The sequence below is a fragment of the Delphinapterus leucas genome, chromosome 9 (assembly GCF_059928025.1).
Source record: "Delphinapterus leucas isolate spDelLeu-1000000601 "Yukka" chromosome 9, BTC_Dleu_Yukka2, whole genome shotgun sequence".
NCBI lineage: Eukaryota > Metazoa > Chordata > Mammalia > Artiodactyla > Monodontidae > Delphinapterus > Delphinapterus leucas.
In genome coordinates, this window is record NC_143137.1 from 25,103,198 (window position 1) to 25,391,555 (window position 288,358).

The following is a 288,358-nucleotide window of genomic DNA, read 5'->3' on the forward strand; positions in this document are numbered from 1 at the left end:
AGAAAATTGTAAGACTACATTAGATCTTGCAGAAGAAGATCCAAACAACCAAGAGACAACTTATGCTCATGGATAGGAAGATATTATAAAGGTATCAAATCTTCCCCAATTGATTTATAGATATTATATATTTTTCCAATGATAATATAAATAGGATTGTTCAGGGAACTTAAAAAGATGGTTCTACATTGTATACAGAAGAGTCTAAAGCAAAGACAAGTCAGAATACTTCTGAGAAAGAAGAATAAGGAGTGGGGACTTGCCATACCATTATCAGTCTTATTATGGAACTTTAGTAATTTATACAGTATGATGTTGGGTCAAAGAGAGACAAATTAATTAATGGAATAGGAGGGAAAGGCCAGAAAAAGACACATTCTCTATGTAACAGGTATAAAAGAGAAGCATCTGTCTAGTCATTCAGAAAAGGGGGGTAGTGCTGATAAAATGATAATCAATATAGGAAAAAGGTGAAGTTGTATACCGACCTCACACCATAAGTCAACTGTGGGTAAATTAAAAATGTGAATGTTGAAAGCAAAATTTTAAACTTCTTAGTAAGCATTCATTATAAAAATTAATAAATTTGACAATTTTAAATCTAGATGGTAAAAGCATCTTTTTTTCTTTTCCAGCAACACATTGGACTAGATAGTCAGAGACCTCCTCCTGGTACACAGCAGATTTGAAAAAGCAAGAATATATGTACACACACACACACACACACACACTCACATACACAGACACTTTCATAAATGTACTCATAAACGTAGCACTATTAGAAATACAATGATTAAAACTTATAATGGAAGTCATATATACAAATAAACATCTATAAGGTATTAAGTACCCCCATGAAAGAAACAATAAAAGGCTTAACTTGCTCTAGATAAAGAGAGGTTTTCTGTCAGGAAATGAAAATATACTGAGATCCAAGGATTGCAACACATTTCGGTTTGTTCCCAAATTCCTCTTAAAATGTATTACTTAATATCGCCTAATTATTACATATTATTTTCATTTATTTCCTTTAAACAAACATTTGATATTTTTATCATCTCTTCAGTCACTTATAAGAGATTTTATTTAAACCTCTTAATTCATCTGCTTCCCTGAAATGTGTATCACTAAATAATGGATTTTTTCTTATTTTAAACATTCAATTAGCTTATTTGAGTACCATCAGTACAATTAAAGGTTGTATTTCTACTTCTCAAATTGTGCTATTCATTCCTGATAATGACACTTTTCATTCTTAAAACACCTTTAAGGCAAGATCATAAAGACATTTCCAGAAGAGAAAGTACAATTGTCAGTTCAGTTTCTTCTCAGCGTCCATGGCTCAAGGGCCTAGCCGCTCCGCGGCATGTGGGATCTTCCCGGACCGGGGCATGAACCCGTGTCCCCTGCATCGGCAGGCGGACTCTCAACCACTGCTCCACCAGGGAAGCCCGTCAGTTCAGTTTCTTGATGGAAAAATCAAGAAGGAGGGTTGGCTGAGAGAATTAGAAATGCCATTCAACTGCATTCCTTGTCCTATTTGTTTCACACACTAAAATAATCAGATAAAGAAAACCATTTCAGATTCTTTTCCCTTATAGGTTATTACAAAATATCGAGTATAGTTCCCTGTGCTATGCAGTAGGTCCTTTCTATTTCTATGCAGTAGGTTCGTTATCTATTTTATATTTAGTAGTGTGTGTGTGTTAAATGATGAGAAGGAGCCCGGCCATGCAAAGATCCAGGTGGGAAGAGCATTGGAGAAAGAGAGGAGGAGAGAGAGAACAAGAAACACCAAAGTACTGAAATAGAGCAAACGTCATGTGTTTGAGGAACGGAAGGATCCCAGGGTGGATGAAGTATAGAAACAAGTGACTGGAGAATTAACAAGGCCTTAAGGGCCATGATAAACACTTTATGTTTTATTTTAGTGAAATGGGAAGCCACTGCATGATTTTAGGGAGAGGAGCCATCTGACCTGATGTGTGTTTCACAGTATCACTCTGGCCGCAGGATGGAGAGTGGATTGTTGTTCACCACTGTGAACATAGATATGGGCTAGGAGTTCAGGGAGAGATCACAGTAGCTTGGACCAGTGCAGAGAAGAGGAAATGGAGAGAATGGGGAAATTCTGGATATGTTTTGGCGACAGGGCCTGTTAATGTCTTAGATGTGGGCTGTTTGTTTGTTTTTACCGCTGGGGCAATTTGAATTTTATTTTAGGATCTTATCTCCAGTTCTGGCCTCCACTGAGCCATGGGTCAGACTTGGATGAATCCACACCTTTTTAGGGGAGAAACTATTGAAGGCGGGGGTGGGGAGTCGGTCCAGTTGAAATTGAAGTGGAGGCCAGATCAGAAAGGCTCAGCCATGGACTTCTTCCCCAGTGACTGGAGGGTTAGAGCAATAACTGCTGAAATCATTATTCTTTTAGGCCTGCACTATTAAATAGGGATGTGACTATTGAGCTTTGAAATACAGCTAGTCCAAATAGCAATTATCTGTGAGTCTAAGGTATACACAGGAGTTTGAAGATGTGATATATAAAAAAGTATAAAGTATCCCATTAATGTTTGTATATTGGTTATATTTTGATGTCATAATGCTTTGCGTATATTGGGTTACACAAATGCTTTAATGAATAATTTTCTTATTTCTTTTACTTTTTAAACTTCTTTGAAGAACTTTATATTTACAGAAAAATTGAGCAGATAGTACAGAAGGTTCCCATATTCCACACTTCCACACACAGTTTCTCCAATTATTAATGTTTTGTATTAATGTAGTACACTCGTTACAATTAATAAACCAATATTGATATACATTGCTATTAGCTGAAGTCCATAGTTTATGTTCACTCTTTGTGTTTTACACTTATATGCGGGGTTTTAACTTAGGTTTTTGAATTGATTGAAGGGATAGACAGCCCTCAGCTCCTTACTAAGAGGAAAAAGACTGTGGGGAACGTGTTTTGAGTGAGGACTGTTGTGTCTGGATATGTAAAGTGTAAGATGGTTATCAAACAACCAAGTGGAGATACAGTTAATTGGTAAGTCTGCACTCAGGGCTAGGTGTATACATTTGAGACTCATCAGTGGAGGTATGCAGTTACATTTCGAATTAACATGGTCTGATGTGTTAATGGGAAATAAGAAAACAGACAGAGTGAGGACAGCTCACTCAAAAAGTTTTATTTTACTGCTAAGGAGAGTAGATAAATGAGGCAGTAAGGTTAGTAATGGGATTCGCTTGCTTGCTTTTTTTTTCTTTTTTTTTAAGATGAGAGCGATGAGAACTCAGTTGTAAACTTGAAGGGACCACTGCAGACAGTCTAAATCTGCTGATGTAAAAGGAAGGAGATAACTGTGAGACAAAGTGCACAAAGAGTGAGAGTGAAGGGGGGGTCCTAGCACTAGAGGAGGAATACGCCTTTGATTGGATGAGGGACGTGTGTTTCAGCAGGAGGGAAGCGATCATATGAGCATAGATGCAGGTAGGCTGTAGGTTTTGTTGGGGAGTGAGGAGGGGGTCTTTGTCCTATTGCTGCTTTTCCTCCGTGAGAAAGTCTGAGACAAGCTGAAGCGATGGGGAGGAAAATGTTGGATGTGTGCGACATGAAACAGTCATCCAGAAGTGGGGGAAGTGGATTCTGATGAAAGTTGCTATTTCCTATGGCATTTGGTCAATGACTTCAATCTCATATATTCATTCTTCTTTTAAGGGTGCTAAAAATGACTAAATTAACTGATTTTATTTTTACCTTTCTTATTTTTTCCTGCTTACCCAATAGCACAGGTGGTTATGAGAAGGAAAAGGGATAGTTTTGTAGCAAGAAAGAGAAATGAAAGTAATAAACATGACAATACACTGAGTGGCTTATACTTATAAATATATTTATATCTAATATTTGCACATAAAGGTGACTGAATTACTCTTGCATTGCCTTTTGCATTGTGGAAACAAGAAAATGTAGATCAAGGGAGCATAAGTGTAGGCAGAGAATGGATAATGATGACGGCAGTTTTCACATATTGCACACCTATTGTGTGCCAGTCACATACTAAGTGCTTCACATGCATCGTCTCATGCAGCCCTTGTAATAGCCCAGGGAGGTTGGGGTTATAATGTTCTCTTGACAGTTGACAAAACAGGTTTTTGGAGAGTAACTTGCCCAGATTACACAGGGAACTGGCAGAGCCAGAAAGCAAACGCCAGTCCCTGAATCCCAAGCTCATAATCTTCCCCAGAACAATATTCAACAGAGCCAATATTTTCAAATAAAATCTCCATTGAATAGGTCATTTTTACTACAAAAGCACGTTGGAGTGCTTGACATGCCTAGTAACGAAAATAGAGTTTTTTCCATGCATTTCATATTGAACAGAAAATATCCAAAGTGATATATGGACTCTGAGAGCAGTATCTGACTAGTAAAAGTTACCTCCACCTCCATGTTGTTTGTTTCCATTTCTCCACTAACCCACATTGATTAAAGAGTATGTAAAAAACTAGTGCACTTCAAAATTTCTGAAATAACTAAAGTCCAGGATGGAAAGAAACACAAGAAAACTTGCTGGAGCATAATTTACTATATATATATATATATATATATATATATATATATATATATATATATATATATGAATTTAGCCTAACAAAATATATTTATATTTCTTACTTGTGTTGTTAGTAAACCATAGTACATTGATGGATATATCGAGACGTTTGTCATTTCAATTTTTTTTCTGGACAAAATGCCACTTAATTCTGTTTCTCAGGGTGCCCAGTTTCAGTACAAAGGGTGATCATTCAAATTTCTACTTGTTGAAATTAATAAACGACATAGCCTCTCATGGTTACTCAAGGGTGTTCTTTGTTACATAGACCACAGTACCAGGGCAATTATTTGAGATAAGCCAATACGCAATTGAATCAGTTCTTTGTTGAAAGGGTTGAAGTAATTCAACTGCAAGCCTAGCCCAAGATCAGAAATCAGATTACTAAAACAAGTCGCAAGAGTGGTCTCTAACATCACACTGATAACAGTGTAAAAGGGACTGATTTGGTCCCTTCATTTGTGAACATAAAAGATGAGAGCTGATAGAAATGAAGTTCATAATGCTATGAAGAAGCTGAATGTGGATTTGCTTGGAATCGTTAGTGGGTGCCTCTTTCATGCTCTACTGTAATTTATTGATTGCACACTCAATATCAAGCAGTCTTTGGTGCCGTGCCCACAAAGATAAGAAATGCACTCTGCCTTTATTAAGGAGACCACGGTCTTGTGAGGAAGGCAGAGGGTCCAACCAGTATTGAGCACGTAATAGGCTCTCAATAAATATCTGTTGAATGAATGTTTTGATCAGGAATGGGGGTGGATAGTACAGGTGTACAGAGAGCAGTGAGTGCCATGATAGAGAAGGATAGGACACGAAGAGGCACTTGGGTCCCTGCTCCAGATTTAGAAGATAAGGATCCTTATAGGTGTGCCTTTAAGACACATCTTGAAGGAATTATATAGAGAAGAAAGGTTAGTATAAAGGAAGAAGTGAACTTATAGAAAATAACATGCGAAACAGGATCGTGAGAAAGTGCATGGTGAATTTAAAGAACTGGATTTTAGGTATATTTGGCTTTGTGTTAGTAGAGGAGAGCAAGGATTAGAAAGGGTGACTCCAGAAAAGCCAAACATGCTCACTGAGAGGTTGTTATGCTCTCATATAGACCCTGGATCTCAAACACAGCACTGCCGTAAAACAATAAAGGAAATAATAGTTAATATTTATATAATGCTTACTATTTACTGAATGCTTTCTGTATATTGATTCACTTAATCCTCATATCCCTCTGAGATGGGAATTACAATTAGCCCATTTTAAAAGTGAGCCAAGTGAGGGACAGACAGATCAAGTACCTCACCTGAGATCATCTATCTAATAAGTGTCAGAGCTGGGGTTTGAGTGTGATGATCTGGCCCCCAAACCCACATTTCTAGTGTATTATACTTTTATATAGTATGTATACTTTAGTATATTGCCTCTTGGTGCAATGCCAAATTTAGTGTAACTTGCTATTAATAATTATATTGAAGTATCCAAGTTGGACAATTATGTTTGTGGTAATACAGCTCTCATTAGCTTCCTTTCCAGTATACCTTCTTGAGTTGGAGGAAAGAGATATAGAAACAGCTAGCACACTAAGAATTATATATAACTCAGAGTACATTCATGAGAATGTGTTACACAAGTGACATTCTCCTAGCCTGGGTATCATTATGGTAAAAAAGATTGGGATGCTGTTGTAGGAGATATGGAGCCATTCAGTGAGGAGGATGACAACATTGGGGAATTCAGTTAGACAAAAGTAAATAATACTTTATTCATGGAGTATATGACATCAGAATTTTGAAATGGTATGTAAATGTCAGGACTTGTTGATGATGTTAATGTGAAATTCATAACTGATGTGTATTTTTCCATCCAGTAATCTCTTACCCATGGAATTTCCATAATCCTTTGTCTAGATATTCCTTAAAGAATGTCTAATATCCTGTCTATTACTCTACATTGGTATGTGCTGAGCATGCATACGGTGTGAATCATCATCATCGTAGCATTTAATTACCACCGGCATTGTTCTTTGCAACTGTTTGTTTAATTTTCATAGCAACTCTGTGAGTGTTATTATTACTCCCATTTTACAGATGAGGAATCTGAGGATTTAAAAGTTAACCTGCTCCCATTCACTTGGAGTTAGAAAAGGATTTGATCCGTTATAGCACGTGGGTTTCCACTTGAGTATCTGAGGAGTAGTTAAGATAGTGGTTGATTGGAGAGCTCCTATTTTTTCCTCTATTTCCCTATTTCTTTCTTGATTTATATATAAAGTCATTTCCCATGTGAACTAATAATAATAATTTAAATGCATATAGATCTTTTGAGACTTAAAAATATGTTCATCTTTATTTTGTAAGCCCCTATGTGACAAGTAAAGAGAGTCCATAAGTTGTGAAAATAAATGCAGAAGCAAAGTGAGCATGAATGTGCAGCTCTTGACTCTCAAAACAGTGCTCTTTTCTCCATGCTGTGCTGTCTCTTGTGTCCTTAGCAGTTGTTTGCAGATACCACGTATCTCATCAGAGACTTCACACTGCATTCAAATTTTAGGAAGATTCCAAAGAGGAATGTTTTAGACTTTTGTGATTATTGGTTTTAGTTTAAAACTCCGCAGGTAGAATAAGGAACTCATTATAAGATGGAAATATATAGAGTTGACATGTATAACTATTAGTAGTATATATTTTGGGGGAGTAAAATATAGAAAAGAGATAGCAAGAAGGGGACAGTTTCTAGTATAGTATAGAAATTAAATCCGGTATACGGTGAGAAGAAATTCAGGGAAGGGAACCTGCAGAGAGAAGATTGGCACAAAGAAAAGGGATTGATGTTAGGCGAATTTGTCAAGACAGTAAAGAGTAAGGCAAGAAGATGAAGGTGTGGGCTGTGGGCAGCCTCCAAAGGCTAGTAGAGAAAAGGAAATTCTATATAGAAAGTGAGGCTATAGATGGAACAAGAAAACATTGCGGGTAGTGATCCCTTTCTATTCTTAAAACCTGTGATTATGTAAAAGTTAATGAGAGAGAAAGTAAAAGTGAGCAGAAGCTGGTAAGAGAAAAAGATGAAAGCTTCCGGGAGAAATGGAAGGTTAGAAAAGATGACATTTCTTGCATCCTGCTGCCCCGCCAGTACTGTACTATCACAGTGAATTGAGGGAACTTTTATGATCTGAGCGGAGTTGGGACTTCCCAGCGACCACTGCCTCACCCACTGAGAGGATCCTAAACGTAGCCCACATGGATAGACTCTTGGGCAGAGGTAGCCAAAGCAGAGGCTTAGAAGAGACATTGAATACAGCAATTGCTTCAGAGTGGAGTTCAAGTCAGAATAAAGTCAAACTCTAGGGAATCTGGCTGCGACGTTCTCCTGCCACATGTTGAACTGCTGTTCATAGTTCATACTGTACAATAGCTGTTACGCTTCAAGGCGTTTACACTCTTCTCTATTAACTGCCATTCTCCGTAGCCACTATTGGCTGTCCAGCCTATCAACTTCTATTTATTTAACTGTTACGTTTGTCGCCTAACTTGGATGCTCATCGTTTACTTTCTAATGTGCGTAATGAAGCACGTCTTCTTCCTGCAAGTATGTCTGGGCTTCTTTTCATGTCAGAGATACTATGCTACCAAGAATGGCCTTGTATGGATTACTAGCTTCATATCTCTTACTGTGCACAATATTTTTTTATCTACCATTTTTTTCTTAGGGAGAAATAAGCCCAGTGGTCTATCTCACTGAAAAGTTAACATTGTTTCCTAAACATTTATAGGTAGTGCTGGGACACCGGTCACTTTTAATGAAAATGGAGACGCTCCTGGTCGTTATGATATCTTCCAGTATCAAATAACCAACAAAAGTACAGAATACAAAATCATTGGGCACTGGACCAATCAGCTTCATCTAAAAGCAAGTATCAGTATAAACTCATACTTTATGTATACTGTTCTCAAGGAGAGAGGCTTTACTTTTAAGTAACATAACATTTGTTAGAATTGATCTTCTTGTAAATAAGTTTTCAGAAAATGTATGATTTGATCCTTCTTCAACTTTAAAATGTTATGAGAAGTCTTAAACGTCTGTAGAGATATTGACTCTCTGCAGGGATTTAATGAAAGATCTCATTTTCTTTTAAGTGACTAAATATACATTTAGGGAAACTTTGTACTTTTCTGAAAGGCTCAGTTGTTCAAACCTTTGTACAGTGTGTGTGTATGTGTGTGTTTTGGGGGGAGGGGTGACAAACTGTGCCATGAATGACAAAGTCGGTGCTTAATAAGTGTGCTTCACCTTTGCCCCATCATAAGTTGAGATCTTGCAGCTACGTCTGCTGGATGGAAGTCAATCATGATCTGTACTTACATTACCTCTTTGAATCATAACATCAGAGAAAGTTAATGTACCCCAAAGAGATGTTCAGTTTTTTAACAGCCCTTAGGGCTGCCAGCTGTCCCTGTCCCCCTGGAGAGCCATGACGGCCCAAGGCCCACAGATTTTGCAGTTCCTACAAGTGGCCACGTGAGGAGAATATGGGAGAGCCCAACTGGAAGCGAGGTCGCAGGGCAGTGAGGTCGCAGGGCCTGGGGCTGGTGCCAAAGGCAGTTGGTCATCTGCATGCCCAGTGTCATGCTGTGTCCGCCACCCGGGGCTCTGTCTCCTCCTGCTGGGACCAGGTGGGGCTGGCACGTGGGATAACGGCAGGAGGAGAAGCTCTGTCAGATGAGTCTAGCTGGCAGGCAGCTCTCCAGAGGGGCTATCCGAGGGAAGGGGTCTTTGGGGACACTGGGGGGCGCTGTCTGTTACCAGCACCCACTAAGCATAAGGGGCTCCAGAGCAGGAAGCCCGTCCTGAACTTGACAGATAGGGAAGCCCGGGAAGTCACAGGGCATAGGGCAGGCAGTGGCTGTGTGAGGAGGGCACAGGAGTGGTTGGAGAAGCATCTGCTTACCACGGGGTAAGGAACCATTTCAAAATTTAACAGCCTGTGGTGCCATATCTATGCACGCCGGCTCCTTCTGGTCTAGACAAACAAGGAGTGTGCTCTGTGGTCGCAGCTAAGGATCAGAGTTCCTTCATACATGAACATTAATGTTCATAATACATTCTCTCATATATCTGTAACATTGGACTGTTTACAGGAACTGAGTGGCCGAGGAATCACTACAGCAGCAGTGTTTCCCCTGTAGGCAGTGAGGTGCTTTTAAAATGTGTCTAATAAACCAGAAACATACTCTTCTACGGTTATATTGTTCTAATGTGTATTTCACTCTTTCCTCTAGTAAAAGTACCTCCTCTTCTTGATTCTCAAAGCTACCATAACACTGTGAGGGCTGAGTTCATTTCTTAAATGAATAATTAATTTCATTTCCTAGCTACAGCTTATCCTAGCTGGAAGGTAAACTCTTATGACATACATGAGGGTGGGGAGAGAGATTATTCTTGTCTGTGTGTGTTTTACACATGTGTATGTGCTTTCTTGTGTTTGAACCCATTCGAAAGACATCAATTTGGAGTTTTTAATACATTTTTCATCTCTGTATGTCCAAATATAGCCCCTGAAGTGCTATGTTTATGCAGCACCAGTCACCATAGTTCTCAGAAAAGAAGCAGATAATGAGAAATAAGGAAACTAGGATATTTACGATGTATTGTCTCCGTAATGACTTCCTGATAATTGTCACAGTTCCGCTTTCAGTAATGCACAAAGACAGCTCATATTTGCAACTATGGTTGTACTTCGTAAGACCACGTATCTACACCTTACTACATGTAGCAGCCTGATGAAACCCTATCCCTTGTCCTGCAACCCAAACTTATGGAAACAAAGCTTTGATAACTCTGTGGGTTATTGATGCCAATCTGAAAATCAATTGCTTCTTGGCAAAAGCCCTTTTGACAGTGGACCTCTGTGAAATAAAATAATTAAACACAACAAAGAAAATTTGATATGGGTTAAAATAGGGAGGATACTTTTTATCTGACTTTTATGAATGCCAAACTGCTTACTATATTCTTATGATTAAGGATTTAAATAACAAAGTTCAATGGTTGAAAAATATGTGCATTAATATATAATATGAAGATACCTAAAATAATTATATACACAAGCACACGTACACACACGCACACACCTTTCTCTCTCTATATATAAAACTTTATGTTGAATCTCAAGCTCTTTTATGTACATTTACGGTGCATGAAAAGTTTTATGTTTATTATTGTGTTATTGCTCATAAAATATATCAAAATGATTTGTAAGAATTATTTCTTATGCATGTATGATCGTTTATAACTACATAGCCATGCTAGCTTTACTGAAACAGAGAATCAACTCTCAGAAAAGAGTGAATTAGTTTGTGAAGAGAGGTCATACGTCAAGGGTTGAATTCTGAATTTTATCAGGACAAACAAAATGTTTCTCCTTGGGAACAGGACTAGTCATCTGTTTGGAGGTGGAGTAGGGGTTCCTTGGAAAGTGACAGATTTACTGAAGTTCTCCTTAGATCTCAGGCAAGGCACCAAACAAATGCTTTGCCCCAGTTTTGTCGTCTATAAAGTAGAAACATTAATAGCACCTACCTTAGATGGTTGTAATAAGAATTAAATGAAATAATACGGTAAAGCCGTTAGTCCAGGGCCTGGCCCACATGACATGCATAAGCATTACCTATTATTAATCCAGCGTCTCATGATTCTGTGTGGTCAGTGGGAGATCTGAGAACGAGTGTGGTGAGTAGAGAAGTGAAGCTTCTGTCAGGAGAGGCACTTGAGTTTGCTTTAGCAAGATCAGAATACGTTCACTTAAAATGGGGACCATTTGTCCCTATAGCCCATTGCCTGCCTTTAATATTGGCCTTAATACTTCAGCAAATCTATCTGCACTTACAAAGTGAACTTTATTTAATGTAAGTATGTAGTTTCTTTTCCTGTGGTAGCCTGTGGCTAGATATTGTCAGCTAGGTAGTTATTTTTGAATGGATTGGACGCATTCATTCTGTGCACATACTGCATGCTAAGTGTTGGGATTAGAGTGAAAATGTGAACTCTGCTCTCAGGGCGCTCGCAGACTGGAAGGATAGATGGACACTCAAACCAGCAATTCTAGTGCAGTGGGGCAGGCCACAGATGAAGGTATGTCCGTGGTTTTGCACCTGCAGCCCAGAGACAGGCCCCGAATCTGGCCTGACTGCTGGCGGGAGTTGTGATGATGGCAGCGGAGGGCGCTCTTCCCCATGTACTCCATCCCTTCTTATTCTCTTAAACCAGATTTGCAATAGATTTCACACTCTCAATGGTAAGCATTTATCAGCCAGTTATTGGATTGAATTTGGCTTATTTTCAAAGAGCCAGTTTTTCTGACTGAATTCAACCATAGGATAAGTTTGTGCACAGAGGGTGCATGATTATGCATATATGAGTGCAATAAATTTGCCCTGAATATCTTAGTGGAGTGAAAGAAATTGTAAAAGTAGGTTATTCTTTTTTTTTTTTCCTGGAAAATCATGAGGTGTTTTATTTCCTCAAAAGTATTGTCTTCATTGTTCTAAATATTTTTTTTCTTTTTTATGGCACTAACATATGTTCTTAACTTAGCAATTACAATGAGTTAGTATAACTGTTTATTTTGATTTCGGTTTTTTTATTCAGTAATCTCAGTCCACGCATGAAGGGCATATTGTCTACCTGAGAGTGAATTTGAACAATTAGGCTTCTCCGTTTTGTGAGGCTTAATCTCTCAAGAGGCAGGTGGTCCTTATTAGTGATTACAAAACGTACTGTAACCTAGAGGTTCAGAGAAAACAGCAGAGCCTGAACTGCAAAAAGAACAGCCATATGCTACTTCGAGTCCGCAGGGAGAAGGTGTATGGAGGCTACCGGATGGGTCTAAAATAACTGAGGGCTCACTTTTCTGTACTTCCAACCAGAGCTACTCTTTCTAGATTACTGTAAGATGAGGCATAGTTTTTGCTTGCTTTGTTTTATTTTTTTATTCAAATAAGTAATTTGAAGATAAATAAAGATAGTAAAGGATAATGACTTCATACGAATGTTTCATTGTTAGCAGCATGGAGTCAATTGGAAAGGGTGATTTGAAGGAGAAGGGCTTCATTTAATTTTGTGTGGGGCCACTCCATAGATGAAAGTAACTCTTGACCAGGTACTGAATTCTGACCCTCAGTTTTCTCATCTGTTAAGTGGGATAATAAGTAGGCTTATTATGAAGATCAAATGCATTGGTATTCCAGTGCATAGTGGTCAGAAACAAGACCTCAAAGTCAGAAAGAAGATTTTTGTGTTCCAACCTTCCATTCCTGAGCCTTGGGCACGTTATTTTACCTCTTTTAGTCTCAGGTTCTTCATCTGCGTGAAACAATCATAACTACTTCATAGAGTTATTGAGATAATTAAAGGAAATTGCATATCAAAGATCCTAGAACACTGCCTGCTACATATTCAGTGTTAAACGAATATGGCAATAAAAATTTTGTTTTGTTTTGCCAGGAAAACCAGCCTATTGCAGAGGACCTATAATGGGTATTGCAATCTGAAATTGCACCTATGAAAAGTCTTTTCTGCCTCTATCTTGATGTTCTGAGTAGGGAGTAACTGTAAAAAGAGTTACACTATGATAACTCGTCTGTGCCTATATAATAAACCCCAAATGTTTATTTTGGTATGAAAAAAAAGTGGGCTTCATGAGTCAGTGCTTTGGGGACAACCAGAAACTCAAGCAAGCTTTCTGATTTAGTGCATTAAATCTGTCTTTTCTATGTACCTCTAGTGTAGTATTTATAACATGATATTTTAATTGAATATATGTCTTTGCCTGCCAATGGTCAGGCAAATACATGCTATACCAGGGGTTCCTCAACCTGCTTGAAATACAGAAAGAGAAAGTTTCTGAGTCCCCTCATTTTCCTCATGGTTATACTGCTTTGGATAAACATCAAAAGTCTTTAACCAAAACCACTAGATTCCCTAATGTCATACAGGAACAGCTTTTCTATGATGAAGGGTATTGAAATAGCCTTGAGGTAAAGGATGGAGTGGATGGAGTGGAAACAATGTTCGAGGGGACGCTTGAGCCTTTATTTGCCTTGACTCTTAGGAGCCATGCGTTTCCTCTTTGCCTGTTTCCCCATTGCAAAGTTGCCTGCATTTGCAAATGCTCTTTCATATGATAGTGCATATAAAAGATCATTCACCCTATGAGACAAGCAATATATAAAGCTTTTCCCATCCTACAAAGTATGAATGTGAAGTCAATTCTCCGAGACCCTTTACTACATTCCAATAGGACTTTAAATGCCACTCTATCTCCTGCCTTTATATTCTATTCAGACAAGGCCTTTTTGGGCTTCCTTTCCTTGTAACAAGATGATTAGTTGTCAAAACTATATTTTTGTTCACTAGATGCAAATTTATTCTTTTCAAAATAAGTCATTTTGGGGTCAGTAATTAATTTGTGTTTATGAGAAAATAAGCATTTGGTAAATTCATGTTTTTGACACATCAAGCAAAGCCAAGGTAATTAAAGTTTAACTACGTTCTTGCTAGTACAGAGTAGGGGCTCAGGGGCTCAGTAAGGACTTGTTGAATATGTCATGAACGATATGCCGATATTTTCTAAATACTGACTTCATATGGAGCACTGATCCAAGATTATTGATTAGGAAGTTGACTTGTGCACAGATTATTTATTCAGTGACTGCTCCCTGCTAGGCAGGAAGCTAAGCCATTGAGGAGTGCAAGGTTCAATAAAATAAACTCCCAGATAGCAAATGATTTACTCCATTAAAGGTAACAGTACACTTGAATAATTATAATAAAAGCATACTTAGAAGGTACAGATTAAAGAACAAACTATGAATTAAAATATGTAATGATTACCTCCAACTAGAGGGACTGGATAAAGTTTGTTGAACTCAAACTGGATCCTCAATTACTTTGGTGGCTAGAAATGGTTGGAAGAGTGTGTAGGCCATGGCAAAAGCATCCATCCATCCATACATCCTTCCATCCATTTATCTATCTATTCATTCCAGAATAAAGTGCCTCCAGTGTGCCATTGCTCTACACAGTGCCGGAGTGATTTAGAGGTGTTACAGATTCAATCCCCATCCCTGAGTTGGGAGTGCACCTCTATTGGATGTGCAGGCATATCCCGCCTACAGAGTGTAAGTTGTAAGGTCATTGATGGAGATGAGGAATGTTGACTAGGTTTTCATAGGGAGGTGGAAAGGGGCACAGTTTATTTAGGGAATTGAGTGTGATCCTGAGCTGCCAGTACAGAGGACTATCTGAGCAGAGCATATGCAGAATGAAGAAAGATGGCTTAAAGCTAAATTTTATAGGGTTTCAAAAACTATTAGAACACAAGTTGATATTCTTTAAGCTACAGTGAGCTTTTCGATAGAGACATTCTCAGCTTTACACTTCAGGGCAACACTTTGGGCAGTGTTTGGCTGGAGAAACACTTTGGCTGGAGAAGAGGTCGTTCCATTATTTAGCAGAAGCCATAATTAAGAATTAATTTCTTTCTTATTTTACCTAATTGTTTGGCAGGTTCTTTCCGCCCTATCTGTCCATCTACTTGGTTTGTGTTTTGTTCTACAAAATATTTAAAAGGACTTACTAAGATACACTTATCATAGTAGGAAAAACAAACAAACAGTAAATTAGGAAGAAAGGATCAAGGGAGTTGATAAATTTTAGTTAGTAGTCGAGTTTGATTTTCTTGACAATAATTATGGCCAGTAGAGTCAGAAATAATCATGCTGCTATTTTAAGAACATACAAAATTATGCCATATAAAATGATTTAATCTGATTAAGAATTCAGAAGCTGGATTCAATTATCTGGATCTAGTTGGAGTCAGATTCCTGGGGTAATCTAATAGTATCCAAGGAATCTAGTAGTTTATCAGGGAAAATACAAGTGGGGCACTAATAAAGCTATAATTATTCATGAAAAATCATAAATGCTTAGTTATTTTGGTAAATAATGAAAGTGACACAGACAGGGAAAAGAAAGCTAAAAAAATAATAGAGGTCAAATTGGAAAAAGCAAATCAAAAATACAATGCAACTAAAGAAGGACGTAACATAAAACAGAAAGTGCCTCTTTATACCAACACCAAAGAAGGGCAAAGGAAGATGGTGACTCTAGACGTTTATGGGGATAATAAAGTAATAAAAATGATAATAAATGGTATTTTAATCCTTACTTTAACCTTGGGAGGAGAAAAATAAGTGCAATTTTGACATGATGAGTAGAATCAGTAAGGTTACAAACATAAAGTGATAATGTAGAATAGAGGAATAACTGGTAAAAAGTCATTTTCTTATGGTAGATTTACTAAACTAAAATATATGTGAACCCTGTATCCTAGGGTACTTTTGAAAGGCTCAGTGGACACATCAGTGTTATGTAAAATCTACAACGTACAAGAGAATTACAGGAACTGAAAAGTATTATATATGAATCAAATATGTAGCTTCCAGCTGTAGATGGAGGTCAGTAGTTGATAAGAGCAGGAAACTAAAAAGAAAAAAGGTAATATGTCTGTTGACTGAATCAAAAGTTTAACAGACATCTTTCCTCAAAGCTTTCACTGTCTAAAGAAGGAAAATAGAGCCAGAAGCTGAAATCCTCCCAAGTCCCTATTCCATTTTGTTGAGGTCATGGATCCTTATCTCTAAGTGAAGTTGCAGAAATGTGCAATTGTGCATAAACTCAGGGGTAGAGATGTAAAATGGTGTTCTTTCTTAAATCCATAAATAAATGACAGAAGGATATAACAAGGACACAGAAAGGTACTAAATTTGACTAGTATTTGATTGCTTTTATCAGTTATAAAATCATTTGGAATAAAACATTATTTTGAGATAATTGCAGATTCACATGTAGTTGTAAGAAATGATAAAGATTCCATGTCTCCTTTACTCAGTTTTCCCCGCAATGATAACATCGTGAAAAACTATGGTGTAACAGCACAAGCAGGATCTTGATATTTATACAGTCCACCAATCTTTTTCATACCTCCTCTTTCACTTATACATGTGTATGTGTGTTTCTATGCATTTTTGACCTGTGCAGGCCCATGTATCTACCACTGTAGTCAAGATATAAGACATTGCCATCACCACAAGGATCCCAAATTGTCATTTAATAGCCACACCCACATCCTACCCATATGCCTCCATTCGGTGCCTGGCAATAACTAATATATCCTCTGTTTCTCTAAAATTGTCATTTCAAGAATGCTGTGTGGATGAAATCATATTGTACGTAACCTATTGGGCTTGGCTTTTTTCACTCAGCATGGTTCCCTCCAAATTTATCCATGTTGTTGTGTTCCTTTTAGTTGCTGAGTAGGTCCATGGTATGGATGTTACCAAACTATGTTTAGTTATTCACTCTTTGAAGGACTCCTGAAAAATAATTATGCATCAACCTGCTATGAGTATTTGTTGAATTGTATGTAGAGAGAAACAGCAGGGAAGAGTGATGTCTCGTCTCAGAACTGAACTAAATCATTTTTATAAGATAGTTTTAGAAGTTATATTTAACCCTTTAATATAGAATATTTTTAGAAAATAAGAAAAGGAAACTTTCTTGCTGCAACATACACCTCAGATCCTTCATAACTGGCATAGTGACACCTTGGCTGCAGTGTGCTTAATTACTATAATCGCAGCAAACATACCTAAGAGAAAAGTTCTCATTTAAAAGTAATACCACCTGGATCTATGTCCTCTTAACGTTATAGTCTGTGAAACCACACCTATGTTCCTTCTTATCGTGCTTCACTTTTCCATCCCTTCTGTCAATATTACACTAATGTTGCCGTCTATGACACTAAAACCCAACTCTCAATGAGTTTCCAAGACTTCCTCAAAGTCATCCCTGTCCTGTATTTCTTAAGTTGTTCTGACACTTTGCTAGGCTTTGCTGTATCTAGTTCTCATTTGACTGCTTTTGTAGCTGTCAGATCTGTTGGTACATGCATTTTTCTGCATTCAGGCCATGTTTTTAAGATTCCAAAATTCAGACATGATTTCTAGATTAAGCCACTATAAGATCTTTGAGACTGCTGATCTAAAATTTCTAAAAATTTTAAAGGGAACCGGCAGGGACACTGCAGTTGGCATATGCTCTATAAATCCCCTAGCAGGAACCCACTTTAAGCTTGGCAACTGTGAATTAAATCCCTTAATTATCCTATCCTTAAACTAGTTTATCAAGGAATCAGCCAATTTTTATAAATGGTCTCCATAAAATATTTGACAGGGGTGTGATTTCATGTTGTTCAGGGCACACACGGACTTGGAGGACAGACCCTAGGAGGTTCTGCATGGTGTGGAAAGTGTCACTGGAAACTAGGCAACTTGTTTTTACCCAGACCTCTCATTCATCCTGAGATAGGTTTGTGCTTTATTACTTAATATTTGGAGCCTCAAGTTCCATGTTTATAAAGTTAGGAATTTAATGTAGTTATTCACTAAAGTTGCTTCCAGATCTATTATTCTCAAATTGGATGAGAGTTATGTTGGATGTATTTTTCTGTTTTTGTTTACTTGTTTTTTAGATTTAAAAGTTTAAGGCCTCCATCATTCAACTATACAGAAGTGATCCTACGGTGTAAACCTCACTGAACAGACAGCTTCCTTATGTGATTTTTTTTTTTTTTCAATTTGGGATATCTATTTTAAAGAAGCATGGCTACTCATACCCTATGAAAACTAAAACCAAAATGGGAGAGGTTAATAAAGACAACTTAGGTATTTTGCTACCTTGGTTTTAATAGAAATGTAAAAATTGTTCAAAATAGATATGATATTAGTTTTCTTTTGCTCTCCCAGCTGCATGTTTTTATAATATACTTTGAAAAATAGGACTCTGCTATAGGGGAGCTAAGTTGATTCTGTTAGTTAGACTGAATCCAAACATGGCTAAGTAGAAATGACTAATGTGATTTGAGAAATGCTAGTTTATCTCTAAAAGGAGGGGGGATAAGTCCTGTGTTTGTGAAGAATTAGGGGATGTCATGGTAGAGAAGAAAAGGCCGCATGTGAGCAATAAATGTGAGCTCGGCTTATTTTTTCTCCTATAAAAAGAGAAAAATAAGATGCTTTCGGAACTCCTGCTGTGCCATCAAAAATTGGGTTGCATTCAGCCTGTGACATTGAGGCAATCAGGCTGCAGCATTTATTGCCCTCTTACCTCATGTACAAACAATAGTTTTATAGTCAGAGGTAGAGGTATTGGAACTCAGGCACCGTGATCTCATCTCAAGTCCGCCTTCATCACAGGCATGAGCTTATCCACTTCCTGAATCTCCCCAGAGTTCTTTCCACTCTTTATCGGATTTTTACATATTTGTATGTAAAACTTCTCTCCTGAGAGAAGAAGTTCATACCGTTCTACTACCCTTATGACACAGCTTCCCACAGGACAATTTGGTTCATTTTTCTGCGAGTTTATGATGACTCTGAACATTAGGAGATAGTAGTCTCTTTTACAAAAAAAAAAAAATAAAAATCAAAAACTGTTGGAAACCTGAGGCTGAAATAACTTCCAAAATGATAACTGTGGCTCTTGTCCAAGTCAGCATTTTTTCAAATGCCTTCCTCAGAACACTGGTTCTGCAGGATTTTAAATAGCGGCTACATGTGCACACAAAGGCCCTCTGGTTAAAAAAGCTTAGGGAATGTTAGGACAACTGTTTCTGTTTTGTTTTGTTTTCCTGCAAGAATTTGGAGACCCTTTAAGATACTAATGTACACCATGGCTGACTGAGACATGGGCATTGAATGTAATGTTTAATAAATTGATTTAACCATGAATCCTTTCTTATTTGAAGAACATTTTGCGGAACTAATATTCCTTGAAACTTACTGTGAAAAATGTTGGCTTAAGTTGACTCTCCCACCTCAGTTACATTTATTAACTCATTTAATCTTTGTCATATCCCTGTGAGTTAGATACTCTTAGAGTGGCCATTTTATAGAAGAGGAAACTAAGATTAACAATAAGTGACTTGTTTAAGTTCACTTGGCTCATGGAAACATAGATGAAATTCACAGGCATATATATCCTACTCCGGTGTGCCTGCTTTTAGGAATACTAAAGAAGTAGAATCAAGAAGAAGTTGGTGAATGGCTGGTTATGGGAACCAGGAAAGGTGGAGCTCATGATGACTCTTTGAATGATTTAGTGAACAAATTCAGAAGCTATCAGGGCTGAGCTTGTAGTTCAGCTGACAAGTTATAGACACTCTTGGTGTACCCCAGAAGACAGGCAAGAAAAATTTCCTTTCCTTGAATACCAACTACTTTGCCATTCCCATAAAAACTCTATAGAACTAGTTGGCCAGTGGTGACACTTTGTACCAGTATCTGAGCGAAGCCTTGTTATAATGTCCACTGCCTGCCATAAGCTTATTAAAGAGTCACCGCTCCAGAATAGAGGCTGACACCAGTCAGCACAGTTACAGGTCTGAAATGTTTTCTCAACTAGGAATTGAAGCTTCCTATTATATCCTGGCTCCTGTTTTACAGAATCTTCTTAAAGATCAAGAGTTTTGTATGTGAAAATACTTCGTAAGCTTCAAAATGCTATAGAATTGTTAGCTAGCTATTATTTGTGAGGGCCATAATCATTTTGTATAGAGAATAACAGCCACACAAAATCACATTTAAAAACAACACAAAACAAAATTTAAAAATCTCAACTTTGTCATTTTCCCATTTGGGAGAAGTTTTGACATATATTGAGGTAAGTAAAAAATTAGTCAGAATTGGATTTGCACACATTACTACAGAACTGAACTTCTAGTATTTAGTTTCCTCTGATGTTTGCATCTTTTTTTTTTTTTTTTTTTTTGGTGTGTGTGTGTGTGAAGTGAAATCTTTTACCTTCCCTTCAAAAAATAACTTTTCATACCCACCTCACATAAGAATGCCCATGGAAAATTCTGGTACTATAATTGGCACAAAGAGTAGGTTCTCAGTGAATGTGGGTTGAATCTGAAAAATCCTCTCCTAGAATTGTCACTTGACCATTCGTCTCCTGGGTAACTTGAGATGGGAAGAGATAATATGTATTTTTTCTTTAGGTTTAATAATTGTCCTACAGCTGATATATAAAATCAAATACTAGAAAAATTAGATAACTGAATTAAAGCTCCAAATTAAAAAATGGTAACTTTCCATGAATGTGTCTTTTTGCAGCCTTTTAGTAGGCTATATTTATTGGCATATAAAAGATAGCTGCTTTTGATAACTGGAGCCCTCACCATTCAAGAGTGCACCTCTAGAGCGTGGCAGTCATCTGCTACTGCCCCCTAGTGGCTGCCCCCAAACTGATCGGATTTCTCTAAATGTTGAAGAAGAGAAATGAGCAATGTTCTGGAGCTCTATGGCTTCCTCTGCCCTCCTCACCACCTGGCACATATACAGCTTCACCCATGGAGCAGCAGACACACTAAGCCAAGCTGTATTCCTCTCCACACCAGTTGCTCCTTCCCCATACTAACCACCCGTCTCTTCTCTGCCATCCCTTCTCCTTCTCCTTTCTCTTATTCCCATTCTTTCTACAGGATGCTAAGTGGTAGTGGGATTGAGAGGCTGTACCCAAAGGGATGCAGGATTCTGGCCGAACTGTGTCCTCCTTCCCATCTCACTACTTTTCTTTCCTTAACCAAAAAATTCTTCCTATGTCAGGAATATATGCAAATACATCATTTCTTTTAGCTTCAAAGCAACCCTTTATGATGATATTGCTGTTTATATGTAACAGAAACAGTATATCTAGTTTTCTCTTTAAGGAGAAACATCTTTGTTGTCCATAATCAGGTCTATGAATGAAGGGGGGCATCAGGAATCATTGAAATAAGCTTGACTGATTTACACTGAAAAGATGAGAGAAAGAAATGAATATATCTAGCAGGTCAGAATGAGCATAGAGAAAGGAGCATGGGCTGGTTTGGTGGGAGATTTTGAGAGGGAAGAAAGAAGAAAGAGTCTTTCAGGTAGCTGCAAGTTGCAAAATTTACGGAGAAAGAGAGAGAGAAATGAATGCTTGAGATCAAGAGACCATCCATGGAAGAAAAGCTTGCTCAGGAGGGATGCAAATGATTTTAAGAAATTGTGCTTGGTTAGATGAGTTACATAGAGATTCATCCTTTGGAATTACTGAGAAACTTCAATGAATATTTAAGTTGGTTCCAAATTATTATTTGGATATTTAGTCACTATGCTGTAGTGTCGTGAGGCAGTGAGTTTTCTGTGGTTATAGTATTTCAGTGTAAAGTGTCATACCTAGTGTTTTTTTGGAGTGCGTCATCACCTAGAATGTAGGTTAGAGTGAAAATTTCAGTGTTTTACAGTGTGAAAATTTTATAGAAATTTCTAGACGACTAGATGTTGTCTGTGGTTGTCCCTGGAATACTATACCAGATCTGGAAGGAAACTTTAGCTACTACTCTGAGACTAATATAATGGTTTGGGATGATAACCTACTATTTGGCTTCTATTACTTTTTAAAAAAAATTAGTATTGAGTGAATTCACTAAATTGAGACAGCGTAGGACATTCCTTTACATACTGCAGATTAGAAATTAGCTTTTTAACCTTACCTCCTAAGATAACAAATATCTTAAGAAATGAGGGACCATTCAGAATGGAGCCCTGGCGGTAAATGACAATTGAGTGGGATGGATGTCCCATCCATCAGTGATCCTGCATATCTACTCTTTCAAGACAATGTTTTCATATCATTTAAAGCTCATAAAATTCAAATTACTTGTTGTCTCTGGGTGTTATATCTCCATGGGGTTCGCTTTGGGCAAACTGGTCTCCTTTGAAGTCCCTAGCGATATATTTTAGGTTATGAATTTTCCATTTATTTTTATCTATCAACCTATGAGCCTCTGTTTTCTATTTTTCTGGCATTTATTAAAAATCTTGTCTTTTGGTTACAACTCCCTTTGCATTTTGTGTAATTACATAGTCTCTAATGACTTTATTCTTTCTTACACATCTAGACTTTTCCTACAGAGGGGTTCTGAAGGGATGGCCAGCAAATTCATGAGCCCACTTCCCAACCTAGATCAGCAGTGTCAATGGGGTTTTGAAAGTAACCTCATGAAATGTTATCTCACTTGTGAAGGGGGAAATTGCCTATTAACTGTGTAGATTATTAGATTTAGAAAAGAAGCGGCAGACAGAATCTGGCCATAACTTATGCTGCCAACATTCCAAATATATGTTCTTAAGGCAAGATTTTGTTGGGATATTTATGAATGAATATAGGAATTAACTGGACACTGACTTCCCAGGAAGAGTTCTGGATTGTGTTTTTGCTTTTTCACATCCTGGTAAAAAGGAAGTGTTGTCATGGTAACTCTTATGGGTGGGAGTTGTTGGGGAGAATGTCAGAGAAAGCTCCTTACGTTTTTTTTTTTTTAATTTTATTTATTTTTTTTATACAGCAGGTTCTTATCAGTTATCTATTTTATACATATTAGTGTATATATGTCAATCCCAATCTCCCAAGCTCCTTAAGTTTTTAATAGCTTTATAATTTAACATCAGTGCTAAAGAAAGGTATTTTTCACGAGCTGTTCAACCTTCCAATATATGGGTAATAGGAATAGCTCTACTAAATTAATGATTGTTACCACTTACAAAAACTTCTTCAGAGATTTCTAGTCCTTGTCAGTGGGCAGGTTGCTTCCTAGGAGTATAGGAGGTACTTTGAATTTCTAATTTCTAGTTTATTTTATATTCATACAATGAAGTTGGCTATTACAGCTGCAGTAGCTCAATGCTTTGAGCCCTGAAGTTATAATTCAAGAAATATCCTATCTGACAGATGTCTAGGACTCCATGCTTACTGATGCAAGGATTTTTTGTCCAACACTATTCTATACTGTGTCCCAGTGAGGGAGTGCAGGTGAACTGAAATCAAATACAAAATGACTGAAGGCCAGAAAATATGAATATATGATGTAAAAAAGTGACACGTAGCAAAGTACTAATTGAGAAGAAATGAGATGAGAAAGAAGCAGCTAGGGAGAAAAAGCCAATAGCAACCAAAAGTAATATCAAGTTACTTTAGGAACCAAGGAGATTGGGAAAATGTGATGCAGTCTAGAGCCAGGGAAGGGTTAAGAGGAAAATCGGAATGTTCTGCTCTTGAAATCCAAGTGAATACACAATACACTCACACTTCAGGTGACTGTAGAGAGAGAAAATTTTGTCCTATGGGGGTAGGTTGTTCTTGGAGCTCTGATTGAAAACTCTAAGTATATTTAAGGACTGGAATTTGAAAAGGATAACTTGTAAGATTGATATTGTCTAGATTGAAAACCTGGCAGACCTGAGATTGATTTGTGTGCCTGTAATTTGCCTTTCTGTATTCAGCTTAGAGTCCTAACACTTTGCAGCCAATAAGAGAGTAGATTTTCCTTTCTAAATGGAAGAGACTGCATTTTGGGATAACTTATGTTGTTGAGGGGTGTGGAAGACACACTTTATACACATTACCAGGAGAAACCACTTGGCCCCTTCCATCCTCATGGTCACAGCAGAGCTGACCGACACTAGCTAAGAAAATCTTCCTCCTTATGAGTTCTCTACCTGATTTCATTGAAATTTTGGTGACAAATGTTAATACTACCTGAGAAGTACTGGTCTGTCAGGATTTGATTGGCAGCTCTGATCTGAATACAAAGTGTCCCTTTCTTCTTGAAAGAAGAATAAAATTTAAAATAAAATTGTTTCAGCATTTTTGTTTCCTTTTGAGGAAGTTCAGTATATCTCGGAACAGAAATTCCTCTACTTGGAGCCTGTCATGGTTGTAAATATCCAAGTTGGAAAGTACCTCTCTGCAAACAATATCTACTTGGCACTTTTGCCAGGTTCATTGTAGGGAGCAAATCAGGGAAACATTTGCTTTTGACTATGTTATGTTAAGACACAAGGCAAAGCACTGAGCTGATCTCCCTGTGCTATGTGGCTGCTTCCCACTAGCTATCTATTTTCCATTTGGTAGTGTATACATGTCCGTGCCACTCTTTCACTTCGTCCCAGCTTACCCTTCCCCCTCCCCGTGTCCTCAAGTCCATTCTCTACGTCTGTGTCTTTATTTCTGTCCTACCTCTAGATCAGCTCAGTGCTCTGTGACCACCTAGAGGGGTGGGATAGGGAGGGTGGGAGGGAGACACAAGAGGGAGGAGATATGGGGATATATGTATATGTACAGCTGATTCACTTTGTTATAAAGCAGAAACTAACACACCATTGTAAAGCAATTATGCTCCAATAAAGATGTTAAAAAAAAAAGACACAAAACAAAACTAGATTAAGAAACTCCTCTTTGATGGCCCACTGTGTTGAGAGAAGAAATAACATTTCCCTTATTAGATACTTGTGACTCTTTCGTGTGTTCTTTTGCAGCAGCTAGACTTTGGGGAAATAAATTTTAAAAGAATGATTTTAAGAAGTATGATAGTGTGAAGTTTTGAAGAATCATGAGTATGGGGCTGGATCATTAATGTTTAGCAGTGAATTTGCAAAGACATTGTTCTCTGGTTTCTCTTCAGAGATTACAAGCCTTGATTTGCTCTTACTTCTTGATTTCCCTTTCAATACTATCAGCCTTGATAGTGATTTTACATTTACTTAGCCTGTTTCATTCTAGCCAGCCTGTTTCATACTAGTCATGACTTTTGTCATGATTTCCAACTGATTAAAGAGCTACAAACAGTTGTCCTGATATTGAAGCCACCAGAGACTCCAGTGTGACCCTTTTTAAAATTTAATTTTCATGTTATAAAAATCCTATGGAAGAATAGTTCCATGTATTTTTTTTAACCTGGTTGACATTTTTAACTTTAGGGTAGACATTATTAACTGAAATAACGGAAAGCATTGTACATTTTAATAATAATTTACAGCAGACAGCAAATTGATGATCTGCAAATAAATTTAGGAGACTAATAATTTACCCCAAGTTCTGCCGTTTTTAGAGTCTTCTAAAATTTGAAATTATGTGAAGTTAAAATAATAGTCTGCAGTGAGACAAGAGACAGAGAGGGAAGGCCATGCAGTTTTTGTGGAGGAGTGTAAACCAGAGAAACATATATTTTGTCAGCCAATCAGATAACCCTAAATTGTTTGTTTTTTAAGATTGACATCAGCTCTGAATCACCTATGTTAATAGAAAAGAATTTTAAAATTAAAAAAAATGAATCATCTAGAAATATTCTATTTTTTAATATACCTTTTTTCTTTACTATCAATGTAAATGTGAATGTATTTGATATCATGAAATTCACAAAACTTTAAACAGAGTAATAAATTCATGGAAAGATCTGAGTCAAGAGACGACACAAAGTTTTGAAGCTTCCCTCCTTTTTTGCCTTCTACTCGTATCTGATCTGTTCTTCGTTCCAATTTTGAGACCCTCAATCTCATCTAAAACAATAGCCAAATTTCTTCCTTTATTGCTATTATAACTGGGTTTATTAAATAAGTTTAATTTATAGGGGGAACAAATAAAACATTGCGAGCACGTCCAAAGGAGGGCCTTTGGAGTGTGGAGTTCTGGAGTTTGGAGGTAGGGCCCTGGGTGAGGGTGTGTGGGTGGGGTTTAGGCCCAGCGCAGTTGGAGGGGGTCTCCGAGGAGGTCTCTGAGTGTAGAGGTAGGGCCCAGGGTGGGGTATAGGGGCGGGGCTCGGGCCCTGGGCGGCAGCAGGGAGGCTCCGAGGGCAGAGAATTAGGCCTGGGAGCCCAACAGACTCCCTGGTGCCTAAGTGGACAGGGAAAGCGTTGGCCGCCGTTCACTTCCATTCCTCCGTGCCACCCCCCACGGGCTCCCCCAGGGTCTCCCCCATCCCTTTTGGACCCCTAAACGTGGGTGGGTCCCACTGGGTGTTGGAACACCTCCCCTCCCCCAGCCACCCCTCAGGGGTGCCGGTCCTGGAGGTCCGGCCTTTATTTTTGCTCCCCCTTCTCTCCCTCCCGCTCCCTCAGGACCCGCATGGCTGGAGGGGGCCTAGGTGGGCAGAGGATCAGGCCAGGGATCTCAGCAGGTTCCTGGGGGCCCAACTGGGCAGGGGAAACCTGGCCACGCTCCCTGTTGATCCTCTGCCCGCCCAGTGGTTCCCCAATTTCCCCCTTAGGGCGTGGGATCCCTTCCCCTCCCCCAGCCACCCCTAAGGGACGCCAGTCCCGTCCTGCCTCCACTTCTCCTCCGCCTTCACTCCCCCCACGCCCCACGTCCTACCCTGTCGCTGGGTGTTCCTCCCGTGTCCTTAGGTGTCCGTGGTCCCCCTCCGGTGCCTGGTAGGTGCCCTAGTTGTGCGGAGACACAAATTCCACGTCCTCCTAGTCCGCCATCTTGATTCTGCCCCTACATGTTAATTTTTAAGGGAGTAAATCCTAAAGGTTCTCATCACAGGAAAAAATATTTTTCTCTTTAATTTTGTATCTGTATGAGATGATAGACTTTCACTAAACTTACTGTGATAATCACTTCATGATGTATGTAAGTCAAATCATTATGCTGTACACCTTAAACTTTTTCAGTGCTGTATGTCAATGATATCTCAACAAAACTGGAAGAAAAATTCGTGAATAAATAAATAAGGGAATGGAGGCAGTCAGTCCAACTGATTGCAGTTTAGAAGTCCAGTATTTTATCTTCCAATCTACTCTTTGAAATGGATATTGGATAATATGTACGTCTTCACTGGGTTTATTTTTTTTTTTTGAGATGCATATTTTTCTCCTCTAACCTATAAATGTATTAAATACTACTCAAGGATTTTCTAACGTTAAACCTTTTGAAAAGTAGGAATAAACTCTCTTGGTCTGGAAAAGCAACTCTTTTTGCATTCTCTAGGAGCTGTTCCCCAGCTGAAAGGCAAAAAAGAGCTTCTCCCCACTGTGCATATGGTGACCTGCCATGCTAAAGGAAACTTTTTTTTAAAAAAGCTTTTTTAAACCGTTTTTTCCTTAATTTCTATTTTTTTTCTTGTTTTCTTTTAATTTGTATTAATTTATTTGTTTTTGTATTTTGGCCGTCCTGTGCGGCATGCAGGATGGTTCCCTGATCAGGGATCGAACCCGGGCCTCCACACGGAAAGCACCAAATCCCAACCACTAGGCTACCAGGGAACTCCCTAAAGAAAACATTTCTTACTCCAGCTCTCATCTTTTTCTAGTAAGAATCAGATGGGATAGTATCATTCTTTTTTCTTTTTTTGGCTGTGTTGGGTCTTCGTTGCTGCAGGTGGGCTTTCTGTAGTTGTGGCGAGCGGGGGCTACCCTTCCTTGTGGTGCGTGGGCTTCTCATTGCGGTGGCTTCTCTTGTTGCGGAGCATGGGCTCTAGGCTCACAGGCTCAGTAGTTGTGGCACATGGGCTTAGTTGCTTTGTGGGATGTGGGATCTTCCTGGACCAGGAATCGAACCTGTGTCCCATGCATCAGCAGGTGGATTCTAAACCACTGCACCACCAGGGAAGTCCCAACTACATTTTCTTTAATTTGCTTTTTTTTATATCAGAAAAAAAGAGAGAGAGAGAGAGAAAATTTCCAACTAAACTGGATATCAAGAGTTGTATGTTTTAGAACTTTAGGGTTCAATTTATCATGCTTTCAAAAGTTTGCACAAGGCATACAACAAAGGCCCTCTTTCTGAGTGGGCCTAGTAATTTACCCTAGGGGCAAAAAAAGAAAAAGAAAAACCCTCCATTATTGCTTTTATTAGCGCCTGGATATTAGCCCCCAGTTTTTATTTTATACTGTGTGGGCTCAGGTAACCCTATTGGTTTCCTTTAGTATGTTTAATTAATATTGCCTGAGCAGCAGATTTATGTGCCCTGTCTTATATTACCAGGCAGGGGAAGCATTCCCTAGTGAGACATAATGTCTTTCCTGATAGGGATAGAATAGGATAGTTATACAGGTAGTTGCAGAAGTCCCAATAGGGGACTATACATAGAGAGGGAAACCTAGGAAACTTTGGAAGACCACTGTAAGTTAATAATCACTCAAGAAAGCTATTGGAAAGTTGTGGAAGGAAGCAGCCTTGCTTAACTATAAAGCCATAAATAAAAGCACGAGATATGTCCAAGGCCATTAGGTGGAAGAAAAATGTCACCACCTTTCTCCTGATAATCCTAGTTTGACCTCATAGGGTCAGACACTCTCCCGACCTGATAGGAAGGAGGAACTAGTGATGTAAGCCTCATGTCTACTCGAGGAAGGCGATCTTTTCCCCTCCCCCTTTCCTTTGACTATAAAATTGTATAGTCAGAGCTCCCTCGCCTGCCTACGTGCATCTCTTACAAGTGTCCTATATTAATAAATCTACTTCTTGCCTAAAGTAAATAAATAGATAAATAAATAAAAAATAAAACCTTGCTTACTTCTTTTCCTGTTCTTTAGAAAAGTTGAGTGCAGATTCCATAGCTTTCTGATAATTTTTTGGCTATCAAAATGAATCCAGCATCATTTAGGGATGCAGTCTCACATATCCTATTCAAAGCTCTACCCCTTACATCCCCAGTGTAGACTAGAGCTGTTATTTCTGCCAGCTGAAGTGTGAGTGAGGGATTGTGGGCAGGGATGGGTGGGGGGAGGTATCCAAGGCTGGTGCTCTCTTTTTCAACATCTTATTTCCCTCTCTCTCCAGCTGGTGGGTGGCAGGGAGGAGCAATAGGTGAGACTAAGTTCATCTGGAGGCTTGTCAGTAGTGGGGAAATATCTTTGACCTCACTCTGGTTCAGTCTAGCTCCATCTGCTGGTGACCATGACTGACAGCTGGTTTCCAAATCAGTAGTTGGTTTGATCTCTTTGAGTTGAGTTCAGCTTCATCCTCACAATCTCCTTTGATGAGAAACCCTTCAGAAAACAGCAGCCATACTATCCCTTGGCCCTTTCTGTTGATCAAAATCTCCAATCAAAGCTCTTTGACTAGGAGAGATGTCTCATTGCTTGACTCAGAGGCTGCTAGAAAAGCCTACATACAGTACCTGCCTGTTACCTAACTTCTGTGTTTTTCACATAAAGGTGGAGCCATATGAACTACTACTAAATCCTCTTTCCCATCTCCAAAGTCCTGGAAGCCACCCACTATCCCTAAATATAACCATAATCATCACAGTTTTAACTTTGGACTGGATGAGGCACTTTACTGTTGTCATATTTTGTCCCATTGGTTCAGGCTCCTCTAGCAAGTCTCCAGGTTTGTGAACTCTCTAGCAATAAGCACTCTCTCTGTTGACATACAGCCTCATACATGTGAGGACATATATCACAAGATTCTTAACAACTATCTCACCATCCTTCTCTCTAACGGTAGCCCCAGCATCCACCCAGAACACCTTTTTGTGCAGATATCAGCGGTCTCTGCTAGTGGTTTGGTTGGAGAATCCTCATTCTGAGGAGGGAAGCCAGTAGCCTCTGCCATGAATATTGCCCTTTTAATAAGGCTGGTGAGCATCAGATGGATGCCTTTGGATGGATGCCCTCCCCATCAATTTTTTCCATATGTGGGTGAGAGGTGGGGGTTAGGGTGGGATGGGGGGATGCATCCTCGAAGTGGGGAGCTTCTAAAGCATCTTGTTTGGCCATCAGGATAGCTCACTGACTCCTTGCTAGAATGTAAATCCAAGCAGTTTGGGGGCAGCTCTTCTTAGACCTTTCAGCTTTGGGTTTCTACTTAGATTTCAGGGTCAAGGAAAAAGTCCCACTCAACATTCTGTTACGTTATGATTTCTTAGTATTTTCAGGGGCAGCATGAGAAGCAATGAGTGTTGCTGGCAAAATATGCTTGTCTTAACTTCATAGGGCAAGCAGCAGGTCTGATATTATAAACAGGGGACTTAAGAATGGTTCAAAATATCAAGAATTTTAAAATGCCGTTGATGTCATAATTAACTGAGGGTGGATTATAATGCCTGTGGTTCATCACATTCGAATGCCTGTGGATTCTTCAGGGTTGAATGCCCTGCAGTATAACAAGGGGAAGTACATACAAGTACCAACAGGGCTAAGTGATTGCCACATTCTTTATAATGGACTTCAAAGCTTAAAAACATCATATCCAGATACTGTACAATGGGAAGTACAGAGGTTTTTTTTTTACTTAAAAATTAATTAATTAATTAATTAATTTTACAGTACATCCTTGTTGGTTATCTATTTTACACAGTGGTGTGTACATTTCAATCCCAAACTCCCAGTCTATCCCTCCCCTCTTCCTTCCCCTCAGTAACCTTAAGTTCAGTCTCTAAGTCTGTGAGTCTGTTGTACTGACACATTTTGAGTAATATTTGTTAGCCATTTACTTAACCATACATTCCTTTATTAATTCTTTGTTTTAGCCATCTTTTTGACATTTAGATCTCACTTAGTTAAAGCTTTTGTTTATTTTTAAGGTAAGTTATACCTAAATTTCAACTGCTAATTTAGATTCTTAAATTATGTCCCACATTGAAACTGCTTATGTAGTTTACATTAACAGTATTTCTTCAACATTAAACACTTGGTATTAGATTTATTTGGATTTAACTCAATACAGTAAATATCCCTCATACCAGGACACCCTGGTCAATTAAGACTCAAAAAACAGATTAGAAGGCTAACCAGTCATTACTAGTCACTCATGGTAGGCAGTTCAAGAAGAATTGGAAGTGAGCACATTCCTTTTGCCTTAAGAAAATGAGTCTTGGTGATACCTTTGACATAAATGTAATCTTTTCCCATTTCTCTTTATCAAAAGTTTCATTCCCAAATACTCCTTTATAAAATGTCAGCCAGCAAAAGTTTTATATAAAGTTGATTTCTAGTATTGAAACTCCATTTTCTTACAACTCACATTAAGGAGAGGACTTGGAGAAGCTCACATAACTTCACAGACTACTACTGTAATTAAATTAAACACAAGATTGTCACTCATCAGTGTATTTTGTTATTGTTCCTACTTAGCCAGCTTAGTAAATGCACATTTTATTGATCTTCATTGAATAGCTGTACCTTCCTCATCCTATTCCTAAATGCCATCCGTCTCAGAATTGTTTAATCCTATCTCCAAAGCTGGAATGCTAATACTTCAAAATGGTACTTGCAGAATTATTGCTTCCTTAGAGTACTTTTGGTCTTCTTGGAGAAGCCTGTTATAGAAAGTAGTCTATTTACCATATCAGCTCTAACTACTCATCACACTGTGTGCTTATCCAAAAACGACGTATATTGACCGGTTAATTTCATCTGTGGTGTTTTTTGTTTTTGTTTTGTTTTGTTTTTACATTGTACTCTTTGGTATTTTGCTGGTTCATTTCATTTCTATGCAGAGATTTCTACTTATTTATTGACTAATTTATAAGTAACAGTGGAAGGCTGACTAAAAGTATTTCCTCCTGCTGTTCAAAATCTCAAGATGTAAACAAACATCTTTCTAAAATTTATGAACCAAGAATACAGTAGTTTTTACATAATTTTTCTCTATTCCTTGTTACCTTTCCATCAAATAGATCAATGTTATTTCTGGGTTGTTTAAACCAGATGGAATATTAGCAATTCATTAAATTAGAAGCCTTGCTAATAACTTGACTTTTAGTTAAAAATCAATGATTTAGGGACTTCCCTGGTGGTCCAGTGGTAAAGAATCTGCCTTACAATGCAGGGGACATGGGTTTGATCCCTGGTCAGGGAACTAAAATCCCACATGCTGCGGGGCCACATGCTGTTGTGTGCCACAACTACTGAGCTCGCGAGCCTCAACTAGAGCCCGTGTGCTGCAAACTACAGAGCCCATGTGCTCTGGAACCTGCGCACCACAACTACAGAGCCCATGCGCCCTGAAGCCCTTGCCCCACAACTAGAGAAGAGAAAACCCGCATGTCGCAACTAGAGAGAAGCCTGCACACTGCAACAAAAGATCGCACATGCCTCAACAAAGACCCTGCGTGCAGCAACTAAGACCCGATGCAGCCAAAAATAAATAAAATAAATAAATAAATCTTTTTAAAAAATCAATGGTTTACATAATCACTAATATAGACTAAAAATTATATGGGTTTGAAAATTCACTGTCCAACATTTTTATGTTCTTTCATCTGAAATAGAAGCTCAGGGGTGCCTTTAAATAAAATGAAGTAACGGCAACATAGGATACGTGTTGCTGCTGATACATAAGTAGAGATTAGCCTTCTCCTCTGACAGTGCAGCTTTCTATCTTTGGGTTAGATTTCAAGTGGCATTGCATTTGTTGCTCCAGCTTCCTCAGATCATAAAATGATCATGCCTGTTGACGCAATTACAGATGCTGCTATTCAAGATCGGAGAGTGACTGAAGAGACTTTCAAAGAGAAAATCTAATAGATCCAGTTGCAAATGGACACACATGTCACTTCCAGAGGCATTACACTCACTACTTGTACGCTGAGCCTACACAACAGGGAAAAATAAGATTGGCATTTTCAGTTCCAATTTAAAATAATGGTTTCCATTCATACCATGTGGGGCCCTGCAATTACCAATTTATCCTCAGATAATCCTGTACAGTAGGGAGAATTCACCAAATCAATTGAGCATTTTTTAGTTCTGATTCTAAACACACACCCCCACCCCGCCTTGTCTCATTATATGTTGTTAGGCCATGTAAATGGCATTTAAGAAGGAACTGAGTCACAAGACGACTTGATCCATTCAAGAATTATCCAGCATAACAGTAACTGAGATGGAGTTTGAATCTTGTTAAAGTTGAAATTCTTCAATTAGTGTTGGAATTACTTGTAACTGATACTTCCTTCAAGATCAGCACTGGACTTATTTTGCTCTTCCAGCTATCTGTGGCCCATTGCCTTGTGCGCAGTGCAAGTTACTCACAGCAAGTACACACCACGATTTGCTCTGGCAAAACACAAAGAAGGCTGCCTTGCATCAGGACTAGGCCCTCTTCACTAAGTGGCAATAGGGCATCTGAGCCTGGCTTTGTCACAAATGTTAGTTTTTCTACTTATTTCCTGTCCTTGTAGCACTGGATCCTGAATATTACCCAGTCTCACTCTAGTACAGCTGCCTTGGTCCTGTCTTAAGATTGCAGTTTTCTTCTTAAAAATATCCTACAGGGACTTCCCTGGTCGCGCAGTGGTTAAGAATCTGCCTGCCGATGCAGGGGACACGGGTTCAATCCCTGGTCCAGGAAGATCCCACATGCTGCAGAGCAATTAAGCCCATGCACCACAACTACTGAGCCTGCATTCTGGAGCCCGCGAGCCACAACTACTGAGCCCGCATGCCACAACTACTGAAGCCCGCACACCTAGAGCCTGTGCTCCACAGCAAGAGAAGCCACCACAGTAAGAAGCCTGCACACTGCAACGAAGAGTAGACCCCACTCGCTGCAACTAGAGAAAGCCCGTGGGCAGCAACGAAGATGCAATGCAGTCAAAAATAATAAATAAATAAAATAAATAAATTTATTTTTAAAAAATCCTACAGAGAAGGAAATCATCAGCAAGGCACTGGCGAGGTCTGCTGTGCCTGCCAGTTCATCCAGAGATAGTGGACCAGTGAATGTCACAGGAAAGGATACTTGATCCCTATTTTGGGGAGCAGCCTACCTGCAAGCAGCTCATTTTTCAGGGCAAGAGCAGAGCTCTATTTTGCCTTTTTCTTTGTGTTTCTAATTTATGCTGTCCTCTAACCCCTCTCTCCAAACCAATACTTATTATTATATCCATATTTTTTCATGTGTCTTTACGGCTTCTAGATAAAACTAAAGATACCAATGAAGGGGCTTCCCTGGTGATGCAGTGGTTAAGAATCTGCCTGCCAATGCAGGGGACATGGGTTTGAACCCTGGTCGGGGAGAATCCCAGATGCCGCGGAGCAACTAAGCCCGTGAGCCACAACTACTGAGCCCATGTGCCACAACTACTGAGCCTGCTCTCTAGAGCCTGTGCTCCGCAACAGGAGAAGCCACCACAGTGAGAAGCCCGCGCACCACAACAAAGAGTGGCCCCCGCTCTCCGCAACTAGAGAAAGCCCGCACACAACAACAAAGACCCAATGCAGCCAAAAATAAATAAATTTTTAAAAATAATAAATAAAGATACCAATGAAGAAGGCTTGGCATTTATGTGTGATTCGAGAAAGAAACTAAGGACAATGCAACAGAAATAACACTCTCTTTAGAGACAAAATATTTTTTTGGAACAAAAAACACATTTCATTTATAGTCTTTTTTTGTATCTTTTTTTTTAAATAGTCTCAAGCATGATTGATGCTTGCAAGGCTGGAGTTTCCCTCTGAAAATGAGGAAAGGCTTCTAACTAAAATTTGTAAAAGCATGTACCATTGTTTTTCAAGAGAACTGCTTCTCCATTATAACTTTAGCTTCATTGTCATCCCAGAGCCCTATTTTGAAGTTTTACAATATAGGTGCCAATCTGAAAACCACAAAACAATAACTTTATTTTTAACTGTTTGCCTGACTTTGAAAACTGAAATTATTGAAACATGTCTCTGCTTTCCTGAGTAATTTTATTTCATGGATACAAAGTGTTTTGTCTCTCACTCAAGTAACTTTAGACAAAGTGGGATATTTCTCCAACTGTATGTATCTAACCTCAAAATAATTTGTTATTTGGGGAAGTAAGGACAAGACAGCACAAGCTGGTTTTTTTCGGTATTTCAGAGATGAGAGTATGCTCACTTTTCAACCAGATGTGTTTGGTGTTTTGTAGACAGAGCCATTGTACTTTATTTTAGTATTCTGAGATAGACTTTTCCTCGGCATGTCCTTTTACAGCAAATAAAATTACTTTTCATGGGAATTACCAAATTTTAAGCAGAGAGGATTCAAACGTAGTGTTCAAAGTGGAATTCATTCTGAGACCATTTGTATTCTATCCTTATTTTACACTTGGAGGGAAAAAATATCCGGGCATTTACAGCCATACAAATAAACAAACATCAAACATAAAAACAAAACAAAGCTATAAAAGCCGAACAACAGTAACAAAATGCTAGTAGAGCCTTCATTTAATAATCTGAAGTATCACATATCAGAAACCCTCAGAATAATTTGCCTTGAAGTTAGTATAATAATCAGTTATAATACTTAGAAAAGCAATTGTACATATAAACAATCAATCATTTGAACAGCTGACAAGATTATGGAATAGAGCAAGTTTGTGCTAACTTATTTCCAATAATTAATGGATATAGTCCTACAGAGTAGTTTATGTGTGACAAGACAGGGATTCTGGTTCAGAGCTGTTTCCCTGCATTTTGTAAACTGGTAGTAGTAAAGTAAGGGAAATCTAGAGAGACCCTGCTGCATTCTGCCGAGCTCTTAATCCAGGCTATGAAGAGCATCTCATGCCTGAGCAATTCATCTGGAGCTCCTTTCGTCATTTGCCTACTTTGCTTCTTCACATCTAGTTGTGGATACCCTGTGTGCAACGTGGCAGGGTGTCATGGGATTAGGCTGTAAATTGTAGCTTAGTCTGCCCTATTCACATGGACCAGGTTAAGCTTCCCATGAATCTATCAAGAAGATAAATTGCATCTGTGTTGTTCTACTGGTGTTTCTGTTCTAAGTAATTTTGTTTATGTTTTGTTTTTAAGTGTTTCCTTGAGTTTGGAGATCATAATTTATTCTAACTGCTCTCACCCCTTCATTTTGAGTTGTAGGCAACACATTCTTCATTTTCATGATGCTCTTCTGAAAATAAGAGCAATCTATGTCCACAAATTGAAATCTCAAGTTTCAATTTATTCTTTTCTTCTTACATTTATTCTATTATTCTCCAAACAAGAAATAGAGAATTGTTTAAGAATGTCAAATATTAACTGGGTTGTTCTTAAACTATTATAAACAAAGTTACATAGTTTAGTGCCTTGGAAAATAACACATGGGACTATAAAGAGGAAGACTGAAAACATCAGAAAAGAAACACTCATAAAAAATTTTAATTAAATGTTCTGTTCTGATTTCCTTTTAAAAGGAGAAAACTATTTTTAGCTTATGTCATACCAATGTGCTTTGTCTTTTTCTCATTCTTTTCTCCCATGCCATTCTTTTGTTTGATTTATTCTTTAGTGGTCTCTCCAAAACTTAACTTTACATGTTTTGATTTTTGTCTTCAAAATTTTGGGGTATTCTTGAGTCTGAGTCCGGATTACTAGGTTGGAGTGGATGTATTAGAGAGTTCATGTCAGGCTTTGGGAGAAAGACACAGTCTATCTGTGGAAAGCAAAGTACTTCATTGAGATTCATTCATTCATTCATGTGATAAATTCACTATTTCAGAATTGGTTTTGGTCAAATGAAATATTGTTTCAGGGAGTACAAGGTAACATTTTAATATTCCACATCCATTTTTGACAAATGAAATGACAAAAAGGATATTTTTTAGAGCTACATCACCAGCTTAACAGGCATACAGAGATCTCTGAATAATAGAAGCCATTCAGCATTAAGTAAAAATATCATTGTGCTTATTTAATATCACCAAAAAGAAAAGAGCACATAGAATATGTCAATCACACAGTAATGAAACTACAGCAATGATATACCAGAGCTATACCTTTTCTGGAGAAAACTTTTATACAGAGAATAGAACATTTGGGTTTTTTCCCTAAATAATTTATATGTTGTTTCTTATAGTTATTTTAGAGTAGGAAATAGAAAATAGAGTATCTCATTCAAGCAGCAAGTAGGGGAGATGTCAGGTGTATTTTGGGAAGAGAAACAGCAGCAGTCACAATGACAGGTAGAGGAAGTAGATAAGTGAAGAGGAGGGGGTCGGTGGTGGTTGTTGAGTACGATGCTCACTGTGCTATCAGACTTACCCTGTTCTAGGACATTTGTATGGACTCATCCACTGAGTCCTCAAAAAATCATTTGAAGTAAGGTAGTACTGACCTATTTTCACAGATGGGAAAACTGAAACTCAGAGAACTACTTTTAGTAAGTTATAAAACAGAGTTTAAACTCTGATCTGATTCCAAAACCTAATGTTGAATCTGACAATTTCAAATTCCCTGTCACGGCTGGTTCTTATACTTGCTCTGTCTCTCCAAGTTGTGTTTTTTGCCTTTTGCTGTGTCTAGTGATTTTTTTCTTGGTAGTTGGATACATGTGTTGGGTAAAATAACTGCTCTACAAAGGCATTATTATTGTGGTGGTAAAGTGGGGAGAGGGGAGGTGTTGTATATGTAACTCCGTGATTCGATCTCGGTCTTTTAACGAGGCTATGCCTCTGAACTGTGAATTCATAAGTGTTTCTCTGATATTTATTGTGAGAACCTAGTCGAGCTCCTGGGAATAAATGTCACAAGTTGCGAGGCCCCCTGTAACTGGGTTCCACTGTAGTTCTAACTCTTAGAGTTGTCCACACTGAGCCTCCAACAACTACAGTTCAGGTTTTCCTACCCTACTACTGGCTTCTACAGTGGTTCCTGCTAGGGGATCTCCTCCTGCAAACTCTGACTCCCCCTGTTCGCTTTTTTGTCTCTCCGTTCTTGGGCAAAGCGATACTCTCTGTGTCCTCACGTCTTTTAGGGATCTTAGAACTGTTGTTGATCTCTCAATCTGTTCACCTCTTTACTTGTTAGGATGGAGTGGCAACTTCCAAGCTCCTTACATGCAAAGCTGAATAGTAGTATTTTAGTAGCCAAAAATGAAAACATGTTTTTCTAGGCAGAGACAAAACAGGAGTAAATAGAGAAAGGAAGCCAAAATACATATTTCAGAAAAATGAGTTCAAAAACTGAGCAAGGCATATAATTACTGAATGGGCATTTTATGTAACACTTGTAAGGCAGATTGGGGCAGAGGGTCTGAGGGCTTAAATTTGGTTACCAATTTTTATTGGCTTTTTTTTTTTTTTTTGCTTTGTATCATTGAGAAATAATTGTAATTTTCTATCAGGGAAGGGAACGAGTAAAAGAAGATGTTCAGAGTATTTTTATCCAGCCCTGATTTGTATGTGAAAGATGGATTAGAAGAGAAAGAACAGCCAGTTGCAAGCCCTTTATGGTGGTCAAGGAATGGCATTATGATAAATGACTGCAATAGATCTGGACAAAACATTGGATGGATGAAAGAAAAAGATGTATATAGTGGCTGATACTGGCTATGAAATTCGATTGAACAAAATTAGAGAAATCAAGAAGAAAACTCCTTAGGTCAGATGACAAATACGTTTTTAGACATGATGAGCTTTATTTCTCATACTTTGGTTCTGTCTCATGGTGCTTGGTCAGTAGGTCATTGGAAATGTTGTAATAGCAGGTGGCTAATAAGATCAGGATTGAAGTAGGGCAATGATGTTTGAAGCCAGGGAATCAGTTGGGATGTCTGATAGAGAAGAGAAGTCAGAAAACATTAAGGATAAAGAGTTAATCCCAGCAAAGAAGAGAGAATCAGCATTCGTGACAGTAGGAGAGAAAGAATAGTGATAGGGTTCGAGATGTCAAGAAAGGAGGGTTTTAAAAAAGAGATGGACTGAGGAGAGGTCATTGGATTTGAATGCAGATGCTTTTCTCACATAATATTTAAGTTGAGTACATTGCAAAAGCTAGTTTGCACAGGGATCGTGGTGCAGAGGGCATAAAACATTGTTTCTAAAGGATTGGTCAAGAGAGAAAGAAGAGGAAGAATACACCAGCTAAAGAATACAACTGTCACAGACTATTTTCAAGGTCTGGGAGTCAAGGTATATTTATAAAGCAATAGAGTACTATACTACATTATATTATATGCTATATTATTACATACTAAATAAGACTTTCTTATTTCTCTCCCCTTTTTTGGCATCTATAGTTATATCTATAATCTCAGAATTAAGGCTCTATATTTGAGTTTTACCCTTTTTTTCCAATTTAGACTTGCCAGCTATCTGTAAATTTTATTGGCTATTCCATAAAAACTGTTCTTTGATGCTATTTTAAACTAATTAACGATTATTCTGTCTCCTAAGTCATGAATGTGTGCTTTTATTATTATTAATTTCCCCTCTACTTTTCTTAGTTTTATGTTGTTATTTTTGCCTAGCTTCTAGAGTTGAATACTAACTTTGTTTATTTTTATTATTTCCTATTTTATAATAAAAGCATTGAAGAATACAAATTTTTGTTCTAAGTACAGAATGCTGTATGTAGCATTCTCATTATCTTTTATTTCTAAATGGCCCTAATTGTGGTTTTGACTCGACTTTTTGAAGAGAGTTATTGTTTAATTTCTAAGTGGTTGCATTTTTGTTTATGACTTTAACTTACTTCCAGTTTTACTAGAAACTGTCATCAGAAAATGTGGTCTAAACAAGGCTGGTTTATTTTACTTTAATCTGTTAAGAATTTCTTTATGACCCATTTTTAAATACATTTTCTCTGAGCTCTAGAACTTGCCAGTTTATCATATCTCTAACTTCTTTTTTTTCTTGTCATTGTTTGCTTTGTTGCCCATAAAAGCACATGCAAGTTATATTTTCATTGAAACCTAGGGGTTTTGGATCCAGATTATTGTGACTGTATTTTTTGGTTTACATTAAATATCATTTTAAACTATTTTTTAATTGTACCCAGCTTTAAAACTAGATTTACTCCCATTTTGGTAGATTTCGCACACATTTCAATGATCATGGTCACAACTTTTATATTATGATTCCATTTCTGGACTTCTCAAGTTGCTGTAATTTTCAGCTGACTGGATTACATACTCAAGCAAATTTTTTCTGATGAAGTCTTTTAAAAATATTCTTTTTGTTGCAATAGTAAACGGTAGTGTTTCCTTAATTCCTCTTTCAGATTTTTCATCATAGTGTATAGGAATGCAAGAGATTTCTGTGCATTAATTTTGTTTCCTGCTACTTTACCAAATTCATTGATTAGCTCTAGTAGTTTTCTGGTAGCATCTTTAGGATTCTCTGTATGTAGTATCATGTCATCTGCAGACAGTGACAGTTTTACTTCTTTTCCGATTTGGATTCCTTTTATTTCTTTTTCTTCTCTGATTGCTGGGGCTAAAACTTCCAAAACTATGTTGAATAAGAGTGGTGAGAGTGGACACCCTTGTCTTGTTCCTGATCTTAGTGGAAATGGTTTCAGTTTTTCACCACTGAGAACGATGTTGGCTGTGGGTTTGTCTTATATGGCCTTTATTATGTTGAGGTGGGTTCCCTCTATGCCTACTTTCTAGAGGGTTTTTATGATAAATGGGTATTGAATTTTTTTTTTTTAGAAGATTTTGGGGATAGGGGCTTATTAATTAATTTATTTATTTTTGCTGTGTTGGGTCTTCGTTTCTGTGCGAGGGCTTTCTCTAGTTGTGGCAAGCGGGGGCCACTCTTCATCGCGGTGCGCAGGCCTCTCACTATCGCGGCCTCTTGTTGTGGAGCACAGGCTCCATATGCACAGGCTCAGTAGTTGTGGCTCACGGGCCCAGTTGCTCCGCGGCATGTGGGATCCTCCCAGACCAGGGCTCGAACCCGTGTCCCCTGCATTAGCAGGCAGATTCTCAACCACTGTGCCACCAGGGAAGCCCAATGGGTATTGAATTTTGTCGAAAGCTTTTTCTGCGTCTATTCAGGTGATCATATGATTTTTATCCTTCAGTTTGTTAATATGGTGTATCACATTGATTGATTTGCATATATTGAAGAATCCTTGCATTCCTGGGATAAACCCCACTTGATCATGGTGTATGATCCTTTTAATGTGCTGTTGGATTCTGTTTACTGGCATTTTGTTGAGGAATTTTGCATCTATATTCATCAGTGATATTGGCCTGTAGTTTTCTTTTTTGCAACCTAAGTGTCCACTGACAGTTGAATGGATAAAGAAGATGTGGCACATATATACAATGGAATGTTACTCAGCCATAAAAAGAAATGAAATTGAGTTATTTGTAGTGAGGGGGTTGGACCTAGAGTCTGTCATACAGAGTGAAGTAAGTCAGAAAGAGAAAAACAAATACCATATGCTAACACATATATATGGAATCTAAAAAAAAAAAAAAGGTTTTGAAGAACCTAGGGGCAGGACAGGAATAAAGATGCAGACATAGAGAATGGACTTGAGGACACGGGGCGGGGGAAGGGTAAGCTAGGATGAAGTGAGAGAGTGACACTGACATATATACACTACCAAATGTAAAATAGGTAGCTAGTGGGAAGCAGCTGCATAGCACAGGGAGATCAGCTCCATGCTTTGTGACCACCTAGAGGGGTGGGATGGGGAGGGTGGGAGGGAGACGCAAGAGGAGGGGATATGGGGATATATGAATACTGAATACGTATAGCTGATTTACTTTGTTATACAGCAGAAACTAACACAACATTGTAAAGCAATTACTCTCCAATAAAGATGTTAAAAAAAATTATGTTTTCTCAGTGAAGGCATTCCAAAGTCTAGTCCTCAAATGTGAAAGAAAACTTGTCAGTTTATTAATTATGTGATCATGAGAGTTTCTCCTAAAAACGTTATACTTCTTTTTATTCTGCATTTGTGTTGTGGTGGAAATGTTTGAGACTATCCTTAGTTTTACTTCTTGTTACACAGATTTTTTTTATCTTGCTTGATTTGTTTTGAGCTTTTCTTTAATCGTATACCTCCCACCAAAAGTCTTATGTTTTATCAGTCCCTTTCACGAAGTTTGCCCTTCAGTCCATTTGCATAGATGTTTCTTCAGCAGAGAAATGTTTTCTTTCCATATATTTTTTATTATATTTTCCATAACAATTGTTTTGATTTCTCTAGAAATGTTAGTTGTCCATAATTATTCTCATAGTCTCCTTCTGTTTTCTTTCATTTTTTCTATTACTGTTTCCATCTCTGCATTTTTTTTTTCCTCAATGCTTTGAGAAGCTTTACAAGTTGGTGTCTGTACAAGAATGTGATTTTTGCAAACTCTTTCCTTCCCTTCAATGCTTCCTGTGTGGATTTCCAGTGGGCATTTCATTTTTAGCTCTCCTGCACTTCTCTATTTCTTATTTGTCTTACTTTACTATCAAGCTTATTAACTTTTCATTTCAATCTGTTTTTATTTATTTGTACATAGGATTATAAGAAGTACATTGGTCTCACAAGGCTCGTTTGAAAATGTCAGCCCCCAATATATCTGTCCTTGTTTTCAGATGACCAAAGGCGACTACATTCAACTCCTTGTTTCTTGATGTGTTTTACTCTGTATTTCTAAATAACTTGCTTACACTTACTTTCTACTTCTTATTTTTCTGCTATGTCAGTTTGTGTTAGCTTCTCACTATGGAATATGAGGAATTATCTCCTTTATACCTGTCCTCCTCTGGCATTACATTTCCTGTCCCATCATCCTCCCAATATAGATAAACCATAACTTACATTTTCATGTAGCTAATAATCATCATTTACAAAATTGTTTGCTTGCTTAGTGTTTTGTTTTGATTTTGTTTTGCTTTTTATATACTTAAAACCAATTCACTTCCAAATTTTTCATCAAAAGACATCTGTTTAGGGCTTCCCTTGTGGCGCAGTGGTTGAGAGTCCGCCTGCTGATGCAGGGGACATGGGTTTGTGCCCTGGTCCGGGAAGATCCCACATGCTGTGGAGCGGCTGGGCCCGTGAGCCATGGCCACTGAGCCTGCGTGTCCGGGGCCTGTGCTCCGCGACAGGAGAGGCCACAACAGTGAGAGGCCCACATACCACACACACACACACACACACACACACACACACACACACAAAAGACATCTGTTTAACTATATTTATGTTCTTAGCGATATCTCTCCAGGTTCTCCAATTTAGATTGGTACGTCTCTAAATAAAGGCAAAGCTTGCATCCCACATCCCACATCCCAGCATCTTTCATTACCATAATTCAGAGGATTTCTTCACATTTCTTTTGTGCTGCATCTTCTCTTTCCTATAATCCAGTTTCCTCTTCCTTCATTTATTCTTTTATTTAGGTACAACATATTAACTGAAAACTTCCTGAGACTGAAAATGGAAGATACATTTTTTTGGAGAACTTCCATTTATAGAAGTGTCTTCAGGGGGATTTCCCTCGTGGTCCAGTGGTGAAAAATCTGCCTTACAATGCAGAGGACACGGGTTCAATCCCTGGTCAGGGAACTAAAATCCCACATGCCATGGGGCAACTAAGCCCGCATGCCACAGCTCCTGAGCTCGCACGCCTCAATTAGAGAGCCTGCGTGCCCTGGAGCCTGCGAGCTGCAAGGAAGAGCCCGCATGCCGAAACGAAAGATCCCGCATGCATGCCTCAGTGAAGATCCCGTGTGCCACAACTAAGACCTGATGCAGCCAAAAATAAATTTGAAAAAAATTAAAAAGTGTCTTCATTTTGATATTATGCTTTAACAAAAGATTGCCAAAATCTAGGTTGGAAATCATTTTACTTTAGAATTTGAAGACACTATTTCATTATTCCCTGGCTCTCAGATTATTCTGATCCTTGATTCTTTGTAACTTTTTTTGTTTTTTTGATCTCCAGAATCTTTTAAGATCCCCTATTTGTCTTCATTATTCTGAAATCTCAACAGGATATACCCTAATATGTGTATAATTTTTATTGATTGTACTAGACACTCAGTAGGACCTTTTACTCCAGAATGTCTTATCCTTTTCTTCCAGAAATTTTTTTTCTTTAATAATCCAAATGCCCCATTTTCTTTTTCTGGAATTATTATTTAAATCCCGCACTGATCCTTTAATTCTTGCTGATTTCTTTCTCTGTGTCTCTTTAATCTATTTTCTGGGAGATTACTTCAACTTTACCTTTTAATTCTTCTACTGATTTCTGTTTCTGAAATTACAATTCAGAATTGTAAATAATTCAGTTATCTAGAATTATAATTATAAATAGAATTAATGTAATTTAAGTATATTATTAATTATAATGATTTAGAATTAATTTGTAAGAGTTATTTCATGATCTATGAACGTTCCTTTTTTTTTTTTTTTTTACAGAATCTTCTTTAGTGCATGCATTTTAAAAAAATCTCTGAAGGTATTAATTATTTTTTAATGCTTTCCTCTCCAGGCATAGCCTTTATTTACTTAAATTGCTATGTTCCCCCTATTTGTTTGATTTAATGCCTATTGTTCATGGTAGATATTTTCTTCATGCCCAGTGACCCTTGGATTCCACCCACATCTAAGAGTGCAGGGAAAATCTGATCAACAGCTCTCTGTACATGTGTGTGTTTGTTGACAGTAGATGTCACTGGGAAATCACCTCACATCAGAATGTTTAGATCTTCTCTTTTAGGCTGATGTATCTAAAAGTCTCCTGAAGATGAATCTTCAAATCCTCTCCTTGGAGGATGTAAGCAAGGCTGGTAGTACTCTTTGAGCCAGGTAGGGGAAGAGGACTGGAAAACACAATTCACCATTTGTATTTTTACTTACCACAACCGATGTCAGTGTGTGGTACCCTGATCCCAAATGTGCCAGGTGTCCTGCATCCAAAAGACTCTATGTTTTTACCTTCTCAAGAAAGTAAATCTCTAGTCTTCTGCCAGGTTGGGGGAAAGAAAATGGCCCAACTTCACTAATGTCAAGTATTTGATCCCATAATTTTAGTCTTGAATTCCAGTCCCTTCTAAATTGCCAAGCTCTTAGTGTGCCCAAACATTGCTTCATTCATTTTTATATTCCTAGTACCTACCCTGTTGATTATACTTTTGTTGCAACTCATGTTTTCGAATAAATGAATAAATAAGTTTTTTATAAATTGAAGAAATCCTTAGCCAGATATGGCTGATTGAAAATGTTTCTCTTCTGATGTCATAGAGCTCCTTTTCTTATATTGTTGCCTTAGTTCTGATATATTTTTTGTCACGTCTGTGTCAGAATAAACGTGTTAATATCATGTAGGCTTTCCCTACAAGTTTGAGACAGTTCACAGTTTTTATGTCGGCTATTGTTCAAAGTTCCACATTCTAATCACAGTCTTTACACTGTATTTCAATAGCTTTGGTTACCATTTGTCCTATTAAACAATGCATAGAAACAAATAATTCTGGTGACAATTTGTGTGTCTTTGTGAGGCATATTCCCCCAAAATGCCGGCTGTGGTCTCCTCTTGTACCATTCAATTTCTCATTCATCTCTGTTCTTTTCTGTCTGGTCACTTTGCTCCAGCTGTATCCAAGGGAACTTCTTAATCTCTCTCAATCTTTCTATTCTGTACCACAGTCTGTGGGAAGAGCCTTTAGTCTCTAGGTTTGGGGCTGGAAAGTGACATCAGGTTCTCTCCCTCTTTCAGAGGTCATTTATTTTTATGACATGTCTCAGTTGTGATAGCTCTATTTCTCCCTGGCTGCAGGAGCTTTTTTTGTTCGTGTTTAGCAGTTTCCCGTCTATCTTTATGTGGGTAGAATATAGAGTCATGCAATCCCTTGGAATTCAGTACAGAATTGAGATTTTTTTTTACTGGGTGTCTTGTTTTTTTAATTCAAATAAGGTATCTTATTTTTGCTTATATTCATTTAGGATTAAGTTATAAATGCCTTTCAGGCAGGAAGAGTGCCATTTAGGGTTACTGTGAATAAAGCATGCTAAATTGATACAATAACCTTTTTGGTGCTCTTATATAGAATGAAATAGCTAGAAGAATCTAAGCTGGAGACAAGGTTTCACTGTAATAACTAAAAAGGGAAAGGAATCCCTAGGATGAAGCATACTGAAACCATGGAATAAATGTTTATCTTATCCTAAGGTTTTTACATTGGGTCTGGTGTGAAAAAATCCTTTAAGCAAATTATTACCAAATTCTTTTGATTCTTCTTTCTAAACTTGTTTTAAACTCACCCATTCTTTTCCATTCCCAGTAAACTGACTGTCCTGGTGTCACTCACTTTTCTGCTCTTGTCTAGGGCCTCTCCTGTTTGGGGCCACATTCCTTTCATCGGACTATTATTTCAAATGCGTTATGCCTACTCCACTGTCTCCTATCTTCTCTGCTCCCTATTCTGGACTTTCAGTCAGTTTAAAATTTTTTTCTACCATCTATCATGTCATGCACTGCCCTGGGAACCAGCAGGTACAGGCAATAAAATGCTGTGATTGGGCGTGTGGCTTTAGGCCCCCTCCATCACTGAGTAACTATGTGATATGGGGCAAGTTACCTACTGCTCCGTGACTCCTTAGACAAAATGGGGTAGGGTCAGGGGTACCTAACCCACAGGGTTGTTATAAGCATTTAATGTTCATTACTTAGAACAATTCTGGCACATAATATGCCCTCAGAAAATGTTAGCTATTATGATCATCATCACTCTTTATGTTCTGTTTGCTTAGCAATATAAAGTGGCTTTCCACTGGAAATAAGTCATTCCAAACTCCTTTGTCTATCTTCTCACATTTTGAAGGTATTTACTTCCTATAAATTTCCATAGATTGAGTTAAATATACACTGAGTGATATGGCTAAGATTGAAATAGACAAGTGTTTTGTATTGAACATCTATTAAATTGTTCAAAATATCACAAAATGCTTTGTAAAGAATTATCTTAGTTTCTGCATGCACTTATAAATCAACATAGTGTAGGAAAAATAGGAAATGTGAATAATTTAAAGGGATATCCTAAGAGTTAACAAAATTGCCCGTAGAGAGTATTACCCCTGAGCTGATTTTCATGTTATTTACTTCTACTTACTAGCAATGAAGGATCTGCCTAACTGAATTTAGTCATCATAAAATACTGGCACAATATATATAATATAGCTATCATATATGACATTTATGTCATATTTTAAGATTTAAAATTAAAATATGAAAGCTTTTAAATAATATTCAGAAAAGATCTGACATACCAAATCATCCTGAGAGGTTAAAATAGTTATTTTTATAGTAAACATTCAGATGAATTAATCTTAAATGAAAAGCTTTTTAAAAAAAATAATTAATTAGTTTATTTATTTTTGGCTGTGTTGGGTCTTCATTGCTGTGCGTGGGCTTTAGTTGCGGCGAGCAGGGGCTACTCTTCGTTGCAGTGAGTGGGCTTCAGTAGTTGTGGCACAAGGGCTCAGTAGTTGTGGCTCGCAGGCCCTAGAGAGCAGGCTCAGTAGTTGTGGCGCACGGGCTTAGTTGCTCCGAGGCATGTGGGATCTTCCCGGACCAGAGGTCGAACCCATGTCCCCTGCATTAACAGGCGGATTCTTAACCACTGCGCCACCAGGAAAGTCCCTTAAATAAAAAGCTTTTATCTAAAAAAATTATTTTGGTCATTTAGAATATAATCATGAACATAGTATCACAAGTTGTAGCTCAATGCCTTTTGAGTTCAAATGACCACTCTTCATAGTATTCAAATTATAACTTTTATGATAAATTTAACATGAAGGAAAAAGATTAGTCTGTTTCAATACTATGGCTACAAATACCCCGAACTACCTGGATATTTGCATATGCCGTGTGTTGGGGTGCAACCTAACGTAGGGTTAGTGCATCCCACTCACTAAAAATATTGTAGGTCTGACTTCCTATACTAGTCCCCAAAACCAAGTGTCCCACAACACACAGCCCAACATCCACACTGGCAGATGCCACCCTCTCCAACCTTAGAGTCAAGGGCAGAAGGCACTAGCCTAGATGCTTTTCTCTGCATAGAGCTGTGATGTGAGAAGGCGCATCTCATGTGGCAATTACCAGGAACTGACATTAAGAGCTGAGAGTGGGAAAATTAAAGCAAGAAACCACAGATCTGTATGAAATCCAAAGACCGCGGTTTTGCTTGTTGCTGCTGACATAGTTTTATTAGCAGAGCAGCGGTATTTATTATAGGTAGAGAGTGGGTACCTTCTTTCTAGTGCTGCCTCTCAGTCCTAAATCAAGGTATATGCAGAGTTTCTGAGCACCTTTTACATTTTCCATTCACAAAACATTTTCACAGATGTTAACTTGTTAGATCTTTCCAACATCCCTATAAGGTGTGTGTCAGAGTACATAGCCTCCCCAAAATTAGCTTCTTGGAAGGTATGGATAAAATAATCTAGAGACCACACAGATTTAGGAAAGAATAAGTTTACTACCATCGTACTCAAAACCCTAAATAGAGAGTAGTTATATATTTGGAGTAGTAATAGGTGTGCTTACCACACATTCTACTTATTAATCAACTTATGTTTTTTTCAAACATTGAATTCCTACTGAATCCTATGTCTTAATAAAGGTAATGGGAGGTAAAACTATCTGTCCTTGAGATTACTGTGCTCTCGGTCTGGTGCAGAAATGGATATGTGAACAGATAGTCACAATATAATGCCAAAGAGTTATAATAAAATACATAATGCAATCCAGGGGAGGAACATACCTACCCGACTGGTGTAGGGTCAGTCAGAGAAGACTTCACAGAAAAATTAATTTTTTTGTCATGAAGGCAACCAGGTACTCTCAATTTTCAAATTGTATCCTCATGAAATTTGACTGTCTTTGGGCACCACTGACCACTTCCTCTTTCCTGAAATTATCTGTTTGGCTTCTTGGACCTTGGACCAGGTTCTTCCCTGGTTTCCATCTGACCGTATTTTTTCATCCTCCTTTACTAATCTTCCTGTGTCTTTTCCTTAAATTTTGCTCTTGCCATGCCTCCATTGTGTCATTTTCCCTTCACACTTTCCATTGTTTCTGTGGGTGAGAATTTGCTCATACATATTCATGATCTCAACTGCCTTGCATATGACTGTGCCTTTGAAATCTTTGCCCCAGGGAAACTTAACTCATGAACACAGATCATGTGTTCATCTGATTCATGAGCTTCCTGGCTTGGAAGCTTTGCTGGGGCTTTGAATGAAGGACACCATCACCTGTTCTTCCATTCCTTCTTCATTCATTCAACAAATATTTATTGATGGCCATTGCAGGGTAGTCATCACATTAGGCTCTGGGATGCCACACACCAGGCTCTTATTCTCCTGAGGAAAATAAATTTAAATTGGTGCTTGGCAAAGTGTGGTTCACTAATTACATGACAGAATCACTGGAAGAAGAAAGACTTCTTTTAAAATGCCAACTTGAGAGACCTTCAAGACAGCGGAGGAGTAATATGTGCACATCAAAATCCTCCCCACAAATACATCAGAAATACATCTACATGTGGAACAACTCCTACAGAACACCTACTGAACGCTGGCAGAAGACCTCAGACCTCCCAGAAGGCAAGAAACTCCCCACATACCTGGGTAGGGCCAAAGAAAAAACAGAAACAAAATAATAGGGAGGGGACCTGCACCAGTGGGAGGGAGCTGTGAAGGAGGAAAGGTTTCCACACACTATGAGCCCCTTTGGGGGTGGAGACTGCAGGTGGCGGAGGGGGGAAGCTTCGGAGCCATGGAGGAGAGCACAGCGACAGGGGTGCAGAAGACAAAGCGGAGAGATTCCCGAGGATCGGTGCTGACCAGCACTCACCAGCCCGAGAGGCTTGTCTGCGCGCCCGCCGGGGTGGGTGGGGGCTGGGAGCTGAGGCTCGGGCTTCAGTCGGATCCCAGGGAGAGGAATGGGGTTGGCTGCGTGAACACAGCCTGAAGGGGGCCAGTGCACCACAGTAGCCGGGAGGGAGTCCGGGAAAAAGTCTGGACTTGCCTAAGAGGCAAGAGACCATTGTTTCAGGGTGCGCAAGGAGAGGGGATTCAGAGCACTGCCTAAACGAGCTCCAGAGACGGCGCGAGCCGTGGCTAATCAGCGTGGACCCCAGAGACGGTCATGGAACACTAAGGCTGCTGCTGCCACCACCAAGAAGCCTGTGTGCAAGCCCAGGTCGCTATTCACACCGCCCCTCCCAGGAGCCCATGCAGCTTGCCACTGCCAGAGTCCCAGGATCTAGGGACAACTTCCCCGGAAGAACACGCGGCGCACCTCAGGCTGTTGCAACGTCGTGTTGGCCTCTGCCGCCGCAGGCTCGCCCTGCATTCTGTACCCCTCCCTTCCCCTGGCCTCAGTGAGCCAGAGCCCCCTAATCAGCTGCTTCAGACCTAGAGACACAGACAGACTGAAAGTGAGGGGAGGGACAAAGATACTCCAAGCAAATGGAAATCGAAAGAAAGCTGGAGTAGCAATTCTCATATGAGACAAAATAGACTTTAAAACAAAGACTATTACAAGAGACAAAGAGGACACTACATAATGATCAAGGGATCGATCCAAGAAGAAGATATAATAATTGTAAATATTTATGCATCCAACATAGGAGCACCTCAATACATAAGGCAAATACCAACAGCCATAAAAGGGGAAATCAACAGTAACACAGTCATAGTAGGGGACTTTAACACCCCACTTTCACCAACGGACAGATCATCCTAAATGAAAATAAATAAGGAAACACAAGCTTTAAATGATACATTAAACAAGATGGACTTAATTGATATTAATAGGACATTCCATCCAAAACCAACAGAATACACATTCTTCTCAAGTGCTCATGGAACTTTCTCCAGGATAGATCATATTGCGGGGTCACAAATCAAGCCTTGATAAATTTAAGAAAATTGAAATGGTATCAAGTATCTCTTCCGACCACAACGTTATGAGACTAGATATCCATTACAGGAAAAAAAAACTGTAAAAAATACAAACACATGGAGGCTAAACAGTACACTGCTAAATAACCAAGAGATCACTGAAGAAATCAAAGAGGAAATCAAAAAATACCTAGAAGCAAATGACAATGAAAACACAATGACCCAAAACCTATGGGATGCAGCAAAAGCAGTTCTAAGAGGGAAGTTCCTAGCAATACAATCCTACCTCAAGAAAGAAGAAAAATCTCAAATAACTAACCTAACTTTATACCTAAAGGAATCAGAGAAGAAGAACAAAAATACCCCAAAGTTAGCAGAAGGAAAGAAATCATAAAAATCAGATCAGAAATAAATGAAAAAGAAATGAAGGAAACGATAGCAAAGATCAATAAAACTAAAAACTGGTTCTTTGAGAAGATAAACAAAATTGATAAGCCATTAGCCACACTTATCAGGAAAAAAAGGGAAAAGACTCAAATCAATAGAATTAGAAATGAAAAAGAAGTAACAACTGACACTGCAGAAATACAAAGGATCATGAGAGATTACTACAAGCAACTCTATGTCAATAAAATGGACAACCTGGAGGAAGTGGACAAATTCTTAGAAAAGCACAACCTTCTTAGACTGAACCAAGAAGAAATAGAAAATATAAACAGACCAATCACAATCACTGAAATTGAGACTGTGCTTAAAAATCTTCCAGCAAACAAAAGCCCAGGACCAGATGGCTTCACAGGAGCAATCTGTCAAACATTTAGAGAAGAGCTAACACCTATCCTTCTCAAACTCTTCCAAAATATAGCAGAGGGAGGAACACTCCCAAACTCATTCTACATGGACACCATCACCCTGATACCAAAACCAGAAAAAGATGTCACAAAGAAAGAAACTACAGGCCAATATCACTGGTAAACATAGATGCAAAAATCCTCAACAAAATACTAGCAAACAGAATCCAACAACACATTAAAAGGATCATACACCATGATCAAGTGGGGTTTATCCCACTTGAATGCAAGGATTCTTCGATATATGCAAATCAATCAATGTGATACACCATATTAACAAATTGAAGGAGAAAAACTATATGATCATCTCAATAGATGCAGAGAAAGCTTTTGACAAAATTCAACACCCATTTATGAAAAAAACCCTCCAGAAAGTAGGCATAGAGGGAACTTACCTCAAAATAATAATGACCATATATGCCAAACTCACAGCCAACATCATTCTCAATGGTGAAAATCTGAAACCATTTCCTCTAAGATCAGGAACAAGACACAGTTGTGCACTCTCACCACTATTATTCAACATAGTTTTGGAAGTTCTAGCCACAGCAGTCAGAGAAGAAAAAGAAATAAAAGGAATCCAAATCGGAAAAGAAGAAGTAAAGCCGTCACTGTTTGCAGATGACGTGATATTATACATAGAGAATCCTAAAGATGCTACCAGAAAACTACTAGAGCTAATCAATGAATTTGGTAAGGTAGTAGGATACAAAATTAATGTACAGAAGTCTCTTGCATTCCTATACACTAATGATGAAAAATCTGAAAGAGAAATTAAGGAAACACTCCCATTTACCATTGCAACAAAAAAGAATAAAATATCTAGGAATAAACCTACCTAAGGAGAGAAAAGACCTGTATGCAGAAAACTATAAGACACTGATGAAAGAAATTTAAAATGATACAAATAGATGGAGAGATATACCATGTTCTTGGATGGGAAGAATCAACATCATGAAAATTACTATATTACCCAAAGCAGTCTGCAGATTCAATGCAATCCCTGTCACACTACCAATGGCATTTTTCACAGAACTAGAACAAAAAATTTCACAATTTGTATGGAAACACAAAAGACCCCAAATAGCCAAAGCAATCTTGAGAAAGAAAAACGGAGCTGGAGGAATCAGGCTCCCAGACTTCAGACTATACTACAAAGCTACAGTAATCAAGGCAGTATGGTACTGGCATGAAAACAGAAACATAGATCAATGGGACAAGATAGAAAGCCCAGAGATAAACCCATGCACATATGGTCACCTTATCTTTGATAAAGGAGGCAAGAATATACAATGGATAAAAGACCACCTCTTCAATAAGTGGTGCTGGGACAACTGGAAAGCTACATGTAAAAGAATGAAATTAGAACACTCCCTAACATGATACACAAGTATAAACTCCAAATGGCTTAAAGACCCAAATGTAAGAACAGACACTATCAAACTCTTAGAGGAAAACATAGGCAGAACACTCTATGACATAAATCACAGCAAGATCCTTTTTGACCCACCTCCTAGAGAAATGGAAAGGAAAACAAAAATAAACAAATGGGACCTAATGAAAATTAAAAGCGTTTGCACAGCAAAGGAAAACATAAACAAGACAAAAAGACAACTCTCAGAATGGGAGAAGATATTTGCAAATGAAGAAACTGACAAAGGATTAATCTCCAAAATTTACAACCAGCTCATGCAGCTCAATATCAAAAAAACAAAGAACCCAATCCAAAAATGGGCAGAAGACCTAATTAGACATTTCTCCAGATAAGATACACAGATTGCCAACAAACACATGAAAGGATGCTCAACATCATTAATCGTTAGAGAAATGCAAATCCAAACTACAATGAGGTATCACCTCACACCAGTCAGAATGGCCATCATCAAAAAATCTACAAACAATAAATGCTGGAGAGGGTGTGGAGAAAAGGGAACCCTCTTGCACTGTTGGTGGGAATGTAAATTGATACGGCCACTATAGAGAACAGTATGGAGGTTCCTTAAAAACTGAAAATAGAACTACCATACGACCCCAAAATCCCACTACTGGGCCTATACCCTGAGAAAACCATAATTCAAAAAGAGTCATGTACCACAATGTTCATTGCAGCTCTATTTACAATAGCCAGGACATGGAAGCAACTTAAGTGTCCATTGACAGATGAATGGATAAAGAAGATGTGGCACATACATACAATGGAATATTACTCAGCCATAGAAAGAAAGGAAATTGAGTTTTGTAGTGGATGGACCTAGAGTCTGTCATACAGAGTGAAGTAAGTCAGAAAGAGAAAAACAAATACCATATGCTAACACATATATATGGAATCTAAAAAAAAAAAAAAAGGTTCTGAAGAACCTAGGGGGCAGGACAGGAATAAAGACGCAGATGTAGAGAATGGATTTGAGGATATGGGGAGTGGGAAGGGTAAGCTGGGACAAAGTGAGAGAGTGGCACGGACATATATACACTACCAAATGTAAAATAGATAGCTAGTGGGAAGAAGCTGCATAGCACAGGGAGATCAGCTCGGTGCTTTGTGTCCATCTAGAGGGGTGGGATAGGGAGGGTGGGTGGGAGACGCAAGTGGGAGGAGATATGGGGATATATGTATATGTATAGCTGATTCACTTTGTTATACAGCAGAAACTAACACACAATTGTAAAGCAATTATACTCCAATAAAGATACTAAAAAAAAGTGCCAACTTGAGGTTCCTTTCCAGACCTATTAAATTGTAATATCTAAGAACTGGGACCCAAGTGAGATGTATTTTGTGTAAACCCTGTAAGAGATTCTGAGGAACATAATTTAAAATGCAGAAAATCTCTTATTTAAATAAAAAGAAAATCAAATAAATAAATGCATAATTACATACTGTAAAATTGCCATTGAAGAAGACTACAAGGTGCTGTGTGTTGTATAATAAGGGATTAAGGAGGGTTGATACCTAATTACCTGGGAGTTAGGCATGGGGAGGATCATGTCTGGCCATGTGATTAATCAGACATGAGGTTGAAGTAAGTGTAATGCTAAGGATGACTCTCAAACACAAGCTTGGATGACATTGTTTGGTTCCTCTTTTTTCTCTTGCCACCCTTATCTCTATTTTCTTCACTACATCTTAAATCCAGACCATCTTCTTCATCACCGCCTCTTCTAACGGTTCACAGGCTCTTGTTTTGCCTGGAATCATGACATTATTCCCCTATTTCTTATCGTTGCCTCTGTATCACTCTTTTCCCTGATATCTCATCACAGTGATCTCCAAAAGAAAAAAATATATTTTTTACATATTTATATAAATTTTTTTTTAGATGTTGGGGGTAGGAATTTATTAATTTTTATTTATGTATTTTTGCTGTGTTGGGTCTTCATTTCAGTGCGAGGGCTTTCTCTAGTTGTGGTTGCAGAGCACAGGCTCCAGACGCGCAGGCTCAGTATTTGTGGCTCACGGGCCTAGTTGCTCCACGGCATGTGGGATCCTCCCAGACTAGGGCTCGATCCCGTGTCCCCTGCATTAGCAGGCAGATTCTCAACCACTGTGCCACCAGGGAAGCCCTATATAAAGTTTTATATTTATATTTTACATGTGATCATGCATTTGGTTAAAATCCTTTAAACATCCTCTATGGCCTTGAGAATAAAATCTAAAAACCAAAACCTGGTGCTGCTTACAACATCCTTCATGCTCACTGCCGTTCTTTGGATTCCTGTCACCATTGCCTTTCATCTGGAATTCTGCAACAGCCTCAGCGTGATTGGTGATTGACCCATATCTAGTCTTGGGTTTCTTCAGTCTTCTACCTTGCAGCGCAGCAATTCTTCTAAACGATAAAGCTCATCATCCCTATCCTTGTTATAACCCTTCAGAAGATCCCAGCTACCACCTTCAAGATAATACCCAAATTACTCTCAGTGGCTTCTTCGCGATCTAGCATCACCTCTGTTCCCTAGCTTGCTTCTTACCAATTCCCCCAGTGCTTTTATTTATACTTTTGCTATTCTTTATACCTTTAGTTTCTCCAGTTTGTTATGACTTCTTACCCGTGAATCTTGATGTCTTTTTTTTTTTTCTTCTTTTGTGGCTTGAGATCCCCTTCCCTGGTTTACCTCCTATACATCCTTCAGGCTGCTGTTCACACATCCCTGAAGCCTATGCTTGGTGGCCCTGCTGGATCCTCTTAGCAGTACCATTTCCTCACCCCTTTTCTTTTTGGGGAGTTTCATACTGAACCGTGACTGGCCCTCTGCTTATCTCTTTCCCCACTTGCACTGTCTCTGGAGGCCAGCAACCATGTCTTGGTCACTGTTGAATCCCCACATCGAACCTTGTCTAGAACATGCAATATGTCTTTTTATACAGCAAATGAAGGACTGAGTATTAATACTTCCTGACTGTATCAACATAGTTTGAATATTTAAAAACTAACAGCTTTATTGAGATAATTCAAATGCCATAAAATTTGCCCATTTTAAAATACATAATTCAGTGGCTTTTAGTATATTCACAGACTTGTGTATCCATTACCACTAATTTTAGACCATTTTCATCACCTCCCAAGAAATCCTGTACCCTTGAGTAGTAACTCTCTATTCTCTTCCCTCCTTAACCCCTAGCAGTCACCAATCTACTGTCTGTCTATAGATTTGCCTATTCTGGACATTTCATATAAATTAAAATCACACACTGGGCTTCCCTGGTGGCGCAGTGGTTGAGAGTCCGCCTGCCGATGCAGGGGACACGGGTTCGTGCCCCGGTCCGGGAAGATCCCACATGCCGCGGAGCGGCTGGGCCCGTGAGTCATGGCCGCTGAGCCTGCGCGTCCGGAGCCTGTGGTGCTCCGCAACGGGAGAGGCCACAACAGTGAGAGGCCCGCGTACCGCAAAAAAAAAAAAAAAATCACACACTATATGGTCTTTGTGACTGACCTCTTTCACTTAGCATATTTTCAAGGTTCATCTATTTTATAGCATATAATAGTACTTTATTTCTTTTTAATATTTGGTTGAATAGATAAAGCACATTTTGTTTATGCACATTTGGGTTGTTTCTGCTTTTTTGCTCTAATGAGTAATGATGCTATGAACTTTCATGTACAAATTTTTGTGAGAACATACGTCTCCAGTTTTCTTAGATTAAAATTGCTTAGGAGTGGAATTGCTAGGTCATATGCCAATTCTGTGCTTAACTTTTTGAGAAAGTGCCAAACCATTGTCCAAAATAACTGCACCATTTTACATTGCCACCAACAATGTAGAGGGTTTTACTTTCTCCACATCTTCAATAACACTTGATACTGTCTGTATTTTTTATTATGACCATTCTAGCGGGTACTATGGTTTTGATTTGCATTTCTCTTATGACTAATGATGTTAGACATCTTTTCATGTGCATATTGACTACTCATATGTCTTTTTTTGAGAAATGTCTCTTCATTTCTTTTGCTTATTTTTAATTGGATTGTATGTCTTTTTAACAGTTTAATTCTAAGAGTTTTAAAAAATAAAATCTGGATATAAGCTCCTTATCAGATATATGATATGAAAATATTTTTGTCCACTCTGTGGGTTGTCTTTTCACTCTCCTAATGGCATCTTTTGAATCACAGAAGTAATACTGATGAAGTCTAATTTATTTATTTTTATTTTGTTGCTTATTCTTTTGGTGTCATGTCTTGTCCCAGCACCATTGTTGAAAAGACTATTTTTTCTCCATTGAATTTTCTTGTCATCATTGTCAAAAATCAATTGACCATACATATAAGAGGTTATTTCTGGGCTCTCAATTTTATTTCAGTAATTAGTCTATCTTTATGCCAGTATCATGCTGCTTGATTACTACAGCTTTGTAGTAAGTTTTAAAATCAGGAAGTGTGAATCTTCCAACTTCACTCTTCACTTTTAAGATCATTTTGTCTATTCTGGGTCCCTTATACTCCCATATGAATTTTAGGATCAACTTGTCGATTTCTGCAAAGAAGCCAGATAAGATTTTAATAGGGATTATGTCGAATCTGTTGATTAGTTTTGTATTTCCATCTTGGCAATGTTAAATCTTTTGATCCATGAACTTGGGATTTCTTTTCATTTATTCATTTCTTTAACTTTCTTGAAATGATATCTTGTAGTTTTTTTTGGTTTTTTTTTTTGCGGTATGCAGGCCTCTCATTGCTGTGGCCTCTCCCATTGCGGAGCACAGTCTCCAGACGCGCAGGCTCCGGACGTGAAGGCTCAGCGGCCATGGCTCACGGGCCCAGCCGCTCCGCGGCATGTGGGATCTTCCCGGACCGGGGCACGAACCCGTGTCCCCTGCATCGGCAGGTGGACTCTCAACCACTGTGCCACCAGGGAAGCCCTATTTTGTAGTTTTTAGTTAAAAAAACTCTTGCACTTTACTTGTTAAGTTTATTCCTAAGTATTTTATTTTTGAAACTATTGTAAATGAAATTTTAAATTGTATTTTAAAATAAGAGTAGTCTTTGCATTTTTAAAGGTTATGTAGATCTGTAATATCATATAAAACTAGGACTTCAATCTGAGAATCATCTCACACATACTATCTTTTCAAAGGACACTAAACCTACTTACCACTTTGAACAGAAGTAGAAAGCTTTGCATGACCCAAAGGAAAGGATATTACTGAAGCAATATATGTCTATATACAAACATATTTATATATATGAATGTGTATACTAATATATTGAGAAACTGTATTTTGAGTTGCATTATCAAATTAATTGTGCAACATGTAGTCATTCATATGTGAATCGTATGATTCACAAAATATACCAAATTTTGACATTTTAAATACTCATGCTAATTAAGTGCACTTGTTAAAACTATTGACTATATGGAAATTAACGAGTAAACCTTTGAAAAGATGCCCAGTTTCACTGGAAATGTTTGCATGTACAATCTGCTGTTACATGAGTCAGATGAAGCGTTGGGTTTTTGAATACTGCAGTGGCAAACTAGTCACCAAAATGATTATAATACTATGCTTATTTATAGAGCAAGATGAAAAGAGCTAGTTAAGGATGGTATGACTAGATATCAGTTATCTTTAAATGTTATATTTAAAATGTTCCCACATGTATAGTAATCATAACATTGAACATACCACTTAACATGTGGGAAAAACACTGTGATAGAGGTATTAAATTGAGCGAGAATTTTGTAGTGAATACTGGAAATGATTAATTATAGTGGGGCATTTAATTGGGAAATATTCTTGTAGTCCTTTTTTTTTCAGGAGTTATTAAAACTACACAGAAGAAAATTACTCTATAAAAAATAATGTCTTTAATTTATGAAGCATTACTCTAGGTTGATTGGTCTGGGAAGATTAAAGACGAAAAAATGTAAGCACATTCACTCAGAAAGTTTTGGTTTTGTGGTTGCTGGTATATTTGTCTGCAGTAATAGTAGAATTTGACAGCAGAAGCCAGTTGATGGCTCACATTCTATGAAATGTACTGGATTGGAGCCTACAGAATGAATCACTATTGGTGAACATTGTCAAGACAGGAATGGGCTATGGTTTTATCCCTAGAAGGTCTATCTGTATAACTACCATCCATTTGTTAGAACACATGTTTTAGACAGAAAACATCCTAATATCAGAATAATGCCAAAGGAGAGGAAGACACATGTTTTAAATGTATGGATATGGCTTCTCTTTTTACGCATTATGAAAGATGGTATTCTTTGTTAATATAGCAAAGCAAGAGAGCTGAATGATATTTGTTGATGCTTTGTAGCATAGTTGTGAAAAATAGGAAGTTTAATGTACTCTCAAGTGGTAGTATTTTTTTTTTTTTTTTTTTTTTTTTTTGCGTAACGTGGGCCTCTCACTGTTGTGGCCTCTCCCGTTGCGGAGCACAGGCTCCGGACGCACAGCCTCAGCGGCCATGGCTCACGGGCCCAGCCGCTCCGCAGCATGCGGGATCTTCCCGGACCGGGGCACGAACCCGTGTCCCCTGCATCGGCAGGCGGACTCTCAACCACTGCGCCACCAGGGAAGCCCGAGTAGTAGTATTTTTAATTTAGTAACATATCCAAAATAAATTATGTGTCTCAAATACTAATGTATTATAAGATCCTGACTCAAGTGTTCACTACTTGTTCTTCCTTGGGGTGGATATTGGTTGGTTCCCAGACTTCAACTATGACATCAAAACACAGTACAGTTATACATAAATAGATTCCTTGATGAAAATGTAGTCATGTATGTTTAACATGTTTACTGAAACATACATAAATTTTCTCCATTATATCAAGAAATGTAACACATATGGCTTGACTATACTGTTTTTACTAAAGAAAATTTACAACTGTTAAAAAATTGTGGTATTTTTCATTATCTTATAACTTTAATTTTTATTTATGAAAAACATTTTTCCACTAGTTCAGTATTCAGGAAACTGATCAAGAAAATGTAGTACTTAGCTTATAAATGATGAATATTTATCCTCCATAATGAGGCCTATCAGATTTGGATATATTTCTTTGTTAATAAGTCTTATTTCCTTATAGAAAATAAAGTGTATTGAGAATTAAAGAATTAGACATGTGGGTAGACAAGCTGACCTTTAAGGTGTCTACCAAACTTGAAGTTTAATGTTTCTGAGATTTTTTTTTTCTGCCTTTTTTTTTTTAACGGTAACATTATAAATCTATAGAAGCCCCAAACAAAATGCAATTTTGGTTTTACAGTAATTAGCTTTGAAACATAACCTTCACAGAAAGTATTTTATTATCTTATATAAGAGTCCATTAGGGCATAAAATCAATATTTTAGCCACTCAAGTGGAGCATTTCATTTTTCTCAATATTTTTGAGAGAAGCCACTTTCAATTTAACTTTTTTTTCTTACCTAATGGAACCTTATACATAAATAAAATAACTTTTCTAAATCATTAAAACCTAATAGAAAATTAACAGGGTTATGATAGATTGCTTTTCCTTTGTGGTGAAGAGACAAGGTAGACCTAATAGTCTTGGGTGCCCTTAGGACACATGAAGTACCATCTACTTTCTCAAGGGAGGATATTTGAAATTAAACATGCATGAATTATCTACTCCACCTGGGGGAGATCTGATAGCCCTCAGCAAGTGTTGAACTTCGAGGCTACAATTCTCTGCCCTCCGCTATTCACCCCACATTCAAGAAAGGAAAGCATCCTTTAGCAATAGATCTATTTATGAGAACAATCTCAGTCACATAGTTCCCAAAAGGGAGGCAACCTTAAGAGTGATGATAGAATATTGCTGACACTAGACACTTTGGGGCATGTTTTTGGTATAAGACAGTCGCCACTACCTTCTCAGTTGATTCTCAGTAGACTGCTATACTGGTGGTGGTCACAGAATGGGTAAGTAAGCTTAATTTGAGCTGCATTAGTTTCCTATTGCTGTGTAACAAATAACTCCATATTTAGCAGCTTACGACAATAAAACACTTATCATCTCACACAGTTCCTGTAGATTGGACATTCAGAAGCAGCTCAGCTGGGTTGTTCTGGCTCAGGGTCTCGCATGAGGTTACGGTCAAGGTGTCAGCTGGGGCTGCAGTCATCTAAAGGCTTGACTGGAGCCAGACGATTCACTGTCTAGATGGCTCCCTCACATGCATGGCAAGCGGGTGCTGACTGTGGGCAAGAAGCCTCAGTTCCTTTCCATAGGGCTGCTTGAGAGCTCTCATGACAGTCTGGTTCTCTCCCAGGAGTGAGCAGTCCAAGAGAGACCAAGGCACAGGCTCAAGTGTCATTTATGACCTAGCCTCAGAAACCACATGCAGTCATTTCTGGAATATATTATTGTTTACATAATTCAGCCCTATTTAAAGTGGGAGAGGACTCCATGAGTGCATGGTTCCAGGAGGTAAAGTTATTGGGGGCCATCTTGGAGCCAGACTATCACAGCAAATGGTAATTTTTCTTTTGGGTTTTTATAGAGCTGGTCTTGGGAAAATAAGTTTTTTGTTTTATTTATTTTTTAAAAAAACATTCCTTTAGCTCTCCTCTCTGTGCCTCTTTGAGCTATACTTTATTTCTAGAAGCCAAGTTGACTCCTTCTTCCTCAGGGGTGCCCTTCCTGTCCTTCCTTGCTCACAAATTCAATAAATATTTGAGGACAAATTGTGTGTCAATCACTGTTTGTTCACATCAGTGAACAAAATCCTTCCATTCATAGAGCTTACCTTTTATATAGTAGTAGCTTTTCATAATGAGTTGTCTCCTATGATCCATAATTTCTGGTTTGTCCTGTTAGCATTCTGTGGGATCTGATGCTATTTCCAGGTGATAGTGTCAGAACTGATTTGACTTGTAGGATACCCAGCTGGTGTCCAAGGATTGCTTGGTGGTATGGGAAACCCCACTTCCCTTGCCCCCTCACGTTGGAATCGGGTCCAGAACCTTTAGTAAACAAATTTAAGGAAAGAGGTCAATGATTGGCAAAATTCCCTTAAAATAACAAGTTCGTTTTAATGGAGGTATTCTGTGATCTAATTCAAAAGAGTACGATGGAACTTTAAGGCCCCGAAGCAGAGAGAGATCTCAGCAGGGGAACTCGCTCATTTGTGCCAATTTCACTGCTTTAAGCCTACTTTTGTTCAATGGAAAACATAACCATCAAGCTATCTCACTCAGCACGGTCTTTTTCTACAATGTGAAAATGCAAGAGTGGGGGAATAAGTAAATTTTAAGCTTAAACAGGCAAAAACATTAATATGAGAAGTGTCAGAGATTAAAGTAGCTAATTTTGCCATTTCCTTTCAAAATTGACGCAGTGAGATTTGCATTTCCCCAGATATGGTGGAAAGACTTGGATCACCATTTCTCTGTGTGTTTATAGCCTAGCCAGTGTTTCAGGGATTCTGGCATTTATATCTGAGCTTAGCTCTAACACGTTTTTCCATGGGACTTATATTTTTTTCTGTTTTAAAACTGTTTGGGCCAATAAATCTTTCTCCAAATGTCAGATTGGTCAACACCAAGGAGGTAAATGGAACGTAATGACACTCATCAAGTTGATGATGTGAATGATTTATTGGACCCAATCATTTAGCACTTTCATAAAGTCAATATTAGGGAAAGAAACTCTGGGCTCTTATTATGGTAAACTGTACTGTCAGCATTCAGTGACTTATTACAAACCTGTGGCTAGGATTAGGATATTATAAATGGGGGACAAATGGAAGGCTCATTAATATTTTATACCCACAGGTGAAAGACATGCAGTGGGCCAATAGAGAACACACTCACCCGGCGTCTGTCTGCAGCCTGCCCTGTAAGCCCGGGGAGAGGAAGAAAACAGTGAAAGGAGTTGCTTGCTGCTGGCACTGCGAGCGCTGTGAAGGTTACAACTACCAGGTGGATGAGCTCTCCTGTGAACTCTGCCCTTTGGATCAGAGACCAAACATCAACCGCACAGGCTGTCAGCTCATCCCCATCATCAAACTGGAGTGGCATTCCCCCTGGGCTGTGGTGCCTGTGTTCGTTGCCATTTTGGGAATCATCGCCACCACCTTTGTGATCGTGACCTTTGTCCGCTATAACGACACACCTATTGTGAGGGCTTCGGGACGCGAACTCAGTTACGTGCTCCTAACGGGGATTTTTCTCTGTTATTCAATCACCTTTTTAATGATTGCAGCACCAGATACAATCATCTGCTCCTTCCGACGGATCTTCCTAGGACTCGGCATGTGTTTCAGCTATGCAGCCCTTCTTACCAAAACAAACCGAATCCACCGAATATTTGAGCAGGGGAAGAAATCTGTCACAGCGCCCAAGTTTATCAGTCCAGCATCCCAGCTGGTGATCACCTTCAGCCTGATCTCCATCCAGCTCCTGGGTGTGTGTGTCTGGTTTGTTGTGGACCCACCGCACATCATCATTGACTATGGAGAACAGCGGACTCTAGACCCGGAGAACGCCAGGGGAGTGCTCAAGTGTGACATCTCTGATCTCTCGCTCATTTGTTCACTAGGGTACAGTATCCTCTTGATGGTAACTTGTACTGTTTATGCCATTAAAACAAGAGGAGTTCCAGAGACTTTCAATGAAGCCAAACCTATTGGATTTACCATGTATACCACCTGCATCATTTGGTTAGCTTTCATCCCCATCTTTTTTGGTACAGCCCAGTCAGCAGAAAAGGTAAGTGGCAAGAAATGCATTGCCAACCCTTTTCCTGGATTTAACTTCTTCCTTTAGGATGCTTTCCCTTCTTTCTTTTTGGTTCACTTATATTCTCTCAAGAAGCTTCAGTGTTTTATATATATATTCAAGGTCACTTTGCTCTGAATATGTGTTGACTAAGGCTGATTTTCCATGAAAAACACTTTAATGTGTCCTCCTTGGCAAGGTGGAAGATTGACAGAGCTCACATCACTTTCTGGGTCCCTTTTCCCAGTTCTGTTATCGACTAACATAACTGTAGTTTTCCAAACGTTAAAAGAGGAAGGGAGAAAGGGCAGACATGATTCACAGGGCTGAGCTATTCCAGAGGTTTCTCAGTGCGTGACAAATGCCTCCTTTGCCGGTTCTAATGTTACGCTCAGAAAAAGCTATTCCTTAATAGCTGTTCCTTAATAATTATGATGGTTTTAGTCACAGAAGCAAACTGCAACAGCAAAAACTAAGTGGCTTAATTCAATCTGAACCATCGTACTACTTCTCTTTAGCTCCCATTCTTATTATTTTTCCATATGTGGAGGATGGTGGTGAGGGATGAAAGAAGAAGCAATGGGTGATTATATAATGCAGTTTATATTTTTTTAGAAGTTGAAGATCAATTGAATTTCCTGAAATAATTTTCTTTTGTTACTAATCTTCCATTAACTTCACCACACAAAACACTGCATGTAAAGAACATCTGTGTGTGAAAGGAAATACATGCTGAACTGGATGTATGTGCTTCTATGTATAGAAAAGCAGAGAACTAACGTTAACCATGACTTTCAAGGTTTGGGTGGTGTGATGGAGACAACCAGTTTGAAAAACAAAGGCAAATGCTACCATTCTAAAGGGACAGCTCTGCAGCCCTAATGTGCATATGAGGAAGTTCTTCTCTCAGAGAAGAAGAACTTATTCCATCCTCCATCATCAGAAGTTGTGAGGAAGTCAAAACATCCGGGGAGGGGGGGAATTATATTCCCTAGGTTCTAACATTCCAAGTAAGGTCCCACATGACTCTTAAAATGCCAACTAATTCAGAGGAAAAAATACTCAACAAGGGCATGGAGAGCTCATTAGTATGAGCATTCATCCCTTACTCGATCAATGTGGTCTTCAACTTCGAAAGCCAAAAACGTACCTCAGCAAACCTGCTGCTGAAGAGAGCAAACTTGCCATGGGTTCCAGACCTGTGACCTTTCTTGACTTGAATGGCCTGATGAAAGTCCACGAATATTTTACGTAGGACCATGCTCATGGCGGGAAAATAAAGTAAGACAGTTTGGGACATGAAACTTAACCACTAGAAAACGTTATATCTTGACATACACAGATGGGAATTTATTAGGATCAACCTTGTAAATTTAACATAGGAAGGGATGTGTCGCTCAAAGTTTATTAGCTCTGTTTTGACATGGTTAGTTGGACTAGTCAGGGAAAAATATTGTTTTTCAGTGTCTAGAAATGTCCACATTATGTGAATTATTGATAACATCAACCTAACTGGTACTTGTATTTGTGTTTGAACCTAGAACTGTCTTTTTTAACATATTGTTTTATCTAGAGAGGGCCATAGGAAGTTTATTTCGTTTTCTTGTAGACAACAAATATTTAACCAAACAAAATCTCCTGAGTTCTGATATCTAACTCCCTTTTCTTTTGTTTTCTCTTCCTTTACATTTTATAAAAGACAGTCTACTCTTACTTTTCATGTTGTGACGTCAAGGATCTGGGGGAGCAAATATAAATGCTAATAAGATGTTATTTCTATTCAGGGAACTCTTTCAGTGACTCAATTTTTAGAAGAAATTTTTAGAATAAATAAAATCGTGGTCCTACATCAAGCTATTGGGCACCTTCATAGTAATGCAAACATGCATCATAGTAAGTTTTTTTTAAGGTAACTGAAAAAAAACCACAAATGACCATTGTCTCTCAGATAAGAACTCTGCAGCTGTCCCCTGAGGAGCAGTGATGGAGACAGTAAGAGTTTCAGGATGAAATGGACACATGAATAAGCCAGGGCTGGAGGCTGCCCAGTGCTGGGCCTGTGGGAGCTGTACATCCATCTGAAAACCTGGAGTGTATGTACATACTTATCGGTGTGGATCTATCAATGCCTCCAGAGAGATGACTGAATGCTAGCCAGAATTCTTTTTTCTTTTTTAGCTTTGTGCAATCAAAGTAAGTCAGAGAAACACACTGTAAGACAGATTTATAAAATATGTTAATTGGAATTTATTTGTATTCATGATATGATTGAATGTGGAAATGAGTGAAGAAATCAAGAAGGAACACTAATTCTAGGAATTTTCAGAACATTGGAAAGTGCTCAAATTATGTAGTTAGGCTTGGAGTTGCTGAATTTAGACAAGCTTTGCATCAAGAGCTATTATTTGATAAGTAGCTAAGATTTGCTACTGAAGTATTTTGTGTAATACACTTATGTGTCATCCTAACACTTCACGTTAAAATTTGCTTCCTGCTATTCTCTGTCAAAGTATCTTTAATTACTCAAAACAATACACAGAATGTTTGAGAGTGTTTATTTTTTCATGTTGCTAAAATTATTGACACAGATATTAAAAGTGAATACAACTTTTATATCTCTAAAGGCAGGCTTTCTCTAAGTTTTATTGACTTTGGAGGACCGAAGAGCTGGTCAGTTCTACATTCTCCTTTATAAGGCTCAGCCAGTTAACCCCACGTTATCAGCTTGAAGTGTGTGCAACAGTCAGGAAGCACACACACAGCCATTAATTCAGCAGATCCTTATTGAGCATTGTGTCCAGCATTGTGCTAATTACTGAACCATGTCAGTCAGTATCCCCGAGCCTTCCTTGTACAAAGGCACAGCCTGTCTCCCAGCTGATGCTGCCTGATGCCTGTCATCACCAGCAAGTGCCAGGTTCCAGGGCGGGAGAAGATCAGGCTCAAGGGCAGGGGGAGATGGTGAGGAGTCAGATGTGAGACGAGAAAGCGAAGCAAAGAACTGTGCATCCTGTAACTATGCATCAGTGACATAGAATTTATAACACGGAAGAGCAAAATTTCTTCCAGTATGCATTTAATTATGTTTCATGGAGTCATGTCTACAGGAAAAAAACCCATCTAGCCACACAGGTCTCCAAGAGAAGTAGGAATAAAAAGTAAAATTAGTTGAATAATTTAGACAGATGTTTTAGAAAACCTCTGAGTAAAATCAAGTTATAAAGGGACATTTGTAGCACTCATGAGGACAGACAACTCTCCAAAGTATGTCTCCATCCAATGATAAAACACCATTTAATTTTCCCACATTCTTTTTTTTCCAATTTCAAAATCAAGATGAATCATGTTTTTTCCTATGGATTTTAATGACATCATTTATTAGCTTTATATCTACTACGGCATTTTACTAAATCATAGTTTAAATGCACTTTCTTTTTTCCTATAAAAAGGTGGTGTGAAGGAAGGGCAGACACACTGCGGCACAGACAGGGTCCAACTCAAACTTTCATAATTGGGTTGAAAAGACAAAAAATTAAAATATAATTAATGTAATAGTCAGGAATAGAATCCTCAGGGATGGTTAGGGGCTGTTAGGATGGCAGAAATCTCTTAAATACGTATCTTACCATCTCTAATTGGGTTCATAAAGTCTAGATAATCAGACAAAGGTTATGACACTGCCAAGCTCCAAGGAGCACAGTGCTTCAACCAGAGCATAGGATGGAAACAAAACAAAACACCCTCAAAACGGCAAAGAAAATAAAACTCCAAACTGTCAAGCACCCCATATGTCCCAAACCAGCCTTTCTTCTTTCACCTTCTGGATAAGTCGTGTAGCCTCAATTTAGTAGCTTAAATAAAAAACCTGGAGTTATCTTAGACCCCTCCCTATACTCACACTCACCTCCTCTCACCTTCAAATGTCATCCTTTATCAGTTCATGGAGGGTAAGCCATGTTTGTCTGATATATATCTGAATGAATGCATCTCTTAACATAGAGACTTTCATGTAATATATTCTCAATAAATACCTATTGAATGAGTAAATAGAGTCCCTTGCACAATAATGACATATTATAATAATAAAAATGCTTATTATTTAAGTTAGAATATGGCATAATGGTAACCTTATATAGTCATCATATTGTGATCCCCATTGCGACTTTTTTTTTTCTGAAAAATAAGTTTTCTCCTTTGAATGATGGGCCAAATACATTTCTTTTTAAAAATGTTGTCAGTATCACTTATTCTGATATAGGACTGCTAAATATTTAAGGAGAAATATGAAAAGGAATTCTAATAGCTATCCTTAGTTCTGTCTAAAATACACAAAACACAAAGGAGAATTGATGCTGTTTTCCAGGTGCTTTGCCATGTCAAAAGTATCTCCCTTATTCTTTTACTCTGTCAATTATAAGGTGAATGAGTGGAGTAAGGAAGAGCATAAGCTCTGGAGTGGGAGGATGTGGGTTCAAATCCTGCAGCTCTGCTAAACTAGCTGAGAAAATTCAGTTAAGAGGCTAAATTTGTGCAGATAGAAATACATTTCCTGGGGAATGCAAACTCAGATATAAAGCAGCATAAAGCATTTGCCTGCCATCTGTGCCCAGCCCTATTCACAAACTAAAGCAGACTTGAGTTCATACCATCTAGGAAAGGGCAGGAAGATGACTGACTTAAAAAATCCTCTCGTCTCATTATGGTGTATTTTTGTATTAATAGATACCTCATGGTAGTTTTGCTGAGAGTTATATGCTATGAGTCATGAGGCATGTTTAGCACATAATAGGCAATCAATAGATACTGTCTGTTATTACAATTAGGCTGTGTTTCACGCGGGCAGGGATCTTATTTTATTTTGCTCACCATCATCTCCTTGACACCTAGCATAAAACCGTGCCCAGAATGGGTTCTCCAAAAATATTTCTTTAATGATTGAATGCATTTAAAATTATCCAGATAATTGCATCAATTTCTCCGGCTGTCTGTGGAGCATCCCAACCAGACATGTTTTCGCAAACACAGCGGCTTGCCTGAGGGTAGAGCACACAAGATTACAAAAGTTAAAGATGGAGACAAGAATCTGAAGGACTAGGTAGAAAGAGAAGAGAGTGTTGTTCCTGAGGCAGTAACGTAACTGCCTCCATATATTTAGCAGAAAATACTAGAGGAGAGGAAAGTGTCATCAGAAAGCAGTTGCTGAAATACTTGGGTTAAAATTGAAAAGTTGAATAACTCTAACAAGAGTTGTGGGAGGTAGTTCTGAAAACAATAATAAAATCCCTGCTTTAAGGAATAGTCCAGATGAGAAAAGAACAGCCTGAAAACCTGTGGTAAGAGTGTCAATATAACCTAGATAGCAATGGAAGTAATTTTCAGAAGAGATCAGACCAACCATAACTGTCTCCTAACTTTTCTCCATTTCTGTGGAAAGGAGGGAAATGGAAACAATGATCAGTAACCATCTTGTGTGTCTGTAATTGTTGTAAACCTTATAGCGTTTTCTTTCCTTGTTCACTTACAGTCATGTGAAGCTGATTCCTTTAAAGGAATCTCAGGTTACAGAACTATTTCAGGTATTATGGTGGATTGTGTCCAGGCAAGATTAATCATACCAGCCTGTTACAATCAACTCTGGAAGGAAAAACCAAATAAAAAAAGGAAAAAGAAAAACAAAACTGGAAAAGAAAACATTTATAGGATCTCATTTATGCACTCGGTAAAAATGATATGTTTGTGAAGGTATAGAAGAAAAAAATGAAATTAAGGAGATTCTAGGGCACAGTGTAGGCAAATCTGTTAAGTAGCTCTTCTAGAGAAGGCTGCCTTAGCCAGGCTTATTACTTTTTTCCCTTTGTGCTACATATTACTGCTGCAGAATATTACCAACTTACACATTTAGGGCAACCCTTTGAGGGGATGCCTATCTAACTGGACAGCACAAAGAAATATTTGCTCCATGAACCTTGCTTAGATTCCATGATCCCACTTTTTTGGGGCTCAGATGAAGCTGTGTGGCCTGGGGATACTTAATTGAAACATTTGGTGAGATTGTGGTATTTGCACATTTCTCTCTCTCTCTTTAATTGAAATTGAATTTACAAAGGATTTGAATTTTCTATACCCAAGTTACAATAATTTAATCAATTAGACAGTTTAGATAGTCAACCTGGGAATTTAGTCCTAGAGTTCACATATCTCACTAAAATGGTTTGGCCTTCTTAATATCTTTGAAATGCTGTAGAACTAGATTTGATTAAGACCAAAATGTGAATATCTTCTGAGACATAGTGACCATGACTTTATTTCAAAATGCTTAGCAGGAATACCATACAAATAGACTTATTTTTTTTCTATATAGGCAGAACTTGAATGACATCCCAGACTGTTCATAGTACAGAACACAGTGACTAATTTACTTATGTAACTTCAAATTGCATTTTCCATGATTCAGTAGCTGCTTATATCTCATGGAGCACACAGGGTGCCAGGAAGAGCAGATGGCAAGCAAATAGTTCCTTTTGGCTGTAACCATATATACATTTTTTGGGTTGGGAAATATTTTTTTAAATCTCTAAATACAGTATCACATGGATTAGTACCACCCATCCCAAAGTGTAGATAAATATTTAACCAAATATTAGTATAAATTCCAGGCTATTTAAAATGAGTGCAAAGCAGATTTATTTGCATCATTAAAAGAAATATAAAGAATACTTAGTCTGGCTTCTGGTTCAAGATATGGGCTGGCACAAACATATATATCGATTGCCTCTAAGGCGGTAATGAAATGAAAAGAAGAAGGAAAGAAAAGGAAAAGAAAATAAGGGAAGAAAAGGGGGATGGGAGAGGGAGAGAAAGGGAGGGAGGGAGGGAGAGAGACAGAGAGAGAGGGTCATTATAGGCATAGCTCGGAGATATTGCAGGTTTTGTTCCAGAACCCCACGATGAAGCAAATAACATAACGCGAGTCACAGAGATATTTTTGGTTTCCCAGTGTGAAGAAAATTTATGTTTATACTACACTGTAGTCTGTTAACTGTGCAATAGCATTGTATCTAAAAGAATGTACATTATTTAATTTAAAATACTTTATTGCTAAAAAAATGCTATCATCTGGAGCCTTCAGAGAATCATATCTTTTGTCTGGCAGAAGGTCTTGCCTTGATTTTCATTGCTCCTGGCTGAGCAGGGTGATGGCTGCTGAAGGTCGGGGTGGAGCTGTGGAAATTTCTTAAAATAAGAAAGCCCTGAAGTTTGCCTCATTGATTCACTCTTCCTTTCAATGCTGTTTGATAGCTTTTTAACTCGGGGTAGAACTTATTTCAAAATCAGAGTCAATCTTCTCAAACCCTGCTGCTGCTTTATCAATGAAATTTATGCAGTATTCTAAATCTTTTGTTGTCATTTCAAAAATCTTCATAGCATCTTCACCAGGAGTAGATTTCATCTCAAGAAACCACTTTCTTTGCTCATCCATAAGAAGCAACTCCTTGGCCATTAAAGTTTTAACACAGGATTGTAGCAATTCATTCATCTCTTCAGGCTCCACTTCTAATTTGACTGCTCTTGCCATTTCCACCACATCTTCAGTTACTTCCTCCACTGCAGTCTTGAACTCGCATCCCAAGTCATCCATGAGAGTTGGAATCCACTTCTTCCACACTCCTGTTAATGCTGATATTCTGACCTATTCCCATGAATCAGGACTGTTCTCAATGGCATCTGGAATGGTGAATCCTTTTCAGAAGGTTTTCAATTTACTTTTTCCAGATCCATCAGAGGAATCATTATCTATGGCAGCTATAGCCTTATGAAATATATTTCTTAAATAATAAGACTTGAAAGTCGAAATTACTCCTTGATTCATGGGCTGCAGAATGGATGTTGTGTTAGCAGGTAAGAAAATAACATTAATCTCCTTGTACATCTCCATCAGCGCTCTTGGGTGACCAGGTTTATAGTCAATGAGCAGTAATATTTTGAAAGGAATCTTTTTTTTCTGAGCAGTAGGCGTCAACAGTCAGCTTAGGATATTCAGTAAACCAAGTTGTAAACAGATTTTCTGTCATCCAGGCTCTGTTGTTCCACTTACAGAGCACGGCTTCAGAGTAGATTTAGCATCATTCTTAAGGGCCCTAGGGTTTTTAGAATGGTAAGTGAGCACTGGCTCCAACTTAAAGTCAACAGCTGCATTAGTCCCTGACAAGAGATTCAGTCTGTGCTTTGAAGCTTTGAAGCCAGGCATTGACTTCTCTTCTGTAGCTATGAAAAGTCCGAAATGGCATCTTCTTCCAATATTCTCCTTAAACCTCATGAGCCAACCTCTGCTAGCTTCAAACTTCCCTTCTGCAGCCTCCCAACCTCTCTCAGCATTAATAGAATATAAGACAGTTAGGGTCTCACTCTGGGTTAGGCCTTGGCTTCAGGGAATGATGTGGCTGGTTAGATCTTTTATGGGGACCACTAAAACTTTCTCCATATCAACAGTTAGGCCGTTTAACTTTCTTGTCATTTGTGTATTCACTAGAGTAGCACTTTTAATTTCTTTCAAGAACTTTTCTTTTGCATTCACAACTTGGCTAATTGTTTGGCACAAGAGATCTAGCTTTTGGTCTCTCTTGGCTTTCGACATGGCATCCTCACTCAGCTTAATCATTTCTAGCTTTTGATTTAAAGTGAGAGACTTGCAACTCTTCCTTTTACTTGATCACTTAGAGGCCATTGTTGGGTTATTAACTGGCCTAATTTCAATATTGTTGTGTCTCAGGGAATAGGGAGGCCTGAGGAGAAGGAGAGAGTCAGGGGAATGGCTGGGCTGCTTGGTGGAGCAGTCAGAACACATACATGTATCGATATAAGTTCTCTGTCTTACATGGGTGTGGTTCGTGGTGTCCCAAGACAATTACAATAGTAACATCAAAGATCACTGATCACAGATTATCATAACAAATAATAGTGAAAAAGTTTGAAATATTGCAAGAATTACCAAAATATGACACAGAGATATGAAGTGAGTAAACACTATTGAAAAAATGGTGCCAACAGACTTGTTTGATGCAGGGTTGCCACAAACCTTCCATTTGTAAAAAATGCAGTATCTGTAAACTGCAACAAAATAAAGTGCAGTGAACAAGTTATGCCTGTATATTTTTGGAGCCAACAGTAGGTAAAACAATTTGAGAAAATCCTGAAAAATAAAGGTGGAATGGGCCTGACTTACAGAGAAATTAAAAGAGGGAGAGAACAGCTCAAGAGACATAAATGATTCTTACTATGAAAATACCAAATAATTTCTAAACCTAAAGTCAACATGAAGACTTGAAGCAGGCCTTGAAGTGACCATCAGGAAAATTATTTAAAGAGCTGAATTTCAAAATAGCTGGGCCAGTTGGTCCCCTCGCTTCTCCCTTCTGCTCTAACCTTATGTGTAGAGAGAGTTTAGGTTAAAATTACAGAATTCTACTCTAAAGAATAGGACTTATCTGATGGTGAGATTATCTTATGCTCCTAGTGTGGGCACAAGGCAATTGAAGGAAAACAGCAGAATTTGAAGTAATTTTATTTCAGACAGCCATAGACAGGTGGGAAATAGGAAATGCAGTTTCTATACAAGATAGAACTATAATAAATTTCTCCACTCTTAGAATAAGTTTCTCCAGGGGTGGGTCCCCAGTCTGCTTGCTTGCCTGTATCCATGCATCTTTAAGAGAAGCCAGTCAGATGAAACTCACTAATTTACACAGGTCCACAGTCTGCCCGTCCATCCAAGGAAAATGCACCCCACCAGTAATCCTTATCGATCAACCTGACCCTTCAATCATAATTATACATCAACAACCAAAGATGTCATGATAGCTGAAGAAACCCAATAGCATAATTTAAAAGGACAAACATACATACACACACACAATAAAAACAAAGCCAGAGGTGATTCAGAAAATGTAAGAGAATTTTTTAAATAGAATTTTAATTAGCATCTCTTCAAGAAAAAATTCAAGAGAATATTGAACATACACACATATATATATAGGTGGCCATGGAACAGACCAATCAGAGAATAAGAAAATGACCCTAGTAATTAAAATTATGAACGTGAAAATAAAAAGCTGAACATCTTAAACATGGGGTGCCTAGGGCTAAAGACCAGAGTGATGCAGGATAAAATAAAAGGTAAAACCAAAGAGAAAAGTGAAAAAAAGAAAATATGAGGCACATTTAGAACACATTAAGCTAGACCCAGGATCCCAACATATATCTAAAAAACATCTGAGAAGAAGAAAGAGAACAAGAAGGGGAATAAATTATCTAAAAAAAAAAAAAGAAAAGTTTCACAAACTGAAGACAGGCAGCTCTTAAAACTGAAAGGGGCACACATCTTAGTAAAATTTTACTAACCAAGAGAACATTCTATGAGTTTTTTTTTTGGTTGGGGGCTGGGGTGGGACTACTCCTATAAGGAATGAAAACTGGACCTCATGTGCCTCCCTGGATTCTAGAAGGCAATGAGCCAAGACTTTCTGAGGGAAAAGTAACACTATAGAACCAGCCAAACTATAATGTGAGGCTAAAAATGAATGTGGCTCAGAAAACCTGGTGCCTACGTAGCTTATCTATGAATTATTCTAGGTATAATCCAACAAAATGAAAAAGCATATCTGACATGAGATGGATAACATTGGCAATCGCATATGACCTAGAAAAAAACGAAGAAATTTTAAAAGCAATTGTAAAAGATATATTAGACCCTAGTGTCTAATTACCCTTTAAAAGGCAGGATTTTAATAATTATATTTATCCCTTCTCTGTGAGTCCAGTCATGATACTTGGATGAATCTGAAGGGAATAATATTTAGTAGCCATAATACTGAAATTGCTTTCTGTATTGGTCTTACACTTAGAAGGAATCTAGGAACAAAACACAGAAATGTTAATTTATCCACTGAAGTGAATGTAAATATTATAAACTTGATAAATTAAAAATAGTATTAATATAATTTTTAAAAAATTGAGAGGTGCTTAAGGATGGGCAATAGAGAGGGGAGTTGTGTAAGGACCTCAATCACTCACCTTTTACTGGGAGTAGTCAACAAATATAATCTAAAATTGGTAACTCAGGAGATATAAGTGCATTATTTAAACAGCGGCAAATAAAAAACTAGATATATAAAATATATAGATAAATAAATAAATAGTAAAACCTGTTCAAACTTGTTAACTCTATAGAATAGCATTAGGATATAGGGAGATTGGTGATGCAGGGTTTTAATTTTATTTAATACTTAGGTTTTATTTTTTTAATAAACTAATCTATAATAAAAATAGAAATCATTGCATATAGAATGGTTTAAGTGAAAGTCTCAGGAAAAATTTTCTAAGACAACATGAATATACCTTCTCTAAGGGACTTTGGGTGTGTAATATGTACCTTGAGAAAATCTTTTAGATACAGAAACGCGTGAGTGATTTTGAATTTGTTTAAATGACTCAAGATCTTTGGTTGTCACAAATGGTTTATGAATTTCCTCCTCTTTAGGGTTAATGCCATTACTAAATAAATAATTTTTAAGGGTCACAATTTAATTATCTGCTGGTGATTGCATTTTGAAATGCTTGCTATACACAAGGACTTTTGCTTGGTGTTTAGAAATATGCAAAGATGAGTAAGAAGTTGTTTAGGGTCAAGTATGGAGCCAACCCAAGCACATAGAGGTCAGGTACAAAGCAGAGGAACATAATGCAGGCGAAGTGCCTAGAATGAAATCTTGGGGCCAGGAATGGAGAAAGAAGGAAGGGAGCCTGTCCTCTTGAGAGACTGAGAAAGTCTTCATGAGGACATGGGGATTAAATCGACCTCAAAGGGTAGAGAGAAACAGATGGAAGCCATCTTCCAGGCAAAAGGAGCAGTGGGTTTAAACTTTCAGAAAAGGGTAAGTCAGGGCATTGTGTGTAAAATCTGTGACTAAAGAGCAGTTCTGAGTTTGACACATCACAGGGAGAGCTGGGTGACCATATGTCCCGATTTGCCCCGTTGTTAATAGCACTCCTTTTACTCTGAAAATGTATTTCCCAGTGAGAGCAATAAATTATATGGTTATCTACAAAATAAGGCTCATCAGATAATTGGCAGCCATTCGACATGGAACTTATGCCAAGTTGGTACTTCATTTGTGAGGGACTTGAGTACATTTGAATCTTTCTGAGCATGGCTGGATTCTCAACACAGTCCCATTTTGTGAGATTTCTCTGCCAGTGGTGAGTCAGCTGAGTTGTCGTGTGCAAGGATAAGAAAAAAGACGATGATAAGATTATTGAAGAAATACAGGTGAGAAATATGGGGGCTTGACTTGTGGCAGTGGAAAGAAGAGACTCATTTCCAATTGAATTGGGAACAGAAGACAGAGTGGGAGGTGAGGTGCTTGCACTGTTTGGTCTGTGTCTCTGTGTGATTTTGAACCTTCTCTGTGGCTGCCACAAGGACTCTATCTAATCGGACTTCAAGAAAGAGCCCGTACATGGCCGCTGAGCCTGTGCGTCCGGAGCCTGTTGCTCCGCAACGGGAGAGGCCACAACAGTGGGAGGCCTGCGTACCGCAAAAAAAAAAAAAAAGAAAGAAAGAGCCTGTAGCTTTCCCTCTGGTCTGGGCTGATGGAGAGAAAGCAATTCTTTTAAACTGCTGATGACTGCCTGTAGCCAAGTATGGAGAAGGATATTGGGTCCTAAAATAGTAAAGTTGTGTAAAAATCAGTGTGTGGATAAAAGCAAAGGTAAGAGTACAAGGACAAGAAATATCTGGTAGACTATGATTTTCAGCAACTCTGCTAACTAATATTCAAATGAATTTTGATAGTGGAAATAAAAAGGCAAGCTCTTTATTAATAAAAGGCAAATCATTTCTAAATGATTATGACTCCAACTTAAATATGTAACCACCATTGCCATTATATACATTTGGACATTAGACAGATTTTATATTCTGGTAATCCTGGGCAAATTTTAGGGTAATCTTGATTTTCTCTGCCTGTCATGGTCGTGACCAAATTCAATCAATATTTTTTTCCTTATTATATATCTTGTTTTGTGCAACTTTGGGCACCTTTCATATAAACTTAGAATAAATCAATTTTCAGTTATATTGTTGTTTCTCTTTGAAATCATTTTTTAAAAGTCATGTATTGATTTCTTAAGGTAAGCTGCAAAGTTCTGCATTTTATCAGTGTTCAGAATCTTATTCACAGGTAGTAGTTTTGAATCAATCAAAACTTACAATATTAATTGTAGGGTTTTTTGTTTGTTTGTTTTAAGGATGACTTCAGGTTCTCATTTTGAAAAAAAAAACTTTTTAGTTCAAAAATTGCAATCAGTTGAATGTTTTCATCGGAATTTTAGACTCACCGAGTTATTTGCTCAGTCAAGTGTATCTACAGAAAAATGCCAAGGAATGTGATGTTTTCTGCTGTCTGTTGGCCCAGATACTGTAAAATACAGCTCCCTATATAACCTTTGTGAGTATATACAAGCATACACATTTCACACACACCTATACACATAGCCTTGTAAAGAATTTCATGTTCTCAGGCAAGATTAAATGTCAACGTGTTTCTCCTGCCAGATGTTTTCTCTAAAATCCTCATTCACACAAATTGAATTGAATTGAATTGAAAATAGTGTTGGTAGATTGTGAGCCTGTCATAAAACCATAAAGTATTTACATCAGCAGGCAGCTTATCACGGTAGCACTGCCCTTTCTTCAACAAAACACTTTCGCCATGCTAAAACATCCAATCACACCACAATTTATTGAACATTTGGTTATATTGCCTACTTACTGTTAAGAACCGACAATGACAAGCAAGGAATAATTACATTTGGAATGAAAAAGAAAAATGTGTGTAGAAGGTAGCAAGAAAAGAGGCAATGAGTAGAGGCACCGTAGGACTATAAAATACATGTCTCCAAAGAAGGCCCTCAAATTACTTACTTCTACTTTGCTTATTATTTTACAGTGTATGTTATATACAGAACGCGCATACATTTGTAATTGCTAATACATGTAGCTTTGCACCCCTCCACCCTCATCAGCTATTTTCCCCTCCCGTACACTCTGAGAAACTATATTGCTTTCAATCTCTTTTTGTTTCTTGTCTCCTTGATCTCATCTTCCTTCTCCTCAGCTCGCCTGTGAGTTTGGCCTTTCTCCCAGGCACCACTCCCTTGAAGTAGTCATGGTTCAAGTGGCTTCTGCTATAAATGCTACACTCATTCTTTTCACACTGCTTTCTTAATCCCTGCTCTTTCACGTGTACAAAGATGTGAAATTAAGCAACCCAGAACCAAGATTGTGAAATTAAGATATCTGAAGCCAAACTTTATCATATTTGAAATAGACATTATTTATCGAATGCCTCGTGTGTGCCAAAAACCAGGCTAACCTTTTTTTGTATAAACGATCTTTCATCTCTAAGAGATGAATTTTACAGAGACAGGGAAATTAAGTCAATAATTCTTACATTCATACTGCTACCATGAGGTAGACCTGGGATGAACCTATTCCATTTGACTACAGATCTCACACTTTTAGCAGCTACTTTATATTTCTCCATTATGCTTAATCTGCTTAATCTTTATTTTAATTCCTCCTTTCTATCAACAGTATCTCTGTTTTTTAGAGATCCAAACTTTCAAGTTAACATAGACTTCCTCTTCCCTTTCACTCTTATTTTTTCTTTGTCAGCAAATTATATTATTCATCTGAAACTTTTCTTGGACCCATCCTTTCCTTCTCACTTCCAAGGTCAATTCCTTAGTCTAAGTCTGGGCTTCTGTGATGATGCTCTTTGCTCCTCAAGAATGTCTTCTGGATTTCTGCCATAAAGTTAGTCCACACACTTCTTCTGCTTTGTTGATTTTTAGATATTTTCTCAATCAACCAATTTTTATTTAGCACCTTCACTCTGCTCAGTGCTGACAGCATTGTTTGAGCTCAGTGTGGCCTCATGGAGCTTGAATTCTGATAGATTTTAAACTGATAATTATAGAATAATTGCTCAATAAAAATTCTTATAGGTGTTATCAAAGATGCTATGAAGGTTTCTTAAACTAAAATGATCTCTTATTGACAAACCTCTTATTAGCTCAAACCTAAACTTAGTCTTTCACAGCCCTTCACTTAACTGAACCCAATTTTCTTAGCAAATCAACCAACCTGTGAATTGTCCTCTAACTTACAAAACATTACAGATTCAGAACAGATATATACTCTCTCTGGACATCCAGAAAAGATGATAATCATAATTCTTTTATGATCTTCCTGACTCTTACTGCTTGCTAGCCCCACAATGCCTGACAAAGTACATTGCAAATAGTTCTCAGCTAAAAAGGTTTTTGTTGAATTAGATGAACAGGAAAGTGGTAAACATTTTCAAGGCAATTCTGAGTCAATGTGTGCCAGAAAGTGAGTTTAAACAAAAATGGGGAAAATAGTTTGGACGACATGGTTCTTGTCCCATTAAGGTCTCTGTGGCCTTGATAAAGCGAGTTATCTCCTCCTCACTTGTAAAATAGGGCTTGACTAGGTGGTCTATCTTCCAGCCTCACTTGGAATGTCAGAGCCTAGGGAATGTAATTGCCTCCAGGATATTTGATTTCCTCACAATTTCTCTCAGACCTTGTCTAATTCTGAGATGCTCTTGTAGAGAAAATTGCCGGCTACATAGGAAATGGTCAACCACTCAGAGATATGACCTAATTTTAAGCAAATGCACATGAAAATTATTATGCATATGTAGAGAAGGATGCAAATGAATGCAGGAAGCATTTTAGAAGATAAATGTGCTTGAGGCAGTCATCAGTCTCATAAGCCATAATCAAGTGCGTTAACATAGCCTGATACAAACGTATGATCCAGAGTCTAAATTACTCTTCCAAAAAGCCCTATGGGGCATGTCCTCACACCATATGTTTCTTTCAGTTTTACTGAGATATCTTAGGCAGGAAAATGAGAAAGGCACTCAGTACTCAATCCCCCACATTAATTTCTAAATTTCTTTCCTCTCTGGTTGAAAGAAACAGATATATAAGGTATAGCTGACCATAGGCATTTCCTAGTTCATCGGATTTTGCTAGTTTAGCTAGCTTTTCTTTGGCACAGTCTACTCGTCCTTACTCCTAGTTTATCTGTCAGATTATTTTTCCCTTGCTAGAAATACACGAACCGCTGGCTGGAAGACTTTAATGTGACCCCAGAGAAGTTAATGTGTAATCTCTTGTTAGAGACTGATTTTGATTTCACCTCACATTAGTGAGTTCGTTATCCCTTCTACTACATTTTCCTTGTACCTGTAGTCAGTGTAGTATCATAAATTGCTCTGCCACAATGCCTTATGAAGAGAGAAGGAAATTACGTCTACTAAGCAGCCCTCTCATGACAAATTATAGAATGTTGGTAGCAAGAACCAGTTAAGTTCCCTTATCTACATTTGAATTTTTCTCTCATTTGATTTTTTTCCCCCTAATTTCATCCTGGAACCTGAGAGAAAGCTGGTGTTTTAACGTCCTTTGGTAACTGGAAACAAAAGTTATTTTCTTGAAAAGAAATTAATTCTAGTTTAAAACTTAATTCAAGCATGATAACCATGTTTTCCTGTTGATTGAGAACCTTATAAGGCAAAAAGAGAAATACATATTTATTTTGAAAAATAAGGGCCATATTTCTAACACGCAGAACATTTTAGGATCAGTTGTAACTGACCACAAGGTGCAATAGTTATACATTGCACACTATTTTAAGTAATACCATGAGCAGTTGAATTGTGTTCAGTCTAATTGCATGGAGGCAGCATGGAGTAGTGGTTACAAATACGGATATGGAGCCTGGCTGCTGGTGGACGAATACCGGTGCGGACAAGTGCTCTGTGCTCCACATGTGTACTATGTGCAGCATACGTTATCCTCTAAGCCTCAGCTCGCATCTGTAAAATGGGGATACCAACAGTATTTAGCAGACAAGATTAGACTGTTATATAAGAGTACTGCTTCCTGTAATTCCAGTGTTGGTGATGGTGGTGATGGTGAGATAGGGATCCTTCCTTTCCTACAGCCAACCAACCTGAATGGCTTTGACGTTCTCTATCTTCTACCTTCCTTACTTTCTGTGCTGATGCATTTGGGTACTTGAGACATTTTAAATTTATATTCTTGTTATACAAATCTACCCTAACTATAGCACCCTATTCTTTAAGTGTAGACCTAGCCCCAAACAGACACTAAATGTTTCACAGTTTCATCTGCTTTAATAGAGTAGAGCTTAATTATTTAATATCAATTATGATGTGATTTTGTATTAAAAGTAAAATTATTTTTATGACTTTTTTTTTTTTTTTTGCGGTACATGGGCCTCTCACTGTTGTGGCCTCCCCCGTTGCGGAGCGCAGGCTCAGCGGCTATGGCTCACGGGCCCAGCCGCTCCGCGGCATGTGGGATCTTCCCGGACCGGGGCACGAACCCGTGTCCCCTGCATCGGCAGGCGGACTCTCAACCACTGCGCCACCAGGGAAGCCCTATGACTATTTTTATGACAGTAATACAACTCTAAGAAGAGGAGGAGAAGTTATAACACTTGCATATAAGTTTTTTTTTCCTATTCCCTACACTCTAATAATATGTTCGATCAGAAAATACTCTTAAACTGTGTGATTCTTGAAAACTTGCTGTGTTTCCAATGTATGGTTAAAAAGCATGAACAATATATTTTCTGAAGAAAAACAGCCTCAATTTAATGTTAGTCAATGGGAAAATGTATAGTGAAATTCACGTTAATATCATTTCCAGAACATATCTTAAAGTTAAGTATATGTAAGTCATGACATTTTTCACTTTGAACTCCTTATATTATAAATTCCTAAAGCATGGCCTCTTTTTCACATTGTTTCACATGTCCTTTCTCAGAATATTACAATAATTTAAAGCTATTCTATATGATCTGGTATTTTACCAAAGGGTTCTCATTCTCATCGCTCCACTACTGATTCCATACTCTGTATCAGGAAGACGTAGATGCTTGCTTAGTTTAGTCCCATGTGCCATAACAACATGCTTCCTACTTAATCCTGTTAACCAAATATTTATTTTCAGTCATTTAAAAATCTGAACAAACTTCAGCTTCTATTTGAAACCATTCTGACATCGTTAATTGCATTCGATTTGGGTTTTAGTTTCCCACAAGAGGTCTTACCAGATGATCCTACAAATTCTCTTTCAGTTCTCCAGAGAAATAATTCCATTTCCTCTTTTAGTTCAGAGTTTCCTCCATTAGTGTGTATTTGAGTGAAGCGCAACTTACAAATGAACTCAGTTGCTCATTTTCCCAATAACTTACATTCCCTTTTTCATATCTTATTCCACAATTCCAGTATTTTGCCTTTATTCTGGAATAGTTGGACCCCTTCAAGTCATCTCTCCCATTATTGAAATGAAATACCGCATGCATCATAATGTCAAAAGAAGAGCTCTATATTTTAAAATATAATTTTATCATAACATTCTGAAATCTCAGTGCCCTAGAATAGAAAGGAAATTTGGAATTGTTAATATGTATAGAAGGAAAATTATTAATATTTATAATATTAAAATATTCTGTTTCTGTGTGGAGTGCTGATAAGCAAAAACTATTCCATTTTACATCTCAACTCAGTAATATAATAAGTCATCATTTCCCAAAGTTACTTTAAAAAAATGTTATTAGGGTAGGGTTGCCAGATTTATTACATAAAAATACAAATGTTCAATTAAATTTGAACTTCAGATAAACAGTGAATAATTATTTTGTATAAATATGTCCTGTACAATATTTGTGACATCCTAAAATATTACTTGTTGTTTATCTCAAATTAAAATTTAAATAGGTGTCCTGTATTTTGTCAGGCAACTCTATACTAGGTTCATAAGACTAGATTTATGAGGTGAATGTAAATAACAAACAAAAGGTTGAAATCTTCAAATTGTTTGCTATAAGAATTTAATACAACTTTATGTATATATTTAAGGCACAAAACTTTAATTTACAGTGCAAATTTAAATGATAAGAAAAGATATATCAAAATAAGCCAATGTTCCTTGGATATATGGCATAAAAGTTCAATGGCTAATAATTGTGGTAAACAGAATAAAGGCCTCTCAAAGATGCACACATTCTAATCACGGGAACCTGTGAATATGTTATATTACATGGCAAAGGGGAGTTAAGATAGCAGATGGAATTAACGTTGCCAATCAACTGACCTTAAAATAGGTAGATTATCCTGGATTATCTGAGTGGGTTCAAGCATACGTATTTAATGCATTTAGGTTGGTTGAGATTTAATGTGGACCAACAAGGTCTCTAAATCTCCCTCCACTCACTACCCACTTTCTCAATGTTTCTACTCATCTTTATTTCATAACCTAGAAACAGGTTTCACCCAAGTTCACATTCATTTATCAACTTTGAATGTGTGGTTTGCATGATCAGGATAAATGTTTTCTCATTCTTTTATTTGGTTTCTAAGGAGTGCAGAGTCAGCATGGAAATGGCCAAGGTTTCCTATGCCTGTGTTGCAGCTATAGATTCTGGTGTCTGCAGCGCTGTATCACGAGCTTTGGGCATCAGGCAGAGCCATAACCTGATAAGCCAGAGCAGATACTGGATGGTACAGTCCTGCAGGGTAGTGGGCCTGATGAATACAAGCACTAAGAGGGAGGCACAAGAGGCTGGAGTGTCATGAGTTGAGGCCAAGTGTTGAGGGATTGGGCATGGCCCAGATTGGCAGATAGCACTCTGTCAATCATGTTCTCCTACATTACTGCCAGTTAATACTAGGTTTTATTTGACCCAACCTGTTAGCTGAATAATATGGAGATCTGTACTGAGCCTATAGGTTCACCTGCACAAAGTAGCCACCAGCCACAGATGAGAATGTGATTGGCCAGGAGCTATCTTATTCCAGCTGCATATACAGTTGATCAGGCCCATCTTATTCTCTCACTTATTCTGGGAAGGGGTATAGTGGCTTGGAGACCATTACGACCCATTTTCTACCTCTCTGCTTTTGGAGAAGAGAAATGAATGACTCCCAATTCTTTGCTTCTCCCATCCTCCGGTATTAGTTATTAATCCACATGGAGAAAAGTCCTTCTTTAACTTTTCACTTCTGTGGCATTATCAAGATCCTTAATCTAGAGATTTATCTTCTTATACTGGCTTTTTTTCTTTCCTTTTCAGGATCTCAAATTTTTGTTTTATCTCAGTCTTTTCGATGTGCTCAACTTTCTTCTAGATCCAACCCCATATGTGATCTTGCCACCAATTTCTTTCCCATTTATTTCTTCCTTGGCCTTGTTGGCATTCTTATGTATTTTTTTAACTCACAGCCAAAGCTGAGAAATTTCCCACTGGGATATCCCATTCCATAAACACTTAAAGTTTTACTACATTGACTGAAAATTATTTCTCTTATTAATTATCCACATTCTTCTGAATGTTTTCTAAATTCACATTTGTACATTCCTTGGCCTTTGCCCACATTTAATTTCCCACTCTTCCTTGAATCTGATCCTATAACGCACAGTTAACACAGTTGTCCATTGAGGCATTTATCGTTTATCTTGATACTCCTGTGGTGGCCTTATGGGAACTTTCCCTCAACAGGATAAAAGGCATACCACATAGAGCCATTCTCATCACAATCCACTTGCAGGAAAGAAAGATTCCACAAATATTTGTCTGGTCGTCTATGGATTTGTCCATTCTAAAATTCTCAAGGAGAAGTCTTGCTAAGACCACTTAATTCAAATCCACTTTCCCGTCATCATGTCAAAGTTCATCGTGTACATCATTGACTACTAGAATTTAACATTGGATAAACCAGGAAGTGGTGGGTGGTCATATTGTAGCAGACTTGAATGGACAGCAGAGCCCTGAAATGCATACTAAGCTTTCCACTGAGCTTGCCTTTAGTGACACCTGAGTCTCCCTACATCCATGGAGACCATGGCAGCTCCTACGGGCAGTGTTGATCTTCCCATGCCCCATGCCCTAACCAAGGAGGACTGCTTGTGGGTGTCTCCATAGGAAAAAAGGGGAATTTTCTCAATATGTTGACATGTATGAATTTTAAGAATATCTCTATATGGCTTTTTACCTGTTTCCTTCATCAACACTGTTCAACCATAGCTATGTAAGAGGTTCGGGTTTGGAGGATATGATACTAATGAGTCCAAGGCCACAGGATAAATCTCAGATTAGACTCTAATGAAGATTCTCAAGGTAGTCATGTCTAAAGACTGGCTGCAAACTTTGGTCAAAATATTTCGTAAATATGTATCAATGTGAAAAAGGGGACAGTGAAGGAGTATGTACAAATCAGTGTCAGCATTGCGAGATATCTTAAAACTCACTGAATTCAATTGCCCAAGAATTGATGCCAACCGATGTATGTCCACCTGATGTCTGGACACCTCCGGTGACTAAAAGCTCCTTATCTTCCAAGCTAATTTATAGCAGTTGTCAGTGATGACTCTAATCCTTTCCTTAGGTTGAGTTAAAATTTATCTCTATTTAACTTATACTGATGGGATTATAAAACTTCAAGACTAATTCTCCATCTTCCACCTGGCAATCAATTAATCCTTTACATATCAGAGGACAGCCACCACAATTATTTTGAATTTTAGTTTTATTTTAAATGTGTTTATTTCCTTCAAAAGTCCTTCATATATACTCTGGTTTTTCCAATTTCACATGTTCAGTAAGTCCCTTTTGAAAATCTTTTGACAAGAATGACAGTATGCCAGCAGAGATCAGAATAGCACAGATCACTTATATCGGGGAACTCTATTCCATGAATTTCTTAATGAATACTCAGATCACATCAGTTTTCATCTGGAAACTGTATCAACTCTTGAATCAAATTGAGCTTATTTTCAACTAGAACCCATGTCTTTTTTAAGTGTATTGCTGCTGATCCATGGATAGTGCCCACTGCCATTTGCATAGTCTTTTCCTGCTTTTAAAGTGCTTCTGTATACCTTAGGAAAGAGTGTAGAAGGGCTCCTGCTTTCTGCCAAACAGGTCGTGCAGCAATAGATAAATATGTGCTGCTGTGGTGGCTTTGTGATTGTGTCGGGAGTGTTTTATCTGTGTCCTTCTTCTGGCCAGGGGACTTCAGTGTTGCTCCATCTGAAATCTGAATATCTACTCTTCTAACTCTTGTGTTCATATTAGACCCCAAACTACCTAATTTGACACCATAGCTACATTATAGCCATCAGAGCTCATCTTTTACATGTACTGCCAAACTGAAGCTTGTATGCGTTGGTATAGAACAGGGCAGAAGTAAGGTGGAAAATGAGGAAGTAAATTATCCTATAAAATATTTAATATTAATTGCCAACTCATTAATCAGACAAAAATAGTAGAGCCAGCCAGCAGTGCCATTTCCCCCCACTTTTCTGGAGACACAGCGTCTCTTGTGTGGATGAGTATTTCCTGCAGAAGAGTTTTCAGATGTGCCAGAAGGGGTTTCCCAAGATGAGGTCTAATACCAGGGGGTCCTGGAAACTAGGCACTTCTGCTGGAAGCAGATCTCCTGAGGCCCTACCAATGCTCAGAGGTCAAAATGCTAATAACTCTGCTTTTGTGGGCTTGCCCAGGAGATAGGCTTCTCTTTGGCCCTGGATACTATCTTCCTTTCACTTCATCCAGCACAATTCAGTATGCATGGGCAGCCAAGGTTTTGTAGCTGCTGTTGTTAATATAAGAGAAAATATTCTAGGAAAAAATATAGCATCACAACAGCTGAGTTTTGGGAATTCCCTGGCGGTCCAGTGGTTGGGACTCTGCACTCTCATTGCCGAGGGCCCGGGTTCAATCCCTCTTTGGGGAACTAAGAACTAAGATCCCTCAAGCCGTGCAGCGAGGCCAAAAAACAAAACAAAACAAATGAGTAGTTGCAGCTTCAATATGCAAAGCTGTCCCTCCCAATACACAGCACTCTGGTGTCTTGTGGTAAATCCTGAGAATGTTTATGGCCTCAGGGCTCTCCTCTCATTATGAAATCTTCTAACCCTTGGGGGGTCTGTGCCTAATTTTAACTTCCAGAATGGGTCTTCTGTCTTCTCTAGGACACATTTCAGGATCAAGGGAAGTCTTTGTCTTAGCCTCAATTTTTAGCTTTGTCTTAGCCTCAAAGAAATCTTTTGCTTTACACTGTTATCATTCCCTTGAACTTTGTGTCCCATTCAAGCAGCAGGAAGTTCACGCTGCCACTCTACTGACCATGGCCCGCTGATGCTCCTCCTTGGTCGCAGATCTGACTGCCAGTCCTCCCTGCCTTTTATGTCAGGGCACTCAGCATCATTCCCTACAGTCGCTTATCATTTAAGACTCACCTTTCTACTTCAGAACCTACAGCTTTAATCCCACATTCTGGTAGGAACTCTAAAGTTTCACAGATACCAGTATTGTATATTGGCATACAGAAATATTGTGATTTCTTCAGAAGGGAGAGAAAACATTCCACCCACAATAATTTCAAGATGTTAAACTAGTTCCTGAGTTGTTGCAAGGATTGAATTGGGGTAAGGACATCAACAGGCCATGGAGACTGCCCAGGATGGGTGATTCTAGCTGCGCCTGCCTAATGCTTAATCTCTCTTTATAGATGAGTAAATTCAGGCTGATGTATCTTAAAAATGCCAAGTTAGGGAACAGTGTGCTAATGAAAAGGGCCTGGATTTGAAAGACAGACGTACCCAGGTTTGAAGGATGGCCCCTCCATCCACGGTTTTACCTTAAGCAGCTCATTTACATAATACTAGCTGCGCCCAAGTTGCCTCATCTTTAAAGACCTTCATAAGATTGTTATGAAAATGCATGAAATAGCAAACGTAAAGTTCAAACACAGGTAAATATGTAACAAACAGTAACATTTCCCATGTGTGCCTCCATCTTCTATCCACATACTGCTCCTTCTTTTATTCCAGGGGTATGTTGACACTGTGCTGCTCTTTGATTCCTTCTTCATCCTGAAATTGGCCATAATCACCATTCTCATTACTTATTAAATTCCTTCTATGTACCTGGTGTTTAATATTACCCTATGTCATGCATTCTCCATGGAGGTGATATTGGTCCCAAGGGTATGTAAATTGGTTTGGGGGGCAGTACTCTCTGTACGCAGAAAGCAGTAATATGCATTTAACACATAGAGAAATACACAGTGTATCTGGGGTATTAAAATTTCACTGTGAAGATTAGAAAAAAGTGTCTAAAAAGACTCCTTGAGGCCAGTACTATGAAAAAGGTGCGAGATACTGCTCTATGTAATTACAGAACCCCAATTTCTCCTACTAGGTCTATAACAAAGCTTAGAGGTGAAATGACTTGTCCAAGGCTACAGAGTTAGTGATAGGCATATAAGTGAAACAGATCTCTGGGCAATTTTACTTCCCCGAGGGAGAGGCTGACAAATTAGAGATATTACAGAAAGAGCAACTGCAAGAAAATTGGCCCCATTGGACATTTCCTAATTTAGAAGAGTCTGCTAGCATCTGAACGGAAGTAGCAGGTGTGCCCTGGTTTCACAACAGTGGAACTATTGAAACTTTTGGATCAAAACCTCAGAGAACTCTTCTCATAAAAGCACAAATGCAGCCACCAATACTTCTTGTAGTGGAAGAGTCAGAAGGCCTGGGTTTAGTCCTATCTGTGCCAGGAAGGTGTGAAATGTCACTTATCCTTCCTAGACCTCAAGTGCATAATCTATAAAATCTGTAGATTTTCACTTTCTCTCTCTCTCTCTCTTTCCCTCCCTCCCTCCCTTCCCTTCCCTCCTTCCTCCCTTCCTTCCTTCCTTCCTCCTTTCCTTCCCTCCCTCCCTTCCCTTCCTTCCTTCCTCCTTTCCTCCCCCCTCCCTCCCTCCCTTCCTTCCCTCCTCCCTTCCTTCCTTCCTTCCTCCTTTCCTTCCCTCCCTCCCTCCCTCCCTCCCTCCCTCCCTCCCTCCCTCCCTTCCTTTTTTAATACCAAAACTCCTCTTCACAAGTGAAATCTCTTGTGATGTAACCATTGAAGATGACGAGGCAAGGCTCTGGCCACAGGGCCACTCCAGCTTGCTATCCCCACCCGAGTAATCATGAAGGACCTTAGAACTCCTCAGCCCTGTGGAAGCCAGTTAGAAGACCACCTAATTCAGTCCCTTCAATTTTGTAGTCTTTGGCTTTGGACTTGGACTCTAAAGGGATGATTGAGTTGACCAAAAGTTATTGTGCAAACAGTGTTGCCACTGTGCACATATGGCTGGTCAGAAATGGGATATTTTAACCACTAGTCACCTCATGAGTGAGTTTTCATTGATACACACACATAGAAACACATACATGTAGATTTAAATATTGGCTTACAAAGCAGAAAGTTATGAGGACGTTTGCTGATACGCATCATCAGGACATTTGTCAACAGTTGTCACGTGAAAAGGCTGGGCTGATCGCCACACGTTAGTTTTCCATATGATTTAACTGAGGGTTGATTTCTTTTGGAACACAGCTTTTGGCATTTTAAGGAGCCCTAACGAAGAAGACTGAAGGACAGAATCACTTAAAACTTGTATTACTCTGCAGGTCCTGTCTGTTCATACACTCCTTTCTCCAGCTTGGGGACCTCAGTTATTATTCTGCTTTTAAGTGTCTGGTTAGCTGGCTTCTACTCCACATACAGTTAATTATCAAACTTCGACTGAAAAATTATCAAGACCTTTTGATGTGTCAGATCTCTTCTGGTTGCTGTACGATCACTGCTGCAGTGTTAGTAGCATCCCCCAGTTAATGGATTTTAATCTGCTCACCCCACTTAGTGTTAAGATCTTTGGATCTTCTTCATTCCTACTTACATTGCTGGTCTCTGACTTTGCCATTTAGGTATGAGCCAACTCTGGCTTGCTTTTGGTTCTAAAGCCCTCCACCGACTGACCTCTGCTTCCGAGGCCACAAGTTTTCAGATGTCTCACTGCGTCCTGCTTGTGGGATTATCATATTCTCACTTCTTTCCTGACCTTTGGCTTAGAGCCACAGTCTCTGCCCCAGGACTGTAGTGCAGTTTGCAAATGTTTTATTATTAATGGGCCATATCCACTTGAAAGAATTCCCAGTTATATAATATATATATATTATATATGTAATTTATATATTATATAATATATATAGGTCACATTTGTTTTGTTTAATTGATTTTTTACTGAGGTATAGCTGATTTACAATGTTGTGTTAGCTTCAGGCATACAACAAAGTGATTCAGTTTACATGCATATATATCTATTTTTTTCAGGTTCTTTTCTCTTATAGGTTATTGCAAAATATTGAGTATAGTTCCCTGTGCTATACACACAGGTCCTTGTTGGTTATAACTGATTTTTAATTTAACGTTTTTGTTATTCTAAGAAGCCCATTAGTAAATGCTCACAGGAAATTATTTATGCTGTGAACTGAGCACATTTTTCACCAGCAGTCATCTATTTTAATCAAGCATATAGTATTTCCCAGTGTTCAGCGTTCAGGGACGGTGTTTTGTACATTCTTAAACCTTTTGCGATTTTAGTCACCTAGCTCAGCAGAGGAGTAACATGTTTTCAAGAAAAGTGCAGTCTGAAATTCTGAATTTTCAAACAGTGGCAGTGGCATTCAAATTCTATTTTTGAAGACTTCTTGAGTTGTTTTTCTTTCCTTCTTTCATTATTTTTGTGTGTGTGTGATGCACACAAAAAAAGGGGCTCTTTGAAATAAAGGAAAACAAAGTAGAGTATGAGTTTTCTTGTCTTCCCCAGACATTTCCTTCAAGAGGACTCACCTAAGGGTTTGCAAACAATTACTGTGCTACTTCCTTGTACTACTGGTTTATATTTATTTGTTTAAAGAGATAAAAATGTAAATTATGAACAAAATTACCTAAGTATTTATATATAATATACAATATATAAATAGAATATATAAATATATAATATAATGTGGTAGATTAATGGGGTTATTAAAGGTGCCCCCCCAATCATTACAATCAAGTGTAAGACATTGACAGTTAAGCTGCATGTGATTTGCAAATATTCTCTAAGATTGTTTGAAATGACGTTTAGTTTCCATCATGCTAAGCAGCAGGCCCATCTATTTGAGCTAAGGGTTAGATTGCTTCTTTAAAAGGTGATCACAACAGATAGAACTTTCCATCAAAAGACCTGTGAGTGTATGAGAATCACAATCACGCTCCTCTCTCTAGGTTCTAAACCAATTGCAAGATTAATACAGTTATAAATAAGTAAGAAAATGATCGTATTCTTACTGGTAAATTAGGTTGGGATCTGAGAGCTGAACTCTGGCTTCCTAACACCCCGCCCTTCCCCAGTGGCCATCAAGTCTGGTTCTTTTTTTTTTTTTTTAACATCTTTATTGGAGTATAACTGCTTTACAGTGGTGTGTTAGTTTCTGCTGTATAACAAAGTGAATCAGCTATATGTATACATATATCCCCATATCTCCTCCCTCTTGCGTCTCCTTCCCACCCTCCCTAACCCACCCCTCCAGGTGGTCACAAAGCACCGAGCCGATCTCCCTGTGCTATGTAGCTGCTTCCCACTAGCTATCTATTTTACATTTGGTAGTGTATATATGTCCTTGAGACTCATTATGAGAGAGCAAGCGGGCCTGCAGCGCAGAGACTTCCCCTGTCAGTCATGCCGTGGGAAGCCGTTCTTCATGACAGCAGTTGCAGAGAGAAGAATGTGCCTCCTACAGCCAGCTGATTCCAAAAAGAGAGCCTGGAAGTAGCTGAGTCGTGCGTTCTTAGTGCCTTTGCCTAATCTTATCCATCAGATAAATCACTCCCTCTTCCAGAGTGAGCCATAGGGGAGGTGTCGGGACTAGAGATAGATTAGCGAGGCCTCCATATAGAGTTGATGGTGGAAAACTTTAAGGTGGCCATTATTATTCCAACTTAGAAAACGAGAAAGCAGCCTGACAGAGATTAGAGACTCCGTCAGTGTCGCGGAACTAGTAACTGATGGAGCAAAGCTTTAGATGTTCCATTCAGCGAGGCTGCCGTCGTCAAAAGCGGCACAGCTATAAAACGGTGCTGATGCAAACATCCGCTCATTTTCTTCTCACACGGAGGCTGCCATAGGGTTTTTGTGTTTTGGGTTTTTTTTAACAGCTCAAACCCATCTTCTGCTAAAATCGGTACTTCGGGGAAAGATGATCATTACTCTCTTAGGATATTCTTATGAATCTTTTGGTACATGCTGCTCTCTTCCTTGTCTGGCAGAAACTTCAATGTCTCTGAGCCAGGGTTACCCTAGTGTTATGGTCACTATTCTCTGCTCTGTCCTCCCCTCCAGTACCACTCCTGCCCCGTCTCCCCGCATGGCAGATAGCCTGTGCTCCGGATCTGATCACGGGCTCCCTGTCTCTCCTGCTGTTAGTCAAGATGCAATTGCATTTAGTAACATAGCCTCTGGTTTCTTAAAGTCAGATGCTTTTTAATCTCCATTTTCTTTCTTAAATATATTAAGATAACTAGCTTTTTTTTTAACAAGGCAGAGGGGATTTCACAGTAGAACAATTTCATTAGGTGAAAATATTTCATCCACTCTAATAAAAACATAAACAACAACAAAACCCTCAAAAAGCTTCTCCAGCAAAATCAACCAACTAACACACATTCCCAATGCCCTCTTCCCTTCCCCATACATACTGGTGCCAATTCTGATACGTTTCACATTTCTTCTAGCACAGATATTTTTATGGACTTTGAGAAGCATTTCAGGCACTATTCAAATGGGTCACTAAAAGCATTCATTTGTGATTTCTGCGTGCGTTACTGTTCTGACAGACAGATATTCAGAATTCTAGCTTGTATACCAGCTTTGCCAAGGAAAAGGTGTCCGCCTGACAGAATTACTCAACTTTGAGATTTGCACATAAGGAACACCTATCTATAAATCTGTCTACATCTTTATCTATAAAATCAATGACTGTCACATAATAAAACCACCTAAGTTCGATATATGAGTTAAATCTAATTTTTATGAAAATAATTCTAGTTTGTTAAATATTACCATATAATTGCTAAGACCAAACCATATTAATAAAGAACTAGCGTGAGGTGAAGAGCAGGAGAAGGCTTTAGGAGGCAGTAAACCTGGGATGGACACTGGCTGTAAGGTCCTCTGTGTGGCACTTGTCATTTATCCCCTGCATAGCTCAAATTTCTTCATGACTGAAAAGTGAATAATAAGATCTGACTCATTGGCTGTGTTACTTTAAATTAAAAGAAGAATGAATGTACAGTTCTTAGCACAGACCCTGGCACATAAAGAGTGTTTCATTAAAGAGAATTATGTAATTATTGTATAATTAAAACTATACAATGAAAGAAAGGATAGTCTGTCTTATTATTTCTCTCTAAAGTCAACTTAGCTATTTAGAAGCCAATTCAAAAAGACAAACAAACAAGGAAGCAGGTCTTGTGGAAACATATATAATCCGTATGGATGATTCAAATAATCTGAAATTTATTGAAGGCTAGACTGGAAACAGTGAGAATCTTTCCACATCCACTGATCTATTATTTTCTTATATTTCTAAAGTTATTTTCAACCTTTATCTTATCTTATTCTTTCAATAGTCCTTCTGATTGTTAGCCTTATTTTACAAATAAGGCAACTGTTGCTAAGGATAAATAAAATATATTGACCAAAGGTTCATGGACGCTGTAGGACAAGAATAAGAAGGAAAATCCACATGCCTTTCATTTCTCGTTCATTGTCATTTGTATGACACCTCATTACCTCTAACAGTATGAAATTTTGTGAAAGTTGTTAAGTTCTTGCATTTACATTTACATACTTATAAAATGCAAGTGCTCTAAATTTGTAATACTTTCTTTAAGCTGAAACTCCTTGAAGAAGCACATAAAGTATTTATGAAAACTTAAATGACAAAAAACAATATCCATTTCATTGTTCTTGTCTGTAAAATGAAGTTAATAGGAACACACTATTTTAGGACTTGCTTACTTTTTGAACATTTACAATAGTGCTGAGTTAAGTTTCATTAAAATAAAACAAGAAGATGGGCTCCATTGAGAAATGGAGTCTATAGAGAGGGAAATTACGATTTAGTGAAATGGTATATAATTTCATGAAATTCATAAGATGGTACTAGTGCTTGTAGAGCAATGCTTTCTTTTGAAAAGTCAAAATAAGCCAATTTGGTTAGAGACGTATAACCTCAGACTTCACGATGGATAAGGTAAATAACGGACTTAACAAACTGCATATAGGAGTTATTTAACTCATGTTTGCAATTATTGAGAAAACTGCCATAGCATAGAAAAAATAGTGTAACGTTAGAGTTAAATGGTCCAAAGATAGACTGACATCTTGGTTCTGTTATACATTAGCTGTACAGCCTTGGGCATATTACTTAATCTCCCTGAATTACCATTTCCTTATCTTTAAAGTGGAGACTTCCCAGCCTTCTCAGCCTTCTTCCAGGATTAGAGATCATCTACACGAAGAGTCTAGAATGTAGTGCATTTTCCATGAAAGATGATTATCTTGTGTGTTTGGATTTCTCTGAAAGCAGAAGGCTGAGACAGAGACTTGAATGCAGACAGTTTATTTGAGCAGAAATACTAGCAAGGAGGAATGAGAGAGCATGGTAGCGAAGAGTATGTTTGGAGTCCATGAGGGCCCCATTCCCACTGGGACCTCTGAAAACATCAACTACCTTCCCTATTTATCCACCTTCATAAGAGGAGGGACCAGAACGTTTGTCCACTGGCACAGTTCCTATTCTGTAAGGATTTACTTTTCCAACTTCATGTTAAGAAATGTCACAACTTATACCCTTTTTGGTCAAGGTGCTGTGATTATTGACTGCAAAAGCTCTCTGAGGCTTGAGTTTCCATTGTTAAGGCTTCAGGACTTTATGTACAAGATGGAAGCCTCTATTCAGCAGAACACTGCTACCATTTTCAAGAGTCTAGTACTCAGCATGGGAGAAAAGTGCTCTTATCAGGGGTCTGGCTGAAGTGAAGGGGGTGTTCACATTAGAGAATCTGGGTAGGAGGAGAAAGAATAATTGACTAGGACACAGCATGCTGTCAAGGCTAACTTCCAGAGAGACGAGGGTTGCAGAAGATGAGGGTAAAACTATAAAGGGAGAAAGAGAATTCTAAAGTTTTCTTTTTTTTTTTAACATCTTTATTGGGGTATAATTGCTTTACAATGGTGTGTTAGTTTCTGCTTTATAACAAAGTGAATCAGTTATACATGTACATATGTTCTCATATCTCTTACCTCTTGCTTCTCCCTCCCTCCCACCCTCCCTATCCCACCCCTCTAGGCGGTCACAAAGCACCGAGCTGATCTCCCTGTGTTATGCGGCTGCTTCCCACTAGCTATCTGCCGTGCGTTTGGTAGTGTATATATGTCCATGCCTCTCTCTTGCCTTGTCACAACTCATCCTTCCCCCTCCCCATATCCTCAAGTCCATTCTCTAGTAGGTCTGTGTCTTTATTCCTGTCTTAACCCTAGGTTCTTCATGACTTTTTTTTTTCTTAAATTCTATATATATGCGTTAGCATACGGTATTTGTCTTTCTCATTCTGACTTACTTCACTCTGTATGACAGACTCTAGGTCTATCCACTTCATTACAAATAGTTCAATTTTGTTTCTTTTTATGGCTGAGTAATATTCCACTGAATATATGTGCCACATCTTCTTTATCCATTCATCCGATAATGGGCCCTTAGGTTATTTCCATCTCCGGGCTATTGTAAATAGAGCTGCAATGAACATTTTGGTACATGACTCTTTTTGAATTATGGTTTTCTCAGGGTATATGCCCAGTAGTGGGATTGCTGGGTCATATGGTAGTTCTATTTGTAGTTTGTTAAGGAACCTCCATACTGTTCTCCACAGTGGCTGTACCAATTCACATTCCCACCAGCAGTGCAGGAGTGTTCCCTTTTCTCCACACCCTCTCCAGCATTTATTGTTTCTAGATTTTTTGATTATGGCCTTCTGACTGGTGTGAGATGACATCTCATTGTAGTTTTGATCTGCATTTCTCTGATGATTAATGATGTTGAGCATTCTTTCATGTGTTTGTTGGCAGTCTGTATATCTTCTTTGGAGAAATGTCTGTTTAGGTCTTCTGCCCATTTTTGGATTGGGTTGTTTTTTTTTTTCGTATTGAACAGCATGAGCTGCTTGTAAATTTCGGAAATTAATGCTTTGTAAGTTGCTTCATTTGCAAATATTTTCTCCCATGCTGAGGGTTGTCTTTTGGTCTTGTTTATGGTTTCCTTTGCTGTGCAGAAGCTTTGAAGTTTCATTAGGTCCCATTTGTTTATTTTTGTTTTTACTTCCATATCTCTAGGAGGTGGGTCAAAAAGGATCTTGCTGTGATTTATGTCATAGAGTGTCCTGCCTATGTTTTCCTCTAAGAGTTTGATAGTTTCTGGCCTTACATTTAGGTCTTTAATCCATTTTGAGCTTATTTTAGTGTATGCTGTTAGGGAGTGATCTAATCTCATACTTTCATATGTACCTGTCCAGTTTTCCCAGCACCACTTATTGAAGAGGCTGTCCTTTCTCCACTGTACATTCCTGCCTCCTTTATCAAAGATAAGGTGACCATATGTGCGTGGGTTTATCTCTGGGCTTTCTATCCTGTTCCATTGATCTATCTTTCTGGTTTTGTGCCAGTACCATACTGTCTTGATTACTGTAGCTTCGTAGTATACTCTGAAGTCAGGGAGCCTGATTCCTCCAGCTCCGTTTTTCGTTCTCAAGATTGATTTGGCTATTCAGGGTCTTTTGTGTTTCCATACAAATTGTGAAATTTTTGGTTCTAGTTCTGTGAAAAATGCCAGTGGTAGTTTGATAGGGATTGCATTGAATCTGTAGATTGCTTTGGGCAGTAGAGTCATTTTCACAATGTTGATTCTTCCAATCCAAGAACATGGTATATCTCTCCATCTATTTGTATCATCTTTCATTTCTTTCATCAGTGTCTTATAATTTTCTGCATACAGGTCTTTTGTCTCCTTAGGTAGGTTTATTCCTAGATATTCTATTCTTTTTGTTGCAGTGGTAAATGGGAATGTTTTCTTGATTTCACTTTCAGATTTTTCATCATTAATGTATAGGAATGCCAGAGATTCCTGTGCATTAATTTTGTATCCTGCCACTTTCCTGAATTCATTGATTAGCTCTAGTAGTTTTCTGGTAGCATCTTTAGGATTCTCTATGTATAGTATCATGTCATCTGCAAACAGTGACAGCTTTACTTCTTCTATTCCGATTTGGATTCCTTTTATTTCCTTTTCTTCTCTGATTGCTGTGGCTAAAACTTCTAAAACTATGTTGAATAAGAGTTGTGAGAGTGGGCAACCTTGTCTTGTTCCTGATCTTAGTGGAAATGCTTTCACTTGTTCACCATTGAGGATGATGTTGGCTGTGGGTTTGTCATATATGGCCTTTATTATGTTGAGGCAAGTTCCCTCTATGCCTACTTTCTGCAGGGCTTTTATCATAAATGGGTATTGAATTTTGTCAGAAGCTTTCTCTGCATCTATTGAGATGATCATATGGTTTTTCTCCTTCAATTTGTTAATATGGTTTATCACGTTGATTGATTTGCATATATTGAAGGATCCTTGCATTCCTGGAATAAACCCCACTTGATCATGGTGTATGATCCTTTTAATGTGTTGTTGGATTCTGTTTGCTAGTATTTTGTTGAGGATTTTTGCATCTATGTTCATCAGTGATATTGACCTGTAGTTTTCTTTCTTTGTGACATCCTTGTCTGGTTTTGGTATCAAGGTGATGGTGGCCTCATAGAATGAATTTGGGAGTATTCCTCCCTCTGCTATATTTTGGAAGAGTTTCAGAAGGATAGGTGTTAGCTCTTCTCTAAATGTTTGCTAGAATTCGCCTGTGAAGCCATCTGGGCCTGGGCTTTTGTTTGTTGGAAGATTTTTAATCACAGTTTCAATTTCAGTGCTTGTGATTGCTCTGTTCATATTTTCTATTTCTTCCTGATTCAGTCTTGGCAGCTTGTGCATTTCTAAGAATTTGTCCATTTCTTTCACATTGTCCATTTTATTGGCATAGAGTTGCTTGTAGTAATCTCTCATGATCTTTTGTATTTCTGCAGTGTCAGTTGTTACTTCTCCTTTTTCATTTCTAATTCTATTGATTTGAGTCTTCTCCCTTTTTTTCTTGATGAGTCTGGTTAATGGTTTATCTATTTTGTTTATCTTCTCAAAGAACCAGTTTTTAGTTTTATTGATCTTTGCTATCGTTTCCTGCATTTCTTTTTCATTTATTTCTGATCTGATTTTTATGATTTCTTTCCTTCTGCTAACTTTGGGGTTTTTTTGTTCTTCTCTAGTTGCTTTAGGTGCAAGGTTAGGTTGTTTATTCGAGATGTTTCCTGTTTCTTAAGGTGGGCTTGGATTGCTATAAACTTCCCTCTTAGAACTGCTTTTGCTGCATCCCATAGGTTTTGGGTCGTCATGTCTCCATTGTCATTTGTTTCTAGGTATATTTTTTATTTCCTCTGATTTCTTCAGTGATCACTTCGTTATTAAGTAGTGTATTGTTTAGCCTCCATGTGTTTGTATTTTTTACAGATCTTTTCCTGTAATTGATATCTTGTCTCTTAGCGTTGTGGTCAGAAGAGATACTTGATACAATTTCAGTTTTCTTAAATTTACCAAGGCTTGATTTGTGACCCAAGATATGATCTATCCTGGAGAATGTTCCATGGGCACTTGAGAAAAATGTGTATTCTGTTGTTTTTGGATGGAGTGTCCTATAAATATCAATTAAGTCCATCTTGTTTAATGTATCATTTAAACCTTGTGTTTCCTTATTTATTTTCATTTTGGATGATCTGTCCATTCGTGAAAGTGCGGTGTTAAAGTCCCCTACTATGAATGTGTTACTGTCGATTTCCCCTTTCATGGCTGTTAGTATTTGCCTTATGTATTGAGGTGCTCCTATGTTGGGTGCATAAATATTTACAATTATTATATCTTCTTCTTGGATCAATCCCTTGATCATTATGTAGTGTCCCTCTTCTGATAGTCTCTATTTTAAAGTCTATTTTGTCTGATATAAGAATTGCTACTCCAGCTTTCTTTCGGTTTCTATTTGCATGGAATATCTTTTTCCATCCCCTTACTTTCAGTCTGTATGTGTCTCTAGGTCTGAAGTGGGTCTCTTGTAGACAGCATATATATGGGTCTTGTTTTTGTATCCACTCAGACAATCTGTGTCTTTTGGTGGGAGCATTTAATCCATTTACATTTAAGGTAATTATGGATATGTATGTTCCTATTCCCATTTTCTAACTGTTTTGGGTTTGTTATTGTAGGTCTTTTCCTTCTCTTGTGTTTCTTGCCTAGAGAAGTTCCTTTAGCATTTGTTGTAAAGCTGGTTTGGTGGTGCTGAACTCTCTCAGCTTTTGCTTGTCTGTAAAGGTTTTAATTTCTCCATCAAATCTGAATAAGATCCTTGCTGGGTAGAGTAATCTTGGTTGCAGGTTTTTCTCCTTCATCACTTTAAATATGTCCTGCCACTCCCTTCTGGCTTGCAGAGTTTCTGCTGAAAGATCAGCTGTTAACCTTATGGGGATTCCCTTGTGTGTTACTTGTTGTTTTTCCCTTGCTGCTTTTAATATGCTTTCTTTGTATTTAATTTTTGACAGTTTGATTAATATGTGTCTTGGCATATTTCTCCTTGGATTTATCCTGTATGGGACTGTCTGTGCTTCCTGGACTTGATTAACTATTTCCTTTCCCATATTAGGGAAGTTTTCAAGTATAATCTCTTCAAATATTTTCTCAGTCCCTTTCTTTTTCTCTTCTTCTTCTGGAGCCCCTATAATTCGAATGTCGGTGCGTTTAATGTTGTCCCAGAGGTCTCTGAGACTGTCCTCAGTTCTTTTCATTCTTTTTTCTTTATTCTGCTCTGCAGTAGTTATTTCCACTATTTTATCTTCCTGGTCACTTATCCATTCTTCTGCCTCAGTTATTCTGCTATTGATCCCATCTAGAGTACTTTTCATTTCATTTATTGTGTTGTTCATCATTGTTTGTTTCATCTTTAGGTCTTCTAGGTCCTTGTTGAATGTTTCTTGCATTTTTGTCTATTCTATTTCCAAGATTTTGGATTGTCTTTACTATCATTACCCTGAATTCTTTTTTAGGTAGACTGCCTATTTCCTCTTCCTTTGTTAGGTCTGGTGCATTTTTATCTTGCTCCTTCATCTGCTGTGTGTTTTTCTGTCTTCTCATTTTGCCTATCTTACTGTGTTTGGGGTCTCCTTTTTCCAGGCTGCAGGCTCGTAGTTGCCGTTGTTTTTGGTGTCTGTCCCCAGTGGCTAAGGTTGGTTCAGTGGGTTGTGTAGGCTTCCTGGTGGAGGGGACTAGTGCCTGTGTTTTGGTGGATAAGGCTGGATCTTGTCTTTCTGGTGGGCAGTTCCACGTCTGTTGGTGTGTTTTGGGGTGTCTGTGGACTTACTATGATTTTAGGCAGCCTCTCTGCTAATGGGTGGGGTTGTGTTCCTGTCTTGCTAGTTGTTTCGCATAGGGTGTCCAGCATTGTAGCTTGCTGGTCGTTGAGTGAAACTGGGTGCTGGTGTTGAGATGGAGATCTCTAGGAGACTTTCGCTGTTTGATATTATGTGGAGCTGGGAGGTCTCTTGTGGACCAGTGTCCTGTAGTTGACTCTCCCACCTCAGAGTCACAGCACTGACTCCTGGGTACAGCACCAAGAGCCTTTCTTCCACATGGCTCACGATAAAAGGGAGAAAAAGTAGAGAGAAAGAATTAGTAGAAGTAGGAAGAAAGAAAGAAGGAATGAAAGGAAGGAAGGAAGGAGGAAAGAAGGAAAGAAAGGAGGGAGGGATGGTGGGAGGAAGGAAGGAGGGAAGGAAGGAAAAAAGAAAGAAGATAAAGTAAAATAAAATATAATAAAGTTATTAAATTAAAAAATAATTATTAAGAAAAAAATTTTAAAAAAAACAGACGGAAAGAACCTTAGGACAAATGGTGGAAGCAAAACTATACAGACAAAATCTCATACAGAAGCATACACATACACACTCACAAAAAGAGGAAAAGGGGAAAAAATCATAAATCTTGCTCTCAAAGTCCACCTCCTCAATTTGGGATGATTCGTTGTCTATTCAGGTATTCCACAGATGCAGGTTACATCAAGTTGATTGTGGAGCTTTAATCCGCTGCTTCTGAGGCTGCTGGGAGGGATTCCCCTTTCTCTTATTTGTTCTCACAGCTCCCAGGGGCTCAGCTTTGGATTTGGCCCCGCTGCTGCGTGTAGGTCGCCTGAGGGCGTCTGTTCTTTCTTCAGACAGGATGGGGTTAAAGGAGCCGCTGATTCGGGAGCTTGGGCTCACTCAGCCCGCGGGGGAGGGATGAGCACGGAGCGCGGGGCGGGCCTGCGGCGGCACAGGCCACCATGACGTTGCACCAGGCTGAGGCTCACCGTGCGTTCTCCTGGGGAAGTTGTCCCTGGATCCTGGGACCCTGGCAGTGGCGGGCTGCACAGGCTCCCCGGGAGGGGGGTGTGGATAGTGACCTGTGTTCGCGCACAGGCTTCTTGGTGGCGGCAGCAGCAGCCTTAGCGTCTCTCGCCTGTCTCTGGGGTCTGCGCTTTTAGCCAGGACTCGCGCCCGTCTCCGGAGTTCCTTTAAGCAGCGCTCTTAATGCCCTCTCCTAGCGCACCATGAAACAGAGGAAAGAAAAAGTCTCTTGCCTGTTCGGCAGCTCCAGACCTTTTCCAGGACTCCCTTCCGGCTAGCCGTGGTGCACTAACCCCTTCAGGCTGTGTGCACGCAGCCAACTCCAGTCCTCTCCTTGCGGTCAGATCAAAGCCTGAGCCTCAGCTCGCAGCCCCGCCCGCCCCGGCGGGTGAGCAGACAAGCCTCTCGGGCTGGTGAGTGCCGGTCGCCACCGATCCTCTGAGTGGGAATCTCTCCGCTTTGCCCTCCGCACCCCTGTTACTGCACTCTCCTCCGGGGCACCGAAGCTCTCCCCCTCCGCCACCCACAGTCTCCGCCTGCTAAGGTGCTTCCTAGTGTGTGGAAACCTTTCCTCCTTCACAGCTCCCTTCCACTGGTGCAGGTCCCGGCCCTATTCTTTTGTCTCTGTTTTTTCTTTTGCCCTACCCAGGTACGTGGGGAGTTTCTTGCCTTTTGGGAGGGCTGAGGTCTTCTGCCAGTGTTCAGTAGGTGTTCTGTAGGAGTTGTTCCACGTGTAGATGTATTTCTGGTGTATCTGTGGGGAGGAAGGTGATCTCCGCATCTTACTCTTCCGCCATCTTCCCCTCGTCCTCTCTAAAGTTTTTTAGGAAACCTTTCTTTGTGGTGATGCAGATACAAATATACATTTATATCTTCTTTTCAGAGCCTTATTATTCTCCAAGGCTTTCTTTCAAAGTTAAACTGTTAATACTGAACCATAAGGCTTCTTTGCTTTGTATGGGTTACATATGAGATGTGTACACACCTAGTACTCAACTAATATTCAAGTCATCCTCTAAGTGGAGTATTGTGGATTTAATTCTCAAAGATGTGTCATTTATAGGTCTTAAGTCCTCCTAATTGTTGCGCTGTGCATCTAGTCATAACTGATACTGGTTTGCTGTAAATGTGCAAGTCTCAGGGTAATACTGACATCAAAAGATTGCATTTGAATACTACTTTGTTTACCAAAAGAACACCTTCTCATAAAATTTCTCATTTAAATATCACAGTAAGGGGGAGCATTTCACTGTTATAGATATGTTGTAGACACTGGGACACAAGGTTTGTGGCTACTCTAAGTCCATACTGTGTGGACACTTAAATGTAGATTTTCTTTCTGTTAGTCCAGCTTTTTTCCCCGCTATACATAGCTACATTATCATAATATTTGTATACTATGAGTTTTACATTACTTCATAAATTGATGTTCCATATTAAGTATATCTTTGTTATTATTGATTACCTAAAATAGAAGATATTACAAAAATAATTTTAAAATGTTTTCTATATAAAAATATTTACATATACAGAGGCACATGTGTATTTGTGACATACTCTAAAAAGATTGATTTATAAAATTCAAGGTATTATTAATATCATTGTTATTATATGCTCAACTCTTTGCAAAGTACTATAGTCTAGTCAGACGAACTATAGGACAGTACTCACCTTGGAGATTTTACAGTCTACTTTGAGATGTAATTCTAATTCCCCAAGAAAAAAAATAGCATATGTTATTATTCAGGGTTATCCAGAGAAACACAACCAATAGGAGATAGATGATTGATAGATAGATAATAGATAGGAGGGATTTATGTTAGGAATTGGCTAACCCAATTATGGAGGCCGAGAAGTCCCACGATCTGCCATCTACAGGCTGGAGAACCAAGAAAGCCAGTGGTGTAATTCAGTCTAAAGGCCCAGTCCTAGCCTGAAGGCCTGAGAATGGGTTGGGGTGGGGGATTGGATCGGGTAAGTCCTAGTCTGAATCTGAAGGCCCGGGAACTAAGCGTGCTGATGTCCAAGGACAGGAGAAGATGGAGATACCAGCACAAACAAAGAACAAATTCATCCTTCCTCTGCCTTTTTGTTCTCTCCAGCCCCTCGACAGATGATTGGATGATGCTAACCAGCATTGGTGAAGGCGATCTTCTTTACTCATGAGGTCTATTGATTCGAATACTAATCTCTTCTGGATATACCCTCACAGACATCCTCAGAAATAATGTTTTAACAAACAGTGATCTGGGCATTCTTTAGCACAGTAAAGTTGACATAAAATTATCCATCACAGCCTATAATCGTGTGCCTAATCCGATACTATAGAAACATGTGAGATAGAAATGAATTGGGCTAGATCTTGAAAGAAGAAAGGGTTTATACATGATGAAGACTGGAAAAATACATGAAATTAGGAGGTGAGGAAAAGAGTTGTTTTGCAAAATGGTAAAACTGGTTCAATTCAACAGTAGAGTGGAACCAGATTATGTATGGATTTTAGCCATAGGAATTTGGACTTGAGGCTTTAGCACTGCATTTCCCAAAATGTGGCCTGAAGACATTTGGGGATTCCCCCAAAACTTTTTAGGTGTCTGTGACATAAAAACTATTTTCATAATAATATGAAGATACCATGTTTTAAAATTTTGGATTGATATCTGTACAGTTGATACAAAAGTGCTTGTTACAACTGCTAGCATCTTAACATGAATCAAGACAGCCACACCAAAACTGTGTTATTGGTCATTGTACTCTTCACCACTATGCACTTACATTTAGGAAAAAAAAGAAAAAATACAGTTTCAGTTAGACCTATTGATGAAGCAGTCAGAGTTATTAATTTTATTGAATCTCAACCTACCAGGTTTCTATATGATGAAATAAGAGCACTCCTAATACTTACCAAAGTATGATTGTTGTCTCAAGGAAAAGCTCTCATGAGATTGAGTGGGAACCTGAACTAGCTGCTTTTCTTATGCATTACCCTTTTTCCTTCAAGGGCTGACTGACAAAAGTTATGGTTATGCAAACTTAAGTATACAGCAGGTATTTCCTTGAAATGGCTGGAATGAGCTTGTCACTTCAAGGAGAACAACTGACAATATTTGTTGCCAATGATAAAGTTGTAGCTTTCAAGCAAAAAAACAGACTTTTACTATGAATGTGAACTTCATAGATTTTCAGTTCTTAAAGACTTAGTTGATGAGACCAACGGTGATGTTAAGAAATGTACATTTCAAGACTGTATAATGAAATGTGTCAGCGTGAAAGGCTTGTACAGCTTAGTGAACCACTATTTACCCGACGATAAATACCTCATGTTACAAGATCATGAATGGATGAAAGATTCATTCAGAATGCAAAATAGACCAATGGATTTTAATGTGGTAGCATATGGAAGTTCAGTGATATTTCTTTGGTTTCCACATTACCACTCATCTTTAAGAAACTACTACAGTAGAGTAATTAATAGGGTAGTATCAAAGAAAAATATCTATAATTATCTGAAAAGGTTATTAGAATACACCTCATTTTCCAACTATATTAGCGCACGAGGCTGTTTTCTTTACACATTTTAACCAACACAACATAGGACCATAAATTGAATACAGAAGAAAATAAAAGAACCCAGTTGTATTAAGCCAAGAATTAAAAATACTTGCCAAAAACAAAAACCCTGTCACTGCTTAATGTTTTAAATAAATATTTATTATATATTAAATAAATATAAAATGAATAAATATGTTTTTTAAATGTGTTACTTTTAAAACAAATACTGGGCTAAATCTTGTTAAATCTTTGTTTAAAATGAATTCATAAATAGATATTTAAAAATTTTCTATTTTAATTTCAAACATTATAAATATTGATAGATATAACCCACATAAACAAAAGCACTTAGGTATCCTCAGTAATCTAAAATTTTTAGGAGGTGTTAATACCAAAAAGGTTGAGATCTGCATTTTTAGGAGATGTTAATACCAAAAAGGGTGAGATCTGCTATGCTGGCAGAAGGGTAATCACAGAAGATTTCTGAGTCTTCAATTTTGTCTCCCTTACGGCCTTTACCCTCCAATATAAAGCTGTGTTTCTAACTCCTTTTTAAATCGCCCTAAAGACCAAGCTCTTTAACATTCTTCAACATTTCATATGAAGGCCTATATGAAAATTCTTTCGTTTTCTTTCCCCAGACACCACTCGCCATTTTACCTATTACCATTACTCATGGGGATAAAACACGCCCTGTCATGCTGTGTTACACGCTCATGCCTCTGCTCCTGCTGGTTCCCTTGGCTGGAAACCATGCATATTTTTTTTTCTGCCTACATCTGACTTTTCTATCAAGACCTAGATTGGGCACATCTCCCTCAGGAAACTGAACTCCCAGTCTGGGTCTTGTGCTGATTCTTTATGCCCCTATATCTCAACATAAGCATTTAGCATATTATTGTGATACTTCTTGTTTCTGTATCTGTTTTATCTCATGACTAGTTAGCTTCTTGCGGATAGAGACCTTGGACCTAATTAATGCATGGTTATCACTTTAAAGTGCTTGTTTATTTAAATTTGCTTGCTTAATAATTCTTAATAAATCATAGTACTGTAAATTCTTATTTAATAAGTTATATAATAAAAATACTAATTAGGAGCATTAATCTGGTAAATGCTTTCAAAATGATTTCAAGTCAAAAAGGTCAACGATAGAACTTAAGAATTCTGATAAACAAACAAATAAACAAGTACATAAATCAAACTCATTTTTTCTCCTTGTTGACATACAGATCAAATGACAGTAATAAGTTCTGAAAAAAAAATTTAGCAGTAGGTCCATGCAACTGCAGCTTTACTCAGCTTTTCTAAAAGGGAGGTGATTATTTAATATTTTTAATCACATTTGTTTTATGAAGGCCAACTCTAAACTTTTTAAGGTCATTGTTGCAAATATGGTTTCATAAAAATCTGTGCAAGAGTTTTCAAAGAAATAAAAATCAGATTGGTTTGGAATAAGGTTATCATAATATTTAAAAAATTATATTAAAGTAATGAATAAATTATATTTCATTTCTTGTTTGGATTGAATATGGTCTTTAAATAGTAGTTACATTTAAAAATGAGGACACTTTTTAACAAATGCGCTCATTGCCTTGCAATGACCAACTTTAAATGTTTCTGGATATAAGACACCCATCTGAGTACAGTAATGATAGATAAGAACTTATTACTAATATTTCTACACGAGTTCTATTGACATGCATGTTCCGAGCTACAGGGACTTGTCTGATTGCTTTTCCAGGTGTCCTTCCATTTCAGCTACTTCCTTAGTCCTAATGTAGGTCTATTAGCATACTGCCCCTGTTGAGTTTGCACAGCTTTCTTGCCAAGGGCTGCCCTGCAGTTGCTCCATCATTGGGGTAATGGGCTGTTACTTATTTAAAGCCTCCATCATTTTGTATGACAGAATAACTTAATTATGCCCTGCTTTGGAGACGTTAAATGAAATTATCTTCAAAACAAGTGCACTTCACTTAATATTTTTCTACATCAAGTACCTGAACAGTAGTGACATTTACGTCATGAGCACTAAGTAATTAAATGCTTTGTAAATTGAGGCCTTCTGATAGGGTAATTATAGTTGAGGCAGAACACTCCTCTAAAGTACCTGAGATACAAATTGTGGTGGCTGATGCTCAAGTATGGATGAATGGGTTTTGGAAAAATGAAAATTTGATAAGCAGATAATGAACTGTCATTATCGATGCTCTGGACCAAATTTTGTTTTTCAGCTTTTGGATAGGGTCACATTAGTGGTTGTTGTAATCCTTTCAGTGGATCACAAAATCTCTTTATTGAGTCATGACCAGCATTGAGAGAAAGAAAGAAGGAAAGAGAGACAGAGACGGAAAGAGAAACAGAGACAGAGAGAGACAGAGAGACAGAGACAGAGAGACTGAGAGAGATATATAGAGAGAAGCCAAGGGAGGGAGGAGGGAGGGAGGAAGTAAGGAAAGGGAAAGAGCAGGAATAGAATGTAAAAGAGTGTGTAGTAGGTGCTGAGGGTAAGTTCTGTTTCATGAAATTGTAATTGTAGTTATATGTATATATTATACATCCCAGATCAAATATAAACATTTTTCTTACTGTGAGCCCGTCCAAAAATTTGAAAAGCAAAGTCTTGAAATTGCCATATAAAACTTTTATAGAAGTTGCCAAAGTCCTCTATTCTGAGATTAAACTCCTAAACACACTTGCCATCTCACAAATACCTGCCTTTAGTCATGTTTTTCTCCCCTAACTTTGAAAATGTTTCTTACTGTGATAAAACGCACATAATGTAAAATTTATCATTTTAAGAGTATAGTTCAGTTATATTAAGTATATTCGTATTGTTGTGCAACCATCACCACCATCCATCTCCAGAGCTCTTTTCATCGTGCAAAACTAAAACTCTCTACCCATTAAACAATAAGTCTCCATTCCACCATCTCCCCTCCAGTCCCCAGCAATCATGACTGTACTTTCTGTTGCTATGACTCTGACTACTCTAAGTACCTCATATAAGTGGAATCGTACTATTTATATTTTTGTGACTGGCTGATTTCTCTTGGCATAGTGTCCTAACTTTCATCAGTGTTGTAGCTTATATCAGAATTCCCTTCCTTTTTAATGCTGGATAATAGTCCATCGTATGAATATACCACATTTTGCTTATCCATTCATCTATTGATGGGCACATGGGCTGCTGCCGTGTTTTAGCTAATGTGAATAAGGCTGCTATGTACATGGATGTACATATGTCACTTTGAGTTTTACTTTCAATTCTTTGGGGGATAGACCCAGAAGTAGAATTGGTCAATTATATTGTAATTTTATTTTTAATTTTTAGAGGAACTCCTATTCTGTTTTCCACATCAGCTATGCCATTTAACATTTCCCACCAACAGTGTACAATCAATTTTTCGACGTCCTTGCTAACACGTGTTATTTTCTGTTGTCGTTTTTTTTTTTAAACATCTTTATTGGGGTATAATTGCTTTACAATGGTGTCTTAGTTTCTGCTTTATAACACAGTGAATCAGTTATACATATACATATGTTCCCATATCTCTCCCTCACTCCCACCCTCCCTATCCCACCCCTCCAGGAGGTCACAAAGCACCGAGCTGATATCCCTGTGCTATGCGGCTGCTTCCCACTAGCTATCTACCTTACGTTTGGTAGTGTATATATGTCCATGCCTCTCTCGCACTTTGTCACAGCTCACCCTTCCGCCACCCCCTCCCCATATCCTCAAGTCCGTTCTCCAGTAGGTCTGTGTCTTTATTCCTGTCTTATCCCTAGGTTCTTCTTCATGACATTTTTTTTTCTTAAATTCCATATATATGTGTTAGCATATGGTATTTGTCTTTCTCTTTCTGACTTACTTCACTCTGTATGGCAGACTCTAGGTCTATCCACCTCATTACAAATAGCTCAATTTCTTTTCTTTTTATGGCTGGGTAATATTCCATTGTATATATGTGCCACATCTTCTTTATCCATTCATCCGATGATGGGCACTTAGGTTGTTTCCATCTCCGGGCTATTGTAAATAGAGCTGCAATGAACATTTTGGTACATGACTCTTTTTGAATTATGATTTTCTCAGGGTATATGCCCAGTAGTGGGATTGCTGGGTCATATGGTAGTTCTATTTGTAGTTTGTTAAGGAACCTCCATACTGTTCTCCATAGTGGCTGTACCAATTGACATTCCCACCAGCAGTGCAGGAGTGTTCCCTTTTCTCCACACCCTCTCCAGCATTTATTGTTTCTAGATTTTTTTGATGATGGCCATTCTAACTGGTGTGAGATGACATCTCATTATAGTTTTGATTTGCATTTCTCTAATGATTAATGATGTTGAGCATTCTTTCATGTGTTTGTTGGCAGTCTGTATATCTTATTTGGAGAAATGTCTGTTTAGGTCTTCAGCCCATTTTTGGATTAGGTTGTTTGTTTTTTTGTTATTGAGCTGCATGAGCTGCTTGTAAATTTTGGAAATTAATCCTTTGTCAGTTGCTTCATTTGCAAATATTTTCTCCCATTCTGAGGGTTGTCTTTTGGTCTTGTTTATGGTTTCCTTTGCTGTGCAAAAGCTTTGAAGTTTCATTAGGTCCCATATGTTTATTTTTGTTTTTATTTCCATTTCTCTAGGAGGTGGGTCTAAAAGGATCTTGCTGTGATTTATGTCATAGAGTCTCCTGCCTATGTTTTCCTCTAAGAGTTTGATAGTTTCTGGCCTTACATTTAGGTCTCTAATCCATTTTGAGCTTATTTTTGTGTATGGTGTAAGGGAGTGATCTAATCTCATACTTTTACATGTACCTGTCCAGTTTTCCCAGCACCACTTATTGAAGAGGCTGTCCTTTCTCCACTGTACATTCCTGCCTCCTTTATCAAAGATAAGGTGGCCATATGTGCATGGGTTTATCTCTGGGCTTTCTATCCTGTTCCATTGATCTATCTTTCTGTTTTTGTGCCAGTACCATACTGTCTTGATTACATTAGCTTTGTAGTATAGTCTGAAGTCAGGGAGCCTGATTCCTCCAGCTCCGTTTTTCATTCTCAAGCTTGCTTTGGCTATTCGGGGTCTTTTGTGTTTCCATACAAATTGTGAAATTTTTTGTTCTAGTCGTGTGATGAATGCCAGTGGTAGCTTGATAGGGATTGCATTGAATCTGTAGATTGCTTTGGGCAGTAGAGTCATTTTCACAATGTTGATTCTTCCAATCCAAGAACATGGTATATCTCTCCATCTATTTGTATCATCTTTCATTTCTTTCTTCAGTGTCTTATAATTTTCTGCATACAGGTCTTTTGTCTCCTTAGGTAGGTTTATTCCTAGATATTCTATTCTTTTTGTTGCAGTGGTAAATGGGAGTGTTTTCTTGATTTCACTTTCAGATTTTTCATCATTAGTGTATAGGAATGCCAGAGATTTCTGTGCATTAATTTTGTATCCTGCAACTTTACCAAATTCATTGATTAGCTCTAGTAGTTTTCTGGTAGCATCTTTAGGATTCTCTATATATAGTATCATGTCATCTGCAAACAGTGACAGCTTTACTTCTTCTATTCCGATTTGGATTCCTTTTATTTCTTCTTCTTCTCTGATTACTGTGGCTAAAACTTCCAAAACTATCTTGAATAAGAGTGGTGAGAGTGGGCAACCTTGTCTTGTTCCTGATCTTAGTGGAAATGCTTTCAGTTTTTCACCATTGAGGATGATGTTGGCTGTGGGCTTGTCATATATGGCCTTTATTATGTTGAGGAAAGTTCCCTCTATGCCTACTTTCTGCAGGGTTTTTATCATAAATGGGTGTTGAATTTTGTCAAAAGCTTTCTCTGCATCTATTGAGATGATCATATGGTTTTTCTCCTTCAATTTGTTAATATGGTTTATCACATTGATTGATTTGCGTATATTGAAGAATCCTTGCATTTCTGGAATAAACCCCACTTGAACATGGTGTATGATCCTTTTAATGTACTGTTGGATTCTGTTTGCTAATATTTTGTTGAGGATTTTTGCATCTATGTTCATCAGTGATATTGGCCTGTAGTTTTCTTTCTTGGTGACATCCTTGTCTGGCTTTGGTATCAAGGTGATGGTGGCCTTGTAGAATGAATTTGGGAGCGTTCCTCCCTCTGCTACATTTTGGAAGAGTTTGAGAAGGATAGGCGTTAGCTCTTCTCTAAATGTTTGCTAGAATTCGCCTGTGAAGCCATCTGGGCCTGGGCTTTTGTTTGTTGGAAGATTTTAAATCACAGTTTCAATTTCAGTGCTTGTGATTGCTCTGTTCATATTTTCTATTTCTTCCTGATTCAGTCTTGGCAGCTTGTGCATTTCTAAGAATTTGTCCATTTCTTCCAGGTTGTCCCTTTTATTGGCATAGAGTTGCTTGTAGTAATCTCTCATGATCTTTTGTATTTCTGCAGTGTCAGTTGTTACTTCTCCTTTTTCATTTCTAATTCTATTGATTTGAGTCTTCTCCCTTTTTTTCTTCATGAGTCTGGCTAATGGTTTATCAATTTTGTTTATCTTCTCAAAGAACCAGTTTTTAGTTTTATTGATCTTTGCTATTGTTTCCTGCATTTCTTTTTCATTTATTTCTGATCTAAATTTTATGATTTCTTTTCTTCTGCTAACTTTGGGGTTTTTTTGTTCTTCTTTCTCTCATTGCTTTAGGTACAAGGTTAGGTTGTTTATTCGAGATGTTTCCTGTTTCTTAAGGCGGGCTTGGATTGCTATAAACTTCCCTCTTAGAACTGCTTTTGCTGCATCCCATAGGTTTTGGATCCTCGTGTCTCCACTGTCATTTGTTTCCAGGTATTTTTTTATTTCCTCTTTGATTTCTTCAGTGATCACTTCGTTATTAAGTAGTGTATTGTTTAGCCTCCATGTGTTTGTATTTTTTACAGATCTTTTCCTGTAATTGATATCTAGTATCATGGCGTTGTGGTCAGAAAAGATACTTGATACAATTTCAATTTTCTTAAATTTACCAAGGCTTGATTTGTGACCCAAGGCATGATCTATCCTGGAGAATGTTCCATGGGCACTTGAGAAAAATGTGTATTCTGTTGATTTTGGATGGAGTGTCCTATAAATATCAATTAAGTCCATCTTGTTTAATGTATCATTTAAACCTTGTGTTTCCTTATTTATTTTCATTTTGGATGATCTGTCCATTGGTGAAAGTGGGGTGTTAACGTCCCCTACTATGAATGTGTTACTCTCGATTTCCCCTTTTATGGCTGTTAGTATTTGCCTTATGTATTGAGGTGCTCCTATGTTGGGTGCATAAATATTAACAATTGTTATATCTTCTTCTTGGATCAATCGCTTGATCATTATGTGGTGTCCTTCTTTATCTCTTCTAATAGTCTCTATTTTAAAGTCTATTTTGTCTGATATGAGAATTGCCACTCCAGCTTTCTTTTGGTTTCCATTTGCATGGAATATCTTTTTCCATCCCCTTACTTTCAGTCTGTATGTGTCTCTAGGTCTGAAGTGGGTCTCTTGTAGACAGCATATATATGGGTCTTGTTTTTGTATCCATTCACCCAATCTGTGTCTTTTGGTTGGAGCATTTAGTCCTTTTACATTTAAGGTAATTATTGATATGTATGCTCCTATTCCCATTTTCTAAATTGTTTTCGTTATTGTAGGTCTTTTCCCTCTCTTGTGTTTCTTGCCTAGAGAAGTTCCTTTAGCATTTGTTGTAGAGCTGGTTTGGTGGTGCTGAACTCTCTCAGCTTTTGCTTGTCTTTAAAGGTTTTAATTTCTCCATCAAATCTGAATGAGATCCTTGCTGGGTAGAGTAATCTTGGTTGCAGGTTTTTCTCCTTCATCACTTTAAATATGTCCTGCCAGTCCCTTCTGGCTTGCAGAGTTTCTGCTGAGAGATCAGCTGTTAACCTTATGGGAATTCCTTTGTATGTTATTTGTTGTTTCTCCCTTGCTGCTTTTAATATGCTTTCTTTGTATTTAATTTTTGACAGTTTGATTAATATGTGTCTTGGCGTATTTCTCCTTGGATTTATCCTGTATGGGACTCTCTGTGCCTCCTGAACTTAACTATTTCCTTTCCCATATTAGGGAAGCTTTCAAGTATAATCTCTTCGAATATTTTCTCAGTCCCTTTCTTTTTCTCTTCTTCTTCTGGAGCCCCTATAATTCGAATGTCGGTGCGTTTAATGTTGTCCCAGAGGTCTCTGAGACTGTCCTCAGTTCTTTTCATTCTTTTTTCTTTATTCTGCTCTGCAGTAGTTATTTCCACTATTTTATCTTCCTGGTCAGTTATCCGTTCTTCTGCCTCAGTTATTCTGCTATTGATCCCATCTAGAGTACTTTTCATTTCATTTATTGTGTTGTTCATCATTGTTTGTTTCATCTTTAGGTCTTCTAAGTCCTTGTTAAATGTTTCTTGCATTTTGTCTATTCTGTTTCCAAGATTTTGTATCATCTTTACTATCATTATTTTGAATTCTTTTTCAGGTAGACTGCCTATTTCCTCTTCATTTGTTAGGTCTGGTGCGTTTTTATCTTGCTCCTTCATCTGCTGTGTGTTTTTCTGTCTTGTCTTCTCATTTTGCTTATCTTACTCAGTTTGGGGTCTCCTTTCTGCAAGCTGCAGGTTCGTAGTTCCCGTTGTTTTTGATGTCTGTCCCCAGTGGCTAAGGTTGGTTCAGTGGGTTGTGTAGGCTTCCTGGTGGAGGGGACTAGTGCCTGTGTTCTGGTGGATGAGGCTGGATCCTGTCTCTCTGGTGGGCAGGTCCACGTCTGGTGGTGTGTTTTGGGGTGTCTGTGGACTTACTATGATTTTAGGCAGCCTCTCTGCTAATGGGTAGGGTTGTGTTCCTGTCTCGCTAGTTGTTTGGCATAGGATGTCCAGCACTGTAGCTTGCTGGTCGTTGAGTGAAACTGGGTGATGGTGTTGAGATGGAGATCTCTGGGAGATTTTCGCCATTTGATATTATGTGGAGCTGGGAGGTCTCTTGTGGACCAGTGTCCTGAAGTTGGCTCTACCACCTCAGAGGCACAGCACTGACTCCTGGCTGCAGCACCAAGAGCCTTTCATCCACACGGTTCAGAGTAAAAGGGAGAAAAAGTAGAGAGAAAGAATTAGTAGAAGTAGGAAGGAAGGAAGGAAAAAATGAAGTAAAATAAAATATGTTATTAAATTTAAAAATTATTAAGAAAAAAACCAAAAAATGGACGGATAGAACCTTAGGACAAATGGTGGAAGCAAAGTTATACAGACAAAATCTCACACAGAAGCCTACACATACACACTCACAAAAAGAGGAAAAGGGGAAAAAGTCATAAATCTTGCTCTCAAAGTCCACCTCCTCAATTTGGGATGATTTGTTGTCTATTCAGGTATTCCACAGATGTAGGGTACATCAAGTTGATTGTGGAGCTTTAATCCGCTGCTTCTGAGGCTGCTGGGAGGTGTTTCCCTTTCTCTTCTTTGTTCTCACAGCTCCCAGGGGCTCAGCTTTGGATTTGGCCCCGCCTCTGCGTGTAGATCGCTGGAGGGCGTCTGTTTTTTGCTCAGACAGGGTGGGGTTAAAGGTGCCGCTGATTCGGGGGCTCTGGCTCACTCAGGCCAGGGGTAGCGAGGGTCACGGAGTGCGGGGCGAGCCTGCGGTGGCAGAGGCCAGGGTGACGTGGCACCAGCCTGAGGCCCACCGTGCGTTCTCCCGGGGAAGTTGTCCCTGGATCACGGGACCCTGGCAGTGGCGGGCTGCACAGGCTCCCTGGAAGAGGGGTGCGGATAGTGACCTGTGCTCACACACAGGCCCCTTGGTGGCGGCAGCAGCAGCCTTAGCGACTCCCGCCTGTCTCTGGGGTCCGCGCTTTTAGCCGCGGCTCGCGCCGGTCTCTAGAGCTCCTTTAAGCGGTGCTCTTAGTCCCCTCTCCTCGCGCACCAGGAAACAAAGAGTGAAGAAAAAGTCTCTTGCCTCTTCGGCAGGTCCAGACTTTCCCCCGGACTCCCTCCCGGCTAACCGTGGTGCACTAACCCCTTCAGGCTGTGTTCACGCCGCCAACCCCAGTCCTCTCCCTGCGCTCCGACCGAAGCCCGAGCCTCAGCTCCCAGCCCTGCCCGCCCCGGCGGGTGGAGTGCCGGGTCGGCACCGATCCTCCGTGCGGGAATCTCTCCGCTTTGCCCCCCGCACCCCTGTTGCTGTGCTCTCCTCCTCGGCTCCGAAGCTTTCCCCCTCCGCCACCCGCAGTCTCCGCCCGCGAAGGGGCTCCTAGTGTGGGGAAACCTTTCCTCCTTCACAGCTCCCTCCCACTGGTGCAGGTCCTGTCCCTATCCTTTTGTCTCTGTTTTTTCTTTTTTACTTTTGCCCTACCCAGGTACATGGGGAGTTTCTTGCCTTTTGGGAGGTCTGAGGTCTTCTGCCAGCATTCAATAGGTGTTCTGTCAGAGTTGTTCCACTTGTAGATGTATTTCTGGTGTATCTGGGGGTAGGAAGGCGATCTCCGCGTCTTACTCTTCCGCCATCTTCCCCTCTGCCCCCTTTTCTGTTGTCTTGATAGTAGCCATTCTAATGGGCATGAGGTGGTATCTCATTCTGGTTTTGATTTGCATTCCCCTAATGATTAGTGATGGTAAGCATGTTTTCACATGCTTATTGACCATTTGTATGTCTTCTCTGGACAACTGTTCATACAAGTCCTTTGCCCATTTTTGAATCAGGTTGTTTGTTTGTTTGTTTTTCCCCCAATATTTTAATTTGAAATAATTTTAGACTTACAGAAGAGCTCTAAAATTAGTTCAGAGAGTTCCCATATGCCCTTCCCCTAACTTCTCCTAATGTTAACATCTTATATAACTATGGTAGAATTACTGAAACTAATAAATTAACATACTAAGTAAGCTACCAACTTTATTCAGATCTCAACCGTTTCCACCAATATCTATTTTTGTGCCCAATAGCTAATCCAGGATCCCACTTTGCCTGTAGCTGTCATGCTTTCTTAATCTCTTTTTAAAATTTTTTTAAAAAATTTTTATTGAGGTATAGTTGTACAATATTACAGGCTTCAAATGTACAACATAGTGATTCACAATTTTTAAAAGTTATATTCTATTTACAGTTGTTATAAAATATTAGCTATATTCCTTGTGCTGTATAATGTATTCTTATAGCTTATTTTATACATCGTAGTTTGTACCTCTTAATCTAATACTCCTATGTCGACCTACCCCACTTCCCTACTTCCCTCTCTCCACTGGTAACACTAGTTTGTTCTCTATATCTTTGCTTCTTTTTTGTTATATTCACTAGTTTGTTTTATTTTTTAGATTCCACATATTAAGTGATATCATACAGTATTTGTTTTTCTCTGACTTATTTCACTAAGCATAATACCCTCCAAGTCCATCCATGTTGTTGCAAATGGCACAATTTCATCCTCTTTTACGGCTGAGTAGTATTCCATTGTATATACATACCACATCTTCTTTATCCATTTGTCCATTGGTGGATACAGGTTTCTTATGTATCTTGGCTGTTGTAAATAATGCTTCAATGAACATTGCAGTGCATGTATCTTTTTGAATTAGTGTTTTCGTTTCTTTCAGATATACACCCAGGAGGAGAATTGCTGGATCATATGATAGTTCTATTTTTAGTTTTTTGAGGAACCTTCATACTGTTTTCCACAGTGGCTGCACCAATTTACATTCCCACCAACAGTGTACAAGGGTTCCCTTTAAGTCTCTGATACGTCCTCAGGCTTTCTTCAACTTTAAGGACATTGAGAATGTTGAACAGTACTTGTCAGTTACTTGTAGCACTTGTAGATATTATGTAAAATATCCCTTACTTTTCTCTTGACTATATTAAATTTATGCATCATTGGAAAGATTAACACAGGTAATATGCCCTTATCATTGCATCATATCAGGGATATGATGTCTTATGTAATATGTAGAGATGTGTAGTAATATGTCTTATTACTAGTGAATTAATAACCTTGATAATTTGATTAAGGAGTTTTCTTCTGGGTTTCCCCACTATAAAGTTCCCATTTTTTCCCACTGTAATTAATAAATCTTTATTTGGAAGAGATGCTTTTCTTAGTTTTCTTAACACATATTTGCATAGTCTCAAAGTATCTCCCCCAAATAAACATTTAGCCTTCACAACTGAATGTTGCCTGCAGCAATTACTGCTGTGACGTTCTAAAGATGATTTTCTATTTCCTTGATTCCTTCTCCATTTATTAGCTGGAATTCTTCTTTAAGGAAGAGCTGTCCTTTCTCCTCCACTTATTTAGTTATTCAGATATTTACATGTCTCCTCTGAGTTCATGCTCTTACAGCTACATGCAACTCGAGTATGATAATGGAGAAAACCAGTAATTTTCAATGGGTATTTTAGTGATTGATACCATCACTGAGGATACTTAAAACAAATGTAGTTCCTTCCCCACACCCTCGTTGTGGGGAACGAGGTTGTTTTTGATGCCTCATGGTTTCTGATACCTCACAGGTCCAGAAGTTATTGGATGGGAGGGAGGAGAGGTGAGAGGGCAGGAGAGGTCTTACCTGGCTGGTACTGTTATGAGCTGCTGTTCCTACTCTGAGTTGACTCATTTCTCATCGGGCATTTATGTGGGATCTTCAGAGTTCCCCATCACTAGAAACATCTCATCCTGACTTTATGTCATGAGAGTTGCCTCTTCAGCCAACTATCATAACTACTTGGTAGGTGCTTACCTGTGGGCAGGTGTCCTCTGTGGAGACATTCTCTTGGAGTCCCATTTCTTCCCTTTTCCATTTAGGATAAAATACCTTTAAGGAGATTTCAGAGCAACTTGCCTTCTCTCTCATTTCTTCTTTCTCTCTTTGCCCACGTCTGGCTTACAAAAAAAAAAAAAAAGAAAAGAAAAAGAAAAATGTATTCTTTACTTCTTCTGGTGGGAATTAATAACTTCTTTGATTCTAAGTGTTTTCTCTGGTGTCAAAGGCCAATTCAGTAAGGCATCACTCTTCTATGTCTCTCTCTCAGATTGCAAGGGAAACATAACAATTTTTCCGTGTCGTCTCTTACACTAGTCTTACAGGAGGTGTAGGAACTCTCCCCTAGCAGGCCAGCAGGGACAAAGCTATAGAACTGGAAGACAATTCTCCAAGAAAATTGTCTATCCAACCTCTGGTCCATCTCTCGACCTCTTCAAACTTCTTTTGAGAATGAAGATGGGTGGTCAGCTAAGTATTAAAAATATATACAATTTTTGAACACCTCCTTTACAAATTCTGTTTAGTTGGAGGTCTACATTTCACTTTGGAATGTGGAAAATAGAATATTCCAAATTGTCCTAGGACAGCAGCTGAAATTGATTGGGCTCATTAAATGTGTCAAATGTTGCTGAGAGATAAATCAAGATAAAAGTGAGAAACGGTCATTTGGATTTGGCAACATGGAGGTAAACTTGCAAAAACAATTTTCATAAAACCTGACTGGAGTGGGTTCAGGAGAGACTGAACGGAAGGCAAGTGGATTCAGCAAATGGAGACCACAGTTGCACTGAATTTTACTGTAAAATGATGAAAACAAGTATTTTTTAATGTTTGGAAATGAGGGAATTACAGAAGGAGTGTCATAAAATGGGATATGAGAGGTTGTTTCTATTATAAGAATAATCTAGTAGAAGTGGGAAAATTGATAATATAGGCGAGAGAGGGGAAATCATCAGAAGTGCTGAAAGGGGAGAAAGAGATGGAATTTTGTGTACAAGTGGTGAGCTGGCCTTAGTAACCAGAAAAAAGACAGAAATGATTATTATAGAAGACAGTAGGTTACTCAAAGTGGTACAGAAGTGTGTGGAAGTTCTCTAATTGTCTTTTCTGTTTTCTCAGTGAAATAAGAACTAGTTATCAGGGAATTCATTGGCGGTCCAGAGCTTTGCACTCTGCACTTCCACTGCAGGGGGCACGGGATCGATCCCTGGTTGGGGAACTAAGACCCCGCATGCCATGTGACACGGCCAAAAAAAAAAAAAAAATAGAAAAAAGCTAGTTATCAAAAGAACATGAGGAGAAGAATGGGTATGGCAGTTTTGAGGAAAGAGATGTGAATTAGTCATGTATTTGAAAAATGGGATAGTGAATTGAGGAGGACAATCTAATAGAATTGAAGGCTAACTGAGGCCCAGTTGAGTATTATTATTAACAATTTAAAATGAGGTTAATTTACAACAAGCTCACTCTTAGCTTTCCAATCGGTACAGACATAGAAGCAGCAGTGAGTTATACTTAAACTGAGTTGGAATTATATTTTCTGAACACAAGCAATGACAGGAGAGAGGAACAGGGAAGTAGAGGATATTTTCAAAGCAATGCTCTTAATGACAGACAGTGAAATCTAAGACAGGTAAGGAAGGAAGAGAGGACTTAAGCCGCCAGGGAAGCCCGTAAAGACTTTTATTAAAAACATCAAAGAATAGTTTTCATACTTAATAAATGTCTTCCATTTACCAATCTCAAACATATCCATGCGGGGCTTCCCTGGTGGCGTAGTGGTTGGGAGTCCGCCTGCCGATGAAGGGGACACGGGTTCGTGCCCAGGTCCAGGAGGATCCCACATGCCGCGGAGCGGCTGGGCCCGTGAGCCATGGCCGCTGAGCCTGAGCGTCCGGAGCCTGTGCTCCGCAACAGGAGAGGCCCGCATACCGCAAGAAAAAAAGAAAAGTCTTTGCGTGACCATTTTTATGCAATGGAAATTTATGATAAGAAAAATGGATTATTTTTAAATTTTGGAACACAGTTTCGTTATAGAATATACTTTCATATTGTTTATCTCCTGTCCTTACACTAAGTGTTTTTATTTTTAAAGAACACTTAGTAATTCGTAAGATGTCAGTTATTGTAAGGCAATATGTTATTAAGAATGTACATGTTTTTTAAAAGGTGCTAGACTAACTATTCTTATGAATATAGGTATATAAGAGCAAATAAAATACAGGGAGCAACTATTCAACAGAACATTAAAACACTTTCAAAATGAGAAGATAATAAGAAGTATACCACAATATTCAATTAATTAGTCAAATCATAAAAGCCTTACGATCCTCTCAATGGATTATGAAAAAAATCCATGAAACTTTCAATATCTTTTCTTTTTTAAAAGAAAAAAAAGTCTTTGAGAAAACTAATAATAGAGAAATGCTCCCATTTTATAATGAAGCGTATGTATCTAAAACAAAGAATTAGAGTTACTCATAATGATGAGATTCTAGAGGCATTCTTTACAAAATCAGCAACAAAATAAGGAATACACATCCATTTTACTTATAATTTTTCCAGAAATTTAGGGTAATGCAGTTAGACATCAAACAGGATTAAGAGTTCTAGTTCTTGACAAGCAAGAGGAAAAGTATCTTTTTTCCCAACCATCCTATCATATCCCTAGATTATCAAAAGACATCAAATAAATGCACCTTATGTTAATAAATTTCAGAGCACGATACAATGACCAGACACATTATGAACAGCAAAATAAAATCAACTTTTCTTGTATCCTAACGATAACCAATTAGAAAATGTAATGAATAAAAAATACCCTATTTATAGTGGGACCTTAAAATCCCAAGAATAATTCTAACAAGAAAGCATAGTACCTATTACAAGAAAGCATAGTACCTATTTTAAGAAAACTATGGGACTTCATTGAAAGATTGAAAACAAGATTTGAATAAATGATGTATTGTGTAGACAGGAAGAAAAAGTACAAAAATGCCACTTCTTAAATTAACTGAAATTCATTAAAATCAATATCCATTTATAACTTAAAAAACATTATTATCAAACTAAGAATAGAAAAGAACTACCATAATCTGATAATGAGTAGTTCAGAAAAGGCAGCAAATGTATACTTAATGTTGAATTATTGAAAATGATTTCTCTGAATTTGGGAAAACAACAAGAGTGCCCACTATTGCTGTTATTAACTATGGTACTGGTGTTCCTATCCAGTGCAAGATAAGAAGAAAGACAAATAAAAGGCATAACGTTTAGAAAGAAAGAAAAAAAACTATTATTTTCAGATGACATAGGTATTCCAAAAGAAACTACAGATGTGATATTAGAATTAATAAGTAAATTTAACAGGGTCACTGTATACAAGATGAAAATATAAAATTCATTGTATTTCTATATAGAAGCAATGAATAAGTATAAAATGAAATTTTAAAAATAAACCGTTTATAATAACATAAATATTAAATACCTAGAAATAAATCTAACAAAATAAATACATGACCTCTACACTGAAACTACAAAATAATATAGAAATATATTAAAGAGGACCTAAATAAATGGAAATATATAAAACATTCCTGGATGGAAAGGCTCGATTTTGTAAAGATATCACATCCCCAAATTGATCTATACATTAAATGCAATCCCAATCAAAATCCTGGTAGGGGTGAGTATGTGTGTGTATGTGTGTGTGTGTGTGTGTATGAATGTAGGTGTATTGGTGTATTTGTATGGAAATTGATATGGAATTGTAAAGGACCAAGAATATTGAAGGCTATCCATCTAGCTAGCTATCGCTATCATCTATTTACCTGTATCTTAGGAGTTGGTTCCGTTTCTCTGGTTGAATCCTGACTAATAAATCCATAAATATTTTGGACTAAATAAATCCATTCCAAGAATAATTCTAAAGAAATGTTATATTTGAAGTAAAAATACCTGAGAAAAGATATCCATAAATATGTGGAGGAAGTGTAAGGTATACAGTAAGCAGGAGGTTATGAGGGGCTAAAAGTTCAGGCTTTGAAGTAAGGATAGAGAGTACAGTTTAATTTTAGATAATATGTCACCAAATTAGAAACAAAAATCTAAATATGTAACATCAGGGTATTATTTTAATATATGTTGTCAACAGAATTGAAATCAGGTGGCTATTAAAATTAGATTAATAAATCTGGAAAATATCTAAGAGGTACTTTTAACTGTCTATGGTCAAACACTTAATATTCACACTATTCTAATTACAGAAAACATGTATTCATTTAAAATAATATACAATTATACAATTTATTACATTAAATGTACCAACTGAATGTTCTTGCTAAAAATGAGTTAATGTTCCAAAATAGAAATTAGTCTCATGGAAAGATTATAATTTCCTAAAATAAAAGGAAAATATTTGGTAACAAATTGTATATCTTGTGGCTCAGCAAAATTCATCAACAATTGGGCATTGCTGAACGCCTGAGTTCATATTGCCTAGTCTTGCAGTAAATGTAAATAAGCATGTCAAATAGATTATATACATATTAATGGACTGAATGCTTATAATGTATAGTTCTTTTGAAGTAAGATACATTTTATAAAGAAATTTTTGTTGACCTTATAGAAATATATTGATAAATGCAAACTAGCATTCAAATGGATTGCAAAATTAACAGTAAATAAATAAATACATATGTCTATGGTATATATTTGCAGAGTTATTCAATTATTATATTCTTAAGTTAAAAATTATGGATTTAAAAAATTTGTTTTATAATTCATTAATTCCTCTATCAAAGACAGGAGTGATTCTCTATGACGGCAATTTGTTTCCTTCTTTGTCATGTTCAAAGAGTCACACAAATCCTTCATATTTCTCTAAATTTGGTTAATAAGGGATAATGAGTGAGTGAATATGGTTTGCTTAGTTCACTTCACTTCATCTCACTTTCTATCTCATTGATCTCATTTCTATCCTTTCATTAGTTGTTAGTTTGTTTTTAATGACACACACATATACATTCACGCATCTATAAAAGGAAGACTGTGTCTCCTTTGATTAAGTTCCACTATTTTTTTTCATTTTATAAAAGTAATTTGTACACATTTTAGAAACTTTTTAAAATGTAGACCAAAAAAACAGAAAGAAATAAACATCACTCATGATTCCTCCTCATATGAACAATCAGGGTTAATGTTTTAGTTTATTTCCTTCTAACTTTGGCCTTAGAGATATAGTTCTGTCTCAACATATATTATTCTTTAAATTATATTGTTTCCCATGTCATTAAAATTTCTGCATAAATATCAATCGTGGCTGTGCTGTGATTTCTGTATTCATTATATTTTTGGTCCCTGGGCTATGCTAAATTTTTTTAATAAGTAATTACTAATGAACATCTTTGTGAATAAATCTTTGTCCAAAATATCTGATTTTTTATTTATTTTAAATAGAATATTTTTTGCTAATGAGACATTTCTGGCTTGAATAACAATAAACAGTTTCACTAAAATTTTCTACTTTCCCTCATATTTTAAGCATCGATGGCAATAAGTTCTCTTAGCAAGGAATGGGTAGATTTACTTTAATTAATTATCCATCTTCTTTTATATTCTTCCCTTGAGTTCAATGAGGAGTTCAATGAGGTTTTCAAAATTTGTGGAACTTTGCACCCTTCCTTTTTAGAGTCACGGAATCACGAATCTGGTTAAAGGGAAGTACACAGACTCCGAAGCCAGATTACCTGGTTTGGAATTCCAGCTGTGCCACTCACTAGCCCTCTGACCTTGGGCAAGTGGCCTAACATTTCTGTGCGTCATTTCTTTAACTGTAAAGTGGGAATAAACATAGTACTCCCCTAAAGAGTTGTGTGAATTCATATAAAGTGAGAAGGCCTGTAAAGTGCTTACAAAGATCCTGGTACATAGTAGACACTATTGTAAAAATATACTTTACTTATTGTCTTAGGTTTTTTGGAAGTTTCCTCCCTTCTAGTACTCAGTCTTTTTTGTTTTCTCCAGTCTCTATGGCAGGAAAGTCTTACTTTCCCCACCTTGTCTAGGGTTTTCTGAATTCCTAGCTGGATCATAGTCTCGGCTGGATGACCAAATCTTTTTCGTTAATTACCTCTTTGGCTTGGTTGTGTTGTTTCATTCTTCTTGCCCATTATCAACACTTCATGAAAGCAAGATGTCCCCAAACACCTTATATTTGACAGACAAGCTGGAGGCAAAAATACTTGAGGGAAGATATCAATCCTGAATAATATTAACACCCAACGGTACTTTCAAAACACTTTTTTATACATTATTCACAATCAACCCTGTTTGTTAGTTTATCAAGTCAGGAAAAAACTTTTCCTGTTTTCCATAGGAGAGGAAGGGACTCATAGAAGTTAATATATTACCATAACCAGGGGTGACAAAGTCAAGCATTCAGCATTGGTTTTCTGACTCTCTCAATAGAATGGCCTTTCAATTTCATGAAATTGAGTCTCCATAATATATTAGTCAGCTTTTACTAGTGTGTGCTGCTGTAATAAGCAACATAAAAATCAGTGGCTTGCCAAGACAACAATGCTTTACTTCTTGCCTATATTACATGTCAGGGATTACAGTTGCATTGCTGATGGACAGCCTCCATCCGAAAGATGCTATTCTACTGGCCAAGAGAAAGAGCAAGGACTAATCACTCAGTGATGCTTAATGCTTCTGCGTAGGCGTGGTATACATTACTTCTGTTGACAACTCATTGTTTAAAACAAATCACATGATGAACATTGGCAAGGATGGGATGGAGAAGAAAGCCCTTCCCCAAGGAGTGGTTCTGGAAATCATATAACAATGGGCAAAGATGTGTAATCCTATTATAAGGAAGGGCAGAGTAAATAATCGAGGGCAATAATGTAGTATGCCACAGAAATTCATGAATTGAAAAGGATACAGGGGAAGGTCTTTGCAGTACAAACAAAGTATAAACATTAAAAGAAAAATTTGGATACACCAGAAATACATCTACACGTGGAACAACTCCTACAGAACACCTACTGAACTCTGGCAGAAGACATCAGACCTCCCAAAAGGAAAGAAACCCCCCACGTACCTGGGTAGGGCAAAAGAAAAAAAGAATAAACAGAGACAAAAGGATAGGGATGGGACCTGCACCAGTGGGAGGGAGCTGTGAAGGAGGAAAGGTTTCCAAACACTAGGAAGCCCCTTCGCGGCTGGCGGAAGGGGAAAGCTTCAGAGCCGCGGAGGAGAGCACAGCAGCAGGGGTGCGGGGTGCAAAGCAGAGAGATTCCCGAACAGAGGATCGGTGCCGACCGGCACTCACCAGCCCGAGAGGCTTGTCTGCTCCCCCGCTGGGGTGGGCGGGGATGGGAGCTGAGGCTCGGGCTTCGGTTGGAGTGCAGGGAGAGGACTGGGGTTGGCGGCGCGAACACAGCCTGCAGGGGGTTAGTGCGCCACGGCTGGCTGGGAGGGAGTCCGGGGAAAAGTCTGGACCTGCCGAAGAGGCAAGAGATTTTTTCTTCCCTCTTTGTTTCCTGGTGCGCGAGGAGAGGGCATTAAGAACGCTGCTTAAAGGAGCTCCAGACACAGGCGGGAGCCGCGGCTAAAAGCGCGGACCCCAGAGACAGGCATGAGACGCTAAGGCTGCTGCTGCCGCCACCAAGAAGCCTGTGTGTGAGCACAGGTCACTATCCACAACCCCCTTCCGGGGAGCCTGGGCAGCCCACCACTGCCAGGGTCCCGGGATCCAGGGAAAACAACCCCGGGAGAACGAACTGTGCCTCGGGCTGGTGCAACGTTATGCCGGCCTCTGCTGCCACAGGCTCGCCCCCGCGCTCCGTGCCCCTCCCTCCCCCGGGCCTGAGTGAGCCAGATCCCCGAATCAGCTGCTCCTTTAACCCCATCCTGTCTGAGCAAAGAACAGACGCCCTCCGGCGACCTACACGCAGAGGCAGGGCCAAATCCCAAGGTGAGCCCAGGGGAGCTGTGAGAACAAAGAAGAGAAAGGGAAACACCTCCCAGCAGCCTCAGAAGCAGCGGATTAAAGCTCCACAATCAATATGATGTACACTGAATCTGTGGAATACATGAATAGACAATGAATCATCCCAAATTGAGGAGCTGTGTGGATGAAAGGCTCTTGGTGCTGTACCCAGGAGTCAGTGCTGTGACTCTGAGGTGGGAGAGTCAACTTCAGGACACTGGTCCACAAGAGACCTCCCAGCTCCACATAATATCAAACGGCGAAAATCTCCCAGAGATCTCCATCTCAACACCAACACCCAGCTTCACTCAACGACCAGCAAGCTACACTGCTGGACATCCTATTGCAAACAATTAGCAAGACAGGAACACAACCCCACCCATTAGCAGAGAGGCTGCCTAAAATCATAGTAAGTCCACAGACACCCCAAAACACACCAACAGGCATGGACCTGCCCACCAGAGAGACAAGATCCAGCCTCATCCACCAGAACACAGGCACTAGTCCCCTCCACCAGGAAGCCTACACAACCCACTGAACCAACCTTAGCCACTGGGGACAGACACCAAAAACAACGGCAACTACGAACATGCAGCCTGTGAAAAGGAGAACCCAAACACAGTAAGATAAGCAAAATGAGAAGACAGAAAAACACACAGCAGATGAAGGAGCAAGATAAAAATCCATCAGACCTAACAAATGAAGAGGAAATAGGCAGAATAACTGAAAAAGGATTCAGAATGATAGTAAAGATGATCCAAAATCTTGGAAATAGAATAGACAAAATGCAAGAAACATTTAACAAGGACCTAGAAGAATTAAGATGAAACAAACAATGATGAACAACACAATAAATGAAATGAAAAGTACTCTAGATGGGATCAATAGCAGAATAACTGAGGCAGAAGAACGGATAACTGACCAGGAAGATAAAATAATGGAAATAACTACTGCAGAGCAGAATAAAGAAAAAAGAATGAAAAGAACTGAGGACAGTCTCAGAGACCTCTGGGACAACATTAAACGCACCAACATTCGAATTATAGGGGCTCCAGAAGAAGAAGAGAAAAAGAAAGGGACTGAGAAAATATTTGACAAGATTATAGTTGAAAACTTCCCTAATATGGGAAAGGAAATAGTTAATCAAGTTCAGGAAGCACAGAGAGTCCCATACAGGATAAATCCAAGGAGAAATATACCAAGACACATATTAATCAAACTGTCAAAAATTGAATACAAAGAAAGCATATTAAAAGCAGCAAGGGAAAAACAACAAATAACACACAAGGGAATCCCTATAAGGTTAACAGCTGATCTTTCAGCAGAAACACTGCAAGCCAGAAGGGAGTGGCAGGACATATTTAAAGTGATGAAGGAGAAAAACCTGCAACCAAGATTACTCTACCCAGCAAGGATCTCATTCAGATTTGATGGAGAAATTAAAACCTTTACAGACAAGCAAAAGCTGAGAGAGTTCAGCACCACAAAACCAGCTCTACAACAATTGCTAAAGGAACTTCTCTAGGCAAGAAACACAAGAGAGGGAAAAGACCTACAATAACAAACCCAAAACAACTAAGAAAATGGGAATAGGAATATACATATCGATAACTACCTTAAATGTAAATGGAATAAATGCTCCCACCGAAAGACACAGATTGGCTGAATGGATACAAAAACAAGACCCATATATTTGCTGTCTACAAGAGACCCACTTCAGACCTAGAGACACATACAGACTGAAAGTAAGGGGATGGAAAAAGATATTTCATGCAAATGGAAACCAAAATAAAGCTAGAGTAGCAATGCTCATATCAGACAAAATAGACTTTAAAATAAAGACTATTAGAAGAGAGAAAGAAGGACACTACATAATGATCAAGGGATCGATCCAAGAAGAAGATATAACAATTGTAAACATTTACGCACCCAACATAGGAGCACCTCAATACATAAGGCAAATACTAACAGCCATAAAAGGGGAAATCAACAGTAACACATTCATAGTAGGGGACTTTAACACCCCATTTTCACCAATGGACAGATCATCCAAAATGAAAATAAATAAGGAAACACAAGCTTTAAATGTTACATTAAATAAGATGGACTTAATTGATATTTATAGGACACTCCATCCAAAAACGACAGAATACACATTTTTCTCTATTGCTCATGGAACATTCTCCAAGATAGATCATATCTTGGGTCAAAAATCAAGCCCTGATAAATTTAAGAAAATTGAAATTGTATCAAGTATCTTTTCTGACCACAACACTATGAGACTACATATCAATTACAGGAAAAGATCTGTAAAAAATACAAACACATGGAGGCTAAACAATACACTACTTAATAATAAAATGATCACTGAAGAAATCAAAGAGGTTATAAAACAATACCTAGAAACAAATGACAATGGAGACACGAGGATCCAAAACCTATGGAATGCAGCAAAAGCAGTTCTAAGAGGGAAGTTTATAGCAATCCAAGCCCACCTTAAGAAACGGGAAACATCTCAAATAAACAACCTAACCTTGCACCTAAAGCAATTAGAGAAAGAAGAACAAAAAACCCCCAAAGTTAGCAGAAGGAAAGAAATCATAAAAATCAGATCAGAAATAAATTAAAAAGGAATGAAGGAAACGATAGCAAAGATCAATAAAACTAAAACCTGTTTCTTTGAGAAGACAAACAAAATTGATAAACCATTAGCGAGACTCATCAAAAAAAAAATGGGGAGAAGACTCAGATCAATAGAATAAGAAATGAAAAAGGAGAAGTAACAACTGACAGTGCAGAAATACAAAAGATCATGAGAGATTACTACAAGCAACTCTATGCCAATAAAATGGACAACCTGGAAGAAATGGACAAATTCTTAGAAATGCACAAGCTGCCAAGACTGAATCAGAAAGAAATAGAAAATATGAACAGACCAATCACGAGCACTGAAATTGAAACTGTGATTAAAATTCTTCCAACAAACAAAAGCCCAGGACCAGATGGCTTCACAGGCGAATTCTAGCAAACATTTAGAGAAGAGCTAACACCTATACTTCTCAAACTCTTCCAAAATATAGCAGAGGGAGGAATACTCCCAAATTCATTCTACAAGGCCACTATCACCTTGATACCAAAACCAGACAAGGATGTCACCAAGAAAGAAAACTACAGGCCAATATCACTGATGAACATAGATGCAAAAATCCTCAACAAAATACTAGCAAACAGAATCCAACAGCACATTAAACGGATCATACACCATGATCAAGTGGGGATTATTCCAGGAATGCAAGGATTCTTCAATATAGGCAAATCAATCAACGTGATACACCATATTAACAAACTGAAGGAGAAAAACCATATGATCATCTCAATAGATGCAGAGAAAGCTTTTGACAAATTCAACACCCATTTATGATTAAAAAAAAAACCTTGCAAAAAGTAGGCATAGAGGGAACTATCCTCAACATAATAAAGGCCATATATGACAAGCCCACAGCCAACATCATCCTCAATGGTGAAAAACTGAAAGCATTTCCACTAAGATCAGGAACAAGACAAGGTTGCCCATTCTCACCACTCTTATTCAACATAGTTTTGGAAGTTTTAGCCACAGCAATCAGAGAAGAAAAGGAAATAAAAGGAATCCAAATCGGAAAAGAAAAAGTAAAGCTGTCACTGTTTGCAGATGACATGATACTATACATAGAGAATCCTAAAGATGCTACCAGAAAACTACTAGAGCTAATCAATGAATTTGGTAAAGTAGCAGGATACAAAATTAATGCACAGAAATCTCTGGCATTCCTATACACTAATGATGAAAAATCTGAAAGTGAAATCAAGAAAGCACTCCCATTTACCATTGCAACAAAAAGAATAAAATATCTAGGAATAAACCTACCTAAGGAGACAAAAGAGCTGTATGCAGAAAACTATAAGACACCGATGAAAGAAATTAATTATGATACAAATAGATGGAGAGACATACCATGTTCCTGGATTGGAAGAATCAACGTTGTGAAAGTGACTATACTACCCAAAGCAATCTACAGATTCAATGCAATTCCTATCAAACTACCACTGGCATTTTTCACAGAACTAGAACAAAAAATTTCACAATTTGTATGGAAACACAAAAGACGCCGAATAGCCAAAGCAATCTTGAGAACGAAAAACAGATCTGGAGGAATCAGGCTCCCTGACTTCAGACTATACTACAAAGCTACAGTAATCAAGACAGTATGGTACTGGCACAAAACCAGAAAGATAGATCAATGGAACAGGATAGAAGGCCCAGAGATAAACCCACGCACATATGGTCACCTTCATAACACTTACATTAGCCCACAGTTGGGCAAAATCTTCTAACACAAAGCCTATTTTATAATAAAGTGTTAAATATCTTATGTAATTTATTGAATACAGTACTGAAAGTGAAACGGAGAATGGTTGTGTGGGTACAGAATGGCTGTAAGTGTATTGGCTGTTTACCTTCCTGATTGCGTGGATGACCCGGAGCTGTGGCAAGGTCATTGCCCAGCATCACAAGAGAGTGTCCATACCACATAACACTAGCCCTGGGCAAGATCAAATTTCAAAATTTGAAGGATGGCTTCTACTTATTGAGTATCACTTTTTCACGATCACGAAGTCAAAAAATTCCAAATCAAACCATCCTAAGTTGGGGACCGTCTGTGTGTGTGTGTGTGTGTGTGTGTGTAATTACACAGTTTTTAGATAAATTTTGTTCTTGTAATAATTGTTTCTTCTCCTTTTTTTAATTTCTAAAAAATGTTTAACTTTTATTTGGTCTCTTCATGTAACTATTCTCTTTATTATATTTTGTATCTGTTCAAATAAACACTTTAAAAATTATAATAAATTATAATATAAATTATAATAATTAAATAAATAATTATTCTTATTCTTAGTTTTGACCACACTGTTGAAAAATGATAAAGGGCTAAAAGGTGGCATGGAAGCAGGAATCCATGGAGGGAAACATGGAGGAAAAATAACATGTAAAGGAGGAACTGATAAGCAGTCAACAGCAGATGTTTCATATTCATTTGCATATGTCACGGTCGAAAATATGGCACCATTGTGTGAGACACTGTTTTTTTATTATGTTTCTATAAATAATACTTATGGAGGATAATTGAAAACTAAAGACTACATTTTATTTAATAATGCTCTACTTTAAAACATCTACTTTAAGAAATGTCTATGGGGCTTTAATAGAAAATTTATTTACTGGTCCAAATATTAAATATCATGTATATTTAATTATAAATACTCATTATAAATCTAGTATCTGTCCTGCCATATTTAGAGGATCTTGAGCTTCCTTACACTTGTCCTTTCCTACCCTCAGCAAAGCTGATAGTTCATTTATTGGCGTATGCTTTATTATTCTCTGAAGCTGGTTTCCACCGTCCTCAATAAGTCCAAGGTTAAGGATTCAGACCTCACATGTGAACCAGCCCAGTTCTACATCCATAGTCTTCGCCCTTTGGTTTGACTCTTCATTTTGCTAACATGTGTCCTGACTAAAAGGGGCCAAAAGGGAGACAGCAAATGGATCAGAGCAAACCCATCTCCATCTCCACTAATGAAAACACAACGTAATGTCTCTGACCTGCCGATGGGTCAGCAACCCTACAATTTCTACCTGACAGGAGGGACACTCAGGATTGTGAGTTTTTTCCAGAATGATACTAGACGATGACATTTTGAATGTGTTTCCTATAAGCATAAAATATATTTCCTTATGAACAAATATTTTGTGCCTATAGTTCTATGTGTGCATGTTCCTTATCAAAAAGGCTAAAAAAGGTGTGGCTGATTTTGAGAGCGCAGTACCGTTATGTCTTTACTGTGTGAGGAATGGAGGAGGATTCAGAGAGAGTAAAATCAAGGCTAATTAATAACAGCAACAGCTACTGTTGATTGATTACTGTATGTCAGGTGCTGTGCCAATATTTTACATACATTGCCTTCTTAAATGCATTTAGTTAAGTCTGTGGACGTTTATAAATAGTGTGAGTGCCTTATCCTCAGTTGTACATTTCTTAAGTGGGGAAGGGATGCAGGGCAGAGCCCAGAGCTCTCATGTTCCCAAGTGGAGGCCACTGACTTTTAATTGTCACATTTATAGTTTAAAAGGTCATCATGTTGGGAACTCCCTGTTGGTCCAGTGGTTAAGACTCCTTGCTTCCACTGCAGGGGGCGTGGGTTTGATCCCTGGTCCGGGAACCAAGATCCCACATGCCATGCGGCAAGGCCAAAGAAAATGATCATCATGTTTATCTATCCAAGAGTTTCTATCCCAGCCTGGGTATTGATTTGAAGGGGTATGGGGCCCTCAAATTTTCATGGACTGTCTAGCTTTAGAACCTGATTTATTGTTTTCCTCTTGAAACTACATGGGTTATTTCCTTTAAATGTCAAATTCAAGGGTAAGGATCCACACTGCCTCAAAGACCAGAAAATTCACGTATTCAGGCAATGTTCTAGGTGTTGAGTTTATAGCAGTGAACAAAACAGGTAAAAATTCCTGGACTCATGGAATTTTTATTCTAGTTAAGGGAAAGAGACAATATATAAATTAGTAAAATATATATAGACTTTTATGCTAGAAAATAGATGCTGAGGAGTGAAATAAAGCTGGGGAAATAAATGCAGGTGGAGGGATGGGGGGTACAATTTTTAACTTCATGTTTAGGAAAGGGTCTCATTGAGAAAGAACCATTCAGAAAGGAACACTTCCTGAACGAAGTGAAGGGTTAGTTCATCAAATATAAAAGCCCCAAAGCAGAAGCATGCTTGGTATCTTCTAAGATTAGCCAGGAGGCCAGTGTGATGAGAAGAGAATGAATGAGGGAAAGAGTAAAGCCAGATCAGTTCAGAGGACCTTGTAGGCCATTATAGGGACACCATCAATGTGAAGTCACTGTAGAGTTTTGAGGGTAGGGGTGACCGAACCCAATTTATGAATAATGGGATTAAATTCTAGCTACCTGTGTTAAAAATCAATCAGATGATCAGAGAGAAGAGAATAAGAGCAGAAGAGGAGAAACGTATAGATGTCAACAGGACATCTATAGTGAAAATCCAAATAAGAGATGATGTTGGCTAGGACCAATGCAGTACCAGCGGGAGAAGTGGAAAATGACATGTATGAACAAATTTTGGAAGTAGAGTCAACAGGATTCAGTCACAGATACAGTGTAAGAGTCAAGGACAATTTCTATTTGCTTTCATCCCAACAATGGGAAAGATGGACTAAAGACAAGGAAGACCACTGGAAGAAGAAGTTTAGGAATGAAGATGGGATTCAGATGCTTTTTAGTTTTGGATCGTATATGTCAGACATCTAAGGGGAGCTACCCAGAAGGCAACTGAGTTTCCTGAGGGAGGCCTGGAATTAGTCAGCATATAGTTTTTAAGGCAGGGCTACCTACATAACTTGTGAGGCCCAATGAAAAATGAAAATGTAGGCTTCCTTATTCAAAAATTATTGAGAATTTCAAAACCCTGACAGAAGAACATTAAACCAAGTGTGAGGCCTTTCTGAGTGAAGGAGCCTGTGTACAGGCAGTGCACCCAGAAAGCTGGTCCTGCTTTAAGGCCATAAATCTGAATGTTATCATCAAGAGAGTAATGTGGCCAGATAGACAGATAGATAGATAGGCAGATAGATATCCAAGGACTGAGGTCTGGGATGCTTCAAGGTAAAGATGTTAGAGAGAATGAGGAGGACCCCTCAGAACTGACTGAGAAGGAGAAGCCAGCAAGGTATTTGAACTCGACAAAACAGAAACAATAATAAAATGTTTGATATGGACTTGGGATGGTTCATTAGTATCCAGGCTCAATCCAAAGAGCTGGTGGGGGTGCTGTGCGTTATCGCCTCTGGTGTCCCATTGCAAGGGGAGTCTTATTAGCTTGGATTGTTTCGTGATAGGTTGATTTGAGGCTTTTACCACCCACAGGGCAACTCCAGAGTTTCTTTGTAAACTTCTCCATCTTAAAAAAAAAAAAAATTGTTTTAATCACTTCTAGTAATTAATGAGATTTTGAAATCCATTGGCTGAAGCCCTTCTGAAAAGCAGAAGATCCATTTGTGGAGGTAGGTGACACTTTGGCGGACACACAGATGAGGGAATAGATAACAGAAGTAGAGAAAGGCAAAGGCAGGCTTTAAGTGTAAACGTAGCTTTCTCACTGGTCAGACTGTGTGAAGCAGACAAACGGGACCTGGCTGACTGCAGCAAAAAGTGAGATGAAACCACTCAGGGCAAGGCAGACAGGAATAAATAATCTGTTTCTTATCATATGGCACAAATCCGTCTGGGGTGTTAGGTTTCTTAACAGGTTACATTGGTTACATAGGGGTTGAAAACTCACCAGCTTGGATATCTGTGGAGTTCTGTGTGCAGGCAGCTGGTTGAAAGTAAAAGACTGACCTTTCCCCTGGAGTAATATAATCTCCTCCCTCCTTACCCTTCCTAGAGTCTTTAGTGATTCCAGGCCAGGACCTACGTTCAGTAGACCCTGGATGTGCACAAATGACTCTTGCAGAGAATGAAGAGGAAGCTGTAATAGGTCCCAGAAAAGATGTCATGTTAATATGCTCCATTGTGCCATCTCCTCCCTGGCTTAGCCAGAGATCATTTAAGTCAGCTTCACTGCATGTGACTGCTTCAGCCTCAAAATGTCCAGGGGCTGTGGAGGCAGAGGAAGTGACAGGCTATCAATGGACATAATAGAAAAGACACTCCTCTTCCTCTAGGTACTAATATTTTGGAGTGACAAGGGGCAGAGTGTGGGGCATAAAAGAAGGATGGAAAAAAGGAAGGTTACATTAATATATCCAGTACCACTGTCAGCATCTCTCAGTGGATTTATGTTGGCTATAGGGAGTTAATATAGTTTCCTCCTAATATAGTTACAGCATTCTGGTGAACTGTAACTTTGATACAGAGAACCAGTGCACTATTCTGTTCCCTATCAGCAAATAGGAGTTGACTTTTGGGCAAAATCTTATTCTGCCTACTTTGAAGTAAGATTACAAAAGCATTTTCCTTGACATCATATAGTGAGAGCAGGGCTGTCAGCTCTTCACTAAACTGTCCACTTTGGATAACTGGCTCATAGCCCCCTCTCTTATTCTATATACCTGGAAGGATGCTGTGTTGGCAGCCTTTTAGATTCAAAGTTGTAGGGAAAATCATCTTTGTTGAGCTACTACTGTTTTGCACCTTTGAGACATTTTATAAAGATTATGTCGTTCCACCTATAACCCTTCTATGAGAAAAGTATTATTTTCCCCCATTCCATAGGAAATAAATTAAAGGTCAGAGAGGAAAATAAGATCTCACAACTGTTCAATTGCCAGGGAAGTTTTATTAGAGTTCAGATTGTCACCTGGTGGGTCGACTAGGGGCTTTTACCATCCACAAGGCAACTCCAGAATCTCTCTGTAAACTTCTTTATCTTTAAAAAGAATTTTAAGTGGCGGTGCTGGAATTCAAGCTCAGGTCTGCTTGAACATGTTTCTTCCTTACATGGTTCAAGTAATTAGAATATTCAACAGGTATAAAAAAAAATCCACGAGTTTTTTGGAAACAAGTGCTCATTTTCAATCTTTTAATATGATCTTTCCATTTCTTCTTAAATATGGGAGATACTGAAAATCCTGTAATCCATGATGCTAAGAAATTAACTTCTCTAGAAGGACAGTAGGTGGCATTTCATTTCTTTGCTTATTTTGCTCTTACTGCTTTCATTGAGGTTATAATATATACGACATTTTAATTTCATTAAATATTCAAAGAGGAAGTTCAAAAACTCAGTCTACTCACAGTCTGAAGTCCTGTAACAAAGCCTTGGCCACTGTAAGGTTTTAGATTTTAGGGTATGATTTTTGTATAGATGCTTTTTATATATTAAACCCACATTAAAATTTTTCAGAAGCTGTTGTAAGAGAGCACATAAGATCTGTAATTTGCAATCACAGTGTCTAATGGAGGGCTTGGAACACTAAGCATAGTACTGTTTAATCCTAATGTCTATGTTTATTACATCTTCTTTTGAGTTGGCTTGCTAAGAGGATAGACTACAGTAATATATTTAATGTAGAAACTAGCATTCCAGAATCTTCTTCATGCTTAATATTTAACAAAATCAAGTTTACTATATATTACAGAAATTATTCTGAATAACGGGAGAAAATTATCACTTACATTTATGGTAGTGGATAAAATTTATAAGATTTTCAAACTAGAAAGGTATTTATGAATTATTTGGACTAGTATTATATGTTTTAGCAAGACCAACAGGTTAAGACATATAAAAAGAATCCAACTAATCAATATGGATGTTCCCATCATTTCATGGCTATACCTCTGGAGGGTTTTTTTTTTTTTTTTTTTTTTTGCAGTACACGGGCCTCTCACTGCTGTGGCCTCTCCCGTTGCGGAGCACAGGCTCCGGACGCGCAGGCTCAGCGGCCGTGGCTCATGGGCACAGCTGCTCCGCGGCATGTGGGATCTTCCTGGACCGGGGCACGAACCCGTGTCCCCTGCATCGGCAGGCGGACTCTCAACCACTGCGCCACCAGTGAAGCCCTTGTTTGGTTTTTGTTTGTTTTTTAAGTTAAACTGACTTGGCTGGGTCTGACTGGGACAAAACTGATGGTTCCCTATTTGAGTGGCTTTGGAATATTTATGTGTGGTTTGCATTTGGCTCTATCCTTTCCTTATCATTACATCCTTTCTCTGCAGCCCATTTTCTGCATAGCCTTTCTGCAGCAATGCTAGCTGGAGAATAAGTAGGAATTCAAAGAGGATTAACTATTGTATAAGAAGCTTATGAGTATTCATAATAATAAGTTGCTTAAAACTAGGTGGCAAAGCTTAGGGAGGTTCGTGTGGTTTAAAGGCACATATTCACATTTTATCAGGACCTTCTTAATTGCAGTAGATTAGTTCTCTCAAATTTAACACGAGTTTTCACTCGTTGGCAGGTAGCCTGAGAAGTCATGGCGTGTAGTCATTTATCACTTTGCCGAGGGATGTATCTGAATCACGTCTCTACTGAGGATGGTACGCATGAGCCCAACCTAGAATCTGGATTCATACCTCATCTCTTTGTGTTTCTTACTTAAAATGTCATCAACCCTGATGTCCATTTGACAGAGTGGAAAATTATGGAAAGCATATTCTGTATGATTTGTGTAAATTAAGGGTTTCTTGAAGATCTTCATATACTTAAAAATAATGAGTGGTATCTGAGTAATTATTGTGTGATTTCTTAGAGGTATATAAGAAGAAATGTAGATTATAGACGCTAGGGAAGCTTATACCCTGGTTGTGCATTTTTTATGGATTATTACAAAGTTCATATAAATTGTTATAATCACATAGTTATACATTAGCAAGTGCTCCATTGTATTTATTTTTTAATGCACTAGTGCTTAGAAGTAAAATAAGGACATTATAATCAGGATTTATCATGGAGGACTTCCTGAAGGAAGTGAACTTTGAAACAAATCGATCCTAAATATCACCTTGTTGAAGGGTGTTCCCATACTCACGATAGGGTCTTAAGCAAAGGACAGCCTTAGTGGTAGATAAATTGAACAGTAAACTCAGTAATCCACAGGATATGATTTTTCAGACAAGGACAGTCTTTTTACTAGTGCCTGAAGTTCTCTTCATGTTTCAGACAGTTTCTCACCTCAAGGCTTTGTCATCTGTTAAGAGAAACAGTCTCCCCTAGGAAAAGGAAGCCATAAGGCTGATTCAGGTATTTACTCTTGAAGGTAAATATATTTTGAGTCTTTATTAAAAAGGACACAATTAATTTGGGGATTGCTGGATGCAATCTGACAACTTTACATTTTCAGAGGTATCATTAGAATGAACAGACATTAATGTAGAAACAATAAATGCTGGAGAGGGTGTGGAGAAAAGGGAACCCTCTTGCACTGTTGGTGGGAATGTAAATTGATACAGCCACTATGGAGAACAGTATGGAGGTTCCTTAACAAACTACAAATAGAACTACCATATGACCCAGCAATCCCACTACTGGGCATATACCCTGAGAAAACCATAATTCCAAAAGAGTCATGTACCAAAATGTTCATTGCAGCTCTATTTACAATAGCCTGGAGATGGAAACAACCTAAGTGTCCATCATCGGATGAATGGATAAAGAGGATGTGGCACATATATACAATGGAATATTACTCAGCCATAAAAAGAAACGAAATTCAGCTATTTGTAATGAGGTGGATAGACCTAGAGTTTGTCAGACAGAGTGAAGTAAGTCAGAAAGAGAGAGACAAATACCGTACGCTAACACATATATATGGAATTTAAGAAAAAAAAATGTCATGAAGAACCTAGGGGTAAGACAGGAATAAAGACACAGACCTACTAGAGAATGGACTTGAGGATATGGGGAGGGGGAAGGGTGAGCTGTGACAAAGTGAGAGAGTGTCATGGACATATATACACTAACAAACGTAAGGTAGATCGCTAGTGGGAAGCAGCCGCATAGCACAGGGAGATCAGCTCCGTGCTTTGTGATCGCCTGGAGGGGTGGGATAGGGAGGGTGGGGGGGGAGGGAGACGCAAGAGGGAAGAGATATGGGAACATATGTACATATATAACTGATTCATTTTGTTGTAAAGCAGAAACTAACACACCATTGTAAAGCAATTATACTCCAATAAAGATGTTTAAAAAAAACAAACAAAAAAAGCCCCACTATGCTGAGCAAAAGAAGCCAGAAAAAAAATCATGGAGATGATAAAGGGATCTCTTCATCATCTTAAAACATGGCTACCTTGTAACCTCAGTATTCCAAGTTATTTGGGAGAAATTATATTTTCAGCTCAGGACATGAAAAATGTAAACAGATCAAAGGTTTTATTTTTAAAGAGGTGAAATATTCATACAATGGAATATTATTGACTCTTTAAAAAAAAAAGAAGGAAATCCTGCCATTTGTGACAACATGGATGAACCTGGAGGACATTATACTAAGTGAAATTAGTCAGATACAGAAAGACAAATACTGCATGATCTTACTTATGTGTGGAATCTAGAAGCAGACCCATAGAAGCAGAGAGCAGAATAGTGGTTACCAGGGGCAGGGGAAAGGGGAACTGGGGAGATATTGGTCAAAAGGTACAAACTTCCAGTTATGCAAGATGAATATGTGACTACAGTTAACAATAATGTATTGTTTACTTGAAATTTGTGAAGAGAGATCTCAAGCATTCTCACCACAAAAGAATAAAATAAAATAATGAAAGAAATAAAATGGTTACTATGTGATGGATATGTTAATTAACTTGATTGAGATGATCATTTCATAATATATGTTTATCAAAACATCAAGTTTTGATAAAACCTTAAATATATACAATTTCTATTCTTTGATTATACCTCAATAACACTGGGGAAGAAAAAAGATTAAAATACTGTCATGTTTGTTTTCATAACATAATGAAAAAAGCTAAAGCAGTGATTTTAGGTTTGACTTTTTCAGTTCATTAACCTCTAGATTGCAGGAAGAAAAATCTTCCAGAGGGACTTCTCTTTGTAAGTACCAGAGCAGTCAATTTCAGTGAAATAAGGATAAGGAATGAGCACAGGGGGAGAATTTTTCAAAATGCAGATGTCAGGACCCATCCCCAAAGGGCAGATTTCAGTCTTGGAAGGAGGAAGTCTTATACGTATTTTCTAAAAGCACCCACATTTATTTTGATCTGATGCAATCATCTAGAAACCCTCTGGAATTATCCTTTAGGAGGGCTATTAAAAAATATCAAGCCCTTATGGCATGCTTGTGATTTATCCAATTTGGAAGCTGGAATTAAGTAATTATGTGAAGGTGCAAACACTCGCATTATCCAAGCAATGGTGTGCAATAGCGATGATCTGGACTATTTCACCCCCACTCTATTTCCACTATATATAAGTTACCTTCCAGGTTAGGTTTACTGTTGAAAGAATAACATTTGACCTTGTGATACCTCCCTGAATAAGGTTTGTGTGACATAAAATGTTAGTCTTTTGCTAGATTGATTTCGCTCCCTTTCTTATATATGCTTAATTATAATCTAAGGAGGAAACTAAGCTCTATCAGCTTACTTGTTTGTTTTTGTTTGTTTTAAAAAATTGGGCTTCATAAACAATACAACTTTACCCACATTTGCAGGTGGGGATAAAGGAACGTTTCACTATAATTAAGGGCAGTTTTAATAAGTGCCTTCTAATGCACTGTTAGCAGAGAAGCTGGAATAATCTCAGAAAACCGTTATATTATTTGCTTTATCCTAGGTCAGGCTTACCAACATTGATTCTATGTTTTTTTTTCCTTCTTCAGATGTACATCCAGACAACAACACTTACTGTCTCCATGAGTTTAAGTGCTTCGGTGTCTCTGGGCATGCTCTACATGCCCAAGGTTTATATTATAATTTTTCATCCAGAGCAGAATGTTCAAAAACGCAAGAGGAGCTTCAAAGCTGTGGTGACAGCTGCCACCATGCAAAGCAAACTGATCCAAAAAGGAAATGACAGACCAAATGGCGAGGTGAAAAGCGAACTCTGTGAGAGTCTTGAAACCAACAGTAAGTCATCCGTAGACTTTCCGATGGTCAAGAGCGGGAACACTTCCTGATAGATGTACGTTGAACATTCTTCTACTGGTCTTGGGGACTGTGCTACGTGGTTCCAGGGGCCTGGTGGTACTCGCACACCATGAGACCATCACAGCAGTTAGAACCATTTGGTTAGAACAAAACGATTTCAAGGCAAGTGGCTCCTCTCCAGAGCATGAACATAAACACGAAATCTCTTTTACAAAGTGTGACGCTCAAGTCTCTCTTTTGAGGCATTACAGAGCTTGAAGCTTGGAACTATGCTTCATTTATAAAATTATCCTTTAGCTCTTAGGAACTACTCTCCAATCTTTTTCAGTTCAATACTGGTCGCTCTTTACAGAATTAATAGTTAACTAGTATTTATAAGGCATGCTAACAAAGATCTTACACAAATAAATGATACGTTATTCAGATATTTAGGGAAATGAGAAAACTAGTTAGCTAACATCTTAGGTTAAGTCATAGTCTATATTTGTTTCCCCAACGTGGTCCCCTTCTTTGGTTTCCCTTGATTTTCCTTCTTGGATATATTAAGATAATTAGAGCTCTTCTCTGAAAGCCTCATGACCCTGAAAACAGGCCCCCTTCTACAGCCACCACTCCACTTTTCCGTTCCTCACCTATTATCTTCTCTATACTCATCCCTGAAGAAGCACATAACAACATACTGGTACCAAACTAAGCCAGTGGAGTTTAACTGAGCTGTTCAAGTCCATCTTGGACTCTATGGAAGAGTAGCAAATAGATTGAAGTTATGTATTGCAAAATACCAGAAAGCTGAATAAGGAAAAAAAAATTATATATATATATGTGTGTATGTGTGTATAACCTATACATTACGAGATTCTGTATATGGTTCAATATAACACAGGCATTAAGGATAAAACCCTACACAAAAATGCCCTCTTCCTCTCGGATTCTGCCAGGAGGCTGTATCTCCTTTTCTCTGTACTTTTGACATGAAATACAGAAAAGATTGAGATGACTTTATCTGATTTAATTATTATAACAACTTATAGTCTTCACTAGATTCACAAACCTTCCCTTGCATCAAGAGTTCCAGATGAACACTGTCTACTCTAATGCCCCACATGCAGAACTATCCTTAGAAGATAAGTATTGATTAATTAAACCTATTGGCTTCAATTACTATCAGACTTCTTGGAATGACTGGCCAGGTCCTCTAGGAAGATGACCTTCAGCTCGTAAATATCAAATTTAGTTACTTGTAGAGAAAGAAGCCTTTTAAGAGTTTCACAGACATTCCCCACATACTCACTCTTCTGCAAACATGAAATCTTGAGGAAGTGCAAGAGGAGGTGATTATAGATAAGCAGTTGACTAAGAGTGGGGCTATCTGGGCTCCCAGCAAAGGCTGAGCTGTAACTACTCTCAAAGGCATCAGTGTAGAATGCTTGTGATTTCAGGGCAGAATTTTATTTGTTTCTTCTGCCTTGAAATCACCAGTGCAGGAAGTTAAAACCTAATGTAGGATGCCAATAAACTACTTTTGGCCAGTGATACACTTTGAACACTGGCACTCTCAGGATGACTCACCAGAGTCTATAGTTGTACTTGGTTTTTAGCAGCAATCCAGAATACCTTATATAATATGGTTGCACATGGAAACAAGCAAATGTACCCTGAAATAAACACCAGTTATCCTGGACTCACCTCTGAAATGTGGTAAGGAAAAAAATTAATAAACTTTTTCCACCGCTTTAAAAAAATAAGTTAGTTCCCTGAAGGGAAAATTTGCTGTATTGCCAAAGACTAATCCCATGCTATAGAAATAAGTCTCATACATTTTGTTTTCCTTTTATTATTTTCTGTGGCCGTTGAAATGGAAATTTCATAGCATGTGTACGTTCCCCTCTTTTCTCTGAAAATAAGAATGAAAGATTACAAATGTGAAGGCTGTATGATGGCTAAGCCTCTAATATTTCGGAGGAGTTGAATGCTCACCTTTGGAAGGTAAAAGAGAGTGAAGAAGGTGAATCAAGGTAAAGTCAATTATGGCCTCAAAGAAGGTTAAATTGTACTTCGGGGATTTTACCGTACTAGTCATATTTTACAGGAGTGGTTTGGGTTGAATAAATTAGGCTCAGATAAAGTGATTACAGTTTACGCATTCAGGAGAGACAGAGTAGGAAATCCTCACACATCCTTCTGCAGTCCCACTCCCGGTAACAGCTGTTAACCTTTGATCACTTAAGGACTAGCTACAATGTACCCCTTGTGTGCTTGTTCCCTTTACCAAATGCACCAGTGGTTTGAATGGAAAAAGTAAAAAGTCTTCCAAAATCACAAACTCTCTAAAACGACCAAAAACTTGAAGAGCTTAAATGCAATATTTTTCTTCTAAAAGTGTGTCTTATGTCTTTAGAAGTATAATTGAATATTGGAAAGCTTTTGCCATTCAACTCTCTGTAACTAGTGCCTTGCCTCCTCAGATTTAAAATACCTCCTTTCAAAACCGGTGGAGCCTATTCTCAATCTAACCAGGACTAGTTAATCCACTGGAACAGTGTCCGTGTTGCCGCATCCTCATACTTTCTGCTACCAGACTTTTGATAAATCACCACTACCACAATGACTTGACAATGACGTACAGGACAGTGTTTTGTAAACTATAAATCACTATATAAAGGTAAATGTATCATTGCTCCCATGAAAATATAGATTGGTTTGTGAGTAACAAAAAAGAAGACAAAATTCAAAAACTATTTTTTTAGCATCCTCTTTTTTAAAGATTTTTTTTTTGATGTGGACCATTTTTTTTAAAGTCTTTATCGAATTTGTTACAATATTGCTTCTGTTTTATGTTTTGGTTTTTTTGGCCCCGAGGCATGTGGGATCTTAGCTCCCCGACCAGAGATTGAACCCACACTCCCTGCATTGGAAGGCGAAGTCTTAACCACTGGACCGCCAGGGAAGTCTCTCCCTTTTTTTAATATGTGGAGGATTTTGATAATTATGGCTACTATGCTACACTCAGGATTTTTTTTCTGACCAATTAACTGTATTTATGATATGCATGCAATGTTTTTCTTTCATAGCTGTGGAGTTCTACAAGTCCATCATTCTTAGAAATTTCATCTTAAAGATGACTTGTTAATGCCAGAAATTCTGATCACATATTTAAGGAAAGCTTCTAATGGTACACAGAATAAATAAAAGCAATGTGAAGCTAGAAGGGAGACCAAATGACTCCATGTTAATGACTGAATTTGCAGAACACTACATTTCACACATAAAAAGGTCAAGTGTTGTTTCATACAAGTGTGGAAAGAGAGTTAGAAACAAAGTTGGTATATATGAATTTTATCAACGGTACCCAATTAACGAATGCTGTAACACGGTATTCCTTAAGCTCTATTCATGCATAATTCATGAAAACAGCTGCTTCTGGAGGTAGATCTCCTTTCTCTAGCTTATGAACACAGTGTGGTGTGCACAGGAAATTCACTGTTGCTGTATTCAAGCCTGACTTTCACATAAGCACATTCATCAGCGGAAGTATTACATTAGCTTGTATGTCCATCTCCGATCCCTTTTGTTCTGTAACACTTCTGGGATAAAGGTAAAGGTATCACTGCTGCCATGAAAATATGCAGACATACCTCGTTCTACTGTGCTTCACTCTATTGCATTTCCCAGATACTGCATTTTTTTCAAAAGTGAGCATTTCTGACAACCCTGCATTGTCAGATGATGGTTAGCATTTTTTAGCAATGAAGTATTTTTGTCTAATTTAGGTATGTCCATTGTGTTTTTAGGCATAAGGCTATCACACACCTAGACTACTGGATAGTGTAGACATAACTTTTATATGCACTGAGAAACAAAAAAATTTCATGTGACTTGCTTTATTGTGATATTCACTGTATTGCAGTGGTCTGGAACCTAACCCACAAAATCTAGATTGGTCTGTGATTAATAGAAAAGATAAGACTTAAAATTCAAAAACTCTATTATTTTAGCATCCATCTTTCTTTCTTCTTGGAAGAAAAAAACGGAAGATTCTTGCAAGGTATCTGCCATTCACATCGTTTCAGTGTTGACTAAATTATGTTTCCAAAGCCTTACATCCTTCTTCTGATCAGAAAAATTAAGATTACTTTCTTTTTGTAAATTATAGTCTTAGTTCTCAATAGAATTCTACATCTTTTTCCCTGGAGGTTACTTCTAAGAGTTCAAACAATGAAATAATTTCTAAAAAGCTTTAGAGTCTTGAAGTTGGAATGATCCTTGAAGATTAACATCTGAATATCATCTTCGTTAAGGTCTTTAGGCTCTTGTTCCTCTGTTACAACCATAATTTTTCTTTCTAGCTATCTGCAAATTTGGTAGATATTTCTCACATTTTTAGTTACTGTTAAATATACTGAATAGGGCAGGAAGTTGAGCAATCTTTTAAAGGGTCGTTTTTCTAACTCATAATTTTTCTCCATCTTGTCTACAAAGATCATATGAAAGTCTTTCAAAAGCATAGTTGAAGCACAGATTTCATTTTCTTAGAATATATTTAGAGGCATATGAGAGCATTATATAAATTTAAAAATAAAGACCATAAAAATCACTGTGTTTCACTTCACACCAAACCAAAGGTAAAAGACACCCTACCTTTTAGAAGCATAAATAGAAAAGTAGCATTCCATATGGACTCTCTAAGACAACAGCCATTCCCCACAAATCTACTGTGCCTCCATCCTCACAAAAACACAATGTTGTGGATTGTGGACCAGTGATGAAGCTGAGGCCCCATAACCTGGTTCAGTGACGTTTTTTCACTCATTTTGTAGAGAAGAGAATGCAATTTAAAACCAAGTCTACTGGTGTATAACAGAAACTAACACAGTAGTGTGAAGCAATTGTACTCCAATAGAGATCTATTCAAAAAAAAAGTCTAAGATCTACTTCCTTTCCACTGTCCCTCAATAATAACCTAAGGTGAGCAACATAGAAAGATACGCAGATATGTCCCACCTGTTTTTGGCATGAAGCTCATAATATTCAGTGAAATAAAAAACAGCAAAAACCTCTACAGCTAGCACTTCCTGGGCTCCCTGTATTAATTTTAGTGACTGTGGACTTTGTCTGATCCTGGTCTCTGGTAAGAGCTTGTCTGGTCAATTACCAGTATTCATGTACACTACAATGGAATGAGTCTAACTGCCAATTATTTCAGAGAAGAAACTTTACAATTTCCTTATTCAATGTTCAAAAGTAAATTATTCTCTAAAAATCTGTTTCACCCTGAATTGAATTTATATAGTGAAATACATACGTTTTGCACTTTTTCTTCTTTCTTCTTATGATTTTTCATTCCAGAGTTCCACTGAAAAAAATAAGATATCACTTTTGAATTTTAAAACAGATTTATTCCATCACATCTTTCAAAAATGCAAAGTAATTATTTGGATTTAGATTTGTATTTCTGGAAATTTAAGTATGAATATACTTAAACTTAGAATATTTTCTAAGTTTAGACTTAGAAATATTTAGAATTAGAACATTTAGACTTAGAATATTTTCTTGTTCATACTTTTCTAATAATCTTACAATAATGGGTTTAGTTCATGATAAGTTCCTTCTTTGAGTCTTTATTTATTTTTTAAACATCTCCATTTGTATCCTTTGGATGAAACCAGACCATAAACATGTGTTGGCAATACACATTGATATTGTACTGTGTTCACTTCTAGAGTCTAAAAGTACTATTTTTAAATGGAAGATATATTCATTCTCAAAGCATGACTAATTATAATGACTAACCCTTTCTTGGTCATCAAATCAGACTCAAAGAATTGAGGTCTTTAACGTGGGTTGTAAGAAAAAATTCTTTTTTCATTTTGCAGGATAGAGAATTTCATCTGTTCTTTCATTTTTTATATTGTAAATCTGTTAGTCAAAATGCACATTTAAATTGAATTTCACCTAAATATATTAAAGACCAGGGCATTCACATTTTTAGTTTTCTGCCAAATGTCTACACTATAAATGAGACTAGTGGTTTTATAGATTAAAAACTCTGCTGCATTTTTATTTCTACAATTGTTGAAATCCTACTACACTGTTTAAAATAATAAGTAACAGGTTGTAAAGACCACATATCATAAAAAGTCATTGCAATATTTGAATTTTAAAATCAGTTTAACAAACTAATTTATTATTCTGTACTATAATTTGTCTTAACAGCTTCCTCTACCAAGACGACATATATCAGCTACAGCAATCATTCAGTCTGAAACAGGGAAATGATACAATATGAAGAAATGTGGTATGCGATCTTAAACGATGAACGTGACACCACCGACACTCACTCCTGGAGATCTCTGTAGACTACAATCAATCAAATCAATAGTCAATCTTGTAAGGAACAAAAACTAGCCACAAGCCCAAAGTATCAATAACAGGGAGTGAAGAAACCCATTTTATATAATACAACCAATGAGTGTCAAGCTAAAGTATTGCCTACTCATGAGCAGTTAAAAAAAAAAAAAATCACAAAGGGAAAACTAACGTTAGCTTGTGAAAAAAAAAATGCTGTTGAAATAAACCATGTCTGATGTTATTCTTGTAAGTATTTTTCTGTGATTGTGAGAACTCCCGTTCCTGTCCCACATTGTTCAACTTGTATAAGACAGTGAGTCTGTTTCTTGTAATGGCTGACCAGGTTGAAGCCCTGGGTTGTGCTAAAAAATAAATGCAATGGTTGACGCATGCAATTTTTTATACAAATAATTTATTTCTAATAATAAAGGAATGTTTTGCAGATGTTGAGAGTTGTTTCGTTCCAGTTTTAAAGCCAGGGAAGACTCTTTCCAGTTGGCACTGCTGCTGTTAAAGCCCCGGTGTGCCAAGAAACGACTATTTCCTCGAGGAATGTCTTTTTGTACGTTTGCGTGTATGTGAAGAACACGGTCTTTCATTTCTCTATGAAAATATTATTTGTGTAAGATTTTTGTGAATATTTCAAGATTTATGTGGTAGCTTTTCATAGTAATTGCTTCTTTTATGAAGAATCAAGCAGTAGCTTGAGGTCAATTGCTTCAGGTATCGTAATTAACAAATGATGAGTTAAACTTGGGAGAATGTAATCTGAAAATCACCATCTAAAAGTATATCCAAGTGTCACTGAAATTCTCCATTTTCTAAGTCAAACATTTGCAAAAAGAAATATTCCAAGGTGTGTAATATTAACTTTTTCTCACCTGGGCCTAGTATGCACTGAAATCAGTGAAGTAACGGGCCTTACCCAATACATTCCTTAAAGCACAGAATTAGCGTATTTATTCCCTTGGCATCACTAAAGAAACCACAGTCCAGATAACATGTCAGAGCTTTCTTATTTTCCAAATGAAAACATTCATTGGTTCATAGAACAGTATCATTAAAGAGAGAGAAAACAGGGAGCCTGTGTCATGCTAATAAACCACACTAGGATGGGTAAGAGGAGCCTGTTAAAGGCTTTCAAATCTGCTCCCATTTTCGTCCTGGGCGCCTCCATTCTACACCGTCCCAGACATCCATCAAGTCAATGGTTCTCTACAATCATTTTGTTAGTAAATGTTCTCTCTGCTGAGTTAGCTTGGACAGCTCATTGCATCCCTTATAGATACAAAGAGCTATCTGTGCTCTGTAGCTTCAACCCAGATATTGACAGTCACTTTATTTCACACAGAGAGTTGAAGTAGCATAGCTTAGGCTCCTTCAGCATAGAGCAGCATTTCCTAGATACCAACCCAGACAGAGAGCTACATACAGAAGGAAATAGGTACTTATTGGCCTCTTGTTGAGTTTCTCCTAATAGTTATTTGTTGTTTGTAGATAATATTTAAATCAAGAGTGAGAGTATTGTTTTCAAGTTTTCAGATTATCTGAATTACTGATAAATACAATCCTGTAATCAGGATCATAAACCCACCTCTAGGTGTGCCTTTCTAGATAAGACCTAGTTTAAAATGAAGGAAACTCATAACTGCACATTTAGTATATTTTATTGTGCCATGTAGCTCAGTACCAATAGCCATACCAAGAAAAGTAATTATAATTGTATTTTAATTTTTAAACTGACAGTTTTCTTTGTATTGGAGATTATTAGTCATTTTAAAGATTTTTTTTAAACTAGTAAGTATATACATGTTTGCTTGAGAAAAATGCTTGAATTTTACAAGCCTTGCATTTCATTCAGAGAGAAATTCAAGTACATATTCATATTTTCATTTACTAATTGACTTTAGTCAGGGTAAGTGGATACAACAGGGTGATTATGAGAGCAAAGCTGGCTTTCAGGCCAAAGGTGGGTTTTTATTATTATTATTATTATTACTTTTTCTTCTAAGGCTTTAGGAAGAAAAATAAAATATTAAGCAAAATTCATGACGTTTCAAAATTGTTCTTCCTATTACAAACTTACCAATGGGTTTTCTTTCCTAAGTACTTTTATAAATAATTGATAATTATTTGGTGTTCTACAAAATCTTTTTAACTCATAATAGAGTTGAATAATAGTCCTCATAGATTTACATATGCCAATCATCCTTTATAACATTATCTCAGTGGGAGATTTTCTTGATGAAACTGTCACCTTCCCCAGGCAGTGGGAGGATAAATTCCCTCAACCTCTTACAGTAGGAGCTGGAGCATTCTGACCTCCGCTGTGGTTATTTTCTCAGGGATTTTGCTGAGGGTTCAGGAGATAGTTATACATGCTGGGACAGTGTGGGGAGGCATCCTGTAAGGAGAAGGATTTAGCATGTGCCAGTAGTGGTTCATAAGTCCCACGCTTTAAAACTAACTGCTGTGTACTGTAGATAAGCAAATGCGAAGTTGCAGGGAAAAAATATAGTATTATAGTCTTTAGAATCGACCTTGTGTTTTATTCTGGCCAAGAAATGTCACATCTAATCTCAGCATGCCAGAGGGAATACTAAAAATGTAGCCTAAGGCAACGTTCAGCAAATGCCACTAGTAGACAATAAGCGATATATCAGTGTGACCTTGGGCCAACCAAATCTGACCTCAATTTTTTAAAAAAATTAGCTTATGCTAGCTAATATCTAAAGGCATCTAAATCCATGATGGTTGATCTGGCACAAACTCATTTTATTTTTAAGGAAAACTAACCATAAATGTAAGCTTGAGGGAAGACCGTTGGAACATGAATAGGAACTAAATGATTAAGCTTTATTTTTAGTGTTTATCAGAAACTTTTACAGAAAATGTAACATTCAGATGAACAGGATTTTACTTTTCTAACTTAAATGCCATATTGCAGGAAATCTCACTAAGAACAGAAGTTTGTGTCATCTTATTTCCTTCCCCTTTGACTATATTCTCTATTATTTACCAATGACAGTGAAGAAAGAATATCATCAATTTTCTACATTATGTTAGCCAACACTGATATTTTATTTATTTTTATTTATTTTTTTGAGTCTATCTTTTTTTTTAAAATTTTTATTGGAGTATACTTGCTTTACAATGGTGTGTTAGTTTCTGCTTTATAACAAACTGAATCAGCTATACATAATACATATATCCCCATATTCCCTCCCTCTTGCGTCTCCCTCCCACCCTCCCTATCCCACCCCTCTAAGTGGTCACAAAGCACCGAGCTGATATCCCTGTGCTATGCGGCTGCTTCCTACTAGCTATTTTACATTTGGTAGTGTATATATGTCAACGCTACTCTCTCACTTTGTCCCAGCTTACCCTTCCCCCTCCCCGTGTCCTCAAGTCCATTATCTTTGTCTGCGTCTTTATTCCTGTCCTGCCCCTAGGTTCATCTGAACCAATTTTTTTTTTTTTTAGATTCCATATATATGTGTTACCATATGGTATTTGTTTTTCTCTTTCTGACTTACTTCACTTTGTATGACAGACTCTAGGTCCGTCCACCTCACCACAAATAACTCAATTTCGTTTCTTTATGCCTGAATAGTATTTCATTGTATATATGTGCCACATCTTCTTTACCCATTCGTCTGTCAGTGGACCCTTAGATTGCTTCCATGTCCTGGCTATTGTAAATAGGGCTGCAATGAACATTGTGGTACATGTCTCTTTTTAAATTATGGTTTTCTCAACGTATATGCCCAGTAGTGGGATTGCTGGGTCATTTGGTAGTTCTATTTTTAGTTTTTTAAGGAACCTCCATACTGTTCTCTATAGTGGCTGTATCAATTTACATTCCCACCAACAGTTCAAGAGGGTTCCCTTTTCTCCACACCCTCTCCAGCATTTATTGTTTGTAGATTTTTTGACGACGGCCATTCTGACTGGTGTGAGGTGATCCTCATTGTAGTTTTGATTTGCATTTCTCTAATGATTAGTGATGTTGAGCATCCTTTCATGTGTTTGTTGGCAATGTGTACTGATATTTTATTTATTCAGCAAGTGGATGAAATGATATACTTAAACTCTATTATGCAACCTTACCAATTTTTCTCATTTCATTTATTTAATGTCAGTGTTTCATCTATCTTTTAGAATAAAATTGCTAAAAATAACAATAAGCTTGCATAAAAGGATGAATAAGAAATAATACCAAATTATAGAACATTCTAATCATACAAAATAATGTTTAGAAATGCTTCTTTTTTCTTTTATTATGGTTCTCCTTTAATGGAGATATGAATAATGAAGAAACACTTGGCTTTAGCTAGAAGAAAAGATTTCCTTAAGAAAAAATGAAGCCTATGAATGTTCAGAAACTTGCTGTCATTCTTGGAAAGTGTCATATTATAGTAGCAAAAAGAAGAATAATTATTGTTTAAAAAAAAAAACTATTGTCTATGATCTATTTCAGTTTTTTTCTTACAAAAAATTTTTTGTAGCATAACTTTTAATGATATTATGACTTATGGGTGCCATTATTTTTTATTTAATTGAACCCTTCATTGGGACATTCAGAATATTTTTCTCTCTGTTGAACTCAGTGTATTATAAATGTAAAGCCTTGTACTATATTTTGGCTACTTTCAGAGTGATAAGGATAGAGGAAAAGAAATTTCACCTATTAAATATTTTTCTAATTGTGTAATGCCTTATTAAGTAGTTTTAGCAAAGCTAACTTTCACAAATAACTTGTTACAAAGTCATGAAGGCCAAGCATGGATTGGGACCTATTAAAAAATAAGAATCGGCCATGTAATGACTTGGATAGGAGGTAGGGGTGATGTGGTTATAGAAAACAGGAAAGGCAAATCATCCATGTGATGTATCAGATTTTGAAGTAAGCATATAAGATTATTTACCAATGAACTAAGTTTCATTAGGTAAGTTCACTAGAACATAGGATGATCTTGAGAGCTAATGAAAATTATCAGAATGTTAAAGTATCATTCTGAAAGAGTTAAAAATATTGATACAACTTTCATAAAGAGGTAAAATGGAAAAGTCAAGGATTTTATTCAATCCATTTATTAATTAGGGAACCAGTAAGATGTTAAAACTAGCACAAAGAGCATTTGAGAAGCTAATGACGTATATAATACATTCAATATATAAATAAATATGGGATAAATCAGAGGATTAGATATAAAACTAGTTTAGTGTCTTAAGGTGTAATAAACAGTAAACTTAGAGGTTATCTCTTCCATTGGACAGACATTATTTGAAACTACTGGATAAAGTTTGACAAATTAACCCCTGTATCTACAGAGCTATAAAATAACCATGTTGATAGAAATTCAAATGTAGCACTGTGCTGGAAAAAAAAAAAATCACCATTTTTGCCTATTTCCATGTTTTGGATAATTTTTCTAAGTTATATTTTATTGTTTTGTTTCCCCTAATGTCAAGCACTGCATTTGCAGTATCTGAATATTAAACATCACAAATGCGCTTAAAATCATACTAAGATAATCCAAGTTAGTAATGGAAGAGCTCTGGGATGGGACTGTATTGTAATTATTCTGTCCTATCTTTATTCTTTACTGTGTGTGCAATTCAGAGGCTGGATTGAATAAGACGATACGGAGGATAGATGTGAATAAGTGTGTAGCTGCCTTCCGCTAACAGTTCCTTATCTGGCAGTTCCACAAATAATCTGTGGAAGCCTGACTTCTTCCTTTTGTCCCATAGGTATTGTCATCTCTAGGGGGTATTTCGTCTCCCTTTTTTTGTAGTATATTACACTAAAAGGGCAAATTAGTTTTTCAAGAGCATCCCCAAAGATGACAAACCATGGATAATTTATCCCATATCCATGCATATCTTCTAGTTGTCCTTGGCTATTAACCCTTGCCCACCCCAACAAGGCCTTTTCTCAGATCCTGCCACTGGCATCTTCCAGGCAAGAGAATCAAGAATGAGTTCTTCCCTGTCAAAGGGCTGCAGTTGGCAAGGGGAGAGGTATGATGAATAGAGCTCTGCTTTTCTACAAATATGCTAGAATTTATGAACGCCCATGTACCCCCTCACTTCAATTTTCTGAATGGAGTACTAGTAGCACTGGAGCTCAATAAGAATCTTCACTAATCTGGAGGAAGGAAGAAAAAGCACCCTGTAGGAAGCAAAATTATAAAATAGATGAGATGTGGTTTCTGTACTTATTGTTTTTCTCATCATGTTCTTGAACTTCTCTGTACCTCCTGAAGATGTCATACAGTTGACTGATAGCCTCTACATACATTCTAGGTATTCAGAGGTCCTCTTTTCCCATTTTCCATTTTTGGACCCACTAATACTTTGCCATGCTCCAATGCCTCAATCCCAAATTACTTTTCGATGTCAAAGTTGTCCCCATCCCCAATACAGATATCAAATAGGCATATCAAAGGTCCCTAGGGAAGCTACTACAGTTGGATTTTAAGAAAACATATATTTAAGATAGTTTAATTATTCACTTTATTTAGAATATTTACTGAGGACCAGCTATGTAGCAGATGTTGTAGGCGCTGAGAATATAACAGTGGACAAAAACAACGACAGCAACAAAAAAACAACCCTGGTCCCCAAGGCATTTATACTTCTGTGTGAGAGATAAATAATAAACAAGATAACTGTGTAAATATAGAGTATGTAAGATAGTGATAAATAGTGATGAGAAAAATAAATAAATCAGAGAAAATGGATAGGAAACAGGTTAAGAAGTAACATTTGTAGAGTACAGCGTTGAAATTTTAGGTAGGGTAACTAGGGAAGATGACATTTGATTAAGAGCCTGAAGAAAAGAAGGGATTGATCTATATAATGTCTTGGGGAAGAGAATTCTAAGGCAGAGGGAACAGGAAGGAGACAGATCCTGAGGCATGAGCATATCTAGAGCAGGGTAAGGTAAAGGGGAGGAGTGGGGTGGAGAACAAGATCTTGAAGGGCCTTGTAGATCACTGAAAGAACTGGAACTTTTACCCTGATGGGAGACCTCCACAGGGTCTTGAGCAGATGAATGACGTATGGGTCTTAATTTTAACTGCATCTTTATGACTTCTGTAATGAGATGAGATTAGCCTCAAGGAGGCAATGGCAGAAATACAGACACTGGTTACACACTCTTGGATGATCCAGAGTAGACAGGACCATGGAGTGGGCTGAGTAAGGCAGTGGAGGTGATGAAAAGTGGTTAAACTCTCCCTATATTTTAACAGAAAATCTTACTAATTTACTGATGCATAGATGTGGTTGAGAGAAAAGGGTGATTCCAGGGTTTTCTACTTAAGTAGCTGAAAGGATGGCTGCTGTTTATGGAGATGAAGTGACTGTGAGAAGAATGAATTGAAGGAAATATAATTCATACTAAAGTATGAATGTCCAATGTTTCTTCCCTCTCAGGCTCCTTGATTTGCATTTTTAAAGATGCAGGGATCACTAACCGGAATAACTCTAGAAATCCTGGGATAAATTTGGTGACAGGAAATACTTTGAGAATGAGCATTTGTTCCCCCTGCAGTATTTCCACCAGGGTCTCAGATCATCTCCTGATGTCACCAAATTCTTCTCTCTTCTCTAAACCTCCTCTTCCAGGCTGAACCCTGAGCTGACTTTTTTTTCTTTCCAGCTTCTCTCAGTAGCATTTATCTACCTCCTGAGGTCTATCCTAGTTCTTTTACGGTATTTTAAATTTTGTTTGATTATTGTAGTCATTGTTGATATTGTGTTGTTGTTTTCCCAGGAATGGCCTGTGGGTCTTTGGATCAACTTTAATCTCTAACTTTCTGTTTCCTTGGCTTCTGAGTTATTTTAAAGTGAATAGTGCTCCTCAGAATCTACCCCAGGAATATTATTTTTTACCCCCAATCTTTTATTCCAATCAAAACTCTTTGTCTGAGGTCAATTTCCTTCTTAAGAAACATATCTATCTGCCTGAAATACAGAATAAGTAAATAAAGGGAATATTGCCTGAGATCATAATCAATATTAAGGGGCTGCATGAGTATAGTACTTTAGTTAGGTTTTCTGCTAGTATACAAGCTCCCTGTTTCTCAAGGGCTTGCTTTTTAAAAAATTCATTATTTAATTCATTCAATCATTCACTTATTCTTTCAGTAAGAACAATGTGAAAATCATATATTATTTCTTGTGTGGAGATGCAAAGAGCTTACAATCTGGGAGAGATGATAAGTCACCTAATGATAATAGCAACTACAATAATTATAATAAAAATTATAATCACTAAGATTATGACACCCTTATATCAGACAGCTTTCTAAGTGCTGCAGTGGAACAAATCTTGCGGTAGCCTTGTGGGTTTGGTACTATCATTACCCCTGTTTGTAGATGATGAAACAGAGACAAAGATTGATTAGCTAACTTGCTGGAGATCATATAGCACCTAGGTGTGGAGCTTGTACAGAGCTATGTATTGGAGAGAATGTGTCACCTGAGAGTCAGGACACAACACTACAGGGGTCAGCTGGAATACTAGGCACAAGTCTATTCTTGTTCCTGGAATCCTTTGATTTAGCATTTGATATTAGTGTGTCATATCTGTTCTTGGAGAGCTGTCCATCCTTCCCAACTCTGGGGAAGGTATTCTGATGAGGGATATTGGATAAATTCAAGCTAGTGCTAACTTTTAAATCTGCTTTAGAGTTTTAATTTTTATTCTGAGTTGCCTCTAATGTGCAATTTTTACTGTTATCCATGTACATCATACGACCAGACACAGAATGCAGGCCTTTTTCTTCATGGTTTATGATCTGTTATATCTCATTTGAAAATTTTCAAATACTATGAAAGAAATTTAAGAAAAAAATGAAAAGACCACTTGAGGGGTGTATTTACAACTTATTGGTAAGTTCACACAAATCAACCTAGTTTTATAACTGTTATATACAGGGTAACTTTATTCAGAAGTTCATGCAAATCATTTGTAAATGTGTTCTTATTATATTTTTAGGTTGGCAACCCATGATTGTTTCTTTCATGCACAAGTAGTTGCTTTAGTAATTAGTGCATGATCTCCTTCCTAAGATATAGACATTATTATGATAATGTCTTACAGACAGAAAGACCAAAGCTGAACATTATTCAAGTTCAGTGTCAAATCACCCATCACTAATTGAGCCAAGAATAGAAATGTACAATCCACAATGCTGGGGTAACACCCCTCAGGCCAAACTGAGCCCAGCCATCCTCTTTCTGTCTTTATCAGTGTTATTACCTAATGGCTATTTACTAGGCCCACAACCTTAGCATTGCCATTAGCAGAAGTTGTCTATAGTCTTGGAGTCTATTACAGTGGAAACTCTTGGCAGAGCAAAAGGCGGAATTGGCAGAGACCTTACTGCATTTTCACTGGCAGGTCCAATCTTCTAGGTCAGAGGCGAGGGAGAAAATATTTGGATAGTCAGTTGACAAGCACCTTTATTAGCACTATACTGGATCCAAGGTGCAATTTTAGACAAAGGTTTTTCAGGTGTTTTAAAGTTGTAATAGTCTGAGTCCTATCCAGTTTTCCCCTACTTCCCCCACGCCTCCCCCCAACACAGCAACATTTATGATTTCTAAGAAGCAAAAACTAGACCAAGTTTGTGTTATGTAAAATGGAGATTTTAAATTCAAAAACCTATACCTGTTCATGCCTTGTAACTGGAGTTTGAGAATATGTGTCTTCTATCAGCAGGCATCTGAGACCTGAAATAGATCTTTAATGGGGCCCTGGGGCTGCTGGACAGACACAATCATCCATAATGGCTTTATGGAGTAGGTCAGTGAACCAGAACATAGATGGTTGATGTGAATGGCTTATGAAGAAGCTATAATAGCCTACTGTAGAAAAACCCTCACTTTTCAGAAATATCTATACCAATTTACACAGTAGGGATTTTTTTTTTTTTTTTTGCAGTATGCAGGCCTCTCAACTGCTGTGGCCTCTCCCGTTGTGGAGCACAGGCTCCGGACGCACAGGCTCAGCGGCCACGGCTCACGGGCCCAGCCGCTCCGCGGCATGTGGGATCTTCCCGGACCGGGGCACGAACCCGTGTCCCCTGCATCGGCAGGCGGACTCTCAACCACTGCGCCACCAGGGACGCCCAACAGTAGGGATTTTTAACTAACAGTGACAGCTGTCCCCCACAGAGGAGTTATCTCTTTACTAATAACCAACAAGAGAAGAATCTGGCTGCTTCAACATATTTAATTTCTGAGTGTACTGACTGCATAGTATTCAAATATAATTACCGTATTTATGGGGCTCATTCTACCTACAGAATATAAAAGTGGCATATTTAATATGAATAATAAAGAGAAAATGTCTTCTTAGTATATTCCTTATTGCTGTCAGCTTCAGAAATTCACAAGTGTGTTAAAATATATTTTAACTTAATTTTCACCATTAATACATAATAATGATTCATTCTTTCAATCATTATATGTTCTGAGGTTAGCGTTAGAATCCAGGATGAAATGACTCATGCTGAATTAAGCTAAATAAATATTTTAAATCACTTCGAGCATGACAAAATTCAGCCATACTATGGAACTGAAATATTTAATGGAGGTACTTTGTTGAGAGGTTGTGCACAGGTCACCAACATAGCTACATGCTGATAAAGATTTTTCTTGCACTTTTTAATGACTGGATAAAATTTATGTATTATTTATTAGACTAGAGAGAGTTTTTCTAATGGAAAATTTAGCAGTAAATATTCAGAGTATGTTCTAAAATTGTATAGTTTTAGGGCTTAATTTAAATACTGTGACTATGGTATGGTCCCTCTACCGACTAAGCTGACTGGCATCATATTTTGAAGCATAAAAATACAAAAAAAGAGTGTACACTGTATATCAGTAAATGGTGACAATTTTCTAAATTAAAGTATGTAAAGCTTATATAAATATACATGGGCAAGTCATTTTACAAGATAAGCAAGAAGCAAACAGGGAGCTCGGTCCTTGTGTTTCTACCACACATTTATGTTACCATTTCATCATGCTCAGCATCATAGAAGGACCATTTAAGAGCTGGCCTTTAAAAACAATCTATAAATCTGTAAGTCTAAAATTAGTTTAAAATAAGTCATTTAAATATCCATAAATCTGCCTCACCTCTCTTCTCTGATTAGTACCCACTAATGCTAGAAATTTACTTTGATGGTCAATAGAACACAATTATTTCAGAAATCAACTAAAATGAAAATTCTTTAAGGATAGTTTTAATCCAAAGTTTCTCCAAGAGTGGGCTGAACACCACTTGTATCAGGGTCCATAGGGATGTGGTTTAAAATGTAGTTTATGAAGCCCTGCTAGAAGCCTATCGAATTAGAATTTCAGGGTATAGGTCTTGAGAATCTGCATTTTTAAATGAGTACTTGTGCTCAGTACGTTTGCGAACCATTGGGTTGGAGGGATGAGTTGGAGAAACTTTCTCCCATAAATGGTCCATGATACACAGTGCATTTCAGGTATCAGGTAGTTTTTCCTGTCAAATTTTACTATTATTTAGCCTCAATTCTACAGGTTCTTCATACCATAATATAATTACTTATAAGTAAATGAAGGTTTTAACTGACTATGAAATTACAGTAGAGAGTTTTAAATGGCCAAGACCATATATAGTTCCTATATGATATGAAGAATCTATCTTGGCTTTTTCTTTGATCTAAATGAAAAGTCTTTAACGCACCTTTAATAAATTTACTTTTTTTCTATTTAATAAATTCAAGGGCCAGTAACATGTACTTCTCAGTCTGGCAACCTAGAAAAGACTTGACTCTAATCTTACTCTACCCACCACTCCCGATTCAATCAGTAGAATTGCATATAAACATGCACATGAATAACAGGGGTCGTTCTCCCACCAATGCTTTCGTCTTGCACCTTAAGCAAGGAGTAAAAAACTAAATAGATGTAACTTATCACGCCATGGGTTCCTAGGGAGTAGTAAATACGGCATGCAAAATTTGTTCAATTTGACTCCTGGCTGTAACAGTAATAGACAGTGAGCCCACTTTATGGAAATTACTAATTACTCTTTAAGAATTCTAAAAATGTCATCTCTTATCGGTCCACATTACTGCCTCGTGTTATCAAAATTGTCATTTTTAATGGTCTATGGAATGTATTTTTGCACAAATAAAAAAAAAACTTATGTATTCATGATGTCTTTTTTCCAGCACCTTGCCTCTTTGTGACACAGGATGAAGACTAAACAACAGAAGCTCTGTTGAGAAGTCAGAACTCAAAAACCCTCTTGAAAAGGATCTCTTTTCTAGTTGACTAATTGGATAATGGTGTGTTGTTTGGCATGCCACTGTCTTTTCTCAAAAATGCTAACAGTTGTCTTTTCACTTAGGTGACTAAAATGCAATAACTCACTTTTTGGAGGCAACGGAATCTCATTCAGCATTAAAACAAGCATAGTGTTCAGAATATAAGAGGGAGAGTTTGTCACATCCCATATTAATCAGACCAAACCTTATAGGTTTATATCTGGGGTCATAGTTGAAGAGAAATAGTAACAAATTAGAGTACAATTAAATGAACATGAATTGAAATCATTATACGGTAGGATTTTTGGAAAAGAAAATAACGAATTACGTATGTTAAGTTAAAAGAGAAGACTTAAGTAAAGAGAAAATGCAAAATAACTGACTTCAGATTCATGGGCTGTCCTTAGGATTGAATTTGGTCAAATTATCAAGGCAGATTGAAACTGCCTTGCAATATGACAAGGTTTCGGATGGGAGTTAAATGACCATCTCTAAGAAATGATGTGCAGAAGTTTCTTGCTTTAAATCATAAGGTGTGACTAGATGACCCCCGGCAATTATGGGCTGAGTACCTGCAATGTGCCAGCCATCCGGCCAAGGGCTGCAAAGAACACAGAGAAATAAAGACACCATCTGTGGTCTCAACTGTGATAGATGTTAGAAGAAAAGCAAAAAATCCCTACAGAGTTTCAAAGTTGGGAAACACTTCATCTCTAATAATCTCTGATTTGTGGGTGCCTTTTGAGATTTATCATCGTACAGTTTTTAACACTGCATTGAGTAAGATAAAACAAGGATTCAAAATTTGTCAACTCTAAGTAACCTGGAACCAAATCATCATGGACAGCAGAGAAGTCCCCTATGACTCTAGCAAGTATACCCTGACCACAGAGACGGGTACTGGTAACTATGAGCGGTTGTAGGTGTTTCTAAAAAGCAATAAAAAAATTATCTGCTCAGGATGACTAATCATGTATCAGCCTGAAGCAGGTCTCTTCCAGGTATACATGTGTATAATTCACTGATAAATAAAAACAAGCATTGTGAAATGCAAATATGAACATGTTAGAACTTATTTAAAAGTCTCATTAATCTGTATTTTAACAGCAAACCATATTAATTACCTTAAATAGTTGTCTGACACTCAGCCTAGTATAAATTTCAGGTTTCTGGAAAGGACAGCATTTAAAAGGTTTGCCTTTTTTTGTCTTGTTTTCTTCTATTCTCTTTTCATTTTTTAAGTCTGTCATTTCTGTACAAAGTGTCATGAAATGTTTTTGGACATTGTCACGTGGCTTTTTTTTTTTTATCACGACGAATAGAACTACCCATGGCAACCCAGGAAAGAGGGAGACAGAAGAAGATACCTTGGCCTAACACTCCTGCCCTCAAATCTCCTATGGTTGCCTCCTACTGGCTAAACCCAAGGCAGTGCCTGGCTGGCTTCCATATGGGTTAGCCTACCAGGCACAGGACAGAGTATTAAAGATAGGGTTTCTAGCGAGGCAAATGGAATAGATCAGGCTCACATACCTCATATGTACAAGGCTCTCTTCTATGTACGTGGGGTACAAAGATAAGGGAACAGTTTCTGCCTGCCAGGACCTCAGACAAGTAAAGAGGTAACTTCAAACTGGTGAGCTGGGTTGGAGGGTATTATGTGAGAAGCAAGCCTGGGAAGCTCTGGGGATAAACAGGAGGACCTAACCTACAGTCACTTCTTCCTCCTCTGGATAGTCAGTGTTTCCACACAGCCACACTTGTCACAAAGACAGGAGAGAATAAAGATGAAATCTGTGGAGAAGCACAGAGTTTCTAAGTCCCATCTATGCTTTCACAAAGCTCGAAATCTGGGGAGATTTTTCTGAACACAGCTGATTCTGTACACAAAAGAAAAACATGTTCAACTTTTTAAAAGTTGATATTTTAATATCTCAGGCCTAAATCTACTTTTTAAAAAAGCAAAAAATGAGAGGAGAAAGAAAAATCCTTTGTTATTCCATGAGTCAAGTATACATTATGACAGGTTTGCCAGAAAGAGAGTTCTACTCTCTTTTACGTTAGGAAATGACAAGACAAATATTTCATGCAGCAGGACTTTGTTTTTGTTTTAATTTCTAGATCTTAGACCCCTGACCCCAGAAACACAAGGGCTCCAGCTTCTGTGAGGCTACAAAACAGTCATTTAGCCTTTGGGCCTTGACTGCTTTATCCGTAAAATGGAGCCAATAAGACTTTCTACCTCCTTCAGAAGACCTTAATTTTGATAACTAATAAGAAACAAATAACAAAATGTTTTGAGCTCCCTGGAGGTCAGCCACTAGCTGGAATAAAGTGGATTATTATAACAGCACTTCTTGAGATATTGGTACTTATAGCAACTAAAAACAAAATATATCATATCCTGTTGAAACTGCCCTTGAACAGGAAGAGTGCAGTTATCCAGCGTTGCAATTGATTGCAGTGTCTGTGAACATCTGGATTTTTATAAAGTGTGTCTTTGGAGCCCTAAGATATGTGGACTATTTACAAAAGTGGACTAATCTCATAGAAGAGGTAAGCATGATACACTCCTCCTGTTTCTACAGCTTTTTTTTTTTTTTTTTTTTGCGGTACACGGGCCTCACTGCTGTGGCCTCTCCCGTTGCGGAGCACAGGCTCCTGACGCGCAGGCTCAGCGGCCATGGCTCACGGGCCCAGCCGCTCCACGGCACGTGGGATCTTCCCGGACCCGGGCACGAACCCGTGTCCCCTGCATCGGCAGGCGGACCCTCAACCACTGCACCACCAGGGAAGCCCTCTACAGCTTTTTAACGTTGTGCTAGGGTCAGAAGGATAAAACTCCTTTTCCCTTGCAGTGTCAGTCACCAGCAATCCTGCCATTTGTAAGTGAGGGGATGAAGACAGATCTTTCTCTTCTGGGGGAGAACCACTAGTGTCACCTAATTTAAAAAGAGGCAGCAGATGTGGGAAGCAGCACAGGTTGTTTCAGGCAACTGAATTTCAAATCCATCTATGCCAGTAGGTGTGACAATAAATACATCTTCTCAGGTGTCTCATTTACGAAACGAGACCCACTGAATCAGACCCTCTAGGAGTGAGGTCCAGGCTGCTGTATTTTGAGGAGGCCCCACAGGGGACACCAACGAGCAGCCCATTCACAGATGTGTTCCACTGGAGCAGGTGATGACCAAGGTCCCAACATTAATTCTCTGTCTAGGACTTGCTCTTAGGCAGCCTCACATCTTTTCTCCATTGCCTCCTAAGACCTCCAATTCAACCTTAACTCCTCCCTGCCAAAGAAGAAAGTTCGGTCCTGCAGACCTATCATCAACACTGCAACCACCACCCCAGGCTCTGCCTCTCCCATATAGGCACGGGAAAAAACGATAATGTCGTGTCATGGGGGATGGTTCTGGTTTCTTATCTCTTATAGGAGTGGCTGGTTGGCTTGTTTCTGTTTTAACCAATATCCTGGACTCTGAACTACAGTTCAGGAAATAAAAAGTCATAGGATCACCAATGTAGAGTAGAATTAATGAAAGATGGCAGCATGGGAAGAAGAACAGAGAACAGAAAATAAAAGCAGTATTTGGGTCCCGTTCTTGGGCACCATTAAAAGATTATCTTAAAGGCTGCATTTGGTCAGGGGATTCAGAAAAGCTGGATCTTGCCCTCAACCACAACTGCTCCTCTAAGAGTTCCCTGAGAATATAAACACACGTATACACATACACACAAACACGCCAGAGCCGGCGGAGAAGCTGAGACAACTTATTGTTACCAGCTGGAGTTTGGACCCTACATTCTAAAGCAAGAACTAATGCAGTTATTTTCCAAGTATGGTCCTTGGACCAGCATTGTAAGCATCACCCAGAAACTTCTTAGAAACGCAAGTTCTCAGGTCCCACACCAGACCTACTAAGTCTGACATTCTGGAATGGGGCCCAGCAGACGGCATTTTAACAAGCCCTCCAGGTGATTCTGATGTGCCGCTCAAGTTTAAGAACCACAGACTGAAAGGAACAACATAAACCATGGTCACTGGCTCTTCCTTCTCTACTTTCCCCCAAAGTCTATCCCCGGTCCTTGGTTTTTAATTCAGAATGGGGGAAGAGGCAGATCCACACTTAGAGGAACAGGAGTGAGAGACAGAACAAGAGAAAGCATTTACTTCACGGACGCTAGAGGGTTGGTTTGGGCTGTCTGCCCAGAACACCAAGAGGTCTTGCCAAAACAGGGCAATAGCTATTGGACTGACGGAAAAGTGCTTGGGATGGAGACATGGAGGTCCCTCGTGATCTAAAAGCAGCCCCACAACTGTGCTTAGTGCGACAGCAGTTTTTCTCTTTTAACACCTTTACTGGAGTATAACTGCTTTACAATAGGGTTAGTTTCTGCTTTACAACAAAGTGAATCAGATATACATATACATATGACCCCATATCTCTTCCCTCTTGCGTCTCCCTCCCTCCCACCCTCCCTATCCCACCCCTCCAGGCGGTCACAAAGCACCCAGTGGATCTCCCTCTGATATGCGGCTGCTTCCACTAGCTATTTTACGTTTGGTAGCGTATATATGTCCATGTCACTCTCTCACTTTGTCCCAGCTTACCCTTCCCCTCCCCATAACCTCAACTCCATTCTCTAGTAGGTCTATGGCTTTATTCCCGTCTTGCCCCTAGGTTCTTCGTGACCATTTTTTTTTTAAGATTCCATACATATGTGTTAGCATATGGTATTTTTCTCTTTCTGACTTACTTCACTTTGTATGACAGACTCTAGGTCCATCCACCTCACTACAAATAACTCAATTTCATTTCTTTTTATGGCTGAGTAATATTCCATTGTATATATGTGCCACATCTTCTTTACCCATTCATCTGTTGATGGACACTTAGGCTGCTTCCACGTCCTGGCTATTGTAAATAGAGCTGCAATGAATACTGTAGTACACTGACTCTTTGAATTATGGTTTTATCAGGGGATATGCCAGTAGTGGGATTGCTGGTCATATGGTAGTTCTATTTTTAGTTTTATAAGGAACCTCCATACTGTTCTCCATGGTGGCTGTATCAATTTACGTTCCCACCAACAGTGCAAGAGGGTTCCCTTTTGTCCACACCCTCTCCAGCATTTATTGTTTGTAGATTTTTTGATTATGGCCTTCTGACTGGTGTGAGATGACATCTCATTGTAGTTTTGATTTGCATTTCTCTAATGATTAATGATGTTGAGCATCCTTTCATGTGTTTGGTGGCAATCTGTATATCTTCTTTGGAGAAATGTCTATTTAGGTCTTCTGCCCATTTTTGGATTGGGTTGTTTTTTTGATATTGAGCTGCATGAGCCGCTTGTAAATTTTGGAGATTAATCCTCTGTGAGTTGCTTCATTTGCAAATATTTTCTCCCATTCTGAGGGTTGTCTTTTTGTCTTGTTCATTGTTTCCTTTGCTGTGCAAAAGCTTTTAAGTTTCATTAGGTCCTATTTGTTTATTTTTGTTTTTATTTCTATTTCTCTAGGAGGTGGGTCAGAGGGGATCTTGCTGTGATTTATGTCACAGAGTGTTCTGCCTGTGTTTTCCTCTAAGAGTTTGATGGTGTCTGGCCTTACATTTAGGTCTTTAATCCATTTGGAGTTTATTTTTGTGTATGGTGTTAGGGAGTGTTCTAATTCCATTCTTTTACTTGTAGCTGTCCAGTTTTCCCTTCACCACTTATTGAAGAGGCTGTCTTTTCTCCACTGTATATTCTTGCCTCCTTTATCAAAGATAAGGTGACCATATGTGCATGGGTTTATCTCTGGGCTTTCTATACTGTTCCATTGATCTATATTTCTGTTTTTGTGTCAGTCCCATACTGTCTTGATTACTGTAGCTTTGTATTAAAGTCTGAAATCAGGAAGCCTGATTCCTCCAGCTCCATTTTTCGTTCTCAAGATTGCTTTGGCTATTCGGGGTCTTTTGTGTTTCCATACAAATTGTGAAATTTTTTGTTCTTGTTCTGTGAAAAATGCCAGTGGTAGTTTGATAAGGACTGCATTGAATCTGTAGATTGCTTGGACAGTATACTCATTTTCACAATGTTGATTCTTCCAATCCAAGAACATGGTATATCTCTCCATCTCTTTGTATCATATTTAATTTCTTTCATCAGTGTCTTATAATTTTCTGTATACAGGTCTTTTGCCCCTTAGGTAGGTTTATTCCTAGATATTTTATTCTTTTCTTGCAATGGTAAATGGGAGTGTTTTCTTAATTTCACTTTCAGATTTTTCATCATTAGTGTATAGGAATGCAAGAGGCTTCTGTGCATTAATTTTGTATCCTGTTACTTTACCAAATTCATTGATTAGCTCTAGTAGTTTTCTGTTAGCATCTTTAGGATTCTCCATGTATAGTATCATGTCACCTGCAAAAAGTGACAGCTTTACTTCTTCTTTTCCAATTTGGATTTCTTTCATTTCTTTTTCTTCTCTGATTGCTGTGTCTAAAACTTCCAAAACTATGTTGAATAAGAGTGGTGAGAGTGGGCAATCTTGGCTTTTTCCTGATCTTAGTGGAAATGGTTTCCATTTTTCACCATTGAGGATGTTGGCTGTGGGTTTGTCATATATGGCCTTTATTATGTTGAGGAAAGTTCCCTCTATGCCTACGTTCTGGAGGGTTTTTATCATAAATGGGTGTTGAATTTTGCCTAAAGCTTTCTCTGCATCTGTTGAGATGATCATATAGCTTTTCTCCTTCCATTTGTTAATATGGTGTATCACGTTGATTGATTTGCATATACTGAGGAATCCTTGCATTCCTGGGATAAACCTCATTTGATCATGGTGTATGATCCTTTTAATGTGCTGTTGGATTCAGTTTGCTAGTATTTTGTTGAGGATTTTTTCATCTATGTTCATCAGTGATACTGGCCTGTAGTTTTCTTTCTTGGTGACATCTTTGTCTGGCTTTGGTATCAGGGTGATGGTAGCCTCGTAGAATGAGTTTGGGAGTGTTTCTCCCTCTGCTATATTTTGGAAGAGTTTGAGAAGGATAGGTGTCAGCTCTTCTCTAAATGTTTAATAGAATTCACCTGTGAAGCCATCTGGTCCTGGGTTTTTGTTTGTTGGAAGATTTTTAATCACAGTTTCAATTTCAGTGCTTGTGATTGGTCTGTTCATATTTTCTATTTCTTCCTGGTTCATTCTCAGAAGGTTGTGCATTTCTAAGAATTTGTCCATTTCTTCCAGGTTGTCCATTTTATTGGCATAGAGTTGCTTGTAGTAATCTTTCATGATCCTTTGTACTTCTGCAGTGTCAGTTGTTACTTCTCCTTTTTCATTTCTAATTCTGTTGATTTGAGTCTTCTCCCTTTTTTTCTTGATGAGTCTGGCTAATGGTTTATCAACTTTGTTTATCTTCCCAAAGAACCAGCTTTAGTTTTATTGATCTTTGCTATCGTTTCCTTCATTTCTTTTTCATTTATTTCTGATGTGATCTCTATGATTTCTTTCCTTCTGCTAACTCTGGGGTTTTTTTTGTTCTTCTTTCTCTAATTGCTTTAGGTGTAAGGTTATGTTGTTTATTTGAGATGTTTCTTGTTTCTTAAGGTAGGATTGTATTGCTATAAACTTCCTTATTCGAACTGCTTTTGTTGCATCCCATAGGTTTTGGTCATCGTGTTTTCATTGTCATTTGTTTCTAGGTATTTTTTGATTTCCTCTTTGAATTCTTCAGTGACCTCTTGGTTATTAATTAGTGTATTGTTTAGGCTCCATGTGTTGGTATTTTTTACAGTTTTTTTCCTGTAATTGATATCTAGTCTAATAGCATTGTGGTCGGAAAACATACTTGGTACGATTTCAATTTTCTTAAATTTACCAAGGCTTGATTTGTGACACAAGATATGATCTACCCTGCAGAATGTTCCATGAGCCCTTGAGAAGAATGTGTATTCTGTTGTTTTTGGATGGAATGCCCTATAAATATCAATTAAGTCCATCTTGTTTAATGTATCATTTAAAGCTTGTGTTTCCTTATTTATTTTCATTTTGGATGATCTGTCCACTGGTGAAAGTGGGGTGTTAAAGTCCCCTACTATGATTGTGTTACTGTCGATTTCCCCTTTTATGGCTGTTAGTGTTTGCCTTACGTATTGAAGTGCTCCTATGTTGGGTACATAAATATTTACAGTTGTTATATCTTCTTCTTGGATTGATCCCTTGATCATTATGTAGTGTCCTTCTTTGTCTCTTGTAATAGTCTTTGTTTTAAAGTCTATTTTGTCTGATACTAGAATTGCTACTCCAGCTTTCTTTTGATTTCCATTTGCATGGAATATCTTTTTCCATCCCCTCACTTTCAGTCTGTATATGTCCCTAGGTCTGAAGTGGGTCTCTTGTGTACAGCATATATATGGGTCTTTTTTTTTTTTTTTGTATCCATTCAGCCTGTGTGTGTCTTTTGGTTGAAGCATTTAATCCATTTACATTTAAGGTAATTATAGATATGTATGCTCCTATTACCATTTTCTTAATTGTTTTGGGTTTGTTATTGTAGGTCTTTTCCTTCTCTTGTGTTTCCTGCCTAGAGAAGTTCCTTTAGCATTTGTTGTAAAGCTGGTTTGGTGGTGCTGAATTTTCTTAGCTTTTGCTTTTCTGTAACGGTTTTAATTTCTCCGTCAAATCTGAATGAGATCCTTGCTGGGTAGAGTGATCTTGGTTGTAGGTTTTTCTCCTTCATCACTTTAAACATGTCCTGCCAGTCCCTTCTGGCTTGCAGAGTTTCTGCTGAAAGATCAGCTGTTAACTTTATGGGGATTCCCTTGTGTGTTATTTGTTGTTTTTCCCTTGGTGCTTTTAATATTTGTTGTTTGTATTTAATTTTTGATAGTTTGATTAGTATGTGTCTTGGCATGTTTCTCCTTGGATTTTTCCTGTATGGGACTCTCTGTGCTTCCTGTACTTGATTAACAATTTCATTTCGCATATTAGGGAAGTTTTCAAGTATAATCTCTTCAAATATTTTCTCAGTCCCTTTCTTTTTCTCTTCTTCTTCTGGGACCGCCAATAATTTGAATGTTGGTGCGTTTAATATTGTCCCAGAGGTCTCTGAGACTGTCCTTAATTCTTTTCATTCTTTTTTCTTTATTCTGCTCTGCAGTGGTTATTTCCACTATTTTATCATCCAGGTCATTTATCCGTTCTTCTGCCTCAGTTATTCTGCTATTGATCCCTTCTAGAAAATTTTTAATTTCATTTATTGTGTTTTTCATCACTGTTTGTTTGCTCTTTAGTTCTTCTAGGTCCTTGTTAAACGTTTCTTGTATTTTCTCCATTCTATTTCCAAGATTTTGGATTGTCTTTACTATCATTATTCTGAATTCTTTTTCAGGTAGACTGCCTATTTCCTCTTCATTTGTTAGGTCTGGTGGGCTTTTATCTTGCGCCTTCATCTGCTGTTTCTCTGTCTTCTCATTTTGCTTAACTTACTGTGTTTGGGGTCTCCTTTTCACAGGCTGCAGATTTGTAGTTCCTGTTGTTTTTGGTTTCTGTCCCTAGTGGCTAAGGTTGGTTCAGTGGGTTGTGTTGGCTTCCTGGTGGAGGGGACTAGTGCCTATGTTCTGGTGGATGAGGCTGGATCTTGTCTTTCTAGTGGGCATGTCCACGTATGGTGGTGTGATTTGGGGTGTCTGTGGACTTATTATGATTTTAGGCAGCCTCTCTGGTAATGGATGGGGTTGTGCTCCTGTCTTGCTAGTTGTTTGGTGTAGGGTGTCCAGCACTGTAGCTTGCTGGTCGTTGAGTGGAGCTGGGTCTTGGCGTTGAGATGGAGATCTCTGGGAGATTTTGGCCGTTTGATATTATGTGGAGCTGGGAGGTCTCTTGTGGACCAGCGTTCTGAACTTGGCTCTCCCACCTCAGAGGCACAGCCCTGACGCCTGGCTGGGGCCCCAACAGCCTGTCATCCACACGGCTCAGAATAAAAGGTAGAAAAAAAAGAAAGAAAGAAAGAAGAAGATAAAATAAAATAAAGTAAAATAAAATACCATTATTGAAATAAAAAATAAATATTAAAAAAAGTTTTTAAATAATAAAAAAACATGAAAGAAAGAAAGAAGAGAGCAAACAAACCAAAAAACAAATCCACCGATGATAACAAGTGCTAAAAACTATACAAAAAGCAAAAAAAAAAAAAACAAAAAACAAAAGAAACGGACAGACAGAACCCTAGGACAAATGGTAAAAGCAAAGCTATACAGACAAAATAACACACAGAAGCATACACATAGACACTCACAAAAAGAGAAAAAGGGAAAAATATATATATATTGTTGCTCCCAAAATCCACCTCCTCAATTTGGGATGATTCGTTGTCTATTCAGGTATTCCACAGATGCAGGACACATCAAGGTGATTGTGGGGATTTACTCCGCTGCTCCTGAGGCTGCTGGGGGAGATTTACCTTTCTCTTCTTTGTTCGCACAGTTACTGGGGTTCAGCTTTAGATCTGGCCCTGCCTCTGCGTGTAGGTCGCCTGAGGGCATCTGTTCTTCGCACAGACAGGATGGGGTTAAAGGAGCAGCTGCTTCAGGGGCTCTGGCTCACTCAGGCTGGGGGGAGAGAGGGGGACAGATGCGGGGCGAGCCTGCGGCGGCAGAGGCCAGCATGACGTTGCACCAGCCTGAGGTGTGCCGTGCGTGCTCCAGGGGAAGTTGTCCCTGGATCATGGGACCCTGGCAGTGGTGGGCCGCACAGGCTCCTGGGAGGGGAGGTGTGGATAGTGAACTGTGCTGGCACACAGCCTTCTTGGTGGCGGCAGCAGCGGCCTTAGCATATCATGCCCATCTCTGGAGCTCCTTTAAGCAGCACTCTTAATCCCCTCTCCTCGAGCACCAGGAAACAAAGAGGCAAGAAAAAGTCTCTTGTCTCTTTGGCAGCTCCAGACCTTTTCCCGGACTCCCTCCCGGCTAGCCGTGGCACACTAGCCCCCTTCAAGCTGTGTTCACTCCTCCAACCCCAGTCCTCTCCCGGCGCTCCGACCGAAGCCTGAGCCTCAACTCCCAGCCCCCGCCCGCCCCGGCGGGTGAGTAGACAAGCCTCTCGGGCTGGTGAGTGCTGGTCGGCACCGATCCTCTGTGCGGGAATCTCTCCGCTTTGCCCTCCGCACCCCTGTTGCTGCGCTCTCCTCCGTGGCTCTGAAGCTTCCCCCCTCCGCCACCCGCAGTCTCCGCCCGTGAAGGGGCTTCCTAGTGTGTGGAAACCTTTCCTCCTTCACGGCTCCCTCCCACTGGTGCAGGTCTCGTCCCTATTCTTTTGTCTCTGTTTTTTTCTTTTTTCTTTTGCCCTACCCAGGTACGTGGGGAGTTTCTTGCCTTTTGGGAGGTCTGAGGTCTTCTGCCAGCGTTCAGTAGGTGTTCTGTAGGAGTTGTTCCACACGTAGATGTATTTCTGATGTATTTGTGGGGAGGAAGATGATCTCTGTCTCTTACTCTTCCACCATCTTGAAGCTCCTTGCAACAGCATTTTTGAAATAAACTTTGTTGCCCTTTTTTTACATTCAGTTTATTCTCTAATGTTGTTTTCCTTTACAGTGATCCATGAATGAAGCACCATAATCTTTAAGTGTGTATGGCTTCTAAATATCTTACTCTTGTCCTAGAATAGAGGTGAGAGGAAAGAAAAGATAGAAAGAGCGCACTCAGGGGGCTTGTGGGAGATAGCCAGCAAGTCTTCTCCCTTCTGGGCCTCAGGCATTGACTGCCTGCTGTTAATATCCATGTGTGGATATTAACACATATATGCTGTCACCATGATCTTTTTGCTCCACGTCCAGCGCTCAGTGCTCTAATCTGTATTCTCAACCCTGAGTAACACATGATCTCATTGGGTAGGGAGGCTCCGACTAGGAATTGTTTTTATCCTTGGTGAGAAGTCAGATGTGTGAGTGAAGGTCTCGAGCTCCCCCTAGAGGTGGGCACCTTTTATGTTCTCAGGTTGTCAAAACTAATGTAGCTTGTGACATTGCCAAAACAATGCTATTCCCAAGCCATAGCCACAGGTGGCTGTTCAATTTTAAATTAATTAAAAATTCAGTTCTTCAGTCGTACCAGTTACATTTAATGTGCTCAGCAGCCACAAGTGGCTAGTGGCTGCAATACTGAACAGTGAAGATGCAGAACATCATTGCACAGCCGGAGGTGTCAGAGGGACAGTTAGGGGGTAAGGGTGTGGAGATAATCTAATATTAACGAGAATAAGTCCCATCCTAGGGAAGTGACACAGTGACATATAGATGCCAAGTAGCATATTCAGATACAGAACGCTTCTGAGTCGAAGGCCAATTCAACGGAAAAAGGCATCCTGCACCCTAGGCCTTTAGGTGTTTCAGAGACACAGCTTTATAATCACAGACTCCTACGTGATCAACTTCTCTATGCTGCAGGGTTCTGCCGTATCATCATCCAAGAGAGCCACTGACTCTCTCTCGTCACCAACGCTACTCCCTATGCTACTCTCTACACTGGTCCTTCCTTTACTTTGTAATCCAAGACCCTGATCATGGGTAATCACAATTACACAAACATAACTAAGAAATAGTATTAAGTGCCTATTTAACTCTAGCTTATTGTATTCATTCCACTGTCTCTTTTCCCGGTCATTGTACCAATTCACTTTGTAAAGCAGGACTCATTTGCCTAACAGACATGGAAGGTCAGCCTATCTTCCAAGTTTCCTTCCAACCCTTCTTTCAGATGTGCACGGGAGGAAGGACAGGTGGCTAAAGAAGGGGGTTAACTTTATATGTAGAATAGTAAGCGAAAATCATTTAGCAAATACGAGTAGCTGCCTTGGCAGCTTTTTTTCTTTGCCTATTTGGCTTGAAGGTCTTTTATGAGTTCAACCAGTCCAGTCCAATTTACGTGATCCACTCCTGGAATAGGATGATTGCAAAGCATTATGCAGTGCTATATTTCTGAATTTACTTATCAGCAACTCTATTTCCAAAAAGATTGAAGGGCAGTTTTTCTTGTAAATATTAACTGTTTTGGGGGAAATAAATCTATAATCATATAAGGGTTATAAAAATTACAACACTGTGTTCCCAAGTCACACACCCCATCAATCTCATTAACTTATAGCTATATATATTTTCCATGTTGGATTTATGCTACTTGTCATTCATATAGAGTACAACATATTTTAACAGCATGGTCCAGGAATTTATCAGATAAAAATAAAAATAAAAATGCCTTGATCACTTATAAAACAAAACCAACTACAGGTTTTAAATGTAATAGACAAAAATACAGCAACGATGACTTAGACAAGTTAGGGCATAATTCTGTACGTAAAACTGAGAAAAAGCAGACACACACATAGTAAGACTCCTCCAAATGGCACTAAATGGGAGACAGGATAATCACATCTGAGAGAAAATCTGAATTATAGAATATTTTAAGAATGCAGTCTTGTTATACCCAGAGAGACAACAATAATCATGACAATAAGACTAATTGCTTACAAGATATTTCTAAGTATCAACTGACCTCTTTTCATTAGCAGATTTTACTGCAAAAAGAATAGAAGAGGATTTCGTTAGTTATCTTTTCATTAGCAGATTTTACTGCAAAAAGAATAGAAGAGGATTTCGTTAGTTAGGAGACAGAGGGCTAAACCAGATGACCTTTCAAGATCATTTCAGATCGTGATCTATGATTCTATGGTCTGTAAGTAGCAACATCTAGTTATACAAAACTAATTAATGTGATAAAGTCATTAAACATAGTTCTTTCAAATGGGTTAAACATATTTTCTATAATACTCTTTATGTTTCACTTTTTAAGAGAGAGCATAAAACGGAACTACATAAAGACAAGGTCAAATGATAACATACTTCAAGTTAATGGAATCTGAATTAATACCACTCTTCTTGGATAAACATCTCCAGTAAGCATACTTGAGAAAGAAGACAGGTGGTAGAGTCCCAGCTCTGCTTCAACTGACTGTTTTACAACCTCTCTGACCTCCAGTAAGGGGTTTCAATCCTATCATCTCTGAGGGTCCCTTCCTTCTCTAACCTCTGCTGTTATATGCACAGTTTTAGTTTCCTTGCAATTTATACGCAACATATGACATTAATCTAGAGGAATGAAGAGATTAGAGCCTATTTCTTATTGGACTGAGTTGTTATTTCTTCAAACCTAAAAGACAGCAAAATTCTTGTGATTTGCTTTCTATCATGGAAGACACTGGAAATTTCTTCGATAATGATTCCTTTTATATCTAATCTGAAAACCTTCATATTGGTCTTTTAATTTTATAACTCAAGAAAATAACACACAAAAAGTTCTGCAATATTCACAATTCCAATTGTCTTGCTGTTAACCTAGAGATGGTTTGTGGCAAGAGCAAGGCGAGAAGCCAAGGACCTTTCAGCCGGATGTTGGCAAGGTTGAATGCTCCTAAACATACATTTCCTGTGAAAAATCATAATGACAGATGACCAAGTGGGAAGTAGGGTTAGTTCTTACATTGCCCAATATCATGGGGTACTTAACAAACAAAAGTCGGAGAGCTGAAAAAAAAAGCATCCTGATTAATTTCAAGGTTCAGCTGACTTCTCTGGAACTTCTATACCTTAAGACAATTTCTTTTGCTCCACATTATGAAACAGGCAAGAAGTAGAAAGAAATTCTGAGAATAATACTGTAAGCATTAAGATTGGAAAAGTTATATACTCAATGTATATCCTGAGAGGCAGGTGACTGTGTTCATTTTGAGGAAAATGAAACAGTAGGTAGAGAAAATAAATTCATTTTAAGTAAAAATTGAAAGTATACCCACTGTCTATTAAGTATTCTGCTTTCACGTGTCACTCAACTGCGAGATTTTGGAGAAGATTGGACACAAATCACGAAGCCTGACTTCTGTGTTTTGATTGTTGGTCTGACTACTGACTGGCTAACCAGGTAAGATCAGTCCAAAAATGCAGTTAATTTATATATTTAGATCCAGAATACAATCCTCAAAATGTAAAACAGTGTTTCCAGCGATTTTATGACCTTTTATCGGACATTCATCATTCCAGTTCACTTCAGCATGTCTTGTTAAGATGGTTGCAAAACTTTGGGAATCTTGACTTAATAACAATGTCAGCTGATTAACTTCTCTAATTGGGAAGATTTGAAAAATGCTTTAACCTCAGTATGTGTGTCGCTCCATGACAGACACCTACTTTCACCAATTTCTCCCATCCCTAACAGGCCTGTCAATTTTATAGTAGCTCTGACCCACTCCTTGTCAATGTTTATGTTTAACTGGATCAGCAAAGGAAGTACGACATGCTGAAACATGGGGAAGAAAAAATAATAACAACATGACTTTGAGGATGAACAAATACCCTATTGATATTCAGCTACAGCTTCTGAAAATGCTCACAGGACGTTTGGAAATTGCATTTCTAAATGTTATGGGCTTCGGGTCTCTCAACCATGTAATGAATATGTATTCTTTCTCCATTTATTTATTATTGGTAGAAGTTGAGTGATGGACTTTTCCACTGATGCCCCGTCCATGTTTATTTTCTCATTGCTCCAGTCAGCATTGTTATCTGACAATGCAAAACAAGTTACGTTTGGGTTGATACACACAGGCAATCCTTCTTTCAAAGATTTTTCATCTGTCACTATCATCTCCACTAAGATGCAGAACAGGGAATGACAGAATGATTGGTTTTATCTGCATTTTTCTTTTCAAGATAAAATAACAAAACTGTGATGATTTCAAATGGCAGGGTCTAATAAAGGATTATAAATTATTGCCTAATGTGCCAAATACTTTGGACCAGTTGCTTGAAATTGTGTTCTGAAGGCTGTTTAGAATGACTGCTTGTCACAATCTCTTTCTTCATTTAAGAAAATGAACTGTTTCTTGAAAATATCGTAAGACCAAAAAAAAAAAAAAAAAAAAAGAGAGAGAAAACTGCACAAAATAGCAAGGTCAAAATAAACTCAAGTAAAATAGATTATATAGTTCCCTTCACATTAGTAGCTCTTGCCAATACTACTTGTTGAAGCTATGCTCCTTTGTTTTCTAAAAGGAAAAAGATTTTTAAAGCCTATTTTTTTTTGCTTTAGTTTTTCAAATGATATAGATTCAAACACAATTGCATAAGTCTGATAAACTCAAATGTATGTATCATCAACTCCTAACTGAAGGCTCATAGATGCTAAGAAAGTTGAGATCCAGCCAAGGAACCCACCAAATAAGACACCTGTTTCTTGGGCTTGGGTTGAACTGAGCAGGGGCAATAGGAGGCTGATTGGCCAAAGATGATGTGCTCACTCAAATATTTTGGTCAAAACTCTTCTTTGGCTATCGCAGCAGAATAATAACAATATTTTCAACCTAAACGTGAATATTGCTATGCAGAATCGTGTCAATGTTAAAATACAGCAGTGTGTTACCCTATCATTTTTCCTTCTACATGGGTTTCTAGATTAAGGAAGGAACCTAAAATGCTGAAGGCAGTTCTGTTTCCATAACCTACAAAATCTGACCTGATGGGGTCAGCTACACACATAAACCTATTCCCTTGTTGATCTATGGCAGAGAAGAATATGTAGGAAAATTGATGTGACTGGCTTAAGACTAAATTATCTGATTTCAGTGAAAATAGTTTGGCAACCTGAATGAGCATCAGATTACAGACTCCGCTGATTTCCCCAATATTCCTGCCCCCTGCCAGAATAAAACATCTTCGACTATCAGTGATGTTAACACTGTCAATATTTATTCGTCAAAGCAGAGGGCTGCCCAATTTCTTAGTACCTCGGTGCTACAGATACAGCCAATCTAGATAGTTCAAGCAGAAGAAAAAAAAAAAAGTTTTGGATCAAAGGTATCTGAATTTATGAATTAGATTATTGTGAATTCAGTAGATTCTGCTTTGCTTTGCTAGTGAAAGGCAAAATGTTACATTGCTTTTGGGAATAGTGTATGATTCTTGAAGCTATCAGTGGAGAAATAGCTGTGTCAATTAATTATGAATAAATGACTATAGGAGATAGTTTTTGCATTGGGCAAGATATTAAGATAAAAAGTTAAATAGTTGAATAGTTTACAAAGCATGAAACTTGATCGACAGCCACATATACATCTGCCTTTGGGGCCTGAGGTAAGAGGACAATGAAGTTTTCTCCTCTGATTACTGTGTAAATCAGGTGTGCCTGGCTCTCTGTTTCCTATTATATTCCGAAAGTGAGTGATGGGGAGGCAAGGGGAAAAGAAAGAAGGAAAAATTAGTGAGAAGAATAGATGTGACAAGAGGACAAGCAGAAGTGAGATACGTCTTTGAATAATTTTTATTCTATATGGAGAAACTGAAACATTATAATAAGACCTGAGAAATAACTTCTATATTTTTCACTCCATTTCAAAATACATGTACAGTTCAAGGACAATAGATAGAGAGGGATCTCCTGGCAATCATTTTGATCACTTCAATGGGCCATTGAAATTTTTCATGAAAAGGAACAATGATTAATGTGTGCCAAATCTTATATTAATACATTAAAGCTATGGTGATATAATGAGTTTTTTATTCTTTATAAAAGTGATTATTTATACATGTTAAACAGGAAACTAAGATGTTACTATGGAAATCAAAATCCCATGGAGTTGCCAAATTTTGCCAGTACAATTAAACAGCTCTAGAAAAGACTCATTTCTATCAAAAATAAAACAACATATGGTTTGCTCTAAAAATAGGTCTCTTGAAGAAAAACGGTGCTGTGTAGTTAATGTTGTGCTTTTGAGGGCTTTAAATCTTATTCTCCCTCAAATAACTTTTGTTCTTAAATTCTTTAAGAAAAGTCGCAAGTGCATTTACTCTGATCCAGCATGAGATAAGTGACTTTCTGACAAAGGGAAAAAAAAAATCAATGAAAGAGAGTCTTCTGAACAAACAGTGTTGGAACAATTGCATCAATTTCCCCCCCAAAATGAACCTTGACTTAAGCCCACACTCTACCCAAAATTTCACTCAAAATGAACCACAGATATAAATGTAAAGTGTAAAACTGTAAAACTTTTTTGAAAAGAATATAGGAGAAAATCTTCATGACCTACTGTTAGACAACAAATTCTTCAATATGATACCAAAGGCATGATCCATAAAAAAAACTCAATTATTGGATTCCCTAAAATTAAATGCTTTTGCTCTGTGAAAAAAGTATGTCAAGAAAATGAAAAGACAAACCACTGACTTAGAGAAAATGTTTGCAAATCACATATCAGAGAGGACTCATATCCAGAATATATAAAGAACCCTCCAAACTCCACAGTAAGAAACCAAATAATCCAATTATAAAATGAGCAGAAGATTCCAACAGACATGTCATCAGAGAATATATACAGATGGCAAGGGAAACAAAGGGAAAGATGTTCAACAACACTAGCCATTAGTAAATGCAAATTAAAACTACCATGAGGGCTTCCCTGGTGGCGCAGTGGTTGAGAGTCCACCTGCCAATGCAGGGGACACGGGTTCGTGCCCCGGTCCGGGAAGATCCCACATGCCGCGGAGCGGCTGGGCCCGTGAGCCATGGCCGCTGAGCCTGCGCGTCCGGAGCCTGTGCTCCGCAACGGGAGAGGCCACATCAGTGAGAGGCCCGCGTACCGAAAAAACAAAACAAAACAAAAAAAAAACTACCATGAGACACCACTACATATATATCAGAATGGCTAAAGTTAAAAAATATATATACTGATAATGTCAAATGCCAGTGAGGGTGTGAAGAAACTGATCTCTCATATATTCCTGGTGGAAATGTAAATGATACAGCCACTCAGGAAAATAGTCTGGCAGTTTCTTTGTAAGTTAAACATATACTTACTATATGACCCAGCACTTTTACTTCTGGGCATTTATCCTAGAAAATGAAAACTTATGTTTATATAGAAATCTGTACATAAATATTCATAACAGCTTTATTTGTAATAGCCCCAAACTGGAAATGACTCAAATGTCCTTCAGTGTGAACTGTTAAAACAAACCGTGGTGTATCCAGACAATGGAATACTACTTGGAAATAAAAAGGAATGAACTACTGATATGTGAGACAAATTGGTTCACTCTTAAGGGTATTCTGCTGCCAGAACAAAAGCTAGTCTCAAATCATACGTAGTGTATGATTCCATTTATACAGCCTTCTTGAAATGGCAAATTATAAACATCGCTGTTGCCAGGGGATAGGCAAGAGGAGGTAGGGTGTGACTATAAAGGGGTAGCATGAGTGAAGCACTTTGTAGTGATGGAACAGTTCTGTATCTTCATTACGATGATGGTTATACAAAGCAAATGTATGTGATCAATTGTCATAGAATTAGTTAAAGAGACATACAAAAATGAGTGCATGCAAACAATGATGAGACCTGAGTAAGGTCTGTAGCACAGTTTATTGTGCTGTTCCAATTAATTTCTTGCATTTGATAATGCTCTATAGCTATATAAGATGGCACCATTGCAGGGATCTGGGTGATGGGTACACAAAACCTCTCTGCACTATTTTTGCGACTTCCTGTGGGTCTGGGTCTATAACTGTTTCAAAATTTAAAAAGTTTAAATAAAACATTCCTGGTCATGAGGTTAATAAAATGAATCAGAAAAAAATGAAATGCACAATTAAATGAATTCCATTATCATACCAATACTTGTAATACTGGTACATATACTATGTTTTCTTCTCTCTTTCTTTAACTTGAGAGTGTAATATGGGACGAGAAGATTTAATTTCAGGAGCTCATGGATTCTTACCTACACCGTGGAAACTCAACTCCCAAGGCTTAGAAACTGTCTGTCTCTGGATTAGGATAATGTTTTTGGCAGCTAAGTGACCAGATTCATGTTGCAGCCAGACCTCAGAGCATCCTCGTTCACACACTTAACTACATACTTTTAATATTTTATGACTTTGTAATTGTTACCTCACTCTTTTTTCTTTACTAGATTGTAATTTAGAAAACTGAGCTCATTCAAAAGACTATCCTATCAATATGGTGGCATTTAAGATAGAATCCTTGGTGTCTACCTTTCCATACAAAGTGGCCTATTTCATGGGGGCTGCAGGTCCCTGGAAAGCTGCCCTGTAGCATCCTCATCTCTCTGACACTCTCAGCATCATCTTCATGTTAAATGTCCCTGGTTTTGTGATTCTGATCATTTTTCACTGAGCAGATTTCGTCCCTGTAACTATTTCACCTTTCATCCTTTTAATTAGAATTAGATATGACTCCCAAATTAAGGGTTTTACATTGTTATCCTAAATACCCTTTAAGTGTATGTCACATAGTCCAGAGTACCAGATATTACAAATCACCTCCATTTCCAGCTTAATTCTGGATGCTTTGTTGACCAAAAGAGAATTTTCATTAGAAGACCTAAAGATCATAGAAGATGTCAACCATCCCAATGAATGGGTTAATAAAATGTCCCCACAGCTCAGGACAGTTTGATTATCTCAATCAAGTACTGAGTTCTTAACGTACCCTAACAGAATACAGCTACCTAATAGTCATGTCCATCTATCTACTTTTTCAAACCTATTTCGGTTATGATGAGTCATAATTTCTAGAAAGAACAAAGAAAAGTGATTTAATATGTCCCATTAACCAGTTACATTACTAGCACCTTTAATAATAAAATGTCAATATTCTCTGTATAATTAATACATTAAAATTTCAGTACTTAAACCAGTAAGAATCCCTTGGTAAATGATGAGCTTCATCTAAGCAGATACGGTTTGTTCTTTTCATGTTTATTTTCTAAGTGCAGAAAATAAACCCACCAGAACCATCATTCCCATTCATTAAGCTTTTGTTGAATGAATACATAAATGTATGCAGGAAGAAAATAAATGGTGGTGGCAGGAGTTTGTTCCCTGTCAACAAGCTAGCTATAATCTCAGCATGTCTTATATAGAATAATAAACTACTAAATATGGTACAGGGTTTGGGCAAGATTGGATAATTATTTTCTAGGGAAATTTGGGTATGAGGAAATGAAAGAACTAGCCGTGGAGAGAAAAATTATAAATCCATCATAAATCTACAACAGATTGCTGGATAAGAAAAGCCTGAATTGGGCTACGTGTAAGCATAAACTAGTTTGAGAAAATCAATTAAAAAAATTAACTGGATATTTGGGAAATATACTTGTATATAGTAAATAATTAAACATTTTAAACTCCTCATTGTTAAAATAAATGGTTCTTTGTACAATTTCCCCCCTTGTTATTAACATCATGGTTTCTTCATTTTCCTGATCTGGTTTATAAGAAATTTCTAATAATCATGACACAGAAAGCAAACACTCTACAAATACTGTCCTATTATCTTTGCGCCTTATCTATTTGAGGCTCTCACAAATCGTGGATATGACATTCAGGGGCTTTGAGGACTTGGCCATCGCATTCTGTGCTAACTGTAAAAGAATTTCCAACCAAAATTTATTTCCAAATTTTGGATTAGAACCAATTAGATTCTGCCACTGAGTAAATCCCTACTTCATTTTCATGTAAATTGGAAAATTTAATATTATGTGGGATGGGCGCTAGTTCTAGATGACAAGACTACATATTTGGCTCTTTTCCAAAAGTATCTAAGATTTTAAATTAGTTGCACTTCACTGTCTTATGTGAAAGTTGTGGATGGTTTCTCTTTTTCTTTTGTGTAAGAAAGGAGATTAAGTGAACAATTCAATGTCGGGTGTATACAGGGCTTTTTTCTATGCTTTAAAATAATTAAGGTGCTCTGCACAATTCCCACATGGTGTTTTAAAGGTGAGATTCAGTTAGATAACAAATTATCTGACTCATAGCTCCATACATTCCAGCAATATTCAACTAAAGTCAATTACGCATCCTGTGTTTTTCAAGTTTCCAACATATGGGGCTAAGGAAGGACACTGTCAAAACGTCCATAAACTCAGACATGTTACTGAACTACACATGCAAGTTGGTTGGGAAATTGTCTACTGATTTCATTTGTACAACGATTAATTTTAGGAATAACCGGATAGTAACTAGCTAGTAAATAATTTCTAATGTAGTAAGAGTACCATAGCAGGGATGAGATCCAAGAATTTACTAAAACCTAAATAGTTGTGGGGAAAAACCCAGCAGCTCTAAAGCTGTCAATTTTTTTTTTTCATGTTCTCTAGAATACGACATTTTGAATTCAATTTTGAGAGCAGATTTTACCTTAACTTTGGGGAAGAAGGGAATGGCCTTCATAGGTCTTTTGATTTTCCAACGTAAAGGCCACTATCCTAGTCTGGAAGGGAACATTCAGCGGTAAGGATAAGCTGCATATTGATGAATATATGCATAATAATGAAAAGTTTGTTTTCTTTTAGATGAAGTTGCATCTGTGGCACGGTTTACATTCAGGCAAATAAAAACAATGAAATAGCATAATACCACGAAGGAGAACGCTTGTTTTCTCACTAGGAATTTCAGAAATATAAGGGTCTAATCTTCAGGCAGTGTAACTTGAGAGAGGGGTGGCCTCCTATGTGGCTGATGAACTGGCCTCTTGAAATCATGGTAGGCTTGAGCTGAGAGCCACATCCATCCAGTAAGAGAACCTGTGAAGGTCCATGATTAGGAATATCCATTTCTTTATTCTTAATCTACTCTGTGCACTGCTTTACCTTTCTGTTATGCCCAAGATTTTGGTGAATTTTTTACTACAAGTGATAGCCAGGTGTGACAGTGTATTTGGAGAGCTAAGAGAAGGGTTGATGATGTCCTTTAGGATGACACAGTGTGGGAGACAATATCTGAACTTGACAGAATAGAGGACTACTGGAAGAGGGGAAATAAAAGGCCATCAGGCTGCATGTAACACAAATGCACTCAAAAATAGGGGCAAAGACTTGGCTTCCTCTGATCAAATATGATAGAGGCAATTTGGGTATTAAAGGATCATCTCTTAAGACTGGAGAAGTTGAAGATGGGTTATGTAGGAATACCTAGCTAAAAGATAAATTATTGAAAATGAACTGCACTGTTTGTTTCCCAAAAAAGTTCATTACTAAAGTGAAAAAGGAGCTGGTATATAGTTAATTGATGTTTAATAAATATGTTATTATTTATTAAGCTAAAATTTTTTAAAAAACAATCATGTTGAGTTTTGGTATACCGACATATGAAAAATACATTTTAATCACAAATGATATTATTTGTGAAACACAAATGCATGGAGTGGAATAAGTAAGCATTCTGTGATTAATTGATTCAAAGATTCAGTTTGAAGAGAATGAGTCTAAAGTATACCCTACAGAGCTTAAGGCTTTAGGACACCAAGGCTGTGCTGATAAAAACAAAGCCAAGTGATTTATCAATCCTGTGAATTAGATTAATGCAGCCAGTCAATCTGGATATTATGGGGAAAATCTTTTTATTTTTCTCAACAGCAAGTATTTTTGTCTGTAATTGTTCTTAATCATTCAAGTAATTGCATTCGCTATCTCACTCTGCTTGTGTGAATGACTTCTCTTGAATTAGTTCATTTTTTTCTCTGTTGGTTAGGTATTTAATTTCTGAAGGTTTTCTACCATATGTCCTGTCTTTGCTGGTGGTCATCCAAAAATTGTTCTTTTCCTATAAAATATGTATCATTTCAGTTATCTGACGTTTTTTCCCTTCTTCGATGAAAATCTTACAGATTTTCCTGTCTTAAATCCCACTTTATCTCCTCCATAAAATTTTCATTTTCTTTGCCTATACATTTATCTTAATTAGCCTTCAGTTCCTTCAATTAAGTATATCTCCATCAATGTTTGCTGTGACCAGGACAAGTGGTGGATAAAAGTGCTATTTTAAGTATGAGTCAGATAACTGCAGCTCCAGGAAGGCCATGTCTTTTTCTCCTCCTTGAAAGTCCAAGGACCAAGAGGAGGACAAATGAAGTCATGAGAATGAGAGTTGTACTTTCATAGCAGAGGTAGGGTCCAGAGATGCTCCTCAAGTTCAATTATGTGGTCATTAGGAAAAGTCTTTTGTTGCTGTAATGATAATAAGATAAGCCAAGTGCTGAAGTGGCATTAAATGAACAGGAGATATTTATGGAGGAACCCCTTAGGTTTTGTTGAAATATATCACTTATTTTGAGTAGATTACAAGGTAGACTTATGACAACTCAATCATGCAGACATTTAAGAAAAAAGCGTCACTGCTGTAGTTAGGAAAATGTTTTAGCCTGGGGGCAGAAATAATCCAATACTAATAGTATTTGATTTTCCTTTTTCTCTTGTTTGCATGGAAATGGTGAGAGTAATACAAAGAAAAGGTAGGGATGCTACCCCCTGCCTGCCCTCCCCCCGGGGTCATAAAACTCTTGTAAGAGAAATTTCTCCCCAAATGGAAAGAGTATGTAATCTATAGAGGAAAACTATTTCTCCTCAAATGGAAAGAGTACGTAGTCTATAGAGGAAAACTATTTCCGGTGGTAAAACATAAATATGTTTAGACATTCGCATTTATAACTTTTCTCAATCTAGATAATTTTTTGCTCAGATCCTATTTTATTTTCTCTGCAGTCTATGTGATTTGTTGACCCATCTCTACTTCTGTACTTTATAAGATTCTTGAAGAAATGTTGTTTGCTTTATTACTATAAATTGTGATTCTATAGCTTTCATGCATTTTTTCTTTCTTACAAAATAAAACTATCGTTCAATATATCCAGCTAACTCTCATTGTTTGTTAAAAGATAAGTATAAGTAATAGGGAGATACAAGAGAAAAGAAATAATACAGGTTTAGCAGAAACATCTTTTTGAATAGCAAACTGAGACCACGGATTTTTTTTTTTTTTTAAGCAAACCCATCATCAGATTTTAAAGCTGCAGATCAGAAAGGATTTTGCTCAATCTCTTTTTTTTTTTTTTTTATTAATGTAGAAGTTGAAGCTCAGAGGTCTTAAAATACTTGCCCTAAGCTGTTGGATCCAGTACAATCAGCTGTAAGGTGTCTGCCTGACCTGAAGCTTAGCTGTAGAAGGGTGAGAAAGAGACAAAGAACTTATTGTATGTTAAACTTCAACCTGAACCTCTAGTAATGAGGACAGCCTCCTTTGAAGGTTCCAAACAGGGAGTGGGGTCAAGACTTCTCCTTTTCCCTTGGTTACTTAATTGTTACTTCTTCCTGTCCCCAGACAATGCCAAGTGTGTGTGATAAGCCTTGACCCTCATATCTGCCTCTTTCACCACCCTCTGTACCATGCCTTAGGGCCAGATATAGTCTGTTTTTATTCTTTTTTTTTTTTCTCAGCCTTTCACCTACATCTTAGCCTCCTTTTCCCTTTGATCAGGAAGCCTGGTGACCTCGTGGTCCCAGACAACCACTTCATTCTTACTGGAGAACTCTGTGAACTGAGTCCTCCAGATTTAACCCTTAATGTACTGAATATTATCAAAGAAGCTGGAAAATCTCCTCTCAGGAAAATGTCCCTTGCTAGGAGGGCCATTGTTTCACTACAAAATCCTATCTTGAATGCCAAAAGCGAAATATTACTTCATTTCTTACTTTAAGTATCCCTAGGGAAACTTAATGAAACCCTGGAAAGATGGATGCCTTAGATGAACATCAAAGAGAAAGAAATGCAGTAAAGAAAGCACATAATTTTCAAAATAGAATTCTGATCACATTTATTTTGTAAGTAAACAAATAATGCAGGAAGAAATCACTAGGGAGAGGTCTATACCTAACACAATATTGCTGGTATTTACTGAACTGTGTCAAAAACCTAGTAGAATCTCTAAATGCCATCAATCAGAAGTTAGCGTCCTCGTGGAGGATATATATGAACACAGATTACATTGGTACTGGAGTCATGCCTATGAGACATCAGAAAAATTGGGATTCTAATAGATTTGAAACACAGGTTGAGTATCTGGGGAAACTGAGAGGTGTCTTTCTACCTCAGAAATTGCATAACCTTGTACAGAGAGCCGAAACCTACTAAATGGATCAGCCGTCCGAAGGGGACTTGAGTGATTTTTCCCAGTCCTGTCATTTTGTGAGCCTCTCATTTTTACAACACTTACGGTAGAGACAAATTGCAATAGAAAGTTCACTTAGAATGAAAAAAATCAAAGGTTAGCAATGACTCAAAGATGTTACGGTCTTGGCTTCACCCCTTCCTGGCCTTTTAGTAACTACAAGTAATCAGAGCCATTTTAAGGCTTTTATGAACGCTTCCATTATTTTCCTATGCTGTGTAATTCTAACTGTAGAAGCAAGATGTATTTACCTAATCTGTGGACTGACACACAGTAACCAATATCTAAATACAAATGAATCTTTGGGAGAACAAAGAAAGGCTTAATATGTGAGGATCACTCAACCTGTAGAGGTTTATCCTTTTGTGTTTAGGTTCTCTGGTCCCCTCAGGATGCCATCTAGTATAATTGTTTTTTGAATAGCTCTAGTGATTTTAACAACCTCGCCTGTAGGTTTTTTTTTTCTATATTTTAAAGTGTTTCTAATTTTTTATGAAAAGTTCCTCTGACATTTGCTTTGATTTTTTTCCCCACTTAATTTCCATTTATGCCCTTACTCCATTATTTCTAGGAAGTGGGAAACTGAAACTTTGGATATGATTAAGGCTATTAAAAGCATGTACTTCTGTTGAAGCCTCTTATCATTTTGTTCTGGGTATTATCAGCCTCAGTATGGGAATAGAAAGGGAAAAGGTTAAAGTTTACCAGTGTATATTGCCCTTTGTTTTTATTCGCTTTTAAGAGCCTGGGATTAGTGTCTGTAATCCCAATGCACCTGAATAACAAAACTCATATCTGTGTATAAATTTTATATATGAAATGATATTGGAAATTGATAACAAAAATAATGATTTGATAGTGAATCTTCCCAGCATTAAATTGAAAATAAGTAAGCCACTTTACATATTTAAAATTAAGTAATTACAGGTCATTGATCATTGGCTTAATGTTGTTTTCTGATCCTATGATGTGTATGTTCACCAGATTTCAGCTGTAATTTGTTTAGCTTTGAATCAGGGACATTTTGTACCATGATTCATTTGACGCACCTAAATTTTACAAAACCAATGATTTAGTCTTTTTTACTCATGTAAGCAAAAGGTAATATAATAAAGATGACCTGGAAACTTACCAGGAAAATAGGAACTGCACATTCATGTAAGCATCTTAATGGATATCTTATTATGATGAAGAGTTCAAAGAGGCCCGCCTTTAAGAGGCCAGCTCCTCTTAAATCTTGCAAAGAACAGCTTTTCCTCAGCTAACATTAAAAGAGATTTAACTATTTTAAGAGGTGTTAGAAACTTTGAACCTAGATATTAATCACTCAACAAACGCTTATGGAGCACCTACTATGTGCTAGTCTGTCTCTGTTTTGATCCCTAGAGATACAGAAGGAAAACTAAAGCAGGTAATCAATCTGGAAATAAGAGCTCAGCTCTGGGTACCTGCACTGGCACCATGTCGCCCTGGACAGAAAAGGTCAAGAAAATAAAAATGGCAATTTCATGCTTTATTTCTAGTGTCACCATGGAATTACTAACCTATAGAATTTATTTTTTTTTAACTTTTAAAATGTAAGTAAGATACAAATACAGAAGAATATGCAATACAAGCATAGAGCTTAATGAATTATCATAAGACCAACACCCGAGTACACACTATTCATGTCAAGAAACTGAAGTATGCCCAGAACCCCAGAAGGTCCTCTATGTGCTCCATCTCATTATAATCACTTCCCTTCCCACAAAAGTAGCCATTTAAAAAATTTTTATAGTAATCATCTCTTTGCATTTCTTTATAGTCTTATCACCTTGTTATTCTAGGGACTAGATCAGAGCTTTGCAAATTGCACGTACTCAATAAATTCCTAAACAAGGTAAGTCACTGAAGATGCATTCCTCAAGTATACATCCTTAGAAACTCTGTTTAATCTTTCCCGTTTTTAGGGGTTTTTTGGGGGGGTTGGGGGGTTGGGGTGATTTGGGGATATGTCTCTTAAGTCACCATTATTCTACATTTTTTCCTTCCATCCTTACATTTTCTTACAATTTATTTTTTGAAAAAATAGGTCCATCTGACCTGTAGTTTTGAATATGCCCGTCCTTTGTATTTCCCACAATTTGACAGTTGATGCAGAGGTCTGATTAGACTCAGACTCAGTCCCTTTGGCAACACTGCAAGTTATATTGTGTTCTTTCATTAGGAGGCACATGCTATTTGGTTGTTCTTTTTTGTGATATTAGCAGCTGTGAATGCTATGACTAGATGCATTAATTTGATGGGAGTTATAAAATGGTGATATTCCATTGTTGTCATTTATTTTTCATTGTCTGGATGGAATAATTCTATACATAGAGGGTCTCCCTCAACTGTTATTTTGGTATCCAATCATATTGGTAAGGCAAGATAAATGTTTTATTTTTTTCCTTCTATTTCCCATTTCCCACAATGATGAATTTGTCCCCAAACACCTTCTGAAAGTAACTAATTAGTCCATTTATCCTTTTTTTGCACCATTATCAATTCATGGATTTAAACATATTTTATGAGTGTCAGTCCGACTGGGCTCCTGTAACAAAATACCATAGACTGAATGGCTTCTAAAAATGTATTTCTCACAATTCTGGATGCTGAAAGTCCAAGAGTAGGGGGTCAGCATGGTCAGGCTCTGGTGAGAGCTCTCCTCTGGCTCACAGACTGAGGACTTCTCGTTGTGTCCTCACATGGTGGAAAGGGTAACATAGCTCTCTGGAGTCTCTAAGAGTACGAATTCCATTCATGAGCCTCCATACTCATGACCTAATCACCTCCCGAAGACCCCACCTCCATCACATTAGGGGCGTTAGGATTTCAGCATATGAATTTTGGGAGGACACAAACGTTCAGTCCATAACAATGGATTTCAGTTCATTGCTATTGCTATCCTTATTGGAGTTCAAATCGTCCTACATTTGACCTGCAGGAAACTTACTCATGTGTCTGGCTTTTGATGCTGTCAAATGGGATGATGAGGATGACTGGGTTATGCGTCTCTCCTCTGCCAGCAGGCTAACCCAGACATCATCAGAGTGGCTGTAGGGTTCCAAAGAGCCACAAGAGACGGCACACTTCAATGTGCAAGTATTTATTAAGTTTCTTAAGTCTCATTAGCCAAAGCAAGTCACATGGGCAAACCCAGGTTCACTGAGAGAGAACCACCTCGGAGTGGGAAATGGGATGAGAATTATTAGTCCATTTTTGCAAACAATCTACCACATATCTAAGTGTCTTTCTCTTAAACATCACATACTCTTTTAGCTAGATCCCTAAAGTATTTTTTTTGGCCTTTTCTATAAAACTCAGTAATTTTACCAGTTATAGCTTGTTGTTAGCCAATATTCTCTGGTATGCAGAGAATATGTAGTTTCAATTTTTTTGTTGTTAATTTCAAGGAAGTTTAATTATTTTTAGTATTTGTTTTCTCTTGTTTTGGTTTTCTTCTTCAGATATTCCTATTATCCATATATTAATTTTTTCCATGTATTTTCAATATACGTTTTTTTCTCCTGAATCATTTTCATCTATTTATTTCATTTTACTTTTTAATATCTTGTTTCTTTTCAGTTTTCTTTCTCTGAAGTCATTATCTCTTGTGTTCATTTGCTCTCTCATTCTTTCTGATTTATTCCTCATTTCTGAATTTTTTCCCTTTATTTGTAATTCTTTTCTAAGTTCCATTATTTTATTTAAGAGTTTAAAAATTTTGATTTATGTCATTCTTTTATACTTTGTATCAATTTTAATTTTTTAGCTCATTTTGAAAAATATTAAGATGCTTTTAATTTCATGGATGTGTTTTCTATTTTCTTTTCTCTTATAGTAACATTGTGTGAAATTTGACCACAACCCTTTTTGTTGCTTATATTTTTGTAAAGTAGTTCTCCTAAGGTTTTAGAGAGAGGTGTTGTTCACAACAGCTTTCTGAGATTTCATGGCTCCCTGTGATTTTCCCTTCTCTATCTTTATCTGAGTCCTCTCTTCCTTCCTTTCTGTTGTCCCCGTTGTGCTTAATTCTAATCATGTTCCAGAATTTTCCTCCCATTGCCTAGCCTTGTCCAGGAAGGCAGTTTGGGCTGGTCAGATTTGAAATCATAGGATCTAGACTGCTCCAGCTTTCACACTCTACAGCAAGCCCCTGGCATACCAGCTACTGCATTTATCTGAACCCCTCTTTGTAGAAGCTGCTGTTCTTAGTTTGGCATGATATGCATTCCAGTGCAGGCATGCTGGCTGTTAGGGATTCTGTTCTTAGATCTGTCCCACACCTCAGCCTCTTTCTGCTCCTTCCCACACAGATACTAACACACATGGGCATCTTGAATCCGTGGGAGATGTTTTCCCTCCCACTCGTATTTTGGAGTTCATGGAGGGTATCATGTCACCTAGTTAATTGTAAATGTTGTACCTTGGTTTTGGGGTTTTGCTGTTTGGTTACCCATTTTTACAAAGCGTTTTAGGGAGACTCACAAAGTATGCAGCGCCGTTGCCATGCTCTTTCCAGATTCCCTCACCTCTCTCATCTTTTTATTTTCCCAACTTCTCCATTCCCTCCTCTATTCTAAACCCCAAATCATCTAAAACTGCTATTCCGCCCCCACCCCCTGCCATAAGTTAATTCTTCAACCCAGCATCACAGACTAGGCACTTGAGGTCATAGACTATTATCTTGATTTTTAAAATATAAATACAAATTGATCAATTACAGATGCTTTCTTCCCACGAGCCAAAAGCACTGTGTACTAGGTGCCCAATAAAAATTACTTTGGATGATTACTGACACTGTGTATGGCACTTTGGCATTTGGAAGTGTTATAAAAGAGGATAAAAATTTGTTTGAATACCAGCATCTCAGGAAAGTGTTGATATTATATTTCCCAGACAAAATAGGAACTGGGACATGGCTTTCTCTAACTTAGCTCCAAAGTATTTGTTCTGATTAAAGAACATATAACAAAGAAAAAACTCCTTTCCCAGTGAACCATTTCACAATGTTCTCTTAGTCACAGTTCCATTCCAATACAATGTGAATACCAAACGTGTAAAGCATGGCATGACAATAGGAAAACTTTATCTGGGTTAGGGACACATTGATCTTCCATAGTGAACTTCGCTCTTCTTTCCCTTTCAAAGGGCTGGGTTTACCCTAAAAGATGTAAAGTCTTAGCCTGATCCTCCTTAGGACAAGTCATAATAATCTGTACTAACAAGCCAGGCTTAGCATGTTATCTAAAACCATGGAGCAAAGGGAAACTAACCGGTCCATACTAGGGACTTGACTCCCATGAACACTATGCTCTAACAAACTGAACTTACTGAAATACAAGTGATTTTTAAAACAATAATCAGAATAATATTTAATGCAAGAACTCATTACTAAAGTCATGTTTATTCATTTAAAAGTAAGTGACACATTTCTATACACACCAGGAGAAAGTGGTCCATGCTGAATTCTAATTAAGTATCGCCAGCCTCATGTTTATAGATAGTTTCATAATTCCAAAAATTGCCAGGAACCAGTCTTTGATCTAAAACCTATCAGCCTGCATTGAATTACAATCTAATTTGCTTCCTCTGTCCCCAAATGACCAGCTTGTGCTGTAACATGATCTTTTAATAATGTGATCTGAAGTACTGTTCAAACAAAATTTGATTTGTTTAATGAGCAGATACAAAAATAGAGCAGTAATATTTTTGTCTTGAAAAGAAAATTAAAATGCCTTTCAGCTGATGAAGTTGCCTTAGATATAACTATATTTCCAGTGTGCCAGCACCCAAGCAGTTAATGGCAGTGAGAATCAAAGGCCCAAAGAAAGAGGCCCTAATCATAATGATTTTATTCTGAGGGGCAAAACCAGGGCGAAGTCAAACATCACGTGGCCTTGTACTCTGTTTGAAACATGCATTGATAAAGCTGTTTTTGAAGTCAATATTTGTTTGCCTCAGTGTAATTATAGTCCTTTGGATTTTTCTTGCTAATATGTGTGTGTTTGTGTTTGGGGGAGGGAGGATGTATAGATGAGGGGTAGCACTGCTATAACAAGTAACTTGCTCTTTCACTCATAACGCTGTCATTTTTGCTCCCAAGATAGATACTTATAAACTCAATGACCGCTCCCTGTAGCAGCGGCAGAAGTTCCAGAATGGCTGAAATTGCAGGTTACGAAAAAGCTCATTGTGAATGACAGCAGGAAGGGTTCATGACTCATTGTAATGTCAAAAAGCACTGATCAGAAAAAGTGCCAAAAGGCTTAGGACTAAGTCCTAATACATTTATTTATTTACATTAGGGCAGTTTATATGTTCCCGGTAATCTGTACTCTTCCCGGGTATATGAAATTTCTTGTGCAACTAATTTACCAAATTCTATGATTTACTTTGCTCTTCTGAGCTAAGATATGTTCATGAAGTCCCTCGGTCTCATCAGTGACTATTCTCTCCCTTTGAAGAAAAACAATAATTTACATCTCTGTCACATTCTAAGAACAGGAATTCCTATTTAAGAACTTGATAAAAACCTAATACTTTAAGCTCTATATTTTGGATTATGTCCAAACTTACACTGAAGAGAGACTTATAGTGATATTATCCCTTTGACAATTGTCCCATGGATTGCCTTGGATGTTAAAAACTCAAAATAATGTTTGCTTACCTCAAGTTTTAATGTTTTGTTACAGATGTAATAATCGAGTATGACAAGAATTATAAATTTAAATATATTAAATTAAACAAATTACTGAAAGCATTTTTTTTCTAAAATTATCTATTATTCTATCTAAAATAGCATATTTAGCACCCTCAAAATTATTACCTCCTCCTCCAAGCACTCTGGGAACATTCACAAAAATACATTCAGTTTCTTCTAATTTCTTCCCCTATTACCACTCCCCTCTCTAAAATCATAAAAGGCCTCTTGTCTATCAAATGAAGTGGACTCTTTTCATTACACTTTTTATATTAATTCACACTATCGATAATCTTCTTGTTCCTCCATTTTTTCAACAAAAAGTTGAGAGCCCTCTCTGTAGCAGACAAGATTTTGGGTATTAGGGATAAAGTAGGGATCAAAACAAGAGATTCTCTGTCCTCATGCTGCTAGAGTCTGGAAGACAGGAAAAATTAATCCATAATAAAATATCAGATATTGAAAAGTACTGTAAAGAAAAGTAAGCAGAGGGACTTCCCTGGCAGTCTAGTGGTTAAGACTCCAAGCTTCCACTGCAGGGGGTGTGGGTTCGATCCCTGGTCAGGGAACTAAGATCCTGCATGCCACTTGGAGCGGACAAAAAAAAAAAAAAAAAGGAAAAAATTAAAAAAAAAAAACAAAAAAAGAAAAAGAAAGCAGGAAAAAGAAAGAAAAGGGAAAAATAAAGCAAAGTAACGGGAGAAGATTAAACGGTATCTATGAGGGTTTTTTCCAGCGCTATAATCTGTTCTTGGACCTGAATTAAGTGAGGGAGTAAACGGGGTGAATATTTGGGGAAAGGTATTTGTAGGCAGCAGGACAAACAGAGGCTTAAAGGAAGAATGTATATTGACATTTTTGGAAAGTTAGCTGGATGGAGGAAGAGTGGCTGGAAATTAGAGCAAAAAGGTAGCTAGGAGTTGGATTACACAAGACCTCAAAGCCACAGTAGATTCTTTGCTTTTATGGTATATTCTATGGGAAGATTTCATGAAGGGAGAGGCATGATCATCAAAAGAAATCGTTTCAGTTGCTTTGGCTGTTATATGGAGAGTCAACTGTGTGTGTGTGTGTGTGTGTGTGTGTGTGTGTGTGTGTGTGTGTGTGTTTGGGGTGGTGGAATGAGTATGGCAAAAGTAGAAGCTGGGAGACCAGGTAGAATATGATATCAGTAATCCAAGTTATTTATTATGATGGCCTAGACTAGATAAGAGGACCTAGTTTAGGAGAGGAACAGCAAATGTGGTAAGAAGATCTGACTTCAGAAAATAGTTTAAATGTATAACTGAAGGACTTTAATGCAGTAGATGAGGAATGCGGAAAAAAGAAAAAGAGGCAACAGAGATAATTCCAATGTTTCTGACATGAGCAGCTGGGTAAATGTTGGTGACATCTATTCACATAGAGAAAGTGAGTCAGAAACAGAGCAGGGGAGAATTGAGTTCAGTTTATTGAGTTTATTAGACATGTAAGTGGAGATATTAAATAGCGAGTTGGATAAGTCTTGAGTTATGGAAGAAGTTGGGTCTGGAATTGTAAAAATGGGAGTCATCAGTTTCCAAATTGTATTTAAAAGTGTGAGTCTGAATGGAATAACCAGTGGTTGAATGTAGATGAGAAGAGAGGAAAAGTGAAGAGGAGAGAAGAGGTCTCCAAATGGAGTACTGGTGAGAAGAATCCAATGAAGCCTACTGAAAAAGTGAAGACAGGGAGACAGCAAGAGGATAATGATGTGTCCCTCCCAGAGGCCAAGTAAGGAAAGGTTTGCAAGAGTGAACCGTGCCAGGTGCTTTGAGAAAGTCAAGGAAGATGAACACTTAGAAAGTATCCTTGGATTTGCAATATGAAGTCATTCATGACCTTAACAAGAAAAATTTTATTCAAATGTTGGAAACAAAAGCTTGCTTGGTGTAGGTTCAAGAGAGAATGATCAGGGTTGTAATGAATAGCATTCAAGGAGATTTTCAGTTAAAAAAAAAAAAAGGAGATAGAGGGAAATGTGGCAACAAATATTAAATTGAAGAAAGAACTGCCATCAGGGAAAGTGAGAGCTAAATTCTTGAAGGAAATCAGGGAGAAATTCCATGTTGTATTATCCATTTGGAAGATCTAGAAAGGCACACCCCAAGTAAAGCTGTGTAAGTGACATACGGGTCCACTAACTCAGATCCATGGGAAAACAACAGGAATGAGAGGAAGACAAGTTGAAGCAGAATAGTCTATGATTTTTGCTTGGAATAGTTTAGGCACTTCGGGGATTCATTTTTATGGTTACAGGGGTTTATGTTACATAAGCATATTATGGTGGTTTAGAGATAGGAGGACACTTTTTTTTTACTGAATTCTTTTCCTAAATATTCTATTCCACTATAATAGACAAATATTGCTTCTAAACTGATATGTCTCAAATCCAAAATCATCTTTCTAATTCATTTTCTGAGTAACAGATGCCAATTAACAATTATTTGCTGGGTACCTACCACTGGAATTCCCACTGAAAATTCAACTGAGCATGCTTTAGAATCAAAATCATTATCTTCTTGAAATATGCCTTTGTTCTTCTCATCGCTCCTTTGTATAATAGTCCCTCCATTATTCCCAACACCCTGGCTTATAAACTTGACTTCCTTGTCTTCATTGTCTTACAGCCAATCATCTACCAAACTACCTGTGCAGTGGTCCCTACTTCCACTTCCCCTTTCCATTTGTACTGCCAGTTCCTTAATTCATACCCTCATCAACGCTCACATTGACCATGCAATGCCCTCCTATCCATTTCCTATATTGCCCCACAATCTAGCCTTTCACACTGTTAAATTTTCTTATCATCCACCTGTATAATCATAGCACTTCCTTCTTCTTTAATTTTCTTGAATATCATTATGTAAGGAATTTAACCTCTTAGTGTAACTTTGAAGGTATTCAGTCATTTGGTTTCATCCTGATTTTGAAAGTAAATAGTTTTCTGGAAGGTTAGACAGCTGGGGAGTAGAGAAAGGAAACAAGCGATGCCAGGCACTGAAATTGCTTTTTCCTTAAAACAGAATATGATTTTGTCAATGTGAGCATAAGGTAAGAAAGCCCAGGTGTCTGTAATTTTTCCTATTGAAAGCATAAATTGATTGAATGTTTTTTTTATTTTCCCCCTGAAAACTGATGAGAATCCAAATTATAAAAATACTGGGATATGGCAAAAATTTAAGATTTTCAGATCTAAAATATCCCTAATTTTCTGGTACAGAGTCATTGATGGCAGGGTATCAACCCCACAAGTGACATTCTACAAAAGAAATGAGGCTATTGTAATTTTGTATTCTTTGCTTAAAACAAGAATAATGATAGTAACAATAATAGTAATGAGGACCAATCTAAATTTATGGTTTGAATTTGTTATGCTGCCGTAAGTTCATAGTCCATTCTGACGAGTTGTACCTATCCTGCATCAGTATATACAGGTATTCCCTGCTTTTCAAAAGTTCTGTTTATGCCACTTTGCTTTCACGGAAGACCTACGTTAGTACCTGTTTTCACTAACTGAAAGAAATCCAAAGAGGCTTTTTGTTTTTACGCGTTTGTTTTGCAGCCAGCCACCCTAGAGGCAGCACACACCCAAAGCAGTGAGAGTGGCCCCGCCAAGCTCCTTCCCTGGGAACTACACTCAGCATCTCAGCATCAAGCCGCCAGAGCTTTGAACTGTGTCTGTGACCGTCTGTGCTTTATCTCAGTTTATTATGTGCATCCGTTATCAAGATGTGTGTTAAGGTAACTGTTTCTTCACTTTACACCATTTCAGCTTACAAACGTTTTCACAGGAACACTCTTCTTTCAGACAGCAGGGGAAACCTGTATTCTTTGTATCATACCTCTTAGTCACTGTTCCGTTCTTCCATGTTTGCTCATGCTGTTGCCTCCGCTTTTGATGTCCACTCCTTACTTCATATTACATTTCCCTTAAATTTCAAGTTTCCTATAAAATGCTGCTTCTATTGTAAAGCCTTTCTCCTGCAGCACTTTGACATTCCCTCTATTCCTGCGTTTATTTCACGTTTTCCTTGTGCAGAGGTTAACTGATAATGCGTCTAGGAGCTGACCACCTCATCATTTCTCTGCGCTCACGGCTGCTGTTGTCCACTTGCCTTACTCTGGACAGACGATTAATTATATTTGCAATGGTGGGATTTAATGGACCAGCATACACAGGAGCATCTTTCATTGCAATAGGATCCTTCTGGACAGGGGTTATCTCCCAAAGGTGAGATTGTGAAAATGTACTTCGGGGGATATGGGATAGTAATTATCGGGATAGTTTTATTTTTTAAACCATTTTAAAGTATACTGTTCAGTGATTTTTAGTATATTCACAATGTTGTGAAACCCTCACCACTCTCTAATTTTAGACACAAAAAGAAACCCTAAACCTCCCAATTCATCCTCACCTCTGGCAACCACTAATCTACCTTCCGTCTCTACGGATTTGTCTATTCTGGACATCTCATATAAATGGAATCATGCAGTAGGTGACCTTTTGTGTCTGGCTCCTTTCACTTAGCAGAATGTTGTCAGGCTTCATCCATGCTGCAGTATGTGTCAGGACTTTCTTCATTCATTTTTATGGCTGAATAATATTCCATTGTGCAGATACAATTTTTAATCTATTCATCATTTGATGGACATTTAGATTGTTTTCACTTTTTGGCTATTATGAATAATGCTGCTATGAACATTCATGTACGAGTTTTCGTGTGAACATATGTTTCCAATTTTCTTGGGTATATACATAGGAGCGATATTACTGGGTCATATAGTAATTCTATATTTAACTTACTGAGAAGCTGCCAAACTTCCCCATAGTTGCTGTCCATTTTACATTCCCATCAATAATATGATGGTCCCACTTTTCCACATACTTACTGACACTACCAACACTTGTTATTTTTTAATTTTTTTTTTTTAAATAATGTCTTTTCACGTGCTTATTAGTCATTGTATATCTTCTTCGGAGAAACATTTATTCAAATCCTTTTTCCATTTTTAAATTGGCTTATTTATCTTTTTATTGTGGAGCTCTAAATATTCTCTATATATTCAGGCCCTTCTCAGACACATGATTTGCAAATGGTTTCTCCCATTCTAATAGTTATCTTTTAATATTCTTGTGGTTTTTGTGTCATGTTTAAGAAAGTATTGCCTAATCCAAAGTCATGAAGATTTACACCTATGTTTTCTTTCTGTTTTATAGCTTTAGTTCTTATAGTTAGCCTTTGATCCATTCTGAGTTAATTTTTGCATATAACATGAGGTAGGGGGATAACATTTATTATTTTGAATGTGGATATCCAATTGTCCCAGTGCCATTTGTTGAAAAGACTATTCTTCCCCCCATTGAATAGTCTTGGCATCCTTGTCTAAAATCAATTGAACATAGATATGTGGGTTTATGTCTGTAATCTCAATTCTATTCCATTGATATGTTCATTTGTGCTCATGCCAGTAACACACTTTTTTTGTTTTTTAATATGGGATCTAAAATTTTTTTTAAAATTTATTTATTATTTATTTATTTTTGGCCATGTTGGGTCTCTGTTGCTGTGTGGGCTTTCTCTAGCTGAGGTGAGCGGGGGCTACTCTTCGCTGCGGTGCACGGGCTTCTCATTGTGGTGGCTTCTGTTGTTGCAGAGCACGGGCTCTAGGGTGTGCAGGCTTCAGTAGTTGTGGCACATGGGCTCAACAGTTGTGGAACATGGGCTGAGCTGTTCTGCAGCATGTGGGATCTTCCCGGACCAGGGATCAAACCAGTGTCCCCTGCATTGGCAGGTGGATTCTTAACCACTGCACCACCGGGGAAGTCCCCACATGCTTTTAATTTCTATAGCTTTGTAGTAAGTTTTGGAATCATGTGTGAGTCCTCCAACTTGCTTCTTTTTCAAGGTCATTTTAGCTATTCAGGATCCCTTGTATTTCCATATGAATTTTAGGTCAATGTTGAATAGGAGTGGTAATAGCAGACATTCTTGTTATTCCTGATCTTAGGGGGAATAACAGTATTCTGACAATTGCTAACTATTAACTTGAGAGTTTAACCTATTTACAGTTAAAGTAATTACTGAAAAGAACTTCCTTCTGCCAATTTGCTGTTTGTTTTCTCTATGCTATATCTTTTTCTGTTCCTTAATTCCCCCTTATAAGTATTAAATAGATATCTTCTTATCTATCAGATTCTATTATTGTTTTTATATTATTTATTTTTGAGTTATTTTCTTAGTGGTTGCCTTGGGAATCTTAATCCACAATAAATTAACACTCCAGTTTGAATTAATACTGATATAATTTTAATAGTATACAAAACTTTTTTTCCTGTATATCTTGTGGGTTCTACTTATTCTCTTATGTCTTTTCATTTCAGCCTGAACACTCCCTTTAGCATTTCTTGTAGGGAAAGTCTAATAGTCCTATAGTTTTTATCTCTTTCCCTTTTTGTTCTTCTGACAATGCTTATTTTGTCCTTTAATTCTGAAGGATAGTTGCTGGACACAGAATTCATGGTTGACAGCTTTCTTCTTTTAGAACTTTGAATATGTCATCTTACTACTGTTATGGACCCTCAAAATTCATATATTGAGACCCTAACCCCTAATATGATGGCGTTAAGATGTGGGGTCTTTGTGGGGTCATAAGGATGGAGTCCTCATGACTGGGATTAGGGCCCTTATAACAGAGACCCCAGAAAGCTCTCTTTGAAGACGCAGTGAGAAGATTGCCATCTATGATCCAGGAAGCAAAACCTCTCCAGACACTGAATATTTGGGCACCTTGATTGTGGACTTTCCAACCTTCAGAACTGGTGAGAAATAAATTTCTGTTGTTTGTAAGCCATCCCAGCTATAGTACTATGTTATAGCAGCCCAAACTAAGACAACTACCTTCCGGCCACCATGGTTTCTAATGAGAAACCAGCTGTTAATTCTGTTAAGGATCCCTGTATATGAGTTTCTTCAGTCTTGCTTCTTTCAAGACTCTTCGTCATTGACTTTTATCAGTTTTATTATGATGCATGTGGATCTCTTGGAGTTTACGTAAAATTCGTTGAGCTTCCAAGTTGTGTACATTAATGTTTTTCATCAATTTTTAGAAGTTTCTGACCATAATTTCTTCAAATAACTCTACCGTTTTCTCTTTATTAATATTTGATACAGATTGTCACTAGCATTCTCACTCAGTCTGTATGTCAAATTCGCAGACCTGACATTTCTGAATCTAGCCTGTCACTTCATTAGTCACAGCACAAGATTAAAACAATGATAAACTAATCAGATGTGAACAGACGTTTTTTCTCTACATTCACATTTAAAGATAATATTTGTAACATGGATTTATAACATTATTCTTAAAATGTTCAATACCTTAAGTAAATATTTTACTTTTAGATATTAATTATCATATGAATTCATCACGAATAACAAGATACATTTTAAAACTAAGCATACAAAATAGGAATAAAAACATCTACAATAGTGTCAGTGGTTTTTTAAACATTAATGCTCAGTACAATACTTTATAAAATATCACTGAATGTCAACATAATGCTAAATATTTAGATGTCTTTTTTGAGAATTCTTAGTATTGAAAAAGAATAATCAGATATAATTGGAGAAACACTTGTTATTCCCTTCACAGTGAAACTTGTTGTAAATAATACACGAAAAATAATCTGATCTTAAACTAAAATGTGTTCTTTTATTAGAAAGTACTGTTAAAAGATACATAGAAAATATTGCTGAAGATTTAGAAAAGCAACTAATAGATCAAATTACTTAGTGTGGGAGTTTGCTATATAGTTGGATGGAAGAACATATTTCTAACAAGTCTTACCTTAGGAAATTTGATAGATGATAAAATACTCAGATTATTGTTGTCTGTGCACCTGTCAAAAGAATATGCATTGGATAATGTTTCAACAGTAAATAATTCTTTTAATTAACAGTAAATAACTCTATTAATTAATTAGAAAAAATATGTAAATGTAACCACCATAGACTGATTACCTTGACTGCAGTTTTTTTTAAATGAGTGGAAGACAACGTTGAGCAAGCTGCATCATGCATGAAATGCATTCATTACATTATTTATAGCCAAGCTATTAAAGCAAGGAGAATAACGGCAGCAGTGCACAAAATGCTTTACTATGTCAGTATTATTCATTTAAAAAATTAATACATAATAAAATCTTTAAAATAGCTCATAATGAGAAGAGATGTGACCTTGAAGATCACATGTATTACTTAGAAATGTGCTGGCTGCTTTGTCACAAAAACTTAAGAGTTGAGCTACACAGTTTTTATTTTAGAGAAAAAAAGTTTTCCAAATACGTGGAAATTTTTGCATATGGTTTCAGGCAAATGTTAAAGAGAAAATGTGACCCTTCAAAGTACAGAATTTTAACAGTGAATGGGTAGTTTTTGAGTTTTTGAAAGAAACTTGGGGTATAGAGTAAACATTTTTGATATGGCTTCTTGGTGATTATTTCCATTACACAGTTTTGTTGCTGAAAATAAATGTGTGTCATCTATAAAAATATTCAGATTTTTCAAACTCAGAAATAAAATTTTCTAACGTATTTAAAAATCTTCCACATGAATGGTTCCATGGCTGTTCAATCTACTTGTTAACAATATTAAAAGGTAGCATTTTCTTATCAGCTTAAAAGAAGTACTGGGTATTAGGGAAAATGAAATTTTACCAAATCAATTTCAGTAAAAACGTTGACAGAATTTGTGAGTGTGACTGAAATATTAATATCATGATGTGGTAGGCACAGTTGACAGTACTTCTTCAGTTCGAAAATAACCTCATTAGGACATCTTTTTTTACCAGCAACAGTGATTAAAATCAGTTATTTATATAAACTGAACTAAGAATCAAACCTTGAATTTGTGGACTCAAAGAGCTTTACTAGATTTTCAAAATTACCAAAGCATTTTCTGTCATAGTATCTGTGAGGGAAATGTTTTTTAAATCATTAATAAATAAAACAAAATTTGAAATACTTTTTCTTTTTCAATTTATATTTTTACATATTTTATAATATATTAAATCATAAATACAATAGCATATGATTTATAAACAAATACCTGAGACGTATTTTTTTAAATTATGCAAATCTATGTACTAACCACTGATTTGACTTTTGTTTTAGGTATTAATATTATACATCAGCAACTGAAATACTGGGTTCTCTGCTCTTAATTTAAACTATATTAAAGCTGCTATGAGGAATATTTTTATCTTCTCTTCATTTTAAATTATCCATTTCTGGGAAAATGCTGGAACATTATTTTATTTTTAATTAGATCATGGTTGTTTCTGACACATTCCTAACCTTTATCTGAGTTAGGATAGTGCAAGTTTTCTCATATCCTCCAAAATTAGTTCACATCTGGTCCCACTTTTTCATTTTAAGCTATCCAGAATTTATTTTGTTCCTCTGAAAATGGAGTTGAGTTGTAAACTATGCTGGAAATACGGGTAAGATAGCCTAGAATGAGTTGCATGCATATTCGATAGAGAATTTTATGTACCACAGTTAAGAGGACAAAAGCCAAGACAGATATTTTGCTAGCGTAATTGAGTTTGAATGGTAATTTCTTTTAACAATGTAACTTTGAATTTAAAAAGTCAGGGGCAAAATATTCTAAATACAATTTGGAGTCAGACTAGAATAGACAATAGAGGATCAAATTCAACAAAAGGCTAGTGTGAACAATTCCCAAATCTATAATAAGATAATGATTACGGTAATAGTTGTAGTTGTATCAGTAGCAGAAGTGTTGATGGTGGTTGCAATAAATAAAAATAATAGCTATTTGAGCATAATTTTAAACACCTTACATATAATTATTCATTTAATTCTCACAACAAACCCAGAAGGTTGGTACTAAAATTACACTCATTATAGAGATGAGGAAACAAAGCTTAGAAATGTAAACAACTGGTCTCTAAACTCACATCTAGTAACTGGAATAATAAGGATTCAAAGCAGAAATTGTAGGCCAAGTCTATGCTCGTATCCAAAGTACTATATTCAGTGTTGCAGTAACGGGAGAGGAGTTATTACTCAGGATCAGATCCAGGCATACCTCAGAGATATTGTGGGTTAGATAAATCAAATATCACAATAAAGTGAGTCACACAAATTTTTCAGTTTCCTAGTACATATAGCAATTTTGTTTACACTATCCTGCAGTCTTTTAAGTGTGTAGTCACATTACATCTAAAAAAAGTACATAACTTAAAAAATACTTTATTGCTTAGAAATGCTAACCATCATCTGACAATGCAGGGTTGTCATAAAACCTTCAATTTGTAAAAATCTCAGCATCTGTGAAGCACAATAAAACGAGGACTCACAAGACTCTATAGGGTGGAGTTTGGGATTAAAATATACTCACTATTATATATAAAATAGATAACCAACAAGGACCTACTGTATAGCACAGGGAACTATACTCAATACCTTATAATAACCTATAATAGAAAATAATCTAAAAAGGAATATATATATATATATATACACACATATTTGAATCACTTTGCTGTATACCTGAAACTAACAACATTGTGAATCAACTATATTTCAATAAAAATTTTTACAAAAAACTCTATAGGGTGTATTTACCTAAGGATTAAATAAAACTCAAGGATGGTAAAGGAATGTATCTGCAACAAAAGGTGCTGTAACATTCAGTTAACTATGGTGCTGGTTAATAACTGGTAAAAATTACTTTTGAGCATTATTTCCTACCATCCAATAAAGCATAACAGGAGAAAGAAAACACAGGCAACCACAGAGAGCCCTGAAAACTGTCAGAAGAAGTCCCCAGCTCTTGTTCTTCTTTGGATTATGAAACCCAAGATATATGTATGAGGCATGTCAGTTTCATGGGAGCCCAAATCTGAGTTTGCTGCAGAGTCTTTCACACTCATCTTATCAGGTAGCTAAAGCCAGGGTATAACTGATTAAGTCATTGGAAAACTATCAAACTATACTTCAGTATACAACATAGACACGCTAGTACTGCGTGTCTCCAGAGATGTTTCAAACTTTGAATAGCACAATATAATTCACTTATCAACACATCTCATCCTTATCTTGGCCAAGGGTCAGTACCAGACTTCCGGGTATCCTGGATATAAGCATGGAGTTGCCCCAGTCAGGCTGTAACCTCCTCCTTACACAGGCAAGATAATCATGTTTTTTGATGGTCAGAACTTTACATTTTAGTCAATTTCAACATATTCATTTTTTCTTTTATAGTTAGAGCTTCTGTGTACCCTCCAAGAAATCTAGTGCTACTCCAATGTTGTGAAGACGTTCTCTGATATTCCCTTCAATGTATCATTCTGGAAACTTATAACTCTGGCATCTACGATTACAGCTGATATTCACATAGGAATAAGATATTCAGATGGAGTGAAATAGGGAAAAGTAACTTTTTTCCATATGGTTAACTTATAGCAGCTTCTGTTGAAAAGATTTTATTCTCCCATTTAACTGGCTGAGCACCTTTGACGAAAATTAATTGATAGTGTACGTGTGGGTCTATTTCTAGACTTTCTGTCTTGTTCCATTGATCTGTTTGTCTATCTTCACACCAGTACCACACCATTGTGACCATCAGAGATGTAGAGTAAGTCCTGAATTGAGCTGACCTAAGTCCCCAAACTTTGCTCTTCTTCAAGATATATATACATATTTTTTGGGCTATTCTATATCCTTTGTATTTCCATATACTTTTTAGAATCAACTTGCCAATTCTCCCCTTGCCAAAAATAGGCTTTTAGGATTACAATGAAAATATAGAACAATTTTAGAATAATAAATATTTTAATAATATTGAGTCTTCTCACCCATGCACATGTAAGTTCTCTCCATTTACATACATAAAACATATCCTTCAACAGTGTTTTGTGGGTTTTAGAGTAGAGGCTTTGCATATCTCTACTAAGATTCTTCTTAATAATTTTGTTTTTAATGGTATTACAAATGATATATTTATACTTCATTTTCAATTTATTTGTTGACTAGTTTATAAAGATACAATTGACTTTTCTATATTTACCTACTGTGCTCATAAACTACTTATAATTTCTAGTAGCTTATTGGTAGAATCATTAGGCTTTTCTACCTACACAATCTTATTGTCTCTGAATAAAGGTATTTTATTTCTTTCTTTTCAACCATAGGTACATATAATGTTTAATAATAGCATAAGATGTATATAATTTTATATAATAACACACATAATATATAATGTATATAATGCATAATATATATCTAATATGTAATTAGATATAATATATTATATATAATTTAGGATATAATTTTTATATACCAGTACATAATATATAGTGCACTATATATATATATACAATGTATATAATACTGTATATGCTATCACTGATATCATGTATATACTAATATATGCATATGTGTATATATATACAATTATATATACCATATACAATGCATATAATATGTGTATGACTCCCACTCTCTATGTGTATATATATATATATATATGTACACACACTGGGCACTGATCTGACCTCCTCTTCTCTTTTAAAATGCAAATATTATGTGAGGGATAAGGTTCTAAAAAAGTCAGGGAGTTGTTTACTTTTCCTAAATTTAACGGTTGTATAGAATGTTCATTGCACAAGGGTCATGGAAGAGAGCTGCAGGAGAGTGGGGGCTGAAATCTGGCACATTCTCTAGTTATTGAGCCATGCATCCCAGCATCTTTTGAGCAGGGTTGGATTCTCCTGGATAAAATGGAGACTTCCTGATTCACAGAAGTCACCTCGTGAGTCAACAGTAAACATGTAGCTGAAAGAAGGCTTTGCGTGGGAATAGCTATGAAAGCTATGAAGAAAGCGCCGGGCAGCAAAATAAAGGGGGAGGAGTACACTGAGCAAAAAGTATCATGAAGACAAGTTTTCAGTTTTGCTCAATATACTTTCAGTGGTTATGACCTTTATCCATTTTTCTTCCTTTGCATAATTTAAACCTACCATTTAGTGTAATATGAAAGTTTAAAATGTAAAGGACTATAGTCCCTTCACCCTTTAAATTTTTGTTGAATATCTATGAATACTATCCAGCAAGATTAAAAAAATGAATAATATGTAGTTACTGTATTTGTATCACCTTTGATGGGACTCCTGTTCCTCTTCCTCAGCCATGACATTAGGTTGGATCTGACCTCAATCACCCCCACTCTGTGTTCCTGACAGTGACGTTAACTGGATAAAGCCAAACTTTCATATTCCAATCACAGAGAATGGTTCTCATATAAAAATTTGACCCAGTTTGGGTAAAATAGACTACAGAAGGTGTTTTCTGGATATTTGACTTCTATGAGGTTCATTTCTTTTCTGGAGGAGCTGCTGGAAGAGATGATTCTGTTTGGGTGGAATGTTGCAGAGCTACCACGAGGGAGCTTGGTTAGAGTGCCCTAGAAGAAGGTGTGGCCAAAAGGATGATAGAGAAACAGAACTGGAGCTCTCTTAACACTCTCAACTTATTTTTTTGTTTAATCCTAGATAAACTGAAATTAAGAGCATGTGGATATTGGCATGTGTCAACTTATGTAGTAGTGTGGGAGAAAATAAGGCTAGAAAGTAAGGTTTGAGCTAAAAAAAAAAAAGAATAATTTTGAATTTACTAAAAGTTTTCTTCTAAGCATTGTGGAGACATCTATGATTTTTTATGTGAAGAATAAATATTTTTATGACAAATGTCAAATTATATACCTCTGCAGTTGGACATAAAGGAGACCTAAATTTTGGATAGCTAACATCCTGGAAATTTTAATATGCAACACAGTCTCTGTATAATGATAATAAAAGGTATCATCAATTGAACATTGTCAGTTAATTGCAATCTGAATGGTCCAGGATGCCATGCTTCTCGTCAAACTTAATTTGAATCTTTTTAAATGGTAAGGTTGGATTTTAGCTGGTTTGAAGTCTTCCCCAAAGCATGACTTTCCAGCTTAACTCCCTTCATCATGAACAGGAATAAAGTGATGTGCTTGACACAGCCAGATGAAACACATCACCATTGTACCTGACAGCCAAGAAATTTAAACTGACAAGAGCCTCTTAAAAGAGTCAGCGAAAAAGTGGACTTTGAACTGCGAGTGCAAACGATAGACGCTGGTTTGGCTTTGGGCATAATGGGGGGAAATTTTCCTTTTCTCAACAGCTCCTTTCTCATATGTCTATCTCAGGAACTAGGGTTTTTCCTCTTATTTACAGTTTCTTAGAGAGCTTTGCATATCCAAACTACGAAAAGGAGAAGCAGTGAACTAAAAACATGTATAGTGTTTATATAACCCATTATTTTGGCTTTTCTTTCTATAATTAAAGACAAAGTTGATTTTCCCTGCTGCTTCAATGAGAATACAACCTGTTTCTCCCCATTCTTCCACATAACTCTAATTGACAGTACCACCCAGTCAGGCAGCATGTTGAAAATGTCACTTACTTCATTACGTAATCACTCAGCAAATTCTGTTGCTTGTACATGCAAATACATTAAAAGGAATTCATTCATTTATGTCCATCTCTCCTACTTTCTCAGTCCACATAATCATTATTTCTTAACTAATATGCTAATCAATATTTATGCTCACTAAGTATTTTGAGCTGTCTGCTTCCCGGGGCTTGTTAAAAATGTATTTGCCCACTCCGTTTGAAGTTAGGCATAGCCATGTGACTTTCTTTGGCCCATAAAATGTGAGTGGAAATAATGTCTGTTACTTCCAGGTGAAAGCTTTAAAAGTCAATATATAATGTTCCATCTTTCCTTTTTATACCTTCACAGTTAAGAAAGCTCAGAGATGGAGCTTCCCTCTGCCAGGTACAGGGAGAATGACATGGGGCAGAGCCCTAGTTGACCCTCAGTGGCCCTGTGACTCATTCTGACCAATGAAACATGAGCAGAAATGGCACGAGTCCCTTCCAGGCTGAAACTAGAGAGGCTCCTCTTTCCCTCTCTACAGTTCCTTCAAGAAATGACAAAGGAGACTTGCCTAGTGGTCCAGTGGTAAAGAATCTGCCTTCCAATGCAGGGGACATGGGTTTGATCCCTGGTAGGGGAATTAGCATCCCACATGCTGCGGGGCAACTAAGTCTGTGCACCACAACTAGAGAGAGAAAAAGCCGCACACTGCAACTAGAGAGAAGCCGGCACACCGCAACAAAAGATCCTTCCTGTCTCAACGAAGAGATCCTGTGTGCCGCAACTAAGACCCAATAAATAAATAAATAAATAAATAAATAAATAAATAAATAAATAAGTAAATATTGGAAAAAGGAAATGACACTGAAACCGCATATTGAGTTGTCACCACCATATTGTAGCAATCTGTATCTCCAAGACACCTTATACCCAAGCATGAGGCCTAATCCACAATGAACTTTATATGAGTAAGAGATATACCACATAGTGATAAAACTTTTGATTCACCAGAGTGATATAAAAATTCTAAATTTGAATACATCTAATGAAATCAAAATATGTAAAGACAAAATTGATAGAACCATAAAGAGAAGTTGCCAAATTCACTACCGTAGTCATGCCAAGAATCACTTTAAAAACAACAGCATATATTAGTGACGGAATTGAACGTTGAACAGGAAAGTCAGTAAGTTTAATTTAATGCACCTATATGGAGCCCTGCATGCAACAATGAGAGAACCCACATTCTCCTCAAGCACGCAAGAAACACATGTGAAAACTGAGCATGTATGTGGTCATAAAGCAAGCCTCAAGAAATGTCAGAGATGAGTATCCTAAAGACTCTTGCAGAGCATGGGCAGTAAAGAAAACATTACTCAACTGTGAGCTGGCTTAACTTATCAATTGTGAGCTGGCTTAACTTAGAACCTTAAAAACAGGCGAGGAAGGATGATATATGAAAGGTAAACAATATATACATCAAATTATTTGTAAACTCTTTAGCAAAATATGAAAACAACAAATCTAGGAACTTTAAATATCATTACAGCAATACAAAAGTGGTTATTAAAAAAATTATAAATGACATTCATTATAGTAACAGACGAAAGGAAAATGATCTTACCTCAAAAGATATAGGAAAAGCATTCATGATTAAAATGCTTAGTAATTTAGAGAGAAAAGGAACCTTCTTAAATGTGTTAAATTATCTACCAATATTCTATAGCAAAAATGTCTTTACTGTTGAAAGCTTTCTCATTCAATCAGTGACAAGCAAAGATATCAACTATCACCATATCTACTTCATATTTTACTGGTGACATCAGCAAATAATAGTATATAAGTTAAATAGACAGAAAAAAAAAAGATACATGGTTAGTCAAGGGAAAAAACAAGTCCAAACTGTCGTTATCTTGTATGATGGAATTCTTTTCATTAAAAAGATGTCAGTTACAGAACATCATTAGAAATAATACGTTTGGCAAGATGGTTGGATATAAGATCAAAATACAAAAATAAATTATATTGATACCTACTAGCAGCAATGACCAATCTTGTCCTCTCAGCCAAATTCTGGACTTGCTATCCAGTATTCTGTTTATGATGCTTATAATCCATTCTGCAATCCTATGTTAGCTTTCCTATTGTTTCCCCAATTCTGACGTCACGACATATATAAAAAAATAGTAATATTTGTTTAGCAACATAGAGCAAATGGGCAAGGCTGTTTCTGGGCAGAGAAAACCAGTCCAGACTCCTTCATGCCACATGCTCTTTCATATTGATTAACCAACTTGAAGCTTACAAAGCGCATTCACAGACATTTCACAGACATTTGATCTAGCAGGCAGAAATATGCAATCACCCCAATGAAGTTATTTTTAATAGATCTGATTAAAATAGTTATCACGCACATGTATACCTGTTATCTGATACACTCTCCTGCAACACAGCCTACTTAGAACTGATTGAGAAAGTTTATCATTAATTCCTATTATAATACTGAATTGACTCATAAAACCATTCATTTGCTCCTACAAATATCTTTCTTTTTGCCATGAATGTGAAAGACAGTGTTTGGACCAGGTACAATAGTTGTCTCAGTACGAATTGGGCTTGGAATGCTCTTTTAATCTCAAGACCTATAAGACAAGACTTCTAACTTCAGTATTTGGAAACATTAGGCAGTTTCAGGATGGAATGGGAAAAACATTAAGGTGTGCCAATTATTTTGGGATGTTTTCTATAAAATTAGCTTTTAAAAATAAGGCTGAACCATTTCCCTTTCAAACCAGTTTTTGTCTAGGAGTTTATAAATTTGAGTATTTCTTTATCTAAAAAAGTATATAATCTGTATCTTAATACTACTTCATATGCAACTTGGGGCAGATTAGAAGGATAAAATATTAATGTGGAAACAATCTACACACTCAGGATTCAAACTCATGATATTAGTACATCAGTTTTCTCCATCGTCCCTCCCACGTTTCTTATAAAAGGATTTCAACACTTGTCAGAACTTTTTGTCATCTATTAGGAGCTCAGCGACTCTGGTTTGCTTGCTTCATTTACCTGCTTATTTTTGGTCTCTATCATTATTAGTATTTTTGGGGGGGGGTGTACGCAGGCCTCTCACTGTTGTGGCCCCTCCCGTTGCAGAGCACAGGCTCCGGACACGCAGGCTCAGCGGCCATGGCTCATGGGCCCAGCCCCTCCGCGGCATGTGGGATCTTCCCGGACCGGGGCACGAACCCGTGTCCCCTGCATCGGCAGGCGGACTCTCAACCACTGCGCCACCAGGGAAGCCCTATCATTATTTTTAACAGTTGTCAGCATTAAACGTGATTTGCCACATCAGCCAATTTACACAGCAAACGTAAAGCCTTTTGAATTTAACTTACAGTTTCTGGACTCCCCCAGTCACTTCAGTTTTGCTTTACCAGCATCATTTGACGTTTTGCCATTAGAGAGTTCTCATTGATTTTTATTGTTTTAAGGGAATAGAAAATAAAATAGGCATGTTCAATTAGATATGGCTATTCACTATTATACAAACTAGAGCACTTGTATTTCAACAGTAGCAATCTAGATCACTAAGACCTCACTATCCCATGACAGATAATATAAAATAATTGGATTATTGATCCTATCCTTTTGATCCAAATTTTGATCCAGTTTTGGGAGGGCAACATGAGAAGAGACTATATGTACACGACACCCTTTAGGTTGTCCTTGTACTGCTCCAAATTATAGAATTTAACGTTGTGTTTACCTTTTATTTACTGTTTGATTTTATTTCTGAAAATGACAATTCAGACCACATTTCTTTTTTATACCAATATTTTTTTTTTGGCTGCACTGTGCAGCATGCGGGTTCTTAGTTCCCCAACCAGGGATTGAACCTGTGCCCCCTGCAGTGGAAGGGTGGAGTCCTAACCACTGTACCACCAGGGAATTCCCCAGACGGCATTTCTTGATGAATATCAAAACACTATATCATTATTCAGGAATTTAGCTTTCTGCTTGGACAGTAGTTCAATTTTTAGCACAATCTCTAGATTTTTTAGTAGGATTCAATATTTTAAAACTCTGAGCATCAAAAGAAAATTGCTTTATCTCCTTTATCACAGCTCAAAGGTATACTTGTTCATAATGGCATATTTCCAAAACTGGGTGAGGCATAAAACCACATAGATGCACTTTTTGGTTTTTTGCCCTCAACACAAGCAGTAGCAAATACATCCATTTAAAATCAAGCGGAGGGCTTCCCTGGTGGCGCAGTGGTTGAGAGTCCGCCTGCTGATGCAGGGGACACGGGTTCGTGCCCCAGTCTGGGAAGATCCCACATGCCGCAGAGCGGCTGGGCCCGTGAGCCATGGCCACTGAGCCTGCGCGTCCAGAGCCTGTGCTCCGCAACGGGAGAGGCCACAACAATGAGAGGCCCGCGTACCGCAAAATAAATAAATAAATAAAAAATAATAAAATCAAGCGGAATATCTCAACTAAATGTGGAAGAGTAAAGCTAAGATCATAAAAATTTCTTAATGCAAATACTTAATAAAATATCAATTAGAAACACAAGCAAAAGAAATTCATTGCCAGTAAACTGATCATAACACTTCTAAACCATACACTTCAAAATTGTTAACCAGTGAAAAGCAGCAGTTTGGGTCAGAATGGTTTGACTTCAGATCCTTCCCCTTTGCCTACCTCTTGTCTCCCTGGATACATATTTTCAGAGCTTGAAGTTGTTACTAGGAAAGCACAGTCCTTTCCTGGAATGACCATTGCTGATTTCCTTTATACCACTGGTCGAATGTGGGTGCGTGAAGTCTGGGAAAGGGTGAGGACGGCAGCCCTGTGGCTGGTTTCAACAAATCATGATTCTCTGTCTGGGACCAGGTGCATCATCTTTAAAATCAAAATGAATTCTTTTAACAAAGAAGAGGGGATGTATGTCAGGTATGTAACTCTGTGTCTATCACACTCATTTTCTCTAAATTAGAGAAAAAGACTAAGGTGGTACCTTTAGCCCTTCTCTCCTCCTATTAGCGGAAATAAGAATGACTGCTGAGGAGAGATCGGGAAAACTGGAGAAATTGGAGGAAAACAACTAAGATTCTATTACAGAAACATAGGGCTTATGGTTCCACATGGAACTGGGGGGAATAATCTAAACAATATATATCTCTGTGGCAAGCTTTAAAATGAACTCCCTCTCTGCCTCCACCCACGCCCACACACCAGGGGCAAAAGATATCTACACCTAATCCCTGGAACCTTCTATTTCAGAACAGAAAAGGGTATTTTAAGTTAAGAATCTTGAGATAGGGAGATTACCCTGTGTTATCCAGGCGTGCTCTAAATGCCCTAAGTTCTAAATGTGGGCAGACGGAGACTACACACATACACACACGCACACACACACACACAGAAGTGGAGAAGGCACTGTGAAGACTGAGACAGAGATGTGGTCATAAGCAAGGACTGCTGGAAGCCACCAAAGCTGGAAAGAGGCACCCTGGGCTTCTCCTCCACACTCATGAAAGCATTCTGAAATGAGCTAGCAGTATTTACCCAGACACATGTAAAATATAATGTGCTATGTCAGCAAAGAAGCGCAAAGTTATTAATCTTTTTATTTCATTATTTTCCGTTTTCTATCATAGGCCATTTACTTTTATTTTACTGAGAACATGCTTTGACATTATGAGATTAGGCTTATGGCAAGAAAAAGAAGTGAAGAAAAGGAAGAAAACTCTTGAAAAGACAAATGCTCTCTTAATTAAGCAAACAAACTTTAGGTTAATATTTTGGTTAACATACGTTAATGCCTTGTCACTGTTTATGCAACATGGCACCTTAAGGTCACTTATTACATGTTCATAGCTCCATAATATATACTTTAGCCTATATGTTTACCCTCATTTCACAAATGAAAAAACTGGTATGATATTAAATTGAGAGATTTAAAATCCTTTCACATGGTTTAATGATCTATATCTTTTCATGAGATATGAAACATGTGCTGGGAGTGACATATTTTCCCTGAAGTATTATCCTTAAGTGATCATGTGTGCTCCAAGCTGTAGAGCTGAGATTACCTTTAGGTACATATATATATAGTAGAGTTCCTTTATTTCCCACCTTATCCTCAAATCCCTTTACTAAAACGTGAGATTTCTCTCTTCGAGCTACGTTATTTTAGGTGAAGTCTTGGGTCATTTGTTAAATTCAATAGCCTATAGTAGAAGGTAATATAATGAGTGTTATCAGTAAGTCAAAGGGTATTTAAAACTTTCCAAATTATACTTTCTGAATAAATAAATACGTGCAAATCTCAGGGTCCTGAATCGATTGAGAATATTTGTGGAAGGACGGAGTAAGGGAAAAAACAGATAATGGTTGGTCAGCATGAAGAGAGAAAAACACAGACTGTGAGGAATGGTCATGCTAAAAACAAGCTTCAACTCTTCTAAAATTTTAACGGTTCTTCTAAAAACCAAGGGCAGTTCTGTAGTGAGTTGATAAGCATCTTTAAGTGTCATATAAAGATACCAACTGTAGGGCTTCCCTGGTGGCGCAGTGGTTGAGAGTCTGCCTGCCAATGCAGGGAACACGGGTTCGTGCCCCGGTCCGGGGAGATCCCGCATGCCGCGGAGCGGCTGGGCCCGTGAGCCATGGCCGCTGAGCCTGCGCGTCCAGAGCCTGTGCTCCGCAACGGGAGAGGCCACAGTGTGGTGAGAGGCCCGCGTACCGCAAAAAAAAAAAAAAAAAAAGATACCAACTGTAATTGAAGTCCATTCAATAGACAAACTGTGCAACACTACTCTCAAAACTGTGTAACAAAAAAAACACCCCACAATTAATTTTATAGATTCCATTCTTTCCCATAAGAAAGAAATCTGTATTTTGGAGACTCTTCCCTGCTTCCTCGACATATATCTTTGCAACACACATATCTGTAAGAGGCTTAGACTCAATAAATTGTATATCCTTAGAAATTAGGAAATGAGTGAGAATATTAGAGAATACTTGAGAGTAAGCTTTTTAAAAATGCTTAGGTACTCAGAGAGATGGCTGAATAGTCGATCAAATTTATTCAAGCATATGTATGTGATGGATGTATTGATTTATTTTTAAATAAGCAAACATATTATCCACCTTGAATGTAATATTGTTGGTTTATCAGACTACCTGCCTTTAAATATATTTGACATTTTTAGTTCTATGTACTCCCAGTTTATGTCAAAGAATAAATAGCTATGAAAGGGATTTTATATTTGTGAATGAATTTCTAAAATAATATTTAGATATAGAGATAGAAGAACGTATTTGGAAGTTGATATTTCAAAGTGAGCAAGTAGTTTCCCAGAAGTTTAGAGATCATATTGTATTTCTAATTATCTGCAAACCAGTGAAGCAGTTTAGATACTTTAAATTATTATTTCCTAGAAATCTGTACCTAAAACTTTGTTCAGAGAAACTACTGCCTGACTAAAAATCAGAAAACTTCAAGTCTGAAACTGCTGAAATGACCAAGAATCAACGGAATATTCTAAATGGGGTTGTGTGCTGGTCCAGCCACAGGAGAACTCCAGAGGACATTCAGCTCTCAGTAGAGATGGAAGCAGGTATAGAGTACGTGCAGAAGAGAACCCACAAGGAGGAACTGAGTGCAGGATAAAAGTGATGTTCAGGACCAAAACATTTATGAAGTAAATGAGAAATCTTTACTAAATCTAGTGGGAGGGAAGTCTAACAAAGGACTAGAGATGAGAGTGAAGAATTTGGTTTGAAGAGATAATTAATGACTTCGGCAGACAAAGTTGAGTTAGAGGAAAAGAATGGAGATAATCAATACAGAAGTGATTCTTTCTTTTACCCCTTCCAGCTTTATTGAGGTATAATTGACAAATAACATTGGGTAAGACGTACAACCTATTGATTTGCTAACACTGACACACTGCAATATGATTCTCACCATCACGTCATAGAAATACTATTTCTTTTTTGTGGCAAGAACAGTTAAAACCTACTCTCTTGGCAATTTTCAAGTATACACCACAGTACTGTTAACTATAATCACAAGGTCGTGCATCAGATGCCCGGAACTTAGTCATCTTCTAACTGGAAGTTTGTACCCTTTGGCCGACATCTCCCTAATTCCTCCATCCCCCAGCCCCTAGTAACCACTATTCTATTTCTATGACTTCAGGTTTTTCAGATTCCACGTATAATTGATTCTTATATAAGAGGCACAGTCTTTTAATAGACTGTATCATTATTTCTCAGGGAGGGAGAGAGATGACTAAAATAATCTACATGTATTGATAAATAATATTCAGTAAAATTTCATGTGTGAAAAGGTTGAATAAAGTTGATATTGAGACTATATTTGACATGCTTAAAGCACTAAATAAGATGAGTAATAGCCAGAGAGGACGTATATATGAAATAATTATATTGAACAACACAACGCTCGATATTAGCTCTTAGCTACTTCTGAGCAAACTTTTTGCCAATATATTTTTCAAGGAATGTGAAATGCATTGCGCTTCTCCACAAGAAGGATCTGTGTAAAGTCCCTGATATTGCAGTGCATTTATTGTTATTAATGGCCCAAACAGAAATAGAGTTCATTTGAACTCCTATTTGCTCCTGAGTGAGACATCCAATCTATTTAAAACTATATTATGATTGAGTGGTCATAGCTGAGAGAACGGATTAGGAGCTACTTCAACAAGGAAAATGAAGAACTCATTACTTTAATTTTCTGCTAACAGGCCTTTGGAGCCCTTTTAACCAGCACTAAGCTGTCATGGTGATAGCAAAAATTAATGGTGGATTGGGTGAGAATTCTGACCCAACTCTCTCAAGCAGCTAACAAGGTTATTGGGCCATAGAATTGGAGTCACAGCTTTTTTGAAGCTTACAAGGACAGAGATCATTTTTAATATTAGAGACTGAAAATGGAAGCATTTCCTTGGCCTTTCTGAAAACTCTGAGTCTTTTTTCAGTGATCTTCAGTGCTTGAGTCTTTTGATTATTTAAGCAATTTACTGTGTGCTTTTTTGTGGGGATCGTGCTATGGCTCATTCAGTCTTTAGGCAAAGTCATTTATTTTGATGCCTCATGTCATAACAAAAACTACGGCAAATACTATTTCTTTTACTTTTTAAACCCCAAGTTTATTCTGCATTTTACACGCAAATGACACAAACATATTCAGAATTGAAAGACCCATTTCCTCTTTTTCTTTCTTCTTTTTCTCTCTTCTCTCTCACAGAAAAAGGTAAAAAATAGTTCATGGAATAAGACTAAAATTTAAACTATGTGCTCTTTTTAATTAAACACTTTTGCTGGTTTGAGTGGAATCTATGCTATCACATTTACTAACCTTCAAAATAATTTAGTAAATTGAGAGATTAAGATGTGTTCTTGGTGCCATTTATACATTCTGTATCTGATCCTACACTGTAAGTATGGTTTATATAACTCACTGAGAACGGTTCAAAGAGAGTGATTTCTCTTAAAAGACCATTACGGTAAAGGAGATCAAAAGGGCTTAAGCAAAATCTGAAAGGATTTTCCCTAGAAGATGGACATTAGCGTTTACCTAAAGAAAATCAGAAAGATACGTCCTAGTATAAGCAATCCCACCGTCCTATTGTTTGGGTCAAGCTGAAGGTCAATTGCACAAGCTTTGAATATATAAAGTATGTATTTCTTTTATGGGAGGCCTATGATTGACTATGATCCCTGACCTGTATCACCAGCACACTAGAAGGGCATTACTGCAAATAAAAAGTAGCATTTTATTTAAGTGCTGGCTTATCCTATTGTAAAATTGTTGGGCTTGTGAAGTTGAGCAGGGCATGAGCACGTGCACGTATGTTGACACATAAAGAGATGCAGACTCCAAGGTCTAAAAGAGGTCTTTAGGTCGTACTAATTTCAATGACTCTAGTAGTGATCGCTTCAATCTCCAAAGAGACTGTCAAGACTCTTCCCCTGATCTGCAGCCTTCACAGGTTTTTACTGAGGTCTCATAAGGCCTCAGTGCTGATCTTCAAGGACCTCCATCAACCATTTCCACTTTTTACCTGCACACGCTTTTTATTTCTAAATTGTGTCGGCAAGGCCACACCAACGTCCTTTCCTTGTACTAGGCTCATTTATGCCTCTTGTAATCTTTAATAATATGTTCCACACCTTGAATGAACTTTTCTTTTCCCCTGAAAAAGTCATAATGATATTTTACTCATCTAAAAATTGGACTTTGCACAGCCAGCAACAGGAAACAAAATAAAATAAAGCAGTCTATTTAAGCCTAGCAGAATTTAGATTCACTTAAGGTGGAGCTCATGGCACCAGGGAATTCTTCTGAACTAGAAATGGATTTTTTCCTGTTTTTTAAATTTCTTTTTTAATATAACCTATATTAATTATAGAATAATAGCTTACATAGTAGTGTGTTAGAAATGTTTCCTTAGTACTTCATTGACATATAGGCGAAAGTTATTTAACAAGATGTGTTTTAAAACTCATTCAACTATAAAAAAATGGGATCATTACCAGTGATGTCACCTATTAAAATTTCATCTCCGTGACTGAAAGGAGACCATTAAACTTCAGCAACGATCTGTGATTTTGAAACATATATGCATTTTTTCCAAATTGTACTTTTAAAGTCTCTCAGCAAAAAAATAAGAATAAACAGTTTTTCACATGATTATCACTGCAGTTTTAACATCTTTATGTTACAAAAATGTATGCAAGTTTAGAGTATAGAAAATAAAAATTACCCATAGGGAATTCCCTGGCGGTCCAGTGATTAGGGCTATGCGCCTTCACTGCTGTGGGCCCGGATTCGATCCCTGGTTGGGGAACAAAGGCCCCACAAGCCCCACGGCACAACCAAAAAAATTAAAAATTATCTATATTATTATAATTCACAAAAAAAAACACTGTTAAAATTTTCTCATGTAGCCCTCAGAAAGATAGATAGAAATTCAGCTAAAATATATAGTTAAATTAAAATATGATAAACTAAATATGAAATTATTTATAATTTGTATTTTATGAAATTTTATAATATGTTATAAAATGTGTATGTACAGACTGGTAATCAGCTTCTCCAACTTTATAAAAAACACTGTTAAAATTTTCTCATGTAGCCCTCAGAAAGATAGATAGAAATTCAGCTAAAATATATAGTTAAATTAAAATATGATAAACTAAATATGAAATTATTTATAATTTGTATTTTATGAAATTTTATAATATGTTATAAAATGTGTATGTACAGACTGGTAATCAGCTTCTCCAACTTTATAATTTATGACCACCCTTACATATTGATACACATACATTTATAATTTAAACAACTTCCTAGTCTTTCACTGTATGAATATATCATTATTAATTTAATTTGTCCCCTATTTGAGGCTATTTAGTTTGGTTCCTTTTAAAATAAATTGCAAGTAGCATGTTTATAGTTTATTTCTGTGATATTTACTCCTGTATGACATATTTCTACATGTGAAATTGCTTAATAAAGCTTTTGCTGTATTTTCTCAAAATATTTCCCAGAAAGTGCTCTAATATATAATCCCAATAGAAATGTATCAGTATTAACTTTTCACACAGTTAATAATACTCCTCTGCCTATTAGGATGGTTTATAATCAGATTATGTGTATGGTCATTTCAACCTATAATCAACATGACTATTTACTATGGTTATCAAAATTCAGATATTTTCAAGCCTTTTTTGTGTATGAAATATTTGCATCAGTGTGTATTTTATATATCTACAATGTCTCAAGTAAGACACTGAATTTTAATTGAAAATACTTGATTCATGTTTAGAAGTGATTAAATTTACAATTGAAAAAGTATATCCACACATTCAAGCTGTTTGAAACATATTTAAAAGCTTCCCAATAACTGAATCAAGTATCAATTAAAAATTTTTAATTTAAATTAATTTAACTTAAATTAATTTCAATTAATATTTGGTCACACTAGCCAGGTTTCAAGTGCTCAAGAGCTACATTTGGTCGGTGACAACAGTACTGCATGGCACAGGTCCTGGGTCAGTACAATCGACAAGGCCTACATGATCCAGCATCCTATAAACCCTGTGCCCTCATTTCTCACAGTCCTTCTCCTCACCTCATCCACTCTAGCCCTCTCGCTTTCCCACTCTTTATGTAACACTGCAGGCATCTCAGGACCTTTGTAGTAGCTATTCTTTCTGTCATCAAATACCCTTGTGGGTTGCAATTACTACTTCACATCTTTACTGATATGACCCCTTATCAGTGAGAGTTTCCAAAAGTGCTACTCCCTTCTCACTTCTTTATGATCTTTATTGGCTTTTTCTCTTAATACTAATTTCCTCTTGTTATTGTCTGTCTCTCCACTCTAGAATATAAGACTATGAATGCAGAGACACATGCTCCCTGTTGTATCTATCCTCAGTGCCTGGCACATAGTAAATGCTCAAATATTTGCTTAATATGAAAGCTCATGTATAATTCCTAATTATTAACAGGTCCTGTGTGTACGTCTCTGTGTGTGTGCTACCACTCTTTTTTTTCCTTCTCTTCCTTCTTTTTCCTTTATTTCTCATTATAATCATCCATCTTAAGAACCACTTCCCCCTAACTTATTTCTTACCATGCACCCTATTAGCTCTTCTACCAAACCCTAATTTTCATTGATGAGTCAGTAGTTGAAAAACTTTTTCATTTCAAATATGGGCTTCATCAGACTCAGACATTTACATGCCTAGGAATTAAAAACTCTAGGCAAGGGCTTCCCTGGTGGCGCAGTGGTTGACAGTCCGCCTGCCAATGCAGGGGACATGGGTTCGTGCCCCGGTCTGGGAAGATCCCACATGCCGCGGAGTGGCTGGGCCCGTGAGTCATGGCCGCTGAGCCTGCACGTCCAGAGCCTGTGCTCCGCAACGGGAGAGGCCACAACAGTGAGAGGCCCGCGAACAGAAAAAACAAAAACAAAAACAAAACAAAACAAAACAAAATCTAGGCAAGAGCTGTTTAGACCAAAGATTACAAAATGCAATGGCCCACCGTTAGTTCCACCTTATATACGAGGAAAAGTGATTTAAGACATTTAAGTACCCCTCATTTCTACTGTTAGACAAAAATCAGTTATTCCTAAAATAGAGCTTATCTATGATTCTGGAATAGATAGCAATTGCAACCTCATGCATATATGCATTTTAGTACTGTTTACATAATGAATACTTGGCTCTGAAGAGATCATATAAACTTAGAAAATTATATCAACAGTATTAAGTAAAGATCAAATCATCAATAGGTGTATCAGTCATTTATCAATAAAAAATTTAGAACATATTTATAAATATTTATTATAAACACTGGCAACTTAATGCAGATTTTTAATTATAATAAATTACTCATAATTACAGAAAGAGCAATCATCATTTTCAGAGAGCTCTCTTCTGTTTTGCTATATCTCCTACAACCGTCTTTCTGATAGGTTTCCACAGATAATGCAGAAATTAAGAAAATAAGTTTTAATAAAAGAAATACATTTAGAAACATTCATCATCCTAAAATAAATTTATATATACCAATACATCTTGTGATACTGCAAAATTCTGTCCTCAGAGATAATCTTCTCATTCGCCTCTTTTGTAAATAGTATCTGTAATGAGTACACCAAGTTCTCACCAGGGTCATGTCTTTCTAGGGCTACCACTGCCTTTGTTATTTCAGGATGAGTTTCTCTAATGCCTTCTAATTAAATCTCTATTTGAAGACTCTCAAGGGAGTCCGCTCTAAAGCTGTTCATCTGTAGCGAAATGGAGCATATGGAATATGTAATGTTGGTCTTGGTGTCCCTGGAATAGCTCACAATTTGCTTCGGGTTTGAATTCAAGATCCAGCTAAACTCTATTTTAACACTGCTCTTGAATAACTAGATTAAACAGAAAATTAGAATTGCACAGGGAATTGGTAGCTTGTATTATGTTCCTTGGCACTGCCCAGTTGGTTTCTAACGCACCCTTCCCATACTTCTCTGCCTGGTAAGCTTCCAGTAACCCTTGAAGATCCAGGACATTTCCATTTCCTCTGGGTAAATGGATCCAATTTTTACAGGCAGTGAGTCGTTTTTTACTCCGAGATAACACAGCCCTTTGCTCCTAGCTCTACATATAGCATTTTAGACACTTGTAATAATCTACTTATCTATTCCCACCAGGTACAAACCTACAAATCATCCTCCACGCCTTTTATTTCCTCCTTTCTCACCTAATCAGTCACCTAGTACTTTGCATTTTATCTTCAGTGCCTGTGGTGGGCAGCATAAAGATGCCTACATCCTAACCTGACTATCTGGCTATGGACACACACTTTAACCCTTTGTACTTCAAGTTCTTCACATGCAAACTGGGGATTATAGCAGTGGCTCCTACTTAAAATGATCTTTCTGAGGATTAAATCAATGACATATATATACACACAGAAGAGTGCCTGGCAGGAAGTAAGCACTCAAAAATGCAATTACTATGAACTATAGTTCTTTACTTGCATTTTTCTCATTTGAGTTTTGAAAACACTAGGAGGTAAGTATCAACATTATTCTCAACTGCAGATAAGGAAATTGAGGTTTAGAGAGGATAATTAACTGTGTGAAGTAAGCGTCAGGGTCTGGAAACATAGCAATCTGTCTGCAGGACATGTTGGTTTACATTACTTATTTGGATGACATAGTATTCTTATTTAATTAATTTGGAATTTTTTTTAAATTTGAGATTACTTTTCCATATCAAACTGCTAAACATTTACATATGTAACAAACAGATCTCTTAAACAACTGACACGATTTGAAGAGGGAAGGACAGTTGTTAACTTCCCAGCATAATAAAGATTCTGAGCTGTTTACACTTAAGGAGAGTTAGATTCAGACCAAAAATACTTTCTGAAAAATGGACTCAAAGTGAAATATTATGAGCAAGTCTGATATTCAACTTCAAGTCTTTCTTGGGTTTATAGCATAGAAGAATCATGCATATTAAGAAGTCAGTAGCTTACATATGGTGAATAAACTTTGCAAGAACCAGATAATGTATTTCTTTTAAATAAAGAGTAGTTGAGTGGACATTTAAGTAAGAAACTGAAATTGAAGTAAAATTATTCCATGAAAAAAAGAGGAGTTGGCCTAAGTACGTCGGGCCTATTATTTCTCAGAACTTGAATTAGTTCTTAATGAGCACATTTTACTTTATGTTTATGAGCTTCCATTTGGACACACTTACGCAGAATGTTCTAAATTTATAATTATGGCTAATGTGAGACTCAGCAGGTCAAGGACTGTAAACTGTTTCTGTTTATTTCACCAACACCCTGCTGGCTCCTTCATTTGTTTATTCAACAATTACTCAGTACCCATTATGGGGCAGTGAGTAGTATCAGGTCTTGAGATACAGAAGAGACCATGACAGTAAAAAGGCTATCTTTATAGAGCTTAGATTCTAATCCGGAGCGATAAGCATTAAACAAGTAAATAAACAAATTATGGGTACATAATGTCACTTAGAGGTATCTGAAATAAATGACGATTGCGTCAATTATTGTACTTTGCAGTTGTCAACCGCTTCACTTTCCCTATGTTTTGTGTGATTGCAATTCTGGAAAATAATTTCGGGGGATATTTTTACTTTTCAGAGGGGAGACGTTGATAAGTCTGTAGATTAAACAATCTTCTCAAGCTTACAGAGTTAGTTGCCAACAAAAGCAGAGTGAAAACATATATCTTTAGATTACTCACAAGTCTCATGCAATTTTTATAATACTTATTTAAATTACTTTTACATATAAAACCTACTGCAGCAACTTTAGTGGGCTATGTCTAGATGTACACCATGCTACTGTAAAAACCACGAGCTCTTCCAGCATGATAACATGTTGTAGGAAATATTCAAAATCTACTCATAAAAATAATGCAGTTTTTATGAGCCCAACGCAATTTAAATAAAAGTAGTTGGTAGCAAGAAAAGTATCTGTATGTATACCTATACCTATATCATCTATCTATCATCTATCTATCTATCTATCTAACTTGTCCAGCACAAATACACTGTTTTTTTGTAAGAATATCAGCTCAATTCCTTTAAAAGTTGTGTATAGTTAGCAGACTTCAACTTTCACTTGAAAACCTTCAGATTTTCATTTGAAACTCAAGATGAGTAAAAGAAAATTCAAATATCAACTAACTCTGAAAACCAACAAAATGCCCAAATCTCAGAGGAATTTCACTTACTGTAAATGATGGAAGTTGTTGGAGAAAAACTATTTGTGGCCTGCCTATGCTTCATCTCATGAAAAGAGCAAACCACCATCTATAAGTAATACAGAAGAGACAATTTAGCTTTCTCCTACTTTCTGTCCACTAATTCATAGGAACCGATTTGTACCAGTCAGAAAGCTGGGTAGTCCTCCCTCTATTACACGGAAAATATTTCTGTGTTGCCTTTATTGTTTCCAGTTTTATGTCACTCCCTCTCAACATTCTGCTGCTGTAAGATTGTCAAACCTGTTTCCCCCGTTGCCTGCATCATGGTAGAGACTGTAAGCTCCCAGAAAGAGTCCACTATGGGCCAGCAGATATGCAGGAGAGGAGATGAGGAGTTCTGCCTACTAGAACTGGTCAAGGAAGTGATACCACTGCTCCAGCTGTAAGTCTAAGAACAAGATTTGAACAGCACCCAAGTGAAAAAGGAGGAGGGACACAGGCAATCCAAATTTCTCCCAGTTGGCAGATTCCAAGCGTGGTCAGAGCCCTTGTCTTTTGAAGAAAGCTAAACAAAAAACTAAACAAAATGTGTGAAGTATCAGAAGAGAGTTACAGAGTGAGAAGGAATAACATAATTCTAAAAAAATATTAGTAAGTTGATGAGTAGAAGAAACTTCAAAAACTGGTACCTGGAAGTTAATGAAAATGAATTATCTATAAAGCTGGAGCAGAGAGTCACAGGAAAATAATTACTGAGATAAAATACAATGGGAGGAACTTTTTAAAAATCCACAAAGTAAGAGGCAAGGGCAACAAAACTGAGATAAAAAGGGAATAAAATGAGAAAAGGAGTGAGAACGTCTGAAAGGAACTGAAATCATGAAGATGGAATTAAAATCTTCATTGGCAGCTGTAAGCAGCAGAATCGATTCTCAAAGAAAGTCATCAAGGATTAGACAAGAAAATAATGAGAAACACCATTTTTACTTTGGAAGACAGAGAACGGGGATAAAAACAAGAATAATCCATTTTCTGGAGAAAGAAAGCCAAAGATTTGGAATGGAAGCAATAATCAAATTATGGTTGGAAAAATCCTAATGCGAATCACAAAAGGAAAAGAACAAAAATCACTCAAATGCTTCAGAAACTCTTCTCTGGTTTCCATGTAAAATCAATGCCCCTGCTCCAAATGTTATGTTCCCTGACACAGGAAAAAGCAGGTTAAATGAAAAGTTGTAAATTTACACAGGCACAGAAAGTTTTAAATTTAGGGCACAGAAATAAATTAAGACTGGAGGCCTTTCTGTTTGGGGGTAATGTGTGCGCTCTAGTGTACGTGTTTGCGCATATCTGCAGTAGGGAATGTGATTGGAGGAGTAGTCGGAATCTTGGAAGGATGCGAGAAGTTACATCGGTGTGCAACATCAGAACTCCAATGCAGGAGTTTCTAGATCAATACTGAACAAGAAAAGAGTAACTTAAGCTGATGTATTAGAAAAGTAAGAACGCCGTATGATAGGAGCTCTATTCTCTTCATCTGTAGTGTTTCTACCTTGCTTTTAGGCTACCTGTGAGAGGTTCCTTATAAAATGTTTCACTCTATCATGTGATTCCACCTGCCTGTCCCCAGGAGACTGGGGCAGTGATTGCTGCCTGTCTCCCATATCAGCCACTGGAGGCTGGTAGGGGATAGGAGGTTGTTCTGTGGTAGATACTGACTGGCAGTTCTTATCCTCCTTTATGAAATACACAGAGAAGGAAGCCGACAGAAGAAAGGGCAGAAGCTAAAAGACAAATAGAGAAAATGCAGTAAATAGAAAGCATGCATCAACAGAGGTCGTAAAGCAACAGAAATCATGAGAGATAGATAGAGAATTGGTTGGTAACACTGGTGCAGTCACCTTAGGCTTGAAAGGAAGTGAGAGAGTGGCTATCTGAACCCAAAGAAAGTATCTGTATGGAGAGAGGCCACTGTCCAGAGCTGTGGGCTGTAGTGGACGGAGGCACCCAACCTACAGCAAACAACCCAGAATGGAGGGAGTGAGCCTGTGGGGTACATTCCTCCTACCGGGGCTCGCTTATGTAGAGTAGAATCCAGCTTAAAGCCAGAGGCCAAGAGAGCCATTGATGCAGTGTTATAAAGTAGGTCCTACTCCTAGGGCCCAGGGCAGGGGTAATTAAAAACAATCCAAATGACAACTCTAACCCAACATAAACAATGAAAAAGTAATGGATTTTTATGATGAAGATAAAATCTTGCAAATAAATATTTAGGTAGGTAAAACATGTTGCCTACAAAGGACTGGAAGATTAGTTTCATTGTCCCGTAGAAACATCTTTTCGGAAATTCTTAACTTGAAGATTAAGGTATGCGCTTCAGGCAGCTCTTGAATTATAAAAGCCTTTGTTAAATCTTGCTACTATTTTGAACACATAAACGCTTGTTTTCTATGTAGGGGCCTGCACCTTTCATCAAATTCTTAAAGATGTTTGAAACCAAAAAATGTTCAGAACCACAGATCAGTACAAATTTAAGATGAAAAGATCACCAGCAAAGAATTTTATATTCTTGAGGACTGTTTTCATGTAAGATAGAAATAGAAGACAATTCTAGACGTAAACTATTTCAGAAATACATGCCTTTGGTAACCTTGGAAAAACTTACTTCAGCCAACCAAAATATGAACCAAGATTAAAAGCACAAGAGGGCTTCCCTGGTGGCGCAGTGGTTGAGAATCTGCCTGCTAATGCAGGGGACACGGGTTCAAGCCCTGGTCTGGGAGGATCCAACATGGCGCGGAGCAACTAGGCCCGTGAGTCACAGCTACTGAGCCTGTGCGTCTGGAGCCTGTGCTCCGCAACAAGAGGGGCCGCGATAGTGAGAGGCCCATGAACCGCGATGAAGAGTGGTCCCCACTTGCCACAACTAGAGAAAGCCCTCGCACAGAAACGAAGACGCAACACAGCAAAAATAAATAAATAAAAATTAATAAACTCCTACCCCCAACATCTTCTTTAAAAAAAAAAAAAAGCACAAGAATACAGGGACTTCCCTGGTGGCACAGTGGTTAAGAATCGCCTGCCAATGCAGGGGACACGTGTTCAAGCCCTGGTCTGGGAAGATCCCACATGCTGCGGAGCAACTAAGCCCGTGTGCCACAACTACTGAGCCTGTGCTCTGGAGCCCACGAGCCACAACTACTGAGCCTGTGTGCTACAACTACTGAAGCCTGCACGCCTAGAGGCTGTGCTCCACAACAAGAGAAGCCACCGCAATGAGAGACCCATGTACCGTAATGAAGAGTAGCCCCTGCTCACTGCAACTAGAGAGAAAGCCCGCGTGCAGCAACAAAGACCCAACGCAGCCAAAAATAAATAAATAAATAATAATTTTAAAAAGCACATGAGTATAAATACAGTGAGAACTGCCGGCGCCTTGATCCTGGACTTCCCAGCCTCCAGAACTATGAGAAATAAATGTCTGCTGTTTAAGTCACTCAGTCTATGGTGTTTTGATGTAACAGCCCAGGCAGAGTAAGACAGGACCCACACTGTATATAGTCTTCTGCAGGTTGCTTTTCTCTAATTATCATTGTTTGAAAGATAAATCCATGATTATATTCTTTCCTTTTGTACATTCATTTTCACTCTGATACAGTATTCCATTAGGTACTATATTATATTCCCTTATCTATTTTCACTTTGCTGGTTTTTTACATTGTTTCTATTATTTTTATATACAAATTGAAGCTGTTATGAACAACCTTGTACATCGTTTTGTTGACAAATGCCAGTTTCATCAGTACATAGCTGGTGGTGGAGTTTCCATGTTACAGTGTATGCGTGTGTTAACCTTTACTAGTTTTTGCCAAATTGCGCTGAAAAGTTAAAGATTCACCACATCGTTGTCAACACTTAGCATTGCCAAATTTTAAAAACTGTCAATCTATTAAGTGTGAAATGGAATTTCTTTTTACTTTGATTTGCGTTTAATTTTCACCAACCTTGTGGCTAAACTTTTCATGTGTTTTATTAACCTTCAAAGGTTTTCACATGTTTGAATTTCCCATTGGCATCTTTGCCTAAATTTCTAGTTAATTATTTGTCACTTTCTTAATGATTGGTTGGAAGGGACTTCATTATTAAAAAATATCTCTAGTCAGTTTTAACTAACTAAATTTCCATAAGGCGATCTTTTGCTACTATATCAGTGGTATTTAACCTCCTATATAAAAAGCTGTTTCCGGGCCACCATTTCAAGTATTAAAAACTTGAGAGAGGGGCCAACTTTTCTCATTCTGCCCCCTGTAGTCTGTCTTTTAAAATCAGCACATCCACCACCACTGAGTCTGAAAGGGATAATGCTAATAAAAGGAGCAGAATCTCCCTGCCCTTTTTTTATTTCTCCCCTATGGCTGGGTGTAATGCAAGTTTCTCTTCAGGCTCTTGTGGAATTGCTGACATATAATACGGGGAGACTTTAACAGCAGGAATAGGTCAATGAAGCAGCCCCTGTTATTCCTGCCATGTTCTGGTGGCCACACTCCAGCTCTTCCCCTCACCCCCTCACCCCTGATTGTCCTTCACAAGTGCCCTGGGGTGTTTCTAAGGCACATTTATTATTCATCAAATACTAGGGCTCACGGTCCCAGACTGGGATGAAATCAATCGGCATGTATCTTCATTTTATATATTTTGCAAAGAGGCTTGATTTTATCCTTTAAAAAGCATGTAGGCTTTGTAGGATAATAATTTACATAATTCAAAATTCAAACAGTACAGAAGAGGACACAAGGAGAAGCCTCCCTCTCAGGTCTATGTCATTCTTCTTCCCCTCAGGCAACCATTATTAATGATCTTTCATAAAATTCTAGGACCATTTCTTTTTATCATTTAAAAAGAAGCATTAGCATTTTATTCACATGAATGTGTATAATGGAAGGAGTATAATGTCCCCCAAAGATGTCCATCCCTAATCCCTGAACCTCTGACTGTGTTACCTTACACAGAGAAAGGGAATTTATAGATGTGATTAAAGGTATGTACTTGAGATGGGGAGATCATTTTGGATTACTCAGATGAGCCCACTCTGATTGCATGAATGCTTAAAATCAGAGAACCTTTCCCAGCTGTGATCAGAGAGAGGTGTGACTACAGAGAGGGATTCAGAGTGGTGGGATGTTGCTGGCTTTGAAGATGAAAGAAGGGAACCATGAGCTAAGGAATGTGGGGAACCTGAAGAAGCTGGCAAAAAACCAGATTCTCTGTTTGGCCTCCAGAAAGGAATGTAACCCTGACAACACCTTGACTTATCCGGGTGAGACCCATGCCAACCTTCTGACCTGAAGAGCTGTAAGATAAATTTGTGTAGTTTTAAGCCTCTAAATTTGCATTTAATTGTTACAATAGCAGCTATAGAAAGCTAGCATAATACATGCACCTTGATTTTTACTTTTTCTCATTAAAAAATAAAATCATTTCATATCAGTACATAGAGCTTACTCAGTTTCAAAATGTTTTTCATAGCTGCATAATATCCCATTATATCACTAAACCATCATCACACATTTTGAAGTCTTCTGCTATTTCAAATAAGACTACAGTGAATATCCTTGAATAAGTGCCAATTTTCACACACGTCAGTTAATATATGGGGCAAATCTTAAGAAATGGAATTAACCATTCAATGGGAATGTGTGTTTTACATTATGACTGCTGTTTCTAAGTTAGACTCCATAGAAGTTGTTTCAATTTATATTCTATGTCTGAAAGTCCTGTTTCTACATACCTTTGTAAATACAGTATGTTATTGAACATTCTACCTGATAGCAGATAAGTGGAATCCTAGTTTGAATTCATATATCTTTTGGGATAAGTGAAATTGAGAATCTTTTTATATGTTTAAAAGTTATTTATATTTCTCATTCTGTGAATTTTCCTCCCTTTCCTTCCTTCTTTATTTCCTTCCTTCATCCCTCCCTTCCTTCTTCCTCCCAACTGTTTGCTCATGTTTCTTCATGCTGGGTTGATGAAGAATTTCTCATTGATATATCAATGTTTTATATCTTCTAAAGAAACAAATTATTTTTCTTTTGGTTTTTCTTTGTCAATGTAAGTTTTTTTTTTATGTATGTTTTTTTTAATGTAAAGTTTACCAAATGTTTTGTTTTGAATTTAGGGTTTTATTTCATATTTAGAAAATATTCACTAATATAGTTTTACTCTTCCATGGATTATTTACTATTTTTATGATTTCAGGATTCATATCTTTGACCTATTTTCTTATGCTGCAAGTTATGAAAGAACTTTACTTTTACTTTTTCCAGAAGGTTACCTAGTTGTTCTAACACCATTTATTGAATATTCCACATCTGCTTTTAACATGCTTTTTAAAAATAATTTCCTTTAAAACCAATGTTTTCAAGTTTAAGAATGGACATATTGCATATAGCTAAAAGTTTTTAACCTCAATTTACATTAATTGTATTCCTATTTATTAAGCTCTTATAAAGGACTAATATGTTTTCTGTATTTTTATGAATGGACAGATAATGTAATATGTCTTGGCAAGCGATGCAGTAGATCCCAATTGGGTTGACTGTCCAGCTAACATCAATTTATCCAGTGCCCATATCTGTCCTACAGATTTTTCTTTGGGAAACCATTCCTTTTCCCCCATTCTGGTCATGGTCTGATTGTACTAACAATCACGGTATCTTATCACTCTAGACACAGAGTTCAAAATATGATTTACCTTGGCTCAGTAACAGAGTGATTCATCCTCCTGGCAAGCTCTTCCAGGACCCACTCTCAGACTGAGCTATCACAGGAATGGAACCCAAGGATTTAAACTCTAGGACCCAAATCGCTTTTCCCTGTCACTTCCTCCCAGTATATTATTAGGGCACAGGAGAAAAAAAAAAAAAGCACCTTTCTTCTGTAATTTTGCTTCTTCACTTCCCTTCCCTTAATTGGGCTTGATGATCATCCAAAAATGCTTGATCAACCATCATAAAGAGACCTCAGCTCTTAGAGCACAAAACCTTAACTCATCCAGCTTTGAGATGCAGAAAGATTTTACTCCCATCCTGGTTGGTGGTAGGCATTATTTTTTTTTTTTTACTTCCTGATATATTTCCCACTTCCAGGAATGGGCGGAAGAGCTTCTCTAAAATAACAGAAAATAAAATACAAGATGAATTATCAGCAATTCAAAGCTGGGCACAGCCATTGGTCTGAAAGCTTTCTTTCGCTCCCTGAAATCTAGGCGGATTAATCAACTCTGCATCCCAGGGACTTAGCATAATTACAGAAAAGATACTCAGTAAATGTTTGTTTAATAAATGAGTAAATGCATAAAAAGCCCCTAGCTGGAATTATTTCCTCTGGGAGAAACTACCAGAGACGACTCACTGTCTTTTGCTTCAGTAGTTTTTTATATCATTCTCTGTTCCTAGCAGTGCCCCCCGTCCCCCTACCCCGGGAGATTTCCACTACATGGCTCTACCCTGTGATGATTCAGTACCTTCTTTTAGCTGTGTCTGTTCTCCACTGATTAGGGTACCAGTGACCATCCTGGGCCATGTTGTTCAAGCCATCCTGGATCTCTTTAATTAGGAGCCATGATTTCAGGAAGAAAGGCTAGAATAAAATTTTCTTATTTTCCAGAACTTTATTCAAGAAAAGGATTTTTCCGTCTTCTTTTGGGACTTTTTCCGGATCTGTTGTTTCCCTTCCTCAACAGAGTAAATAAAACTTGGCCCCAACCCTTTGGCACTGCTCACTCCTTAGTGGTGAGGGAAACAGTCCCTCAGCTTACACTCACTAGGTACTGAACAGTGATAAGGCGAGTAGAACTCTGGCCAGAAGTTCCTATCATTATCCTATGTGAGTATGCATGGCTTGGAGTGCTGCCTTCAGTACTATTTGCAAACAGGGACATTGGTGGGATGAGACTTGGGTTTCTTCTCTAGAGCCATGGATTTTAGCTACCCAGACAGCTTTTTCAAATTCCTGGTCCTAAGTCTGTGATGGAGCCTGAGCTATGGGTTTGGAAAGGCGCTCATTTGATTCTGATGTATATGCCTGGTGAAGTCTGGCTCCTGAGTGCTAATTACCACTAATCAACTAGTTCTGACTTCAAGTATTAGTTTTGCCATCAACGAAGAGTTTTCTATCCTCAAGTCCCTTAACGTTTCTGACCCTCATTAATAAACTACAGAAAATATTGACCCTTTCTCAAATGTTTGTGAAGATCAAATGATATAATGCATAGCACAAGGACATGCAATAAATAAAATTATTATTATTATGTAACTAAGCATGTGACTGTTTCAAAGGAGCAGATGAAAAGGGTACCTATTCATTATGGTAGTGAACGGGAAGAAACATCTTTTAGAGAAAGGCAGGGCTGATGCCACTTTGAAATAGTTTAACTGGAAAAGCTTATTTGGTCAAAAGATAGTCTTAGAATGAAATCCAATAAAATACAGGCTAAGTCCATGGAAAGAGCTATCAAAGAACCCAATGAAATTCAAGTTAATTCTTTACCTAAGCTCATAAATAAGTGCTGAAGCTGCCTTTCTCCATTTAAAGTGCTTTCAGCTAAGACAAACGACTCAAATCCTTTTATTTTCCTTTAGTTGCCCTTAAATGAACACCTTAGTTATTTCTGACATCTCTAATCCAATCTGGAGTCCTCCATACCTTTGGTAGCTGCTATTTGTTTTCTCCAGAGTTTAATAGTTCCTGTCCTTCTAAAAGATGAATTCAGAAGCCCCTTCCAGATTTCTTACTCTTGCTTCAGTTCGGGAAATTTACTTCGAAACCCATGATGTTACCAAGCAGTAGACTCAAGCCCCTTCATTCATAAAAGGGATATAAGGCTGGAAGGAAAACCTGCCTCACTATTTTCCAACCAAGAGATGAAGCAACAATTATGGAATCCAGAGCTGGTGATTAATCACAAAATATTGGGTTGTAACACAGACGGCTGCCTTTCATGGTGTGACACAGGAAACATTATAGGGCAATAACTTCAGGGAGATTCAGAAGTAGGAATCACTTAGTAGTGTCACAAGCCAGAGAAGCCTATATCCCCCATCCCACTGCTGCAGCTTGGACGAGGAGCAAGCAGGTCAGGGATAGCAAAGCACAGACAAGAGTTGCCGCCCAGAAAGATTCTTCTCCCTCTACTGGCATGTGCCTATGTGAAATCTCTCTTTTCTTTTTTGAAGAGTCATGATATTTTAAGTAGTATTGTATCAATTAATCGGCAGTAAAGTAGCAAGCACAGATGGAGTGACAAATATATAGTTGATCAAGATTATACTTTAAATATACTCTTAGCAAAGGTAGACAAAAGGCTGATACTTCTATGAATAAATGGGAAGCTCTAACTCAATGAAGCCACCTCGCTATAGATTAAATGGTATAAATAACAATACAGTGCATAGCTGAAGGAGAAATCAAATAAAAACATACAGTTCCCTAGTCACTTTTGGTTACAAATTTCAACAATTCTGTAATAATGAGGAATTAAATAGATGCTATATAATAGCTCAATTTTATTATGTGCGTGTGTGTGTATGGTAATTCTTTATCACATTCCATAGTACAAATATTTCCAATTAAATTTTCCTATTGCTTTAAAAAGACCACCCCCAAAATACTTCCTCCAGTATTTGTATTTTAAAAATTGAATTGATATATATTTTAATTTTAAAATAACTCAATGTTACCTTGAACACACAAATTATATGTTGTCTATAGCAATACCATTTTTAAACCTTCTAATTTTTGTGTTTCTTCTTTTTTAAAAAGTTTTTAATCAAAGTAATACGTCACATGGATATTGCTTAAAATGTTAAATTTATTCAATTTTTTAATAAGAAGTACTTGAGCTTCTACTGTGAGTTGGGTGATTTTTCTACGCACTGAGAAATTCACTAATAAAAAAAAAAAAAACTCCTATCCTGAATGAGCTTATATTCTAGTTGGGGCTCAGATGCTAGAGTTACAAGATCTAAAGAGAAAAATAAAATGAAAGAGGAAGACAGGACTGTAGAGCATGGGAGGAGGGAGGAAATATAGTAGCAGTTACTATCTAGTAATTTAATTGTCTTTATTTAAAAGATCAAGCCCTCAAGTATATTTATTGCTTGCATATTTTGCTGTAATTTGATTTCATATACCCTTTCCAAAAATGTGTCTGTAATATATGATGATGACTTAGTAATTGGCTTCTAATGAAATTAACTTTTGCTTGCTTCTGGATCATCCCTATCTTCTCATCTTTTCATGGAGATTCCTAAACCACAGGAGAAAATACTTCTCAAGGTTAATGGATTTCTTTAATTTCCCTCATTCACTGTTTAACTGTCTATTGTATACCAGACATTAGGCTAAGCCATGATAAGTAAGGCCACGAAAAACCTCCTGGCATAGCTGGCAAGACACACTTAGTGGCAATGCAGTATGATGAGAACCATAGTGAAGAAAAGCATGAAGTTCCATTGAAGTAGAAAGGCAGATTAATAGCGATAACCAGGGAAACATGGTATTTTTGAGAGGAGGGGAAATCTAAACTCTCTGGAATGATGAATAGTTGTCTAGGCTGGAATCAGAGGAGGACATTCTAATCCATTCCATGTATAGTTTATAAAGGCGTGGAGCAGTTCATTTCGTGGAAGCATCAGGAAAATTCCAACAGTTCCTCTGGAATTTGAAACAGTGAGTTTGTGAAAGTCATGAGTTTGTTGGGAGGAGAGATAACTGACCAGGACCAAAGATCTTGAAAACTTCAAAATTTCCAGGCCTTTGATCTAAGAACAAATGCTTTTGTTGCCCTGCCCTTCTGCTCTGTCCCGTCTACTGAAAGGATGCCAGCCGCCAGCACCTGTGTTTCTTTGTTGGAAGGCTCTTTTGTCCCTGAAGCCTGCTTTGCCAGTGAGTACAGCAGGCTGAAAAGGTTGGGGAATTACTGCTTCCTGAGTTTATTGCTTAACCAACGCTCTTAGGAGTTGGTATTTAACTACTACTGCTCCCTTGCCTGTATAGTGGGACAACCCTGAGGAGCACGTTCTATGCTAGTTCCCAGAGTTCCTGCAGCTAGGTTAAGCTCCAGTTCCCCATACTCAAATCCTCAGGAAGGGATGCCAGTCTTGACGACGGTAAGTGGGCATGCTGTGGTATCACAATTATTAAGATGCTCACCCATGCTGAACTGTGTTGGGATATTGGTAGGAGATGCATTGTTTACATATCTCCAGTATTTGTGAAATATTGGGGCAATGGCAATTTCAAGGTTTGAGAAGTCAGAAGGTTGTTGTTAAGTGTCACTGAAACATTGAAGGGAAAACATGTGACTCAACTACCATCTCAAGGCATGGTGTGAAATCCAGAGGGTTTGGGGCACCATTAAAAGAGGTATTCTTATTTTATAACCAGAGGGCAGAATGAGCTAAAACTTAGGTTTCAGAAAAGATTGTGAGATTAGGGAATTTTCAAACAGGTCTGAATTTGGAGCCCTGGTTAGTCTTTGCTAACCTCAGGGCCTGAGACTGGGGATGGGAACATTGAATGGGTGTGGTTTGAACAGGCTGCAGTCTTAAGTTTAAGTGCCAGTGAACATTTACCATGTTCTCTGGTAGAAGCGTTTCCATCCCTGGACCTCTAGTGTGATAAAAACTAAAGTTGTAAGAAAGGAAAGCACAAAGTCCTCAAGAGATTCACGAGGAGGGACAATGAGCTTTCCTCCTACATCTACCCTTTGGTTCCAAACCCAGGTCTTCTAGTTATAAGGAATACAGCGCCTCTTAAATCCTGGTTGGTCCAAAGTATACACTGCACCTTGAGTGATCAATCCAATCCTCAAACTAGCATTTCAAATGTATTTTAAGAAGGCATTCCAATATTGTATTACGCTGGAAGTTTCTGGGACATACGGTAGCACCAGTGGATTCTCTCTGGTTATGTGCCCATTGTTGAACATAAAGTGGGTTCCTCGGTCCAAGGCAAACTTATGTAAGATCAAATGTCATTAATCAGAGACTCTGTGAGCCCTGGGATAGTGGTGATGGCTGAGGCACTGAGGGCAGAGAAGATAACCCCCTTGTACCACTTCAGATCCAATTTTAACCCATATTAGATTCAATCTGTCCTGTCAGTGGTACTTAAAGTTGGTGGCCACTCACAATTTCTGGGAAAATAAAAGAAAAAAAAAAAAAAAGAAAAGAAAGACTTACAAAGGGAACTGTAGCAGGGTAAGATATTACACCTGCAGCTGCAGTCTTTCCTGAGGAATTGATATTGATCATCTTCCTTCTCTGCCAGTCATTGTAAGTTCCTCTCTTTTTTCACCAGTCATCAGCTCTTTATCCCTGAGGAGTCTGAGCCCTTGATTAGCATGCCTTTGGGGATCTGTTGCTGCAGTTGGCCAGTTATGGTTACCACCAGTTAAAAAAGCACCAGGAAACTCCCCAGGGAATCAATTCCTGAGTTCTATACTCCATACAGGAAGCAAGTCTGCCACCTCGTGAAAATCAGGGACAATTACTACTACCAGTAATTCTGTTCTTCCTCTTCTGGTCTGCTGGCATAATAAACCCACTGTAATGGAAATCATGCCCTCTCTTTAAAGTGAATTTATATTTCTCTGCTCTTTTCTATTGTGGTATGATTTTATAATTTAGTTATGAGAAGATAATTTTATTTCCTTTATTTCCAACTATTTAAGAAGTGCCCTGCCATCACCCCTATGTACAGACTATAGTTCAGTATCACTGCAGATGTGTATGTATGAAAAAGAGCTGGCAGGAGACAATTCTGGATAAGGAACTAGAGAATAATTTGCGACGGAGTTTAGAGTTTATTCAGTAGGCAGTGGGATGTCTTTGAAAGATTTTTAAGCAAGGAAGGGATAAGTCCAGATACAAGACTTTGAAAGCTAATAACCATGGCTTGGAGGGTTGAGGCTGGAGGAAGTAATCAAGAGGACCTCAGTGGTGCAGCTGAGGGCCTGAATGAAGGACAACAGTGACTGGATAAAAGAGGAGAGGGAAGATTTGAGACACATATTCCAGGAAAAATGATCAACTTTCATAACTAATCAGTTATGGGGTCTAAAAAGGAGGGACAGTTCTAACTAAATTGGACTTCCTCTTTTGGGTTAGGTACTGTCTAGTCTTATCTTAGCTCCTGCTGCTTGTCACTCAGTAAGCACAAAAAAGACTCATGAGAAGTCCCAGGACTCCAAAGAAATGAGAAACCTGGCTTTACAAAATAGGACATGGAAGGATGTTACAGGCAAGTGTTTGCTGAGGTAAAAGATATAATAAAGAGAACCATCGAAAAAAGGTGCAAAAGTCTCACATTTTCTAAGGCTTTAGCTAAAAAAGGTTTCATGGCTTTTGAATACATTCCTCATGTCTTAAGTATAAAAGCTTCAGCTATTGTTGGTAAGGAGCATTTTTGAGGATGATTTTTAAAATGTGTCATAATTCCTAACCCTACCCCCATCACTACCACTAAAGAGGGAAGTATGTTAAACATAATAAAATAAATACAAGTTTATAAATATACAACAATAATAAAATATATTATATATAAAAGCTAAGAGATAAGCAAGCTAACTGTAACCAGCAGAGCAAAGAAGAAATTGCTGAGTTGAGAATGAGTCATCATTCCACGCGCAGGATTTGTCAGGACAAAGGATGTGAGTGTTTCCTGTGGGCAGGATATGGACCACACAAAAGAGAAAGTCAGCGTGAGGCTGCCCTGAGACGAGCTGTTATATCTGAGGGGCTTGAAAGACTTTTGTGTTTAGAAGAAAGGAGGCAGCTGGAACTTAGTGTATGAATTAAGTGTATGAATTCGTCAAAGCAATCCAAATGAATGAAATGGTTCATGAAGAGCCTGTAAATTACATATTGCAGAGCACTGACAATAAAGTGATGATAGAAGGCGGCTTCGGTAGGGTTAGGAGGACAACACAGACCTCACTCTAAGGGGAACATTAACAATGACACAGCTCTCTACGCTTACTGCCCTACCTTTTCTCTTCACAGACAAGCATATCTTGAAAGAGCTGCCTGCAGTTACTACTCCTATTAATTTATCTATAAATCTCTCCTTGATCCACTCTGATCAGACTTTCCTCTACACCACTCCACTGAAAGCGCACTGATGAAGGCCATTAATGTATGTGCTGATGAAGGTGACCAATAATATGGGTGTTGCCAAATCCAGGGGTTACTTTTCTGCCCTCTCTTATGTGAACTCTCATTGACCTTCAACACAGCTGACTGACGCTTTCCTCTCTTGGCGTCTATGATCCCACACTTCTGTTTCTTTCTCCTATCTTGCTGGCTGTTCCTTCTGTCTTCTTCACGGGACTTACCTCCTCTACCTGAAATATAAACGTAGGAGTGTATCCAGGATTCGGTCTTGGCTACTTTTCCATTTCTGTTTACTCTTTATGCTTAGATAATATTGCCTAGTACCTTGGTTTAGAATGTCATTTATGTGCTAATGACTTCTTAACTGTATCTATAATAAGAAGTTGCCAAATTATGAACCTGATAGAGCTAGTTGGATGGCTAACAGGCATCTCAAACTTATCATATCCAAATCTTAATTTTGGTTTGTTTGTGCTCCATCTGCCACACACAATCTTTTTCTCCAGAGTCTTCCCGACTTGGCTTAACATCCAGCCAATACCCACCCAGTTGTTCAAGCCAAAAGTCAAGAAGTAATTTTGATTATATTCTTCCTCACTCCATGTCATCCAATACATCCCACATTAAGCTCTGAGGCTTCTATATTTGAAATATATCATAAGTTCCTCCACTATTCACCACCTCAAGTACTATCCTCCTTGTCCAAAACCCCCCACAGTATCTTTGATGGGTGACTTCAACAGCCTTATACATACTTTCACGCCTTCCACAAGCAGTTCCCCACAACGCAATTCCCCATCACTCACTGTACAATACACACAGCTTATAAATCATCACATCACATAGATCTTTTCTGGCCACTCTGTGAGGAGTGGCCACCCGCTTTTGTTACTCTGTATACCCACTGTATTTTTTGTTTATTAGTAGTATTTTTTCTTTTGATTATGTACTCTCTCCACCCAGGGTAACTTGTAAAAAAGCAGTTATGGCAATAACCTGTAATGGAAGAGAATGTAAAAAAAGAATATATGTGTGTATATATATATATACATATATATATAAGTTTTTATATATATACACATATATATATAAATTTATATATATATATTAAACTGAATCACTTTGCTGTACGCCGGAAACTAACATAACATTGTAAATCAACAATATTTCAAGAGAAAGTTTTTTAAAAGCAATTATATTGTGTTGCCACTGACTAGAACAATGTGTGAAGCACAGTAAATCCCCAATAAATATATGTTGAATAAATGAAAGATGGACAAATAGGAAAAAAAGGCAGTTTGTAGGGGATTAATGGCTATGTCAGAAATATTAATATTTCAAGACTTCATATTTGAAAAGGAGAAAAGAAAACAATAATGTGGAAATTTAAGGAGGCAAGGTAAAGAAAGCTTTGTTGGTTTGTAAGATTAACAAAGAACTAAATGTGTGTGAAGTTTATAGAGAAGGCACCAATGAAGGAAGAGATTAAAGATAATAAAATATAAACAATGAAACATGATCCTAAGATAATCAGGAACTACTGGATCAGGGCTGCTGATTCTTTTATTATTTTTTTAATTTACTGAATGATTTTTTAATATTTTTTTATTTCTTAATATTTTTAATGTAATATCTTTATTGGGTTTAATTGCTTTACAATGTTGTGTTAGTTTCTGCTTTATAACAAAGTGCATCAACTATACATATACATATATCCCCATATCCCCTCCCTCTTAGGTCGCCCTCCCACCCTCCCTATCCCACCACTCTAGGTGGTCACAAAGCACCAAGTTGATCCCCCTATGCTACGCAGCTGCTTCCCACTAGCTATCTATTTTATATTTGGTACCGTATATATGTCAATGTTACTCTCTCACTTCGTCCCAGCTTACCCTTCCCTCTCCCCATGTCCTCAAGTCCATTCTCTACATCTACGTCATTATTCCAGTCCTGCCCCAGGTTCTTCAAAACGTTTTTTTTTTTTTAGATTCCTTATATATGTGTTAGCATGCAGTACTTGTATTTCTCTTTCTGACTTACTTCACTCTGTATGACAGACTCTGGGTCCATCCACTTCACTACAAGTAACTCAATTTCGTTTCTTTTTATGGCTGAGTAATATTCCATTGTATATATGTGCCACATCTTCTTTATCCATGAATCTGTTGATGCAAACTTAGGTTGCTTCCATGTCCTGGCTATTGTAAATAGTGCTGCATTGAACATTGTGGTACATGACTCTTTTTTTTTTGCGGTATGTGGGCCTCTCACTATTGTGGCCTCTCCCGTTGTGGAACACAGGCTCCGGACGTGCAGGCTCAGTGGCCATGGCTCATGAGCCCAGCCGTTCATGGCATGTGGGATCTTCCCGGTCCGGGGCACAAACCTGTGTCCCCTGCATAGGCAGGTGGACTCTCAACCATTGCGCCACCAGGGAAGCCCCTCATTGTAGTTTTGATTTGCATTTCTCTAATGATTAGCGATGTTGAGCATCCTTTAATATGTTTGTTGGCAATCTGTATATCTTGTTTGGAGAAATGTCTATTTAGGTCTTCTGCCCATTTTTGGATTGGTTTGTTTGTTTTATTGATATTGAGCTGCATGAGCTGCTTGTAAATTTTGGAGATTAATCCTTTGTCAGTTGCTTCGTTTGCGAATATTTTCTCCCATTTTGAGGGTTGTCTTTTCGTCTTCTTTATGGCTTCCCTTGCTGTGCAAAAGCTTTTAAGTTTCATTAGGTCCCAGTTGTTTATTTTTGTTTTTATTTCCATTTGGCTAGAAGGTGTGTCCAAAAGGATCTTGCTGTGATTTATGTCATAGAGTGTTCTGCCTAAGTTTCCCTCTGAGTTTTACAGTGTCTGGCTTAACATTTTGGTCTTTAATCCATTTGGAGTTTGTTTTTCTGTATGGTGTTAGGAAGTGTTCTAATTTCATACTTTTACATGTAGCTGTCCAGTTTCCTCAGCACCAATTATTGAAGAGGCTGTCTTTTCTCCAGTGTATATTCTTGCCTCCTTTATCAAAGATTAGTTGGCCATATGTGCGTGGGTTTATCTCTGGGCTTTCTATCCTGTTCCATTGATCTATATTTCTGTTTTTGTGCCAGTACCATACTGTTTTGATTACTCTAGCTTTGTAGTATAGTCTGAAGCCAGGGGGCTGGATTCCTTCAGCTCCATTTTTCGTTCTCAAGATTACTTTGGCTATTCGGTGTCTTTTGTGTTTCCATACAAATTGTGAAATTTTTTGTTCTACTTCTGTAAAAAATGCCATTGGTAGTTTGATAGGGATTGCATTGAATCTGTAGATTGCTTTGGGTAGTATAGATATTTTAAAAATGTTGATTCTTCCAATCCAAGAACATGGTATATCTCTCCATCTATTTGTATCATCTTTCATCTTTTGCATCATCTTTAATTTCTTTCATCAATGTCTTATAGTTTTCTGCATACACGTCTTTTGTAGCTTTATTCCTAGGTATTTTATTTTTTTTGTTGCAATGGTAAACAGGAGTGTTTCCTTAATTTCTCTTTCAGATTTTTCATTGTTAGTGTATAGGAATGCAAGAGATTTCTGTGCATTAATTTTGTATCCTGCTACTTTACCAAATTTATTGATTAGCACAAGTAGTTTTCTGGTAGCATCTTTAGGATTCTCTATATATAGCATCATGTCAAATGCAAAAAGTGACAGCTTTAGTTCTTCTTCACCGATTTGGATACCTTTTATTTCTTTTCCTTATCTGACTGCTGTGGCTAAAACTTCCAGAACTATGTTGAATAACAGTGGTGAGAGTGGGCAACCTTGTCTTGTTCCTGATCTTAGAGGAAATGGTTTCAGTTTTTCACCATTGAGAATGATATTGGCTGTGTGTTTATCAAATATGGTCTTTACTATGTTGAGGTAAGTTCCCTTTATGCCTATTTTCTGGAGAGTTTTTATCATAAATGGGTGTTGAATTTTGTCAAAAGCTTTTTCTGTATCTATTGAGACGATCATATGGTTTTTATCCTTCAATTGGTTAATATGGTTTATCACATTGATTGATCTGTGTATATTGAAGAGTTCTTGCATTCCTGGGATAAACCCTACTTGATCATGGTGTATGATCCTTTTAATGTGATGTTGGATTCTGTTTGCTAGTATTTTGTTGAGGATTTTTGCAACTATGTTCATCAGAGATATTGGCCTGTAGTTTTCTTTTTTTTGTAACATCTTTGGTTTTGGTATCAGGGTGATGGTGCCCTTGTAGAATGAGTTTGGGAGTGTTACTTCCTCTGCTATATTTTGGAAGATTTTGAGAAAGTTAGGTGTTAGCTCTTCTCTAAATGTTTGATCGAGTTCACCTGTGAAGCCATCTGGTCCTGGGCTTTTGTTTGTTGGAAGATTTTTAATCACAGTTTCCATTTCAGTGCTTGTTATTCGTCTGTTTATATATTGTATTTCTTCCTGGTTCAGTCACGGACAGCTGTGCTTTTAAAAAACTTGTCCATTTCTTCTATGCTGTCCATTTTATTGGCATCTAGTTGCTTGTAGTAACCTCTCATGATCCTTGTATTTCTGCAGTTTCAGTTGTTACTTCTCCTTTTTCATATCTAATTCTGTTGATTTCATCTTCCTCCTTTTTTTCTTGGTGAGTCTGGCTAATGGTTTATCAATTTTGTTTATCTTCTCAAAGAACCAGCTTTTAGTTTTATTGATCTTTGCTATCATTTCCTTCATTTCTTTTTCATTTATTTCTGATCTGATCTTTATGATTTCTTTCCTTCTGCTAACTTAGGGGTTTTTTTTGTTCTTCTTTCTCTAATTGCTTTAGGTGTAAGGTTAGGTTGTTTATTTGAGATTTTTCTTGTTTCTTGAGGTAGGATTGTATTGTTATAAACCTCCCTCTTAGAACTGCTTTTGCTGCATCCCATAGGTTTTGGGTCATCATCATTTCATTGTCATTTGTTTCTAGGTATTTTTTGATTTCCTCTTTGATTTCTTCAGTGATCTCTTGGTTATTCAGTAGTGTATTGTTTAGCCTTCATGTGTTTGTATTTTTTACAGTTTTTTCCCTGTAATTGGTATCTAGTCTCATAGCATTGTGGTTGGAAAAAGATACCTGATACAATTTCAATTTTCTTAACAACTAAGGCTTGATTTGTGACCCAAGATATGATCTATCCTGGAGAATGTTCCAAGAGCACTTGAGAAGAAATTGTATTCTGTTGTTTTTCGATGGAATGTTCTATAAATATCAATTAAGTCCATCTTGTCTAATGTGTCATTTAAAGCTTGTGTTTCCTTAGTTTCATTTTGGATTATCTGTCCACTGGTGAAAGTGGGATGTTAAAGTACCCCACGGTTATCGTGTTCCTGTCGATTTCCCCTTTTATGGCTGTTAGCATTTGGCTTATGCACTGAGGTATTCCTGTGTTGGGTGCATGATTATTTACAACTGTTATATCTTCTTGGATTGATCCCTTCATCATTATGTAGTATCCTTCTTTGTCTCTTGTAATAGTCTTTATTTTAAAGTCTATTTTGTCTGATATGAGAATTGCTACTCCAGCTTAATTTTGATTTCCATTTGCATGGATTATCTTTTTCCATCCCCTCACTTTCAGTCTGTATGTGTTCCTAGGTCAGAAGTGGGTCTCTTGTAGACAGCATATATACGGGTTTTGTTTTTGTATCCATTCAGCCAGTCTGTGTCTTTTGGTTGGAGCATTCAATCCATTTACATTTAAGGTAATTATCGATATGTATGTTCCTACTACCATTTTCTTAATTGTTTTGGGTTTGTTTTTGTAGGTCTTTTCCTTCTCTTGTGTTTCCTACCTAGAGAAGTTCCTTTAGCGTTTGTTTAAAGCTGGTTTGGTGGTGCTGAATTCTCTCAGCTTTTGCTTGTCTGTAAAGGTTTTAATTTCTCCGTTGAATCTGAATGAGTTCCTTGCTGGACAAAGTAATCTTGGTTGTAGGTTTTTCCCTCTCATCACTTTAAATATGTCCTGTCACTCCCTTTTGGCTTGCAGATTATCTGCTGAAAGATCAGCTGTTAACCTTATGGGGATTCCCTTGTAAATTAATTGTTGCTTTTCCCTTGTTGCTTTTAATATGTTTTCTTTGTATTTAATTTTTGATAGTTTGAGTAATATGTGTCTTGGCGTGTTTCTCCTTGGATTTATCCTGTATGGGACACTCTGCACTTCCTGGACTTATCTTTTTTTCTTCTTCTTCTGGGACCCCTATAATTGGAATGTTGGTGCATTTAATTTTGTCCCAGAGGTCTCTGAGACTGTCTTCAATTCTTTTCATTCTTTTTTCTTGATTTCTCTCTGCAGTAGTTATTTCCACTATTTTATCTTCCAGGTCACTTATCCGTTCTTCTGCCTCAGTTATTCTGCTATTGATTCCTTCTAGAGAATTTTTAATTTCATTATGGTGCTGTTCATCATTTTTTTTTCCTCTTTAGTTCTTCTAGGTTCTCGTTAAACATTTCTTGTATTTTCTCCGTTCTATTTCCAAGATTTTGGATCATTTTTACTATCATTACTCTGAATTCTTTTTCAGGTAGACTGCCTATTTCCTCTTCATTTGTTTGGTCTGGTGGGTTTTTACCTTGCTCCTTCATCTGCTGCATATTTCTCTGTCTTCTCATTTTGTTTAACTTACTTTGTTTGGGGTCTCTTTTTTGCAGGCTGCAGGTTCGTAGTTCCCGTTGTTTTTGGTGTCTGCCCCAGTGGGTGAGTTTGGTTCAGTGGCTTGTGCAGGCTTCCTGGTGGAGGGGACTGGTGCCTGTGTTCAGGTGCGTGGGGCTGGATCTTGTCTTTCTGGTGGGCAGGGCCATGTCGGCAGTGTGTTTTAGAGTGTCTGTGAACTTAGTATGATATTAGGCACCCTCTCTCCTAATGGGTGGGGTTGTGCTCCTGTCTTGCTAGTTGTTTGGCATGGGGTGTCCAGTACTGGAGCTTGCTGGTCTTTGAATGATGCTGGGTCTTAGTGTTGAGATGGAGATCTCTGGGAGAACCCTCACCGATTGATATTACGTGGGGCCATGAGGTCTCTGGTGGTCCAATGTCCTGAAATCGGCTCTCCCACCTCAGAGGCTCAGGCCTGATACCAGGCTGGAGCACCAAGACCCTGTCAGCCACATGGCTCAGAGGAAAAGTGAGAATAAAAGAAAGAAAAAATAATAATAAATTTTGAAAATTAAAAAATATAATAATTACAATAAAATAATAAAATAAAAAATTAAAAAAGGATTAAAATAAAATAATAAAGTAATAATAAAAAAAGAGCAACTAAACCAATAAACAAATCTGCCAGTGATAACAAGGGTTAAAGCCTATACTAAGAGAAACAAAAATCAGAAAGAAGTCAGTCACAGACAGCAAACCCCAAGTCTACACTTGCTCCCATATTCCATCGCCTCAATTTTGGGATGATTTGTTGTCTCTTCAGGTATTCTACAGATGCAGGGTCCATCAAGTTGACTGTGGGGATTTAATCTGCTGCTCCTGAGGTTGCACAGAGAAATTTCCCTTTCTCTTCTTTGTTCTCACAGCTCCTGGGGTTCAGCTTTGCTTTTGGCCCCACCTCTGTGTGTAGGCCGTCCTCAGGCACCTGTTCTCCACCCTGACAGGAGGGGGTTAAAGCAGCAGTTGATTAGGGGGCTCTGGCTCACTCAGGCTGGAGGGAGGGAGGGAGGGAGGGGTATGCAATGCAGGGCGATCCTGTGATGGCAGAGGCAGAGCTGATGTTGCGACAGCCTGATGTGCGCTGTGTGTTCTCCCGGTGGTGTTGTCCCTGGACCATGGGATCCTGGCAGTGGTGGGCTGCACAGGCTCCCAGGGGGGCAGTGTGGATAGTGACCTGTGCTTGCACACAGGATTCTTGGCGGCTGCAGTAGCAGTGTTAGGGTTTCATGCCCGTCTCTGGTGTCTAAGCTGATAGCCACGGCTCATGCCTGCCTCTGGAGCTCGTTTAGGCTGTGCTCTGCCTTCTGTGGGCAGACAGGGAAGGAATCCCCTCTCCTCATGCACCCGAAATAATGGTCTCTTGCCTCTTAGGCAGGTCCAGACTTTTTCCTGGACTCCCTCCTGGCTAGCCTGGGCACACTAGCCCCCTTCAGGCTGTGTTCACGCAGCCAGCCCCAGTCCTCTTTCTGGGATCTGACCTCTGAAGCCCGAGCCTCAGCTCCCAGCCCCCACTCCACCAGCAGGTGAGCAGACAAGCCTCTCAGGCTGTTGAGTGCTGGTTGGCACCAATCCTCTGTGCGGGAATCTCTCCGCTTTGCCCTCTGCACCCCTGTTGCTGCGCTCTCCTCCATGGCTCCGAAGTTTCCCCTCCACCCGCCCCCCGTCTCCACCAGTGAAGGGGCTTCCTAGTGTGTGGAAACTTTTCCTCCTTCACAGCTCCTTTACAGAGTTGCAGGTCTCATCCCTATTCTTTTGTCTCTGTATTTTTCTTTTGCCCTACCCAGGTACGTGGGGATTTTCTTGCCTTTTGGGAAGTCTAAGGTCTTCTTCCAGCATTCAGTAGGTGTTCTGTAGTAATTGTTCCACATATAGCTGTACTTTTGATGTATTTGTGGAGAGGAAGGTGATCTCCACATCTTACTCCTGCGCCATCTTGAAGGTCACCCCTCTGATGATTCTTACTGAAGGATTAGCCTCAGAAATGTGAAAATGTGGAAGATTCTGTCCTCCTTCCTCTCTTCCTTCCCATTTCCTTCCTTCCATTTCCCTCTCCCACCCTTTCTTTCCTTCCTCCCTTTTTATTCCTTTCATCTCTCCTTCTACAATTGCTGTTTTAGCACATCTATAGTATCAGGTGCTGTGAAATAGATAGGGGATTTAATCTGAATGAAAACAAAAAGCGAGATCTGATAATAGATAAGAAGAAAGAGAAATTGCCTTTGTGTCAAGGAAATCAGCAGCAGCATCCCTCATGTGTTTATTACAGCTACTCTATTCGTCACAAATAACTAGATGGACTCTGGGTGACTTAAGTAGAAAATGAGTGTGCTGAAATTGTGGGGGACATCTCACAGACCCTGCAGGACAGCCAGATACAGGCTATGGCATAAACCAAGCGAGGCAAGGCCAAGACAACATCAGAGCCAACATCACCGATGACAGGTTGCCACTTCTGCAACTGGCATTGCCTTTAGTCATCCTCTGGTTACCGGACTCCAGCGCTCTGAACGCTTGTCACCACAACATTGGGCTCTCCACTCCACTGTAGGGACCACAAAAAAGTTCTTCACTGACCCTTCCTTTTGCTTCACTCCCCCAAGAATCACGACAAGGTCATGTAACTGGTTATGCTGAGGTCACACAGAAGCTGAGGGGAAAGGAATATCTACCCTCTTTTCAGCCTCCATATGTGGCAATGTATCTGCTTCTTGTCTTCCTTTGGATACCCACGCACCTGAGTATGAATTCTGCTCACCCCCAAAGTCAAATATTCACTAGAGTGAATTCCAGAAGAGGGAAGCTGTATAGTGTGGAAGTGACTCTGGCTCCCTGGGCTCTCGTTCACACGTCTGCCTTGAAACTGGTATAAATCAGCTATACTCTCCAGGCCACCGTTCACTTATCTGGAAAATGTGGCTGTTGTTTTCACGTTTGCTAGCCCTTTCCAGTGCCAAGATTCTCCAGGTAGCGTCTTAGAGCTAAAGAAATATATCAGTAAACCAAGTCACACCTGTTTGTAGCATTTTATCACTTATGACTCTTTTAGAAATCCCTTAGGGGTAAGATAGATCAGAATATCTTCACTAGGTATTACAAAGATAGAAGAATACCAATGAGAAACGGTAAAGGTCAGACATATATACACTGGTCAGATGAACCAAAGTGAGACTCAGAGAGAAAAGGTGCCAACACTGTGGTTATGTTTATGCTCCTGAGAAAGAGAGGGGAAAAAAAAAAAAAACCCGCCAGGGGAACTAGATTTCCCTCTTAACAAACAGTTGAACAGAAACAGGGAAAATAACACAATATAAAAGGCAGGATATGTCAAGTCAACACAAAAATCAGCTGGAGGTAACTGGCTAAATACAATTCAGGTTTCCATTATTCCACAGAGATGTCTCCAGAGCCGGGAAGTTCAGGGAAGACTGGTACAGACTACAAATGGTGCAGACTCATCTTTGGAACATTATCATCAAAGGCCATTGAGAAAAGCATCAGGGACACTGAAAGTTCAGACATCCAGTATGTTTTTAAAAATAAGTGTTAGGAAAGTACAAGAAGGCAATGCACTAGAATTAGTTTTAGGTCTTTGACGATTTAAATAAATACACTGGAGAAGAAAATTAAGTTAAACCTTAACTTAAAGAAGAAGATGGTTAAAATTGCATTTGTTCATAGAACCTGAGAATGTAACCACTCATTCTGGTCTATAGACAAGTTTAAGTAAATTCAAATTGCATCCTTGAATTTATCTGAGACCTTACTGATATTTCCCAACATGACAGATGCTGATAATCCAGGAAAGAATCTTATTCTCCTTACACCAATTATTTGGGGCAAGGTATTCAGTTCAGAAATTGATCAGTAGTAAAACTGGTTAATGATGTGCCAGGCCATGATCTTTTAGAGAAGCAGCTACCACCTCAGTTCTGTTACAAGATACTTATTTGATTTATAACTTGGCAAGTTATAAATCTGTGTATATTTCTTTATATTCAAAGAGTAAAAAGTCTTGTTAAATCCAGAGAGATAGGTATTCCAGGCAGTGTGCATTTTGGGGGGCTCTATTTACCCTTATGTCTTTCTTTTCATGATTGGGGAATAGCTAACACATTGCATATTTTTACTCATTAATATTGTCTATGATACCAAATTTTAGCAGCAAGAAAGAAGATTTTTTTTTTAAATAAAGAAGTATTTTATGATTGGACTAAGACAACCAAGCCTTTGGGAAATATCCTGTTATTCAACAGAACAGAGAGAGTAAAAATGAAGAGCTAAATGCTTTCATGGCACTTTGACCTTCCTGCTGGGGATCCAAGATGAACATGACCACACATGTCCTTCGATCATTACAGTCCAGTGGAAGACAGTGATGAGTTTGCAAATATCTTGAGAAGTAAGTACAACGAAGGGGTTTCCCTCAAGGAAAGTGCCTGTAGACTAACATGGGAGGGACCCATCACAGTGGAAGAAATCAACATTATTTTCCTAAAGGAGGTTACTCCTTTAGAGGACCTGGACTTTAACACAGCAATGCAAAAAGGGAACAGCGTTTATCATGTCACAGTTGGTACTGCATAGCTAATTTCAGGCATCAGCAGCTCTTAGTGCTGGTTCCTGCCTATCTGTCCAGTCATATATCTTGTCACTCCTCCCCTCATGTTCTACACTCCAGTCTCTCCTAACTCACCACACAAGCTCACATCTCTTTACTTTTGCATATGCGAGTCTCTTAACCTTGAATAACTTCCCCATTGACCTATGACCCTCATAAGGCTATAAGCTCCCTGGGACCAGGATTTGGTATTTCATCTGCACATACTGCCATATCATATATATATACCACAGGTTCTCGGTAAGAATTTATAGAATACATGAAGAGATGAAAAAGGCAGTGTGCACAGTGGGTAAAATCAGGAGCTCTGGAGGTGCCCTGCTAAGTTTTGATTCCTGTATCTTCCACTTAATCTCTGGATGATATTGAGCAAGTTTTATAACCCCTCTATAACTCAGTTTTCAAATTTATGATAAGATTTTCATGAGATTAAATGAGATAATACATGCAAGTCTTTTAGAACAGCATCTGACACATGCTAATCATAACTGTTAAGTATTTGTAACTAAAAAAAAATTCTTCGATGGATATTTGTGGCAGAGGCAGTCATTATTCTCATATATTACATTGGTTTCTTGAATTTCCCAGTACCTTTACGGTTAGGCAGGGACATAGGATGAGTTCTAACCTATGGGCTGTAACTAAAAAGCTATCATTCAACTCTGCATGCTCTCTGTTGTCCTGCCACAGAGATCACAAGGCTATGTTAAGATGGAAGAGCCACGAAACTCAAGCAGCCTGAAGAAGATTGTGTTTTGAGATTTCGGGGTTATCGTTGCTGCCACATTAACTCACCCATCCTGACGAATTCAGGATTACCCTAAAGTCATACCATAGAGATGACTGCTTTATATACTAACATAACCTTGGATGAAAACAAGTGAGTAGGCAGAAACAGCAGATCAGCATCATCTACAAAGGCTGGAGGGATAAAATGGTGGCTGGAAAGACGGGCTGTGTTACAGATAGAGGAAAGGAGGGAAGAGGGAAGGATGCCGTAGATTCAATCTTGGTTCAGGTATCGTTGCAATCAGTAAGGCCTTTTCTAAGATTTAAAAAAGCCTTAAATAATGACCAAAGTGATATCACATTCTTTTATTTGGGGGGGGTGCTTTTTTTCCCTATAAGCAAGATTAAAAAGTCAAAAATTAAAAAAAACGTCAAAAATTAAAAAAAATAAAAATTACTTTCAGAACTATATTAAATTAGTAAAGACAAGTCAAATGATTGTATTTTTTAAACTTTTTCTGGAAATAGGTAGACTTTTGTGAATGTAGGTGGATCACAAAACTCCTTTGAAAACTGGATTAAAGCTATGGAATTTTTCCATAGGGAAAGATGAAGTTGCCCACATAAACACACAATTTCCAGGAATCTTGTACCTAGAGTTATGTTGTGGGTTTCTCTATCAAATCCTGATTTGAACTATCCAGAAATATATTGAAAGAAATTCCCTAACTATTTTAATTGATCAGTTGGGCTACAGTTAATAACAGTATGAGTGTAGATGCACCACAGACACTTAAATTAGTATAAATGTTGTGAAGGGCAACTAGTCAATATTCATCAAATTGAAAAATGGTCATACTCTTTGTGCCAGCAATTTTATGGATAGGAATTATCTCTATAGATACACTTGCAAAATTATGCTGTGGTATATGTTCAAGGATCTTCATTATAACTTTGTTTGTAATAGCAAAAATACCTGGAAATAATGACCAATGAGAAGAAAATGGTTAAGTAAATTATAGTACACTCTAATTCTAGTACACTAAGGGATGAGTGTGTGTGTGTGTACTGTGAAGAAAAGAAAACATGTGAATCATATAACTCACATAGGAAGAACTCAGGAAAGTGTAACTTTAATTCAAAGTGCTGTGCGTGCGCGCGCACACACACACACACACACACACACACACCCCCTCACCCCTTACAGGGATATCACAAACTTCTTTGTCATAATTTTAGTTTATTGAGTGTAGAACAAGCACTGAAAACACAACTCATTTATCAAGTGTCAAATGAGAAAACAGCAAATCCAATTAATATACCATGTGGTATTTCTCTAATTGCTTCTAGATGTGTACCCTAAGTCCTTACATGTCTCCAATTTCTCAGATACCAGCAAGCTATATTTGGCCATGTTGGCAGCTTTATTAATATAGCTGTTAGTGATGCTAAGAAAGAATACTCATTTTCAACTGAGTGTGACAACATTTGATACAGAGGCCATGTTGAAAATTGCACCAGCTGGATCATTTTGAATCCCTACAATAGACAAATCTGTCAAAAACTCAACTACTCTGCATGTACCTACACAGTCACAGGCGTGACTGACATTTTTTTAGTGATGCTAGGATCGTATCTCTCTGGGAGAGAATACCGATATTTATAGTAGACTTAAAAAATGCTGGTCAAAACGTCCTAAAACCTAATAATAAATTTCTGTAAAAATATGCAGTTAAATTATTGGAAAATCTACAATGAATGGCTATTTCAGTTAAGATAATTTTGTTTCTAAAAACATTTTCTTTTATATTTGAGTATCTAATCGTGGTAAACGTGGTACTAACTGTTGTATGTTGTTCTAAAATGATTCCAAAATTTTCTTAGTAAATGAAATGTTCCAAGCAGCATTGAGGAGGTCAGTTGGCTAGACCCTATGGACACAGAATTGAGGAAATACAATGACAGCAATTTTGGACTGGCATTAGCCTCTAGTCTTCCCAGCCATTGACACAAGATGGGATAAGATCCCAAAACGAGGTATATATCTGCATACTAAGAGTGGGTGAGGGGGACCTCCTTGGTGGTCCAGTGGTTTAAGACTTCACCTTCCAATGCAGGGGGTGCGGGTTTGATCCCTGGTTGGGGAACTAAGATCCCGTGTGCCGCACAGCGCGGCCAAAATTAATAACAATAACAATAATAATAAACTGAAACTATTAAAAAAAAAAGAGTGGGTGAGACCTCCCCTTTAGGATATCAGATCACAGTTTCACCTCTGTAAAATTCCTCTCCATGGGTTCATTTGCTGGTATATGTATATGTAGAGTGCTACATATTTGAAATTTCATATGCATCATCTCATTGATCCTGATTACACGCCTAGGGGTTATATGATATTTTAATTATTATCATCATTATTATTTCATCCATTTTATTATTGAGGAAACTGAGACTTTATACAAATTAAGAAAATTGCCTAAAGTCACTCTGCATTTAAATGGCAGTGCCCAGGCTCTTAACAACTGTGCTTCCCTGAGCTATCCATCCGCTCAAAGGAACTTTACTAAGGGGCAAAAGATAGCAAGAATCTGACTGAAAATTTCTGTAGCAGGGTCTGCTGCAGAGAGACTAAGTTGCTGAGAACTATCAATAGTAGAATTCCTTTGGTGGGAGCAATTGTTACTATGAAGCCTCAAAAAGCATTACTTAGAGAGGATGCTAGTTACAAAGCCCTTAAACATTTGCTACTCTAAGTGTGGTCTTCAGACAGCATCTCCAACCCTTGTTGTGTACACTCTCAGGGCCCTCCCCAATCCCGCTGAATCTGCATGATAACAGATCTTATGACTCTGAATAAGATCTCTAGATAATTCACATATAGATTAAAGTTTAAGAAGCACTGCCAATATCGCCCATAAAGTACTGCAGGGCATCACCTAAGCTAGAATGTTACAGCTTTATTTTCAATTTAACAAGATGAACCGGGAGTAGGAATTGCGTATATGGGAATTTACTATTTATAGAAAGGTAATTATACTGGTATTAAGATAGGACATTCAATTTTGGGATAAGGCAGACGGTGCTACCCTCTACGACAGGAGTTTATAAGACTGCTTGTGCACCACATGTGTGGAATTTAGCTGCCAATCCATGAGGTTCAATTCTGCCTGTTGAAAAGCTTCTCAGAGGAAGTTGATACCACAGTGCCATTTTAAGGCAACTTAGAGTTAATATTAAGGTACATCTCCATATGTCATCATGGAGCAGCCATCCTAAAAGGTAATCTGAATGGAATGTGGAATGAATGATCTTGTAATAACTAATGCAGACTGAAAGTTGATAGTCCCCATGGAGTCTAGAGAAATGAAAAGCTAGAAAGTAGAATCTGTCAATGTCTCTTCAGCACCATCCAGAGGAGAAGGCCTCATCATCAGTTACCAGAAATATTTCCTCCATTGGACAACTCTGTCTATTCAGAACAGACGTCTCACCAAATCTCCACTGCTAGGGTACTACCCACAAACCTTCTTGTTACAGTCAACTATACCAGTGCTTATCAAACTATCTGTGGGGAAGGACCAGCCTTTTTTCTCTCCATTCTATTTTGGAACAATAAATACAATAAAAAATAAAGTATAGACAATGAAATACAACGGGCATAAAACATAAGTTCATTTAAAAATTATCATTAGATTTAATGATCCTCACTGTGGAGGAGCAACAAAAAACTGTGGACCACATTCTGAGAAACACTTTTTCACACAACCCCAGATTATTCCTCCTCATCCTTTAAGGATTTTACCTCCTGGTTCTCTATTATTTTCTCCAAAATTGCTCCTGCCATGGCAATTTTAATATCCATGTAGGTGATTCTTCCAATAACCTTGACTCTTAGGTATTTGACCTATAATAATCTTGTTCTTGACTCTTCCTGAGCCTTCCAAGTCTGTGAAGATATTCTAAAATTTGTCGTTACCAATATCTGTAATTACCTCATTCTCGGACCACTGGGAAAAAGCCCAGGCAAACCAGGATAAGTTGATCATCCTTCCTCACTGCCACATGTAGCTCATCCATGGTGAGGTCAGAGCAAAAACTGAGAGTACCCAGTCACACACTTTTGCAACAATTTGACAGGTTTGTTTTAAATATCCATTAAATCTAATAATAATAAACAATGAACTTATGTTTATGCCCTTTTCCATATTATTCCCTCTAGTACCTTCACTAAAATAATTTTTCAACCTGACAAGTATCTACAGTTCATTAGTTCTACCATCTTCTGAAATTTCAATTAAATTTTTATTTTTATTATGAAATATAGAGAATCAATGTCTCAATTTTGAAAATGAAACAGTTGTATTTTTAATTGAAATGAATCCCTTGATCAGTTTTGAGATAATTCTACCATTACAAAACTGAAACTTCCCATGCCATGCTACATTCTCCATTTATTTAAGCTTTACTAATCCCCAATATAATACATATTTACTTAATTATTTTTTGATGGACTCTTAATCCACTGCAATGTAACATCAATGAAGGCAGGTATTTTTGTGTTTTGTTCACTGTTGTATATGCAGCACCTAGAACTGAGTGCCTGACACATAAGAAACCTTCAATAATATTTGATCTTTCATTCATCCATTCACTTAAACAAGTTCATATGGGAGGAATTCTGGGATAAATGAGAAACAAAATCTGTTTTCAAAAATTCCATATATTTGGCTGACAAATGTTTAAACAAATAATTATAAGATGAAGTGTAATATGAAATAGGTTTGTACATGGAGTATTATGGGAGCACTGAAGAAATACGCAGAATTCTGTCTGGGGCTGGAACAACTTTGAGGAAGATACTATGCTTACTCTAGAGGGGTAGACAGAGCTATTCCAGTGAGAGGAGAGATAACTGAGGGTGTGCTCTAGGAAGTTCAAAGTACAGAGACACAGACCTTAGGGAGCCTGATCAGGTGCTGACTGGGATATAAAATGAGCATTACGGAGAGGCAGTGAAGGGGACTGAGAGACAGTGGTGCAAACGTAAAAAACCCAGAATTTCTTTTTCCTTTTATGTATGGAAATCATTGAAGAATTTTAAGTATGGAAGTGAAATATATATATTCATACTTTAGTAAAGGATGAAATTGAGCATGACGTAGTCCAGGAAAGAACAAGTTTGAATTGGGGCACGGTTTATAGCAATAAAGAAGACAAAACAGATTTCAACATTATTTGTACTTAGGAGGCATTAATGAGAGAACTGGCAAATGCATGGATTTGGGAGATAAGGGGAGAGAGTGAAATGGATGATGACTATTAGCTAAAAGCAAACAGTACTGTGACCAGATCAAACTGAAGTTTCAGTCACAGCAATCAGAGAAGGAAAAGAAATAAAAGGAATTCAAATCAGAAAAGAAGAAGTAAAACTGTCACTGCTTGCAGAAAACATGATACTATACATAGAGAATCCTAAAGATGCCACCAGAAAACTACTAGAGGTAATCAATGAATTTGGTAAAGTAGCAGGATACAAAATTAATGCACAGAAATCTCTTGCATTCCTATACACTAATGATGAAAAATATGAAAGAGAAATTAAGGAATCACTCCCATTTACCACTGCAACAAAAAGAATAAAATACCTAGGAATAAACCTTCCTATGGAGACAAAAGACCTGTATGCAGAAAACTATAAGACACTGATGAAAGAAATGAAAGATGATACAAACAGATGGAGAGATATACCATGTTCTCGGTTTGGAAGAATCAACATTGTGAAAATGACCATACTACCCAAAGCAATCTACAGATTCAGTGCAATCCCTATCAAACTACCAATGGCATTTTTTTTTTACAGAAGTAGAACAAAAAATCACACAATTTGTATGGAAACACAAAAGACCCCGAATAGCCAAAGCAGTCTTGAGGGAAAAAAACAGAGCTGGAGGAATCAGACTCCCTGACTTCAGATGATATTACAAAGCTACAGTTATCAATCAAGACAGCATGGTACTGGCACAAAAACAGAAATATAGATCAGTAGAACAGGATAGAAAGCCCAGAGATAAACCCACACACATAAGGTCACTTTATCTTTGATAAAGGAGGCAAGAATATACAGTGGAGAAAAGACAGCCTCTTCAATAAGTGGTGCTGGGAAAACTGGACAGCTACATGTAAAAGAATGAAATTAGAGCACTCCCTAACACCATACACAAAAATAAACTCCGAATGGATTAAAGACCTAAATGTAAGGTCAGACACTATAAAACTCTTAGAGGAAAACATAGGCAGAACACTCTATGACATAAATCACAGCAAGATCCTTTTGGACCCACCTCCTAGAGAAATGGAAATAAAAACAAAAATAAACAAATGGGACCTAATGAAACTTAAAAGCTTTTGCACAGCAAGGGAAGCCATAAAGAAGATGAAAAGACAGCCCTCAGAATGGGAGAAAGTATTTGCAAATGAAGCAACTGACAAAGGATTAATCTCCAAAATTTACAAGCAGCTCATGCAGCTCAATATCAAAAAAACAACCCAGTCCAAAAATGGGCAGAAGACCTAAATAGACATTTCTCCAAAGAAGATATACAGATTGCCAACAAACACATGAAAGGATGCTCAACATCACTAATCATTAGAGAAATGCAAATCAAAACTGCAATGAGGTATCACCTCACAACAGTCAGAATGGTCATCATCAAAAAATCTATAAATAATAAATGCTGGAGAGGGTGTGGCGAAAAGGGAACCCTCTTGCACTGTTGGTGGGAATGTAAACTGATACAGCCACTATGGAGAACAGTATGAAGGTTCCTTAAACTAAAAATAGAACTACCATACAACTCAGCAATCCCACTACTGGGCATATACCCTGAGAAAACCATAATTCAAAAAGAATCATGAACCACAATGTTCACTGCAGCTCTATTTACAATAGCCTGGACATGGAAGCAACCTAAGTGTCCATCAACAGATGAATGGATAAAGAAGATGTGGCAGATATATACAATTGAATACTACTCAGCCATAAAAAGAAATGAAATTGAGTTATTTGTAGTGAGGTGGATGTACCTAGAGTCTGTCATACAGAGTGAAGTAAGTCAGAAAGAGAAATACAAATACCATATGCTAACACATATATATGGAATCTAAAAAATAATAAAATAAAAATGGTTACAAAGAACCCAGGGGTAGGACAGGAATAAAAACTCAGATGTAGAGAATGGACTGGAGGACACGGGGGGGGGAAGGGTAAGCTGGGACAAAGTGAGAGAGTGGCATGGAAATATATACAATATCAAATGTAAAATAGATAGCTAGTGGGAAGCAGCCACATAGTACAGGGAGATCAGCTCGGTGCTTTGTGACCACTAGAGTGGGGGGACGGGGAGGGTGGGTGGGAGGCGCAAGAGGGAGGAGATATGGGGATATATGTATATGTATACCTGTTTCACTTTGTTACAAAGCAGAAACTAACACACCATTGTAAAACAATGATACTCCAATAAAGATGTTAAAAAAAGAAAGAGAACAAATAGCTATATTATAAAAAATTAATTAATTTAAAAATGTGAACAATAAACATTGACCCAAAAGTAGTTTTCTTATATAGAAAAGATGCCTTTTAAAAAGATAATAAAGCACAAAACACCTAAGAAGAATCCTAACAAGAAATCTGCAGGATATATGCATACATAATTTAAATGTTCATTGAGACATGAAAGAAAAATTTAATAACTAGAGTGTGATACCTTCTGCTTGCATACAAATAGTCCCATCAGTTCATTGTAAATACAAATATAAATTGAACACATCTAAATAAATTGATATCATAACTCTCTATCCTCCTCTCTCTCCTCTTCCTCATTCTACTTCTTGATTTCAGTCTGAGAAAAAACAACTTCCTAACATTTGTGTGTATAAATAAATGTGTAAGGATGAGAAAAAAAGCCAAAAAAGGTTTTTTAATGGTAGAGAACTACTCCTGTCAAGTATACACTAAGCTGTACTAATTAAAGCCATGCAATAATGGCTTATGGGCTGACAAATCAATGGAACAGAATAGAGGACAAAAATAGAACCGTTTATATGGGATATTTAGTACATGATAAATACAGGTTTTCAAAATTCAGTGATGGAGAAACAGATTACTCAACAGATTGGATTAGGATAACTAGCTATGTGTTGAGAAAAAAGAGCTGGACCCTTACCTTTCTCAACAAAATAAACTCCAAATGATTCACTTTCAACAAAATTTAAAAAACAAACCAAAAAAATGTTTACAATACATATGGCATAATTTTGTTAATTTATAAATAAGTATTATTTATTTTTTTAAAGTGAACAACTGCATAAAATGGGCAAAGGGTCTGGAATGCCAATCTTTCTCTCCTCTCTCACTCTCTCACACACACACACACATACACATGTACATCATATAAATGACTAATAGTATACATGAAAGCTCACCTCACTTAATTAAAATATGCCAATAAAACAAAATTTAGCTGCTTCTTTACCAACTAGACCTGCAAATATTGTAAACATTTATAAAATTCCATGTTATTTAAAGCATGGGAAAGTCGGTACACCCTCTGCCAGAAGTGTATAGATGCTTCATACCAATTTTTGTAGGGAAACTTTGAAATTTTTCAAAATACAAACTATATATGTCATTTGAAATGTAGTCTATGATAAGATTTACTCAAATAAGTGCTCATTAAATGTACAAGGATTTTCATTTTGATAGGGAGTGACAAACTTAAGTGCCCATTAAATGTACAAGGATTTTCATTGCATAGGAATGATATTGGGTTGGATGCATAAACTGGGCTACATAGTTAAGAAGCAGTACTATGGAGCCATTAATGAAGAGTGAGTTATAGCTATGAGTTTTGCTATAGGAAGATTATGCATAATTTTATTTCTAAGTGAAAGAAGCAAGTGGAGATCAGTATATGTAGTTTGATTACATTAAAAATAGCGTATGCACATGCTTTTTTATTTGCATATGCATGCAAAGAAGTGCTAGAAAAATGCACCCCAAACTGCTAACAATAACCACAGCTGAGGAGAGGAATTAAGGCAGCAGTAGGTATAGGAAGGAGGCTTTCATTTTTTATTTTTATTATTTTAGTATTTTCTGAAATTTTTTATAATGACCATATATTACTTTTTAATAAAGACTACTTACTGTATAGTAGTGAGTTAAATGCTCTAATAGTCTATAGTTCTAACTGGATTTCCTAGCAATACAAATTTGGGATAAAATTAGACACATTCACGGGCTTCCCTGGTGGCGCAGTGGTTGAGAGTCCGCCTGCCGATGCAGGGGACACGGGTTCGTGCCCCGGTCCGGGAAGATCCCACATGCTGCGGAGCGGCTGGGCCCATGAGCCATGGCCGCTGAGCCTGCACGTCCAGAGCCTGTTTTCCACAGTGGGAGAGGCCACAACAGTGAGAGGCCCGCGTACCGCAAAAAAAAAATAAAATAAAATAACAATTAGACACATTTCCTCCTCAACAAAGAATGTGTTTCAGTAGGCTGTTGAGCAGACCTGTTATGAAGACACAGATAAATGGGACCGAGCAAGACAAATAACCCATCCATATGATTGCACAAGCAACTCCTCCATATGACTGGAGTGCAGACTCAAGGGCTTTATTTTGTCAGGAATTTATTTATTCTGGAGATGGAAGTAAGTGATTAACATAACCCAACGTCGAATACTTATAGCAAAATTCTCTGACATTCTTCCTCTGGTTTCTTGCTAACCAGGCAAACTTTTTATTAGAAGTTGGCTCCCCAAGTACTCCTGCTTGTGTTGTAAATTAATAAATTCATATTCTCATTTATACTTCAGGCTCTGGAAACTTGATTAATGTGAATCTCATCCTTGGCAATTGACCCATTCTTGGAATGCTGACAAAATCAAATTTCTGAGCATATGGAAACGATCCTAGGACCTAGATTCTGGTGTCATTGCCAAGGCAAATGCTAACTTTAGAAACCTTTCATTTAGGTGAAACAGACTTTTGCTGAAAACAGCCCTTCTAACTAAAATACCCCATTTCTAAAAATTATAACTATTATACAAGGCTTGATCCAAACCTTACCTCCTACATAAAATCTTCCATCATCATAAAAGGTGACTTGCCTCTTGTAAATTTTTGTAGAAATTATTTCCCTTGTACTCAGGCACTTATCACACATTGATTGTATTTTTGTTCATTGACATTGATTACATCCTGTACAAAATTAAACTACTGGTATATTTTTCTGCAATCAGTGTTATCTGGCATAATCCCTTACACGCACTATGGTTAGAGTTTAGTATATACTTGTTAATTTAAGCCTTCTTGATTGCCTTCTGCTGTAATCTTTCCTTCTCTGAACTTATTTCCTATATCACCATCTAAACATGTGCCTTATTACATTTCTTTCAGTTTTATTTTATACTATTAACTTTCATAAAGTGACTATCTTTCTTTTAGCTTATACACTATCTGGTGGTGAAAAACATTTATTAGTATATGTGAAAGAAATGCTTACTGAATGAATTTAAGCATTCTGTTGTTCTCCTTTACGTAACTATAATGCGTAGTGCTTTTAACCAAGTAGACCCCCTCCATACGAGTGTTAAATGAACAGATACCCCCATGATATTATAGGACCTCCTAATAGAAGTTCTATGAATTAGTGATACAGGAATCTTTTTAGATAACTATCCTTAGCTTTGCTTTGAAGGGAAACAGAAAACTCCCAAGTGTTATAGGTTCACTCTAAAGAATGGTATTAAGCAGGTAAGTGAAGAATCATTGCCCACCAGTATAATTGTTTTATTTATGTGCTCCCTGTCTGCTTCCAGGGTGAATAAAAATGTTCTGTGAGGTGATACTTTTTTTTTTTTTTTTTACATATTTGCATTAGCTTTTGTTAATTAGCTTAATTACTGTGACCCGAAGCAACCCAGGCTTGCTTGAAGTGTTAGTCAGGTCTGGAATAGAGCAGGCAATGCCTTCCGGAAATAATACCTCTTGTAGACTCTGTCTGGTGGTGCGTTCACTGTAGTAGTATCTGGGCGCCTTGCTTTATAGAGTCTGGCTATCTCTCACCACATATTAAACAGGGTACAGAAATATAAAAGTGATGTGTTGAGCCTGAACTAATAAAGCATTTCTATGGTAAGTGTAGGTCAGTTACTTCTAAAATTCTACTTAGGAAATCAGTTCTCATATTCATTGCCACTTACCTTGAAGGTATGAATTATCAGAGCTAGAATGCGTCTATAATAGTTACATTTCATGTTTATATTTGCATATATAATCTCTGTGTATTTCTATCCCTCATTTAAGGTATAAAGTCAATTCATTTCTCTAGAAATGTTCCTTTAATTCTCAAGTTCAAAAACTGGGAAATGTCCTATCTTATTCTTAGACATTTCTGTTATGATTTATTATTATTATTATTTTCAAGGACTTTTCCTAACAATTCAGAAATGGTGGCCAAACTCGGTACATGCTGCTCTGGCTACTGCTATAAGTAACTTGTCCTCTTGAACGTCAACGTGGCAAAGAACTGAGAGGCAGATGGCTATTTCATCTTCCTTAGAGAGGAGGACAGAAAATGAAACCCACAATATGTGGGGCACCAGTGTGGTCTCCCCTTTAACTCCCTAAGGCAGTCTGCTCCACAGGGCTTTGTGGAAGACCACTGGAGTGGCTGAAGAAGGAATGGCGGAGGGAAGCAAAAGGAGAAGACTGGGATAAATAGAGCAGTGTGGACCATTCCAAGTAGTAATTAATGACCCCCAACAGGAACTCAAGCACCTTTTCACTCCTCTCTCTTCTGTCCCTAACAGATACCAGAGTGGTGAACAGGCTGCAAAATAGTACATCCCTGATTCTCTGGCTCTGGAGTAAGTGGCCGATGTGAAAGCCACCGAGTTATTTAAGGATGAAGGATTTGTCCAAAATTTGAGTTTGTCAAAGATTTTTTTTAGCTGAGTAAAAATGCTTTTTCTTAAAAAAAAAAAACTGCAGTCCAAGTTATAAAGGAAATTAGAAAGGTACAAGTTGTATCTGGTTCTAGGGTGTGTACACTGCACAGAGGCACCACATTTAAGAGTGTCATTTGTAACTAAAATATTTACTAACATAGATGAGTGCATGGGCTGATCTGAAGACTCCTTTGCTTCTAGGCTGTGCCCATTAAAGAAGAAATCTTCACCATGTAAACCCACACTTGGATGCATGGCTGTGTTCACAAACCATGACCTGGGCTTCCAATTAGGTTGATTCCTTCACTTACTTGATGTTTTTAAACGCTCTATAATTCCCACTCTCCTTACTACCTCCTCTTTCCCCAACAGACCTAATCCCAACACAACAATCTGGTTATCCCACCTTGAGCTGGGGTGGCTGTGGTCTCAGACTTGCACACTATGTGCTGGGTCCATTGTTTCGTAGGTGACTGTGAGCTTTCTGTGGTACAGAAAACTCAAAAAGGTATCCATTTCTTCTCTAAATACATCTGTGTAAGCACTGGTATAAAGCATGAATTAATGATCCTAATCCTGCCAAATGAGTGAAAGGCTTCCTGTAAACAGATGTCTGAAACTAGGAATGGCTGCCTTCAGTTGTATCAAACAATCTGACTTTGCCTATTTGGTAAAGGAAAAAAATAGGCCAGTGGCTTGGCTTCATCAAAATTTCAGAACTGAGACCTTAGAGTCCTTTTAAACATTTCTTTCTTCTGTCTCTTACTTTCAATCAGTCTCCGTGTCCCATAAATTCTACCTCCTAAATGCTTCTCCAATCTCCTCATGCCTCTCCAATCCTACTACTAGAGATTTATTTCAAACCCCCATCATTTCTTACGTGATTTACTATATTCATCTACTAGATTATTCTGTTTATTATCCATCTTTGTTTACTATTAGTCTCTAGCACTTGTCAGTAGGCTTTGTGAGAGAGTGAGATGGAAGGAGACAAAGAGGAGGAGGGGGGAAAAGAGAATAAATGCTTGTTCTCTTCTTCACTGTACCTCCAGCATGTGTAACATCGCTTGATGTGTAGTAGATGAGCAAAACATATGCTTGAACACTACGCATGTGAATAAATGAATAAGGGGTTGTGTGCATGACTGGGTAGATGTATTCAGCCTACCATCCTGTAGGTTGCAGTTATAGTGATTTTTTGAAATATAAATCTAAACATGTCACTCTCATCCTTGATTTACTCTGATTTACTCTGTGATAAATATGAAGCCTACCTGATGTGGAATTTAAGAACATCTTTTAAGTCAGTTTTCACCATTCTTTCCTGTAACTAGTGTCTATCCCACTTTCAACCATTTGATTTTTTGCCCTTCTCTGAAAACAGTATTTTGTTTCTCATCTCCATGTCTACATGCATAATATTATTTTCAAATCCATTCACAGCATTTTTTTAGACAATGACTTCATGAAGGAAGTTGAGCATGCTACCTACCTCTATCACAGGACTATTTTTCTTTTTTTTTTTTTTTTTTTTTGCGGTACGCGGGCCTCTCACTGTTGTGGCCTCTCCCGTTGCGGAGCACAGGCTCCGGACGCGCAGGCTCAGTGGCCATGGTTCACAGACCCAGCCACTCCGCGGCATGTGGGATCTTCCCGGACCAGGGCATGAACCCGTGTCCCCTGCATCGGCAGGCGGACTCTCAACCACTGCGCTACCAGGGAAGCCCCAGGACTATTGAATCTATTGTGAATTTGGTTCCTTATTGTCCTCCCACTTTGGAAAGTGAGTTCCTCCCAAGGTAAGGGTAGAGTTTCTGTGTGCGCACAGTCTTATACACTTCCCTGCTTAGTAGACATCTGATATATATTTACTGAATAAAAAAAAATGAATGAACCATGACACCCACCACGAAAGGTATACTGGTGACCTCAGGCAGTTGTATCAAGTTTAATTTGGGGTCGACGTCTATCACTGGACTGAAAGTGTTCGCTTTTTCTCTTTTCCACTATCCAGTTATTTAAGTGGTAGTTTGAAAGTAAGGAAGCTGACAGCTGAGATTTGAGGAAGCTGAGATTTAATATTTCAACCTTGATTTAGATTGATAAATAAAAACTAGAGATATTTCTAACCAAGGTTTGGGATAACATGGACACAGAATTTTTCTCAGAAAATGGTATTTATTGTGCTTACTTGCATATATTTGAATTTGCACGTCTTACTCAAAAAGTACTATTGACAGTTTTAGGTGCATATTCAAACTACAAATGAATAATCTGGCTCTATAAGGATGTAGAAGAATTTGGCAGCACTAGTGTTTTATCCTTACATCTGTATGAAATTGGACCAGCTAATTAACTTCTCAGATCCTCAACTTCTTTGAGTGTCAACTAATGATAATAACATTTAATTCACAAAGTCAGTGATTAGGATGATATTTGTGTCATTTATTTAGCAATTATTATGTGCCAGCTTCTATGATAAGCACATGGTGTAACCTGTTTAACCCTCCAAACACCTGAATGAATAATCGTCTTCTTATGTGGCATAAAAAGATAACCACTTAAGATTTTATAAGTGATCGGATTAGAGTACAGGTTAGACAAATCCCAAAGTTATCCACTTAACTACTATATTATGACAAAACTTCCTATGACAAAACCTTCCATGCATAGTATACCTAATCTCTAGGTAACTATGCACATTGGGAAGAAAGTATTGATTTTTAAATAGAAGTCTCTCCTGAGAAGCTAATAAATATGACTCATTAATGGACTGTATAACTGTTCCTATCACTTCTCCTTGAAGAGGGCTATTACACTGATTTCTTTCTTAATTTACCATGGGGAGTTAACATTCTATTATTTATTCAGTTCATACACCACAATAACATAACACTATAAAAATAAATTGAAATATTCTGAGTAGAAGGCAAGTAATTAACATTATTTCCTCTGTGTTCTGCAGAGTGAAGGAATGTGTTTTGTGACTCAAAAACTCGGTTTCTAAAATCAGTTCATCTTCTGAAATGCAGTTGTGTTGCTGACACATTTTTTTCTTTTTTGCTTTTGTTATTTCTTGAAGCACTTTTAACTGGTTATTTTTCTATCCACAGTGAGGGAAAGAGTTATGAAACGTTATTCAAGGAAAAGACTAATACCTCCTTAGGGTCTCTCTGAGGTACACTAAACTTTTACCATTTGCAATTTCTTTTAGTGTGGTACTATTTGTGAATCAACAGCATCATCACTATCAACCTTGTAATTTTTTGAAAACTGTATGGATTCCATTTCAGTAGTCTACCCTCACATGCTCCTGTACAAGGAGCTGTGGACAGAATGTGCTGCATTGTAATGCAGAACAATGCTTACTCTAAATTTTTTTTAGTCTAGGAGAGGGTGTGGGGAGGAAAGTGAAGAAACTGAAGGAGAGAGAAAGGAAAATGAAAAGAAAGGGAAAAGTACAATTAAAGTATCTGCTTTTATTCTAAAGTATATCAGAAATGTTCATTCCAAAAGCATTCCGTGAATTCTTTACTTCACTACACAACTTACTTTTTATCAACATTTTTTAAGGCTAAATCTATCAAATATTTCATTTTGCCATTTTGTCAAAAATGTTTCAAACCAAATATAACTGAGAAAAAATAATGGACACTGTTTTCATAATTCCATTTAAGGAATAAAACATTAAAATTATAGTTGAATATCACTATCTCTCTACAGTCACATCAGAGCTAACTATACCTGTACATCAGTGAGGATAGACTAGATAATAAACTATGTCCCAAACCAGAGTAATGTAAAAAAACAACCATTTATATCTTACTCATGGTAAAAGTTCATGTGGGTAGGCAGTCAGGGACCCAGAATAACTGAGTACCTACTATTTTGAACTTGGATAGCCTTCATAGTAGTAAGAAAATTGAGATTTCTGTAGAGTCTCACACCAACAACAAATGCTTAACCTGAAATTATGTTACTTCCACTAACAGATCATTGGCTGGAACAAATCATGTAGTCCCATTAACTCAAAAAGCATGAGAAAGTACAGACCTGCCATGTATCAATACTTGAAAAGCATATAAACCAGAAATATTGGTGAACAGAAATAATGATCATTTTATATCCTGATGTTGCTGTTTATCTTTCTCATGCATATATGCATGTGCATTTATGTCCTCCCCAAATATATTTTATATAAATTGTGTTTTACCATATTTTTCTTCCTGAAACTTGTTTTTATTTTTGGTCATATTTATATCTATTGGCATTATCCAAAATGTTACATGTAGCTCCGATTTGTTCATTTTCACTGCTGCAAATTATTTCATTGTCTAAATAAACTTCAATCTTATTTGTCCAGTTTTCTTTTGATGGATATTTTTTTTTCCGTTTTTGATTATTACATAAATATAAACAAACTTATACAACTAGCTGTATAACTATGTGTGTAATAGGGAAGAACAAATCTGATTCCATATTAGATCTATTCCTTTTCCTAAAACCTTTGTGCTTTGTTGCCTGTGCTTACATGCTGGCTCTGTACCTTTTGTTAAAGAATGTTACCTATATCCTGAAATATACAGGATAGCCTATTCTCAGGGATCTGACCTTTGAATTCATTCACACAGAGATAAAAAGTTGTAGAACAGAGAATAACATTTGTCTTGCTGGAGATTTACAGGAGCATCGTGACCTGACCTACATGGACAGCTGCAAGAATAAAGGATTCCTACACCAAGAAGTTTGCAAAAACTAACCATCCCTCTTCCTTACCTTGCCTTAAAAAAGCCTTGTTGAAACCCTTCAAGCAGTTCGGGGTTTTGGGGGCACAAGCAACCTGTCTCCTTGTATGGCCCTGTGTTAAGCCGTTTACTGCCCCAAACTCCGATATTTCAGTTTGTTTGGCCTCACTGTGCACTGGGCACACAAACTTGTGTTCGGTAATGTGTAAGATTTTCTCCTTCCATATATAATTTTCAGTCGTATTTTTGGGCCTTTTAATATTCACTACTAGCTATTACTAAATAAGACCAAATTATGCTTTAATCTATTTGGAAATGACTTTTACATATTTTGTAAGACAGAGGTTCAATTTTAAAACTTTACATATAAACATCTAATTGTCTAGAAGCAATTATTTAATAATTTGTTCCTTTCCTATTGGTATTGATATAGTCACCTTGATCACATATAGAGTTTACCTATGGCTCTATTCTTGAGATCTTTATTTATCCACCGGACGATGTACTCTGTTTCCATCACACTGCCTTCACAACAGTTATATAATAAATTTTGATATCTAATTCTTCAAGCATTCCTACTTTGTTGCACTTCATCAGAATTACCTTGGTGAGGGAGAGACCTTCAAGATGGCGGAGAGGTAACACATGGAGGTCACCTTCCTCACCACAAATACATCAGAAATACATCTACATGTGGAACAACTCCTATGGAACACCTACTGAGCACTGGCAGAAGACCTCAGACCTCCCAAAATCTGTGTGGCTCACCGGATCTTCATGCTCTGGCCGGGTGTCAGGCCTAGGCCTCTGAGTGCGAGAGCCGAGTTCAGGACACTGGTCCACCAGAGACCTCACAGCCCCATGCAATATCAAATGGAAAAAGCTCTCCCAGAGATCTCCATCTCAACACTAAGACCCAGCCCCACTCAACGACCAGCAAGGTCCAGTGCTGGACATCTTATGCCAAACAACTGGCAAGACAGGAACACAACGCCATCCACTAGCATAGAGGCTTCCTAAAATCATAATAAGTTCACAGACACCCCAAAACACACCACCAGACATGGTCCAGCCCACCAGAAAGGCAAGATCCAGCCCCACCCACCAGAACACAGGCACCAGTCTCCTCCAGCAGGAAGCCTACACAAGCCACTGAAACAGCCTTACCCACTGGGGGAAGACACCAAAAACAACAGGAACTACAAACCTGTAGCCGGCGAAAAGGAGACCCCAAACACAGTAAGTTAAGCTAAATGAGAAGACAGAGAAACCCACAGAAGCTGAAGGAGCAAGGTAAAAACCCACCAGACCAAACAAATGAAGAGGAAATAGGCAGTCTACCTGAAAAAGAATTCAGAATAATGATAGTAAAGATGATCCAAAATCTTGGAAATAGAATGGAGACAATACAAGAAACATTTAACAAGGACCTAGAAGAACTAAAGAGCAAACAAACAATGATGAACAACACAATAAATGAAACTTAAAATTCTCTAGAAGGAAACAATAGCAGAATAACTGAGGCAGAAGAACGGATAAGTGACCTGGAAGATAAAATAGTGGAAATAATTACCATAGAGCAGAATAAAGAAAAAAGAATGAAAAGAATTGAGGACAGTCCCAGAGTGCTCTGGGACAACATTAAACTCACCAACATTCGAATTATAGGAGTCCCAGAAGAAGAAGAGAAAAAGAAAGGAACTGAGAAAATACTTGAAGAGATTATAGTTGAACACTTCCTAATTATGGGAAAGGAAAGAGTCAATCAAGTCCAGGAAGCACAGAGAGTCCCATAAAGGATAAATCCAGGGAGAAGCAGGCCAAGGCACATATTACTCAAACTATCAAAAATGAAACACAAAGAAAAAATATTAAAAGCAGCAAGGGCAAAACAACAAATAACATACAAGGAAATCCCCATAAGGTTAAGAGCTGATCTTGCAGCAGAAACTCTGCAAGCCAGAAGGGAGTGTCAGGACATATTTAAAGTGATGAAAGGGAAAAACCTACAACCAAGATTACTCTACCCAGCAAGGATCTCATTCAGATTCGACAGAGAAATTAAAACCTTTACACCCATTAAAAGTTAAGAAAATTCAGCACCACTAAACCAGCTTCACAACAAATGCTAAAGGAAGTTCTCTAGGCAGGAAACACAGAGAAGGAAAACATCTGCAATAACAAACCCAAAACAATTAGGAAAATGGTAATAGGAACATACATTTCAATAACTACCTTAAATGTAAATGGATTAAATGCTCCAACCAAAAGACATAGACAGGCTGAATGGATACAAAAACAAGACCCATATATATGCTGTCTACACACTTCAGACCTAGGGACACATATAGACTGAAAGTGAGGGGATGGAAAAAGATATTTCATGCAAATGGAAATCAAAAGAAAGCAGGAGTAGCAATTCTCGTATAAGACAAAATAGACTTTAAAATAAAGACTATTATAAGAGACAAAGAAGTACACTACATAATGATCAAGGGATGAATCCAAGAAAAGATATAACAATTGTGAATATTTATGCGCCCAACATAGGAGCACCTCAATACATAAGGCAAATGCTAACAGCCATAAAAGGGGAAATCGACGATAACACAATCATTGTAGGAGACCTTAACACCCCACTTTCACCAATGGACAGATCATCCAAAATGAAAATAAATAAGGAAACACAAGCTTTAAATGACACATTAGACAAGATGGACTTTATTGATATTTACATGATATTCCATCAAAAACAACAGAATACACTTTCTGCTCAAGTGCTCACAGAACATTCTCCAGGATAGATCATATCTTGGGTCACAAATCAAGCCTTAGTAAATTTAAGAAAATTGAAATCATACCAAGTACCTTTTCCTACCACAATGCTATGAGACTAGATATCAATGACAAGAAAAAAATCTGTAAAAAAGTACAAACACATGGAGGATAAACAATACACTACTAAATAACCAAGAGACCACTGAAGAAATCAAAGAGGAAATAAAAAAATACCTAGAAACAAATGACAATGAAAACATGGAGACCCAAAACTTATGGGATGCAGCAAAAGCAGTTCTAAGAGAAAAGTTTATAGCAATACAATCCTATATTAAGAAACAAGAAACATCTCAAATAAACAACCTAACCTTACACCTAAAGCAATCAGAGAAAGAACAAACAAAAAAACCCCAAAGTTAGCTGAAGGAAAGAAATCATAAAGATCAGATCAGAAATAAACGAAAAACAAATGAAGAAAACAATAGCAAACATCAATAAAACTAAAAGCTGGTTGTTTAAGAAGATAAGCAAAATTGATAAACCATTAGCCAGACTCATTGAGAAAAAAAAGGGAGAAGACTCAAATCGATAGAATTAGAAATGAAAAAGGAGAAGTAACAACTGACACTGCAGAAACACAAAAGGATCACGAGAGATTACTACAAGCAACTCTATGCCAATAAAATGGACAGCCTGGAAGAAATGGACAAATTTTAGAAAAGCACAACCTTCTGAGACTGAACCAGGAAGAAATAGAAAATATAAACAGACCAATCACAAGCACTAAAATTCAAACTGTGATTTAAAATCTTCCAACAAACAAAAGCCCAGGACCAGGTGGCTTCACAGTGAATTCTATCAAACATTTAGAGAAGAGCTAACACCTATCATTCTCAAATTCTTCCAAAATATAGCAGAGGGAGGAACACTCCCAACCTCATGCTATGAGGCCACTGTCACCCTGATACCAAAACCAGACAAAGATGTCACAAAAAAACAAAACTACAGGCCAATATCACTGATGGATAAAATGCAAAAATCCTCAACAAAATAGTAGCAAACAGAATCCAACAGCACATTAAAAAGATCATACACCATGATCAAGTGGGGTTTATCCCAGGAATGCAAGGATTCTTTAATATATGTAAATCAAAGTGATAAAAAATCTCAACAAATTGAAGGAGAAAAACCATATGATCATCTCAATAGATGCAGAAAAAGCTTTTGACAAAATTCAACACCCATTTATGATAAAAACCTTCCCGAAAGTAGGCATAGCAAGAACTTACCTCAGTATAATAAGGCCATATATGACAAACCCACAGCCAGCATCATTCTCAATGGTGAAAATCTGAAACCATTTCCACTAAGATCAGGAACAAGACAAGGATGCCCACTGTCACCACTATTATTCAACATAGTTTTGGAAGTTCTAGACACAGCAATCAGAGAAGAAAAGGAATAAAAGGAATCCAAATTGGAAAAGAAGAAACAAAGCTGTCACTGTTTGCAGATGATATGATACTATACATAGAGAATCCTGAAGATGCTACCAGAAAACTACTAGAGCTAATCAATGAATTTGGTAAAGTAGCAAGATACAAAATTAATGCAGAGAAATCTCTTGCATTCCTATACACTAACGGTGAAAATCTGAAAGAGAAATTAAGGAATCACTCCCATTTACCACTGCAACAAAAAGAATAATATACCTAGGAATAAACCTACCTAAGTAGACAAAAGACCTGTATGCAGAAAACTATAAGACACCGATGAAAGAAAATAAAGATGATATAAACAGATGGAGAGATATACCATTTTCTTGCATTGGAAGAATCAACATTTTGAAAATGACTATACTACCCAAAGCAATCTACAGATTAAATGCAACCCCTATCAAACTAACAATGGCAGTTTTTACAGAAGTAGAACAAAAAAATTCACAATTTATATGGAAACACAAAAGACCCTGAATAGCGATAGCAATCTTGAGAAAGAAAAATGGAGCTGGAGGAATCAGGCTCCCTGACTTCAGGCTATACTACAAAGCTACAGTAATCAAGAAAGTATGGTACTGGCACAAAAAATAGAAATATAGATCAATGGAACAGGATAGAAAGCCCAGAGATAAACTCACGCATGTATGGCTACCTTATTTTTGATAAAGGGAGCAAGAGTATACAATGGAGAAAAGACAGCCTCTTCAATAAGTGGTGCTGGGAAAACTGGACAGCTACAAGTAAAAGAATGAAATTAGAACGCTTCCCAACACCATACACAAAAATAAACTGAAAATGGATTAAGACCTAAATGCAAGGCCAGACACTATAAAACTCTTAGAGGAAAACATAGGCAGAACACTCTATGAAATAAATCATAGTAAGATCCTTTTGGACCCACCTCCTAGAGAAATCGAAATAAGAACAAAAATAAACAAATGGGACCCAATGAAACATAAAAGCTTTTGCACAGCAAAGGAAGCCATAAAGAATATGAAAAGACAACCCTCAGAATGGAAGAAAATATTTGCAAATGAAGCAACTGATAAAGGATTAATCTCCAAAATCTACAAGCAGCTCATGCAGCTCAATGTCAAAAAGACAAACAACCCAATCGAAAAATGGGCAGAAGACTTAAATAGACATTTCTCCAAAGAAGATATACAGATTGCCAACAAAGACATGAAAGGATGCTCAACATCACTAATCATTAGAGAAATACAAATCAAAACTACAATGAGGTATCACCTCACACCAGTCAGGATGGCCGTCATCAAAAAAATCTACAAAGAATAAATGCTGGAGAGGGTTTGGAGAAAAGGGAACCGTCTTGCACTGTTGGTGGGAAAATAAATTGATACAGCCACTATGGAGAACAGTGTGGAGGTTCCTTAAAAAACTAAAAATAGAACCACCATATGACCCAGCAATCCCACTACTGGGCATATCCCCTGAGGAAACCATAAATCAAAAAGAGTCATGTACCACAATGTTCACTGCAGCACTATTTCCAATAGCAAAGACATGGAAGCAACCTAAGTGTCCATCGACAGATGAATGGATAAAGAAGATGTGGCACATATATACAATGCAATATTACTCAGCCATAAAAAGAAACGAAACAGTTATTTGTAGTGACGTGGATGGACCTAGAGCCTGTCATATAGAGTGAAGTAAGTAGAAAGAGGAAAACAAATACTGTATGCTAACACATATATATGGAATCTAAAAAAAAAAAAAAAAGGTTCTGAAGAACCTACGGGCAGGACAGGAATAAAGACGCAGACGTAGAGAATGGACTTGAGGACACGGGGTAGGGGAAGGGTAAGCTGGGATGAAGTGAGAGGGTGGCTTGGGCATATATACACTACCAAATGTAAAATAGATAGCTAGTGGGAAACAGCCGCATAGCACAGGGAGATCAGCTCAGTGCTTTGTGTCCACCTAGAGGGGTGGGATAGGGAGTGTGGGAGGGAGACGCAAGAGGGAGGAGATATGGGGATATATGTATATGTATAGCTGACTCACTTTGTTATACAGCAGAAACTAACACACCATTTAAAGCAATGATACTAAAAAGATGTTAAAAAAAATAGAAGAAGAAGAAAAAAGAAACAAAATGAAGACATAGGTAGCAAAATGTACATTCACACCTTGCTAAGAAATCACAGAAGCCTAGAAACTTAAAGATGAAAGGGGAGTTCTTTGTTCTTGAAGGCTCATTGTTTCTCATTTTTTCCTAGATTTATTTATGCATAATTGACAAATAAACACTGTATATATTTAAAATGTACATCATGATGTTTTGATATACATATACACTGTGAGGTAACGCTTCCATCATCTCACATAGTTACTCTGTGTGTGTGTGTGATGAAAACATTTAAAATCTATTCTTCTAGCAAATTTCAAGTATACAATACGTTATTATTAACCATGGTCATCATGCTGTACATTAGTTCTCCATTAGTTGTTTATCCTGTATAACTGAAACTTTATCCCCTTTGACCAATATCTCTCCATTTCCCCCAGCTCCACAAATAAATTTTTAAACTGTTTGTCTCTAGTCTATCCATTTATTGAGATTGTTATCATTTGAGAATCCAGGCTTTGTGTGAGCAGCTATTCCCTCTTCCCAACATAGATCAGCCCAAAACTTGTCTCTTGTCCCTTAATTCGTGTTAGAACCAAAGCTCCTTATTACGGAGATCAGCAAGTAATCAACTGACATATCATTCCCAGTTTACCGTGCTTACTTTCTGCTTCCTATTCACTTTTCATTCATCTTGATATATGTATCACTTTCTTTTGAGCTCTGATATACCTTTGAAAGGTGAAGGGTATATTGCACCCATAGCTTTACCATGTTTCATAATGGGATTTTAAAATGATATTAGTTTAGCCAGTTATTTCTGTAAAATAGTCTTGACATAACCTGGACAAGATCAATCATAGTACCAGATAATTTGATTTGAGGATTGATAAGGGGGATGCAGAAGGAAGGGGAGAAAAAGGAAGGTATGAGTCAATTCCTGGGCTTTCCGCTTCTTGGCATTCACTCATTCATTCATTAAACAAATATTAATTGAAGCTTGGCTATCAAGCAACTGTTTTTGATAAGGATTCCCAGTTGGAGTTAAATCTAAACTGTTATCTGATAAAGGAGTAAGAGTTAATTAGGAAACTAAGGGAAGGAGAACTGGGGCAAAAAAAGAAAATTGCAGGTAAAAAGAAAGCATCTTAGGGTTCTGGAGATTTTGAGGCTAACATCTCTATAATTACTTTATTTGTCTTACATAGCATATCTTTAGTATTTTTCATTTATTATGGTACTTTATTTCAAGAAATTCAGGAATCACTTATTTTGTTTACCTTATAATAATACCAAGTACTTTACGAAATACTGAAATGCATGGCCCTCTCATTTGAGACTTACTGCCTCAGGGATTCAGTAGCATTAATTTTTATAAAGTTTCCTTCTTTTTTGCTCCCAATTACAATTAACAGGCAATTTTTGTCAGTTTACTTTTTAAAATATTAAAGTATGAAATACAGGTCTTATATCAAGCATGTGCCTTTTAATTTTCTGACTGGATTTATACTTTGGTTATCTTTATTCGTATATTTTCTAATACATTTAGATGCATATGTTTTCCCCAATCCAAATCTACGATAACTAACCATCACATCAGTTCTATAGATGCATGCAGGCTTCTATTATGTTAATTTTATCAGGAACTATATTTGCTCTTCATTTGGTGATAAAGCATCCACCCAAACCAGAGATTTGTTGCAACTCTCAAATGCAATGCAAACTGGCAGTCTCAGTGAACGCTTCAAGATTCTGCACTGGGTTTATGTCTCAGCCGTTGTACTCAAGTAGAGTACAGCCAACTCTGGGGCTCCATCTTTGTAGTAAGGCCTCAAAATAATTATTCAAGGAATGTTCCCAGTGTGTTTGGCTTAATAATTATACCGACAGTGTACAGGAGTTTGGAAAGCAATTTAAGGGTGACCGACAATGTATTTTCCTATTAAAATATTAAAGCCTCAATATTTGTATAAAGCAAACCATAGGAATTACTTTAACAGAGAATGAGGAAACCTTTATAATTATAGTAAAGGACGTAGGAAATGCTCTGAATAAATGCAGAGATATGTCATGATGCTCTTGGATGGTACAATTTGATTTTGTAACGATGTCTGTTTTCATAAAATTAATTTGTAAAATTTTCAGTGAAGTTGTTTTGTGAAATTCGATAAACTTATCATAAAATATCCATGGAGGAATAAAGGCACGTGAACGGCTAACTAAAAATTTAGCAGAAGAGTTTACTAGATGTTGATGGGGAGCTGGTTCCTTAAACATCACTGGCTTCCTCCCTAACACTGTGACATAAGGAGACACTAGACTGAATACACTTCAAGATAAACTACAGGTGATCTTAAGGTGAAACTACAGAGATAATAGAAGAAAATGGTAAAAAAAAAGGTCCTTGGGACTCCCATGTCTTCTTTCTCCTTCTCCCTCTCCTCCTCACTGTATCTCTTCCTCCTTCTTTGATTGATTTAGGCTACTTACAAAGAGAACTAAAACACTTGCTCAATCCAGTTGCAGTGTCGATCATCACTGCATTTTCAATGAGTCAAAATACGTGTGTTAAGGTGATCCTGAAGCAACAGAAGTCAGAAGCAACGTATTTGTAAATGCCTGTTTATATGCTTAGTCTTCAAAACTAGAATTTGATTTTTCCTTCTACTTATTTCATATAGTTCTCCTTATACAACTAGGTTGATTGTCTAAAATAAAGTGCAACAAAACCATCCTATTCACTTGAGTTTGGGTGTAAATTAAATGATTTATTCAGGAAAAAAATGAGCCCGAGGCCAATGTATAAATGATCCCGTGCTTCTTCTGACGGGGGAACACAGTCTCCGGTTATCTGTGGCAGTTTGCAGTCAAAGGGCATGAACAGAATGAATTAAATTTGTCCTCAAAGGAATAAACTTGTGACCTTGGCCTCATTAATTGTGGGGTGTGCTCTGAGTTGAGCTGTAACCTAAACAATTCAGAATTATATTCACATGTTAGAATACCCTGAGTATTTTTTGCACATCAGGAAAAATAAAGAATCCTGGTCTAGGTGCTCACTGCATATTTTGTGTAGAGGGAAGTCCTGGGCCCTTGGTCCCAATATCAACCTGTCTTCGGTGCCTTTCTCACTCTTCAGGATCTTAACCTTGGTTTACTCATCTCCTATGCTGCCTAGTCACAGAGAGAGCTCAGGCTCTTGACTGTTAAAATTCAAACTCTGATTGAAGTCTCTTCCTTGTTGTGTAGCATAAAGGAATGCTGAGTGATGGCAGCTCCCCACAGCAATGACAATCCAACCCAAGCGACCCCTGAAGCTGTAGTCCATCCCTGAAGCTCAGCACCCACCTATTGAGGGCTTATAGCATTCAATACTCCATTGACAACTATGGAGACACTGTGTAAAGCTCTGTATTTAAACCATGCTTTACATATTTTCTACATTTGAGAAAGGCCTGACAGAGAGACTAGGAGTTTAAGAAATAGTTCTATTAGGAAATCTGGGGGTCCTGTGTAAGCCATCTATCCTATCTGGGTCTCAGGGCCTAGATGACCTTGACGTTGCCTTTAAGCTCTGAGACTTCTGATTTCAAATTCAGGGGAAAGTCCCACCGATGTCCTTACAAAAGCGAAATTTTTCAAGATCTCTCTCAGAGTTTTAGACTAGGGATAAAAAAACAAAACAAAATAAAAAAAACTTAAAGGGAGAACCTACTGCAGTGGTTGCTAAGGAAACCAGCTGCATAGTGATTCAGGTTATTAATCAGTATATCTTCCCATGTAGTCAGCCATGGTGGTGGAAATACCACCATTAGAGCAAAATTCCTTTTGATTGAACTATATATACAGTGGTTTCTGATTAAAATGCAAATCTTCATAGAGGTATTAATCTATTATTAGCTATTAACCATTTATTATATCAATTTTTAAGCACTGGGACAAGCCAAGTACATTTTGAAGGGAGCAAATGAAGGAGGGAAGATATAGAATATGGCAAGTCTGCCTGGTAGAGAAAGATAAGGTGCAGCTTCACAGGAAGGAACCTCAGATAGGATGTAGCTTATAAAGATCTTAGGGAATCGAAGGGAAAGAGGCACCATGATGAGGAAAGAAACATGATAAAATCAGACATAGGAGAATACTGAGGATTACTTGTCGGACAGTGGTGCCCCAAATCAACATGCCCCATAAGGGGGGTGGGCAGGTAGGAAGAATAACAAAGTTCATTGCCTAAAATCCCAGAATATGTTCCCCTCTCATTCCAGGTGTTACAGAGCATGTTCCAGATACTCTGATCCTTGATACTGAGTTATTGAGATCAAGACACAGCAAATTTCTTAGTGTAAGAATAAGGCTACATTTCAACATTTATTAATATCACCATGCCTAAAAAATTTTATCTATAGTTTTTGGATGAGAATACAAATGGGGAGTTTTAAAAGTAGCCATTCTTAAGTAGTCATTAAGGCAAAATAGTTTGTTCCATCTGGTTTTACTTTTTCCTAAAGCTACACTAAATACTTTCTATAAAAATTACTACACACACTGAGATAGCTCAGGCACAATTCTTGGATTTGTGTTTCCCGGAACTAACATGCTATGGAGATTTGAAGGTTCTTCCCTTCTGTGACACATTCGGACAAATGTTTTTGGAGCATTTTAGTAAGTTCTTGAATTTTCTTTGACTACATCAACAATGTAATTTCTTAAAATGAAGCATTATATCAAAGAATAAAGTGACCCAATACAAGTTAATACTTAATTCGTACTTGCATCATCCTAGACAATCATACAGTGCTCTATGGTCTAATCAATTTAGAGGGTATAAATCCAAGGCCTGGGAGGTTCATCACTAACAATGTGGCTGGAAATCATTAAGTGCTCCATAGAATACATAAACTTGGACATAATAATTTTCAAGTTAGGTAAAGATCCGTGACACATAATGTTTGGAATAAAACATCAAATCTATGTATTTGGAATACATTATAAACATGATAGTAAAATCTTAAAGTTGCTCCAGAGCTTTTGTCTGCCTCCTGCTTTCAATAACTCCAAATTTTGATTTTGTTTTCTTCACTTCCAAGATTTCTTCCCTGAATTTCAAAATTGCTTATCTTGTCATCTACATGGGGCTATCTAAAAGACATCTTAAATAAGGCAGTCCTCACTTTGCTTGCTCTCAATATACACACATTTCAGTAACCATCATGTTCATGATGTCATGACTTATATGGACGTCACTATGGGTCAGAAGGCATACCTTGGTAGCATATTTTTCATCTTCTGAAAAATGACTGCTTATTTCTCTGAGGTGCTCACCAAGAAAACTTGAAACAGAATTGTGTTTCATGTGTTTCATACATGTCCTAGTCTATAAACATACCATGCAAATTTGGTGATTATCCATCTGAATGCTTCAAGTTGATTCAACAACTGAAAACAACAGACAGAAATCTAATTTTAATTTTGTTTTTACATTTGGGATATATTTCATTATACCTGAAACCCAAACAATGTACAAAGAGTTTTTCAAAGTACTAATACCATTCCAGTTGGTAATGTTTAGAAAAAGAGTTCAGAATGACATAATGATGTGAGCTTTACAGATGTACACACAAATATACCTTATTTTATGCTCTCAGTGCAGGCATGTGTGTGTGTGTACATTCACAAAAATACATCAATCATTTTACTCACTATTTATTTATTCAGCCAATCTGTATAAAGCATTCACTCCTGGCAGATGGATGGGAGAACAGCGAGACCCATCTACCCTTGTGGACATCCAGGTTACGGAGAAGAAGGCTGGGGTACCACAGGGCAGGGAGGATTAGACAAGCTAGCGATTTCCACTGAGGAGAGTATGACTACGCCCATTTGACTCTAGTGCTCTACCCAGCCTCCAGAGCATGGAGCAGTTTCATAAACCATTTTCATCATGAAATTCCCTGAGGATTCTAGCATCAAATCCTCTGTCAACTAGTCTGCTATTGTCTTGTGTGCAGCCACTCTCAGTGAAGGCCGTCCTTCTCCAACACCAGGAGAGGATGAGCTACAGATTCTTTACCTTTCCTTCTACTTCCTCCCTGTTCCATTTTTCTGCTTTTAATGTTTTCTTCTGGGGCAAAAAGTATGAGAAGGGGAAAACACGATAATGACATATTAACGAAACCACAAAACTTCTGCTTAGGGTCTGTGTTATTTCTTAATTCACCCTTGGGGTAAAACTGTCTGCCGTGGAGAGGGCATAAAGAATCATATTTATGAAAATATGGCACTTAAATATTCTCAGTCCGTGGTTAATTTTCATATCCGTCTCAAACATCACTTGAAAGGCAAAGTGAAATGGTGATAAGGTAAGGATTGTGCAGAGTATGAAAGACCAGGGCTTGAATCCTCACTGCTCTGCCTACACTCAGTGACGCTCCGGCAGATTCCTGAGCCTCTATAGTTGACAGTTTCTTTCTATGTATTGAGGAGCTAATGAATATCAAATACAGAAGAGGGAGGGATAGAGCTTAAATACAGAAACAGTTGTCAATATTTTTCCTTCCCATTGAACAGATATGAACATGATCTTTAATTTTCATATTATTTAAACTGAGAAATAAAATATAACAATGTTTATTGAAAATTTACTATGTTCTAGGCACTGGTCTTAGTGCTTTTATACAACAATCTGCTTCATTCTTGTAACAAATTTATAAACTAGGAACTATTATTCTCTCTCTTTTATAGTCAAGGAAAATGAGGTATGTAGAACTGCAGTAATTTGCCTGAAGTTGAAAATCAGACAGCTAGAATCTGGCTCTCCCATCTCTTCGGCGCTGTTATCCACTAGACCACAAATCTCTTTACTAAAGCATCATACCTAAACATTTCTTTCAAATCATCATTATATAAAATCTTAGGGAAAGATTTCCATCAAAATATTGAAGCAGTTAGTTAAAATATTCCTATCCCGGACAGTGTTTCAATGGAGTATTGTTGATGGGCTACAGGAGAAGGTTAATTCAAGAGATAAATGAAAAATTCCTAGTTCAGCTGACAACACTGAAACTTAGTTGATCACCAGACTACCAAATGTCAGTGAACTCTAACTGTGGTCTGCTCCTCCCCAATTCCCTGCATGTCAGGATTTGGACATGATTAATTACTGAAGTTAATCTCAATATTCACAAATAATTTTTATATAAAAAAGTGAGGGATTTTATTTAGAAAGATGCTAAGCACATATCTGTCTCATTAAGACTTAAAGATGATTGCATCTTCTTTTATGTAGAAGGACACACTTCTTAAAAGAAATTTTAAAACATTGAAGAAAATAAAGGAAGATGAAGATCCTAATTTATCAGATCTTTGACAAGAGAGGAGAGATAATTATTTATTGAGTAGTAACCATCCATCTTCCTATAGCTGGAGAGATGTGATGGGTGTGTGTGCATGCCTGTGTATGTGTGTGTTTGTGGGTGTGATTATTGGAGGTGAAGTGGGCTGGCTGTGAACTTCTTTAAACCCAGTCAGAACTGGTGACTCTCATAAGGTCTCTCCAGCCTTTGGCCTGAACAAATTTCTCTCTGACCTAAGGCTGATGATTCTAATGATTGATTATACTTCTGTCCAGTAAGCTGTTAGAGGTGAGAGATGAGTCTCCCTGAATCCCTTATCATTTTACACTCTAGCTTTCCTTTATGTCTGGCACTAGCATTGTACTTTGGCCCTTCAGTCATCACCTCCACCTTCACATTCAGCGCTCTTACTGAAGGGTTCCAAAATGTCACAGAGATAAGATATATGAATGTATGGAGGAAATGGAGGCTCCTCAGCCCTATTTGTATTTACTTTAATCTTTCCAGTAAGAAGAGAGTGATACATGTTACTTTCTAGCTGGCAAACTACAAGAAAAAGGCAGTTTGCCACAGGAACACTATAGTATTTTTTCCAGAAAAATAATTGGTTTAACCTGTTGAGAAGCACCCTCTTTGCGTGTGCGCGTGTGCGTGTGCGTGTGTTAATGGTAAATCTTGATTTAGATAGAAGACTGGTGTTGATTAGTTTTCTGATTTCCCAAAGGATTCTTAATATATACCCTAAGTACAAAAGAAATATTATTTTTAAGGAGTCTGTTTTACTATAACTTACGTATTTCAGTATAAATAGCACTTTCTAATTTTAGTGTCAAGTAGAGTCTCAGTAATGATTGTTTGTGATGTATATAAAGTACCTACATTTGGGAAGAGGTTGAATTGAGCTCTTTCCCAATTGTCTTTGCAGAATTCATGACATCTTTGTGTACTTAAGCAACCAAAGGAAGAAAAGTCAGAGATTGGTCTGTTCTTTCCCTTGCTTGTCATGGCAGTTCTGACATTTCTCCTCCACTGGGTGTGGCTATCAGTTTCTTCAAGCTTTTAGGAGCCATTCTCACAGCAAGTTTGCAGTGTCTTCTAGGGTCCACATCCGGATGTTAAATTCAGACCTCAGGAGAGTGTTTCCATCTTAATAAACTCTCCCTCATCTAACTTCATCTTCTTCCTGCCCTCCTTTTTTTTTTTTTTTTTTTTTTTTGCGGTACGCGGGCCTCTCACTGTTGTGGCCTCTCCCGTTGCGGAGCACAGGCTCTGGACGCGCAGGCTCAGCGGCCATGGCTCACAGACCCAGCCGCTCCGCGGCATGTGGGATCTTCCCAGACCGGGGCACAAACCCGTGTCCCCTGCATCGGCAGGCGGACTCTCAACCACCGCGCCACCAGGGAAGCCCTTCCTGCCCTCTTGCTCTAGCGCTTTCAGAATCCAGTCCCATACACACTCTCATGATTCCTGCCCTTACAAGTTGGCTGGGTCCTACAGCTCCTTCAGCATCTACTCCCATTCCCCCTTTAGCAGATTCAGCTCATCTCTGGCCATCTTATATTATTTTTTAACCACCTGATACATTTTACGAAACAGTGTATTTCCTCCCATCAGGATACCATCCGAGTTTACCATTAATGATAATTTTAAGACTACACAACTACCTTGTATATCAGTATATCACGGTATGTCAGTACTCCATTTGCTGCCAGGAAGGGACCCTCATTGCTAGGCAGGCAGTGTGTGACCCAGACCCAAAATTTCATCTTAGAATCTGCTTCCTTAACCACTTTCAGTAGCAACTGTAGCAGGATGGGTTTCCAGGAAAACAGATTCCAAACACACATTAGCGTGCAAGAAGTTAACTGAGGAGTGCTCTTGGAAACAATACCTGTGTAGAAATGGAAGAGAGTGGAAATGAACAGAGTAGAAGATGGGCCATAGTGCAGTCACAACAAGGTCTCAGCTGACCCATGGGAACCTTAAAGCTGGATTGGCCCATTAGAGTTGTCCCATGATAGGGCAATAAGTCTAGACCTCTACATTCTCACATCAACCAGTCACACCTTCAGGAAGAGTGTGTTTCTTTGGGGAAGGTAACTCCTCAGCAGAGGGCAATTAGCTGAGAGGACTGATATCTGAGATCTATTATCCAGCCTCTGGGGAATAATTCCTTCAGGCTTGAAGAAGGATCCGGATGGCAGTGCACAGCATCCATTAGGACCTGATCCATACTGCTTCTGTGGAAAATCTACAATCAACTTATTTAACTTGGATTATTATTTCTATAAAGACTACCCTTCTTTCTATCTCCATATCACAAACTATGTATTATTTTCATGTACTGCCATATAGCCTCTACACTGAAGACAACCAAAAATTTCCCCCTGCTTTAGTTATCCCAAGTCTATGCATAATTTCAGAGAAGAGTCACATCTATATGAGCATATGTATTGAGAACAGATGGTATATTTGGAGCATGAAGCAGTATGCAAGTTGTACAATTTTCTCTATGGAAATTATAAGTACAGACACATTTTGGCTACTGGAGAATGGGCTCAATTAGAATTGAAGAAGTCCTCCCCCCCAGCCCCCCCAATTAACAGGCAGAAATCTGGAGTCAGATCTTCTTTTGTGTGCATTTCTTCTATGCTGTTCTACATCTGGTCCTGTTATTTAGCAAGTAGTGTGCTGATCAAAATTTGTGATCTCCTTTTCTTACACAAAGTTTAGGCTTCTTTTTATATTTTGGTTTTAATTTATGTAATTTTGAGAGTCATCTATTTTGTGGATGCTGTATATTGGATAAGATCCCAGTGATATCACCATGGTGCCAAGAGATATTGTGGAAGGCTTGAAGAACAACAGCTCAGAAAGAGAAGACAGAGATAAACACTACGCTTTTGTTAGAAAGTCTGTCTCTATTACACTCAACACACAGGAACACATAATCACCCTCATCCATGTATGTTTATGATCAAAGATTAGCCTGTTAGAATCTGGATTTCTCTCAACATAATTACCAATAGCAGATGTTTACTTGTGGACTTATTTATTTTTAATTAAAACATTTTAATTATTATTTTTAGTTTATACTTTTTTAGAGCTTATAATTATTTATCTAGAGTTATTAGCTATTAACTCACTGATTAAGATGTAGAATACAACAGCAACAATGTTACAATGTGTATTTTTAGCTAGTATAATGAATAAAGGTGATTGGTCCCATATGCCTCAAATAAAACACTAAAAAATATGCTTTTGGCTATCACTTGGGATTAATTTTTTCAGAACTTTTTATGAGGTATCAGACTTATAGAAATTTGCAAGATGACTAAGAATTCTCTTCACTCAGATTTCTCAAATGTTAACGTTTTATATTTGCCATATCCTTCTCTATTATTGTTTATTATGTAAATCTAATTTTTTCTGAACCATTTGAGAGTAAGTCGCAGACATGATGCCCCCTAACTTTAAATACTTCAATATGTCTTCCTATAAACTAATATATTCTTTCACATAACTGCAGTGTAATTATAAAAACAGGAAACTAACACTGATATAATACTATTATCTAATTTATATACCTTGTTCAGAGTTTACCTGTTATCTCAATACTGTCCTGCCAATTTATAATTATAGTTAAGTATAATTACAATTGCTTTTTCTTTCTTTAGAAGAGTAACATTTAGTTATGGGTCCTTAATACATAAAAGCTCTGAAAATGTATATTTTGTATTTGTGTGCATGTGTACTTTTCTCTGGGAAAGGGTCTATATATTTCATCAGATTTCCAAAGAGGCCACTAACCTCAAAAAAATTTTATAGACCATTGCACTGGGAAGTAAGTAGGGGCAGAGGGGCAGAATGGGGCCCAGAGGCAGGAGTACATGGCCTGTACTTGCCCAAGCCTGGTGGGGATCTAGGCCACCAGATTCATATGGTTCCCAAGGTTTGTGCCTGGTTCTGTTCTACTCAATAGGGCCAAGAACAGATAGTATATGAGATATAAATCCTCAAGGCAAGGGTAAACAATGTGTTTTCAGGGGCTTTAGAGAACAGATGTCAAGAAGCAATTAGACATTTAAGATACTGGGAGAAGTGCCAGTAAAGGAAAAAGAGAGGGACCAGGAGAAGAAAGACAGAGCTTATTGCAAGTTGTGCAGGTCTGATACCTGTGAAGGAGAGGGGGAAGAATGGAAGAAGAATGTGTATGAAGAGTGTCAAACTGCAGCAGAATTCTAAGAAAATTTAGCCAGGCCAGGTTGGGCAAGAATGGACCTCTCTGGTGCCCCTGCTATGTTTTTACATTGACCGGAAGCAGCAAGTGATAAGCATGACCTTGGAATAAATACAATGATGGATCCACAGTACAGCACCTGGGTCCATTAGCCAACTATGTTCCCTTAGCAGGTAAGCAATACATCTCACACAGGGGAGTCCATCCGGTTCCCCCGTGTCACTATCTGAGGTACCTGGAGCATGCTAGTAGTTAACATGATAGGGGTACAATCAAGCAAATAAGGGGTACGAGCTCTCATTCAGGAGACCTGACAAACTACAAGTGCTCCATAAATGATAGTTGAATAAACATCACTATTGTAATCAATGTTCCACATGGGTTTCTAAGTAGTACAGAAAATATCTAAATCTCAATACTAACACTTTTACTTATGTTAGAACATTTGAAGTCACGTGCAATTGCAATTACATTAATAGGATTATAAAATGTCAGAGACATTATAGAGTTGACCTCAGTAGCTTTATTTTTTAAAAAAACTCTTCAAAAGTATTGATGATTTTTCTATTTGTTTTTGTTACTTTCCTTATATCAACCAAAACTTTATTTTTGCTTTTGTCACAACTTACATTCCAGTGAAAATACACATTTGAGCCTATGATCTAAATGTAAATGCAGACTTCTTTCAGAATTTGTGAATATTTTCCAGCTGCTTTGTGATAGGTAGCCAATTATGTATAATATATCATAGAGAGGAAGCAATTACATTCATTTTCTTGGGCACTGAGAAATTTGATAAGGGTGACAACACTTGGCACATTGAGCTGTGATAACAGTTAATTTTTTAAAAGGCATAAAATATAGGGCAGTTGAATTGCAGCCATTTGTTTTTAAATTGTTGGAAATTGCATTAACTTAGATGCTTTCAGATGACAGGAGGGAATGAAAAAATTAATTTAGAAATTAGTTCTAAATGCACAATGAGTACTAGGCTCATTCACTTAAAACAAAACACTTCATTCTACGAATAAACCAACTCCTGGAACCTAACAATTAGCTTCACGTGGGACTGGACCTTTGTGTAACTGAAGAAGGCAAAGTCTTCTCACTATGCAAAATGTTGTTTTACTGAACTCTTTTCCATTTAAAAATGATGCTCGTTTTCCTATTTTCTGCAAGGCAACCAACATCCACATTTCTTCTTCTTCTCTTCATTGAAATACTCTCTCAGGGAGATAGGTAAATTTATCAGTACTCTGAGATACGTGAGTTACAATTCTAACAAATGCACAGAGTATTTCCATCTATTTATTCAGTGGGCATCTCTAATGGGACAAATGCTATACAATCTACTCGCTATACCATGTGTGCATTGAGAGTCACGTACTGGACACAGTAGTGTTATGAAAGGGGCTTCACATGAACTTGAGGTAGATTTTCCCCGTGGCTATGTTGAAATGGGGTAGGGAGGATACAATTTAGTCAGAAGGAGTAGCATGATTAGTGATATGGAAGTGGGCACAGTGATCCACTTGGGAAATTATAAGTGACAAGAAGTCTAGAGCAAGTGACATGGTAACAATGTCTCAAATTTCCTGGGGCCCTCCTAGCTCATACTTGTTGTTCTGGCATAATGAACAATACTCGCTTTTGGTCACGGATGTTCAGTTTGGACATCATATGATCACTTTGAGCATAGAAAAGATGTGAGAGAGATGGAAGATGAGGTTAAAGCGACAGGCAGGGACTGTATTATGGGTACAGCAAGGCATTTGAACTTTCTCAGAAGGAAGTGGGAAACTTCTACTTTTCCTAAACTTAAAAAAAGTCAGAGGTCTAATAGTGAACTGTCAGGCATCAGTAAGATGGGGGAGGCTTTATGGCCGATCACTTCCTAATAACATCAATCCACGCCATATATACTATTTCTTATTTCAAACACTGGTTTTCCTCTAGCTTCATCTATTTCCACATCTAAACATTTAAAGCCTGGCAGCTTAGCTATGGGCTTTATTATTTTAAACATCAATGTAAACAAGATTTTTTATATCTAATGTCTACTAAATAAAAAGGTTTCTTCTGTGTTTCAGATATATCATGGGAAGGATTATGCCTGAGTGAACTGTTAAAGAGCATTAGTAATGGCTTTAAACAACCATGGAGTATGCTATACAATTTTCTTTAAGAAAATGAAAATATTTAAAGTAAAGAGAAAAATTAAAACCCATTCTTAAGATTTTCTTCCTTTCCTCTAAGGTGAAATTCTGCAAGTAGCCTGTCAGGTAAGCCTACAGGTCCCCTGAGATGAGGTATCCTAAGTCACCTCAGCAGAGACCATTCCTTTCCTGGATTTCATTAAGGCTCTGCTGTAAAAAATATCTTCTCTCCAGTGACACAGAGAGTTCAGTGAAAGCTGTGGAAAATCAACAGGATAAGCACAGAGTAGCACTGATGATTCTGTAATAATTCCAGTGCTGTCTCATGGACTGCACACTGAGTTTAGTAAACACAGTTTGCTGATCCATGCCAGGAATTTTGCCGTAACAACAAAGTATACCTATGTGTACAGAGAACCAAACACAAGTGGGAAGAACAGAAAGCTACAAACATATTTACACGAAGAGAAATTCAGAGCTCATAATCAGGTGGAATAGTAGGACCGATGTGTGTTTTGTTTCTTTGGGTATTATTATAGTACTTCATTTGTGCTCTCAGGCACAAGCTTTAAATTTTCTTCCATAAAATACATATTATTATGGGTTTTTTTACACAAATTATTTGCAATGAGATAAAGGCACATGTTATCTTGAGACAAATTCTGACTGTTCCTTGAGTAGAAGAAATAGGGCAAAGAGAAGGCAGGATAATGGTGGTATAGCGCAAGTTGGAGGTCTGAGTTTATCCACAAAACGTTTCTCAGGGGTAAGCTGAACTGCCCTCAGATGAGCTGGTCCATTGTCAAGCTTCATTAATCCACATCCACCCACGAGCATCCCTTTTACTCTACACACTTTTGTTTGTGAATATTTTCTTTGCCTTTATTGACTATGTCCACACTGAAAGTAGCTTGTGTGGCATAGATTCCATAGAACACAAACAAGGGGCTAATGAAAAAAGTGTAGAGACAGTTTCAAAAAGTGCCACAACATAATGCCGAAACTACACAGAGCCACACTCTATAAATAGAGTTAACTACTCTCAAAAGTTACCAGACATTACTCATTCTACAATGTCAAGATGAAATGAAGATAGCCTTCTTCCCCGGGGGCACCATGCTTAAAATATAATCATCAATTAAAATTACACACAAAATTATTAGAAATGTTAAACAAATGGAAAGTAATATTTGAACATACATAGCTATATGTTACCTTTAGAACGTAAAGGATTAATAAAAATAAGAAGAACACTAACACCTCTATAGAAAAGAAGTGTTGGGCTTCCCTGGTGGCTGGTGCAGTGGTTGATAGTCCACCTGCCAATGCAGGGGTCACGGGTTCGTGCCCCGGTCCGGGAAGATCCCACATGCCGCGGAGCGGCTGGGCCCGTGAGCCATGGCCACTGGGCCTGCACGTCCGGAGCCTGTGCTCCGCAGCGGGAGAGGCCACAACAGTGAGAGGCCCGCGTACCGCAGAAAAAAAAAAAAAAAGAAGTGTTAGGCTGAAATAAGAAGAGAAACAATTTGCTAATAAGTTCTAAAATATGATAATGAAACAAACTAAAAAAATAGAAGACCAGTTTTCATCCATGAAGTCAGAAAAGAGAAAAATAAAAATAAGGCTGTGATGGTTAATTTTATGTGTCAACTTGACTGAATCATGGGGTATTTGGCTAAACATAATTTCTGGGTGTGTTTGTAAGTGTTCCTGGATGGATGAGTTTAGCATTTTAATCGATAAGACTGAGTAAAGCAAATTGCCCTCTCCAGTGTGGGTGGGCATCATCCAATCTGTTGAGGGCTTGAACAAAATTAAAAAATAGGAAGGAAGAGTTCACACTCTGTCTGTGTGAGCTAGGATATCAGTATTCTCTTGCCCTCAGCTTGGGATTGGGATTTATACTTTCAGACTTGGAATAGAGCTACACCACGGACTTTCCTGGGTCTTCAGTTTGCAAGTGGCAGATCACGGAATATAAGAGCCTCCATAATCACATAAGCCAATTCCTTATAAATTTCCCCCTTTCTCTCTTTCCCTCTCTCCCTCTCCTCCTCGTGTATCTTTATCTCTCTCTCTTTCTCTAGACAAACATGACTAATGCAAATATTCAATGTTACTGAAGATGTAGTGAATTGGGCACTTTCATACGTTGCAGGAAGGAGTGTGAAATAAAACATCTTTCATATAATAGTAAAGAACATGATTTTTTAATGGCATATCCTTTATCCCAGTAGTTATATCTCTAAGAATCTATTCTA

General features: G+C 37.7%; 1 protein-coding gene across 1 annotated transcript; it reads left to right on the forward strand.

Moving 5' to 3' along the window:
- Positions 1-63,197: 63,197 nt before the first annotated feature.
- LOC111182370 (metabotropic glutamate receptor 8) lies at positions 63,198-224,479 on the forward strand. The gene is made up of 5 exons (XM_089917075.1): positions 63,198-64,124; positions 83,678-83,818; positions 140,486-140,732; positions 223,270-223,459; positions 224,374-224,479. The coding sequence occupies exons 1-5, from the start codon at positions 63,198-63,200 to the stop codon at positions 224,477-224,479; spliced, it is 1,611 nt and encodes a 536-aa protein (XP_089773201.1).
- Positions 224,480-288,358: the final 63,879 nt, after the last annotated feature.

Bases quoted from the DNA above. Each gene is read 5' to 3' on its own strand.
- LOC111182370 (XM_089917075.1), top strand. From the start codon at position 63,198: ATGCAGTGGGCCAATAGAGAACACACTCACCCGGCGTCTGTCTGCAGC. The intron at 64,125-83,677 runs GTAAGTGGCAAG...TTGGTTTCTAAG, and splicing joins CAGCCCAGTCAGCAGAAAAG to GAGTGCAGAGTCAGCATGGA. The intron at 140,733-223,269 runs GTAAGTCATCCG...TATTGTTTCCAG, and splicing joins TGAGAGTCTTGAAACCAACA to TTTTATGTCACTCCCTCTCA.